At 34.7% G+C, this 288,358-nt stretch overlaps 1 protein-coding gene and 1 pseudogene across 1 annotated transcript; both read right to left on the reverse strand.

Moving 5' to 3' along the window:
- Nucleotides 1–9,483: 9,483 nt before the first annotated feature.
- On the reverse strand, nucleotides 9,484–231,602 carry FAT4 (FAT atypical cadherin 4). The gene is given in 18 exon segments (XM_074274562.1): nucleotides 9,484–12,220; nucleotides 19,943–20,204; nucleotides 27,803–28,020; nucleotides 29,882–30,006; nucleotides 32,883–33,062; nucleotides 35,015–35,100; nucleotides 40,996–41,303; nucleotides 43,011–43,115; nucleotides 68,160–72,509; nucleotides 73,063–73,313; nucleotides 85,996–86,176; nucleotides 107,091–107,263; nucleotides 108,820–109,475; nucleotides 109,477–109,745; nucleotides 121,865–122,215; nucleotides 126,257–126,518; nucleotides 137,009–137,140; nucleotides 225,078–231,602. Coding segments are annotated over 18 exon segments (14,946 nt in total). The 5' UTR covers nucleotides 230,247–231,602; the 3' UTR covers nucleotides 9,484–10,352.
- A 46,297-nt stretch (nucleotides 231,603–277,899) lies between these two features.
- On the reverse strand, nucleotides 277,900–278,198 carry LOC141548116 (18S ribosomal RNA; annotated as a pseudogene).
- Nucleotides 278,199–288,358: the final 10,160 nt, after the last annotated feature.

A 288,358-nucleotide genomic window follows, 5' to 3' on the forward strand; every position in this document is an offset into this window, starting at 1 on the left:
TGGAATATTGATATATACAAGGAACAGTATATAATCCAGCTTGACTGGGACTTCCTGTACATGAAAAGGCAATGTGAAGTAGGAGGAGAATGAAGAGAAAACAGCATCATGAAAATTCAAAGAGGAGAAAATACTCAGGAGAAAATTATTACAGTGACAAAGGCTGCAAGGAGATCAAGAATGTTAAAATTTGAAAAAAAATTAGATTTTTTCAGTTAATAGATCACAAGTAACTTTGAGTCTGGAAGTCAGATTTCCAAGGGTTTAGAAGAGAGTGAGAGGAGAACTGGATACACCACATGTAGACATCTTTTTCAAGGTACATAGCTAAGAAAAGGGAGGAATGAGATAGTTGGATGGGGTATTTGATTCTATTTTTTATAAAGATGGAAGAAATATAAATGGGAGCAAGGAAAAAAGTCACTAGGTAGGAAGAGATTGAATATGAGAGAGTGAGGATTATCATAGAAACAATCTGCAGTAGAAAAGATAGAAGAAGAGGAGAAAGATGAAGGGTTGTCTTTAGTGAAGAGAAGTAAATGCTAGAGAGTGCTGAGTAGAACAGGATTTTTTTTTTTAACAAAACAGTAAGCATTAATTAGTATTTTTTATAAATGAAAATGAAAAATAAATTCTTACCTGAAAGAATTTATAATTTTCTGGGGAGATAGCTAGGTGGGACCACATTTGTCAATATAGAATGTAGGAATACTAACTGGACCTGTTACATTGATATATTTACATTGATAAATGGAACTTTTCTTTTCTTTTTTTTTTAAATACCATGACTTTATTTTATTTTAAAAATGTTTTGATACCATAAGTTAAGAAGGTTAGATACCATTAATTTAGGAAGAATATTGATCAACTGGAAGGGTTCCAGATTGAAGTCAGGCAGGATGGTGTCATGTGAAGACCAGTTTAAGGAGCCCTATGCAGTTTTTTTTTTTTTATTTTTATTTTTTATTCATTTTTCCAAATTATCCCCTCCCTCCCTCCACTGCTTCCCCCCGATGACAGGTAATCCCATACATTTTACATGTATTACAATATAACCTAGATACAATATATGTGTGTAAATACCATTTTCTTGTTGCACATTAATTATTAGCTTCCGAAGGTATAAGTAACCTGGGTAGATAGACAGTAGTGCTAACAATTTACATTCACTTCCCTCTGGGTGTAGTTATTTCTGTCCATCATTGATCAACTGGAAGTGAGTTGGATCTTCTTTATGTTGAATATTTAAATGGAACTTTTCAATGGAAGAAATTTTCTCTAATAATGCAGTCAAGCATTGCCCTGTACCAAATAGCTTTAGAAATTTATCTAGAATATTGAGATGTTAAATGTATTGCCCTTAATCACATAGGCAAAATGTCTCAGAGATATAAATAGAATTTAGTTTTTCCTGGTTTCAGGGATGTTTCTCATGCAGAATATATACAGAGTAAATGTAACTGCCTTGCAATTGTAATTTGAGTACAGAAAATAATATTAATAACAGAGAATCAGGAAAGATTTCCTATGAAGGGGAATGAGCTTAAACTTTATTTTCACAATAATCAAATATGAAAGAATTGATTCTTCTCAGTGGTTCAATGATCCAAGGCAGTCTCAATAAACTTTGGATAGAAAATGCCATCTGTATCTAGAAAGAACTATGGAGACTGAATCTAAATCAACACATGTTGTGTTCACTTTTTTTTCCTTTTTTCTTATGTTTTCTTTTCCTCTCATGGTTTTCCCCTTTTGTTCTTTCTGATTTTTCTATCACAATATGATCCATAAAGAAATATGCATTTAAAATTATTATATATGTATAATCAGAAAAAGGAAAACAAAAAAAGGGAAAAATTCAAATTGAGGGAGGATGCTAATGCAAAAGTGTTTAAATATCCAGTCACTTTCATACAATCCAGTCTTGTTAAAAAAAAAAAAAAGTGATAATTAAAAATCTGTGTTAAATAAAAAAGAAAAATAAATAAATAAAAAAAGCTTTGTTTTCTAGTGAGCTCAGAATATCCCCAGGTAGAGGAGGAGATAAAATGTTGATATATACAAGGAATGGTATTTAATATAGTTTGACTGGGACTTCGTGTATATAAAAAGGTAATGTGAAGTAGCCTTCAATCAGTTTGGAAATATAATGTAAAAGTTTTTAAATATTAGACTTAATTTGTATTCTATACATTTAAACCACCATAACATGCCTGAAAAATTGACTTGAGGAATACTATATTTTAATTTTGATTATAAGTGGGATTGTTGATATTTCTGTTTGGATTTGCATCATAGGATTATAAAGCAGCTAGATGGTGCAATGGATAATATTTCAGTTCTAGAGTCAGAAAAAACTTGAATTCAAATCCAGTCTCAGACACATAGTGACTTTGGGAAAGTCATTTAACTCTGTTTGCCATGGTTTCCTTGTCTTTTAAATAAGCTAAAGAAGGGAATGGAAAACCATTCCAATATCTTTGCCAAGAAAACTCCAAATGGAGATCATGAAGAATAAGACATGATTGAAAATAACTCATCAACACCCAACAACAACTATAGGTGTGGGTTGGAATGAACCTTGGAAATAATTAAGTCTAACCCCATTATTTCATGTATAAAAATATTTGGTCTTTGAGACAAAAAAAAGTATAGGTATCATATTTAAAGAAAATTTTGAAAGAAAATTTCTTGGGTCTCTTAGAATCAGAGTTAAATGCAAATAGAAAAAAAAATCTACTAGCTACTTCCTGAAAGAAAATGTAAAATAAAAACTCCCAGGAACATTAGCCTAAAATTTAAAGCTTTCACATCCCAAAACAAGCAAATAAAAATAATTCAAGCAGTCAGAAAGAAAGAATTCAGGTACTGAGGAGAAAGGATCATATACTATTTATTAACTCTCCTTCTGAAGGAGTGGAGAGCTTCAACTACAATATTGAAAGGTAAAAGATATAGCTAAGAATAATTTACCTATTAAAACTCAATATAACTTTTAAAATATATTTTCTCCAATTTTGTGTTAAAACAATTTTAAAACTTTCTTTTAAAAGTCTGAGCTCTCTATCCCTTCTTCTCTTACCCCTTCCTGATACTCTAAGTAAATCAGATAAAGAAAAAAAAACTGAATATAATAATAAAGGGGTGAAAACAGAATGAAATGGAAGATTTCTAAGTATCTTTAATTTGTTATTTTTTTTCCATGATCACACACAGGTTACATATAGAAGAATTGGGTTTGAAGAGAGCTCTCCTGGCTAAGAATTCGTAGTCTGTTCCAATCATTACCCTACACTCCTTCAATTTTATATTATTCCTTGAGTTCCCTTTTAGTGACTTATTGTGAAGTAAAGATGACTATGGATTCTCAGAATTTTAATGACAAAGTAAAAGTTCTGAAATATATATAAAAATGTTTCATCTTCCTTCCATATGATAATCCTTCTTTCTCCCTATTTTCAAATAGCATTATTTAACCACCTCAAATAAACAGCTTATGTTTTCTCTGATCCTCCTCTTTTTTAGAAAATTGCTAAAAACAAAACAAAACTCTCCTTTTCCTATTATTATCATTTCTTTCAACAGTTTTACTTCATTCTGAGTTTTAGCACTCTCAAGGCTAACCTAATTTTCAGCCATCATCATCATCTTTTATTATATCTCTTGAAGCCAAACACAATTCTAATTGGTTTTAAAAGTTAGTGTTCTTCAAATATTTCAAAAGCCATCATGTCATTCTTTCACATTGTTCTCCCATGTCATGCTCCATCAACCCCAAGTATTTTTTTTTTATTCTCCTGATTAAACATCCCCAGTTCCTTCAAGTATTCTACATTGTGTGATTTTGTGATCCTTCACAGGCATTCCATTTACTCACCTCTGCCTATTACTTAACCACAGTGTGGCATCCGGAATTGGATTACATATTTCAGATGTAGTCTGATCAGCACATTAGAGCTATGATCTTCATGTTGAGGGTACAGAATAACATTTTTTGCTGTAATGATTTGATGGTATTTAAGTTCAGAAGTGACTGAGGGTTAGAGAGAGTTTATTGAATTAATTAGAATTTGAAATCAATAGCAAATCTGGACTAAAGACTATCTTCATTTTTCTTAGTCTCTTCCTGAAGGGATTAAAATATATTTGTTTTTATCTTCACTTGGCAGATTTTTATATTTTGACAAGTATGGCATATGACATTCACTATGTTACCAGAGGCAAAATCATCAAGAGCAAAACATTGTGTATGAGTATTTTAATAACTGAAGATTTTTCCCTTGCCACATATCACCTGTCTTTTCATAGAGTAGTTATAATAAACTTTAATTTATGATCATTTAAATTTATATATAAATAAATATGTTATATAATATATATGTATATATATAATTTTATGTTATTGTTAATTATATTTTATAATATTAATTACAATAATTATTTTAATAGGCATTTTATGATCAATAATGTATGGTTTTCCATATATTTTCCTATAATAGGTAGTCAGATTAATGAGATTACTCACTTAGAGATATATCAATTATAATGGGAAACAATTTTAAACAGGGAAAAACAATTATGTAGCTAGATTGCTTTAAGGTTACATGGCAATTACCTTATCTGTAAGATAATAAGTTTGGATTGGATGATATCCAAAATCCCTTCTAGTTTTGTGCCCCACATGTTTCATACAATATTATTTCATGTGACCAGATTTTTCTTTTGCATAGCCAACATAAGTAAAATAGCATGAAGTCAGATTATTTCAGCTCATCTATTACAGCAAATCTTATTGCAATTCTTGTTCTCTTCAGCCCCTCATATGAATTTTCACCTAGGGCTTGGTTGATCTAATTAAGTGTTTTCAGAATATCTCTAGTGAGGTATCCATTGAAATGAAGCAGTATTTTCTTAAATTAGTTTGAAGACTGTTTATCACAAAGCCTGTAATTTAGTAAGCGCTTAATAAGTGCTTACTTTATCTACTTCAGAAATGAATAGACAATACAAGGGGACTGACAGTCCATTACATAATAGTGTAGGGACACAGTTAGAAGTCTGAAGCAATATGTGAGAAAGAATGTCATTTCTATGGCACTTTTTTTTTTTTTTGAGGGGGAATGACAAAGCCTGTGAGAATTCATAGGAACATAGATTTAGAGCTAATAGAGGTTTTAGAAGTCATTAAGTCCAACCTACTTATCATACAAATGAAAAAAAAGCAAAACAAAACCTGAGGCACAGAGAAATTTAAGTGTTTTAATTTAACTTGATAGGGTCGGATTGCTAAGCAGTATCTCAGACAGGATTTGAAACCAGCTCTTCCAAATTTCAAATCTTGCCCTTTAGCCACTTCACCACATTGCAGGGCTATAATTACCTAGTATGGAAACTTTCCATCAAAGCAGATCCATGACTTACCTTCAACATAAGTCTTAGAGAGTATTGCTACAGAACACTGAGGATTGAGTGATTTGCTCATAAGAGTACATCACTGAGTACATGTCTTTGTGACCCCAAGGAAAATAATTTCTTTACTATTTGATGCTGATAAAAATATAACTTTATGTGGTCCTTTAAAATTTGCAAGGAACTATATATATATATAATATGGAGAGAGAGAGAGAGAGAGAGAGAGAGAGAGAGAGAGAGAGAGAGAGAGAGAGAGAGAGATTGGATTTTAAAAGTCTTAGTGCTGTTTAAAGCTTTTAAGGTAAATGACTGCACCAAGACTATTATAAAACCTTTTGCAATACAACTTGAGAATCAAAATTCTCAAAACAAACTTTTGATGGGGTATTATTATAAACTCATTTTACAGATAAGGAAACTAAGGCAGAGAATTTAAGTGACTTTTCCAGGGTCTGGAAGACAAGACTGGTAAGTATGGGAAATTGGATTTGAATACTCAGATCTTTTTGCCTCTACATTTATAGTTTTTAAGACCTTATTGGTATCTAAGTACATCTATCTATAGCTCTATTTTAAAATTTACAAAGTTTGTTGCTCTCAAGCACCATGGATGATAGATAAACATCGATTATTGTCTCCATTTTATCAGTGAGGAAATAAAGGGGCAGAGAATAAAGAATAAAACTCTTTTCATTTCTCTCATTTGGAAAATGAGAATGTTGGACTAGATGGTCTTGAAAGTCCCTTCCATCTCTAAATCTATAATGTTGTGGTTTCACTAGCATTCCACAGATAATCAATGCTTGAGACTGGATTTTATTTAGACAGCACGATGCTGTACATGTTTAATAATGAGCTTTTGGAGTGGGGGTAAGGGAATGTATGAGTGATACTTTTATCTCTTTTTTATTAATTAAATTTTAAGTTTAATCTGCTTGAACATTCTTTACATTACTTTCTTAAATGCAGAAATCAACAAAATAATAAATCAAGCTCTGATTTTTAGGTTTTCATGGTTTTTGAGGTATAAATACTTGAATTGAAAATTTAACAATTGGCTCTCCCAAGCCAATATAAGCTGGCTCCAGAACATTCCTGGATTCTTAGCCAGCTCCCATACAAATAATGTTTTCTATTATACCATGTGGCAACAGAGGGTGGTACAACCAATCATTTCTTCCCAGAGATTTTTAACAATCTGTGAAGACTGCTACTTTTATTGATATGGTTACATTCATTTAAAAAATGCCCTCAAACACATATGTTTTCTGAGCTAGGCTTGGTCGCCCTCATTGATAGATGGAACTTCATTCTCTTGTGCCCATCCAGGCCTTTATATCACGTGTTTTTTATTTGTTCTCCGTGCCTCTGACATGGCTGATGACAAATGGTTTTCTTAGTTGGAGGAGGGAATTGCCAAGATGGTCTGGGGGTGGACTAGAAAGAAAGTACTTGGTCTTATTCCTAAAATCTGCCTAATTAACCAAGGGAATTGTGCCTCTCAATCCCCAAGAAGGAGCCTCTGGGGCTATAAAGATCATATTTTGGCAGCAGGTACTTTCTCCTAAGTCTTGGACATGATCTGGTTTATCATTTTCCATTTAGGTCTGTTCTTAATCATGGATATGAAATCCTGTAGAATCCTGGGATGCTGTGGAGCTACTTGAGGAGAATGTTTTCCCCCATACTTTCTTTCTGATTTGAGTTATACTAACCATCAACTTTATTCCCATATTTGGAACATAAGTGCATGATGCTCAAATTCATAAGGAAATATTGAAACATGTTGGCTCATTATAGGCGATGAAAAAAAAAGAAAATTAAGTTAGTGCCTTACAAATGTTCAGACTCAAAACCACATGAAAGAAATACTGTTGACTTAGAATAAATCCAAACTATATATCATTTGGGAGAGGAGAAGGGGGAACAAAATAAACTGATAATCTCAGAATTTTTAATTGACAAAATACAAACTCCAATGTGTTTTGTGTTAATTTCAAAAGATTTTGTTCACTAAAGCTTTTGCATATTATGAAAAATTACTCTTGGCTATGGTAAAATCAGCATTTGAAGATAATATTCCACTCATGCTTGCAGGTCCTTGACAGATGTTTAATTACATCAGGTTCTGAAGATAATTTGTATACATCCTAGTATTACAAAGGCAATACCTTTGATATGGATGGGTAGTATTCTGGGTCATTAATCTCTACTAACTGACATTACTTTATGACAGCTTTGAAAAGGAAACTTCTCATAGGCAATAGAATATGTGAGTTTCTTTTGGATATCGGAGATGGGTCAGAGGAGAGTGACAGCTAACAACTAGAAGTTATATAGGATTTTAAGTTTTCAACATATTTTACAAATATTATCTCAGTTGATCCTTAGAACAACTCTGGGAGATGGATATCATTATTATACCTAATTTAAGAATGAGGAAACTGAGATAGAATGAGATTTAATAATTGTCCAGAAACTTTCAGCTAGTAAATGTCTAATTTTGAACTCAGATCTTCCTAACTCCGGATTCAGTATTATATCCATTGAATCAACTAGATAATTTCATTTTGGCCAATAACTTAAAAGGAAGGAGTATATAGGAAAATGTTCTATTGGGATCCTTCTATTCTATTTAGCACTACAAGGTATCATAGAGAACAAGCTGCCTCAGATCATGGATGAGGAATTTAGGGGTCAAAGAGTTAAAGAAATTGGATGAAGGTCACAGTGTCAGATAATAGATTCAGAGCTGGAAAGTAGTTCAGAGGCAATCTACTCTAACTTCTTCACTTTACAGATAAGGAAATTGAGGTATAAAAATGTGAACATCATGACTTGCCCATGGTCACATAGCTGGTAAATAGAAGCAGGATTTGAACCCAAATCTAACCTTCTTTCTACCACACCATTTTGTGAAGTCTAATTGAACAGGGGAAAAATAATGGGATTAAGACTTGAACCCTAACAATTTGGCTCCTAAACTAATGTTGGATTCTCTATGCATGTTTTTCTCTCCATCATCCCTCCCCCCAAAAAAAAACATTTCAGGATAATTCCCTGCAAAATACCCCCAAAAGGCTTTGTTTTTTATTTTAGTTTTTCATTGATGCTGAATAATCATCATTTAAACATTTCTAATATGTCCCAATTTTAGCATGCCACAAAAACACTCTAGAAGGAAAGTTGTTTTGCCATATATTATATCTCTCAGGTCTAGTCAATTCATACTTCCATTTTATGGAGAACTCCATGGTCATTGAACCTTGAAGTAGGTTTCTTGGCTTCCAATAGGAAAGCCATTTCTGTTCTCACAATAGTCTTGATTGGTATTTTCGAAAACTTTTTATTGTTGTTCATTTAGGTTCACAGGATTTAGAACTGAAAAGGAATGAGAGATCATATTGTGCAACCCCATAATTTTCTGGATAAGAAAAATGAGAGGGGGAAGAGGAAGAAGAAATTTCTCAAGCTCTTGTAAACTCAGAACCAGGTACTCCAACTCAAATCTCATTCTGTTGGACTAAATTACATTTCCAGGCTTTTACTCACCTGTTGTCATGAAGAGAGCTTCTGCTGAAGGGCAAGAAATTTATATTTTAATATCCCAATAGATCTACCATCTTGCCAGCATGGCCATTCCCTCCAACTATCAAAATTGCAATGCATGTATGTCTATGAATTCTGTGCATACAAATATATAATGTACTCAATATAATAATAAAATAAAAATATCTTTAAGAAAGTATTTTAAATAAATATTTAATTCTATTATTGGCATTTACAAGTAGAAAGCATACAGTATGTTACAATTATCAAATGTGAAAAATATGAATGTTACATAAGTAACAAATGTGAAAAAGTACTTTTCTTACTTTCCTGAAAGTAAGAAAACTATTCAGCATAGGAAAATATCAATATCAAAAACACAGCTTAAGTGTAAAAAAAAGTTTTTTTACACAGTACAAAGGATTTCCAAATGGACAGAGGGGAAAACAGCTTTTTTTTTGTCGGATTTCTATTTTAATAAATTCTAAAAACATGGGCTATTTGAAAATGTGAGTCCACTAGAAAGCTCCCTTTATATCAATTTTTTTTAAAAAGTCAAGAATGCAGCACTTTTTTTTTTTTACAATAAATAATCTTTGAAAAAAATGATCATCTGAAAATGCTGTACTGTTGAGAACAGTGCTCCCCAGTCATGGCGAAAGATGGCAGTACTCAGGGGTGACTTCTACCCAAGCTCTTCTGGGTAGAAGATATCTCAGGGAAAGGAGGGATGGAATAAGTACCCACAACAGTTAGCAACAGAACTTGGAAGTCTTGACACAAATTCTAAAGTGCTGACCAGAAAGAACAAATTGCTTCTAGCACCATTTCCATGGAGAAGATCCATGACCCTACTGCATGCAAACCATCCAATGTATTGCTCTTGGACTATGCAAACATGAGTTACAGAAACTGGACTTTTAGGGTGATTAACACTGCTCATTCCTTCATTCAGGCATTGGAGAACTCTTTTCTAAATTTCAAAGAGGAAATGAAATCCTCAATATTCTGGCGATTCTAAAAAATGAAATTATTGAAATGGAAACAACACAAACACTCCACTGTTGAAACACAAATTCATTACCAGAACAGGATTAATTTTAAAATCACCAACCAAATAGCAGTCAATAGGAATGAAACCCTCTTCAAATTCTGCATGCTGAATATCTAGTTCTAAAATGCAATGCATGCAAGAGAAACCAATTCATCATTCAGTTAAAAAATTTAAATCTGTTTCAGCAGCATAATGGTTATTTATTTGTTTTTAAGGTTTCCCTTAACCAGAAGTTGATTATGGCCTGTTGCAGAAACATGGGCCATCTTGTAACTGTAAGCGCAGAATGGTTTGATTGCATCTGGTGTTGCATTTTTGTCCTGCCAGTATATAAAGTCTATACATACTGCTCTGCTTCCCCATCTTTGGAGGCAGGCTTACTGGTCCGACCACTGCCTTCTTCATTGGCTGTTGTTTTTTCTGGGAGAGATGCCAAGTCTTTAAAAACATCTACATAATGCCCAAAACCAGGGCCCCAGTTTAAAAGGTTGTCCCAGTTGAAATTTCCCGCTTGCTGCCCAAGTTTCAGGGGCAATGTGTTTTCAGCAACGTTCATTGCTGCTGCTGTCTGTGTGCCCATGGACCCTCCCTCAGCCCGGCGGCCAGGGTACCTTCGAGTCTTCAATCTAGCCCCATAATTATCTTCATCATCTGCATCAGATTCATTGACTTGAGATAATTTGGGCATCCGGGAGGTATAGACCATGGGTTTTTCCCTGTCATATTCCATCTCAGAGCAAGTGAAGGACTCATGAGAGTCACTATCAGATGAGGATTCTGGAGCTGGAATGCCATCAGCTGGGTTCCTTGTTCTGGACAAAGGTCTCCTACAATCCTCCTCTGAAGAAGACCTGCCATGGTCTGCACTACAGATGCTTGGATTTCTAGGGCGAGGAGTGTTTAGTCTTTCAACCTCCTCAATTGAGAGTCCCACTGGAGGAGTGGATTCCAGAGGCATCTGTCCAATTGGCTGCTTTAGGCGGCTTCCTGGCCTGGAACCAGTTGCCATGGTCTGTGGACTCTTGCTTCTCCTCCCTAGCCTGGTAGCATAGTTGAAAATGCCAGGCTGGCATACATCACCATGCATCTCCAAAGGGCCCCCTTCCCTTATGGAAAGGTGCAGTTCCCTGGCAGGACTATTTCTGTAGAACGTTGAAGACTTAGAAAAAGGAGCTGGACTGTGACGAGAAAGGGGGTTGGGAGTGGGGCAGGCAGAGTGGCTCAAGGAACTGGTTCTTAGACCCTGGCTATAGGAAGGCTGGTAAGTCAAACTGCTTGCGCCCAAGGGCATGGGGGATTGCCTTGCGAAGCCCAATGGGCTGTGTCTCTGAATGGAGAACTTGGGGGTATGGCTGCGGAACTGCTTGTAATGCTGAATTATGTCAGCATCTGAAGGGGCGATGCTGCTGGCATTGTCAATATCATAATGTTCAATCTCCTGCTCAGGGGAAGCTAAAGGAGCACTGGGGATGGTTTCAGTATTGGGAGGAAGGTCTGTCTCATCATAAATCAGGTAGGGATTTTCCCTTTCAATGATGTCAGGCTTGGGGTTTCCCTCTGGTTGTTTCCTGACTGTCATATCATCACCATAAGGAGGAATGTTATCTGGGTCATCAAAAGCCACATTCTCACTTCCTTTTTTCTTCTTCTCCTTGATTTTCTTCTCTTCCTTGGGTGCTTTGGTCTTTTTGCTTCTGCACTGATTGCACAGAATCAGACTTAACACCAGCAGAACAAGAAGTGTGGCACAGCTGCCCACAATTGCAGGGACAGCCCACAGTGGCAGGGAGATCTCCTCTGGGACCTTGGTCAAGATACAAACATGGCCCCCAGCACTGCCAGCTTTGCATATGCTTCCCTGGGGACACTGGACACCAAGGCAGGCCACCACTGTCTCACAAGTCCTGCCAGTGTGTGACTCCGGGCAGCTACAGGTGAATCCAGAGTATGAGACTGGTTCACAACTGCCACCGTTTTGGCAAGGTTGGGAGGCACAATCTCCAGGAGGAACACACTTATAGGCAAACCACTGATTGATGCATAGTAGATCACCCCAGCAGGGATTGCTGGCACAGATGTTGGGGCCTCGGCAGCCCAGCTTCACTGAAGGATCTGTCTTGGATATTGTTGCCAAGCTGTGCTTCCCACCAAATGGAAGGCTCTCACTTCCATAAATCACAGAGGCTATGCAGCCATCAAAACCTGCTGAGAAGACAAAAGAAGTGTGTCAGCCAATGAAAGTCAGGCTAGAAGTACCAGAGGACTGAAAGTCCAGAGGCTAGAAACACCTTTTATTTTACTGCCATGATAGAAGAGTAAATGGGCAGCTTCTGCAGTCTCAGAAAATTCACAAATTCAGAGGGGACGTATGGAATCTAGGCTTCTTTGATTATGGCAATATGGGATGTGCTAAAAACCCACAAAAGTTGATTAGCACATTTGAGCATGGAGCATGATTCCCAGATATGCCAAATCAGCACAGCAGAAACCAAATGATAAGTGGGTACTTCACCTCTTTGGGGAAAAGGGAATGAAATAAATGAAAAATGTGGCATGTTAAGTGCTTTACACACCAAATAAAAGCAGGGCTAATACCACATTGATAAAGATTCTTGAACAAAGGATATAACATTGATGACAAGATGGTAAACTTGTGACATAAATAATAAACAGAAGACTATAGATGAAGACTGATGGTTCTTAGAAGAAAGGCAATTCCGGAAAGGGATGGAATTGCAAAGGGAGGAAGACATTGTAGAAAGACTCTTCAGAGGGTCAAAGTATACTGAACCACTTCTTAAGAATGGCCTATGCTGATAAGTACTTTTGTAGCAACTGAATAAGCCCTTCTCAAATAGTAACTTTTAAGTACATTATGAGATATTTCTCTTCTGGGTTATTTTTTCTCTTTTGCTCATTGATATTTTTCATGCCTGTTCCTGCACTGTTTCCTTTCTCATTCCTTTCCCAATTTCCTCCAATTTCTCAAGCAAATGACTAAGCAAAGAAATAAATTCATTTATGGGTCATATACAAGAGTGTTGGATGGGGAAGGAAGGACAAAACTATATGGTTCAACATTTAATTATTTTATCTTAAGCCTATTTGCGTGCTAGGAATAAATTTTTATAGCCCTTCCTTTCTATAATTCTATATACAACATCTTTGAATTAAAAATTTCAAAGTTCATAAAAGTTTTCCATTTTTCAGGTTGAGGAAATGATAAGATAGCTAAGTAACAAAGAGACGACAGAAAGGAACTTCTAGTTAGACAGTTCTACACATTGTAACACAAAACAAAATATTAAACAATTAAAGTACCTTGAACTGAAGCAAATAAATACAATTTCAACCATGTGGGTGAATTGTAATCTATCCAACATGTCTGTCTGAATTTAGTCAAGGGGAAAGTTTTTTTTTTCAAATTATGCAAAGGAATATTAGTTAATGGGGATAAAAACATCAGTGTCCTATCAATCTGTATTCTTAGAAGTTCTTTATATTAAGAAATAATAATAATAATAATAATAATAATAATAATAATAATAATAATAATAATAAAAAAAGAGTAAAGTACATTCCTTCCTCCTAACTCCCACCATATTAAACTTCAGAATTCACTATGGATCAGAACTTCTTGACTCGCAGTCTGCGAATTTAAAAAGACTTTGGTAACTGTATTTTAAGAAAATAGGTTTCCTTTAAATTTCTATATTCTTTTTAATGCCTTTAAAAATATAATTCTGGAAAAGGGTCCATGAGTTTCACTAGACTGATGCCAAATGAGTCCATGATGGGGGAAACGAAAAAGTTAAAACCTTAGATGCTCTATCTCCTCTTGACTTTTATATTAATAATAAAAACTTTAGGTGAGTATACTTTGTCACATATGATAAAATTACCTGAATTATTTGACAAAAGTACCATTATTATTTATAGTTAAGTTGATTGGATGTCTTAATCACAACTCATATCTCTTAAAAAGGTGTGACGGCCCACCAAAAACCTTTTCTGAGTGAACATCTGATTGATGTTCCACTTCTATCAAAAAGTCTCTTCTAATACTGGGAAAATTGAGGAAAGACAGTTTACCATCCACTACAATTTGGTTTTCCACAAACAGGATTCATTTCATGAATCAGTGACTGGTTTAAATTTTTTCTGGCAAAGTTTTAGGGATATGGGTATCCTGCCATTAGAGTTTTCTCTAGGAAAGAGGCCACAGCTGAGTGTAAGGGCCTCCAAAGATGTCTAAATATTTAAACTGGGTTGCCATTGATAAATGAAAAACATCTTTCTTTGTTATATGGTAAATATTAAAACATCACTTCAGGAAAATTTATATGTGTAATATTTTTAGAATGTTACAGAATGTTGGAGTTGGAAGGTCTTTTGAGATCATTTAGCCCAGTGGTTCCCAGACTTTCTGAGAATGGAGGCCCTTTTTTGATGTCAAAAAGTTTCTTGGAACCAATCATGTGATATTTCTTGTGCTGTGTCTGCTGACTGAGAAAATACATAATTAAAAAAAGCTCCTAAGCATTTAGTAAGATTTTCACTGACCTTTTCCTAATATAACTACTACTACTACAACAACCATTAGCCAGCATTTTATACAGCACCTTCTATATGCTATGCATTGTGCTACATGTTTTACACATATTATCCCAATTGATATCCCATTAATCTCCTTTGATCCTCACAACAACCTGTGGAGGTAAGTGCTGATTATAGTTGAAGAAACTGGGGCAAATAGAAAATAGCTTCTGTAGCTTAAGTAACACAATTGCTTAAGTATCTGAGGTTGGGTTTGAACTAATATTTTCCTGAATCCAGATTCAACCCTCTCTACTTCTTTATCTAGTTTCCTCACTAATCATAATAATATCTGCATATATTTGAAAAATAATAAGAAATATAATTAAAAACAATTATAAAGATTAATAAGAATAATAAATAAATAATAAATGTAGGGAATGGACCTCTGATTTAATTGCTATAGAGAAATTCTAAATGAAAAAATCCCCCTTTACTAATCCATTTCAATACCTTATATATAATTTATAATTCATAAGTCCATTGAGGAGGAAGGGTAATGAAGAAGAGCTACTTGGGAAGCCATAGGGAGTTTTTCAGAGGTCAATGGGTTTGGATGAGAAAAAAAAAAAAAAACTACTTTACTTTCTAACTTTTGCTTTCCTTTGTAATTCAATGTATTTTATTTTATGCATATAATAAATGTTCTGAGATTGGAAAGGTCCATAGACTTTGATTACCAAAGGAGTCTTTGATACACAAAAAAGTCAAATTCCTTTCTTAGAGAGATTTCTAAAGGACTAAAAGGTTAAGTGGCCTGCTCAGGATATTATAGTCCATCAGAGACAAGACTTGAACTCCAGTCTTTAAATCTTCCTAGCTTCATGAATAACTATGTATTCACCAGAGTTCTCTAGTTATACATATATGTGGTAGATACAATATTGTCTTCTCCTCTAAATGCACCCCTTATCCACACTTTCCTATTTCTGTTGAGGGTGCCACTATCCTCATATGAACCTAGTCCCACATAAACACAATTATCTTAATGCTTCATTCCCCCTGGCACCATAGTCATTCCTATTAACTTTACTCCCTATATATTTCTCATTTTATCATTATTTTCTTTTCACTCATGAAGTCACCAACCCACCTCTCTTGAGTATTTCAATAGCATCCTATAGAGGGAAGACACTAGATTTAATGTTACATCTGAAAGATTTGGCTTTTCTCAGCAATAAATTGATTCAAGTCTATTCTAATAGAGTTAAGATGGAAAATACTATCTGCATCCAGAGAGAGAGCTATAGAGAGTGAGTGTTGTTGAAGCATATTATTTTTGCTTTTTTATTGTGGTTTATTTTCTTTTTCTTTCTTGTGGTGTTTCCCTTTGTTCTGATTTTTTTTCTCCACAACATGACTAATATGGAAATATGTTTAAAATGACTGTACACATATAACCTACATCAGATTGCTAGCTGTCTTGGGGCAGGGGGAAATAAAGGAGGGAAGAAGAACAAATTGGAAACTCCAAATCATACAAAAATGGATGTTGAAAACTATCTTTGCATGTAATTGGAAAAACAAAATACAATTGAATTTTAAAAAAAAGATAAAGTTAGATCTGAATTAAAATACTGACTGCCTCTGCCTATGTGTGCGTGCATGCGTGTGAGTGTGCGTGCCTGCACGCATGTGCTCCTAATTTCTTTTGCCAGCCTTAATGGACACAACTTCCCAAGGCAAGCTGGGTTTGTCTCTACTCCCCATTTGTCTCCTATCTCCATTATTTCAGTACTGGCCAAACCATATGTCTACAATGCACTCACTCCTCATTCCTCCTTGATAGAGTTCTACTCTTTCTCTACATTATTCAACACCATCTTATATATGGAGCCTTCCCCTACCCTAAATACTTCTACTCTTTCTCTCAAGTTATAAGGCATATTTAACTAACTTTTGTTTATCAGTATTTATTCCATGAGGGAGGAAGGGAGACAGAGATGCAGATAGAAAAAAAAAAAGGCAGAAAGATATAGAGAGACAGAGAGAAATAGAGAAAGAGACAAAGAGAGATTGCCAATTAGAGTGGTAGGTCTGGAGTCAAGAACAATTGAGTTTAAATCTAGCCTCAGATATTTGCTAGCTAGAAAACTCTGGGCAAGTTATTTAATCTCTGTCTTCTTCAGTCTCCTCTAATATAAAATTAAAGAAAACTCTTCCTTCCAGGATTGGTATGAGGATCACATGAGATAATATTTGGAAAGTTCTTGGCAAACCTTAAAGCTATATAACTTTTAGCTCTTATTATTGAACTGGTTTATTTGTTTAGTCTTTAAAAATTTGTGATCTTATTTAACAATTTCCAAATAAATTACAATAATTATGCAGATTGTTCCTCTCATTAGCTTGTGAGCTTCTTGAGAACAGGATCTGTCTTTTGCCTCTCTTTCTGCTTAGTGTTCAGTATAGTGCCTGTCCCATATCACACTCTTGATGAATTCTTATTAACTGATTTCAGCCATAATTGTTGGGAATCATTGCTTTAGCCCAATTTCTTCATTTTATGGATAAGAAATTAAGACTGCAGAAATCTGGAGTAGAATCTAGCTCTCACTTCCAAATCAGACTCTTTTCATTTTGCCATTCTCCCCTAGGATTTGAAACAGGTTTTTTTTTTTTTTTTTTCTTGTGATTCCTCCAATCTGGACATTCAACATGTTGTATAATTAATTTCAGATACCCTTTGCTGTAAATGCTAGACTAAATAATGTAAGACAACTATCAAAATTTTGCAAGAATAATTAAGGATTATGGATTTTGATTGTGATTCATACTAATATTCCTTTTTTAAAATAGAAAATAGAGTGTAAATTTTATTGAAAGCAATTTTCTTTTTTTTTTTCTCTTTGCCTGTTCCTGTTTATCCTAAATACGTCTTTTAAAAAATACATGTTTCTTTCATACATAATTGAGTCAGTATGTAGTATAATTTTGAAACACATTTTTTGTATTTAAGTATTTCTTTTCTGAGTGTTTAAGTATTAAGATAAGTATTTTAATGCTTTAATATGACATTATGGTGAAGATAAAAAACATATTTTAATTGTGGGCATAAAACAGACATTGATCCTCTGCCCTAAGATTGTTGTTAAAGCTAGAGACTATGGGGTATAGTAGAAAACATGCTGGCTCTGAAACCAGAAGCTAAAGTTTGATTCTTGACATTTGTGCTTGTTACTTATGAACTTGGGAGTCACAATATTTCTGAGCCTATTTTCTCACTCATAAAATGAAGGGGTAGAGCTAGATGGTCTCCAAGATGCATTTCAGCCTGAAAGCAATCTTTTTGTGATCTTGGACCTCTTCCTAGGACAGAGTCATAAAGCAGCAGGTAATAAAAGATGACTCTCAAAGACTTTATGCTGCTCACAGAACTGACAAGGACTTGCTTCATAAGATTAGGTCATACAGCTTTCTAATGAGACACAAGTTAAAAAAATTTGAGTGATGAGGGTTTTGAATTGAGCCTAAAGGGAAATGAGGGCTTGAAGAGAAGTTACCATTACTATATATCATCAGATGACATGGATTCAGAGTCATCATGGGAACATAGATACTATGGCTGGAAGGAAGTTGAGAAAATATCTAGTCTGATTTCTTTATTTTACAGATGAGAAAATTAAGGCTGAGGGAAGTTGTTACATTCTAGTCATACAATGAGTAAGTATCTGGGGCAGAATTTGAACCCAGGACTTCTAAATTCTAGAACATTAGCTACTATATAGTGCTGTTTCTAAGTAGACATTTTGGTGACCAGGGAAGGCAGGAAATATAGGGATCGCAAATTAACCAGGGGTTGGATGATGTTAGAGTGAGTTGGGGAGACAATATGGGTCAGATGCAAGAAGTTTCCCTTTTTAGCTAATGTTTCTTGATTATTATGTGTTAACTTATTTGTCTCTATGGTCTTGAAGGCATATACCCACTCAACTCTGATCCTGCAGATTAAGCCTCAGTGCTTTTACCTAATTATACCTCAGACTACAAGGCGATCTTAATTTTGAAGGGAAAAAAGTCATTGCTGTGTCTACTTAGCTTAAAAACACATGTATACATCAATTTTAAGTGGATATTTCACTGAGAAGCCGAATCACTTTCGTTATTATTTTTTAACTTTCTTTTCACAAATGTTTCTTTCTAGCATTAAAAGAATCAGTTTAAGTACAAAAATACTGAGTACTCTGTTGTCGGATCTCTGGTTTTACCTAAATAATGTAAAACTTTCTAATATTGCTGTTCTATGCTACAAATTATTTACAGGCATCCTCAAAGAAACATGACACAGGATCATGGATTCTCAAAAGTCTTCACATGCTGATTTAATAGTAAATCCTCAAGGATATAATATTACAGTTTCATATGTTTTGGCTTTGTTCATTTAAATTTGGTTCATAATGAAATGTTGGAATATTGAAAAAATTGATTAATAGACTTCATCCATCATAGCTTCACAGAACAAGCTAAGAAGAGGAAATCATGCTACCTGTTAAATGGCAGCTTGCCCACTCATATCCTTTATAGATGAGAATACATGGCTTGCCCAAAGTCACATATGGAAATAACTTTCCGAGGCCAAAGTCTTTAAGGTCTTTGGCTCCCCGGGTTCGTAAATCGGGGCTTTATCACTGTATCTTGGTAGGTAGAGTGGTATGGTAGATGGAGCACTACTTTTGAACTCAAGCAAGACCTGAATTTAAATCCCTTCTCAGACACTTATTAGTCATGTGAGCTTGGGCAAGTCATTCAATTTCTTTTCTCAACTCCAATTTGATCCTCAATAAAAGTGAGCAACAACTTTCATTTCACTGTGTTCTTTTGAGTATTGAGTGAGTTAAATTCTGCATAGTAATTTACAAAACTGTTGGTGTTTATGTAATTATACTACATAAGTATATATACCTATGCAGGGTATTCCATGAGTGTTAGTGGATTTTTAAATTATCAAAGCTTTACTCTTTGACATCCTGCAGATGAATATATATGACATGAAGTAAATGTCATATAATTATACATAATTATAATACATTATTCTTGTATATAAATACAAGCTAAGAAGAGGAAGTTAATATTTGTATAATAATTTGCATAAAATAATACATTTCTATTATAGAATATGCATATGTATGTGGATGTATATAATTATATATTATGTTATATATATTTGGTTCCATCAAGACAACACTATTTTATAAATCATAAAATTGAAGGAGATGAAGGGACCTGTTAAGAGTCCCATTGTTAGTCAGGAACAGTATTTTCTTGATCTGAATCCAGAACATTTCTGTTGTATCACTTGTATCATCATTTTTGTTAAACAGATGCTTTTACCTGTATCTATATTCCGAGGGGCTTGATTGGGTGGGATTCCACCAAGAGAAATAGTAAGCACATCAATTCCACCGAAATCCTGAGTGGGGTGCAAGATATCTCGACTGTACATTCTGTCTATAGACAAAATGGTAGAAGAACCATTTTTTCCCATCAGGAGAGAATGCCAGTGACCATCAGCAACATAAACTTCAGGGATATGCCTCTCAACTTTCCCAGAAACTCCAGCATCAGATGTAAAATGGATTTTGCCACTCTTTATCTGTAAAATACATTGAGCACTGGATGAACTATCTGTAAAAACAGCAACTATCTTTAACAGAGAAAAAAAAAAAAGATCATATTAAACCATCAAAGTATTTAACAGTTTTGTCAAGTTAATAGCTCATGGAAGAGCTGGCAAACTTTGCCTTATTAGACCATGCATCCTCTCATATGTTCGTGAAAGACCATCTTCTTAGTGAATAGCCAAGTAATCAGTGCATCTCAGTAGGTCCTTGTTTGAAAGATGAGCCCTTGGCTCCCTGTGTCACTTTTGGGAAGTCACCTAACATCTTTAGACCATAGTTTCCTCATCTATAATGAGAGAATAGTCTCTGAGGACTCTTTTACAACTGTAGACATGTGAACCTATGACTAGCCCCAGAATGTAGGGACAAGGAATGGACCTGTGATTTCATTAGTTTATGGAACTCCTGGATGAGAGAACTCCCTGTACTAAGTTGCCCAGAGAAATGAAGGTTTAAGAGACACATTCAATGTGTCTGAATCCAGACTTTGTTGGCTTTGAGGTGAACTCTCTATTTACTATAGTTTCTCATTATCAGGAGTATATATCTATATCTACGTTGATATAGATTTGTTATTATTATTCAGTCATTTTTCAATCATGTCTGATTCTTTGTGACCCTATTTAGGATTTTCTTGGAAAAAATACTGTGGTGGTTGGCCACTTCTTTCTCCAGTTCATCATACAGATAAGGAAACTGAGGCAAATAGGGTTAGGTGACTTTCCTGGCATTACACAAGTAGTAAGTGTTAGATATATATGTGTATATATTTAAGTGTACATATTTTATGTACATATATAAATATATGATATATATTCATAAATGTTTCTATGAGCATGCACATACACACACATACATACATACAAACATATATGGTTAGAAAAATGACCTGGAATTCTTAGTGGACTGCAAGTTCAATACCAGTCAGCAATGTGAAATAGCAGTCAAAAAAGTGAATTAAGTTTTGGATTGCATTTTGCATTTAGAGTTGGTAATGGTCCCATGTCCTCGTGAATCATGCTTTTGGAATTAAATGCAAATATACACACAAATATACATATATATATATATATATATATATATATATATATATATATATATATATATATGGTGTGTGTTTGTGTGTATATATACATATATAATATGTATATATGCATATATGTTTATCTCCTTGATATCTGTCTATATCCTAACATACATATAGACAATCTATAAGTATGTATTACAAATATATTATGTATATATGTAGTGTATACAGACTAAATGTGAAGAAAGGGTACTAGCAATTTGGTGAATCTGAAAAGGCTTCAAACAGAAGAAAGTACTGCAATTGCCACCTTGAAGGAAAAAAAGGAACTCTATGATGCTGTGATATGAATTGCAATCCAGGTATAGGGGACAACCAGTGACAGTTGTGGAGACTGTGTGATAAAGTAACAGAGATTAATTAGATTGAAGAATGTGGAAAGAGGAGTAATATCCAATGAGGCTGATAAGTTGAGTTAGTATGAGGTTGTGAGAGGTTTTAAAAGCTAAACAGATTAAAGATTTATTGATTAGAGGTAATAGGGAGGCTCTGGAAGTTTTTGAGTCAAGGAGGGAATATGGTCACTCTACAATGAAAGAAAATTATTTTGCTAGCATCATGGAAGATGGCCTGAACATACACAAAACAGATCCCTGCAATAAAACATTCAAAATGTGGTTGTTCAGCCTCCATTTGAAAAAATGAGGCTCTAAGAGGCTATAATCCAATTTTATGCACAACCAGTAATGGGTGGCACTAAGACACAAACTCCAGTATTTTAACCCCAAATCCTAGGCTTCTTCCACTATATCATGCTGTTTCTCTTTTTTTGAGAATTATAGGCAGACTGAAGAATGCGGTTTATTTATATACTTTGCTGAAATGTGGAAAATTTGATATGTAAATGGTGAATTTTTAATAACAAGTCTGGAAAAGCATTAAGCTGGCCTGAGTGTTCCAAGTTTTTGAACCATTCTGTGGAACTGGTCACACTTTGCCTTTTGGAGGCCTGGGTTACAGGATGGTCCTGCTCCAGTTTCAAGGGCCAGATCAGGGCTCTGGGCAGGATACAGGAGGAAGGGCAGAGTTCCAAGAATGTAATTCCATCACAACTGCCAGACAGTGTTGATGTCTTGGCATGAAGGTAGAACTCAGGGAACAGCTACTCAAATGACAGAAATGGAAAGACATAGCCATATATTTTGCCACTCAGACCTGTCATTTTTTTTTAATGCAACTGAATCATGTGTTCGAATTAAAATACAATTAATATCTTTTCTTGGAAATACTGCCCAATAAATCTATGGAGTCATTAAAAAAAATAAAAAATAAAACAAATATTCTTCATTTCTATACTGCAGAGAACAACAGATTTACACAATCTTCTTATATGTCACTAGTATTCAATGTACATGGCTTTATATCTGAGACAATAGCTAAGTCTGTATGGTCTGTCCTACTCCCTTGCTAAATGAGAATTTAGTAGAATAGATATGGCACACCCCTGTACCATGCTGCTACATATTAGGAAATGGCATCTGTAGAAAGAAAACATAAGAATCATGAATGGAACCATAAAGTAGTAGATTGTCATAGTCTTTTCAATAGGAATGGTAATATTGATTTTATTATTTCTCTGAGCAAGAACTAGAAAAGAGAGGGAAGAAAAAGAAGAAAGGTAGACTTTTCATGTTTGTTAGTAGCAGGGCACAGGGCCAGATGCCCACCTGAAAACAGGATGAGCGGGGTTCAAATAGTATCTCATATGATTTCTAGCTATGTGACTTTGGACAAGTCATTTTATATCTCTGTACCTCCATTTTTTCATCTGTAACATAAAGGAAGGGAGCAGATTCAAAGGACTTTTAAGATGGTTTCCAGTTCAAAATTTATCAATAAGATCTAGAAAGAAACTTAGATCACAAAGCCTAATGCCCTGATTTTTACAAAGGAAACTGAGTTTCTGATAGGTTAAATATATGAAAGATGGAATTTGAACCCTAATTCTCTCACTTCTATCCTTCCACTGTAAAAAAATTGATTCCCCCCTCCCCGGAATAGACTTTAGGAAATTCAGCTAATCTACTCATCATTGGGACTGATCTAGTTAGATCTGCTCTGGATTTTGGAGGGTGAGTGAATCCTTTATTACCTCAGCCCTGTTTTAATTAGGTTCCAGATCATATTCATCTTATCCAGACATCCACAGGGATGTAGAGCCTGGTCAAAGTGGGCACCTGGCTTGGGTCCTGATATTAGTAAACATGAAAAGCCATCCTTTCCTTTTTCTCTTCCCTTCCCTTTTTTAGCATCTTATTCAGAGAAATAATAAAATTAATATCATCATTCCTACTGGAAAGATTGATGACAACCTACTATCTTATGCTTCCATTTGTAATTCATATTTTTTTCTTTCTCTAGATACCATCCCCTAAGATGTAGCAGCATGATATTCAATGGTGTAAATCTTGAATTTGGAAATAGAGACCCTGGTTTCAAATTCTGCCCCTGACAATTCTACTTGGGTGGTCTTGATCAAGGCACTTCTCATTCCTGAGCCTCAGAATCTTTATCTATAAAATGGAAGGTCTGAACAAGATGAAATCTAAGTTCCCTTTCTATACTCAATATTTGATTCACTAGTATAATGTATGCTCCTTGATAATGGAGCCTGCCTCATGTTTATATTGGTACTCTTAACTATTGGAACATAGTTTTTTTCTTGTTTGGTTGCTTTCATTTCTTTTCTCTACATACCTGCCCAGCTTTCCTTACCACTTACTTTATGCAGTGGATAGAGCATTTAGCTTGGAATCCAGAATTTCATTAGTTCAAATCTGGCCTCCACTACTTTACTAGATGTGTGACCGTGGTTAACTTTCATAATCCTGTTGTTTACCTCAATTTTCTTATTTATAAAAAAATGACCAGAAGAAGGCAAAAGTAAATCACTCTAGTATCTTTGACAAAGAAAATCCTAAAATAAAGTTACAAAGCATTAAACACAACTTAGTAACAACTCCTTACCACTTACCCTATCTAAACACTTCTCCATCTATCAGGTCTCCTCTTCCCTCAATGTTATAGTTTCAACTAGACAACTTTACTCTTAAATACTGTCATGGTTGGTTTCAAACCTAGACAACTGAATTGCTGGATTCCATTATTTGGGATTTATTTTTTTTATTAATATACTCATTGATTTTCTATGATTTCATATGTGAGGGGACCTTCTGATTCAGAAACTTACTCTAATAACTATGGATAACTGGAGCATCAAAGCAAGTGAAGACATTTGACTAGGGTTCCAGAATCAGCTTATATTAGAGGCCAGACTCAGGTCATCCTGTCTGCATTTGTATTAGAAGATTGATAATAAAATGTCATGGAATAAATATGAAGTGACATTTTTCTGTGAAAAAGATGGATCAAGGCATTGAAATTATGCCATGAGGAAGGGAGATGCCATCTTAGAGTTCTCTAATCACATTGATTTATACCTTAAAGTATCTGCTTTATACAAATTATAAGCTGAAATATTCAAAATTCATTAAACTGGTATGGGGATTTAAAGATAAATGAATAGAAACTGCATAAATTGGAAATAAAAAAAGACAAATTAAAAAAAAAAGCAAAAACATCTCAAACCATAAAGGCTTTATGGTCTTTCAACATTTTCTTTGAAATATTAATTCTCTTATTTTCTCATTCTTTATGTTGTACCTAATGTAATGCAATATGTTGTGTAATTTGCCCAATTATCTTTGTTTTTTGTTTTACTTTTTTCCCCTTTTCTATTATTTAATAAATCATAGGATTAGCATGATGAAATGGAGCAATTCTGAAGAAATTAGGTTCAAAATATTTTCTGATACTTTTTTCTGTGTGATGTGAACTTGTATCAATCTACTTATCTGAAAAATTAAGATTTTTTTATCTTAGTGACACTTCATTGAGTTGTTGTGAGGATAAAATAAGATATTGTACAAAAATAATAAATAGTTCTTCTAGAGATTTTTAAGTTCTTCAAGCATTTTACCTATGTTAATGTCACTATAAGGGATGACCTATCATTCCCATTTTATAGCTAACAAAACTGAGGATGAGAAAAGTTAAATACATAGCCCAGAATCACACAATTAGTAAGTATCTGAGGTAAGATTCAAACTCAGGTCTTCATGATTTCTTATTCAACAATAGAGACACAAACAAAAAAGATTTTTTTATCACAGTATATTAAGGTGATCCCTCCAATGATGCAAGTAAGCTGGCATTAACATCCACCAATCCTATAGGATTCATTTTCATGTTCTTTTATAAGGTTATGCATTGAACTTCTTCAGGGCCTTCTTTGTTTTTTTAATACATTGCAAGGATATCAGTAGTTCACTTCAGTGATCCACCTCCTAACCATCATGATAGGGATATCATGACACAAATATGACATTTTAACTGAATATTTAATGACATCCTTTATTCATGCTCTTTGAAGTTGTTTATTTGATCACCTATCTTTTGCCTCTTCTATGCTCTCTCTATTATATTGTGAACAATAAAAATTCTTCATCCACTTTATTTTTCCTCTTTAGATAGATTCTTTGGAATAGAAGGCATCCCCCCCCCAAAAAAAAAAGAGTGCAATATTCTGGGGCTTGATAAAAATAATCAGCATAATGTTAGGCCATGGTATCCCATGTACATCACTATGAAATATTGTTTTATTTTGTTTGGTTTGGACATGTGATGTCATCATTTTAGAGAACTCCCTCTATTGATGAATATTAAGAACCCTTCTGTAATTTACAGCCTTAGAGAATCTTCCAATATGATAAAAGACCAAATGACTTACCAAGGGTTCAAAGCTAATGTGTGTCATGGGCAGGACTTCAATTTTGACTTTCTAACCTGAAGACTAGCCTTCTGTGTAGTAAGAAACACTCTCTCCCTATTCAATTAGTTATTCATCATTTTATTCTAGAATCCTTAAGCCCTGGAGATAGAGCACATGGGATAGAAACCATGGAGAAAATAATTTTAAAGCTGACATTGAAATTGTCTTTCAAATTCTGTATTTTTTGAGATGAGAAAAATGAAATTGAGAGATAAATTAAAATGTGTCAGGCCTTCTTACCCATGATTTACCCCTTTCTTCCAAGATTGTTAGCTGCCATTTGTAGATATGCTTTTGCATAGAATCAGGTAATCAGCATCTTGGGGATTATCAATTTTAAAATTTATTTTGCTTTTAAATCACTTTATTTGGCTGTTGTTTATTCTGCGTCATAGATTTATAATCTTCCCCATTTTTATATAACCTTTCTAAATCATTATCTCTCATTTCACTTCTAGTGTTTCCTAGAAGTGATTCAGGAGGAAGAAATTTAGGGGATTGTGGAAGTTAAGCTTTTACAGAACTTGGATGGAATTTTTAGAATTTTATTTAGGTCTGTTCTTGTCATAAAGGCCAAATCACATCTGTAATATCACATCCCTTCCCTCCTCTCACCCCCACTTTGCTCATGAATCTATCAATGAGCTAGGAATCATTTTGCTCAAAGGAGAAATAGAACTCAAAAGATCTGGGCTCTTCTACTGAATTCACCAGGATTCATGACCTATAAAACACCACAAGAATATGTTTTCTGTCTAAAATTTCATATATGGAAACCAGACTGGAGTGAAAGAAGCTAATAGAGGCAAAGAAGCTAATAGTTTTACAGATGAAAAGTATTCATTGGATAACTTTTTTAAAAATTGTGGAAATTAAGGAAACTGACAGTAAGTCCCTCTCCAAAACAATGCTTTGTTTCAATTAGTTAGTACCTTCAGTGATAGGAGGAAGACAAAAGAAATCACTTCAACCAATGGATTCTTTTATGAAAGATAATTTCTATTTAGCATTCTTGTTAGGAATTTCTTGGCCAATTTTTCAGAAAATTTAATTTAATTACAAATTTAAAAAACTTGAATGACATCTCTCTCTCTCTTAATGCAATGAATTACATTTTGTTATATGGAACAAAAATGAGGTTAATTTTTTTTAATTTATTTTTTCCATCTGCTGAGTAATAACCACATAATTGGGTATGAAAAAAGAAGTAAGGAGATATGTCCCTCTATTTCATTTTTACACACACACATGCAATCACACACACCCACACACGTACTCTCATACAATTCCATAGGTGTTCATTCTGTGGAGGGAAAAAAAAAGAAAAGAATGTAACACAATGAAAGGAACATAAACTTATTTTACAAAATAGACAAGGAGAACAAAAGCAGTTATGCTAAGCTAATAGTAGCCATTTTTCTTAATTTTGAATAACATACTTAAAAACTCAGTCTTTGAGACCTTTTAACAAAGGTTGAAATGTATGCCTGGGGAATAGAAAAAGACAGATGAAATCGGACAAATGCCCAAGATTCAACTAAGCTTTAAAGGTTTGGAAAGACAAGGGGTAGAAGTTATGGGTAAAGTGATTTAAAGGATAACATTGTAGACAATCCCATCAAATCAAGTCAGTATTAGTTATTTACTTTTACCTTCACAGTAGTATAATTGCTGCTCTCCTGGATATGAATTAAAATCCCATTTTCACTTCTCGTTCTAAATTTCACTTCGAGAGTGTTGACACCAAAAGGCTCCATCACATCCCCTCGGATGTTCTGTCTTAACAAATATTCCCACTTTCGACTCTGGCTCATATGGTAGTCCAGTCGTCCTTTGCCCTCTAGTGACAATGCTGTGTCAGGAGTCATTGCTGAAGGCAGAAAAGAGAAAAATGAACTTAATTTTTTTTACAGATGAAAAATCATAAGAAAGGTCAATGAATCCAAACCCTTTATCTTACAGTTAAGGAATCTCCTGAAGTGACAGATTTTGAAAAAGGACAAAAGACTAACAGAACTTTGCCAATGGAACAAAAATCTCTTTAGAAGACCCAAACAATTTTTTTTTCCACCTTTGGATTTGTATTGATTTAAATTCTTGAATTTCTTCGCCTTGCAATGAAAAGCACTTTTAAAAGGGTCATCATTCATTGTTGAGATAGTCATTAAAATAATTCCAGAGATAAATCACTGACATTTGAAGAGGGAGCCACCTGTTGGGAATCAGTAGTGATTAAACTGGCCTGCCCTATGATTTATTAACATTTTTGAATGTCCCAGCTTGACATGTGGTTTCATACTTAATATAATTTGGGAACTCTTGATAGATTCCCATCTGTTTAAAGTATGCACAGAGAGGTATCTGAGCAAATACTTTCAGTTACCCACCACTTTATCAGCAGGAATTCTCCAGGTGTGAACATTATATAGTCTCAGAATATCTACTTAGTTATGAAACAAAGGATCCAAGAAAATAATAGGTCATTTTCCTAGCATCAGTCAGGACATAAACTGGAAGTTGAAAATCAGGCATTATAAGTATTGCATGATGACTGCACTTAAAAGGTTATTAGGAAATGGATGAATGAATGTTTTTCATTTTGTTGTTATTTTTTCTCACTAGCTCATCTCCCTTTCCAAGATAATTGTTTAGTTATTTTTCAATCATGTCTGATTCTTTTGGCCCCATTTAGAATTTTCAACTATCACCTGTATCACCTAGCCCTAAAATAGAAAAGACTATGTTCATAAGTCCCTCATTAACTTTTTTACAAAGTAAAAGCAATTACAAAGTAGGGAGCAATATATACTTTCTATTGAGATGTTCTAACCTAATTACATCTATCATAACTCAAGACTCTTGATGACATAGGACCTAATTTTATCAAGGAATTTCTCTTTGTTTTGAATGAGTTACCAATTCCTCCCCCTCCCAATTCCTCATGGAATAACTGTACTGATGTAATCACAAGAGATTAGCCACTAAATGGTAACATTAGTCATCAGCCCCACTCTCTCTCCTAATCCCAGTAAAGTGATGAATGAGGAATGGGGTTTGAGAAGGCAAAGACATTATTTTAAATTTAATTAAATGACTTTGAAAGAATAATCTTAATAATATCTTGAAACTGAAAAATAGGTACATTGCCAAATTACTGAAAAGGCCATTTAAAATCCATTATCACAGTATTTACAAATAAGTAATTCATACCCTTCTGGTGACAATATGAGTTAAAAGTTTAATGTTCTCATTTGTAGAATTTTCCACAAGACCTGATATGTAAACTAAGTATACAACTTCCATTTGGAACTCTGAGTTTGAGAAATCCTTTTTCCAAAATATAGGATAAACCACCTAGAACTTAGCAGATTCATTTTGAAGAGATGACTGAGGCTCTGGAAGGATACATGATTTTCTAAGGATTAAAGTTATGGAAGATGTCAGAGGCAGAATTTAAAATTATGTAGGTTTTGCTAGCTCCAATTCCAGTACTCAGTCTCCATTATACTGCTTCTCATCAGTTTATTCATTAGTCAAAAAAGCATTGTCATTTTGCTTGCAGATATTACATTTTAAGCTAATTATTATCTTATGAAGGAAAAAGCACTTTGTTAAACATGATTCCATAATTAAGTGCTTAACCAAAAGAACAATCTGGTTTAGTGCTAAGTCTGGTTTGATGCAATCAATCAAAAGTCTAGGAATATATACAAAGAAATTGCCATACATACATTTCTCACAGTATTTCCCAGTCAATCCTTCTTTGCATTGGCACTGTTGCCATGACCAGTGATCTGTACATGTGCCTCCATGTTGGCATGGACTGTTAGCACAAGCTCCTTCCAGTCTAGGACACCTAAAATAAAATGGAAACAAATTCTCAGGACTAAGAAATCAGCCTTGTTTCACTTATGTGATAAGATCTGCTTGCAAAAGTTTCTAGTTCTAATTAGCAGGGGCAACCTTTTTGCTCAATTGACTAAAGATCCTCTGCCTCTTTGTGCAAACATTTGAAGAATATGTAATAACCCATAAAGAAGAAGAAAGAACAAGAAGGAAGAAGGAGGAAGGAAAGAAAGAGGAGGAGGAGGAGGAGGAGAAGAAGAAGAAAAAGAAAGAGGAGAAGAAGGAAAAGGAGGAGGAGGAAGAAGAAGAGCAAGAGGAAAGGGAGGAGTAACAGTAGTAGCAGCAACAACTTGTTTAGCAGAGTAAATATTCAAGGAATTATTTAAGTCCTTATATTTTAGTAAGTGGAACATTCTGAAATAATGTATTAAAATCTTGACTTGCTAGAATAATGTTTTAGCACCTTATAGAATTTGGGGCATGAAAATATCTCCAGATAATAAAACTCAGGAACTAATGAATGGAAATTGTGCTTTCATGCTTACTAATCTTAGGAGTTATATAAAAGGGTGATACTAAACTGTGTAATTTCCAATAGGCACTTCATAGGTGGAGTCTTGGGCTCTGTCACTACAGCTGTACTGTATCAACCCAACTGAAAATACAGATGGGAACCAAAGATTTGATCCTCCTCACCCATGCAGAGCTATTCTGCTGCCATAACAGCATTTTCTATTGTATTGCATGAATGGCAAACTGGACCAAAAGTCAAGTAGAAATTGTTGTTAATTACATTTGGAGATCAGTTAAAGTTCTGATTTGAAGTAAAATAGCCCTTCACACATTGCACAAAATCTTTGGATCACATCACTTCTGTTAAACCTTACCCAAGAGATGAATGTAGAGACAGGATAAAGCTAAAGGTTATCTAGTCCATTCCTTTACCTATGTAGTAATGTCACTTGCTTAATGTTCATGCAAGTATCAAATGCAAGAATCTAGATTCAAATGCAGATTTTCTACTCTAAATATATCACTCTGGCACTCTAAAATTTTTTCATGTTGTTTCCATAGAACTGTTTAAAGATGCTGCACTATGTATATACACATATAGTATATATCAAAGGCAGGATAGATAGACAGATGTATAGAGAGACATACAAATACAGACACATATATTTATACATACATATATAGTTATATGTATATGTGCATACACATGTATATACAATCAAGCACACAATTTCCCATATTAAAATAAGCAGTTTCAAAATAGCTCCAAATGCATGAGAAGTGGGAATGCACTGAAAAGATAAAATATACATTTCTAGCATAAATATTAACTTAGTTTTAGATTTATTGTTTTTTCAGTTTTGGAATCTTTTAATATAATGAATTAACTAGCCCAAGACTTGCTAAAACAAATATAATTTCAAATTCATTTGAAATGTTTTCTCTAAGCAAAACCCTTAATGATAAGCAAAAATCTAAAATGAAATGAAAACATTTATGAGAGATGAATAAAACATTAATGACAGAGATAATGAGTTTAATCTTCCTGGTGAGAATTAAGTCAATAAATCACTTCCTTTTTGGAAGATACCGTTTCTTCCCTGTCCTCTAGGAAGCATTTAGTTAATTTTCTCCCCATGAAGTAAATGATATTCAGGAAGTGAGAGATATTGATGTTTTCAAGAGCATGCTACTTCCCTAGTTGATAAATGATTGAAGTATATGAACAGGCAGTGTCCAGATGAAGGAATTAAGACTATATATAGTCATAGAAATGCTCTAAATTACTATTGATTAAAGAAAGCAAATTAAGGTAATTCTGATGTTCTACTTCACATTTATCAGATTGGTTAATGTGACAGAAAGGAAAATGATAAATGTGGAGAAGATATGGAAAAAAATGGAACACTAAAGTATTATTGGTGGAATTGTGAATGTGAGGAGAGCAATTTGTCATTATGCCCAAAGGACTATAAAATTGTACATAACTTTTAATCCAGTTATACCACTACTAGATCTACATACCAACGAAAGGATTAAAAAAAATGGGTGAGGTGGGGAAGGACTAACATGTTTGAAAATATTTATAGCTCCTCTTTTTGTGGTAGAAAAGAACCAGAAATTTAGGTGATGCCCATTAATTGGGGAATGGGTGAACAAGCTGTGGTATATACATAATAGATGAATGTAATGTAATAATATTGTGCTATAAGAAATGATGAGCAGGCTTATTTCAGAAACAATCTGGAAAGACTTACATGAAGTGATGCTAGATGAAGTGAGGAAAACCAGCAGAACAGTGTATAACATAACAGCAACATTGTGTGACAATCAACTATGATAGAACAAGCCCTTCTTAGCAGTACAATGTTCTAAGACAATTCTAAAAAAACTTATGATGAAAAATGCATCCACATCCAGAGAAAGAATGATGGAATCTGAATGCAGATTGAAGTGTACTATTCTCACTCTTTTTTTTTTTTCTTTTTGATGGTTTTCCCCTTTTGTTCTGATTTTTTTTTTTAACAATATGACTAATGTGGAAATATGTTTAACATGCTCGTACATTGATAGCTTATATCAGATTGCTTGCTGTTCGGAAAAGGTGGCGTGGAGAACAATTTGGAACAAGAAATCTTGTATAAATGAATTTTGAAAACTATCTTTATGTATAATTTGAAAAAATACTATAGGGGGAAGATTATGCTGTTTACTTATAACAAGTCAGAGATATCATTTATAACTATAACTGAATACATATCCCCAAACATGCAAATATAGCATTTCTTTGTTGTTGTTGGGAATAATTGAGCACAATTATAATTTCTACAATTTATTTCTCTCTCATAAAAATTAGAAACACAGTCAGCATACCGATCAAGGATCCCATGAGCTGCCAGTGCTTGACTTGGTTCCAGGGGACGTCCATTAATGGCGAACTCCATTATGCAACCAACAAAATCATAGCTTTCCACTTGTCCTTTCCTTTGAAGCACTGGCTCCAGAGACCTGATGCCACCAACTGTAACTCTGTTTGGCTGCACGTCAAGAGTCCTAAACAACAAAAAGAAAAGGTAATGTATTCTAAATGTTTATTCAATTATTGTACGCAGAATAAGCAGCTTATGAAAGAGAATGTGCATATTTTTTCTGCATTGTTTGATTATATTTTATAGTCACTTTGGGTCTAAATATGCAATATCCCAACCAACAAAAAGGATTCATTAAAAAGTGCTAAAGTATGCCAATACTTTCTCATTGTGGTTGATGTTTAAATAATAACACAATTCTATGATGATAATAACTACATTTTGAATAGCACTTTAGGGTTTACAAAACTCTTAACATATACTAATTTCATTTGGCTAGTTGGTCAGTAAGTCAGTAAATATTTATTGAACACCTTCCAAGTGCTAGGCACATGGTGAGTGGTGGGTATACAAAAAGAGGCCAAAGATAGTGACCTCACAATCCCATGGAGGAGATAATAAGCAAATATATACATACAAAAGTCACTTAATTTCTCAATTTCCTCAAGGAACTCTCCTATGTTTACAAGAATTTGTCCAGGTAGAGGAATTCCACTATGGGAGATTCTTTCACAGATGAAATCCCAAATGCATCTATCTACACCCTATATCTGCAGTTAAAATCCAATATTAAATTAGATCTTTATTTAAGACATTTCAACTCCTTAAAAATATTTTTAAAAAAACACTAGTAAATGTAGCTTAAATGAAATAATAACTATAAAATACATAGCACAGTACCTGGTTTATATTAAGTGTTAGATATGTTAGTCATTATTATAATTATTAACAATAACAGTGCTTTGTAAAATTGATTCTGCTGCCTCATAAGGACCTGCATTTTCCCTTAACTTCACAGATGATCTAGAACAGCTTAATCTTATTACAAACTTCTATAGTGATCCAATTTTAGTTGATGATGATTTTTCTGCTTTTAATAGAAGAGATACTCTAGTAGCTTTGTAAATAGGGACAAGAGATGAGATTTCATAACTCAGATGAAAAAATTCCCTTTGTCACTATAGATTGGTAACTTCTCTATAACTTGCAGTCAGAATTGCCTAGAGCCTGAGAGATTTGATGATTTACCCTTACTTGGAGTCACAGAACATAAGTAGGACTTAAATCTAGATCTTTCAGCTCCTGATGCCAGCTGTCTAATCAATATACTGTAGCTGTCATCAGTAAATACAGGATCATAGATTTTGAGCTGAAATTGAGGTCATCTCTTACAACTCCTTCATTAGAAAAAACTTCTTTACAACTTTTTCATAAGAAAACTGAAGCCCAAGGACATTGGGTAGTGTCAGAAGCAATATTTAATCCCAATTCCCCTAACACTAAAGTTAGTCAAAAAGTATTTATTGTTTTATTATAACTATTATTTTATTAAGATATATTAAACTTTATTTATTATTTATTGACAATATATCAGATTCTGAGGATATAGGCAAAAGTAAAAAGACAATCTTGCAAAGAGCTCTCATTCTAATAGGAGAGACAATGTGCAAACAACTCTACAAAAATGAGATGTAGTTTTTGATTGTACTAAACTGTTTACTATTACAATTTAACTATTAAAAGCAAACTTGCTTTGTAAACAGATACTATGGAAATTTTAACCATTCTTTAAGATCACTCGAATTCCAAATCCTTCATAGACATTTCACAATCACTGTTCCATCAATATCACTCTTTTCTAACTTCTTTTACATTTTTTTAATCATTGTATCATGGTGTCTTTTTCACTGATTGCATTAAATATATCCATAAGGTTCTCACTCAAGGAGTCACACATTCCATCAATTCCATTTTTCATAACACCTACTTCATTCTAGCCATGGAGTAGGGCTATATAATATATTTTTATTTAGTAACTTTTGATTGTAATTGTAATAATTTATATGAAAATTGTACATTTCCTTTTAAAAACATAAAAGAAAAAAGGCAAATGCAATAAAAAAAAAATCACCTCACCAGTCATCGGAAACAGCCATAGTACTGACGGTGCAGTAGCCTGGTTCTTGATCTTCAGAGCAGGAATCTACAGTTAGAGATGCTGCCTATAAAGCAGGGGAAAGAAGTAATTAATTTTCTGATGACTTTTTGTTATTGGGATAGTCAGATAGTCCAGGGATTTATTCCATGTAGAGATAATTAATATTAGATATAATTGTCTCTATATGGTGTAGATACAACAAATTGTATATGTAACTACCTCTACATGATGTGTATATAAGTATGTAGATATAACTAGGGGTGGCCAAAGAAGAACATGCTTTAATTCTTAATGAAATGACTTCAAACCTAAAATTACACAACACTGCATCTCTTTGAATGAGCTGTATAAACATGAAAAGTCAAAGATGAAAGATTTTTCATCTGCCTTTTCATGATAGTGGAGTTTCCCTCTCTTCAAAACATTATTTGAAGAAGCAAAGCAAAATCATTGTAATGCTTTATAAAATTTGTGGGACCTTCACTGTATTTAGACAGAATAAGTAAAAGTCCTTTATTTGAATACTTTGCATCTTTAAGATAAAGAAAGCAATTTTATATATAAAGTTATGTTGGAAAATGACCTATATGTAGATACATCCTTAGTTTGTCCCATTATTTTGTAAGTCACACTGATATTGAATTGAATCCATTTTAATAAATGATTAGTAAGTGTTTTGCATATACAATAAACAGCTACTGAGAACAACAACAACAACAACAACAACAAAAACAATGTGAAAAACAGCCTTTGGTTTTTAAGTTTTCATTCCATTAGGAGTGTGGTGTATTTGTATCCTTTTCATTTAACATAGTGATTTTTATTTTTTTAATTTTTAATGAATACTTGTTGAATTTAAGTCACGAGATATTTGTTAAAGTGAACTAAACTGATGGAAAACTAAGGGTTTGGGAGATTTTCAGCTTCAGGTTCCAAATAGATGAGCTACCATGAAGCTAAAGAATACTATTTCACCATTCTGGTTAATTAGTGTTTCTGAGTATATCTGTAACCATCTTTTATTCTCTCAAATCTGCAAAATAGTTATGTTTCTTTTTAAACAATCTTCCTACTTAAAGTAGTAGGTGTGGTAGAACAAGTTGGTGATGAAACTAAAATATAGATCTTCTTCTGGCTTTTTCATCTCTTGTATTAAAAACAAAACAAAACAAAACAAAACAAACAAACAAAAAATGATATTGGAGGAAAAGTGTCTGTTTTCAAATCCCACCCCTTCTATTGAGTGATCTGGGGCAAATCATAATTCTTATTTCTTACAGATGAAAAATAAGGAAGGTAGATTCAATGATATCTAAAATCTCTTCTAACTCTAAAGCCTATAATCCATGTTTAATAAGCCCGTTGATAGTAATCCATCTTTTCTTTTTCCATTGTTCTAGGTGTTTTTCATCTAATTTCAGTTGTGAACTCCTTCAGGGCAGGGAATATGTTTTGCCATTTTCATATCCTTAGTGCTTAACATAGTGCCAGGCACATAGTAGGTGCTAAATCAATATATTATTAACTGTTTTTAGAAATGGGAGAATTATAAAAGTATTTTCTAATAGGAAATGTGCAATTTACCAGATTTCATAAATATCAAATCAATTTTTGTACACATTCCATTTTATTAACTGAAATAGATTTTTACATTTCTAGTTGATAATTATATTTCCATATAATGCATCAGATAGATTTTTTTAAAAAGTCTACTTTTCAGGAATATATTGTATATGGTAACATTTGGGATAAATATTCATACTTTTATTTCCATGATAAATCACTAGGATCTCATCTACAAGTCCTTTTTAATAGACTGCACCCTTGTGATTTTCTAAATGGTGCCTTAGTGTTCTGAAAGACTTAATGTGCTTCCCAAATATAAGTGGCATTTTGTCCTCAATGTCAGGATTAGGATGCAATGATTTATTTCCCAAAATTCTTAAACTGACGATATGTATTGATTGATGAAGCATTTCTTTTGAATCTGTTTTCAAAATGTAAGGCTTAAATCACATTTCTTCTTATGAAACAAAGGTAATACCTCTTCTGGGAAAGATCACTATGTTTTCTAAGAACATTATCCTCTGGAGTCTATGGAACATACTCATGTAGTTAGTTTATAATGATGCATTAAAACATATTTGTCAGGAGAAATAAATGGTAAAGAAACTCAAGGAAAATGATTTTTAAGGTAAGTAGAAAGAATGACAGAAAGAGAAAGAAAAAGAAATGAAAACATTTTAAAATTCACAGGATAGACATACATTTAAAAGGAAACAGAAAAATGGAATAAGTGGATGAATGTATCATATATGTAAAAAGCTATGCGTACTGGAGATGCAGAATTTCATATGTAATCTTTTCTGCTATCCTATGTATATTAAAGTGTTTATATTTAATAGTATTTGTTAAGTTCAGAATAACTAAAAAAAAAGGTGTTTTCACAAACATAGAAATACATACATATATAACATGGAAATTACCATTTTAATTTTAGGTCTTCAAGTAATTCTATTTTCCTCAAAATTTAATCTTTATTTTCTGCATTCTAAAAGCACAATGGTTGTATTTCCATCCAATGAAATAGATATTTGAGATCACAGTCTATTTGGAACAGAGTTCCTATAGTTTAATTTTTTAGTCAAATATTCCTTTTTCTTAGGTTAACCTTTCTCTACAATTACTTCTTTGAGTTGAGATATTTCTATTTTGTTGCTGCAATATTTCAAAAGTGAACAGTTAATGACTTTACCATTTTCCAACCAAATCCCTCTACACAGTAAGACATGTCAGATGCAAAATCCAGTAGGGTTTTTATATTCTATGCCTTTTGACAAAAAAGTTTTGGGGGGTGGGGAATCCATACTCCAGAAGTACGGAAGAATAGGATGAATCTTTACATATTTGTTATTGCCAAACTGCATTTGGCAGCAGATGATAAAGAAAAGGGTGGTAGGCCTTCCTGAAGAGGTATTTTAATTTTTCCTTCTTCTCCTCCTCCTCCACACACACACACACACACACACACACACACACACACACACACACACACACATTTTGTAGAGTCTTGGAAGCTGAGAGATAAAAGAAGTCATGGAGTTATCCAGTCAATTTTTTTTTCACCTAATGAATTGACTCTTTCTACAATATCTCTGACAGCCTCCTCTTGAACATTTCCATTGGTACAGAGCTCTAGACTCAGAGGCAATCTAATCCATTTTTTAACAGGTCTAGTTTTTAGACACAAAAGGGATCAAAGAATCACAGATTTAGAGCTTGAAAGTCCTTAAAAATCGTAGGATACAACCATCACATTGTGTCAAATCAATGATCAATAAAAGGCAAAAGAAATACCAATAATCTTCTTGATCTAGTTTGGAACCTGCCTAGTTCCAAAGGCAAGGTTGTACAAGAAGCATTTCTAAAACATTTACTGCATGAAGGTATCGAGCTCAAATGCCTGGACTTTAAGACCAGGAACAAAAGAATGAAAGCAGACCAGCTTTTGCTCCTTCATTAACCAAGCAATAAATATTTATTAAGTGCCTACTATGTGCCAGATACTATTAAATGGAGGCTCCAGAAGGTACTCACAAAATAGAGAGAGGGTTGTCTTTTCAGAGGAATAGTCCACAGTGAATGGACCTGGGAGGGTAGTAGAGTGATCCAGAGTGAAAAGGTCACAGGCACTAAAGGAGTTTCCAAGAGGAGCCAATAGCACAGGGAGCAAGGTTTTAAAGTACAAAAGAAATCTGGAGTAGAGCACACTATACAAGAAGACAACCAGATGTCTGTGGCCTCCCTAGTGAAGGGATCCCAGATGAACCTGAAGATAGCACTATTTGGCATAAGAGGCCCTAAATCTATCAAGATAATGAATCTGCTCTATTGAAGCTACAGCAGGGAATAAATAGCCTGCTCTTGGTCACTGAACAAGAGGATAGAGATGGGAAAGATGTTTATGGCAAACATGTGTCTCCCTGGGGCCATTTTGAATCCAATACAATCTCTGATATTCTGGCCAAGTAATAATAGGGAATAAAGCCAATTCCCAATAAAAGACTGCCTGGACAGGCAGAGACAGGGCACAAATAGCTTGGCAGCTAACCCAGTGGGGGGGGTATGCTCTTCAAAAAATGCCTGAAACCATTACTACTTTCAAAATACTGGGGCCACAAGAGAGGACTCATGGTTTCTACTAGGACCTGAAGCTAGTGTGATCTCTGCTCATGGCTAGTCAGAATTTGAACTCAGGTCTTCTTGATCCCAGGCCTAGTGTCTTAAGGATAGAAAAGACATAGCTTGATAACAATTCATGTGAAAATATTCTGACTCCTCCTTAATCCCTTTCTCTGAACATCCTGCCACTTTCTCTTCTCCTTTGAGTAACACCCAAGGTTGTATTTTCCCTATAAAAACATGTGACCATAATGAAGATCTTTGCTAAGTCCTTTACAGGTCTAAGCGCACTATGAGGTTTTTTCTCTCTCTCTCTCTGTCTCTCTCTCTCTGTCTCTCTCTGTCTCTCTCTGTCTCTCTCTCTCTCTGTCTCTCTCTCTCTCTCTCTCTCTCTCTCTCTCTCTGTCTCTCTCTGTCTCTCTCTCTCTCCCCCTCTCCTTTCCTGCCCCTCTCTGCCCATATCTCTTTTGCCTCTGTCTCTGTCTGTCTGTCTCTCTCCACCTTATAGTGTCTTCCCTTTAATGGCATCTTTCTCCTTACTATATAGCTAACTCCAGTTAAACCTTTGCTAAGTTTCTATAGACTGAACCTCCAAGTCAATGGCATATCCAGGTCTTATGGCATATTCCTTTAATTGATTCTTTCAAATTCCTTTTGTTTTTGATAATAAACTCTATTACTCTCCCAATTCTATTTTATATTTGTCACTCCTGATGCCTACTTTATCTCTTATTTTGTCTGTACCTCTTCTCCAAAATAAAGCTTCCTTTTGACAAAGAAACAAAAAAAGAAAGTTCATGTGAAAAAAAAATACAGAGGTATTAGGGGATGACAAGCTTAATATGAGTTAATAATGACCTCAGAATGTATTTTTTAAAAAAGCAAACATAATTTTAGAATCAATTAAGGAAAGCACAGTGTCAAGAAAATGGGGAAATGGCCATTCTGCAGTTTTTCCTCTAGTCAGACAACGTATTGTAATGTAGTTTAAGAAGAATGTTGAAAAATTGGGGTAAATCCAGAGGTATCTGGGCAAAATGTTGGCAAAGACCCTGGTTAGCATGTCATGCTAGAATTGCTATTTGAAATAAGGAAGACTTCTCTTTTTAGGACATACATCTTTCTTCAAGAATCTGAATGGTGAATCTTTGGAAATGGTATTTGACCTTTCCGTTTGAGCCCAGAGGATAGAACTCAAAACAGTGAGTGAAGGATTCAGAGGTTTAGATTTGTGGAAAATCTTTGAAGAAAAATATCCTAGGAAATTGTCTAAATGTAGAATGGACTGCTTTTGGAGATGTGAAAGATTAAATGATTATTTGTCAGGGATACTGTTAAAGAGATATCTGTTCAGGTAGGGCTTGATGTATATGCCCTTTGAGATTCCTTTTACATCTGAGATTCTGTTATTCTTGATACCTTTGGGGGAAATATTTCTTTCAAAGTCATATACTATAATTTCCACAAATTGGCACCATAGTGAATGTGTGAATCTTGCAGGCCACACAGATCTGGGAATGCTTTTACTGCTTCATACACCAATGCCTTTATCAGAAAAATAAAAACAAAACTGTTCTTGGGAAATGTTGAAAACAAAACAAAAAGAAGATGGCAGGGGAATGAGATGTATAGTGTCTTTCTATCATGAAAACAGCAAACATGAGTTTGCACAAACTTTGGGAGATAGTGGAATGCAGAAGGATCTGGCACATTATGATCCATGGGATCATGAAGTTGGATATAATTGAACAAACTGACTAATATACCAATTTCTTACCATTCCAGCTCTTCGAGCAATCACAGTGTGAAAATGTCCATCAGACACCTTTTTCATAGTGGTCAGTTTATATGTACCACTGCCAATGTTATAGGAGAACCTCAGTCGCTCTTCTGCTATTTCCAGGGCCAAGAACTCAGCTCGTTCTCCCGTCTGGTTATCATAGTTATACAGGAGCAAGGCATGGCTTTTTATGGTTGCAAACTTCACATATATATAATTGTTGTTGGGGTCCAAGCTCGGAAATTCCATGTATGACAATTCCTCGAATCCATAGCTATTCAATTCACAGTGTTTTCCAAAGACTCCTATAGTTGAGAAAACATATATAAACAATGAGATAGTTTGAACACACTAATCTGAGTTTGCATAAGTTTTTTTTTTGGTTGTTGTTGTTGTTGTTTTAATGAGGTTATATTCAAGGATACTTTTATGCATAACTATGATGGAGCCAACTCATAAGGTTGCATGACAGATGATTGTTAAATTTTTAGTGTGAACATTTACACCTCAAAAGTCAGCAAATTTTAAAAACCAGGACTTAATGTATGATCAAATAGATTTAAAGGAATGGAGAAAACATTAATAATAAAGATTAAATTTAAAGGTGTATCATGAATACCTTTATTTTTGAAACATTTCCCCCTAGGATCTTAGTTCTTAAAAATTTACCAGTATCTCCCTAAATTCACATGGCTAATGAAGACCTGTGATTGAAGAAATCAGTCAAACAGGTTTGCTAAAATCAGCTACTTTGGGTCAGGCAAATACTTTGAAAAGTATCTACTGGCAATGAGATTTTATTATAGTGAGAAAGATAATGTGGGCTCTAATAAATATTTAGGTAGCATGATAAAGTACTGAAGAATTTTTATTTGATGGTCAGGATCACAGAAAACATTCCCTGAACACTCATTTCTACATTTCCTCACTTAGGTCACTAGGTGGCACTGTACAGACTACTGGACATGGAATCAAAAAGAGCTTAATTTGGATCCAGTGATCCTGGGCAAGTCACTTAATTTTTGTAGGACTCAGTTTCCTCATTTGTAAAATAGGGATAATAATAATAGCACCTACCTTCTAGAACTACAAGGATAAAATGGATAAAATGATATATGTGTGTAAGGCACTTTGCAAAAAGCTTATATATATATATATATATATATACACACATACATACATACATATGTGTATATATATACACACACATATACATACATACATATGTATATATACATATGTATGTATGTATATACACATATATGTGCATATTTTATGTGTATATATGTAATGTTTAAATTATATATAATATTAATTAAATAAGCATGATGATATATAAGTAATATTACATATTATATAATTTACACATAATACAAATATAAAAATTACACATATAAGCCATACATTCTAACTATATAAAGTTAATATTACCCTTATAATATAAACATTATATAATGTTAATTGTTATCAATATTTATTGTTTTTGTTGTTATTTCGCCCTTTATGTTTTCTTTGGTGTGGTTTCCTTGTCCTAGCCCCTTGATTATAATCCCTCTATTCCTTTAGAGATTAGATGCATGAGCTGCTATATTTGAAGTCTTTGTTCCCATGAGGCCAGTGTGGCCTTTAGCATCTTTGAATTTAGGCAACCTTGGGTTTAGCAGATTAATACATATTCCAAGATGGGAAATTTTTGCATCTTGCTAGGAGTTGAACAAAAGGAGGGGCTCTTATAATATAATTTTCTGTAACCCAGAGGTTTCTCAAAGACATGATGAGGTATTATTCAATGATGAGGAATATTCAATGGTGATTCAATGAAAATTAGTGGATGCGCCAGATGGACTTCATAATCTTCAATTCACTAGTGATTTGATTTTATTCAAGCTGCTATCAATGTATGTCTTTTATATTTTCCCAGCATCTTGAAACACATCTCTAACATGAATATTATTTTGTGCAGCAGCCAGGACCAATCTTGAGAACAACAAAAAAAGACAAGCTTTACTTACCAAATGGACAATGACAGTAGTAGGACTCAACTCCACTCTGACAGGACCCTCCATTAAAGCAAGGATTACACTCACAGTAATTGACAGAAGACTCACACATTTTCCCTGAGAAGTGACAAAGAAATAAAGATTTTAAAAATATGGAAATTGTCCTTAAATTATTATGCTATCATCAATTAGAAAACTTTCCCCCCATTTAAGCTAAAAAAACCTTATCGTATACTGAATATCTTAAAATACTTAATGCAGTCTCAAGCTGTATTTTAAATTGTACTAAAACTTTGAGGATGCCAATTATTAATTTAAAAAAGAGGGGGGAATTATTTTGTGAGATATGTTTTATTTAATATTTTAAATGATATCTATTTATTAATTTCTCTATTTATTTATACATTTATTTGTTTATTTGAATAAGAATCTTCTAATGTATTCTTGGGAAAATTTTTGACTAAACCTCATTACATTTTAAGACCAACTGTAAAGGTGCAATATTTTTTATATCTGAGTTCAACCTTTCTTCTATCATGAGTATTTTAATTCTGGATAAATCCCTGAACCACTCTTAACTTTATGAGGTCTCTAAGACAGAGGCTCAAAACCGTTTCTTTATCATGGCCCCTTTTGGCATTGTGTAGATAGGATCTACAGATCTTATGTATTCTTTAATAAATTTAAAGGAAGGATAAATGATGCAGCTAGATTGTACAGTGGATAAAGCAATCAATCCTGGAGTTAGAAAGATATGAATAGGAAGGAAGGAAGGAAGAAAGAAAGAAGAAGAAAGAAGAAAGAAAGAAGAAAGAAAGAAAGAAAGAAAGAAAGAAAGGAAAGAAAGAAAAGAAAGAAAGAAAGAAAGAAAGAAAGAAAGAAAGAAAGAAAGAAGAAAGAAGAGAAAGAAAGAAGGAAGAAGAAGGAAGGAAGAAGGAAGGAAGGAAGGAAGGAAGGAAGGAAGGAAGGAAGGAAGGAAGGAAGGAAGGAAGGAAGGAAGGAAGGAAGGAAGGAAGGAAGGAAGGAAGGAAGGAAGGAAGGAAAGAAAGAAAGAAAGGCAAAATTTCAGTTAAAAGCCAGTGAAAATAGATGCAACTTTTTTTTTTCTCTTTCCATCCAAGTTCAAAGACCACAGATGAGAACTTTTGTTCTTAGATATCTACTAAGTTATAATTAGGAGGGTGTCCTTTCTAATCCGTAATGAAAATCATAGATCCTCAATATATATAACAAATAAAACTTGTGCAAATCATGGAAATTTGAATGTCAAGATGTATCAGAATTTTGCTGTGATCTCATCTCCTGCCACATTTTACCTCCAGTCTGGGGAATGTGCTGTGTTCTTTGTCCTGCATTTTTTTTTCCAGACACTGAGATTTTTACATTATCCATAACACATTCATAGACCAGATTCACTCTATCTGCCAAACATTTCCCTCCTTAGATTCCAACATTTCCAGAATCACATAAACTCAGTGCTAAACTCCAAGCAATTAGCATGCATCTTCTGCTATCAAATATTAAATATACTTGTTGTCACTTTTCCCCTCAATTTCAATTTGTCATTTCATCAAAAGGGAGGCTGATTCAACTTCAAATACCAAAAAAATGTCTTAACTTTTGTCAAATTTTTGTTGATTTGGTTTTTGACTCGTCCATAGAACAATCAATTAAAACATATATTGGACCACTCTAAAGACAAATAAATCATAGGGGAAAAAGTAATTAAGGGATTCTTTTAAAGTGACTTTTCTTGTGTTTTCTTGGAACTGAGTCTACAGTGGAACTATTGGGCTGGTTTTATCAGTTGTATTTTTTTTTTCTCTCACATTACACATGATTAACACATCATTTGTTTCACCTATTTAGGATGGTCACTGTGTCTTGACATAAACTGTTTTCTAGTTTTCTAATTTTAACAGTGGATCCATGACATTTTAGAAAGGTAGATTCATAGCATTTCAGGAGACTCCTTTAAGCCAGGCTAGTCCTTGAAGGTCACAACTGTGCCTTATTTGTACTTTTACGGAAAGTAAGAACCATTGTGCAATATACTAATTTTAAAAATTCTTGTTAGGTTAATTAAGCAATTTATTAATGAGTCATTACAAAGTTTGATTAATAATGTCTTCTTTATCTCAAAGACTTAGCAATATGTATGTCAATATAAAATTATATCTATTGAATCATATCAATGTGTTTTTAAGAAAAACTAAAAGAATACACTCTCTACTCCACAAATGACTTTTTCTTTCTTTCTTTTTTTTTTTTTTAAATCTTTCTGTGTAAAGATATAAGTCAAGCTCTGTGGATCTATCACTCTGTTTTTATTGTTGAATCTTGCTGTCATGAGAGATATAATTTTAAATGAGGATAAGTCACAAATCAAAAAACTTCACTAAACATAAATCAATTTTGCCCTCTTCTCTTCCTCTTCCTCTCCCTCTTGTTCTGTTTTCCTTCCTTCCTTCCTTCCTTCCTTCCTTCCTTCCTTCCTTCCTTCCTTCCTTCCTTCCTTCCTTCCTTCCTTCCTTCCTTCCTTCCTTCCTTCCTTCCTTCCTTCTTTCCTTCCTTCCTTCTTTCCTTCTTTTCTTCCTTCTCTTCATATCAATTTCCCAAGTTGAAATTTTGAGCTGATCCTATCAGATATCCTATAGAACAGGGTATGGGAGTAGGTGGGAGAGTGGTTTCCAGTAACAATGCTTACCTGTTTTTTTTTTTTTTAATTTAATCAAAATAACATTGTATTTGTATTTAAATAAAACACATATAAGAATTTGTATACAATAATATTTATCAAGAGAGATTGAATGATGTTGAATGGGGTTAGCAAACTAGGCCTTTTCTTATAGACTATAAGTTTAAAATGTTCTCCATATTTTTTTGTTTTACATTTTAAAATCCTCCAAAAACCCCAAAAGAAGTATAATTCTTCATGACACATGAAAAAAGACATAAAATTCAAATTTCAGTTTCCATAAGTCAAGTTTTATGGGAATATAACCCTCTCATTTTTTATATATTTTCCATGGTTTCTTTCAATCTGCAATGGCATAGTGAGTAGTTGTACTAGAGAGTGAATGTGGAGCTCTCATCCCTTTCCATTTAATGCCCAACAACTACAAATTTCAACGATGCACTCAACAATATTTAAAGTGCCAGATATATTGCCATACTCTACCTCAACTTAAAAAAAATTATCAGTGCATTCCCATCTTGTCAATATAAAAAAAAAAAAAGAAGCGACAAAGCAAAGGTTTTATGATGACTTTTTTGATCTCAGATCCAAAAATGACATTTTTGTGAAGAAAAGGAACCACTCTCAATAGTTATTATTGAGTGCTGACTGAATGGATTTGGAAATTAGCTTTTAATGTTATTTGTTCATGTAACCTAAAATTACAAGGCAAAACAACACTTATATCTGAAACTTATACTGCTATAGTTAATTCAAATGCGATTTAACATTATTTGAACCATAAGCAATATCAAACTGCTTTATATACGTTCCATGTTGTCATGTTGTTAGACGTTAAAACAAGAAGCAAGATCACTATTCCAGAACAAATGTTTAGAGGATATATTTTCCAACCTCACACCACAATGCAAGCACCATTTTTTTTTGGGGGGGGGAACACAATGCATGTGCAAAAAAAAAAAAAAAAAAAAAAAAAAAATATATATATATATATATATATATATATATATATATATATTTCAGTATCATTTTAACAGTAATTTAGTAGCTTCCACTTAACTTCAATTGGAAGTGATTAATCTTCAGTGTAATAACATGCTAAAAGGTAAATATTTTTTAAAAGAAATGAATCAGAGTTCTACGAATGTCTTGTAAGCAACAAATTTGGTCAATTAAAATTATATGCTCATAAATTATAGCAATATATCACAAATGCAATATATGAAGACGAGGTAGGAGTCATACCAGGAATGAAGGATTGGTTCAGTATTAGGAAAACTAAAACATAATTGGCTATGGCAAGAACAACACAAGTAAAATCATATAATTACATCAAGAAATGCAGAAAAAATTGGTTTTACAAAATGCAATACTCACTGCTTTTAAAACATTAGAAAGCACATGGATAAATAAAGCCTTTCTTAAAATGAAGTATAATTTATCTAAAACCAAAAGCAAGTATTATTCATAATGAGGATAAACTAGAAGTCTCCCCAGTACAATAAAGGATAAAGTAAATATGTGCATTACCACTACTGTTATTCAATATTCTTTTAGAAGAGCTTTTTATAGCAATGAGACAAGGAAAAGAAATTGAAGGAATTAGAAACACAAATGAGGAAACACAATGATCACACTTTGCATATGATAGGATAGTATATTAGGAGTATATATAATAGGAAAATGAACTAAAAACAAGTTGAAACAATCACTTTAGCAATATTGCAGAACATAAAATAAATCTAAACAAATTATCACCACTATATATGTTTCCAAGAAAAATCAACAGGAAAAGATATAAAGAAAAAAAAAAGTTTTAAAATAACTGCAGATAATATAAAATACTTAAGAGTCTGCCTGCCAAGAAAAACTCAGGGACTATATGACCAAAATAACAAAACACATTTCATGCAAATAAAAATAGATCTAAATAATTGAAAAGTATTAATTCTTCATAAGCAACCTAAGCCAATAGATTAAAAATAACGATTCTATCTAAGTTAATGTACTTGTTTAGTGTGATGATAATTAAGTGATCAAAATATTACTTTATAGAGATAGAAAAAATAAATTTATCTGGAAGAACAAACAAGAGAATCATTGAAAAAAAATAATTTAGGAAGGAGGCCAAGCAATACAGATTTCAGACTATATTAAAAGCAGTAATCATTAAAACAACATGGTACTGGCTAAGAAACAGAACGATGGATCAGTGGGATACATTAGGTATATAACTATAAAGTAGTAAATGACCATAGTAATCTAGTGTTTAATAAACACAAAAATCCAAGATTTGGGAGAAAGAATTCATAATTTGACAAAAGTTGTTGGGAAAGCAGAGTTTGACAGAAATTAGGTACAAACCAATATTTCATACCATAGATCAAGATAAGGTCATTTATCCAAAATGGATAAAAAGATTTAGACATGACAGGTGATAAATAAGAAAATGGAAAATTTTCCCTGTCATATTTATGAATAAGGGAAGAGTTTGTGACTAAAGAAATAGAAAGGATCATAGGAAATAAAAAGTATAGTTCTAATTACAGAAAACTAAAAAGATTTTGCACAAACAAAAAATGCAACCAAAATTAAAAGAAAGTAGGAAATTGAGGGTGGGGTGGGAAATTTACAATAAGTTTATTAAATAAAGGTCTTATTTCTCAAATATTTAGATAATTGAGCAAAATTTATTTTTAAAAAATAAATCATTCCCTAGTTGACAAATAACTACAGCATATGAGCAAGCAGTTTCCAGAAAGAGAAATCAAAGCTATCAATAGTTACATTAAAAAAATTCTCTAAATCATCATTAATTAGAAAAATGCAAATTAAAACAACTCTGAGGTACCATCTCACACCTATTACTAACATTACAGAAAAAGAAAATAGCAAATTCTGAAAGTAGTGTAGAAAACTAGGGATGGCAATGCAATGTTGATCTAATTGTAAGCTGGTCAACCATTTTAGTTTTAAATTTGGTATTATGCTCAAAGAACTATAAAAGCATATATACTCTTTGACCCAGAAATATGGCTAATAGGTCTCTACCCTAAAAGGTTCAAAAAGAAAAAAGAAAAAGGTCCTATTTTTGCAAAAGCATTTATTTTAACTCTTTTTTTGGTAGTGGTAATGATTTGGAAATTGAGAAAATGGCCATCAACTGGGCATTTATTCTTTATTCTTTTTCCTTCTTTCATCCCTCCACCTCACAGTGGAGCACAGATACATTTATATAGATAGATATAAATTCACACATTCACACTCATCCACAGACACATACACACATACATATATCTATATAAACATATGCATAAATCTACAATTCCCCATCAACTGGGGAATGACTGAATAAGTTATGTTATGTGATTATAATAATATGCTATTATGCTATAAGAAAAAATGAAAAGAAAGGTTTCAGAAATACCTGGGAAGACTTACATGAACTGATGCACATTGAAGTGAGTAGAATTAGGAGAACATTGTACACAGTAACTGTTAGGTTCTTACTAAGTACTAATGAGATAATGAGATATTAGGTTTTTACTAAGTGCTAAGTCGGTACTTGACAATTCTCTAGTTCCGGCCTTTCCTGGAGACCTAATATAATAACATAATATAATAATAACAGCACGTTACAAGTAACAACAATATTATATTGATGATCAACTGGAACAGATGAACTCTGAGATGAACTCTGGAAAACTTTTTGTTCCTCTTTTGTTTTAGAAGTACTAAATATGACCTAAATTTTATCTGTGCCCACAAAGCATAAGATTTTGGGTTGTCCATTGCAGGAAACATTCTTTAGTCTAGAACATAGAAGTTTTATGGCAAGTCTCGGGGTAAAGAAGACTTGGGTTGAAGTTTTGACTCTGACATGACTGTGACCATCAAAAACTCACTTATCCCTTCAGCAATACTAGGTAACTTGCCAAGACTTTCTGTTGCAGACGAGTTGCTATTTTGTATTACTGAAAGAAGTTTTCATATGAGGAATTCTCTATTCAATGAAATCTTGGATAAGCTAATCAATAAACATTCATTACAAATTTGCTACATGTTAGGCAAAGTTTCAAGCAACGAAAATAGAACAAGAGGCAAAAGATATTCCCTTCCCTCAAATAGCTCAATGGGAGAGATACAAATATAGAAATGAAACAAAAAAAATTATACATTAAGAATCTAAGATTAATGTGAATCTTCTTATTGCATCAACATAATGTTTTTACCTGGTAGTGAACTAGCCCCTTACTCATACTGTCATTTGATCTCAGTCACTATCTTTTTAACTTCTCTTAAAGACTGTATCACTTTTAATTTCATATACTTTTAGGAATTCAGTATACAATGTACAATAGATCAAAGAGCGAAACTTATTTTTAAATGAATACTATGGTATTTTTTCCTTTTTTTTCAATTTATTGAACTAAATACAAAATGAGAAAAAACAAAGTAGAAAAAAGAATATAAAGAAAAATAAAAACAACATAAAATAAAATATTGTCATGTACCCAGTAGAACATCAGGGAGAATTCATAATATACAAAAATAAATTACTATTTCAAGAAAGCATATGTGTATATATATATATATATATATATATATATATATATATATATATATATATATGTATGTATTAATGCTTACATTTGAGTGTTTATCTTTTCTTTGCTTCCTTGTCGATTATTCTTTTGTTCTCTCCTGATCATTTTTTACTTTATTCTTTTTTCCCCCTTTCATCCTTCCACCTCACAGTTAAGAACAGATACATATATATATACTCACACATTCACAACCATCCACAGACCCACACACATATACACATTTCTACAAAAACACATACATAAATCTACATGCATACATACTTAAAAATTTTCAGATACATATATACCCATATGCATTTATTTACTCTTATGTAAACAGGAGTTTGAAACAATAATATAGTTGTGACATAAAATCTCTCTTGATTGAATCTTTAAGTTTGACTTTTCTAATATTAATGATTACCAGTCCTACTTTTTTTTTTTTTTGCTCATGTTAAGTTTCTTGAAATTAATCTCTGGCATTTATTCTTATATGCTAAATTTTCTATTAAATTTGGGTTTAGTTGACAGAAAGTCCTAAAAATCTGCAAGTTCATTCAATGTCCATTTTTTTCATTCAATAATATGGAAATTTTTCTGGATATGATATTTTTAGCCATAGGTCTAATTCTCTTAATTGCCAGTATAAATGATTCTAGGACCACATGCCTTTTATAAATACTCAACTATCCAATTATCAAAAATGAAATAGTGGAAGAAATATTTCTCTATATGTGATGTGTTTTCCTATCAGAATTTAAGTTCCTTGAGGGCACAGACTGAATTTTTTTTTTCATTCCCCAATATTCACTACAGAGCCTTATACATAGTAAACATTTGATAATTTATTTTTCTCAGTGATTCCATTCAGGAAGGGACCTACAACCACTAGTTATTTTAGAGGATGTCCAAAATACCCTCTAACCAAAATAAATTCCCAAGAGTATGTGTCTCTTTTAGGATGTTCTTTAACTGGATTAAGACATACCACCTGGGAGGGATAACTTGGCAGAAATTTGTAGAGATGATTAATCCATGACAACTACCCATGTTAACTAGCAAAGACCAAAATACTAGGGTAGTAATGAGAAACAGACCTGAGAAATGATCACTGAGAAAAGAGAAAGTCTATAAGTCTTTGCAGGAGGTCAGGAGACTCATTTGGGTAAGGGGAATGCCAAAAAGGCATGGGAAAGTACTAATGACAACATTTATCTACTTGATATTGTTAGTCCCACAGGCCAAGGCTATTTAGGGCTCTACAATCTAGAATCCCTGACTTTCCTCTAAAGAGGAACCCCCCCACCCCCATAACATCTCCAATTTTCCAATAAACAGGTAAAAGATAAAATTATTTTATTCAATGCTGTATCTTTTCTCCCATATTAAAGTATAAAATAATAAACATCAGAATTCTATCCATGTATATTTTACATAGAACTTTCCGATTTTCAAAGGCTTTTCTAAATCTCATTTGAACTTCATTGAAAGCCTGAAAGAATGTAAAATACAAAAATCCATCTTTTGCCATCTTAACTTTTACAAAACAGTCTTTGCTTTGTTTTGCTTTTTGTTTGCATTTTGCATTTTCTCGAATCCAGCTGTTTTTGAGGTACCAGGTGGTATAGTGGATAGAGAATTGAATATATAGCTAAGAAAATCTGACCTCTAAAAATGAATATCTATATGATATTGGACAAGTCACTCAACCTTCTCAGAAGTTTAGTCAACTCTCTAAGACAGGGGCACAGGTTTCAGGGGAATTTATGAAGATAAATGGGAAAAACATGTTTATATTCACTAACTTCTGAGATTTGGCATTCCTTTCAATTATTTAAAAACATTATTCCATAGGCATTGCTAGAATAACTTCACAAAAAAAAATAATAATCCCTTATGTAAAGCTATAAGTTGGACAAAAAAATACCAGCCTATATTGTAGAGTTTGTGAAATTACAGGTTGAGACCTATCCTTATGCCTAACATTTACACCTGTGTGTGAGAGATGGGCCAAATCCAGCTAATGACTACTGTACTAGAAAGTGGCTGAGGGCTTATAATCAAGGTGATACTGTGTTCAGCTCAGAGAGGGATGGCCTCCAGGAGTAAAAAGTTGATTCTCTTTTTGTCTTTGCTCTGTTCAGAATACATTGGTAGTAATATGTTCAGTACACAGTGTCATCACATTTTAAGAAAGGCAATGATAAACTAGAAGGCACGTAAGGGAGTGCATTCAACATGGTAAAAGGGCTAAAAATCATATCATATTAGAATATGTTGAAAAATTAGGATGTTCAGATTAAGGAAAGGGAACAAAAATCTTGGGGTCAGGATAACTGTAGGGCCTAATTCCTTGTCTTGAGATATCATTTTTGAATCTGGGAAGGACTACTGGATAGCTAGTATATGTGTTATTCATGAAAAACTCTCAAATAATCCTGATTTTTGGTGACTTTAAAAGGAAGTTCCACATGAAATCTGGGAGAATCAGGATCATTTGAGACTTTTCCATGCATAAAACAAATACTAACTATCCAGTGGTACTTCCCAAGTTCAAAAATGATATCTCTAGGCAAGGAGTTATGCCCTATAGACAGTTATCCTGACCCCAAGATTTTTGTTCTCCTTCCTTAATCTTAACATCCTATTTTTTCAACAGATTCTAATACTCCTGGAGGCTCTGTGGGCTAACTCCAGGTGGCTTAGGATTACCTTTGCTTGACAAGATGAGCAAGTGGGAAGCATAGTAATGGTCCATGCATGGCCTCTGTTCAATCTGATGATTATGAGCAAAGGATAACAGAGACAAGAGGATTCTAAAAATCACAGCTGAAAATCTGAAAGAGACTTTAGAGGACATCAGGTCCAACCACTACCTCCTTTTACAGAAGAAAGCAAAACTGAATTTTAGCAAGGAGAATGTGATTTGCCCAGGGTCACCCATTAATAAATGTTTCAGGCAGGACTGGAGATGAAGTTCTGATCCAATACCAGCACGATGTGGGTGGAACATGGGCCCATCAGAAAACTAGACAGTAGACTAGGCCAAAATACACACAAATGGTTGCCAGGAATCCTGTCCATAGCCACTTTATTTTCCATTGCTTTTTTTCTTGGAGCACTACTTAAGGGACACCATGCTCCCCTTTATTTGTCTGATCATTTTACTTCTCATGATTCAGAGGGTGAATAAGAAGTGAGAGGGCAAGTCAAGCTGCCCACCCTCCTGACCTTGCTGGGATCTACACTGTTTGCAACTAAAATTTGTGTTCCTTTTTAGGGATTATTTGTGTGCATATGCTATTTAAAGTATTTGAACCTTTACAATGAATCCCTATCAGCTTGTGATTCGATAAGGAAGGAGAAGAATAAACCCAAAGGGAAATGAGATTTTTACCCAATATAGACTAGGTTGGAGCAGAGCCAATAAGAGAAATTTACCACATTTTGAATAAATTTAAACATATCCATATCTTAAATTGAGTGTTCCCTATGAACTTGGAAGTGACTATAAGCACATAGGAGAGGGTACTGAAAGAATGTATCCTGACATATTTTGGACACATTACTCTGTATTTAGCACAGAACCTGGAATGTAGTAAGAGTCTAATGAATGTCTATATGTCAATCACCTCTCCTATCCATCTATGTACATCTATTTGTCTAAGGATTGGCCAAACTGTTTTTCTGTCTGACTGTCTGCTTTGGGTCCTAGATATGCTTGATGTAGGAAGATTTCTACAATCATATATCTTATACATACTTACACTCCACCCCCACCCCCAAGAGGAACTCCCTTCATCCTTGTTTTGTTTTTTTTTTTTTTTTTTTTTTTTTTTTTTTTTTTTGATTTAGAGGACTGACCTGAGAACTATGTTATAAACAAGCAAATTAAAGAGAGAAAAAACAAAAGGAGTAAGTGTCAAGAAATTATTTTTATCATTTAGTTGTGTCTAAAAATGGAGCTAGTAGATCAAGCAAAGGTTGCATAATGGTGTTAAATGTGATGTGAATGGATTTCTGTTGGGAGGTAGTTGGGCTAGATGGTGTCCAAAGTGTGCCTTTGAATATTCAGATCTTTTGATCTTATTAACCAAAGTGTAAATACCTTAAAGTTCCACATTATTGGAAGATGAATTTTTACTAGAATAAGGTGTTTGCAAGAAACTTTAAAGTCTGACACAGGTCAATTGGGATGGTTCATTTTTTTTAAACAATGCAAATTTATTGGTATTTGTCTATTATACTTGGCATAAAAAGTAGCCCTAAATGCTGATTTTGGAGGTCCAGTGATTATTATCTGGCTTGAGGAAAGCTATGTCCATTTGCTCTATGCCCATAGACAAAAATCATTAAAAACTCAGTTTAACTTCTTTCTTAGAAATGTCTCTATTTAATTGCATTGGTAAGTTTGGAGAAGTTTGAAAAAACAACACTCCTCAGGCAGTCTTTTTTTTCCCCTTTCCCTCTACACGATCTCACAGCTTGTAGATTAAGAACACATGTATCCTGCTGCAGAGTTAGATGAGCAAGGATGCTGATTGGCCCGAGGAATCCATGTTTGTTTACATTTGGACCTGAAATTAAACATGGTGCCAAGTGACTCATTTTATAAACTTTCTCCCCCTTCAGAGTAATTCACCTTGTTTGAATTACCTCTCCTAGCCAGGGGGTGGATTATTTTTCATTTGAATACACAATATAAAGAGAAGTTAATGTCAACTTTACATGCTTGGGAGCCCCAAGATACCAAACATAATGTACACCTAATGTAGTTGTTCTTTTTTCCCCCCTAATGTAGAAATGTAGTTTTGTTTTATTTTGGTTTTTTAAAGGGGAAGTAGAAGACTTAGAAAACCAGAATTCAAGTTATTGTCAGTTTTATCTTAATAACTGTCACTTATTCTCACAAAGTCTTATATTTTTAAAAAAAATCTATAAAAGGAGAATCAAAGTTTTTAAAAAGTGTATTATCTACACTATAAATACTTAAGCTACAATAAGATGTAGAGACTACAAAGCATTTCTTTAAATCAAAATGGCTCAACTAGATCATATCTAAAATGTTGGACTTGAAAAGATCACTTTTTTAGAATTTATAGTCTTATTATTACTTTAGTTAATTTAGTTATGTTCGTAGAGAGGGAGTTACTCCTTATAGTATGTTAAACCTCACAGAGAATGTCGCGTAATGGATAGAGTCCCAGACTATAGTCAAGAAGATCTATGATCAAATTCTGCCTTTGATGCTTATTAACTGTATGACCATGAATATGTTACTGAACTTTGGGCCTCAGTTTCCTCATCTGTAAAATGAATTAGAAGGCTTCTAATGTGCTTTCCAGGTCAAGTCTACATTCTTATGTTCTACTGCCCAAAATGATGAATATTATCACTTTGTTTATGAAACTTTGACTCTACATGCTGCTTACCACTAGACAAATACAAATTTGAAAAGGATTTCATTCTCAATGAATGTGGAGTATTCATGAGTAAAAAGATAATGACTACAATTTGTGACAATAGAAATCTCTGAAGTAAAAAATGGAAGTGAGCAATCAAATAGGTGATATACTTTGAAGTTTTTGATTCTTTTGAGAAAAAAAGTTGGGGCATTCTGAATTTCAAATACTTCAGTACTTTTGACATACAAAGAAATGGCAACTAGGATGGAAGAGTTTAGAGGAGGGCAGAAAAAAATACTGTAAGCCATCAAGGATTCCTCGTATAAAGTTTTTTGATATTAATTTTAAAAATAACCAACATTTATATATACCTTCAATAAATATGAATATATGATATATATACATTTATGTATATATACATATACATATGCATATGCATGTGAGGGTATATATGTTATATGTGTGTATATGTAATATTGAAGTATGCACATATTGAACACTTACTATGTGACAAGTAATGCCCCAAGAACTTTACAAATAATGTCATTTTATCTTCACAAAAAGCCTAATAGGTATGATTATAATTTCCAATAGAGGCTATTGAGGCAGAAAGCATTTAAGCAAGTTCCTCACTTGTACAGTTACATAGCCAATAAGTATTAGATGCTAGATTTGAACTCAGGAATTCTTGACACACAAGTCTGTGACATTAATAAAACCATTGTCATCACTGAAATTTTTTTTTTTTTTTACAATTTACAAGAATGAATATGCATAAGATGTCATTTAATATCATCCAACATTTGCTATAGAAAGATCTGTTGAAGAAAAGAACTTCCTGTAAACAAGAACCATTGTTTCCCATTTAGTCTTCCAACATGATGGTAAAAAGGACAGAAGACAAATATTAACAAGTTTAAATGGCAAACAATCATAAACATCAGTGAAGGTGACTAACATTCCCAAAGGAATAGAAATGATAAAGAGATGAAGATATTAAAACACATTAAGCCCATCTTAAGGGCCTTTTCTAAAAGCCTTGTGAATAGTGACTTCCTTAAAATGTTTCCAAAAGTTATCATTGATGGGAGAAACTCTTGTTGGAAAGGTTTTTGTCACCACCACTATCAACTGACCATGCATTGTCATTAGAAGCCAGTGTGGTCAAAAATACAGGAAGAGCAATGTCCCCCAGACCACCTCTCTGCAGCAAACTATGAAGAAGCCCTCATACTCATGAATCATGGGAGCAACCTGTATAAAGAAAAGTCCCACTCTCCCAACCTACTGCAAAACTACTGAGAAGATGAACTAACTTGGCTGAAGCAACAAACAAATTCAATAGTCATCCATCTTCTTTCTCTAACCTAGAAAGAGACAGTCCAGGGTCTTACACTGATCCCTGAGAACAGCAGCACCATCCAGATCATTAGTATTTTTTCATTCCAGTACTTGTAGCCATCATCCAGGGAATGAAACCTTATAAAGATACGACCTAGTACCTTTTCGCCACAGGTGCTGCTATCCCCACTGCCTCAGCAGCCATAGTGACTGAAGATCCAGAAAAGATAGTTCTGTCCACCAAAGTCCTTGTCAGTGTTCAATGGTTCAACATCAGAAATGTCAATGTTTATGTTTTAATCAATGGAAGTGCTAATAAAAAAGATGCATAACTATGTGGTTTGCTATTGCATCCTAAGCATCTTCTGACTCCTCTTATATGTGCTGTTTTTTTCGTAGGGCATGTGAGCTCCTTGAGAGAAGGAATTATCGTGTTTGTCTAGTTGTGTCCCCAGTGTTTCCTTTCCATAGTGCTTTGCTTTACATATATGCTTTGCATATAGTAAGTACTTAATAAATGTTCATTCACTCATTCGTTTATGAGAATAGCCTTTATATCCTCAGTAAAATAGAGGAGACTGTACCATTGAACTGACTAATTACTGGGTGGAAATTGGAAGGGAAGAAAATGAAATAAAGCAGGGACAATGACCTAGGAGATTACTGAGGGGTGGAGAGATTGGAGGTCAAGGTGAAAACAAAGAATAGACTTCAGAAGAGAGCAGCATAGAGAGAGATGAAATGACAGGAGGTCATTTAAAGGAGCCCTAAATCCCATGACCTGTTGTCTCTAGTACCAAGGAGACTCCAAGAGCTACAATCATTCAGTGGATTAGTGATCTCATCAATGTAGGTCTTTTTTTCACGGGTGTCAATCAAAGCCTGTCTGCGCCTTTTCATTCTGAGCTTCTCTGTGTGGAAGCCTTCCCCTAAGTCTCTTAACATTCCGTGGCTATAAATGCAAGATTGCAGCTGTATTTCTGCTCTTTCTTGCTCCGGCTACACAAACCCATCACCTCATTTTCCCATCATGCATCTCCTGCATGACTTTGTTATCACTGCTAATATTTCATCTCATCTGCTAATACTCTAATTAGAATATACACCAACTGAGACAAACACAAAAAAGTGAAAAAAATGTTTTTAATTTGAAAGTAAGCAAACAAAAATCGGATCACAATCACCCCCTGGGGGGGGTGAGGAGGAGGGGAACTAAGGCTCAATTTTCCTGAAGAATCAATCTCTGCATAAAATTGTTTTGGGGTTATTCATAGGAGTTGAATCATGACGTCCTTACTTTAAGTAGCATTTAACATCAGATACTGATAGAAGAAAATAATTTTTTACTTATTGTTAATTGCTTGGCTAAATCAGCTCACTCTTCTGGGACTAGTTTTATCAATCTGAATGATATGGTCTTTTCCAACCCCAGATTTCTGAGTCAATGAGTGATAATCAATCAATGAGATATAATTTGTACATCTTTTTAATTCACTCTTTGATTAAAAATACACTTGTGTTATTTACTGTTTCAGTGTTACAGCCAGGTGGAATAGTAGATAGAGTGCTGGAATTAGAATCAGGAAGACTCTTCTTCCCAAGTTCAAATCTGCTTATTACTGTGTTACCCTGGGAAGGTCACTTAACCCTATTTACTTCAGTCTCCTCATCTGTAAAATAAGCTGGAGAAGAAAATGGCAAACTAGCATTTTTGCTATGAAAATCCTAAATAGGGTAATGAAGAGTCAGACAAAACTGAAAAAAAATTATGGATAGAGGGCATGGAATCAGGAAGACCTGAATTTGAATCCTGACTCAACTATTCACAAATCTGTATAACCTTGGGCACATCACCTAACTACTCAGCCTCAATTTTCTCATTTGCACAACAGAGGTAATAATAGCATGCGCCTCCCAGGGTTGTCATGAAATGAGAAAATATATGTAAAGTGCATCATAAATCTTAAAGGATAATAAATAATAGGGATGATGATAATTGCAAGGCACGCGGGGCAGAATGCTGAACTTGAAGTAAAAAAAAAAAAAAAAACAACAACGAAAAACAGTATTAGAATCTAAATTCACATATTTTCTAATTGTGTGACTCTGGATATGTAACTTGACCTGAGTCTCAATTTCTACATGTGAAAATGGATCACAATGTGTTTTGGGTGATCAATGAATTAAGTTACGCAAGTGCTTTATAAATCATAAAGTAATATATAAACAGGTAGTATTATAGTTAACATTATTGCTGTTATTTCATTTTTATTTATTATCTAATTATTTAATCATTAATAATCATTTTAGTTTCCAATTGTAATTTAATTTAAAATAGTCACTATCAATTATTAGGTAAGTGACTAATTAAAAATTTAGTTCTTACTTTTACTCACATTATTTTGAAAAAATAATTTTGATTTAGGCAATTGTCTTAATTCTAAAAATACTTTGTAGAGCAATACCAGAGTAGTGCTTACAGTGATAGTGCTGTATTTTGCAAAAGCAATTGGTTTCTTCTAATGGTGACAACTATCTAATCTGATTCTTGGAACAACCCTGAGAGATTGGTACTACTATTATCTCTATTTTATAAATGAGAAAACTGAGGCAGAGAGAATTTAGATGACTTGTCTAGGGTCATACAGAATATAAGTCTTAGGCAGATTTTAAACTGAGGACTTTCTGATTCCAATTCCAGCACTGTACCCACTTTGCCATCTAGCCTTCATAGAATCTATTTTAATTTTTTTGATAATTGGTAATTTGGTAATTAAATGGGTATTCAAAGAAAACTTAAGCTGAAAATAATTCTTTGGGAAAATTTAATAAGAGAGGTTTTTTTTTAATTAATTTTTCAAATTGAAAATATTTTCCCTATTTAAAAAAATCCACTAGGTGATTTGGCTTAAAAAAATTGGTTCGTGTATCCTTTTATTAGGTTGCTCAGACTTAATAAAAAGAGTTATACACTCTTTTTTTACATTGCCATAATATTCAGTAACCAAACTATTATATGCTGTAAGATTGCTTTGAATGACTCCACAGGAAGGCAGACTATATTTAACATTATTTGGCTTTGTGGGCTAATGACTTAAAGAGTTTCAGAGGCTGTAGAAGCTGGAATTAGCCTGACATACTCTTGGCCACAAAATCTAATGTGTTGCTGCCTTGTGAAATAAAATCCTCAGATCATTCACTTAATTAGATCTGCCAGTCAATTAACAATAACTGTCAGTGACCTGAGGCTTTAAATTATGTGGATAGTATTGGCTCTGCCTTTTGAACTCAAGAAGCTCTTTGCAGGGAACATATGTTAACTTAGGGAGCTATTTGGAAGTAGAGCAAAACAACAAGGGGATCTCATTGCTTTCACATCCATCAATTTGTCTCATTGACATATGTTCCATCTGTGACAGGGAGCAGGGGAGCTAAGGGAATTTGAGATCTTAGCACAGTGGGTATGCTAAAGAAATCTGAACAACTCAAGATTCAATTGCATGAGAAATATCAAATTGGCTTGGGGGAGATCAGCAAAGTTGTGATTTGAGGATTAAGAAGTGCTCTAATTACATTTATGGAAGTTACTTCCCATTTTCACCTCTCCATCTTGAAGCAGTTGCAAACACTTTCTGATGACTTCTTATAAGCTATAAAGTATTCTTATAGCTCCTAAACTGGACCTCTGAAAATATTAATGGAGTGATGCTATCTAGCTGACCTGTTGCTTCTTCTTGCTAGTAGACAGGATATTAAACATGTAGTCAAACATGCATTCAACTCTGATCTCAAACATTTAACTGTTTGTTCTTGCATAAATCTATTACCCTTCTTTGCCTCTCAGTTTCTTTGTGTGTAAAATAAGAAGGGATTGGGATTAGTGATTTCTAATTATATGATACTATGATCTACCAGTTCCAGTTCATCTATTTTCAATAACTATGAATGCGAAGTGAATTCACTATGGGAAAATTTTGTGATAACAAGATGGATAAGAGTTACACTGGTTGAAAAGATACACTAGTCACAATCTGGCATTATAGGAAAGAGTATACAAGACTATTAAAGAACCTAACAATTAAATTGTATTACAGGTACATGAAAATTTCAAGAATTCCATGGGTACACTTGAAAATTTCTTTTTAATATCTTCAAATTACCATTTATACCAGTTAAGGTCCTTTACTAAGTGTCAACTATTTTCTTAGTATCTTTTGTTCCTACAGTAAAAAATTCAATTCTGGCTTCACACATTTACTACCTATGGGACGTTGGGCATTTTTTCTCCCTCAGTTTTCCTTTCCTGTAAAATGGGGATAATAATAGCACCTACCTCCTAGGGTTGCTGTGTGAGAATTAAGTGAGGTTCATGAAGTTCTTTAAAAATCTTAAACCAATTCATTATTCAAATTATTATTATTATTGTTTTTATTTTGCTGAGGCAATTGAGGGTTAAGTGACTTGTCCAGGTTAAGTGACTTGTCCAGGGTCACACATTATAGGGAGAGTTAAATGTCTGAAGCCAGATTTGAATTCAGATTCTCTTGACTTCAAAGCTGGTGCTCTATCCACTGCACCACCTATCTGTCCCACAAATTAGCATTTTAAATATTATTGTTATTATTACATGGGAGCTGAATAAAAAAGTGGGCCTTGAAGAAAAGCAAAACATCACTTTGGCACTTTTTTGATTCTGCTTCCATGTGTTTCTATTTTTTGTAGTCCATAGCTTCTATCATGGTTTAAATCATAGACTTGTAGGAAGTATTCCTGATGCCTAATGCAAAAAAGTGTTTGCTCTGTCTTCTTATTTGTACTGTATTTATTTATATGTTAAAACACTATATCTCCCTTTCAGGATGTAAGTTTTATGAATACAGAAATTGATTGTATTACTGGCCCATTTTGACTTTGTACAATGACTACCAATGGTGAAGCATAATGTTTTTTAAATTAAATTATACATTTATTTTATCCTCCCACCTAGATCATAAATTCTTTGAGGGAGGAACTATATCTTTCCAAGACTTTGTAAATCTTATGTAATTTCTAGTATAGTGACCTATGCATAGAACACAATGGGGAAATGCTTATAGGAAAAATATTAACATTCAGCAAAATCTCCCCACCTTTACTTCCATCCCCTCCAAGCATTCCCAACAAAGTAAAATGAATTACTTAGTCAGATTACTATGTAAAGAATGTAGATATCTTTTTATGTCTGAAAAAAAAAAGAAATCCACATTCACTGTCAAATAATGCAAAAGTGATGAACGGCCAAACAGCCTCCTTCTCTGAAATTTCAGGGCTTACTTTAGTACAGAGGAAAAATTCTTTATATGGTAATAATCCTCTGGCCTTACTCCTGATACCACACCTAAAACATATCCAGATGTGCAAAAGTGAATGGGAGAGGTTAAACAAGACTGTGGAAAAACTCTGTTAGGGGAAATCCAGTATAGAAATGGAACTTTTATACACTGTGCCTTTTATAAGACAAATCATGTCTTTGGAAAACTTAACCCTCTGGATGAGATGATATATGTAAGTTAAGATATATGGTTCCATGAAGCATAGGGCTACAAAGAATATCCTTATCATTATTATTATTACCTACTCTATTACTATTAATAATTGACACATACAATATATGAAAAAATGATATATCTTTCTTCATTTGGATTTCACAACAATCCTGTGAGGTAAGTACCATTAGTATCTCTATTTTACAGATAAGGAAACTGAGACTTGGAGAGATTAAGAGAATTATTGAAGGTTATAAAGCCAGTGAAAGAGAGAAATAGGATTTGAACCTTTTGCTTACCCAAGACTGTCCTGTACTACATTGCCTATCTCATTAAATGTTATGTCATGTTTTCATATTCTAGATTCCATTCAAAACCTGGAGAGGTCTATTTTGGCTGATATTTTGTTATTCCCCATATATTTGTGTCACGGGTTACATAAGGGTCATATTTTCTTTCAGTTAATGGGTCCTTCTTCAGGACCTGAATTTTTGTGAAATTCTGAAAAGTTGGAAATTATTATTTTTTACGTCTCAAGTTGCCTAAGTAAAATCAGGTTTCCCTTTCAAAATTGTCTGCATCACAGCAGATCAAAACTCAAATTTGAAATGTCTAAGTTACCCATCAACCATATGAAAACAATCTTTCAGACGAAATACAAATCAACCCTATTTAGAATATTTGGCTTTGGATATTTTCCATCCATGTATTATAGTTTCTTATTCTGACATTGTCCTTAGAAGATGAGATCTGGGATAGTAAACATTAGTCTCACAGGAGTTACTTCCTCCCAATCATTCATTCATTCAACAAATGTTTATTGAGAGCCTATCATATGCAAAGTCCAATGTAAAATGAACAGCATGGTGGGGAAAAACATATTTAGGATTAAACACTAGAAGTATTCTGATAGTCAAATCAAGTTTACCCTCTTTATAACTATAGGTTTTTAGTTTCTTTTGGTTATTGTTTTTGTTTTTGTTGGTAATTTTTCAGTTATGTCCAACTCTTTATGACACCATTGAAGTTTACTTGGTAAAGATATTAGAAGTGATTTGCCATTTCCTTCTCCAGCTCATTTTACAGATGAGGAAATTGAGGCAAATAAGATTAGGTGACTTGATCAGGATCAAATAGCTAGTAAGTGTCTTAGACTAGTTTTTAACACAGAAAGGTGAATCTTTCTCTCTCCAAGCCTAGAACTCTATCCACTGTATCACTTAGCTGGCTGTTGTGATTATAGCATTCAACTTTATGTTTCTAAATAGGTAAAATATGTTTCTAGCTAAAATTCTTCTGCTTGAATATCAGTAGAGTACTTCCTAACAAGATTCACAAACCATTAGTTACTAATTAGTTATCAATGAGGAAGATTCATCTTCTCTAGAACTGCAATAGGTGTTAGAGACATAGGCTTCTTATTTTAACAATAGAAAAAAGGAGACCAGACAGAAAGTGGACATAGAGTAGAAGTGGGTTCAGAGCTTAGCTTCTGTAAGTCCCAATTCAGACCATTTTGGTTTTTTGTGTGTGTGTGTGTCAACTGATATTTATCTCAAAGCTTCTCACTGTCTTCTAACTCTAGGGATCCTTTAGTCCTTCTAGTACTTCTATTGTAGATATTAAAATTTGAGAGTAGCACATAGAATTACTTCAAACAAAGGAAATATTTGTCTCACATAGGTCGAGATTACAAAATGGAGAGTGAGTGAAGTCATGGAAAAAATAGACAATTTGTAGTTTTCGATACCAATTTACTTTGGGCAATTTAACTTAAGCTGTAGTCACCTTAACTCCCTCCCTGCAACATAAAGATGGTGTGCCTATTAGCTCTAATTCTATTATTTGAAATTCATAGATAAAATGCCGCAGATTTCTACATTGGGAGTTCTCTCCACCAAGAAATTCACAGATCTAGACAAGAACAAACAAACAAAAATAGCTCTTTGACAATATTAAAGGAACACTGTGGGTGACCCCAAGACATTAATATATTACAGTTAAAATTTGTGCTTTATGCAAGGTAAACAGAAATAATTTATCTACATTCAGGCTGTTCAGGGTCCAAGATTCACTAGAATCCGATAATCCAGCCCATTCTCCCTGAAATCAAACCTATGTAACATTAGTGGTTTTTCAACTCGATGGTATGAGCCATACACACATGTGTAAGTATGAATTATCTGTGGGGTTCAGGAAATTATTTCAAGATGTTGCATCTTATTCACTCAGCCTTCCTGAATCAGGCTTCTCCAGCTGAGAATGACTTGAAAGAATAACTTAAATGTCCCTTCAGGAATTCCACTAAAAACAGCACAATAGACATATAAAGAAATTCATAACAACACATTCTTTAGTCTATGAATTAACAACTCTGCACCATGTACGTTCCATGTCTCTGAATATTGATAGGATCATATCTCTAGAACTGGAAGGAATCTAAGAAGCAAAGTAGTCTATTCCTCTCATTTTATAGATAAGAAAACTGGGGTCCAGGAAGATTAAACAATTTTCCAATGTAGTAATTATTAGCTGTGGGATTGAAAATCAAGTCCTTGGACTCTAGAGTGGATGTTTTTTCCACATATACCTCCCTTCTTCATGATTCTTTTAGGCTCATGATTCTTAAAGTCAATGCTGACTAAGATACATTTGATTTAATTAGAAAATGTCTATTTTTAAAAATGGCTATAATGATTACATTCAAATAATATCCATTCCAATATCATTACATTCAATATTATTCAATTCAAAAGACATTAATTTTTGTGTGTTCTTGGTACTGAGCATGTAAACATGATGTTATTATTTAGTCAAGCCCTCTCTTTGCAACCCTATTTGGGGTTTTCTTTTCTTTGTCTCTTTTTCTCTGTTTTTTGGAAGGCAATTGACTTTAAAGGATTTCCCCAAGATCACACAAAAGTCTGAAGTTGGAATTTCAACTTAGGCCCTCCTGATTCCAGTTCTATTGGTTGCTCTATTCACTGTGTCACCTAGTTTCTCCCTCCCATTTGGTATTTTCTTGGCAATGTTCCTGGAGTGCGTTGCCATTTTCTGCTCCCTCTCATTTTATAGATGAAGAAATAGAGCTAAACAGGATTAGATGACTTGCCTAGCATCATAGAACTAATAAGCAACTAATGCCAGATCTTCTTGATTCCAGACTGGTACTGTCCACTATATGACCTACCTTATCCATATGATATAGACATATAGATGTATATATATAGATATATATAGATATATATGTATATATATATGAATATACATATAGGAACAATTTATATATATATTATATATATTGTGTGTATATGTATATGTCTTTATATAAGTATGTATACACACATTTTCTTTATATTTGAATAAAAACCTATTCAAATTAGATATAAAGAGTGTGAACAAAGCTAGTTGAAAAAGAATTATGAAATTAGAGATGTTTTTGTTTGCAAACTTTTTGTAAAGTCATATCCTGACACTCCTTTTGCTTAGAATGTACTTCTCCATATCCTCTATCCCTGCCTTTTGAAATTCTGATTATCCTAAAGCCCCATTTGTAATGTCACTACCTCCAGGAAAATGCCCCATATTTCCCTTGATTACAAGAAAATTGTTCCCTCTGGTTCTTTCCTAGATGTTTTTTGATAGCTCTCCTATTGTTTTTCCTATAGAATGTTTTCTATTTTAGTATTTGCATATATCCCCTCCTCTCCTACTAAGAAATAGGCTTTTCATAATCAGCATACAAGATTATTCATCTGTATCTTCTCTCCTCCCCACACCACCTCCTTACACACAACTGGAAAGTTTTTCCTTCTCATCTCTACCTCTTAGAATATCTGATTTCTTTCTAAGTTCATTTCAAGCACTACCTTCTACGTGATGCTTTTCTCAATTTCCCAGTTATTGATGCTCCTTCTTGTGACATTACCTTACATTTCCTTTGTATGTTTTTTTTTTTTTGTATAGACAAATATGCACACATTACATATCAACTCCTTAAAGGAAGGAACTGTCTGCTTTTTGTCTGTTTCCCCAGAATCTAACAATAGCAGATAATTACTTTTTTTTTTTAAACAAATGACATAATATGTATAAAAAGCTTCACAAATTTTAAAGTACAATAAAAATGTTAGCCATTATCAGCATTTTGATTGATGGCCTAATAGTACATACTATATACTTAATAAATTACTATTTAATCTAATTGAAGCTAACACCCTCAATCTCTTTTTTCTTTTCTTTTGGTTCTCTGATTCAGAAGGGGCTTCTATCTTAAAAATAAGTTCATGGCACTGACATCTTTGGAGCTGCCAAAGGGATCAACAACAGAAAATAATATGGTTTTATTAGAAGCAATTACATTAAGGAAGATTCATTAGCATCTGCTTTCCATTATATCTCTAGGACACATGGGCTCTGAGCCTTTCTATGGGACTTGAAGTTGACATTGTTTATTAGAATGGGAGTCCCTTGAGAGCAGGGACTATCTTGCTTTTCTATTTTCAATCCTACTGCTTTGCATCTAGTAAGCATTTATGAAATGTTTTTTCTTTCATCATTTATTCATTCCTGTCTTACCTCCATGGTGGTACATTGCTACTTCCTCTCACTACTAAATGATATCTCTGCTTTCTATCTCTTTTGTACTCCCTCCCCCTCTCAATATCTGCTCTTAGGAAACACTATTAAAAAAAAATTCAATTTTCACCTGGTAGTAAATCGATAAAGCTTTATATGTGTTTTCCTAGGGGCACTAACATTTTACTAAGATCAATAACAGACCTTTAATTGTAAAATTTTTAGAACTAGTGAACCAATATAGAAACCATGGGGAAAGGGAGAACTGGGAAAAGACATTTTAGCACTCCTGAAATATCTTAATACCCCTTACATGGTTATTTTCCTTCAGCTACTTATAAAGCTCATTTGGGGCTTTCATCAGACTTCAATATTGATCTTGTGCTTTTTTAAGGACTATGCGGAAAGCTTTAGTTGCACCTTTCAATTCACTTTTCAGGCAGGTCAAATTCTTACAAACTTTTTTACAAAATAACAAAACAGCTGAAAATTATATCGCACTTGAGATTTTCAATAGAATTTCAGTGTGTCATCTTATTGGAGCAAGGATCTTACCTTCATTTTCAGATTGCCTATCAGATACATTTTTTTTGAAATGTGGCAATATCTCAAATGATGAAGGATAAGCAAACTATGGCCCAAGGGCCAAATCTGGCTGCTCCCAGTTTTTATATCCAGAGACCTAAGAATGTATTTTTTTAACATTTTAAAATATAACAAAACTATTTTAAAATGTGAAAAAGGAATGTCTTAACTTTTTGACTGTACAAAAAGATATGGAAGGCTGGAGTGGGCCAGAGTTCGTCAGCCCCCAGTTTATATGTGATGTCCTAGGGTCAGAACATGAAGAACAAGCATTGTCGTTCCTGTGGGAAATTCATACTTAGTTCTATATGATCCCCATGTGAGAATCCCAACCTCCAGTGAAAATGGAAATCCAACTATGATTTAGAAGCTAAATTAATAATTAGCAAACACCAAAGGCTGTTGAATTCTCAAGTCAGTTCAGAAAAAAATGATGACCCTACCTGTAAATCCAGCTTTGCAGACACAATTGAAGCTCCCAGGGAAATTCTGACAGATAGCCCCATTCTTGCATGGCTTGGGCAGGCATTCATTAATGTCTCGCTCACAGGCCCGTCCGGTGAATCCCTCTGGGCAGCTACAAGAGAAGCCTCCCACAAGATTGTGGCAGGTGCCACCGTTGTGACAGGGAGATGGCAGACATTCATCGATGTCTGTCTCGCACCAGCTCCCAGCATACCCTGGCAGACACTTGCAAAAGAAAGGCTGGAGAGGCTCGTTGGTCACAATGATGACTGGGAGACTTTCGTGGCTCTTCATTGTGGGACTCACTGCTAGCCTCCTGAGACAGCTCCCTCCATTCTGACAAGGGCCATGGACACATGGATCATGATCGACAGACTCTACCCTCACTCCGCTTTGCCGGAAAAGGATTTCCTTAATGCTCTCAAAAAAGGTGGCCACACCACTTGGATTCACATACTGGTTGGTATTTCTTTTCACAGCGGCCAACAGGAAGGTCCTATTGTTCTCCTCATAGGCTCCATACAGTTGCACAGCAGTACCGAGACCTGTCAATTGGGAGCTAGCAATGCGTAGAAAATGGAGGTAGTGGTTGGTCAGAAAATCCCTCACAGTTGGCACACTGAGGCGGAGGAGGATACTGTTATCCACAGTAGCATTAGTAAAACCAGCAAAGAAGACCCGGATGTTACTGCTGACTGCAGCGTGCAAGCCATCATTACTAAGGACCGTCAGGTCAAAGGTGCCATCTGTGGACCTGGCTTGGGAATTCAGGTCACAAGTGCCACTAGGAATGCTAAAGAGACTTGTTACTCCAGAAGTTAGGGAACAGTGAAAACTGTCTAGCACATCTGGATCCTGAGGCTTCACACTGCCTAAAATCCCACCGGGAAACAAGTTACTGAAATAATGCACAAAGATTTCGACAGTTCTTGGTTCGGATGGATTGTCATTCTGGTCTATGACTCGGATATGGACAGTCCCTGTGGAAGACATCTGAGGAATGCCAGAGTCTCTGGTAATCACGGATAGATAGAAATCACCAATTTGTTCTCTGTCAATCTCTCTGGTCGTAGTCAGAACTCCCGCAGTGCTGAGACTAAAATAACTGGTGGCTGGTCCTGTACTAAGCAAATAATATGTAAAGGGACCTTGATTTGGAGGGAGATCAGGGTCTGTGGACTGGAGGGTCATTACCAGAGTTCCTGCACGCTTGTTTTCCATCACCTCACCTTCTCTATTAGATAATGTAGGTCCATTGTCATTGATATCTTCCAGGGTTACCAATAAGGAAGCACTTCCTGTAGCTGAGGGGGTCCCCAGATCCACAGCTAAAACAGTCAGATTATAGACAGGAAGGGTTTCTCTATCAAGCTCAGCAGTTACCGTAATCTGTCCTGTCTGAGGATTAATGGAAAAGACACCATTTTCATTCCCTGAACCAATAAAATAGGAAAACCTGCTCCAGCTGGGTACAGAGTCTGAGTCAAAGGCACTTACAAAGGTCACATGTGTTCCTATGGGCACACCTTCACTGATTTGTACGTTATAGATCTCCAGGCTGAAAACAGGTGGGTCATTGGCATCCAGGATGGTAATATTCACAGTTACTTCATCTACGTCTGCACCACGGATACTCCCAGAATTTTTGGCCAGGACCTTCAAAGAAATCCTCTCTTCTTTTTCTCGGTCAAGAAATCCAGATACGTAAATCTGCCCTGTCCTTGAATTAATCTGAAAACCTTTCTTTCTGCTAGTACCAAAAATCAAGTAGTGGACCTCCCCATCAACTCCCATGTCACGATCACTAGCAAACACTTCTCCAACGACAGTCCCTTTGGATGCCGCCTCAGAGACTTCAAAATAATAGAGTTTTGAAACAAAACGTGGCACATACTCATTGGTTCCTTTCAACTGGATGTTCACAGTCGCAAAACTGCATCTCTCTTCATCGGGGACATTGAAGGCTTTGACTGTAAGATGGTAACTCTGCTTCGTTTCATAATCTAAGAATCCTTGAGTAGTGATGATTCCAGAGTTGGGGTCAATGACAAAAAGGTCACTATCTGAAGACTGCAAAGAGTAAGCAATCACAGCATTACTACCTGAATCAGCATCTGTTGCGTTGAGACGAATGACTGTTGTTCCACTAGGAGCATTTTCCAATACTGTGGGAGAGTACTCCTCTGGAATGAATATTGGAGAGTTGTCATTCACATCAAGGACATTAATAATGATGCTGCAGTAGCTGGTCCGTGCCCTCCATCCTCCATCTGTAGCACTAACTGTCATTTCATGTTTCTGGTGTAGCTCGTAGTCTAGGGGTTTCGCCAGGGTTAATGTACCTGTTGAAGCATTAATTGCAAAAAGACCATTTTCATTTCCTGAAGAAATATGGTAAGTGATTAGGCCATTCATTGCTGCATCTCGATCACGAGCAGACACAGTTCTGACAATGGAACCGACACTCTGGCTCTCAGGGACTGTTGCACTAATGTGGCTTTGAGAGAATTCTGGGCTGTGATAGTTTTCCTCAGTAACAACGATTTGAACTGTGGCTTGGGATGAAAGTGGAGGGTTTCCTTTGTCCCTGGCAGTGACCGTCATCAAAAAGTTTTGGTTTAGATCAGACGTGAGAGAAGAAGCAACAGAAACCCACCCTGTTGTGCTATCCAACTTGAATTTCTCCACAGGGGTTTCATTTGAAATGAAGTATTCAATTTCAGAATTTAACCCAAAATCTTTATCATCTATGGCAGTGACTTTGATGAGCTTTGTCCCAACTCTTACATTTTTGGTAACAGGAGTAAAATATTTACTGTGAAGAAATTGAGGGGCATTATCATTACTGTCCACGATATTGATGGTAACAGTTGTCTCACTTAGCAAAGAAGGACTTCCTCTGTCTGAAGAAGTCACAATAAAACTATGTCTATTTATATTTATATTACTGGAACCAGTGACATTTCGATATCTTAAGGCCTGCTTATTAAAAATTTCTCCTGTGGTGGCATTAATCCTGAAAAATTCAGATTGAGATTTAATGAAATAGAAAACTTGGCCATTGGACCCTTCATCTGGATCTGTTGCAGAGACCTGAGCCACTTTGGCACCAATTTCAGTGAGCTCAGGACAGTCCAAATAGTAGGATGGCTTCTTGAATCGTGGGGCATTATCATTGACATCTGTCACAAAGATAGCAACATCTGTGCTGACCGTCCATCCAGAGTCATGGGCAGACACTCTGATCCTGTAACGATCGGTATCTTCCCGGTTGAGAGGCCGACTGATGATGATGTCTCCTGTGCTGGGGTTGATGGTAAAAGGAAGACTTGTATCCATTATAGAGTACTTGCTAACAGCATTCACACCAATATCTTCATCTGAAGTCGTGACTCGAGTCACCGTATAACCAAGGGGGGCATTTTCAGGCACAGGGGCAGTAAAGATTTGAGAGAATCTTGGGGCATTATCATTTTCATCTAAGACATTGATGATAACTGTCACTGTGGTACTCTGGGAAGGAGTGCCTTTGTCTGAACATCTCACTGTGAGTACATACTGGGATACTTTTTCCCTATCCAAAGACCTGATACTTCTAATTTCTCCAGTGCTGTGATGTATACTAAAGCTATTTTCAGTATTACCATTGACTATGTTATACTCTAACTGCCCGTTGGGTCCACTGTCCTTATCTATCGCAGAGACAGTAAGTATTGTGCGAGGGGAAAGATTTTCTAATATTTCTGCCACAAATGGGTCATCCTTAAAGACTGGTGAATTGTCATTGACATCTAGCACTGCTATAGCCAGTTTCTCATATGATGAGAAAGGAGGGAAGCCAGCATCCCTGGCTTCTATCCAGACCACATATTTCTGTACTGTTTCAAAGTCCAGCTGTTGACTGATGGAGACTTGTCCAGTCAGTTGGTCAATGTGGAATGCACCTCCAAGATTGCCACTTGCAATAAAATAGGATAAAGGTTCCCCTCTAGAAGAAGACCCAGTAATGGTGGTAATGAGAGTGCCAATGGGTTGGCTTTCAGGGAACAGAAATGTGTGTTGTTTAGCTCGGATTTTGGGGAAATCGCCTTTATTCCCAAATCGAACAGTCACTGTTGTTGAATCCATCTTTGGAGATAAGCCCCCATCTTTCACGTGTACAAAAAATGTCATTTCTGAGGCTGTGTTTAGGAGTTCAGCTGCCATAATTGCACCGCGCAAGGGGTCAATGTGGAATTTTTCAGAATTTCTGCCAGTAAGGGAATAATGAAGTTCAGAATTGGGTCCGGTGTCAGGATCAGTTACAGTAACAGAAAAGACAAATGAACCTATAAAAGAGAGACTAAAATTACTGTCAATGTTATGCAAATTGAGCATTTTAGGGATAAAATATCATTGGGAGAGTAAAATATTGAATTTAATTTTCCCAAGGATAGATGATCTTTTCTATGCCTGGTTATTCTGGACTCCAAAGACTACAATACATCCTAATGTAGGGGAAATGTATTTGCTGGCCCATGTTCTCTGCCTTAGATTTTATGAAAGTTAAAACTTTATTTTTTGAAAAGTCATTTTGCTTTTACTATATATAAAGCTTGAGCCTACATAGGCCATTTGGTGACTAGATTTGATAGCCTCTTTGAAAGATGCAGAGGAGAGCAAGAGGAGATCCTTGGCAATCAAAACTTCTGAAAGACTATCTTGGAATACTTAGCTGTCCAAAAATAGAATCTAAATGAAAAACTGTTCTGCCCAGGGATTCAAATAATTCTGAAAGTCTCTATGTTTACACATGCACAATCTTGTTGAATGAAAACAAACTACAACAATGATGCAGTATCATTCATTTTCTCATTTGACTGAGTCACATCATTAGATTACCTGAAGGAGTAGGTGATGGGATATGAGTGACATAAGGATGATGCTGGAATCTCGGTGGATTATCATTGACATCCGTTACAGTGACAGAGACACTGGTGGAACTAGAAAGGGGTTCTGGGAATCCACCATCACTGGAGACTACTATCAATGTATAGTTCTCTTTTGTTTCTCTGTCCAATAAGGCACTGGTGATGATCTGTCCTGTAGATGGATTGATTGTGAATTGGGAATTTCCACCAATGAGTCTATAGCTAAAAAACAAGAGGAAAAAAAAGCACATTTGTGACATTTTTTTCAACAATAAAAGTCCTATGAAATCCTGTCTCCAGCCTCCAACAAATATTAACCATTTGATCTTTGCTAAGTCACTTTCTGCTCAATGTCACAGTGAACTCTGACAACAATTCAATATCTGATCTGATCCATGGAAGGGATTTCCATAATGAATTTCCCTACCTCCCATCTTTTGCTGAAGAAATCATAGATAAAGATTTAAAAAAAAACTTAGAATTTTAGCATGGTTCTTACATGGGTATAAGAAGTGCAAACTAATAGATTATAAATGGTTCAAAACATAAGAAATTGCATACAAGTAAAGACTGTGAGTATAAGAAAAATAATTCTTAAAAAGACATGAGACATTGAAAATCTTTATTCAGAAAAGTCTAATGTCCTGAGATAGGATTTAATTTATTTATTTAATTTACTTTTTTATTATTTATTTAATTTAATTATTAATTCAATATATATTTATTTAATTTAATTATTAATTCAATATATAGTTTTCAATTATGATTTCAAATGTTTATTTCTTAAATGAAAATAAATTGTTATTGAATGCAATGAAAAAAAGAGCTGACCTCCTACAAGGAGATCTGGGTTCAACTGCTATTTCTGAGATCTGGGAACATACATATTGATTGTGTGATCCTGGGCACATCACTTAACTTTCTTATTGTGGTAAGCAATTCTCTAAGACTATAATTTATTTTTTATTTTAATAGCATTTTAGTTTTCCAAATACATGCAAAGATAGTTTTCAACAATTGCTCTGGCAAAACTTTATGTTCCAAATTTTTCTCCCTCTGCTCTCCCTTTGCGCTCAAGACAACAAGCAATCCAATATAGGTTAAACATGTGCAGTTCTTCTAAACACAATTCCATATTTAAGAATGTAATTTATAGAAAAGATTCTAGCTTGTATTGGTGAAGTGAATTTCTTCATGGAGATCCCCATATCAGTGAAATCTTGTCTTTCCTATCTCTATCCAATGACAGATGGTTATACAGTCCCAGAGAAGATGCATTAGAGTTTTATCCTTAAATAACAAAGCACTCTAGAAGTGTAATATTGACAGCTTAAGAAATGTAAAGTTCTATTCATTCACACAAAGGTATTGATGGTTACTATCTTCTTCATTTATCATCATTCTATTGACTTCTTATTATCAAGAAAAATCAAACATCTTGTTACATATTTTCATATTAAACAGATTGCTAAATTAAGTTCTAAAGTGGAAGACTTTCTATTAAGAGTGATTTTTCTTGTTTATTGTTTAAGAAAAAAAAAATTACTGTTCTAAACAGATAGGTAGTTCATAGAGCATGGCAAAAAAAATACCTTGAGAAAAAGTAAAGGAAAAAAATCACCAGTCTGTAAAATTTAGGAAATGGCTATAATGATATATTAAAATAGACAGGTGGCAAGGTATAATTTTCTTGATTTTTTTCTTTCTACTTATACAAGTAAATATTTCTTCCTATTTCACAAGCTATAAATTGTCATGGTTGCTATTCAAATATGTTTTAGTCTGAATTCATAGAGAGATGGTAAGACTAACCAATCATCGGGATTTATAAAAAAAATCTACTATGTACCAGCTATTGTGCTACCTGCTGGGCACATATATAAAAAGGACTATGCATTTTCTATTTACAACTTCAAAGAGCTATGCAAATTCCACTCCTTATCACATTGTTGTTTTTGTTGTTAGAAATTTGTTTATAGGATGGGTAGGTAATATATTACTTTTGCTACAATCACAAACCAAGAAGATTATAATCTGTTCCATTCACTCTGCACTGAAAAGGAGAATGCCCACGCTGATGAGATAACAAATTCAGAAGAGTATTAACTGCTTATTAAAACTTGGGGTTTTGCCAGTAATATGTTAGTCCCTTGATCTCTCTCTCTCTCCACTCTTGGTGATCAAGGTTCTAGGAAAGCAGTTATGGCCCCAGTGGTATTTCACTTCTATGAACACTATTGTAATATAGTATGATATACATTTGGAAACTGTCCAATAACTTCAAGGAGAGAGAAAAATATTGATTTCTTGCATTATAACTTTCATCACAACCTTTAATGACAAGATCAAGGTCTAATCAGAACTCACATCCTGTAAATAGTATAGCAACTTTTTTTGTTTATAAATGAATCTGAGGGAAAGAAAAATGAAGCCAAGTGAATGCTAGCCAGGGTCATTTTGAGCTATTTTAAAATTAAAATAGTGATAAGCATGACACAGCCCAGAGCTGTTTTAGAGGTTTAATGACTCCCTGGATAAATGAAGATACAGTCCTTCAAGGTCCATTAATCTCCCATAAAAACCCTATTATCAAAAAACATTATCAGCTAATTATTTTCTAGTGCATTAGCCATTGCATTCTCATTTTTACATAAAACTGTTGTGGTATATTAGAGGGCATTCTGAAGGAAAGGTCTCAGCCTTAACCCTATGTCTACTAACTGCATGATTTTAGGCACTTGCTTTCCTCATTTGTAAAGCAAACTCTTCTGTTTAGTGTTTAAAGCTCTTCATCACTCACAGTATTTGAAGTTTACAAAATACTTTTCAGACATGATCTTATTCAGGCTTTCAAACACCCTGACTTAAATAAAAAACTTCTGTCTCTAGAGTTACCAATGGTCTCTCAATTGATAAATCTGATAGTCTCTCCAAATTTCAAACTTACTTACTCTCAACTACATTTGACACTGTTGACTCACCCTTTGCTCTTGAATACATTCTCCTTTCTGGATTTTCATCACTCTCTTCTGTCTTGGTTTTCCTCCTATTTCCCTTCTCAGTCTCCTGTGTTGGCTCATGGTCCAAAGGATACTCCCTAACTATAGTGACTCCTTAAAGTTTTTTTCTAAGACTTCTTCCCATCTTCCTCTGTACTTCAGGAACTGGTAAACAACAGCTCCCATGGGTTTAGCTATCATATTACAACTCTTAATTCCATATAACCAGCCCATCTCTCAATCTCATATCATCATTTCTCCAATCAACACTTCAACTTGGCTGTCTCAAGGATATCTCAAACTTAACATGTCCAAAAACTGAATTAATTTTTTTCTTTCCAAAATCTTCACCTCTTAAAACTTTCCTATTTTTGGCAAAGGTCCCAGATAGATTTTGTAGCAGTCTTTTTTAAAAATTAAATTTCTTTCCTTTATTTATTTGTAGGCAATTTGAGTTGTGTCTTGTCCTCCGTTACAGTTAGTAAAATGAATTCAGGTCTCCCTATCTCCAAGTCTGGTGCCATTGTACCATCTCCCTATCCCTTTTCTTAGATTTCTAAGGTATTACCAAAATATATTTTCACATATGCTTGAAGGCATATTTTCAAAATAATCACTTCATGTCTATCTACTCTTCAAGGATCTTGTAAAATAAATATTTAAAAATGTATGAGCTGGTTTGAATGGATAAATAATCAAAACATTATAAATCATATAGACTTTAAATCTTAATTTCTTCTGAATTTGAAACTTTTTCTTTAATCATGCCCATTGCTAAATGATCCCTGCTGAGGTCATCTTCATTCCCATCTTCAGATACTTTTGTTCTCTTTGCTTATCATGGTGTCCCATTCTTCCTATCTGCCTCCAAAAGCTGCATTTGAATTTCAAATTCTAATTCAGGGCACTTTTCCTTCAGAAAGCCTTTTTAGTTTGTGCCATACTTGAAATGCTATCTGAGAGATGGACTGGCTTTTCCTTACAAAAGGCACAAACTTATATATCATTCTATATTATTCTTTACAAAATTCTTGGTCCATAATAAGATTATAAGTTCTTTGAGGATAGAACCCTGATTTGTATGTCATTTATGAGTTTTATTCATTTGTTAATTATATTATACATGTTCTATAATATATAAATTCAACATATTTATATATTGCATGAATATAAAATATAAATACATTACATAAATATAAAAATAATATATAAACATAGAAGAGGGAATGAGTCATGAGAAAGGATCCAGAGACAGCAACAGCAATATAACATAGTTTGGAGAGTAATATGCAGATAGAACAAAATAGATCTGTTAAAGTAATTTGGGGAAAATTGTAACTTTGAAAAGAAGATAAAGAATTATATACTCTATGTGTTTTCTGACATCTCAGTCTTTGCTGATTCCTGTTATTTCTAGAATGTTATCCTCCTGTTTTTATCTAAAGTCTATTACAAATATCACTTCCTTATGTAGCCTTTCCTGGACAAACCATTGAGAAACTTCCTTTCCAGAATACTTATGACATCTAATGGTACTAAAGAAGACCTTGTAATTTTCTTTGCACTTTAATTTTAATTCTTTTCCTTCCTTCCTTCCTTCCTTCCTTCCTTCCTTCCTTCCTTCCTTCCTTCCTTCCTTCCTTCCTTCCTTCCTTCCTTCCTTCCTTTGTTCCTTCCTTCCTTCCTTCCTTCCTTCCTTCCTTCCTTCCTTCCTTCCTTCCTTCCTTCCTTCCTTCCTTCCTTCCTTCCTTCCTTCCTTCCTTCCTTTCTTTCTTCTTTCCTTTCCTTCCTTCCTTCTTCCTTCCTATTTCCTTCCTTCCTTCCTTCCTTCCTTCCTTCCTTCCTTCCTTTTTTCCTTATTTCCTTCCTTCCTTCCTTCCTTATTTCCTTCCTTCCTTCCTTCCTTCCTTCCTTCCTTCCTTTTTTCCTTATTTCCTTCTTTCCTTCTTCCTTCCTTCCTTCCTTCCTTCCTTCCTTCCTTCCTTCCTTCCTTCCTTCCTTCCTTCCTTCCTTCCTTCTTCCTTCCTTCCTTTTTCCTTCTTTCCTTCCTTCCTTTTTTCCTTCTTTCCTTCCTTCCTTTTTTCCTTCTTTCCTTCCTTCCTTCTTCTTTCCTTCTTCCTTCCTTCCTTCCTTCCTTCCTTCCTTCCTTCCTTCCTTCCTTCCTTCCTTCCTTCCTTCCTTCCTTCCTTCCTTCCTTCCTAGGGGAGGGGAGAGTTCTGTAATTTCCCTTCTTTATTAACTATTAAGTTTCTGAAGGGAAAGTATGTTTTATATATATATATATATATATATATATAAGTACTCATCTTCTTCCATCATTGCAAGCACTCAGTAGTGTTATTTATTTTCAGCATGAGACTTTAAACTTAAATGAACCTTCCAAAGGTAGATTCTTAGAGTAAGTTGATGAGATTTGAGAAACTTTATTATTATTATCCATTTAAATAAATGTGAGCTATAGATGTTTCCAAGGCATTGAATTTTCCATAGCCTTAGGCATTTTATTTTACCTTTAACATAATTAGAAGTAAGAGTGCAGTGCCAGGTGTGGTAGCATATGCCTGTAATCCCTGCCACTGGAAAGGCTAAAGCTGAAGGATCTCTTGGGGGTGGGAGTTCTGAAGTATAGTGGGCTAAGCCAATAGGTGTTCACATTAAATTCTATCTTATATAGGGATTTCCTCTGAATAATGGGGTCACCAGGTTGCCTAAAAGGAACTAATTGGCCCTGGTTGGAAACAGAATAAGTCAAAGTTTCCATACCAAAGTGGAACCAGGTGTATGAGTGACTTTTGTACTTCCAGCCCGGGGGAAATAGAGAGACCCAGAAGAAAGGAGAGGAAAAGAGAATGGGAGAAAGAAGAGGAGAAAAGCGAAGGATTGAGTTGGTGGTGGATAGTAGCAAGCTATTTCACATTAAAAATAAGGATTCTGCAGGAGAAGCTGAGTAAATTATATCATTAATGGAACTTTATGTGCAGAAAGGTTAGGCTACTTGAGATTTAAAGGATAAACTGATAGATTGTTTATGGGCTCCATTGATACAAATGCAATAGCAAGATAAAGAGAGAAAGAACCTCATCATGTTGGGTGCACCCCCCTGTGTCATAATTTTGGAGGGACATGGACAGGAGGCATATTGGGATAGACAGATATGGATGAGCTACAAAAATATCTTAGTTAATGAGATTTTAGATCCACTTAAGTTTTAGAATACTATTCTATCATGATCTTTGATATTTTTCTCCAATATTTGTGAATTCTAAAAGTTCATATCCTTTAGAAGAAAGAAAGTGGAAAAAATGAGAACGACATTTTTGACTACACCATGCTGGGCTGTTTTCTGCAGGACTGAATTAAGCAGCATTAATAACTAATGTAAAGTCATTTTGAATTCCCCAAGGAATTCATCAGCTCACTGTGGGTAACGCTGAAGCTGCCACTACCATTTACTGTCTTCATTACGTCTATCCAGAGAAAGGTTTGCTTCAACAATAAAAACTTATCTAATAAAACAAAACTAAACTAAGTACAGAAAAGAATCATATTTTGGTAAATAAAATTAAACTGATGTTTTTTGATTGACTTCAGAGGAAACCTATAGTCTTATTTTGACTTTTTTCAGTTTTGTATCACAACTCCTTACTCTGGATATTACCATGGATTATACATGGAAACTTGATGGAGCAGGACAGCTTTTGACATTATTCTGAGTTTCTCAGATTGTCAGGGCTTTTGACCTAGGGGGAACTTCCTCCTGCTGAGAAGCTATGTGGCAGACATGCAAAGAAGTCAGACTTAGAAGCAGAGAAGAGAAGGAAGGCTATAAATCCACTGGGCCTTCAAGCTTTTCTTTCTGGCTCAGTAGAATATGAGAAGGGATAGAAGCTGACTTTGCAAAAGAAAAAACAAGAAAATCAAGTGGAACCAAGTATTTATGGCTTGGTAATACATGAAGGGAGGTAGAGACTGGAGGGCCAGAAAGAGTGGACTAAAGAGGTGAGCAGAACATTTGAAGAAAAAGGAGGTATTAATGAGATTATTAGAATCTAGCTTCCAGTACCTGTCTTTCCCTTACACTCTTGGAAATCTTGGAGTGTAGTATGGACTGTGGAGTACACACACTACACTTTACTTGTCTCTTTACTTTCTGCCCTGCTCTGCTTTTCACAGGTGGAAAGAACAAGGAAGGGTGAGGGGAAGGGAAAAAATTAAACCCTTCTTGCTTTCATATAAAATTCAATCCTGTCTTGTTTTCAAGGATTATTCATGTTTTTATTATGTTAAAATTGCCAGATGAGTACATTAGATGTGACCATTAGAGCTATTTTAGTCCAAGCCTAAAAGGTCCTCCTGACTTCAGGTTCAATGCTCTATCCACTGCATCACCTAACTGCACTGATCATATGTCTTTAAATTATTTAATATACATGCATTAAATATGGCAGACATTGGTATTAGAGGATAGTAGCCTAAATAAGTTGTGGTTGTGTCTTAAATCTGGGGTTAGAAAGACCAAGGTTCAAATTCTACCTCTACCCTCCAACACTGTGTTTTTCTTAGAGAGAATGTAAGGTTCTGAGGACAAGGTCTATTCTATTTTTGTCTTTATATCTATTATACCAAATATAATATCTGATGCATAATATATGTTTCATAAATGATTGACTCTGTGTGCATGGGCATGTGTAGATAAGTCACACTCTGAATCTCAATTTTAAAATCTTTAAAATAAAGATTATATCTGTAATACCATCTCATATGATTGCTGTGAAATTAAAATGAGGTAAAATATATAAATTCATTTGGAGTCTTTAAGATGCTATTTAAATATTGAATAGTTATAAGGGAAAAGCAATTTAATCAAATTATATTAGTCAATATGCATAAAAATTATGTCAAACAAATGAGATAATGGGTATAAAACTTTTGCAAACATTAAGATATTATAATCCCAATAGAGTTGGGATGTAAAGTTCCATCCATATCCAGAGATAGAATTATACAGACTGAATAAGGAGCAATTCATAGAATTTTCATGTTTTGGTTGTTGTTTGATTGATTTTTGTTTTTCTTTTCTTTCTCATAGTTTTTCCTTCTTTTGATCTGACTTTTCTTGCTCAGCATACATGAACATGAAAATACATTTAGAAGATGTGCTCACATTTAACCTATGTTGAATTGCTTGCTGTCTTGGGGAAGTGGAATTTGGGACAAAGGGAGAGAAAAAAACTTGGATAACAACATTTTGCAAAGGTTAATGTTGAAAATTATTTTGCATATATTTTGAAAAATAAAAACAAACATTAAGGCATTATGTAAATATCAGCTATTATTATTATTATTGTTGTCTCTATTGAAGTCATCTCGTTCTTCTAATTTGCTTTGATGGAGAACAAATAGAAATTATCCAGGATTGTTATTATTGCTTTGTGCTGAATGTTCTCTGAATATTTGTGCAGCAGGATAAAGAGACTATGTTTTTGTATTTGAATAAAATATTGATATGTGTATCTTCTATCATTTCACTGAAAGCATTTTTAGGACTCTTCTAGGATTGGACAGGATGACAGGATGATGTGCTATATCTTTCTCTGACATGGTTTTAACTTCTCTTAGGTCTTTCTATTTTGCAAGATTGGCATTCCAAATTGAGTATTTGGCATTGTGATAGCTATTAAAATATTCTTCTAGGTGTTTTTTGTATTATTCTAATGTCTAGGCCAATGTGGGTATGAATTCTATTAGTAGTAATGGTCTAGTTCAACTATAGCTTATTTTTAGGCACATATTTTAAGCCTTTGTGTGTAGTGTAAGGATTTCTTAGCAGCTTATGAGACAGTAATGTATGATTCTAGAGACTATTTTGTGTTTTGTTCAGTAAGTGCTAAAAGTTTATAGCCTATAAAGATGTGTTGCATAGTTTCCATCATTTCCTTGAATGAGCTGAACTGCTTATTCTATCTGGACTCCCTAAGGATGACCTTTTTGTTATGATGATGTTAATTATTATTTGTAGCTGAAGATACAGAAATATCCCTTGGTCCAGATGTTCTTGTATTATGAGGCCAATCTGCTTCAGAGGAACTGTAACCCTATTAAATGTGTTAATTATTGTCACACACCTTAATTGACATTTAAAACTTTTATTAAAGAGCTTTGAAAGGTTATTCTCCATATTACTTCTTCTGTCTCTGAGCCTTTATGCAGGGTAAATTGAATGTTCTCCTTCCTCATCTTTATGCCTTTTACTCACTTGCTTATTTCAAGACTCAATTCAGACACAACCTCTGGAAGTCTTTCCTGATACCTACTTATTAATCCTTAAATTTACTTATCTGCATAGAAGGTAACTTAGGTGATGCAATGGACAGAATGCTGGGCCTAGTGTCAGAATATTCAGAATTCAAATCTGGCCTTAGAAATGTACTAAATGGGTAATCCTAGAAAAGTCACATTATTCTCTTTATTTCAGTTTCTCATCTATAAAATGAGCTGGAAAAGGAAATGTCAAAGCATCCATTATCTTTGCTAAGAAAACTCCAAATGGGATCATGAAAAGTCAGACACAACTGAGACTGAAATGACAATGTCCTATCTACTTCTTAATGATGATTTTTTTCTCTCTATTGTTTATTTCTGATTTGTTTAGTTTAACTTGTTTGGACATAGGGATTTACATGTTGTCTCTCTCATTAGACTGTGAACTTCTTGAAGGTAGCCTTTTACTGTATCCCTAGTACTTAACATAGGGTCTGATATATATATATATAGAACTTTTAAAAATGGTTATTAACCAAAAAGCACGCATAAGGTTACAAATTCCTTGAGGATAAAGACTTCTCCATTATGCCTTTGAATCCCCTTTGCCTAGCATTGGGTCTTCCCATACATTGGGATGATAAATTAATGTTTGCTTAATTGAATTGAATTTATTAAATATTTCTCTACCTAAACTTGTGTTTTATAATGACTTTAGTATTACACTGAACAGGAATCTAGTTTTTCAAATATTAATCTAAATGTAAGCACTATTGAATGTAAATTGTTAGCACTACTGTCTATCTACCCAGGTTACTTATACCTTCGGAAGCTAATAATTAATGTGCAACAAGAAAATGGTATTTACACACATATATTGTATCTGGGTTATATTGTAACACATGTAAAATGTATGGGATTGCCTGTCATGAAGGGGAGGGAGTAGAAGGAGGGAGGGGATAATTTGGAAAAATGAATACAAGGGATAATGTTATAAAAAAAATTACTCATGCATATATACTGTCAAAAAAAACTTAAAAATAAAATTAAAAAAATAAATGTAAGCACTATCTAAGTAGTAGATAGAAGGTGTGGTCTTTGTGTTTGTCCTAGTAGCAATCAAGAGGAGAAACTGGCATTTGGTTTTTCTCTGGGAAAGAATGCGTTTGCTTACCTTGAGCTAATACAAGGCCATTTAATTTCTATTTATGGAAAGAATAAAAATAAAACTTTATCAAGCAAAAAACATTCAGAGAAGGGAGATCCAAGGGGCCTTAAAATCATACCACAGAAGGATTAATTGAATGAATAATGAAGAGTTCACATGGAGAAAAAAAGATTTGATATGTACTAGGTAGTGGGTTAGGGTAGATGAAAGCATGTTAGAAATCTTCAAATATTGTCAAGAAGCTGTAAGTGAAAGGATTTTCTTTCCTTATCCCCAAAATCCAGAATAAATGAAATGGCTGAAACTTGTTTCTAGCTAGATGAGAATCAGATTGAGACAAGGTCAATCATTCAAAAAACATTTACTGAGAGGCAGAGATAAGACAGTGGAATAAAAAGGCAGGAATTTAACTTCCTAGACCCCTCCAAAAACGTTTCAATAATGATTCTAAACAAATTCTAGAGCAACAGAACCCTCAAAAAGATGAAGTGAAAAATTTTCCAGCTCAAGACAACTTAGAAAGTCAACAACAAAGGTTCATTGCACTTAGTTGAGAATGAAACACAGTACAGGACAAGTCCTCCAGTACATCCTGGATCCCAGCAACAGGACCAGGCTTTGGGAGCCACTAAAATAGCATCAGCAGAGATTGCTTCTGGTGCTCCAATCCACATATGATAAGAGAGTCAAACAACAGAGATAACAGGGGTCTCTTTGCACTGAGTCAGGCTTCTGTTGTTTTGCCCATCCTTGCATCCAGATCGCAGTTCTAGATGGCAGTGCCAGGGTAAGGAGGAACACTGGCACACCATAGTGAAAAAGGGACCCTCCTCATAGTTCCAGGGAAAAAAAAGAGTGTTTGTCATCACTCACAGAGCACAGAACAGACCAGAAGAGTAGATCATACCAATTTAGAAGAACTGAAAACTTACAGTTCCTATCTCTGAAAACAACTGCCCCAAACTCCTGAATTATTTTAATTTGCATTTCTTCAATCAATATCAAGTTAGAACAATTCTCACTCGTACCTATCAGATTGGCTAATAAGATAGAAAAGGAAATTGATAAATGTGGAAAAAGTGAGACATTAGTGTGTTGTTGGTGGAATTCTGAACTTATTCAACCATTTTGTAGAATAAATGGAAATTATACCCAAAGGTTATAAAACCATGCAAATTCTTTGACCTAGCAATACCATTACTACTTTGGTATTCCACGAGATTAAAAAAAAAAAAGGTGTGAGGGAGAACCTTTGTACAAAATACCTATAGCATCTCTTCTCTGGGGCCAAGAATTGGAGATTGAGGAGATATCCATCAATTGGGGAATGGCTGAACAAATTTTAGTATGTGATTTTGATGTAATACTATTGTACTCTAAAAAATAAGGAGCAGTATGCTCTCAGAAAAACCTGGGATACACGAGCTGATGCTAACTGAGATATACTGTGTGCAAAATAGCAGTAATATTATATGATGATTGATCAGCTGTGGATGATTTAGTTATTCTAAGCAATACAATAATCCAAGATAACTCTGAAGTCTTATAATGAAAAATACTTTTTATCCCCAGAAAAGAACCGACGGTATCTCACTACAGACTGAAGCAACTTTTTCTTTCTTTATTTTTCTTGAGTTTTTTTTCGGTCTAAATTTTCTTTCACAACATGACTGTTATGGAAATATTTTGGATGACTACACATATGTAATCTATATCAGATTGCTTTCTTTCCTTCTCAATGGTGGGGTAGAAGGATGGGAAGGTAAGAAGATAGAGAATTTGAAACTCAGTTTTTAAAATGAATGTTAAAAATATTTTTTCCATATAACTGGGGTAAAATAAAATACTAATTTTTTTTAAAATAAGTTTTGATTAAGTGCTTACTATGGAACTGATATTGCATTGAATGTTGGGTATACAAAGAAATGCAACTGTCAGTTTGTTATGGAAAAGTGAAATGAACCACTTTAGGAGGTAGTGTTTTTAACCTCACTGGAGAACTTTAAGCAAAGGCTGGATGATTATTAAAAATTCTTTTGAGAAGATTCTTATCCAGGTATGAGCTAAAGATTCTGTGATTCACCAAGATATAGTGATCAATGTCTATGAAGTTATGTTTAAAAGGTTATGTATTATCTGTTTTTTTTTTATCTAATGAGGATCAGACAATAATTTTCTACAAAAAATAAATAATAATAGGTGATAAAAAAGGAGCCAGCTCAAACCTGAGAGCCAACTATTAAATTTACATCTCAGAAATCAGCAAACTACAAATCAGGCTCAACTAATTGTTGATTTTCTAGATTTAAGAAAGTGATGGAAAAATGTTAATAAAACAGATTCAACTTGAAGGATGTTTTGTGCACATTTCTCCTCTCTCCCTTCCCAGAAAGCTGGTTATTATACACATACCAGAATATCTCTGGTAATGAGGGATTAGAGGGAACATCAAATGACCAATGGAAAGGTGTCCTACCTGATGACTGCATTAGATGAGGCATCTGCATCTGAGGCACTAACAAGCAGCACATCTGACCCAGTTGGAGCATCTTCTGAAATGGTGGCAGAGTATGTCTTATGGGCAAAGGTAGGAACGTTGTCATTGACATCACTGACTATGACATTCACAGTGCCAGTGCCAGTGAGGGCAGGAGATCCTGAAGGAAAAACCCAACAAAGGCAAGTATTAAGGCTAAGATAATATGTTGATAATGCTAAAAAGCCGTCTTAAATGAGATGACAGGTACAGTCACATGAGCTATTGGCTCTTTCCTACAGAGGACATTTTCTCTCCCATTTCTGACATACATTATTCACCATGTCTGGAATTCACTTTTTTTTTTCTTCATTTTTGGAACCCCTATCACTCTACAAGGCCCAGGTAAAATGCCATTTCCCAAATAATGACTTTCCTCATTCCTCCAGTTGTAAGGATTTCATTCCCAACCCCAACAAAAAAATACTTCAATTTATTTTCCATATTGTTTATATTTTTCTGACTTTACATATTATTTCTCCCCAAAAAAACTAAATTTCTTGAGGGCTAAGGTGCTTTCATTTATTTTTTCTTCCTATCATTAGCTTCTAATAAAATGTTCGATACATGGCAGACACATATTATTGAATTGAATTCTCTGAATATTTAATCTGAACATTGAAATACAAGTGAACCAATCTATTTATAAGAGGCTATATAAAAATAGAATGAAAAGCTAGAACTTAGGAGAATTAAATCAAATCAAGTCAACAAGCACTTATTAATGATCTATAACAATAAGAATAGAATCACCATTCAAATATTTTTAAGTCAGTATTCCCTTTAACCAAAAAGTGGTCTCCTCATATATGTGTGTGTGTGTGTGTGTGTGTGTGTGTGTGTATTGATATATATATATATATATATATGTGTGTGTGTGTGTGTGTGTGTGTGTGTGTATACTGATATATAAATTCATAAGCGCATATATAAGTATTAGAATTAGTATGACAGGATGCATGCTATAATAGAGACAGAGCTGGCTTCATCATCAGGAATGTAGGGATTGAAATCCCACAACTTCTGTGAATATGTTTGTATATGGTATATGTGCATATGTATGTATTTGTTGTTGTTACTCAATTATTTAAGTTGTGTCTGACTCTTTATGACTCCATTTGGGGTTTTCTTGGCAGATATAGCTCATTTTAGTAATGATGAACTGAGGCAAATAAGGTTAAGAGACCAAGGTCACATAGCTGGCAAGTGCCTGATTTGAATTTGCATTGATGAGTCTTCCTGACTCCAGACCCAGAATTCTATCTGAGTTACCAGGATGCACATATGTATGTGTGTATGTATGTATAATTATGTAATACATGCGTATATGTTGATAGCATGTGTATGGGTGTGCAAACAATTACATATTTCCTCATGGAGAATTTCCTATACTAATAAAGTCACAATTTGGCTAGCCCCTGAGAGTGGGTCAAAAAATGGGAATAAATAAATATGAAACAAAAATTTCCAATGTGCTTTGAGCCAAGGATTGAAAGAAATGATACCATATGTAAGTTTATATTCTCTCTCTCTCTCTCTCTCTCTCTCTCTCTCTCTCTCTCTCTCTCTCTCTCTCTCTCTCTCTCTCTTTTTCTCTCTCCCCCATCCTCCCTCTTTCCCTCCCTCCTTCCTACTTTATGTCTTTCAGTTTATCTTTCTCTTTTTCTGCCTCTATCTTTCTATTCTCTGAGTCTATCTCTCTCCCTGTCTCTGTCTCTGATTTCTCTATTCATCTTTCTTTGTCTATGTCTGCCTCTTTTTGTGTCTCTGTATTTCTTTGTTCCTTTATTTCTGTCTCTTTCTTCCCCTCCCCCACCTTTCTCTCTTCTTCCTCCTCATCCTCATCCTCCTCTTTCTCCTCTTCTCTTCTTTCTCCTTCTCCTCTTCTTCCTCTTCCTCCTTCTCCTTCCCCTTCTCCTTCTTCTTTTTTCTCTCTCTTTTACTGTTTCTATCTTTCTGTTCTCTGAGTCTATCTGTCTCTGTCTATCTCATTGCTCTCATATCCTTCTTTGTCTTTGTTTCTATTTCTCTCTCTCATTCTTAGGGATTAAATACAATTAGAAGACTGCGATACTTAAAGAATCAAGCCCCTAAATTAACAGCAAAAATTATAATTTTATTCAAAATAAAATATTTCATCCTACTATATTTGCTTTGGGAATTTTGTTTGCAAGCAGGATTGTGCCAACTGATGCAGCCTGGTCCTTAGAAACATTTTAAAATTCTAATCCTTCTTAAGCAGCAGCACTGTTAGGCATTCGTTTTTGTGGAATGCTAAAGCACACTATAGGTTATGTTCTTTGAAATGGTTCCCATACTGAAGTACTAATCTCTTTAGGGCTGAAAATTTCATCCAGAAATAAGGCAATGGAGGAAGAGCAAGCCTAAAACATAGGTTAGTGATTCGGACAACAGAGGTCAAAGGTGTAGAGACAGTTGGTCATTATAAACATGAGGCTCTAATTAATCCCAAGTCACTTCTGGTGAATCCCAACATAATTGAGGGCAATGTTCAGCTTGGGTGAATCTGATCATGATGGATGACATGGGTGGATGCCTGTTAGGGAAGGATTATGTAGTTTCATCTGGGATTGATTTACAAGAACCAGATGCAATCAGAAAGAAGGGACAAAAGGCAGTGGTGTAGCTGCGGTGTAGATGGAAAGTGAACTCACAAGGAGTATAGGATGTCAAAAGAGCAGCAAAACTTGCCTGACAGCTGTTGAAATGTGAGTGACTTGGTTAATGCAAGAGAAAAGGAGGACAGGAGAGAAAGGGGATTCAAAATTTAACTACAGCATGCGGGTGGATTGTGAATTTTGTTGATATACCAGGACTAAGCATGTAAGAAAACCATTGTGACAATTTGCTACAATTGATAGCAAAAAATTTACAGTGTATATAACTTGTTAGTAGAAAAGGGATTAGGAGTAAATTTGTATACTTATATGATAACAGTAGATCACATCAAAATGGGCCTGTGATGTTTTCAAAGATCTTCACCTATGTAACTTCACTTCATCATAGTTAAGAACAATAGCTAATAAAAATTAAAGTACTTTACATACACAGGGTGTCCCAAAAGTCTTTCATAATAACCATTTCATAATACAATAGAAAATTCATTAAGACTTTTGGGACACACTACATTATGTCAGAAGATCTTTACAACAACTTTTTGAGGTATCTGCTATTATTATACTTGTTCTGCAGATAACAACTAATAGCAAGTATTCACATAGAACTTTTGCAAAACACTTCCTAATATTATTTCATTTGGATTTCATGAAAACCCATGGAGGCAGAGGCTATTATTACCTTTCTTCTCCAGCCAGGAAACTACCCAAAATCACATAGCTAGTATCTGAGGCAATATTCAGACTGAGGTCTTCCTGTCTACAAATTTAATCTTCTGTCTACTGTGCACCTAGCTTCCTACAAGTGTGACCATAGTGAGTCCGAGAGATTAAAGGTCTTACCTACCCACGATCACATAGCTGGTGGATGTCTGATAAAAAATTCAAACCTAGGTTCTCCTGACTTCCAATCCAGGATTCTATCTCCTACTTATATATTTTCCCCATAGTATTCATGCTATAACCCTTGAGTTATTTCCATTGTAAATCTTGTATAGATAATAGTATACAATTATAGGAACATCCAAGTCATTGCTCCCAATAAAGGCTAAATTTCAGCATCACTCAAACATGCTTTTACATGCTTAATATATAAATGCAATTCAATTTAAAATATGTTTTGAGGTACCAAACAAGCAGTTAATAAAATCCAAGGAAAAATAATTAAATTAACATTGACTCAGGCCTGTGATTGGTATGAGGTAAAGTCTCTTTTGCAACACAAATTCAAATCATAAACAGGAACTGAAAAAGAAAAAAAAGACCAATGTGAAGAATTAAATGTCCATCCAAGATAAATATTACAGTGAGAATAACCCAGGAATGCACATCTGTCAGCTGCCTGGATTGAACTGCTAGAGGCAGAGGGATTGGCATTGCTTTCTGGGACTTGGGCATAACTTTGGAGTGATTTGTCTTCTGTAGTCACTAGACTTTATGCAAGGCTACGAAATACTTTATTTTTCAAATGATGGATCATTGAATTTAATGCAAGCATCCTTCAAGCCTATGGGAATAATATTTTAAAAAGTGAATCTTCCAAAAGCAAAGATAGGATCAGTTTAGATAATAAAGGCTCCTTAAAGTCCACTGAGTTTAATCACCTCATTTTGCAAATGAACAAACAGGCTAGAAAAAATAGGTTACCCTTGGCACTACTCTCCTTCTCCATGCTGTGAATAATTCTCTTCTAGCAATACTCATGTCCAACATAAGGACTCTATGATATGTTGTCCTTCCTTAGGTTTTAGTCCTCCAAGGCTCCATGCCACACAAGACAATGTAAAGCAGCAATTACAAAAATGTGCCTTCACATCAGTATTCAATAAATCAAGGCATGATGACTAGCTGGAAAAGCTTTTAGTGAGGACCTTTGCAGAAGTATCAGCACCTCCCTCTCCCATTAAACTGCAATTTCCTTAGCTGCTCAAGGCCAAGGTTGACCCTGGTCCTGCTGGCAGATGTTCAAAGTCTCTCATTATAAATGCTAATGAGTGAAACTTCTCCCTCATCTACTGATCATGCTGTCATAGAAATGACCTTTAATATATCAAGTTGACCCCAAATTTCCAACAGAATAGTTCAGCAACTCTTCTGCCAAGCATTAAATACACAAAAGAATCAAAGAAGACTGAGTAAATGAACAAACACAAATTACATATATATATATATATATATATATATATATATATATATATATATATATATATATATATATATATATATATATATATACATATATATATGTGTGTGTGTGTGTATGTGTGTGTGTTTGTATATGTGTATATACATATCTATGTTTATATATTTATCCTTATGTATGCATATTTGTATGTTTATATATGTATATGTGCATATATATCTATATATGTATATATACAAACACATATATGTCTACATATATATGAGGATACACACACATACATACAATTTTATATGTCTTTACAATAGAAGATCATTGAACTTGAATGAAAAGACCTAGCTGTAAGAAAATTCCAGCATTGTCACTCATTCAAGTATATTACTTTTAAAGATTCAGCTAGAAAGTGCATTCAATGTAGAAAGAAGTTTGATTCAAGTTTAATTGCACAGTGTACCTCATTTTCCATGGTCAGCAAACTATGGCCCAAGAGTCAAATATGGTCCACCACATGTTTTTGTATGGCCCATTAGAGAAGATTTTTTTACACTTTAAAATAGAGCTTTATTGTATTTTAAAATTTAAAATACTTATAAAAATGTCAGCTGATTTGGACTTCAGTTAATAAGTAGCTTGCCAAATTCTACTTTAAATCTCTGATCCAAAGACGCAGGGCAAGCCCCAGTATGAAACTCAATTTCCTCTACCAAATAATGATTGAAATACTTTTTACTGAATTGATCCTAGGATCTTGTGGGGAAAAAGAAGCACTTTGTTTACAATAAAGTTCTAAATGTGAATTTCTATTATTATCATTATTGTTATTGCTGTCATTAATTTTATTCTTATCTTTTTCCATGGAACATAGATTAAAGGATATTGGAGGAAATTGCTTTTTCTGCTGTGTGTGTGTGTGTGTGTGTGTGTGTGTGTGTGTGTGTGTAATATATTTAAAATTCTACAGACATTTGCACAGGTAGATAAAATAGCTATTTTTTGCAAATGAATAAAAGTATTAGAATAAAAACACATTTTGTATGGGTTCACAGAAAGCATCCTTGATATAAATCTCATAGTAGACAAAGCAGCAGGATAAATTAGATTTCATCTTAGTTTCACATGATTTTGGTTTATTTTTCTAGGTATCTACATTTTGAAATCTTTTCATTCTGTAATCTGGAAATTATAAGTAGTTGGCATGGCAACATCTGTTAAATATTGTTCTTAGTTGTGGGTAAGTGTTATGTGAGGGCAATTGTGGGCAAAAATTATGACTATGTTATTGGTCCACTTTTCATAAAATTTATTGGTGAAATTCTATGTTTATAATCCAGAAAATTGTCATCTATCAGCACGCAAAAAGATAGAAGCTTCTGACAAATAAATCTAGCCTCCAGGTCATGTCTTTTTATATCCCCAGTAGGGATTTTTTTATAGCCTGTATTCATGGCACATCATCTCCATCTTTCCTTGTATGATACACATTGATCACTAAGTTTCAGGTCCTTAAGAATAAGTGCTGTTTCTGCTGGTAAATTTTTTTTTTCCTAAGTTACCAACTTGGAGGGTGATTTCCTCCTTGAAGGGCAGGTTTCCTCCATTTTCATGAAAAAAAAATGATCCCTGGAACTTAGCTTTTTGCTAGATGCTTCAATGTCAACAAGCTAAACACCTGGGAAGATAATTGGGAGCAGACAGAATATCATCAAATGATGATTATAGTTCTTATAGATTTATTTGACCTATTTAATATATACTCTTAAAAATATTGATCAATGCCCTTTTTCCTCTTTTCCTGTGGAAATATTAACTATTCTAATGGGGCATAGGTTTCCTGAATGCCTGATTTTTTTGGGAAAGGGGGGAGATACTATCCAAATCAATTATCATCTATTTTAAAGATAAATAGGGTACAATGAACTATTACACCCACTAATTCAATACAGTCAATGGATGCACACTCAGAGCCTTCAATTTCTACTTTTCTTTGGTGTACTTTATGTATTTTATAATCATTGAATCCAAATGATATTTTGATAGCAATGGAGAAATAGTCTGTTCAGTATGTTTTGATTGAATGACATGATGACAATATCTACTCATATATCAAATTATTTATGATGTGTTGTTTCAACTCCTTTCATTTGGAAGTCATATTTAGTTTTATTGAAAAGATGACAAACTCTAGGCAGAAGCACAATGGGCTTAAATGATTTCATTGAAAAATATCGTGTACTTACATGATTGTACATGTATAGCCTACATCAGGTTGTTTGTCATTTTGGGGAGAAGGAGGAGTAGGAAGGAGAAAATTTTGGAACTCAAAAATGAATACTGAAAATTATCTTTATATGTAATTGAAAAAAATGTAAACACTTTAAAAAGAAGAAAAAATTTAAAAAGAGAAAAAAAATGTGTTTCATATCTCCTGTTTTTGATAGTGTTGTATGGTGACATAGTTTAAACAGAGAACATTTTTCCCAACTGGGAAATTAAATATTATAAGTTTTTCACTATATTTAAGTCTATTTTATATATTTATATAACACGAATGAACCATGGGTGTGGAACAGAGCCAAACATTTTACAGCAATTAATAAAGTCAATAGTCAAATGCCACAGAGCTTTTGAGTAGCTTGTTAATACTTGCCAAATTGATAGTCAGTTGTTCTTTACACCCCTGAGATTTTCTGGCACACCTCTTTTGATCTTTGAGAAATATATCGTTTTTCTTATAAATGTTTAATAGATTTTTAAAAATAATGTAATCTGTGAATGCTTTGTACAAATAAAGTACATAAAATGTAATTAGTCTATTTTTTGGAGATAGCACTGGTGTTATTGTTTTTATTATTATTATTTTTCTAAAATGGGTGTCTCATCATGGTATAAAGGAGACTCTGTGATCTTAACAGTTATACCAGGGGTTCTTAAATGTTCTGCCAAGTTGAAAAGACTTCATTTGTGGAGGATTAGGAATAGATTCTATGACTGTTGTCCAAAGGGTAATCAAATTGAATGCAGATTGATTCATTCCAAGAAATTAGTTTACTCTAATAACAGTTTTTTTTTTTCAGTTACAAAAACTTACATTAACTACTAATTTAGACAATCATTTGTATTGTTGGAGGGAGTACCCATGAATGAAATCATATATTCCTTTTTTCTCCCTTAGGCAATTGTGCTTAAGTGATTTGCTCAGGGTCACAAAGCTAGGAAGTGTTAACTGAGGGCAGATTTGAACTCAGGTCTTCCTGACTTCAGGGCTGGTGTTCTATCCACTGTACCACCTAGCTGCCCCCAAAATCATATATTCTTTAAGCATGACATTAAAGAAGAAAATAGTAGCTGTAGCATTTTTCATGAATTTCATTTAGTGTTAGTGCACTGATAATTAGAGTAATGTTAACTGCTTAAGTTATTGGAAAACATATATTGGGAAACATACTGGCAGAAGCTTATGATTGACAGTGTTTTAAAAGAAGCAAAATTCCTCACCACTATTCCAAGAATACTGAAGAGAGATGTAGCCAGCTTCTCACCATGGACCTGCTTTGCTAATATAAATAAGAGTTGGGAGAGGGAGTCCAGAGTGTCTATGCAAAATATACACATAAACCCACACTTATAAAATATAATAATTTTGTAGGGCACAGCACCAGTGGGGGATTTAAAGGATTTTTAAAGGTCTCTGAAAGGCAGAGGTTTGGGGGATAGCTATTGCCAATGAACAAAGATAGAATATAAAATGTAAAGAATATTAAGACCCTTCAAGGTGGTTCACAAAATATGGTTAAGGATAGTACAATAAGATTGGAAACATACATTTGGACTGCTTTGTGAAGATTTTTAAAAACCTAAAAGGAGGAATTTATTTTTGATTCCAAGTGTCATAGGGAACCGTTAGAGTTTCTCAAGTAGAGGAGTAATATAATCAGAGTGAAGATGAGAGAGAATAGAGCTAATAATAAGGGAAATCTGCTAAACAAGATAGGATAGGAGCAAGTTTGCATGAAGTTGGCAAGGAAACAGGTCATGATAGAAAGAGGTGAAGAAAATTGTGGAAAACCGTGTTGGGCAATGCAAAATGAGGAAAAGGTTAAAAAGAAGGATAAACAAAGCTATTTCCATGGCAAGATCTATCGTGGACATTTTCATATTATTAATATAGTAAGGATCTTATTGAAGGATACACAATCTCCCAAGCTCTCATGCCTAAAAGCATTAATCTAATACAACTCTTATATTCCTAATTACTTAACATTTAGAGTATCTAAAGTTTCATTTATTTTGAATGTACTTTAAAAGAAATATGACTATAAAATTGAAACTCTTCTAATTTTAGTCTCATTCCTAAAAAATCCATGCTAAAACATTTTAGTTATTGGATAAAATGGAAAAAATATAATGTTTGTTCTTTTCTTTTTCATAGGAGTCATGGGAGGATGAGATTAATTTCATTAATATAGTCATCTTCCAACATAAAACTATCTTCACTGTAGTGAAGTTGCTGTAGATCAGCAATTTATCGATAACATGGTCTATTAGAAAAAGTTGTCTGGGACCCAGTAAGAGGTTAAATGTCTTGCACATGCTCATATGGCAAGGATGTGTCAAAAAATGTGGTGTTTCAATATTCCAAGGCCAGTCTTCTAAGGCACTACGCCATACTGCCTCTCATTTGCCCACTGGCGTATGTAAAATGTGGGAATGACTTTTTAAAAGTTTTGTTCTGTTAAAATTCATGCCATGTAGAGAAAGGAGGCACCCTACATCCTGGGGAAATGGCATCCATGAAAGACATGATGGAAACAACCCTGGGATGGAAATTCAAAGACTTGGATTTTCATCTTGGCTCTGCCATTCAACTAGCTCTAGGAGCTTTGGCCAAGTCACTAATACCTGAAAGGTATTGCCTGGATGGCTTCAAAAAATCTCTTCCAGCTACTAGATTATATGATTCCAGACCATCTGCCTCTTTCTGAGTTTGGGTTAGGCTGAAATTCTCATTAAAATATTTTTTATTGAATTATTTTTTAAATCTATTCACCTTTCCAATTACTAACACACACACACACACACACACACACACACACACACACACACACACACACAAGTACAACCCCCTTACACACCACTACCAATAACTAGTGCTTGCCATATGGCCTTGTTTTATGGGTCTTATTCTTGTAGTTAAACTTCCTAAATTTGTAGAGGTTGAACTGCAAAATTAACTTGCAAACAATGACTTTATAAGGTGTTATATGCTGTTTAAGTAAGAGTTTACCTCATGACTGGAAATTTTTATTATTACTTAGGAAAAAAAAACAACTAGGAAAATATACCTATTTAACATTCTGTCTCATTTCATAGGTTCATAGTTTTAGAGCTGAAAGGGACCTTGGGGGCCACTGAGTCCAACTTGCTCGTTTTGTTCAGTCATTTCAGTCATGTCCAACTCTTTGTGACCCATATGGGGTTTTCTTGGCAGAGGCACTGGAGTGGTTTGCCATTTCTTTCTCCAACCCATTTTACAGATGAGGAAACTGAGGCAAAGGAGTTAAATGATTTGGCAACAGCTAGTAAATGTTTGAGACTGGATTTGAACTCAGGCTTTCTTGACTCCAACACTGGTGTTTTATCTACTGTGCCACCTAGCTGCTCATTCTATAGATGAGAAAATTTAAATCAATGAAATGATTCCCTAGCAGTCCCCGCATCTGCTGTGAGTTAGAGTTTTCTGACTCCAAGTTCAAAGTCCCCATTCACATTCAAAGCTGCCACATGCTAGAAAGTGGAATAAAAGTTAAAAACAAACAATGATATCTAATGGAGTTTTCCTGAATAAAGCTATTATATTTTGAATATATTAAATCAGATCCTTTTTCCATTTCCTAAAATTTGGTACTCAAAACTGAATGCAAGCCTATTACACTATTTCATTTCAGATTAAATTTCACCATATAAAAATACTAACAATCTAAAATTTTGAGAATGGTGATGATGGACAATGATCATTTGATGTAGAACCCCTAGATATAAAGAATTCTTTCCCTAAGTCAGTTGAAAGATATTTTCTTTGGGATGACTGGTCAAAAAGTTAGCATTCCTCAGGAGCATGAACTCTCTTTTTGTTTCCCTGCTGAATGTGGCAATTATGAATTCAATTAGAATGAAGTGGGCAATAAAACAAGATAAAAATGAGATCAAGAGGCCACATTTAAAAATATCATCAGTAGAAAGAAAGCAGAGAAAATCCAAGGGAAGACAAAGGAATGTTGCTAAAACCTTTTATTTTTTCCCCTTAATCACTCAAAATTAAATCAAGTTTATAAAATACTTCAAAGGGTCACTGCTTCTTAACGTATCCTGGTGAACATATCCCATCTCCCAGTAGACACTTTAGATTTTAGACAACTGCCAAAGGGGGTCATACAAACACACACACACACACACACACACACACACACACACACACACACATGCAGAAAAAAAATCCTGGACTAGAAAGAACTCTTAGCTCTCAAGCTAAGGGCCTAGGAGCTACGTTCATTAGAAGCTGGCCAAACATTGGTTCCTCAAAGGTGATATGCAAGATGGAGTGGGGAGCTTGATGGAATTTTTCTGCAAATGCTGTAAATAATAACAAATAGTGGAAAGAGTTTCAGGCTTGGAGTCTCTAGACCTTTCCATTGAAAGCTAACTTCATAAATCATCTAATAAACATTCAGAAATACACATTTTCCTCTGAGAATGCTTTAGATGCATTGTATGCATTTTATCATAAATTTAAATATTATCATTATCTTTAATGTGATTATTATTTCTATGATTTGCTCCTTGACGTGATCCTAATTTAGTTTCCAATTTGGTTTGCATCTTTTACTCATATTTCCTTTTCCCTTTACTCTTTTAGTTATATGCTATATTTACATGACTAAAAATAGAAAATTATATATTATTAGTGATTAATAATTAATATACATATATATATTTTATATTATATAATTAGCATATATTAATATATATATAATATCAGTTATTAGTAGAGGCAATATTTACCATCAATCATGTGGGTTCTTAAATTAATAAAATTAATTAATAAAATACCTATTTCACCTCTATTTATATTCACTGGGAAGGGGAGCCAAATACCCAAGTTAATAGAACCACATGACCTGCATAACCTCTGGCAAGATCTTTAGTTTCTGAAATGTAATATACAATCTATAGAAGAAAAAAATAACCTTTCACAGTCTCTTCTTTGCATTCACAGATTATTCTTATTTTTGTAAAGCTGTGCCTTTTTAAATCAAGTACATCAAAAAGACATGTTTTTTAAAAAAATTCTCATTTCCTAGAATGCTAGGGATGGAAGTGCTAGGGAATATGACAGAAGGGCAGAATTTTTTGGTTTCTTTTTCCTTTGTTATCCTGAAACCTTTCAATGCTTTGAACATTTTTCTGGAGAAAATGTTAGCTTTCAACTCTCCTAACAATTTTATTTCCAAGTTGCATGTGTCTATAGGAAGATTTCATTTTTGTCTTCTTCATACTTCCATAAGCCATGGCTAACTACTCTATCTCAAGTAAGTGAAACCAAGTGCTCCAGGGCTCACAAACTGAGCTTCTGTTTCTCTCCATGGATGTCAACTATATAAAAGAATGCTAATTAGTAAGATGTTATAATAATAAATTGAATATGGTTGATTTCATGTGTGATCTTGCTATAACTGACATTTTTTTCTGTCTCCTACATTCAGGCTTTTATCACCAAAGAAAAAAGTCTTGACTTCTTTACCATAATCACAAAAGACCAAATAATTGAACATAACACATTGTCCTAATTAGTAGGTTATTGGAATTTCTGCTGCTTCGCATATTTAGTTTCATAGCCACCATGAGGAGAAAAAAATTCTGGCTCTTTGTCTTGAGAGCATTGCAGTCAAAACTTATTAAATCTTTAAAGAAAAGTTATACTTAGTAGAAGACAAAGATTTCTTTCTTTTTAAAAAAGTAATAAAAACTAGTATACATGAATATTTGCAGACTGCTCTCTCTATATTATACCATTTGATTCTCACAACAACCCTGGGATGTATGTGCTGTTATCATCCCCATTTTATAGATGAGGAAACCGAGGAAGAGAGAAATTAAAAATATTTATATTTCATTCAAAACCACTGGGGCTTTTTGAGTGGGGGAATAGCATGATTACATAGACCTTTATTCTAAGAAGTTTATTGTGACAGATGTCAGAGAGAACATAGATTGAGGACAGACTTGAGGCAGGAAGACCATGCAGCAGTGTGGTTATGATATCAGAGGAGAGAAGAGGTGTATAGAGAGATTTCATAAGATAATATCAATTGGCAACAGATTGCATATGAGATAAAGAGAGTAAGGTATTGAGGAGGTAACTAGTAGGATGATATTGACCTCCATGCTAATAGGAAGCTGGGTAAGAAATTATGAATTTTGTTTTGGACATGATGATTTGAACATGTCTATAGACAACTCACAATATGACCAATTACTTTCATGCCTGATTTCACTATTATTTCACCTCATTTCCTTGTCATACTAGACTCTTTCCTTTTCCTCATTTCCCAGCTCCCAACAGCTTCCAAGGCTTATTCATTCTGTTCTCAAACTACCTTTTGTGTCTGTCCCTATTCTCCAGTCCTACCCACTCATAATATTTAACCTGTGGCATCTGCAGTTAAGCTTATATAAGAATTTATCCACCTTGGACAATCCTAGTTTCCAATCAATCAATCAATCAGCATTTATTTAGTACTTATTTGTTAGGAGCCAAATGCTGGGGATGCAAAGGAAAGTAAAAATAATCATTTCTCTCAAACAGCTTACATTTTAATGGAGAAGACAACACACAGATAGATATATAGATTAAAAGGGGAAACCTCTAATATTCAAGATCTCCTGTAGACAATGAGCTTTAAACTTGTTGAGGTTGGGAAGGTACCCCAAAAGACTGGGGGCTACACCATATCAACTGAATATGGAAGCCCATAGCCATTTTTGCAAAAGTATAAAGATGGGAAATTGAACCAGAGACTAGATCAGTAGGAATAGATCAAAGAATATATGGAAGAAAGAAAAATGTATAAAAAATGGAAAGACAGGAAGGAGACAGATTATGATAAATTTTCAACATCAACCAAAATATTTTGTTCCTGCAGGTAATAAAGAGCAATCGAAGTTTATTGAGTAGGGGAACTGACATGGTCAAATCTAGTTTGGAAAGTCAGTTTGGTAGCCAAGTGAAGCAAATATTTGCAAAAGGTAGAGAGGAAGCAGGTTGACCAATCAGGAAATTATGACTATCTTCCAACTAAAGGGGAATGAGGGGCTGCTCTAGGGTAGAGACAAGGGGATCACTATAAGGTGTGAAGGTGGGTTCCAAATTTCTGAAACTCGGACTCTCTAAGTACTCCCCAGATTTTTCAACATAATTCCCAGGACAGGGAAGTGCTTTGTAAAGTAAGTGTTGTTAAATCAGGGAAAGACTAGTTTAGTTAGAATAGTTACTTTATTAGAAACATTACTTCATTAGAGGATAAAGAATATCCCATACAACAGGCAAGAAAGTTAAGTGTCTCATCAACAGTGTCCTAATTACTGCCTTTCCCACAGGAGCTATTTAAATAATAAGAATAAGATAGTGTGCAAGTTGCTGGACTTGACTTCAGAACAATCTAAATTCAAATTTTACCCTTTTCCTTTTCCATGTAAATTGCTAGCAAATCATTTTATGAGCTCACTTTGCTCATCTCTGAAATGGGGACAATATTATTGGTACTCATTCATCTGTAACTCCTAGGGTATTGTGAAGCTCAGATAGGTACAATGCTTTAGATAATTTAAAGTGTTATAGAAATATCTGTTCTTAGTAAATGTTTGATTGATTGTAATGAGTTGAATTAAATTACTAACAATTAGTAAACCATAGCTTTGGAACTACTCTGCCATATCCTATTTCTTTCAGTGACTGACTCACTGTCTTTTACATGCATGCATACTAGATCTTTCTTTTTTTTTTTTTCCTTTTCCTCACATATGCTAATTTGTGAATTTGTTTTATTAAATTAAGTATATTTTGTTTTCAGGATTTTTTTTCCTTCCCCTCTTCCCACTTTTTTCTTTTTAAAGAAACACTAGGGATAGAATCACATTCAGAAAAAGAAAAAAAATCAAAAGAAGAGTCATTTTTTAATGCAGAGAACAAAAAGTTTTTTTTCTGTAAAGTCACAGACAAGGATAGCAATATAATCCTATATAGTTGACTACATTATTTAGTTTCATGTACTTTTTTACTGTTTTGTTATGTGTATGGGGAGTTTCTGGTCATTTATGGATCGTATTGGAAATGCTCATTTGAATTTATTTTCAGTAAGTAAAGAAGAAAAGAAATGAAGAGAGGGAGAAAAGAGGGAAGAAAGGAAGGGAGGGAGGAAGGAAAGAAGGCAGAGAGAAAGGGATGAAAGAAAGGAGGAAGGAAAGGAGGGAGGGATGGAGGGAGGGAGAAAGGGAAAGAGAGGAGGAAGGAAAGAAGGGAGGGAGGGAGGAAGGAAGGAAGGATGTTTTATGTAGTCTGAGAACCTGGGATTAGACCTTGCCTTTGATGTTTACTGGCCATGGGTTGTGTGACCTGAGGCACTGGATTTTCAGCTCATCTAGAACATGAAGGGACTGGACAAGATGATCTTTAAGATCTCTCCCAGGTCTAACTTTTGATCTATGGTGATGATGATTATATCATAGCACCTTGGTCTGGAAGGGTCAAGCTTCCTAATCTTCTCCTGTAGGGGAATGTATGAGGAGCATGGAAACAAAATGGAGCCTGAGTGACATTCATAGAGAAGTCCATGCACTAATTTTCTTAGACTTGACACAGGCTCTTTCTTGAGAAAAGAGCAGTCTTGGCTTCTTGCTAATGGAACTTTCATTGTCAATTCTTGTGGTCTCTGAAAGAACTTAAAAAAATGGAAATGCTGAATCACACCAAGGGCTGTTAAAGAAAATCCACATTTCCCCAAGTATGACTGCCTTCAGGGAAAACAACACACTAGGCCTATGAAAAGACAGCCCAGTTTTTTTTTAGTTAGGCCCAAACTTCTTATGCCAAGGAATGTTTACAGGGCCAAGAATCAACTGAAACATCTCCTCAAGACTTGTAAAAATTTATAAGCTTCTGGAATATCATTTTTAGGTTTCCTAATATTAACATTTCAAATTTAACCAAATTGAAAGGGAAATTAGTTTGTGTTCCTATATGGAAAGAAAAAAAAGAAAAATTTTAATACAGCAGACTTCCATTAAACGAGGAAGTTTCAGAATGATTCACCTGAAAAAAGCTACAGGAGAACTATCCATGTAATGAAAAGAGCTGATATTTCTCTAACCTTGGGATTCTTAACTCGTGTATGTGTGTGTTTGTGTGTGTGTTTGATGGATGTCTGTAGCAGTCTGGTGAAGCTTATGTACTGTTCTGAGTTTATAAGTTAGCATTTAATGTTTACTAAGCATTTTGCATATCTCATTTGATATTTGATCACAATCCTTCAAAGATAGACAATGTTAGTATTCCCATTTTACAGGTGAGAAAAGTGATGGACAAACAATCTAAGCTGTTAAACACAGAAAGAAATGGAGGCCATTAAACCACACAAAAGTATCCATTCAAACTTCAGTTTCCTCATTTATAAAACAGGGGCCTTGAATTGTTGACTTAAAATTTCCTTCCAACATCAGATCTACTATCTGAGGGATCTAACCAGTCCAATCCATCTTTTCACCCATAACAAAGACATGTCTCCCCTTCTGATTTTAAACAGCACTGTTGAACCTCTAGATTCATGTGTGCATTGTCCAACTCCAGCTGCCTTAGTTGCTACTTCTTTCACTCCTTTTAATCAGTTAGGTCCATAATCAGATAAAATTATTCACCATTAGGGAAGGGCTCAAGGGCTTTTCACTCAATGACCCTTTCTCTAATATTAGGAACACAGGTTAAGACAGAGGAGGGTGAGAGAGTTGTATGACTGGCAATCTTAAAGATAATTGTATAGTTAACCCTCTTACAAGTCAGGGCTTGGGTCACACATTTCCTCCTACCCTCATTAGGATATTCATAGGAATTCAATTGGTCTCATTAATGCATATTTTAAAATACAAAGTGTTCCCAAGAATTAAAATACATATACAACTTAATGTTAAACATGTTCATCAAGCAATCTCCTCCAATCTAGCAGAATACTGTTGAACCAAAGGATAATAGAGCGAGAAGGAATACTGATGGCCACCTTATGAGAGAATCACATAGCTGAAAGAGACCTTAGAATCCACTAGTCCAACTTCTTTCTCCAGTTAGCATGGAAAGAGCCATGTTCAGTGCCAGCAATGAGAAAACTTGTGTTAAAAGCCAGGTCGACACCTTTCTCTGGACTTCTTCTATAGGCAACTTCTCAAAGGGCAGAACTCTCTGAGGATTAGGTACATCCTCTGAAAAGCACTTGGACTACTGACTTCATGATGTCTAAAATGAAAGCACTTTGTCACTGTAATGCCCTATACAAATGTAAGGAAGAGTTTTTAACGTTGCATATCTTTTTTTTAAACTTAATAGTATTTTATTTTTCCCAGTTAAATGAAAAAAATTAGTTTTCAACATTCATTTTTTGTAAGATTTTGATTTTTTTCTCCTTCCACACTTCCCAAGACAGAAAGCCATCTGATATAGGTTATACATATATGATCATTTTAAATATATTTCCATATTAGTCTAGTTGTGAAAGAAAAATAAGAACAAAAGGGAAAAATCATGAGAAAAAATAAAAAGTGAAAATCATATTCTTTGACTTGCATTCAGTCTCTGTAGTTCTTTCTCTGGATGTGAATGGCATTTTCCATTCCAAATCTATTGGAATTATCTTGGATTACTGTATTGCTGAGAAGAGCCAAGTCCATCACAGATGATCATCACAGAATCTTGTTCTAACTGTTTACAATATTCTCTTGGTCGTACTCATTTCACTCAGCATCAGGTTATATAAGCTTTTCTGAAATTTGCCTGATCATCATTTCTTATAGAAAAATAGTATTCTGTTACATTTATATACCACAAATTTTTCATCCATTCCCTTACTGACGGGCATCCTTTCAAGTTCTAATTCTAAGGTTATATCAAATAGGAAAAATATCATTAAATGGTACTTAATATTTTTAATTTACACATTTTAATTTACATTAGGTCAGTGTGGTGAACAATGGATTTAACATTAAAAAAAGTTTTGAAATCTACTTCTTACTTCCTAAAAGTCATATTTACCTCGGTGACACTCAGTTTCCTCCCCTCCCAAAAGAGAAAGGGTGGAATCATTCCAGTTCTGATAATCTGTGATTTGTTTGTCTGTGTGAATTCAGGCTTACAACTTGCCAAAAAAGGACACTGATTATTATCTTAAAGATAAATTTTTCTCAAATAACAGATTAAGCAATTTATGCAATCACCTTCAAATTTAGGCCTGGAATGAAAATTCTTCATAATAACTTGAGATCCTTGAAAATGTATACATTCTGAAGGGACCAGAGAAAGGAAGGGGTATTTAAGAGTTGGACCAGGTGAATTACTTAGATAGTTCCCAATAATGCAAAGACAATATTATTCTGAAAAGTTTTATGTTAAAAAATGTTGTCTACCTCCAGAGAAAGAAATGATAGAATCTAAATGCAGATCAAAGTATGCTATTTTTTAACTTTCTTAATTTTTTTCTAATATAGAAATATGTTTAACAATCAGTTCTTAGAAGAAAAATAAATACACATTATAATGTAATTAGGGAGGTACTCTGGGTTAAGTTACTTGCCCCGGGTCACACAGCTAGTAAGTAGAGGTAGATTTGAACTCAGATCTTCCTGATTCTAGGACCAGTACTTTATCCACTAACTAGATGCCTTGTCAGGACATAATCTTAAATTTAATCTATATTATTTACATTTTACAGTAGCTAGGTAAAATAATAGATATAATACTGTCTTATAATCAGGAGGATCTTCCTGAATAAAAATTCAGCCTTAGACACTTATCTGTATGACCATGAACAAGTCACTTAAGCCTGTTTGCTTCAGTTTCCCCATCTGTATAATTACCTGGAGAAGGAAATAGCAAACTACTCCAAGATCTTCGCCAAGAAAACCCCAAATCAGATTATGAAGTTTGGAATGACTCAACAACAACAAAAATTACATTTTCTTCATCTCATTCTTGAGGTTACACAATAATTAAAATAATAGATTCATTTTGCTTATTTGTAGCTTTGACGATTTTTGAAGTGCAAAAAAACACACACATACATATAACACACACAATCATGTGCTTTCTGTTTTATTAAGAATGTGTCATGCAAATCACATGATACATCAAAGCAAAACAAAACATTTTAATTGACTTTGCTATAGATCAAATAAAATTAGTGTTTTAAAACAACATTAAAAACAATGGCCCGGTTGAGGCCTAACTGATCCCTTTGGATAGTTATCAGAAACTATCTACATGCAAAATAGCAACACTTCAGTTAAACTTTCCATTTAAGTTTGGCCTAGAACTGAAATGCTTTTGGGGTTCCACAGTAATTGCTTTGGCTTTCCAGTTGCTTTTAAATCCATAATAATATAATCCTTTATTGGTACTTAAAGAATTATACTCTAATTATAGCAGCTCTTCTTGTGGTGGCCAAGAATTGGAAATTAAGAGGATGCCCATCAACTGGTGAATGACTGAACAAGTTGTGGTTTATGAATGCAATGGAATACTATGATGACCTGGAAGATTTCAGAAAAACCTGGAAAGACTTACATGAACTGATACTGAATGAAGTGAGCAAAACCAGAAAAACATTGTACACAGTAACTGCAATAATGTACAATGATTAATTGTGAATTACTTAGATAGCTCCCAGCAATACAAAGACAATATAATTCTGAAAAGTTTTATGTTAAAAAATGTTGGTCTACCTCTAGAGAAAGAAGTGATAGAATCTAAATGCAGATCAAAGCATGCTATTTTTTAACTTTCTTAATTTTTTTTTTTAAAGAATCATACTCTGAGCTGTGAAATGATTTCCATAGGTAAATTATTCTTAACCTTTTTTTGTGGCATAGACCCTTTTTCAGATTGTGTTTTAAATGTATAAAATAAAACATGAGATATTACAAAGTAAACCAAGTACATTGAAATACAGTATTTAAAATATGAAAAAAGTTCATCCTTTCCACTATTCTCCTTTTTAAATTAAAGAATAAGAAAATCATTTTAGAGAATTTGAAACAGGATTATTTTAGGGATTAGGAAAATTTTAGCATGTATAATACTGGCTATAAAAAAGTCACAATATTCTTTAGTTATTCTTTTTTGTGGGGGAGGAAAAGGCACTTGGGGATAAATGAGTCACTCAGCATTATATAGCTAATAACTGACTGAGGTTGGATTTGAACTCAGGTCTTCCTGACTCTACTGCACTATCTAATTGCTCTTAGACAGCTACTCTTTTACTCCATTTTGGAAACAGAGGAACTCATCTGAAATATCCAAATATGATAAAGATGAATCATATTATGAACTTTGATTATTATCATCACTTAAGAATAAACACAGATCAAAGAATGGTTATAGCCTACTGCTAGGAGCAAGACCTCAACAGATCTCTTCCCCAAATTCTTATCCTCTGTTGAAGTAATGTCATCATGGCAAATAATCCTATAAAGCTGAAATCAGGGCCTACCATATTATATCATTGCCTTTCTCACTCTTCCCCCAAACCTAAGAATATCTACATTAATGCCATAAGGGTATCAATTATCTGATTATACTAATATGAATTTCTGTCACATTAAGGTGTATAAAACAAAGAAAGGTTCCATAAAACTTATATACTGTTCAGTATTATTATACCACTTTGAGAGAGAGAGAGAGAGTAAAAGAGATGGAAAGGAGGGACAGAGAGAAATAGAGAGAGAGAAAATATGTACGTATGTACATTATTTTCTGAAAATGGATTTTTTATCAAATGAGGAAAAATGATATTATATTTATTATAATTAAAATTAATTCATTTTATTATTAGGAATTTAGTGAAAATTATAAAAGGAATAGATCCTCAATATCTCTATTACATATGAATGAGTTTGTGGAATAAGGCAGATAAATCTGGAAATGCATTATAGTGTCATCCACTTACCTGAATCAGTTGCAGTAATCAATAAGATGCATTTCTCCTTTGTTTCTCTGTCAAGTTTCTGTCTCACTTTAAGTTCTCCGCTAGCTGAGAGAATGAAAGCATTATCTTCATTTCCACCAATGAGCGTGTATGTCAGTTTGCTGTTGGGGCCTTGGTCATCATCTCTTGCTACAAACCTACCAGAAGGAACCACATATAAGACAGCTAATTCTGAGAGGAAGAGGGAGTGGGGGGAAGGAAGTAGAGAAGGAAAGAATGTTATAATAGATAATACAGGAGTCTATCCTGAATGAAAAAAGAAAACAATCATTGTAACCAGAGGAGTTGTGAGGCTCAAATGTGAGAATGAAGGTAAATAAAGCACTTGGAAAATTTTAAATTGCTATCTAAATATCAGATGATAATGATTATTATTGTATTATTAATTCTAATTCTAAATTAATATTATTAGTTAATAATACTCCACTTTTAATCTGCTGATGGTTTTAACTCCACAGATCAAGCTATCCCTTTGAGAACATTTCATCTCTGTAACTCACCAATGTGCTGCTAACTCAGGTGTTGATTAACATCACCTCCTTCAGCCTCCAAATGGCTGGAAAACAGAGTATCAAACTCCATCCAGTACCCTTCTTAATTGAGGGCAGAAACTGGACTCCAGCATTGGTACTTTTTTTTTTTTTTTGTCTTTGCTCCATAAAAGAAAGTGCACTGCCTAACTCACTTTTAGGTAACCCCTGTGGAATTCTCTGGGGACAAAGTACATACATACTCTTTTAAATTTAATCTAAATAAATTGATTTTTTTAAATCTATACAATCAACAATACAATAAATCAAGTCTTGATTTGTACCAGTTACTAATTTCTGAACTGAAAATGCTCACACTAAAAGTTTAATAATCAATCAGTGGTTAGAGATAATTCTTTTATTTAAACCTTATTTAAGCACATTCCTTATTTAAACCTACAAACAAAAGTGCTAAGTATTTTCTAACAGAATATGCATTCCTTGAAGGCAGGAATCATTTCATTTTTAGCTCTGTATACAAAATACCTAGCACAGTTTATTCTGAAGAGGAAGTGCTTATTATATTTTTATATCTGTTAAATTGGATTTGTTTTGTTTTCAATTAAACCTGTTGTTTGATTTGCAATTCTAATATGCCATTTTCAACAACATGCAGTTAGATAAATATGTGGGTATGGATTCATGTGTGTATATATGTAAGTATGTGTGTATACACACACACACACACACACACACACACACACACACACATATATATATATATATATATATATATATATACATATATAAAATAAAGAGTGAGAAGAAGAAAGAATGAAGGATTTATAAATAGACTTTATAAAAAAAAAAAATTCCTCCTGTCTCACATAGGATGGAAGTGCAGCTTCAGCTTCCCTATTAATTGACATGGAAGCTTGATCCATTTCATAACCAAGCAAGTTCACCCAACCTTAGGCAACCTGATACCCCTCCACTCTTAGGGGTTCACAATATTAATGCCAAACTTAATCCAAACACCTGATTGGCTTAATTCTCTTTAATTCAAAATACCCCTAACTCAAGAGGCAGCAGCCTCCCTAATGATTGGGTTTTAACACCTTTGCTAATCATGCAAGACACACATAGATTGGGGGGAGGGCAGTGAGAAAAAAATTACCTCAAGATAAAAATAACAATAATTGCCTTATTTCAGAATACTGACCTGAAGAATTGTCTTTGGCAGAGATTCTAGATTTTCAGGGATATTAATGGAATATGGTGACAGCTCAAATACAGGAACAAAATCATTGATATCTAAAAGTATAATGTCCACTTTGGTGGTGTCCATCCTGGGGCTGCTGCCTCGATCTGCTGACTGAACAGTTAATGAGTACATTGCCTTCTTCTCTCGATCCAAGGGCTTAGCTACGGAGAGGATCCCTGTCACGGAGTCAATTCTAAACTCCTGGTTTTCATTTCCACTGAGGAGGGAATAGCGAACCTGTCCATTGGTGCCTTCATCTCCATCAGCAGCATAGACTTGTACTATGTCTGTCCCAGTTAGTGTGTTTTCATTAATTTCCACTTTATAAAGGGCCTTTGCAAATACAGGGTTATTGTCATTGATATCAAGGACGATGACGGCCACTTCCGTAGACGAAGAGAGAGGTGGTTGACCTTTATCAGTTGCTACCACAGTGAGAGTATAGTTGGACACCTCTTCCCTGTCTAGCTCACCAGTAAGTCTCACTTCTCCATCAATGGTCCCAATACTGAATTTGTTTCCCAAAGGGTTCAGCAGAGTGTATTCAATATAGCTGTTGGGGCCACTGTCTCGGTCTGTTGCTTGAGCTTTGAATACAACAGTATCAGTGGGAGGTGTTTTCTGGAACATAGGTCAATTTGGGGGAGATGAAAGTTGGAGCATTATCATTGACATCCAGTAGAATGATAGACACTTGAGCAGTACTGGTATAGCTAGAAGTTGAAGGGACTGGCATATCGTGGACCTGGATAACCAGGTTGTAAAAAGATTGACTTTCCCTATCCAGAGTCTGCTTGATTTTTAGAATACCATTTTTGTCAACAGTAAACTGACCGAGACTGTCCCCTGAAGTGATGCTGTATGACAACTGGGAGTTAAGCCCTGAAAGAAAAAAAATAGAGAAAAATAAAATTTCTTTCCTTCAAAGATATTAATTAAGGTCCTAATAAATATGTTCACAGCTACTTTTGCATTCTTGTTAAATTCTGAGCTAAGAACAATAACAGAGTTGATTTTGAGTATTTCTACTAAATATATTCATAAATAAAAATAGTTACGTTATATAGTGCTCTTAAAAGTTACGCAGGTTTGTTTCATTATTCATTTTTTTCCTTTTTTGATGTTATCTTTCTTGTGCAGCAAGATAATTGTACAAATATGTTTACATATATTGAAACTAATATATTTTAACATGTATAACATATATTGAATTATCTGTCATCTAGAAGATGGGATTGGGGAAAGGAAGGGAAAATTTGGAACATAAGGCTATGAAAGGTTCAATGTTGAAATATTATCTATGCATATGTTTTGAAAATAAAAAGCTTTAATAAAAATAAAAAATAAAAATATATGTATGACAGCTTTATATATCATTCTCCATACTGTAGTATTAAAACGCTATTAATAATTTCCAATAATAAAAGAGAGGGGAACAAAAGTGTCCTGGAGTAAAAATATACTAACTCCAATCTTCTTTAGCTCAATGACCATAGAAAAGCAACTTAGCTTTAGTTTCCTCATCTATAAAATGAGAATAAAATACCTGTAATACTAATTCCATAGGATTATCATGATATTCAAAAGGATATAATATATGTAAAATATTTTATGTAGTTATCAGCTATCCTACAATTTCTTGTGATTCTAGTTGTTAAGCAAATGATATAAATATAGCGATTAGTAACTTCAGTAATTTCAGTCTAACACATTTTCAGAGATGGATAACACAATATTCTGATGTGAGGCATTAATTCTGAATGCTTTTAAGTTTTTTAAAAACACTTGGCTAAGAAAAGGTTTTTAAGAAGCATTTTTTTCAAGCTAAATTTTATAGAATCAAAGCATTTTAAAGGTCTTCTTTGAATGAAATGATAGTAAAATTATACTTTAAAGTACTTTTACTTTAAGAGGCTTCTGTTTGATATGATTGCTTGTTAACTTGTTCCTATTTAGATCACAATACAGTGTCTTTATTTGAAAGCATTTCAGAATAAATTATTTTATCTCAAATAATTTTACAAATGAAAGTTTATAAGAACCTGACCCATGCTTCCATTTCCGTAGTTTGACCAGATGGGAAAAATTCATCTCTTACTGAAGCGTGATATCTTTTCTACAACTGAGTCCTAGAGAGTTGCCTACAGCATTGAATTTAAGTGACTTATCCAGGGTCACAGAGCTAATATGTATTACATTCAAGACTTGAACTCAGGTCTTCCTGATGCGGAAGGGAGCTGTCTATCGACTATGCCTTAGTGGCTTCTCTTTTATAAATGAGTCCTAGTTAATATTCATAGAAACACCAATGAGAGCATAATTCATCTTAATTCTTTTGCTAAAAATGGAAGTATTTGGTCAAGTGAGGGGATAGTTGAGGAAGGAAATACTATGCAGAAGGAAATGTACAAGACTTGAGAATAGATAATCTGAGTTCAACTCCTCAGTATGCCTTTTATAACCTATGTCATCTTTGGTAAATCACCTAGTTTTTCTGTGCCTCATTATCCCTCTCTATAAAAGGGATTTGGTTAGGAAACTTCTAAGCTCTTAAATGCTTAAACACAGTAACCAATGGAAACACTGAAAGGATGAGCAGTTAATTTTTCTTTTCTTTTCTTTTTTTTTAAATAGTATTTTATTTTTCCAAAGACATGTAAAGATAGCTTTCAACATTCACCTTTGCAAAAAGCATTCTGAAATGCTTTCAAATAAAGATACATTGTGATGTGATCTAAATAGGATCAAGTTAATGTGTTCCAAAATTTTCTCTTTTCTCCTTCTCCCACATCTCTGCCCAAGACAGCAAGCAATACAATATAGGTTAAACAAGGGCAATTCTTCTAAACCTATTTTCATATCCATCAGGCTGTACAAGAATATCAGATCAAAGGGGAAAAAACATAAGAAAGGAAAAAAAAGACAAGCAAAAAAACAAGAAGAAAAGGTAAAAATACTATGCTTTGATCCATACTCATTCTCTATGATTCTCTCTCTGGATGCAAATGGCACTTTCCATCCCAAGTCTATTGGAATTACCTTGAATCATCTCATTGTTGAAAAGAGCCAAGTCCATCATAGCTGATTATCACAAAATCTTGTTACTGTACAAAATATTCTCTTGGTTTGAATGGTAAATTTTTCAATGTACATTACTAGTATGTACTGAAAGCAAAAAAAAAAAAAAAAAAAAAAAAAAAGAAGAAGAAGCCTGGCCATTTCACACCCAGGGCAGATTTTTTCTTCTGAGTTTCTGAAGCCAGAGCTGCTTGATCCTAAGAATAAAATAGAGTTTGGCATTGGGCCTTGAACTATGGTGATCATACCAAGAATAATAGCTCTAAATCCTAGGGAATAAAATCCAATCATTCATACCTTCCATGTTATTAGTGTTCTAACACTCAATTATCTTTTTAATATCACCTTAATCCAACAATCCACTCCAAGTAGCACTTATTAAGTGTCTACTATATGCAACATACAATGGAATCTGAGCAGAGATGTGACAGATTAAATTGCCCCTGCCCTTACTACTACTTACATTCTAATGAGAAAGTGATATAGACATGGAAAATGAGTGATGTACAACATATAAACAAAAACACACAAAAAAATTAAGGATAAAGAAAGTTAACAACTTGAAGGATTCGAAATTTTAAAACATCATTCTCTTTTCTGGCTCTATTTTTGTCCATCCTTATGGTTTCTTACACCCCCTCTTCCACACTTCACTTTTTAGCAGGTCATGCCATTACACTTCATTTTCTTCTAGTTTGGAGTTGTTTTTAATTTTTCCCAACTTCCAAGACTACCTCTCAGGCTGACCATCACGGCAAACATAAATGTAGGAAAATTCAGCTTAGCATTAACCATTACTGCATTCTTACTGGAAATCCATTTCCTTTTATTAGATCCTCTTCTAATCACTAGATGATTTTTAGGCATTTCATTTTATTAAAATTTTGTACTTGAAGTAACAGAGCCCTGGTCTTGACATCAAGATCAAATGGACTTCAAATCCTACCTGAGGTACATTTCACCTATGTGACCCTGAACAAACAACAACCTTTCCAGGCTTCAGTTTTTCCATAATATTGGGAAGTTGGATTAGACAGCTCTATGGGCTCTTATTGCTCTAAATATATAGTTCTATGAGTCTCTAATAAGTCAGGATCTACATCCTATAACTGATTATTGTATAAAATGGTCTGAACATCCAATTTCATGTCAAAATCTTGGCAATATATATTCATTGTGGATGGTTTGACCACATTCTTTCCCACTGTTGTATATCTGTGGAGAAGGACTTGAGGGAATTTTACCATTGAAAGACAATTCATCTTTTGTTTGAATTATGAATGGTACAAAATTATGGGAGGACAGAGTTTTGAATTAAGGACCTTAACAATGAACTAAATTTTATCATAATTTTTTTTTTTAATCTATGAGACCCAGAGAGATGTTGTTTGCCCAGAATATCATGTGTAGTAAGCTTTGGGAGTCACAATTCAAAGCCAGGTCCAGTTAACTACATATCTAGTCTTCTTTACCCTACACCATAGTCCTTTAACATTAATCTTTGCTCCTCACAGTATGTATTTTAAATGTTCAAAAGGGAAATGCTTCCTTTTTTTTTTTTTTTAACAGTATATAGCTAATAAGAGAAGAATCTTGGAGTGGATTACTTAGGAAAATTTTTCAACATCCCTAATGATCCCAAACAATTCTAGATCACAAATGAACACATCGGTGTTCTTTATTCAATCTTTATTCTTCTGCCCATGTTATATGATTGCTACTTGTTGAATGACATTATTTAGGAAGAATCAAAACTATGACTCATTCAAGGACAAATAGAGGCTCATGGTAAGTGAAAATTATGTGGAGGTAAGAGGAAGAGATTTCTAGCAAGGGAACACGCATAAGATTAGTTGTTGTTTTGATCATGTTGATGAGGGTTGGGGCCCCTTTAAGATTCCTTTCTAATTGCCCAACCCATGACTGACCTTGATTCACAAATCCTGGTCAAAGGCACCCTTTGAATATCCAGGCCCAGCCTCCATCAGCTCAGCTTCCCCCAGCCCTCACCTGATCTGAGCTAACTGAAAAGCCCACCAAGAACTGGGATCTGCCCACAATCTTTTGGGTATAAAAGAGGTGAGCCAGAACTCCCTCATTGCAGGAGCCCTTCCAGCCAACACATGGTATCCTTCCGGCCATGTAGGGGTCCTTGCCCGCCCAGCGGCCACCTTTGGCCCTGGCGTCTTTCTAACTGAACTTTACTTCCAAATTACTACAATAAACCTTTTATTTATCAATCTAGGTTTTCATGCCTGTAAATTCATTTACAGGGGACACTGCGCCTCATGGGATTATCTATGTGCCAAGAAATGGGGTTCCCCCTTTCCTTTCCCTCATTAATGTGGGCATATGAGTAATTTAAAATATATACTATGAGAATCAAAGATTAATGGTTAAGGACTATAGTATAGGGTAAAGAATGTTAGATATGTAGTTAAGTTTGTAGTTTAAATTTCTCTGTTGTACCCATGAACTCTATGACTAAAGCCAAAACTCTAAGATCTTTTCCTTATTTATGCATGTTGTACTGATTGTAAAGGGCTGCTAAAAGTCAAATGAGAAAAATAAAGCATGTAAGGCATTTTGCAAAACTTAAAAAGCTATAAAAATGTCAGCCATTTATATTATTGAGGCAGGAGAAACCTTGGAAAGGAATCCCCAAGAGAAATAGCAACACAAAAAGAAGCCCATTTAAAAGAAATATAATTATATTTCTAAGTTGTCTGTGTATAGATGAGTGGTTGCAACTTGTCCTCAGAATTGAAATATGACCCTTGACTATGAAAGAATGGCCCACCCTGACACACACATAAATGAATTCATTTGGAACCTTCTGATAGACTGATAATACTATTTCTATTTCATCATTTTGCTTCAACTGTATACTAAGCTTCTGTTTGTGAAAACAAATAATGAATGAGGGAGAAAAAAAGAAATTGCTAATGGTATTTAAACCAACTGGGGTTGGAACCTGGAAGACAATGATCAGATGTGTATTTAAATTCCACCTCTTCTATTTAAGCTTAAGAGATCTTGGGCAAGTGTCCTCACTTCCTGAATCTCAGTTTCTCTTTCTGTAAGATGAGGGAATTGGATTAAATGGTTTGAGGGTCCTTTCCAAATCTAAATACTACTATGTCTCTGTATCAAACAATGCTTTAGTTATTTGTTGATATTTAAAGCGTCTGTGAAAAAATTAGAAGGCATAGTTCATTCTCCTAAGTCAGCTAGCATTTATCAAGTGCCTGGTATGCACCAGGCACAGTGCTAAATACTAGGATTCAAAGAAATTACAATAATGATGACAACAAAAACCTAACAGCAACAAAACAACCCCTTTCTTCAACAACTTCTTCAGTCAAATGGGGGAGACAATATGCAAACAACAATGGAAAACCAAACTATATTCCACAGTATAAATTGGAGATAATTGACAGAGGGAAGTTGCTATGATTTTTTTTTAATTTTATTTTTTAGAGGCAGTTAGGTGCCCAGGTTCACATAAATCAGTAAGTAGATGTGGATGCATTTAAACTCAGGTCCCTGACTCCAGGGCTAACTCTTGATCCACTGTACCATCTACCTATACCTGGATTTAAAACTATTAAAAAAAAAATTCGAATGAATCTAGCCCAACTTCACAATCATACCGAGAATCAAATTAGCATCCAATAAGATTGGGACCTGCTCATGGTCACACCAAAACAGGTAATAATGACAGATTTAGAACCAAATCTTCTGAGTCCAAATGGGGCTCTTTTCAGCTAACTAGACTATGCAGAAAATGACTTGACTGTATTTCTAGGCTTAGCAGCAGACCTGCTTATAGTAGAATATCATTAATTTGATCTTTGAACCTCTCTCCATCTCAACTGTTATGATCTTTTTGACCCAAGTTACTTAATCTCTATGTGCCTCATCTGTAAAATGAAAGGATTAGAGTCAGTCTTTATGATTCTCTCTGGTTCTAATTTTATGATCCCATGAATCCAAGATGGTAGCCATTTTTAAGTAGTGACAAACTGTCAATGTATTTGAATTTTTAGGAGTTAGGAACATGTCATCACTTAGCAACTTTAATTATGGAATCAACATATGACCTACGTGGTACTGGGCAAATCACCTTTCCATTATAGGCTTTAAGTTTCTTAATTGTAAAATGGGATTATGGGGTTTATCTCTTTGCATATCATATGTCAGGAATATAATCTCTACTTAATAGATTCCCTAGCTTCTTTCAAAACTCAGGTGTTACCTGCTCTAATATATGTTCCCTGACTTCTACTTATCTCTTATCTGGAAAATATTTCAGATACAATTTTTTTAAATGGTATATAAGTTTTATTCTGTCAATAGAATATAAGCTCCCTGGGGGGTTCAAACTGTTTTGTTTTTTTACTGGTTTGCAATCTTGTCTATATGGGGCACTTGCTATTTTTAATTAATGCTTACATTTTGCTAAATTGGATGAATATGATAGCATTCAGCAGATCAAAAGATAGAGACATTTTAGAACAAGGCAAAGCAGTCATGCATGGAGTTAGAAATTGCTCTTTTGCTTAACTTGGGGTTACATTAGGTTAAGAATACAAACACCAAAATAAATGGCAAGGGGAAAGGAATTCCCTATGTTTGAATCACATTTGTTCAAGCAAACAGCTTTAGAAGCTGTACTAATTAAAGAAAGAGAGTCTGAGAGAAAGTTAACCAGTGGAGAAAGCTTCATAAAATTCTATATTTCCATATAAGGAAGATTCAACAAAGGCATCGAATGAACAGTACTTATTCCATGACTGTAATTGAACCTTTGCAATTATAGGGCATAAAGCCATCTCTTTGTTGTTCTTTTCTTTCTTCTTTCTTCCTTTCTTTTCCTACTTTCTCCTTTCCTTCTCTCGGTCTCTCTCTCTCTCTCTCTCTCTCTCTCTCTCTCTCTCTCTCTCTCTCTCTCTCTCTCTCTCTGTCTCTTTTTCTCACTGTCTCTCTCTCTCTGTCTCTCTGTCTCTTTCTCCTCTCTCTGACTCTTTCTCTCCCCTTGCTCCCTCCCTCTTTCTTTCCTTCTCTCTTTTGCCGTTCTTTCTTAAAGAAAAAAAATAATTTTCTTTTCTAACAAGGTCAGTTTGGGACTCTATACATATGCTGTACATCTAGAAAATATATGTTGACATTTTAAAAAGCATAATTACTTGTGAATATTTGTGTTATCTTTCAAGAAATGATGCTTAGAACCAATTTTCTTTGTACAGAATGTTCGAACCACAGAGTAAATGTATTATTTTGAAATTCTATACTTTGTCCATCTATGTTGGAATATACATCTAATAGAGTTTTATATTCCACAGTGTTCCACTGGAAACAATCCAGTTTTCTATACTTGCTGGTCAGTGTGCTGAAAGTGTTCTCACTGAATGATCATTCCAATACCTTTAGTATTATCCATTGATTGAATTTGTCATATTTTGGGAAGGGTTGTGTATAAAATTATAAGTAGGCAGCTCTGGCACATTTTATTATAATTCACACATAGTGAATAGCTATAATTCACACATAGTTTTTAAGAATTAAGACTTATAAAGGGGTTGCTTTGATGTAAATGGAATTAAGTATCTTTATCATCTCCACTTATACAGGTAAAGGAAAGTGAAGAGAATTGAATAAACACTTATTAAGTACCTATTGTGTACCAGTCAACATGCTAAGCACATTAATTCTTAACAACTTCGAAGAAAGAGGTCATTATTTCTAGTTACACAGATCCAGAAACTGAAGCAGACAAAAGGTAAGTGATTTAACTATTACCAAATAACTAATAAATGCCTGAGGTAATATTTGAACTTGTTCTTTCTGACTTCAGATCCAGTGCTCTGAGAGTCAAGAACTTCAGAGGCAAGCCAGCCAAAGAAGTAGTTGAACAAGAATTCTCTGCAAGTGGCCTTCTAACTACTCCATTGTTTACAACTGTGTCATACAATCCATTGAATTCTGGATTAGGGTTAGCAATCAAGAATTCACATTTCATCTCCAGCACACCAACAGATATGACATTAGGAAAAGTTATTCAATCTCTCTGAGCTCCATTATATTTTAAGGTTTACAATGAACTTCTCATATCCAGTCAATTATATGATTTGTAACTGCCAATATGGGGAAAAATAAAAGATTTTATCTATACTATCTGTTATTGCCATCATTTTAAAAATCCTGCAAAATGTACAGGATTCATACACTTAGCAATGCTAATAAAGGCCATATATGCAAAATATTCTACCTCAACAACTTATCTCTTCCATATCCTGAAATGTATATGTGTTGCCCTCTAAAGTCCTAATATATAAAGTCTAGAAAGTCACTGCAATGTTTAAAGACCCTCTTGACTCAAACCAGCCCACATCCCTGAATTCCAATTCCACCAATGACACTTCCTATGTGATCTTGGGCAAATCAGTGTGTCTTGCTGGATCTCAGTTTCCTTGTTGATAAAATAAGAATGTGGACTAATATAGTACAAGTTCTCAAAGAGAAACCATGCTGGCAAATATAACTGAGTGGTCAGTTTTTAGTAAACAAGTTTATCAAAATACTTTTTTTAATCATTGTTTTTTGATAGTATAAAGAACAGGAACTCTGTCTTATAATTCAGGTCATTTGACAGGAAACTATTCTGATAAAGTATTCAGTACTGAAACAATAACCCATTTATCCAAAAAATAAATGTATTCCTCCAGGAACTATTCTGAGAATTTTTTTTTCCTCTACCTTTTTTCATTTGATGATCTCACCTTCTCCCAAGGTTACAATTATCTCTACATAGGTGATTCCCAAATTCCTATTCACATACTCCATATTTATATCTATGTATCCTAAATTCTTGTTGCATCTCCAAATGCCTGTTAAACATCTTTGCATAGATGTCCTGCTAGTTCCTCAATCTTCCATGTCCCAATAAGCTTATTATTGCCACCCCATGCTCACAAACATTTTTCTCTCTTGATTGAATTTTTCTGTACCTGGACATCTAGGTTTATAATTTTAGATGACTTCATTCACATCCATGACCTTCTCTATACTCATATATCATTTGTCACCTCTCAGAGTAGTTAGTTAATAGACTTGACCAATGTCACAAAACTTGTGTCATAGGTAGACTGTGAACCAAAGTTTTCCCGACTCCAAATCATTCTTATTCACTATGTTACATAATGTGGTGATTTTTATAACCATCAGTAAGATAAAAGAAATCTGATCTTATCTTATAAGAAAACAATTAATGTTACAGAAATTACCATCACCAGCATCAGTGATTTTAAATATGGAAAAAAAAATGGATCTGAGAGATAGGTAATAGAAATAAGAAAAAAGAATAAAAAGAATATTTGGATTCCCTCAAATCATTTCTTTCTCCCTCTCCCTTTAATCTACACTTCAATGAAATGCTAAAGCTAGGTCTGACCTATCACTTTTCTACTCAAAACTTTTTTGTGGTTCCCTATTGTCTTCTCAAAAAAATTGAAATTTCTCAATCTCATATTTAGATCCTCCAAAGCTGGATACAAATTACCACTTGAGTAATATTCTTACACATTCTGTATTTCAGAAAAATGGGAATATTTGCTCTTTCCAGAATTTGGCATTCCATTGTTTACTATCTCACACGTGTAAAACACTTCATTTCTGACTTTCAGAATAAGTCTTCTCTTAAGGATGCTGATAAGCTAAGTTTTCAGTAATATCTCCTAATCTAAATTTCTTTAAATGATCTCTCCTATGTTCTCATAATTCTCTATCCTTTATTACACTTATTAGGGTACAAGCAATAAAATATATCTTTTTAGGAACATATATATTCCTCAAATATAGGCCATTTTACTTTTGCCTTTATATTGTGGGGCCTACCAGAGTGTCTGCATTTAAGAGCTCTGCACTTATATTGAATTAAACATTTTCAATACACAACAGAGTATATTGATGGAGGGAGATCTGAGATGAAATCCAATTTCAGGTATTTATCAGGTACATGACCCTGAACAGTCATATAACCTATCTCAGATCACTTTCTTTATCTATAAAATGGGGGGATATACTTGATAAGTCTCTAATCTTCAGAGTTATGAGAGAAGGATTAGATTCCATTTAATCTAAACTCTCATTTTGCAAATGAGAAAACTAAGATCTAAGGAACATACATTTTTTGCCTAAATTGTCATGCCAAAAATGGAAACTGAGTTAATTAAAGAATAATTTTACTTTGCCTCTCTACATTCCTCTTGGGAATATTAAAACATTTTAAACAGTGTGCAGATTCTTTGATTTCATATTGTTCTAAACCTCTGTCCTTCCTTGTCTTCATTAATTATACTGTTTTCTAAATAATACTTATAACTGACCCTGAGAGGAAATAGCAAAGCACAAAATAACAAAGATAGAGTACAATAGTGAGATTGCCTAAAGGTCATTCCAATCCACATGAGGCAAAGCAGTTTAAGTTATACCTGATCCTGCAATATTTAGACTATCCTGGGGCTCCATGAAACCTATTAAGTTCTTTCTGGAGACTGAGCCTCCATTCATTTTTACTGGTGCAGGATTAGCTCCTATAATATGTATGAGAGAGAAAATAAGCACCTCTCTTCTCCTTGACTTAGAGAAAGTCAAAATATTTGCATGAGATATCTAAACTACCTTACTCTTTAGCATTGTGTTTACTTTACTGGAGAATGGCCAGTGAAGTTAGGTGTCAAAATTAAGTTTGGAAAGTTCATTTTCAAAGACCTCAAAAAAGATGAGATTGTTACCTATCATAAATTTTAGGGCTGGGAAGGATCTATCAAAATCATCTCTTCCAATCCTTTCCATGGCACAAATGAAGAAACAAAGCACAGATAATTTTTATGGTATAATAGAAAGGGGACAGATAACCATAGTTTAAATTCTACTTTCAAAGTTTAAAAAGCTGTTTGGACCTCAGCTTCCTCATTTGTCAAAATGAAAAGGTTGAACTGGATAAACTTTGAGAGATCCTTTATAGCATGAGATCTGTGATCCTATGTGAGTTACATAAAATATAAGCAGTTAAAAGCAGAAATAAGATTTAAACCCAGATCTTACCTAAAGAATGAGAGAATTAGACTTAGTGGTCTCTCTTCCATCATTATGCTAGTGTGCTGAATAATTCAAAGGTACACAAAATCCCAGAATATAAGCTCCTTGGGGGCAGAGTCAATTGGGTTTTGTCCTATATCCCCAAGTATTTTATATAGTGCCTGACACAATGCAGCTCTTAAATAAAGGCTTGCTAGATTGGCTTAAATTGGACTGTTAATATCTGGACTCTAATGGGACAAAGAACATTCTCAGAACCAAAGGACTCATGTTTGAGAAGTGATCATGAAGATGAACTGTGTTCAAAAGTTCTGTTATGTTCCTAAGGATTTTTAACTGCCAGTGGTAAAATTAGGTATGGATTTGCAAACATTTATTTTAAAGCTTTCTCTTTAACCTCTATTTTTTTTTAAAACTTTATTTATTCTTGATATTTTATTTATTTATTTAGCTGAGACAATTAGGGTTAAGTGACTTGCCCAGGGTCACACAGCCAGGAAGTGTTAAGTGTCTAAGGCCAGATTTGAACTCAGGTCCTCCTGACTTCAGGGCTGGTGCTCTATCCACTACACCAACTAGCTGTCCCCTTGGTATTTTATTAACCAACTCCAATTTGTAGCATTTATAGCTATCAGTAAGCTAAACAAAAGTTCATAATTATAGCTCCTACCTTGATAAATGGAATTCCTGTAAGTATGTGTTACAGTAAGTCCACAAAAGAAAAGAGAAATGCATTTTAATGAGCATGAACAAGAAGAAACTATTTTATAACAGATAATAACATACCACAAGCAAAGCATAATGATATACCAATTACTCACCATCATCAGCATCAGTGACATTGAATATAAGAATTGTGGATCCAAGAGGTAGATTCTCCATTAAGGATGTGCTATATGAAGTCGAGCTGAAGACTGGTGGATTGTCATTCACATCAAGAATATTAAAATAAATGCGGATTGTCATGAATTGTCCTCCACCATCTTCTGCACGGGCAGTGAGGATATAGTATTGCCGTGTTTCATAGTCTAAGCTTCGAGTCAAATTAAAGACTCCAGTAACTGGATTCAGGAAAAATATCCCATCTTCATCATCTTCGCTCACAGTGTATGTAATTTCTCCATTCACACCAGAATCATCATCTGTGGCTAAAATAGCAGCCACTAGAGAACCTAGAAGAGAATTTTAAAATCCCCCCAAATTAATTCTCTAAGGATTATTATTTTTGCAGAGGTGAAATATAAATCCATAATTTCATCAGTGTGAAGAACTCCATAAGTGTGGAAATTCCATCAACTCAGATAAGTCATCTGCCAAAACTTATTATTGTAGAAAATTTCATGGGGTACTATTAAGTTAAATGATTTACCTGCAACACTGGCTTCTTGATGTCATACAAAGAAGACATCTTATTTTTCAGCTTAGAGATTTTTCCTGTCTTTTCTCTGGTTACTGCCTTCCCTGACTTCCTTCAGGTAGCAAATTCCATCTTCTCCAAGAAGCCTGAACCAACCCCACTTAATTCTAGTACTCTCCCTTTATTAATTATGCTTTATTTATCCTGACTTCAGCTTGTTCATGTATATTAATTTGTTGTCTCCCCCAGGAAATTGCCTCTTTTTGTATCCCCATCACTTAGCACTGTGCCTGGTTCATAGTCCTTGCTTAATAAATGTTTATTGATTGATTGATCGATTGACTGATTGACTTGAAGATACTTAGCTGGCATTCAATTCAACAAATGCTATTTAAAAAAAAATCATTAGGCACCTACTATATTTCAGATGATGTGCTAAGTACTGAGTAAAAAAGACACAAATGGAAAAGCATCTGTTCTCTAGGAGCTTATATTGTATTAATATGTGTAAAAGCTATATTTGAAACTGGGGTTTCTGGAGTACAAAACCAGCTGGTTTCTTACTACTTTACTACACTGACTGTTGGCAAAACAAAATTATCCAAACAATGAAAGTTTTTAAATGACACTTTAACTAATAATAAAGTTCTCACTCCATCCTAGGAAGGAATATGCATCTATATCTAGTGTAAATATGTTAGTTGACCAACAGACATTTTGTAGGTACCTAGAAGTAGTAGAAGTATTAGGTAATACAGGAGATAGAATTCCTGAACTGGAGTCAAATTTGACCCCTGACACTTATGACTCTGAACAAGTCATTAAAATCTATCTGTCTCAGTTTCCTCAGCTGTAAAACAGGGTGTACCTACTTTTCAAGATATTTGTGAGGATAAAATTAAGTTATAATAATTATATAGCACCTACTATATGTCAGGAACTATGTATGTATATAGCATTTTACAAATATTTTATTAATTAGCAAAGCATTTAACACAATTCTTGGTGCACAGTAGCTATTTAATAAATACTTGTTTCTTTCACATTAATAGTGTCTCAATATTCCCAAATTGTTCACAAAATATAATATATCCATATCTAAACATGGATACATATTCAAAGAGCAAATCTAATTGTTTTAAATTATGGAAAACATTCTCTTTGGCAAATAAATAACATGAGTCATGTATGGGGTTATTTTTCATATCATATTATCACAATATAAAATGGAAAGAAAACTTGACTAGGAGTCAGAATCCTTGGGTTCCAAGCCAAACGCTACCATTTCCTAACCCTATGACTTCAAATGAAGTACTCAACTGATCTCAGCTTCAGTTTCCACATTTGAAAAATAGAGATGAAATTAATAGAACCTTCCTGACTCACCTTAATTATTAGGAAAATCTTCACAATTTGGCTTCAACCACCCTTTTGCCTATACTTATCTCAAAATGCACATTTTCCTGTATTCCATATAACAATTAAGCTGTAATCTGTCAGCTCCTCTTCTGTTTTAATCGCTTCCCTAGTCTTGTCCCCCTTCTCTGACTGGATAGACTGGATAGATTTGTTAAGGTCCTTCCCTCCTTTTAAGGACAAGTCTTCCCACATGAAGCCTTCTCTAAATGCTTCCACTCCCCTCCAACCCCTTGTCTAGAAGAAAATGACTTCTCTTCATGAATATCTCTTAGAACTTTTCCTTTATTTATGCTTGAACATCATGACATGATCCTTTGGATTGATGATTTGTGTACATCACATCCCCATTTCATGGAGAAAAAGGATAAATTCTATGTACTGCTGAAGTGGTATCAAGAATGCTGTCAGTAAATATACAGGGGATGAGTTAACAGCATAATTTTTGTTGTCAAAGCTTTTTAAGTTGTGGGTGGCAATCCCATATGGGATCATGTAATTGAAAGTGGGGGTCATGAAATTATTATTTATGATAATTAAATGTGTGATTTATATACTTATTTTATATATCAACATATCTGTAAAAATGTTTTGGTCATGAGTTGAAAAGTTTCAGAAGCCCTGGTTTAAATCCTGTATGACTCTTTATTACCCCTTGGCAAAGATACTGCAGGTATTGGGCATTTCCTTCTCCAGCTCATTTTACAAATGAGGAAACTGAGGTAAATTGAGTAAAATGACTTGTCAAAGGTCACATAGATAGTAAATGTCCAAGACCAGATTTAAACTCGGATGAGTTTTTCTGACTCCAAGCACAGCATTCTATTCACTGCATCACCAAGGTGAACCATAATACTTTTAGTCAACAACAAAGAGCATTGTTTTATATATCTATACAACTGCTCATAGATCATTAGACTGCAATGACAACAGGAAAGCAACTTATTCTAGGATAATTTTTTGCCTGGATCCTATTAAGAAAGATGAAAGAAAAATAACAACAAATGACCCAGACTTAATAGGTTAAAGTTTGCAAAAGATCTCATGTAAATTAATTCATTTAATTCTCTAACACTAGAGAATGAATGTTCCCTACAAAACACATATCCAGTCATAAATATTGCTATATAAAGAATTAAAACACTTTAAGAGTTGTTATGAAGAACCTTGTAGTTTGTAAATCTAGAAACCTCAACTTCCTGTGTTCTCAGAACCTACAATTATGTCAAGAATTTTCTTTTATGATTTAGTCCAGTCTCATTACTTTGACTTCATATTGTTGTGATAATCTCATCCAATGTTGTTAAAGTAAAAGTGAAATTTCAGGATTTCTAATAGGTAAGACACAAATTTTTTATTTAGGCAAATAACTCAATTTCCAAAATAAAAATAACATTAGCCACTATCTTCAAGTAGAGTCTGATAAATTAGTGTGTGTGTGAGAATAATCCAAAACATCAAATCCATTTCAACCTCTCTTCTAAAAGATTAGATAAATTTGACTTAATCAATATTACATCTATTTTAGATGGAGTAAAATATCAAGTGATTTTCATACTAACAACAAACATTTGCATTTCTCTTTGTGCTTTTTAAACATTATTTTCTGGAAAAAAATTAAAAAATATTATATACTTAATAATTTGTAATCAATTTTCTACTGGTAGTACTACATTGGAATTATGATTCAACACAGTCACCATTCCAAACTAAGGCTATACACTAACATTCTTGTGCATAGTATCACCATCGTAGAGGGCTAACCCAAGAGTCCTATAAGCTTTGTCAGCAGAATACAAGCTTTGGAAACTTCTACCATGATAAAAATAGTAGCATGACTGAATGATTAGTTTTGTTATCTATTTCTCAACTGTCTAAGTGCTAACCTTGATTAAAATGGAGATGTTCACCACAAGTTGCCTATGGAAGGATAAGTACTCTTAGTTAGTCTTAAGATACAAGCAAAATTTGTTTTGTCTGTTAGAAAATGTAACAGATATTTTATATATTAAGTAACTGAATGGTATTCCAGCTTTCACATAAACTCCTCTAGGATAGGTATAATAATTCATATTGTTCTTTTTATAGCTATTGTCTAGGATAGGCCTTATATATCAGAGAAACATAACACATTATTGCTAAAATGACCTTTAAAATTTTAAAGACATTCTGAATTAATCCTAAAGACAAGAATTGAATATCCAAAAAAGTGATCATTATCATCATAATTTATGCAATAATATACTGAAAAGTTAAACAGAATTTTGGAATAGGTTATAATATTTATGAGAGATTATTAAGTGTCTCAATGGCCAGCAATAATTTTATGGCAAGTAATTTGTAGCAAATCTAAATTAAAATATATTAGCAATAGCAACTGAAGAAGTAATGACAAGAGTCAAAAAAGGTAGCTACAGAAAATGGAGTGTCTATCACTTACCAGGTGTGGTATCTTCTGGTATGTCAAAAGAATACACAGGTCTGGAGAACTTGGGTATATGGTCATTCACATCACTAATGGTGATGTTTATCCTCATATCTGAAGACTGTAAGCCATCGTCTGCTCGGACCAGCAGGGAGTACTTAGAACGGCGTTCTCTGTCCAAGCGCTTGGTGGCAATCAATTCTCCTGACTCAGGGTCAATATGGAAGCTGTCATCTGCACCACTAATGATTGCATAGGTGACAAGAGCATTGGCACCCTAGAAGAGAAAGGAGAAGCATCTAAATTACCCATGAGAGAAAAATAAAAAAGTAAAACTTCTTGTGATCAAATCATCAAAATATTTATTCTATCAAACTTTGATATCTTGACTTGTGCTTGACTTGGATTTAAGTGAAGTAGAGCTGCACAAAGTCCCCAGTCCCAATCCCTCTTCCAGGATTATCAAAGTCCTGTAGCAAGACAAAAATCAAGGAAATGGCCTGCATGCAGTCGGAGACCTAGACACTCCAATGCCTGACCAAGCTCTAACCTCTCCATAATACTTATTTAAGCTGCTTTCATGGCTGTTGGAATGATTTGTTCTCATCTATCCATCCTGCTGAGGAAAGTCTTCACATGCTTAGGGTAGATATCCCTCTAATTCAAATGGGACTGATGCTTATTTGTTACCCTCAACCTAGGTTAGCCTGTCTGCTGAGACAATTTTACCAAGACGTGGTTGCTGTGCGTGTTATAACTACTTGGAGCCAGAGTTGAGTTGAATGAAGGAGAACACCAAAGGTGAATAAACAGCCCTGAAATGGGCTCAGCAGCTCTCACACCAAAAGTACTAGTCCTCTTGGACACCCTGTACACCCCTTAAAATGTCACACTATGTAAACAATGGATGATTACTGTTTCATTCAATTAATAAAAAATAAGCTTCTAAATCCTGTGTTAACACTTTTAGACATTCAACAAAGATATTTAGTTAGCTATCTAAGTCACACAATGTGTCTTAAAGACTACTGTATTAAACCTGGAGTCAGAAGTACTAAGTAAGCATCTACTATGTGTCAGGAAATGTAATAGACCTTGAAGACATTGATGTAAAACTGAATCATCTCCTAACAAGCAGGACTTTACATTTGATGAGACACCATATTCACAGATAGGTAATTATGGGATATATAAAAAAATAAAAGGTTTTATTTTGTTAGGATGGGAGAAAAGTTGAGTTCATCAATAGAAAGTAAAAAGAAGAGAGGACCCATGACAAAACCTGGGAATACAATCAGTAAACCCAAATTTAGGTATGAAGTTTATAGAGAAAGTATAGAGTATAGAGAAAACTGAAAAGGAAGGAAGAAAATCCCATCAAGGCAGTGCCATGAAAATTCAGGATATACAGCAGAATGTAGACCACCGAGAGATCAAGAGAAATGAGCAAAGACAATAATTAGCAATAATGACATCATCAATGGCCTTGGAGGAAGCAGTTGAATGGAATAAAGTGGACATGAGTTGGATCACAAGGATTGAGAAGGAAATAGGAGGTGAGAAGGTAAAAAGAATGACAGAGAGCTTCTTTTCCCCAGTAGTTTGTTTTTGAAGGGGAGAAAAAGTTTAAGACGATTGCATAAAGCATGATAGACTCCAATGAGGTGGTTTTTTTTAAAATGATAGAAAAGTCTTGAACATGCCCAGAAAAAAGCACAAGAAAACCTGTGGATCAGGAGAGTATGACAAATAGGAAGAAAATAATGAAAAATAAAGGAGCAAGCTCCAAGGAGGTTGTACAAAGAGACAGGATGAAGTATGCAAGTAGAGAGGCCAAAATTGTCAACAACAGGGACCACTTTATCCTCTGAGAATGGAGCAAAAGTGAAAGTCAAGGGATACCTGGGATAGGAAGAACTTGAAGAGTGCACTTGGAAAGGACCAAGTGATTGAACAGGTGGCAACAATGGTTTGATTATACATCAATTTAAATCTAGCCCCAGAATTGGGTTCAAATGTGTAACTACTTATATATCTGAGTGTATATATGTGTGTCCATGTATATTTATATACTATATTCTTCAATGACTGGGGTATGGAACACAGATAAGGTTATTGTGTGTATGAATGTGTGTATATGCATATTTGTATTGTATACATATGTGCACATGCATGCATAAATATTATACACATATGTATGTATCCCTAAATTCCTTGGGCCTGACATATAGATAGTTATGTGTTTATTGTACATTATACATACATGTAAATATTTATACCTATATAACAATATACAAAGACCTATACCTACATATGTATGCAGGTAAGTAATTTCAAGAAGTTTACATATATGAAAAAATAATTAAAATATTAATGAAAGTCTAAGTTTCAAATGAGTAGTATAAACAAGATGACATGTATAATGGGGGGAATTCATGGAAAGGATATTATCTGGGTAGAATTTTATAGGTTGGGTAGTAGAATTTAAAGGAGCAGAAACATGGCATGCTGTATTTGGGAGGAAGAAGCAGAGGACCTTGCAAGGAAAGAAAGCAGCATGAACAAAGCCAAGAAGAAAAGCCAATTAGACTTTTCATCTGGAAACAAGTCTTAATTTAGGGTAATGGTAGGATACGGGAAAAGTAGATAAGCATTTTATTTATTTATTTTTTTTTTTTTTGAGAGCAATGAATGCCAATTTAATGTTTCATCTGGGGCAAGTACAGGGTCTTTAACATAGGTATTTCATCAATGTCAGTCGAATGCATGAAATCATTATTTCTCTGGGCTCCTATTTCCTCATCTGTAAAATGAGAGAGCTGAATTAGATGATCTCAAAGGTTGCTTCCAAGTCCAACATGCAAAAGTCTGGGCAACTATAGTTACTAATAGATTCTGAGACTAGGACTGCCAAATGGACATAGGTACTTTAAGATGGAGGAAAGCTAGCTTAGAGTGAAAGGATGTGGAAAATAAAAGAGGAAGGAGGGAGTTCAAAGGCTTCTTTCCTTGTTCTAGTACCAGATGATACAGAGGATTATACCCTACCAAGTACTGGTTACTGATCAGAAGGCCATTAGTGTCTTTTGAAAGTACAGTTTTGATAGAATGGAAGCCAGGTAACATGGCTTTTAAAGCTGTTACATCAGCTTCTATTGTTACTGATTTTTAAATCAAAATCAAGTCCACAACAATTCCATTTTTAGTTTGTTGATTATCTTTATCATCCTTAAGTAATCACACCAGAGTGTTCTTAATATTAAAGGCTTTAAAACTGACTGGTGTGTTTTGCTGACCTCCACAAGTTAAAAAATGAAATCAGAAGATTAAAATAGGTTTGTAAGACATTTGTCTCAAGATTCCTCTGTAACTAGCTGTTAATGATCTGGATTTGTTAATTTATCTGGAATTAGTGATGCTTCCGAAATCTTGATATTGTCACAGCCCGTAGCAACAAAAGCTTGAGAGGAGAAAATTCTTGCCACCATAGTTCTTGTTTCTGTCAAACTGTTCAACATCAGAAACTGTTATTTTATCAGTGGGAATTACATGACAGAAGGGCTAGGACCATCTGCTTTGCTGCTTACCCCTAAGCACCATGGGACCTTTCTATTTGACCTGTAGCTGAAACTGTCCATATATGTTATCTCCCCTATCAGATTTGATCTCCTGGAGATTAAGGGCTGCCTGCCTTACTTTTCTATTTGTTTTCCTAGTACTTTACAACATCATAAATACTTAACCAATGTTTCATTGATTAATTCATTTACCCTGATGTCCAAAATGCTTTTAACTAGAAACATGTAGGAAAACAAAGCTTAGGAATTCTCAAAAGTTTATTAAACAAAACATGGACATTTATGGAACTCTAAATATAAATTAGAGGCTAAACTCATAATAAATAATTTAATATCTCATAGACATCTTATCCATCTACCATGTTAAATATTCACAAAGACCAGATATTTTGAAAACTTAAAAAACAATTATTCAGTATTTTAAATGGTATTGCTTGGAACATTTCATTTCATTCTCTCTTAGGTATTCACTCTACATTCTATCTCTTGTCATTGTGGTTCTGTATAAGCTAGAGCTCATGCCTGGAATGCTCTCTCTTCTCACCTCCACTTCTTGGAGCCTCTTGGTTCCTTTAGGATTCTACACATTAATCCTACCTCCTAACCATATCCATTTTGATATTTGTACCTGAGAAATCATTTCATATACACTTTAGATTAAAACTGCATTAAGACTTTTTAGATTTTGTCTCTTTTTTTGTCTGTGTCTCTGTCCCCACCTATACGCATGCACATATATATAATATACTTATATATTTATACATATATATATACATACATTCATATATATATAACATATATTATATATTATGTTATATAATATATTATACATAATTATTATTATATATATTTGTGTGTATACACACACACAGAGAAAGTATTAATAATATAGAAAAAGCTTCCTGGGGGAGAAAATCAAATCCAGCAAATTTTGCTTTAGAGATGACTTGATTGGGTATTGAAGGGTGATTACTTTGAATAGTCCTCAAGTCTGCACCTTGATCATTATGCAAGACCAGGGATTTCCCATGTATTCTCCTGCTGGCTCTTGCTTAGAAAGTGATAATCACATCAACATAACCTTTACTTCTGTGACAATCTACTGTTCTAAGATTCTTGAAATTTTGAGTTGTGAGTTGCTTAGGTCAAAGTTCCTAGACTCCTAGATCCCTCATAATCTTCTATGTTAGTCCCATTTTCCTCATGTCCCTTCTTTTCCTGGGGCAGGAGGTTAAACAGCTGGTAAAGGACAGAGTAGGAGAATCTTCTGTTTTTCTCTCTCCTTCCTATTTTCAAATGTGCTTTGAAGTTCTCATCCTATTGGATTTTTCTTCTGTCCTCTGAAACCTGATTTTTGTTATTAATAAATTGATCTTAATATTAGACCCATGATTTCCCCTTAGTACTTATACCTTATGTTCTCTGTATTAGGAATTAATCTGGCATGGTATATAGAGAGCCATCATCAAATCCTCAGATCAGAATCTAGAAATGGAATTCAAATCTCACTTCTTAACACTTACTGTGTAATCCTGAGTAAGCAACTTAAACTCTTTCTTCTAGACTACTCCCTTATCTAAAATTCCTAAAAGAAACACTCACCTTCATTGGTAGAGAGAATTTTCTTATCCAGAATTCACAGATCCAATCTCTAATCCCTATATTTTATATTTAGATGTTCTTGTTTATATTGTTAGCCCTAATAGCAAACATTATGAGTAGAAACTTTCATTTTTATCTTTGCATTCCTAACACCTAGTTACATGTTCATTAAATAGTAAATGCTTAATATATGCTCACAGAATTGGATTGAATTTAATTGTAACATACATATATACATATATATGTATATACATATATGTATGTATTTTAATTTTGTGACAATCCCTTTTCAATATTCCCTAGGATGACCTATCCAGCAAGATGAGCATCTCAAAGCACATCTGAAAATAGGAAGGAGAGCTAAAAGCAGAAAATTATCTTACTCTGTCCTTCACCAGCTGTGTTTAACCTCCTACCCCATGCAGTGCTTGTGTACTCAGGTGTATCTGGGGTACGCAAAACACTTTTCTCTAATCTTATGGCTAAGCTAAAACATTCAATGAGAATTTTAGATTTCTGAGCTGATTGCATTTTTAAAAAATAATTTATTCCATTTAACAAGATATTTCGCTTTTACTTTAATGAATCCTAGCTATCAAAGCACCAGCATTCAGGATTGATTGATAAAACTGGTGAGCCTGTGAAAATTAGATAAAAAGCAAAGAAAAGACAAAAAACAAAAAAATGGTACTACTGAATGCATTTTTTTTTTAAGTCTTGGAAAAGCCTTGCCTGCAACCTGACTCAAGGAATAAGAAAACTTCAAGGTGTCCGATAATTAATGCATATGGGAGAAGGATGTTGGGGAATATGAAGGTGAACACTTCTTTCTTTCTTCCTTTTTCTCTCTTTTCTTTCTTCTCTTCCTTCCTTTCTTCTTTCCTTCCTTTCTCCCCCCTCTCTTTTCTTTTTCATTTCTTTCTTTCTTTTTTCCTTCCTCCTTTCTGTCTCTGTCTGTCTCTGTGCCTGACTTGTCTGATTCTGTCTTGTCTATCTCTCTGTCTTTTTATTTTTCTGTCTGTATCTGTCTCTCTGTGTCTCTGTCTTTCTCTCTTTTCTGTCTCTTTCTTTTTTCCTCTTTTTATTCATTTTTCCATACCAAAGGGCAACTAATGTGGCAAACTAAAAAATGTTTGGTGGATGGTTGACAAACTTCTGGCAGGAGCAATGATTTAATTAGCTCTTATGAAAGGTCTCCTTATTTATTTAATATCCCCCAATACACAACATCAGCAATACCGCAAGAAACAAATATCACGTTTCTCTGGCTAAGCCATGGAAATAATGTTGCTTGAAAACATTCTGCTCTCCAGAGGAAACCCAGAGACAAAGGCATAGGGGAAGGAATTCTCAAAGTAAATAGCTATAAATTGCAAATGCATTTTACAGCTTTAAGTAACATTTTAAATAACAAGTCCAGCCCTAGGAAACAAGGAGCAATCAGCCCAGTCCAATCCATTAGGGCCTGAATCATTCTGTTTATACAGAGATACCCAAAAAGTCACATGCTTCCTTAAAGGGGGTGGAGTGGGAGGCCGAGTAAGATGGGGAGGGAATCAGTATCCTACACATGTTTCAAATGATATTTAAATAAAGCTCCACATTTACAAATTTGCAAATTTAAAGCCATAATTCTTTTCCTCTGGGATCCTCCTAGAGTGACTTAGATATATTAGCTTCAAAGACTTCGAAAATCTATATCTATAGTGAAATGAAAAAAACAAACAAAAGCAAAAACTTGTCAGCACTGATCTCTGGAACTGTGGTAAATGAGCATTGCATTATGTAACAGGAATTGTGCAGTCATGACTGACTTTTGAGATCCTTTTTGAAATTTTCTTGTCAAAGTCTTGCTGTAGTTCATTTTACAGATGAGGAAACTGAGCCATATGGGGTTAAGTGACTTGATCAGGATCAAACAATTAGTAAATGTCTTAAGCTAGATTTGAACTCAGGAAGATAAGTAATCCTGACTCCCGATATAGTGCTCTATCTACTGAGTCACATAGTTCAAAAATGATTTGTAGATGGAAGAGCTATTATGCTATTACAATCTCCATATTGCAGGTGAAGAAACTGAGGTTGAGGTGGGTTAAGTGTCTTGTTTAGAGTTAGCAAGTGTCTAAAACAGGACACGAAATAACTTTTTTTTTGATTCTAAGTTGAGCATTCTGATGAAAGCACATTATAGAGTTTCCTTATTTAAATATAAGCTCCTTTAGGGCAAATTTTGTTTCATTTTTGTCTATTCATAGCTAATGTAGCTTAGCACAGTGTCTGATGAATTAAATTGATTAATAAATGCCAAAATCTCAGTCCTCCAACAAATATTGACTCGATTATAAGATACCTTCCAGCTTCCACTCTATGGTCCAAATGTTTCAGTGTGCATAAGCACTCCAAAAAGAACACACATGAATATTTGTACAGAATAAAATAGAAAATGGTGCATCATTTCTAGGTAGCTCTGAGCATTGCAAAGAGTTTACAATTATCTTTTTAAATCTTCACAGCAAGCCTGGGAAAGAGGTGTCATTTTGAACTCCATTTTTAAAAGCATGAATATTTGAACATTCTTTCCATGGGTCCACACATCTAGTAAGTGTCCAAGACAGAATTCAAACTCAGATCTTCTTGAAAAAATAATATTTTCCTTTGAGTTTCTACATGAAAGGCTTTTTCTTTCTTCCAATATGTCTTCAAAGACAGTTTTGATGCTGAGCTGTGATTGCAACTCTATCTTGAGCCCCCGAAGGAGCCATCTAAAATGAGCAGCCTCCATTTTGCTTTCTTGGAGCTGTCCCATATAGAAGACTACTTCCAGTTCATCTCTTTCTTAGGTCTTCAAAGGGATGGATTAAAAAAGAAATTGAAGAAAGGGTCAGATTTTTTTTCTCTTTTGAGGCTATTAATTTGAATAGGTAGGATAGGGAAATAGAGCTAGAGGTCCATCTACTCCCATCCAATCACTCTTTAATGCAAGGGGTCAGAAATACTTTTCACTTTTTTATGCCCCACCTCAAATGAATTTGTAATGAGGACTCCCTAGCTAAGAAGCTAAGCTTCCGAGCTACAGCTTAGCAATGTTTTTGGTAGGCACATTGCCATAGTGAGCATCATGCCCCCAGAATAGACTATAATAAATTATGATTTATACTTCTAATTGTAGAGTACTATTTATGTTTGACATCACTCAACTGAATCTCAAAGTGGCCAAACATGGCTTGTATTTGGGCAGGCTGAGTTCCTTCATAGGTTTCCCTTTCTTCCAGTATGTTTTCAAAGACAGCTTTCATGCTGAGCTGTGACTATGGCTTCAACCTAGTCCCCAAAGCATCTATCTAAAATGAGCAGTTCCTTTGGCGCTATCTCATGTAGAAGGCTTCTTCTCAGTTCAGCTCTTCTGTCTTGCTAGTGAACCAACCCTTAGCATCTTTCCTTGTTCTATCAGTTATAACCTTATATTGATTTCTCATGTCAGTAAGTTATTCGGACAATTTGGTGCCCCTTTGTGACAATCTGGTTATCCATTTGACTGTTCAGTGCACTCATTTCCTCCTCATGGTTGTTTCTGAGGAAGGTTTAGTTGCTCCTTCAAAACTTTAACCTACCAGACTAGGTCCAGCTCATCCAGTACCCCAAACTGCTGATGTCAGTCTCCACTCTTAGATGCCAAGTCTTCTTAGACTCAAACTGATTCAGAATAATCATAGAACAAATTTGGAGTGCTCAATGACAGCAGCAAGCAAGCATCTGATCCTAGAAGTCCTCAATAGCTAGAGCAGTGGCTATGGTCTTGGACAGGCCCATTATCTTCAGTTCCAAGTTCCTCTCAGCCTCCTTCAGAGCACACCTTATCCAGAAAGGAAGCCAGGCAATCACTAAACATTTCTTTGTAAAGGTCAGGAACACCTCCAGGAAACTAACCAGAACATTACATCTCTTTAGTCATCTTCTCTTTGCTGGTGAGAAGCCAGCTGGAATCCTCCTAGCCCACACTGAAGCTGCTGCTGCCGTTGCCCCAAGTAGCCCTCACTCACTTTTAAAGAGAGAAACCAGATTGAACAAACATCCCAGTCCCAGAAGGCCTAGGTATTCTGTGTGCATTGTATTCAGTCAGGCCTATAATACCAACATTGAGATGGAAGGAGAATTTTATTTTATTTTATTTTATTTTTTTTGGTTTTTTAAATTTGTTTTTATTAATCTCTAACTGAACTTTAGTATTCCTTTCAATTAAATCAAAATACTACTCTAAGAAAGGATACATAGCCTTCATCAAACTTCCAAAATACAAAAAGGAAAATAATTTATCTAAGAGGACATGGTTGTCAACAATATCTAATAATGTGTATAACAACATATAATAGTATAAATGTTTTTAAAGGTTTGGATATGATTTTAGGGTAAGTTTGGCAAATAAGCCTAAGAACTAGTTTTCTGAATTCAATATCCAGTGTCCGTTCCATTTTAGTCAAGTGAAATAACAAAATGTTTAACCACCTGTTCTATGGAAGGAGAATTTTAGAGAGTACCTAGTGCTGAAATGGGGAACTAGATGACACAGAGGATACCTGGAGTCAGGACAACTTGAGTTCAAGTCCAGTCTCAAAATGTACCAGCTGTGCAAAGGCACTTGACCCCTTTCTGCTTCACATTCTGTGCTTTCAAATGTGCATCATAATCGCACTCTTCTCACAGACTCAAATGAGATCATACTTGTAAAGTGTTTGGCAAACCTTAAAATGCTATATAAATGCTAGATATTATTATTAGCTATTAATTCAACCCTCACAATTTGGAAATAAAAAATTAAAATTCAGTGAGAGGAAGTGGCTTTCCAGGGCCACCTATGTTGGGATGGGAAGAGAACAAACATTAATTAAGCAACTACTATGTGCCAGGAGTTGTGCTAAAAGCTTACACATGGAGTAAATAGCAGAACTGGGACTCCAACCTATGTCTTCTGACTCCAGATTACTATCTGGAATTTTTACTAGATTATTTTGCCATCCATTAGCATTTGTCAAATTATGCCTTAGTTATTAACTTTTATTAATGAAATGGAACCTAGTACAACATGAGATTATGAGTTCTTTCAGAGCAGACATTTTTTTTTTCTTTCTTTGTATCCCCAGTGTTTAGCAAAGTGTCTGGCACAGAATAGTTCCTTAATAAATGCTTGTTGATTTGACTTGCATAGGAAAAATAAACATTTTATAAAGCTATAAACCCCTAAGGTACAGAGAAACATAATGAAGGTTCTAATTCATGGCTCTTGTGTGCACGCAAGCAAAGCAGAATCCCATAACATAAAGTTAGCAGGCACAATTGTCCTTGTTTTTTGAAAATAATAGTAATATGAAAAGAAGTGGATCCAGGCTCACAGTGAACTTTGTCATGGCCAGTGATCAAAGAGACAAGAAATGGCTTTATCTATGTTTCCAATCATAGGCTTCTTCCATCTGGATTCAGGAATTAATGGTCTTTGGGAACATACACCCAGTCCTTAACCTTAATGAACATGCCCATAAGTGGTTCAGACCATTAATTACATGGGAACCTTAGGAATCAAACTTAATGCTACCTCATCAGCATCCATAGCAGTCAGTTGCATTATCCTGGAGCCATCGCCAATATTCTCTTCTACTGTCAGATCAAGTGTATCTGTTGGAAATACTGGTGGATTGTCATTGATATCCTGGAGCGTTATTTCTACCTATAAGAGAATAAATAATGTAATAATTAATACTTATTTTATGAAATAATTATAATATATTTAAAACATTAATACCACATTAAATACCAGATTAAACATGCATACTCAATGAATGATTCTAATTTGACAAGAAGCACTCACTCATAATTTAACCATCCAAAGGAATAAAAACCTTCTACATCACAGTCAGCAGAAACATCTCTGCGGATAGTATTAAAATCTCCAAAGGAAAATCCCAAAGAGCCTAAATTTTATACTATATAAATTCCTTGAAAGACCTGGAATATTTGGTCTGGAGAAAGGAAAATTTGAGAGTTAATAATGACTATTTTTAGGTAATTGAGGTTCTGTGATGTGGAGGAAGCATTGGACTTGTTCCACTTGTCCTCAGAGACTAGAACTAAGAATGACATATGAAAATCACAGAAGTAAATGTATTTTTGAAGTAAATAATACTTCCTAATGATGAAAGCTATCTGAAAATGGAATGGACTTTCTCAGGAGGAAATGGATTTAATAGCATTAAAGGACTTGAAGAAAGGACAGATGAGTACATTTCAAGAATGTTTACAGGTATGGATCAATAGATAGAGAAAGCATTTATTACATATTTACACGTCAGGAGATGTAGTACAAATGTAATACAAATGTAAGTAAAAGAAAGTATCAGACTTCCAAAGAGTTCTAAAGATTTGTCTTTTTGTTTTTAATTGTATACCACTCCTTTGTTATAGGTTTTTGGTTAAGATAACTATGTAAAAGGGATGAAATGTGGAAGAAGATTAGGTTAAATGGCTTCTGAGAGCTTCTGATCTGACACTCTGTGATATATTAATAAATGTACTCTGACATGTTGCTTGGAACTGATTTAAATTATCTTCCCAAAGAAGTTCCACTTAGAAGCTATGATTGTCATCCCCTTGTTTTGACCTCAAGGAAGAACCACTGAGACTGAAGATCATACATTCTTTAAAGGCACATAATGTAAAATCTTCTCCAAGATGGCCACCCATTGGCAACAAAGTTCTGGGCAAAGAAAAAAAAATCACATTTTTAATGGTTGAAAAAAAAAATCTACATTCTTTCCCCCTTAAACAGCATACCTCAACTTTGGAAAACAAAACAAAACAAAACATTTTCCTTTCCTCTCTCCTTTTTCACTTCCATCCCAGTACTGATTTTCAACTCAAGCTAAACAAACATTCCTTTAACATGTAGTGTTTATAGATTTTTACAAATATTAGCAGCTTTGTTTGAGTGATCCAAGCCAGGGTTATTTGCTTGGTGCCCTACCTAAGCAAAATTGTTTAATTCAAAAGACTGCAGAAGTCTGAGTAAATACTGGGAGCCATGTGCTTCCTCTTGGAACTGGTCCCTAAAAATTCAAACCATAACTGGGGGGGACACCAAGCTGAATTACTGATAAAAAAGCAAAAGTTGCTAAAGAAAAATAAAACAATATGATGGCTCAAGGAGTTGCTTTGCTGAGTTCCGACCAGACACTTTGTCTCATGAACTGAACTGAGAATCATCATATGAAACACAAGAACAAATGGATTCAAACTTTGGAGATACAAACTCCAGCTGTGCTATTAAATACATTTGTAATCTTGACCAAGTTAGCCCTCCTCCATGGGGCCTCAGTTTCCCTGGGTGGTCCTCACTCTGGGTCCTCTCATCATGTTTCTACACTCTTTTGGTGATGTCTTCAACTGCTATGGTATTATTATGGGTATATCTAAATCTATATTTCTAGCCTTTATCTCTCTCATGAACATCTCTAAATGCTTGAAATCTGCACTTGAATTTCCCTTAGGCATCACAAATACAACATGTTCAAAATAGAAATCCTCATCTTTCTCCCTAATCTCATTATTCCTCCTAATGTTTTATTCAACTATAGTTGCCTAGTTTTCTTATCCATGTGTTCTCTAGATGAATGAAATCATAGATCTAGTCCTTTGTCTAAATCTTATTTGAACTTCATTCACGTGTGTATATGTATATGTAGGTGGTGCAGTGAATAGAGCATCTGAAGCCCTGAAGTCTGGAAGATCTGAGTTCAAATGTGACCTCAGACACTTAACATTTTCTAACTGTGTGACCCTAAGCAAGTCACTTAACCCCAATTGCCTCAGCAAAAGTAAATAAATAAAAGGAGACACCAATTCTATCAGATGAAAACAAATTCCCAGTATCCAAAATGTTTGTGGCACAGGACACACTTCTCCAAAAATGGTTAATATTCGATAGGTATAGCAATGGAAGCATGATTAAAGAAAGCATTAACTTAGGATCTTTTCTTCTCTACTTGGAATGAGGTTTTCTGCCTTGTGGTTTCCCTCCATGACCAAATTCCACCTTCTGAAAATTTTATTTTGTCCTCCCACCCCCAACTCCACCCACTTTTGCTAAAGCCTCTCCTCTAAGATTACCTCTCTACACTCTGTATATATCATTTTTGTATGTACATAATTATTTCAATGTTGTCTCCTCCCATTAGGATGTAAGCTTCTTCATGACAGGATCATATTTTTTGCCTTTTTCCTAGTACTCAGCACATAACAAGTTCAAATAAATTCCTCTTGGCTTACTGACTAGTAACCCTAGAGCCCAAGTTCTTCTGTGCCTTATATGTAAGAACCAGAGCACAGCTGGAGGTACTCTGTGTCCATTAGATACTATCTCTTTCTTCACCCATCATTTCTTAGTTTCCCAAGTCCACAAGATCTAGAAGGTCAAAGGGCGGTCTCTGACCTAGTATCAGATTCATGCCTCTGTTCCTATTGTATTTTGAGTTATTTGAACTTACTGGATTCTGGTGCTGACCTGTTGAAGATCTGGTTACTTCTGCCAAAGTGACTAGGATCTTAAATCTTTGACAAATTGCTTATGATATTTAATTACTCGCTCTATATTCACCAATTCACAGATCATCAGCACTTTTGTTGTGCTCTCCAAGCCCTTTGCAATAATTTTGCAACCTACCTAATTTTTCTTGTTTCCTGATTGCATCTTTGTCACAACTACAGCCAGACTCGGGTATTTTGTATTTTGATCTCTCGTACCATTTGCCACACATGTACACAAATATACATGAATGAAATTTAAATAAGATTTAGACAAAGGAATTATAATGCAAAAAAGACTAGATCTATGATTTCATTCATCTAGTGGATACATGGATAAGAATACTACCTCTACCAGCACAGATCAGGCCTTCTCTCCAATGTTTAGTCTAGGAGAATTGCCGAGATCACAGAGATGAGTGACTTGCCTGCAATCACATAACAATATGTGTCAGAGGGAAACCTCAAACTCAAGTGTTCATGGCAAAAAGGCTACAGTGCTATGACTGCCTCTTAATGAAACAGCACCATCTTAGAGGACTTCTTTAGCTCAAAACTTGTTTTCTTTAAGAATATATACAAAATGAATCATTGAGATTTACTTTTAATCTCTGGAATGATGAAGCAATGCTTAAAGCCTTATAAGAAAATTTAAACTTCAGACCATGTGTCACATGCATGACATTTTGCAAAGGCAAAAGGGATGAAAAAGTAGACCACTCTTCATGACTATTAATCCTCTGTATATGTTTGCATGTGGGGACCAAGCACGCAGGTTTTCTGGAAGGAATTTGGGCACTAATAGCATGATTGACCAACTGGCAAGGGAACAGATTGTAAAATTCAAAGGTTTCTTTTCACTCTTTTACAAGGATGGAGATGATCCTAAAAGAACAATGGAATTGGAGACTTTAATGAGGTCACTTAAATAGAACTCTATATTGACTGAATTAAAGGCTTTGATAAATGAAGAAGGTGCTCATAATAAAGGGAAAATTGGCTTTCAAGAATTTTTGACAATGATGGTAAATGACACAACCAGAAGGCAAAAAAAAAAATTGAAGAAGCAACCTTGTACTTGATAAGAATGACAAAATTCATGCAGAACTTTGCCAAGTGATGACAAACTTTAAAGAGAAGTTAATTGATAAAAAGGTTGATAACAGAAGAGAAATGACCACCATAGTGTATTTGAGCAAAAGATGATAGCAAAGTAATCTTACTGAATGTGTTAAATTTCTTGTACAAAATTATCTTTTCTATGTAACTTATCTACTCTTCTCTCCCATAGATGGATTTAAATCTTCATTTCTCCATGATTTTCTTCACTTTTTCTTAACATCATTATCTGCAAATTCTATTTTGGAAAAGTGAATAATTGTATTCTATCATGTCTCTCTCTCCCCTCTTTCTGTGTGTGTATATATATATATATATATATATATATATTTGTATATACACATATACATATATTTCTGTATATACATATATATATGTACACACACATGTATATATATATATATATATATATATATATATATATATTTACAGTTGGTTAAATGAAGGAATATCAAGGTATGCTTTTTTTTTTCTTTCTTTCTTCCTTTTTTCTCCCTCTTTTCTCTCTGTCTCTGTCTCTCTCTTTTTCTTTCTGAGTAGCAATACTATTTTGAATCAAAGACACTCAAAAAGATATAGTTTAGGTTGCACTATTTGCAAAATGGGTCTATGCTCATATACTATTTTTGTATTACTATTTCTGTACCAGGAAACATTTTCTTCTATTGTCATTTATTTTTAAAACTTTTTTTATCTACCCCCCAATTTTTAAATGGCATATGTCTAGAATTAATTTGAAGTTGTATGTTTTGATTTAAAAATACAATTTTTAAAAATCTTTTATTAAGCTAATTAAGTATAACTTGCATTAATGGTGGTTAAATAAACTTCTATAGTTGCATATGTACATATATAATATATAAACATGTATATATACTATTTATATGTATATATGTGCTATTGTATGCATATACATATTTACATATTTGTCCTAAATAAATTTAATCTTGGAAAATATGTTTCTCATCATATGACACTATTTGGGACCCAGGCAAATTAGAAAACAGAATGTGTCAATAATCCACTAACAGGTATCTCCCAAGGAGTCATCAGTACTTAAGTCCAGATAAAAAATTATAATTGAAAGGCTGTGACATTCAGGTGGTTAGCCTGAAGCATTCTCTGTAAGCCCGTGATGGGAGTCAAAAGCAGACATACAAAGTTGGATTGCTGTAGAATGACAGATGAAGAAAGTGGCTAACCTGGTCAGCCGCAGAGAGCTGTGAAGTCAACACTGCAGATGGTGGTCAGTGAGATCACCTAGTTCCTGCTTGCAATCCCTTTTCCACCTTCTCTATCTCAAAGCAGGAAACTGCTTTTGTTACCTGCCTCTTCCATCTTCCCTTCTAATAGTGAGGTAATGAAGGAGATATAAAGAAACAAACAAAAAAATACTTTTGTCTTTTCACAGTAAGTAGCAAAACAGCTGGCATTTGGAAGCTCCATTTCTAACACTTCTTCATTTTCATTTCTCTTCTATTTAATTTGATTTAATGAATCTAGATAGCAACCAAACTTGATTCTCTTTGTCTGTGTATGTATGTGATGGGATTAAGAAAAGAAAGGCTAGAATCCAATGGAAGGTGATTTGGATTCTTCTTTTCTCAGTAAATCAGAGATTAAGTGATCTAATTAGTTAGGGATAGAGTATGAAATTTATGGCCATATCGTAAAGACAATTCAGACACTAGACATTTCACTTTAAGTAGTTATGAGAAAACAAACAAATACAAATGAATTTTTGGAATCAATTAGGGTAGGACTAGAAGGAGCAGAGTGAAGAAGAAAGCTACTTCTACTTAGGGGATGTGAGTTAACTGGAGCCTGTTGCCACTTTTAAGCTAAGAATACTTTGGCACTAGTTGCTATTTCTTACTGTTCACTTTGAAAAGGCAGAGGAGTGGAGTTATTTGCAGCTATCATGGTTGGCTCATTAGCTGACCTTGTATGGAGCTAAGGAGTCAACTCAAGCATTCTTTAAACTAAAAAACACATTCTGGCTATCTAAAAATGTTGTCATCTTATTGTATGATCATAACAACAGGTCACATTTCTCTGTCCCAGAAACATTTATAAATTTCTTTCCCTTCAACCAGCCTATCTATCATCCTGGAACTAGCTCTTTTCTCAAGCAATAAACAAAGACTAATATCCTATTATATTAGCTCATTTTTAGTAAGAATCAGTAGCATGCATTTAGATTCAGTAAGATGCAGATCACATTTATATATGTCAAATATAGACCACTGAAATCCAAATCTCAAAGGGAATTTCATCATTTTATCATTTAAGACTTAAATCATCCCAGTTTCTTACCCCAAATTACTTCATTTACTATAAAAAGTGTCATAATTTGTATCTTTCCTTATTTTGTACTCCTGTCTCCCTCTTTTTCCTTTTAAAAACCACTGGACATTATTTTTTCATGGGCTTCAATTCACTGTTTCAGCATATCCAATACAATCTTCATGTAGCATAGCCAGAATCTATTATGGTTTTCAAGTGACTCATACTTCTGCTACGAGAAAGCCAGAATAAAGAACATTTACATTTTTTAAAAATGCCTCAATGGTCAGTACAGGTAATCTGATCTTGAATTCCAATAGGTATGTAAAGGATTTTGAATCCAGCATACTCCTACACATTATTATCTTCCCATTGATCTAAAAAAGGGGCTACCACAAGCTGGAAAAAAAAAAAACATTTGGGGGAGGGGAGATTGTTTGCATGGAGCCTCTGTACAAAAGTTTGGGTAGCTTGGGCAAGAACTGTAATTCTCTACCAAGAAAAATAAATAATGCAACTTCTCTCTGAGGGAAGAAATTCTTTGGAACATGCATGTATGTATGTTAAATAGAGAACTAAGATTTCAATATGTGATAGGAAATGCATTCTATCCAATTCAATAAGCATATATTAAATGCCTATTATATGTCAGGCACTACATTAGGAAGTGTAGAAACAAATTCACAGACAAAACAATAACTATCCTCGAGGAGTTTATGTTCTATTTATATATTATCTAATATAAAATCTTATTTTCTCTACAAAACTCCAGATAGTTTTATTTAAATGCCAGGCACTGCCTTAAATTCTAGGAATGCACAGAGAATCAATGGATACTACCTACTTTCAAGGAGCTCACAGTTTAAATCATTTATAAACATGTCATTGCTTAATGACTGCCACCAGCAGTTTTTATATTTTCTAAGACAGTAATCCAAACTTTAAATCATGTTTTATTAAGGACAACATCCTCATTTTTAGGATCTTGATACATGATTTTGTAAATATTGGTAACCTGAAATGCCTTCTTTATCAATCAACAGAGAAGCTTTAGACAATTTCCTGACCGTTGAGAGGGTAAGTGTCTTCACCAGGGTTATATATAAAGTAAAACAGATTTGGAATTTTTAAACATTTGGTATAGGAAAGCAAAAACTGGTATGGACTGGACTTAAAATCAGAGGATCTGGAGCAGATAGGTGACATAGTGGATAGAATACTGGTTCTGAAATCATGAAGACGTGAGTTCAAATCTCTCAGACACTTGACATATACTAGCTGTGTGACCCTGGGCAAGTCATTTAACTCTAATTTCTTTGCAACCAAAAAAGGAAATAAATAAATTCAGAGGATCTGGTTCTAATTCTGCTTCTTTATTATATAGCTTTAAGCTAGTTAATTAACTAGGCTTCAAGAGGTTGGAATAAATAGACTCCAAGATCCTTCTACCTCTAAATCTGAGATTCTAAAACTCCAAGTCAGGTTGCCTCAAATAAGACAACTTTTTATACATCCATTTTATACATGAGTAAACTGATGCTTAGAGATGTCAAGTGACTTGCTCAGAGTTTTACAACTTAGAAGTATCAAAAATAAAATTTGAACTCTTAACTCCAAAGCCAGGATTTTATCCAATATTCCACATAGTTATCTCCACAAACATTAATTAAGAAACTATACTGATTAGCTGTACTGGGATAGAAATTAAAATAAATCAGTCCTTCCTCAAGTTGTTTATGTTAAAACAAATGACAAAAGATATATTTTAGAATAGACCATTTATCTAACTTTCATATATGTAATAGCTATGACAAACTAAACAGCATTCTCAAGTAAAGTCAAAATGTTTCAGCTTTCTGGCAGCCAGCAACATAAGCTCATGGGATTCCAGTTTATTTATATCAGGAAAGAACATATGAGCAAAAGCAAACCTGGAGAGAAGCCAATCATCATAATAATGATCAGAACTCAGAGCAGCACACAACTCCACTTCTGATAACCAAATGTTTGTGATGGCTATTTGAGTGTGTGATGACATAAGAGATTGTGTGCTTACTGTGTTGTTCAAAAGTTAGAACCAAATAAGGATTTTTATTTTTAAAAGTAGAGACAATCATGTGCAGCCACATCAACTTTTTTCATGAATCAGCACTGTTTACGTGTTGTGTAATTGACTCTGCTGAAAAAAAAAGGCAAAGTTTTCAATTGTAAGCTAAGAATAACAATTAAGTTAAATATGCATAGTGTGGGGAAATTCATGGAAGTTATGACACTGTACTTAAAAAACACACACCCTAGATTTGTGTATAAAAGCCAGAATTCATTTAAATGTAGTGGACTTGTTTTCATATGCAGAACATCTTATAAGAATTAAAATGTCAAAAAAAATGTCACAAAAGTGTTTTTGTGTTTTTTGGGTTTTTTTTTTTGGGGGGGGGGAGAAGTGATTCTCTCTCCCTCCTCTCCTATCTTTCATTCCCATCTCCCACCCACCTATCTTCTTCCATTTTCTGTCTCTGTCTCTTCCCCCTCCCTTTTTTCCCTTCCTGTCTCTGTGTTTTTGTGTCTCCCAGTATTTTTTTCTCTCTCCCTTTCTCTTTCCCTCTCTTTCACTCCCTTTCTCCATCTCTCTTTTCCTTCCTTCCTTCCTTCCTTCCTTCCTTCCTTCCTTCCTTCCTTCCTTCCTTCCTTCCTTCCTTGCTTCCTTCCTTTCTTCCTTTCTCTTCTTCTGTAATTCCCCTTCTTCTACCATCCTGTTCCAATCTTCTTAATCTCAAAAGAACTTTACTTTGACAGTATATACTCAAGCTCCCATCCTCCAAGCAAAGCCTCTATTTTTCCTCAAAACTAAACTGGTGTCATATAACAAAGACAGCTGAATTTGAGGATAGAATACAGAAGCTTAAATATCAGCTCTGCTACTTATTAGCTTTGTGGGTCATCTCATCATTCTGATTCTCAGTTTCTTCATCTACAATCTCAATTAGATGCCTTCTAAGGTCACTTCCTACCCTAAAAAAGGATAACTCTGGAAATGGTAGTCTACAAACACTGTGACCCTGAGGGAATCACTTAACCCTTTTGGCCTCAGTTTCCTTACCTATAAAATGAGGTAGAGAAGGAAATGGCAAATTACTTCAGAATCACTGACAAGAAAATCCCAAATAGGGTTTTGAAGAGATGAACACAATGAAGAACAACTGAACAATATGATAATGAAGTATTTAAATAACGAAGAAAGAAAATTCCTACTTTACTATAGACAAAATTTAATTTTTGTCTGTTTTACTGATCTATATTAAATTAATAAGAAGTACAAGTCTTAAGATATTTTATTTAAAAATCATATTATTTTGCAATATAAGCAAGATGGATTAATATGAATAATTAACTCTTGAAGAGATCCTTAGAGTTTATACTATTTGAAATTATAATTTTGTAAAATATCATAATAGGATCCAATCAGTGAAAATACACAGTGCCAATCCAAATTATGTGACCATATAAGAAAGATTTCTTAATCACTCTAATCAGGACCTACCTAGACCAATTAGTTGGTAAGTACAAATGTCAGCAGGTACAGAGTGGGATTGTAAGTAAACAAACATGACAATTATTTTTTTCAAAACAAATGCATTGGTCCCCAACTAGTGATTTTTTTTTTTTCAGTAGTTTAGGATTAGGTTTTTTCATCTTGAGGTCAGGGAACTGCTATACCCCCAAGTGTGTCCAGAACTAGATTAAAATATATTTTGAAATGTTTAATAAAATAAATTAAAATGTAATACAATATGGATAATGTTAATTTGTGGTTTCTCAAGTAAATATATAGCCCACAGAGATGTATTTCTATTTGAGTTGTACACCATTGATTTAGGGAATCCTTAATAAGGAAATTCCCTAATGAGGAAATTCCCTCTGTCAATTCGGAATGCCAACCATTCTACAACTTATAATTTTAAAATGTTACCCAAGGTACTAAGAAATTAAATGACATACCCAGGTCATGTAAGCTAATATGAATAAAAAATACACTTGAACCAATATATCCTTGACTTCAAGACCTGCAAACAAATATAGAGATAAGAAAGGTGCTACTTCTTAAAATTATTTAATAATCGATGTCTGTTTTCTGGAAGAAATGATTCTTTCCAATGGTGGTATAAAGACAGCATAAAGATAAACACATGAATTAAATAATAATAATAACAAATTTATAAAACAAATATAGCCAAAAATATTTTTTAAAACTTCATGGATGGTTTTCCAAATAATCTCACTTTGCTAATTACCATTTTTTAGGCTTATATAATTTATTAATTATTGAGATTTCTAACTTTCTCTATGTATAAAATTATATATATATATATATATATATATATATATATATATATATATATATATATATAATCATTTAAGGAAATCAAAGAATTAGAAACCACAAATCCCTCAGGTCTGTGAAAGCTAATGAAAAGAGGAAAAAATAAACATAATAGCTCCTTTTCCCTTGACTGCCTTTAATAAAATCAGTAATCTGACTCCTTTTTATCTAGATGTTTTATTGGAATATTTCCAAATAAGTTTCTTTAATTACACAGAAAGCAATTTCTTAATCCATTAAAGTTATGACAGTTAAGAGCTGTTGCTTGCTGATTTTTTTAGCTGGAAATAAAATGATAAACTCACCAATCCATTGATATCCATCTCTGATAAAATATGCACAAGAGTAACAATTATGTTCAGCCCCCTCATTGCCCCGGGTACCCAAACTTGTACATATTACTCTGAAGTGAAAACTCAAACTGGGTTTTCCATATTCCATTTCAGTGCCTTTCAAATATCTCAGCTCCTCGTTGGGTTAGATTATAATACTCCAGTCTTCCTCCCAATCTCCAGAAAAATATGTAATGGAATTTGACAAGGAAATGAAGAAAAAATTCAACCCCTTCTAGGAGTACTTCATTTCTAAAAATCTCTAGCTTTATAACTAATTTCAGGAAGCCCTATCTCCTCATAATCCTTGATTTTTAAATGATTATACTATTATTTTCATAGAATTCTAACTTAAAAAAAATTTTTTTTGAATTCCAAATGTCCTTCTTTCCTTCCCCTTCCTCTTTGAAAAAGCAAGAGATTTGACATAGGTTATATATGAATACACCTTATAGTCTTAAGGGATTCTTAAAGAAATTAAGGAATCCTAAATCCAGATCTTTCTGGTTCCAAGACCAGCTACCACTTCAAAAAATAATTAGATCTCTATGGGGAAAAAAGATGAAAAGGAAACCTTGTAGCGAAAGTAGAAGATCCAATTCCCAAAATGTTATTACACATGCAGGCATCCTCTTGTTTAGTGACATAATTGGAGTAAAGGAAGAGGGAAAAATTATCAATAATTCACTTATTGCTTAAATTGTGGAATGCATTCAGCATATACTTTATAAATACAAATTATATTATTCCATTCTGTGGTATGCTAGAACAATGAAATAGATGTGATAAAATGTGACATAATACGTGGAGATCATCTATATCTCAACTGCAATATCTTGCCAGGATAATTTTGGGTTTTCAGTACTTTGGAATTCAAGTGGAAGATAGCAGAATTAAGCCAATAATATAGGATAATATCTCTTGAAAGAGAATGAACCTCAATAGCCTCTTTAGTGTTTTAACTTCTCAAATGAGGAAATTGAGGCAAGAGAAGTTAGACAATGGATTTGAGGTCACACAGATTTTGGCAGAAGCAGAAATTGAACCTTGGTTTTCCTTGTTTTTAACCCCCTATGGACTAGAGAGCCGCTTAGCCCACCATGGTAGCAGTTCTCAAACTTTTGTTCTTGGGACTCCTTTTCATTCTTATAAATTATTGAAGATCCCCATAAGTGCCAATGAACACTTTACAAACATTATTTCATCCTTATCCTCACAACAACTGAGGGAGGTCACTATTATTGACAGTGGGAAAAAGAGTTTAAATGACTTGTCTAGAAATCCACAGCTATCTGCAGTGTCTGCAGTTGGATTTTAATTCATATCTTCCAGATTCAAACAAGACCTAGTGTTATAGCCATGTGCCATCTAGTTATCACTAGGAAGATCTGAGTTCAAATCTTGCCTGAGACACCTACTATGTGGACAAAGTTCTTAATTTCTCAGTGACCTTAATAATTCACTAAAAATGTAAATTAGAGCAACATTATTCATCTGTCTCAGTGGCAGAGCTTGAATCTAGGTTGCTCTTTAAACTCTAAGGCAAAAGGCTAAATAAAGCAATAAATGGAGGAATTGATCTCTAGGAATATGAGAAGATTCTCACTGAGATTTCTTTTCACAAGAGTTTGGAGCTTCAATGTGTGATTGTATTGTGGATGAGGTCATTCAAGAGATAAATCACTAATGATTGCCATTCTACTCCCAATGGATAGAAGAAATGCCATAAATACAAGAGTGCCCCCTGCTGGATAAATATACACAGTATTACCTTTAAACATAGAAGACAGCTCTTTGATTTCATACAAGTAAAAAAAAAAAAAAAAAAAAAAAAAAAAACAATAAAATGCTTTAACCAAAGTATAATCATAGTTTCTCCACTGACGTGTATTTTTATATTCTGCTTGGGTTTTTAATAAAATAAAATTGAGGAAAAAAGATGGGATATTTTAAAATCCCAAAGTATTTATTTTAAGTTTGCAACTTTTTGATGCTATATCTTAGTGACAAGAGTCTGGTAGGATGGAGGGATGACAAGGAAGGCCTCCAGGTCATTAGTTGAATCTTTTGTAGTGAATATATGGAAGGCTATAAACAACCATTAAACAGGATGGACAGACATGGATGAATTGTGTGATCTAAATCACTGGAGGTAACGGTCTAACCCTCAAGATCTGCACATTCAGCCTCATTCCCCCCCCCCCAAACTTCCGTCCTATATCACCAATTGCCACCTGCACATTTGAAACAAAATGTCCCAGAGACATCTCAAATTCAATTTGTTCAAAACTGAAATCTTAATCATTCTTTCTAAACCTTCTCTCATAAGAGCTTCCCTCTTTCTGTCAAAGGTGATATAATCTTTCCCAAATTCATAACTTTATATTCATATGGAGCCAGTTTTCAAATACTGCCTTTTTTCTCTTTACAGAATTTCTCATATCGAACTACTTGCCTCCATTCACACAACTATTGCCTCGATTTCAGGCCCATATTTTCTTTCACCTAAATTATTGAAATAGCTTCCTAATTGGTACCCTTTCTGCAAGTCTCTATGAACTTCTGCTGAAGTAATTTTCTTTAAGCATTAATGTAATCACACTGTTCTTCTACTTAATCAACCTCAGTGATTCCACATTGCCTTTAGGACTAAGTCCACTTTTCTGTTTCAGCTGTTAAAGCTCTATTCAACTTTGCCCCAACTTACATTTCCAGACTCACTGAACTTCTCCCACACTCTCCAAACCTGCCAAACTTCCGGATCTTCTCTTCTTCACACAGGACATTCCATTGCCTATCTCTCTGCCTCTGCATTGGCCATAACCCACGTCTTAAATGAACCATTTTCGTTGAGACATTAAGTGACTTATCTGGTATCATATAGCTAACAAGGGTCTGTGGCAGGATTCAAACTCAGATATCCATGTCTTCAAGTCCAGGATTCTAATCACTGAGTCACCTAAACTCAGAAGTTCCTGGTTCAAATCTCAGCTCTTCTCCTTACCTCTTTGGGAGACCTCTAAAATTCTCTGGGATTGCTGTCCCTATCTATAAATTGAGGAAGATAAACCTTGATGGTTACTTTCAGTTTGCAGTGGAGAAAATAAGAATCATTTGAAATGAGGGGCTATAATTTGTAACTGGAGTTCATGTTAGTATTAAGTAATCTTAGGTGAAGTAAACAAATTGATTTCTTTCTTTTTTCTTTTCTTGCTTCTTTAAAGGAAGTGAAGAGGAAGTTGAAGATGACTATAAGCCCCAGTATAGTGATGAACAAGTTGTTTTGTTTTTCAAAATTAAAAAAAAATAAACATATGTATATTCTCAGATAAATTCTCATTGATAATAAAAAGAAACTACAATTAAAAATAGACCATGTAAACCATCCATCAAAAATAAGGTGTAATCTTTTAACACCCTTACCTAGAGCCATAAAAACTCACAGGAGGCTTCAGTGCTACTGGGTGGTCAGCAGAGTTGACATTTGCCTTCCCTGCAGTTGCTGAAGGATATTAGAACATTTTATATTGACTAGATAGAAGTGCTGATTGACAGAGACTTTCCAGATCACTGCCCCAGAGGAGAGACATACAGTTTCCAGCTGGGCAGTGAGAACTTAAGAACTATTCTAAAACATAAACTTGCTGGGAACACAAGGACAAATATTAGGGATTTATTTCTAAAGAAATTGGTGTTTGTATTATTTGTGCTGAATAAACAGTGATTGTATACATTGATAGAAGCATGAGTCTGGCCAGTATAGTTTGGATCCTGATCAGCATATGGAATGAATAGTACATTGCTTTTGGCATGCACTGTGGATTTAACAGCTTTAGGTCCTTATCCTATTTATGTGCATTCAAAAATTTTATAAAGCATAAAAAGGAATTTGCTTTCAAATAAGAAAAAAAATAGAATATCCTATTGTGTTGTTGTTATTATTTTGTGAAGGTAAAGATTAAATAGTTGATTAAATAACACAAAATGCCACCTTCAAAATTTTCCTCCAAAAAAGGTATATCTTGTGTTTTCAAGCTCATGCAGTACTCCCTGAAAAATTAGACCACAGAGTCAACTTTCCCCATTGAAATACTGATTATCAATATCCACTGAGGCATAAAGCAGAGGGAAAGAAGAAGTGAGTCATTGTCACAAAGGATATCCAACTCCAGGTTTATATGGATAAGTGATTGCCCTGTAGAGAGTGAAAGCCACCAGATGCCCCTATTTTGGGATACTATGGAAAGAGTATATCAAGGTTTAGACAATTTTTGAACCTTTTAAATGAGATGCATCAATCATTTTCAGGCATTCAGTCTAATTGTCCACTTGGGAAAAGAGCAAATGGATAGAGAATGTTTATTGTCCAGACTCTGACACAGAATTGGATAGAAAGTCCAAAGAACTGATCAATTAACATATATATATATATATTTTTTTTTTCTTTTTTGTACAGACAACACAGATGCACAATACATTGGGCCAAGTTAGTAAGTGGGAGAATTAAAACTCCAATCCAAAGTTTTGTTTCTTGTTCTAATGTTCTTTTCACTAAATCATAAACTGAAGATATATATGTATGTATATATATATATATATATATATATATATATATATATATATATATATATATATATATATATATATATATATATTCTTTAACCAAAAATGTTGTCTCCTTTACCCAGTCACATTCTCAATTATGTCAGGACCCTTAAAAGTCACTTTTCATTATTGCTACTACTACTACTGCTGCTGCTATTACTACTACTACAACCACTAGTAAAGATGAAGATGATGATTCAACATTAATAATTATTGTTTATATAAAATCTTAACCTTTACACATATATTTATAGATATTTCATTGAATTATAAAATGACAATTTTGTTTTAAAACTCTCCTACCGGGGCAGCTAGGTGGCGCAGTGGATAAAGCATCAGCCCTGAATTCAGGAGGACCCGAGTTCAAATGTGATCTCAGACACTTAACACTTCCTAGATGTGTGACCCTGGGCAAGTCACTTAACCCCAGCCTCAGAAAAAAATAAATAAAAATTAAAAAAATGAAAAAATGAAAAAAAACCTCTCCTACCTTGTTACCACCAATATTCTCAAAACAATCAGTTCTCAGTTAGAAGTCCTATTGCAAAAAAGCAGTTGGATAGACAGAGAGCTAAAGGAACTGAAAATCAGAAGGAATTATCTGAAGACCATGTACAAATAAATGGGTAGATTTAATCAGATAATCGGATTTCTCCTTTTTAGTGGGTTTGGTTGCTCCTGTCTATGAGATAGGCATTGGGCTAAGTTCTAGAGATCAATAGGATCAATCAATACACATTAATTAAACACCTACTATGCTCCAGACAATATAAAAAGCAATGGGAATTTTTTAAAAGGCAAAAGATATTACAAGATGGTATTAATGACAAATGAGGGATAATTAGATTACCTGCCCCATATCCCCAGCAACTAAGACTTCAACAGATTTTGTAGTAGGATTTAACTAAGAAATGTATCATAGAAAAAAAAAAAGAAATTAAAGACCTTTTCAGTAAGTATTTTTTTTTCAGGCCTGTTTTGGGCTTTTCTTGGCAGATAATGGAGTAGTTTGTCATTTCCTTCTCCGGTTCATTTTTACAGATAAAGAAAATCTGCAAATAGGATTCCAGGGTGATATAGCTTATTAGTGTCTGATTTGATGATGAAATCTTCCTGCTTCCAGATCTAGTCATCTTCTGGCTTTCAAATAAATGTGAGAAGCAAGAATTTTGCATTGAATTACAGAGCTTGGCTGAGGTGATCTAGTAGGTAGCATGTTAAGCTGGAAGTCAAGAACAAGTCAGTTCAAATCAAGTCCCAAATATTTTCTATCTATAATTCTTTTGATGACTCATTTTCACCATTCTCAGCTTCAGTTTCTTCATCTGAACAATAGAGATAACAGTAGCATCTATTGCATTAATTGTGCAAGGTAAACCAACTGATTCTTCTGTTTTTATCTTAGATCTGTCATCTACAAGTAGATTCAGTCTACTTTATTGGAATATCACAGAAGGTTGCTATAAGGATCATTTTATAAAGCATTTTGAAAATCTTAGAAAGCTGTGAAAGTAAGGTAGTTATCATTGTTCATGCGGTTATTGTTGACGATGGTGGCTTTGGTGGGGATGTTGGTGGCAAGCAGCATATGTGTCTGCACACAAAAAAGACTAATCTCTAAATGAGAGCATAAGGTAAGATGGCCAACAATCTAAATCTCTATCCTCTAAGAGTAAATTACTGAGCATCAGAGTAAATTAAGATTTCTTAAAACAATGGATGGAGTGATTCAAGGAAGAGCAGAGGAGAAACAATGTAAAAAATAAAACTCATCTTTTTTAATAGATTGGAGAGAATATGAATATAACATAAAAGCAGAAAAAATAGGAAAAAATAAATATTCAGAAAGAACTCATCTCTGCCTGTAGAAGAGAAAGCTAGACTATCTCATACTAGAATCAGCTCCTGAAGTTCCAAGGTATGCTCCTGTGGCTCTACAGATGCCATTAGGTCAGAGGTCATTCATTAATGGCCAGAAGAAAAAGAGATGAGGAGTGATGATTGCCCACTCCCCACAGAGGGGCACTGATGCAGCTGACATAAACAATAAATGGGTCTTCTGCCTTCCAGGGGCATGCATCTGCTGCATAACCAAGGGCCTGCTGAGACTTGTCAAACTTGATGAACACTATCCATTCCCAGTAATTCATCGGTGAAAAATGGAGCCCTCAGTAAAATCCTTGGATGGGCTTCTGGGGCCAGTGGTGGAAGCTGATTGAAGGGAAGGAAAGGAAGAGAACAGCAGGCTAAGAAGATGCCATCTGAAAAGAGAATTTGAATTTCTGGACCATAGCTGGCTGTTGTCCAAGGATGAAATTCACATGATAAAATCAGTATTTTTCTTCCTAGAGCCTTAAAAATCAGAGGGAGGACTTTAAAAGACAAAAAGGAGAAAGGAAGCCATCCACCAAGGATCTGCCAGGCCATATACTAGAGTGAAGAGCTGATTTGTATATCCTATTTAAAAGATTAGCAAAAGAGAGAATCAACAAATCATGACACACAATACTTTCTTGAATTACTTGTCATTTAGTAAAATAAGTAGACTTTCACATTTTGTTTGAGCGAGTGTGACTCATTCACTGCCCCGGAAGAATCTAAAATGCATTATTAAGAGGGTAATGTGTACTCTCAGAAAAGGAAATTGTGATTGCTATGATCCAATATGGGTTCAGGACAAACCATAGCAAGTCCAGAGAAGGGTAATTGAGATGGGGAGGGACTCAAAACCACAATATGTGAGGGTTATTTGAAAGAAGTGAGGAGAGGTTTAGAGTGCCAAAAGTAAGATTTATCATGGAATAGGTGGGGAGGTTTCACTTTAATTCAACAAACATATTAAATGCTTATTCTGTGCTAGCCCATGACACAGCTATCTTCAAATAGGTAAAGAATTGTGATGTAGAAGACGGATTGGACATATTTTGCTTGGCCCCAAAGGGCAGAATTAGAACAATGGGTGGAAGTTACAGGGAGGCAGATTTTAGCTAATAGTAAGAAAACACTTCCTAGCAATCAGAGCTGTTTCAAAGTGAAAGGCTGTGCTTTGGCAAGCAGTGAATTCCCAGTCACTAGAAGTAACTAGAAGATTGGACAACAAGATTTTTTAGGGAGGCTGTGATCTCTTAGAGTTTAGATGAAATATTTTCCAAGGTTCCTTCTAAAGCTGATATTCTATGATCTTCACATGAGATTAAAGAACAGGGAAAGTGATGATCCACTTAGTAGTCACCATGGCTGTTTATTAATTGAAAACATTAAATTATTTTTATTTAGAATTAAGTTCTACCACAGGCCTTATCTAACATCTCTCAGTTTATTTTGTGCTTATTTTAAATGTGCAGGTGACACAGTAGGTAAAATGCCAGAGCTGGAGTCAGGAAGACTCATTTTCCTGAGTTTAAATTGGACCTCAGACATTTACTGTGTTACCCTGGGCAAATCACTTAACCCTATTTACCACAGTTTCCTAATCTATAAAATGAGTTGGAGAAGGAAATGACATACCACTCCAGTAGTTTTGCCAAGAAAACCCCAAATGGAATCACAAAGAGTGGGAAATGACTGAAAATAACTGAACAACAACAAAGTATATGTATACATTAAGATAATATATACATGGCATGGCATGGCAAAATAGAATAATAATAATGTAATGCAATATAATGTGATACATAAATACAGTATATTATAAATTATTTACGTATATATCCCATAATATGACAAAATATGATATAGTATAATTACGATAATATCGTATAAGATTCCCCACACTCCAGTGGTATCCTACAGAGTCTTTTCCTCTCACTCTTTGTATGCCCAATAACTAGCACCATTCTATCATATAGGAAATATTTTAAAATGTTAATTGAATATAATTTAAGTTAATTAAACTAAAGTAAAAGAATAAGAAATGACATCATCATCATAGCTAATGTTTATATCATACTTTAACATTTATAAAGTGCTTTGCAGAGATTATCCCATTTGATCCTTGAAATAACTCTGGGAAGTATGTACTATTTTATTGACATTTTACAAATGAGAAAACTGAGGTTAAAAAGGAGGTTAAGTGACTTTGCCAGAACGTTTCTGGAGCTGAATTTGGACTCAATTCTCCCTGAGTCTAGGGTTAGAGTTCTATCCAATGCATCACCTACATGTTATTTCTACTTAGAATATCTTTAAAATATCAGAGGAGAGAAAGAGATCATAAAAAAAGGGAAAGGGACTCAGATGTATAAAAATGTATGTAGTTGTAATAACAAGGAACTAGAAAATTAGTAGATGCCCATCAGTTGGGGAATGGTTGAATAAGGTATAACATATGAATGCTGTGGAATATTATGGTTCTATAAGAAACAATTAGCAGAATGATTTCAGAAAGGCCTGGAGAAACTTGTATGAATGGATGACAAGTGAAGTGAGCAGAACCAAGAAATCATTGGAAACCACATAAAGATCATATGTTGATTAACTTTGATAGAATTGACTCTTTTCAACAATGAGATGCTTCAAGTAAATTCCAATAGACTTGTGGTGAAAAGAACCATCTGCCCCCAGAGAGAAAACTGTTGGGACTGAATGTGGATCACAATATAGTATTTGGGCCTTTTTATTGTTGTTGTTGTTTTTTCCCTTTTATTACTCTTTTTTCACCTTTCTGATATGATGTTTCTTGTGTAGCATGATAAATGTGGAAATATGTTTAGAAAAATTGCCCAAGTTTGACATATATTGATTGGATAGCTTGCTGTCTAGAGGAGAATGTGAATGAAAAGAAGGAAGAAAAATTTAGGACATGGATTTTGCAAGGGTGAATGTTTAAAACTATCTTTGCATGTGTTTTAAAAATTAAATGCTATTACTAAAAATTTTTAAAAATCTCAGAGGGGGGGTGATTCAAAGGAAGGAGATACTTTACACAAGAATGCAATCTGAAGTACAATAACCTGCTCAAGAATCCCTCATCTAAACAAACTCTGGAGTTAGTTTTTAAGATGGTTGTTGTTGTTGTTGTGAACTTGATGAGGTAGAGAAATTCATGACTCTCTTTCCAGAATTGTGTCACAAAAAATGATTCAACCATTCTGGAGAGCAATCTAAAACTATGACCAAAGGGCTATCACAGTGTGCATAATGGCACTCTGCAGTGCCATTCCTGGGTCTGTATCCCAAGGAAATCATAAAGAAGGGAAAAGGAGCCACATGTGCAAAAATGTTTGTAGTAGCTCTTTTTTGTAGAGGCAAAGTATTGATGAGTAGATACCCATCAATTGAGGAATGGCTAAATAAGTTGTGGTACAGGAAGGTAATAGAATATTATTGATCTATAAAAATGATCAGGCTGATTTTAGAAAGGCCTGGAAAGATTTACATGAACGGATGCTGAGTGAAACAAGCAGAATTAAGAATACAATGTACACAATAAGAGAGAGAAATAATGTGTGATGATCCACTAGGAAAGACTCAGGTCTTCTCAGTGGTTCAGTGATTTAAAGCAATCCCAATATCTTTTGTTAGAAAATGCCATATGCATCCAGAAAAAAAAAAAAAAAAAAAAAAAACTATGGAGATTGAATGTAAATGAACACATACTATCTATATTCACATCTTTTTTTCATCTTTTTTCTCTCCCATGGTTTTTCCCTTTTGTTCTGATTTTTTTCTCCCAACATAATTCATAAAGCAATGTGTATTAGAAATAAATATTTTTTAAAATTAAGAAAAAGAATTTATTGACAAAATGCACAAAATAAAATATATAAGGTTTGTAGAGGAAATCATATTGAAATAATGTCAGGTTTTTAAAAAACTACACAGACACCGCATAAAAGCCCCTATGCTCATGATTCCTTTGATTTACAAGTGTTCCTTTCAGACTTAAACTATCCCTGTAATGTTTGGGCAAGGGGCAAGGGTTGGGGGGAAGAACTACATGAAAAACTAATCAAATTTCATTTGGGATCACATTCAGGCATTTTAAAAGAACCAGATATAAAGAAGTCTTTTCAAAAGTTAAAATGATTGATGATTTGACTCAGGGCTTTGGCACAGAAGCATATCAGACTTTTCTCTGGTGCTACTGGCCAGTCTCTCCATTATATTACACACACTCTAGTGCCTTTGGGGCTAGGACTGAATCATACAGGCAGGGCACTAGCCAGTTGGGAATTATGCAGAAAAACATGAGCAGGTTACAGATGATTGAGGGCCATGCCAAACCTGAATTCATTGAAGGAAAACAGGATGATAGAATCAAGGCTAGAAAGGGACTCTGCAAGCCATTAAGGTCAATATGCATATTGTGTATATGTATGTGAATGTGTATATCCACATCTTTCCTCAGATAGGTTACACATTTGTGTATTTATATGTATGTATATGTATACACATACACTCCTTGCCTCAGGTATATATTGTGTTAGTGTATATGTGTGTGTGTGTGTATATGTATATACATATATATATATATATATATATATACACACACATATATATGTATATATGTGTGTGTATATATGTATATATACATGTATATGCATATATATACAATATAGATTAATATATAGATATAAAATGATATAGCTATATCAGACCTATAACTTCATTGTATTAGCAAGTGGTGACTCCTGATATGAAAACTCCCTCATTCATCTTCTTTTAAGAGTATATCTTAGAGAGTTACTGAAGTACATTAAGAGTCTGAGTGACTTGTCTACAATCCCAATGTCAATCATTGACAGGACTTGAATCCAGGTTTCCTCACATGCTCATTAGCGGTGCAACCAATAACCAATTACTTCAAATGCTTAAGCTTCTGCTTTCTTATCAGTCAGGGAGCTGCTTGCATATTCTGTAATCCCTAACATGATCTTCAAATATTAATTTATACTTATTGTCATCCTTATTCCCCAAACTAAGGTTCATTTCTACTACATCACACTGTCTTATGGCAGGCCAACTCTGCATCTGTTGAGACCCTGGATATCTTGGAATCAGCCTGAGTCAGGATAAGCAAAAGTATTCTTGTTCTTTTGGGGTTGCCCTCAGGGGATTAGATATAGGAATCACTACCCCTCCTTCCTCTCTCTCCAAGCCAAAAAAATGAATCTCTCCTCCTACTCCACCCATTGATCTCACTTCCCCTTCTTTGTCCACACCCACCAATTGAGCCAGCACAGAATAGTTGGGGAGGGTCATCCTCCTAACTTGTTACTAGAGAATTCTCCAATTGGTAATTAGCCTCAGGTGCTAGGTTACCTTGCATCTGCTCAGTTGTAGCCCTTTACATGCATCTTTCCAAATTTGTTTCTCAAGAAAAAAAGACTTCTTTGTGAAGTGAACAGAACCAAAAGAATATTGTATATGGTAACAGCAATATAGTATGATGATCTTTTGTGAATGTCTTGGCTATTGTTAGCAACACAATGATTTGACACAATTTCAAAGGACTCATGATGAAAAATGCTTCCTACCTCCAAAGAAAGAACTGCTGGAGTCTAAATGAAGATTGAAGATTGAATACTATTTTTCACATTTTTTCTCCTAGAGGTTTTTTTGGTCTCTTTTCTTTAACAAGATTAATATGGATTTGTGTTTTGCATGATTGCATGTGTATAACCTATATCAAATTGCTTATCATCTCTGGGAGAGGTGAGGAAGGAAGGGAGGTAGAGAATTTAAAACTCAAAATTGTGAAAAATTAACGCTAAAATTGTTTTTACATATAATTAGGAGAAAATAACATATTATCCAGCTCTGGATTAAAAAAGAAAAGACTCTGTTAAAAACAAATGCATACCATAATCATTATCACCAGGTCTTTCATTTCATTATGTTAATTTACATAAGGTGGAAAAGTGATTCCCTTTTTTTTCTGCAAGAATCCCCACAGCCAATATTGTCTTGCAGAACCATAGGATCTAGTGGGAAAGGTTCTGCTTTTGAATCTCAGCAGTTGTCCATGCTACATGAGTAACCAAATAGCTTCCATTCACTTCTCTAGACCTCAGTTTATTCATCTGTCAAATAAGTGAATTGAACTGACTAGAACAATTCCAAGGTCTCTTTAAGCTTGAATTTTAACTAATCCTAAGAAAGTTTTATTGGATATACTTAAAACATTGAAAATGCAAATAATCAGTCAGCTTTATTTACCGGAAGGGGCATGGAGTGGGCCCTGTTTTCTGGGAGAACTGTTCCATGTTCTAACTCTGGATACCACAGTTGGCCTGAAATGTGTATGTCTCTCAGAGACATGATCAGTTATGGGACCCAGAGAATAGCCTTTAGTAGAAGTCTGTTTGGATGCCTGAGCCTGGAAAGTACATTAAAATTCAAAGATTCCCAGCAGGATTAAGGAAGGCAGTGATATATGAGGAAAGCAGCTTGCCTGCCTCTTTGTGCTCAATGGCAGGAATTTTGGCTTCTTCACCAAAAGCTCACCTGCATGTGGATGTGGCCCCAGATTCAACACTGATTCTGTTACCTCACTTAAAATGAATTCAAGTAATGTGCTTCAAGGAAGTGTCCTGGGGTTATATTGGAAAACATTTTCTTAAAACATACACACTTCAGAAGGGAAGGAGCTAGGGAAGAAGGAGATTGATGAGGGAGATTTTCAGGGTCTGGGTTGAGGGGGGGATGTTGGTGTTTGTGTGTGTATGTGTGTGTGTATGTGTTGTTAAATGTCCCTTACCCATAGAAGTTACATACAAATTCAATTCAATAAGCATTTATTAAGCACCTATTATATGCACAGAGGATAAAAAAAGAATCACTATCAAGATTGAAAAAAAAAAAAAAAAGAGGCCCTATCTTCAAAGAACATTTTTGTTATTTCATATTGATTTGTTCATATACCAGGTGTTTCCCTTTATCCTTACACACACACACACACACACACACACACACACACACACACACACACACACACACAGCCTTCCTTGATAACAAATAAAAATATTTAATCAAAATTTTTTTGCCATTTTATACCACCATCCATGTATATAACATCCCTAATTCTCTACTAAGAAAGGGATGATTTAGCATGAATCAAGAAGTTTACATTCTATTGGGAGATACAAAATGCAGAATTATGCATATGTGTGTATATCATCTCAAAGGGGGTAAATGTTCAGCTTGTGATCTCATGGCAAGGAATTATCAGTGGTAGGACATGTGTATATGTGTCTGTGTATAGTATATGCTGTATTATTAAAATTAAGAGAAAATTTATTAAAGTAATAGCACTGAATATCATGATGCAGCTGTGTAATGAAAAGCCTAATAGAAAACTTGTAGAAAAACTTCAATTAAGATCTGTATGTTCAGACGAAGCTCTCTTAAATACACTGGAAAATAATTTGTACCTAATTTTCTTGTTTATAATAAAATATATTTCTGAAGAATTTAATATATTATATATATATATATATATATATATATATATATATATATATATATATATATATATATATAATTGTTCTAGTCAGTTCAATTCACTTATTTGACAGATGAATAAACTGAGGTCTAGAGAAGTGAATGGAAGCTATCTGGTTACTCATGTAGCATGGACAACTGCTGAGATTCAAAAGCAGAACCTTTCCCACTAGATCCTATGGTTCTGCAAGACAATATTGGCTGTGGGGATTCTTGCAGAAAAAAAAGGGAATCTATCACTTTTCCACCTTATGTAAATTAACATAATGAAATGAAATACCTGGTATATTATCATATATATATGAAATGCAATGTATATATATATATATTTATATATATATATATATTTATATATATATATATAGACAAACAGAGAGAGAAAAAAAAAAAACAAAACTAAAAACCATGGAAAACAGAAAGTCTTCCCCAAGTAATTGGTGCATGTGATGTGTCAAGGAGAATATGAAGGAAGCTTGGAAAGAATATATAGAGCTAGATTGTGAGGGTTTTTAAATGCTATGTCGAGGAGTCATAGTGGCAATAAGGGATCAGTGATAGAAATGCCATGTGGTAGATAGAGAATAGTATGAGGTTAGTAGAGTTATGATTATTACTGATTCTGTCCCTGAAATCTGGCTGTCCATAGGTAGCCACATCACCTCCAAAGCCCTAATAGTAGAGTGCTTAGATGAGAGAATTCATCTAAAGTTATAAAAATGTTAAGGCCCCTTTCATATCATGAGATTATGATTCCAAGGTTCCTAAATAAGGTCATGATATTGGCAGTTTGATCTATTATCTAGATGGCCAAACTTGAAGTAAGGAAGAGAGTTCAAATGCTGCCTCAGGCACTTACTAGTTATAAGTGCAACTAGGACTGGGCAAGTAATTTTTAATCTCATTCAGACTCAGATTTCTCATCTTTAAAATGAAGTGCATACTTCATAAGGTTATTCTAAAAATCAGACTGAGGTAGCTTATGTCAAGATCTTTGTAGACTTTAACATGCTATATAAATGTTAACTCTTATTGTGCTTCAAGAAAATCATTTTGCTGATTTAGGGAGGTTGTAATTTATTCTAGAATCAATAGAAAATCCCCAAAGTTTTTGAGATGGGAGCGATATTATCAGATTGCACCTTAGGCAAAAATAAATAACTTAATGCAGCATGGAAAACAGATTGAAGAGAAGGAGATAGGAAGTGTTAAAAACAAATTAGGCACCATTACAATATATCCCAAAGAAAAGGAATGAGGGACTGAACTGGAGTAATGTCCATGTAAGGGAAGATGGGAGGTCAAATGAGAGAGTTTGCAGAAGCAGAATTAACAAGACCTGGAGATTATCAAATGTAGATCAGAGTTTGTAAAGCAGAAGTGTAAAAGATGACGCCAACATTAAACCAGACAGTCTGGAAGGCTGGAGATGTCCTTAACAAACATAGGGAAATTAAGTAGACAAGGATAAATAGATAAATAAATAATAGATAAATAGATAAATGATATATAAAGATTTAAAAACACACACACGTACACTTGTATATTTATATATGTGTGTGGATAGATAAGTTAATAGATAGACACACTTTTGGCTATTATCAACTATGTACAACTCTCTCTCTCTCTCTCTACATATATATACACATACACATATAAATATACATGTGAAATCACCACATACACAAAAATAACAATTGAAAATTTCTAAGGAGAGAACGAAAATTTTCTAAGGCTGCATCCATGTCATTCTGTATTGAGTGAACTAGAATATGAGGACAAAAAATGCAGTTCCATCTCTGATTCCAAGTGCAATTCAAATTGCATCATCTTCTCAATAACATGATTTTCCATTCTTGAAAGGGCAGACATTGCAATAGAAACTATGACTTCAACTGTACAGATAATTTACAAGGATCTTAGCCTCTTAAAGCTATAGCCTTTCCCAGGTCTCAATTTGTCTGAGGAAATACTTGACTAGACAAGGTTAATTAGACTTGTAGGCCTGTAGTGACTGTTTTCAAGAATTGTATAGGGTTACATACCATGGATATGGGTCTCATTAACACTCACTAGTTGCACAAATACTATCAACCAAATTATGAGGAGTATGTTTTCTTCTTGTCCATTTCACATTTTATCCTTAGCTTTACCATTCCCTAATGAATTTAGGCATAATGGTCATTTAACTAGTTAAGTTAATGTAAAAGCTAATTGAATTTCTACTTATACTAAATTGAACCCCTGCAGATATGACCTGTATCAAGAAAGCCTCCTGCAGAACATGAATATTTAAGTGCCCTCTTCTTTCTAAAAGTTCATTTAAACTTTTTAACAAAGAAAGAGAATGTTTATGTGGAATCACCCACAGATAGGGCCCTGTTGTACCACACACTGACAGATAGGATTCTGTGAACACAACAGGACATTCTCTTTGCCGTCTTACTTCATGAAGAATTTTTGAGATTGCACGATGCCAAGCATAATATTTTCCTTTGTCATCATGCCAAAATCAAACATCCCCATTGAAGTCTAGGAGGAAAGCACTCATCAATAAAGCATAAATGGATGAGTGCTCCTGAGAGGAATGCTAGGGGCAGTCAGTGATTGGAGCAAGCATGGAGAACAGGATTACCTCAGAGGGTGCCGCTTCCAGAAACTCTCATAAGAAAGCCTCAGCAGGAACATGGCGAGAGTCCAATGTTCCCTCAGGGATGGGGGGAAGAGAGGGGTTGGGGGTTAGAGAAGGGCTGGAAGTGTTCTTATCTTGACATTTTAGAGGGAACTAATATACAACCAAGCATACTTTTTTTTTTTTTTTTTTTTTTTAATTTTATTTTGCTCTTGGCTGTTGACTTTTGGATCAAGTTATGTTTTTTACCAGAAAGAGTTAACTTTTTTTTTTTCTTACAATAGGAAAAAAATTGCAGAACTAACCAGAGAAATATCACAGACTTCTTGGATTCTCTCCCAAAACTTTACCAACCAGGCTCATTGGCTTAACTCCCAATCTGACTTTCACATTTTTCCCCCTCCTTTCTCTCTCCTACCACCTCTACCCTAAAAGGCACTAAAGGTTTCTGATTGGCCCTTAAAGTGATTCAGGTAAGATTCAACTCTGCTGTAATAACACATTCATAAATGCAAAGAGGGATTTCTTCACCCTCCTACCCACTCTATACTACCAATAACAGACTTTTCACTAGCATCAATTCAAGCTTTTTGCTTCTTTAAAATGCTATTTCAAGCTCCCAGATAAAGTGCCAAATTCTGTCTATAAATACTTAACACTTCATCTTGGCTCTAAATAGAAGAAGGAGGAAAATATTCAAAAGTAGGCAGAAAGACTGAATTGACCATTTAGAGACTCCTGTAAAAAGCTGGACCAAAATGACAGAATCATGCTGGCATATTTAGAGAGTTCAACACCTTCACACAGGAAATTTCCTTTTCCTCATTTGTCCATGATGCCTACCTACCTGAGGCAAGATGGAACTTTTTTTTTTTTTTTTTCCCAAAGGACAGGACATGGAAGAAAGAACTGGTTAAAAATACAAATATATAACTTGATGCATTACAAACATTTGTTCAAGTCCAGTAATGAAACTCCTTAATATTGATTTCATGATGATGTAAAAGTCTCTTTTCATAAAGAACTTGCAAATAGTAGCTTGCAGCCTACATTAATGTGTTAATTAACATCTATTAAGGAATCATTTCTTATCTAAACTGCTAATTCATTTCTTAATTTGACCAGATAATTTGGCCATTTCTGTGCTCAATTTTGCTCTCTATCATATATCTACCACATATCTATGGATGCACATAGATGCTCTTTCTCCAGCAAGAATTTAAGATCCTTTGGGGTAAAGCCTTTATCCTACACTTAACAGCTTTACTGATTCATTAACAAGTCTAATATTCTTAGAAAAATTAATTTGAAATAGAAAGACCTTGTGGGTCTCTCTTTTGATACATTTAAACTTAATTCAACTCTATTCAGCAAACATTTATTAAAAGTTTATTCTATGCCAGGCACTGTGCCAGGTAGGGGAAAATAAGAACAAAAAATGTCTTTTAGGAGAATTTTACCATAATATTCTTTCAGGAGATAAAAAGTGGAATCATAGGTAAAATTCCATCCTTGAAGGTAGAAAGGGTAGGCTTCAGACTCCATCTTAGACACTTTCCAGCTAGCTAAGTGACCCTGGTAAAGTCAGCATCCTTATCTAGAAAATGAGGATTTAGACTCAAGGACCTCACAGACCCTTTACAGCTGTAAATTTATAGTCTAAGTTTATATTATTTTTTTAACTAAAAACACTCCTTCTATGGATAACTATGGAATTTTTCTACCATTATAAAAGTCCACCAGACTATATTTTGCTACTTCATGCTTTGGCTGACAAGGGTTAAAGAATTGTTGAATTAATAATAACTTTGTTACTTCATTAAAAAAAATAAAATAGAATGTGTTTATTGCCCCACTGTCTGTGAAATGGTCAATATTTCTCAGTGGTTTTTACATATATGTACATATGCATACATATATATGTCCATATATGCAAACGCACAAACAAAAAACAGAAAAGTAAGGGAGAGGTTGCAAGGGATAGACCTATGAATTCTCTGATGTGGAGAGCTTCTGGTAAGAAAAGTTTCTCTATCAAATTGAGGTCAACAACTCAATTCTAATTCAGACCTGTAAAAAGTAACCCAGGGAGTTGAAAGGTTTAGTTTCTTGCTTATGGTAACACAGCTTTCATGGGTAAAAGGCAGGACTTGACTTCATCATTTCAACTTTAAAGATCACTCTTTATTATATCAGTCTTCTTTCATCTACAAATAATCCCATGTTTGTAAAGTTTTAAAACAATATTCTATTTTTGAAGAAAGGATAATTTACTTGCAAATATTATGGGAAAAAAAAACTGTTTAATTTGATGTAGTGAGTATAATTCTATAATTGGACTCAGAAAGACCTATATTCAAATCTTACCTCAAACACTAGCAAAGCCACTTAACAATTTGAACCTTAATTTATTCATCTGGAGATAGGAAATGAAAATAAATGCATTAAATGGTATTAGTATGACTACTTCCTAGGACTGTTGTGAGGATCAAATAATGGAATATACATACATACATACATACATACATACATACATTTATTTGCATATAAGGTTGGTTGCTCTATCCACTGACCCCTACCTGCCCCTATGGTGTAATAATTTTAATGTAATTTGTAAATTTAAGTGTGCCATATTAATCTGAGCTGGTGGTAGTAGTAGTATATGATTCAATAGTCCTTCCTATGAGTTAAATAAGTAACAATAATTAAAATGTTCACCAAATTATTGAATCATTCATAATTTTGGGAATCTTCCATGCCAGCTAAAATACAAAACAATGAAATAAAATTAAAGATCTGCCATGTCAAAAGTTGAAAAATCATTAAATTATATCAAAGTCTTTATTCTATAACTTCAAAATAAGTTTACTCTTGTTACTCATCCTTCGTGTATCCAATCCCCCTCCCCCACATACACACATACACACAAAGAAGAAAAAGCTAGAAGTTCCAATGGAGCATAAACTAGTATGTGGGCACATAATGTGGAAACCCCTGCTGATGTATCAGCTTTCTCAGATTAAGAAGGTCAAACAATGCAGGCAAAAGCTTTTTATTTCATTCACATAGTTGAATAATCCTTTATTATATTCTTTTCCTTCAATTGAAGTGAATTGAGCAAGAAACTCAAATTTGATAAACCAACCAGTAAGTATTCATGCATATATGTATGCATGTGCACATTATAGATACATATAAATATATAGATACATGTGTATTATGTACATGTGTTAGTCCAGACTCACAAATTTAAATTTTTAAGAAACTCCTAGAGTGAAAATTTCCTCTACTGATACATAGTGACAATTCATTTATAATAACTCACCAAGTGCAATGCTTTGTTTTGTTTTGTTTTTCCTCAATCTTTATTCTCCTTGACTGTTCTGTAACACTGGACAATACTGTTACCACTTCTGCTCTTTGATATTCTTTTCTCTCAAGAAGACCTTTCTGTCCTAGTTCTTCTCCTCCTACCTCTCTGACTGCTCCTTGTCTGTCTCTTTTGCTGGATCCTCCTCCAGATCACACCTAGGTGTCCCTTAGGGTTCTGTCCTGTGTCCTCTTCTCCTCTCTCACTCCTACTTTACTTGTGATCTCATCAGTTCTTATGGATTTAATTATCATATTTATCTTGATACTTCTCAGATCTGCCTTTCCTGCCCAAACCTCTATGATGATTTCTACACTTGCATCTCCAATTGCCTTTCAGTCATATCAAAGTGAATGCACAATAGATATATTAAATTCACTATGTCCAAAACAGGTATCATTATCTTTTCCCCTAAATTCTCCTTCCCCTTCTACTTTGCTTGTTAGTGTAGAGGTCCACACATCCTTCCAGGTCCCCAAACTCATAGCCTAAGAAATCATCCTAGACTCCTCACTATTCACATACCTCCATTATCCAAACTATAGCCAAGACCTATTTGATTTCAACTTTGCAATTACACATGAATATGGTCCCCTTTTCTCCTTTGATATTGTCACTCCTCCCTAGTGCAGGCCCTCATCATACCATGCCTGAACTGTTTCAATAGTTGCCTGATAATCTGCCTACCTTAATTTTACTCCTACTCCAATCCATCTTATATTCAACCACCAAAGTGATTTTCCTAAAACACAAATCTGACTGAGATTCCCCTATTCAATAAACTCCTATGACTCCATCACCTTCAGCATCAAATATAAAGTGATTTATTTGGCATTCAAAGCCTTTCATAATCTAGTCCCTTCCCATCTCTCCAGACTCCTTACTCCTTACTCACTAATATGATCCAATGACATTGGTCCCCTGGTTGTTCCATGAACAAGAACCTCTGTTTTCTGGCTCCTGACATTCTCTCTGGCTGCCCCGCAACTACCACCACCTCCACCATGTCTGGCTAAGTCACCTTGGGCAAATCTCTTAATTCCTTCTGCCTCAGTTTCCTCATCTGTAAAATGAACTGAAGAAGGAAATGACAAATCATCCCAGTATCTTTGCTAAGAAAATCTCAAATGGGATTATGGAGAGTTGGACACAACTGAGAATGAATGAACAAAAATAATAACAAAAACAAACAAACAAACAGAAAAACAATTTATAGAGGTAGGAATGAGGCTTCTCCCTTAGCTGTCTCCCCATAAGACAAGCTTCATACCTTCCCTGATTTATTTTGAAGTAGGCTGAGTGCAGTTTTCTGGAAGGTAAATGACATGGGCCTGATATTCTGGACACTTCTCTGAGGAAATCATTTTCTGAATAGCTATCAGATATTGAAGGAAACCTTCTATGATTCTTCACAAGGAGTCTCTCATCCCGTATAGAACTGTTACTGGACCCTCAGACCTTGGTAGCTTCCCAGAGACTTCCTCTCTGATTCAATATCTTGGGAAGTGGGTGGCTGTCAATCAGAGAGGATTCTCTTGGGAGATCTCACCTGGGAAGATCAACTGAGTCCATTCAAGTAAGAATATGTCAAGGAATCTTCAGACTCCAATTCTGCACCTTTATCATGAATGGGGGGAGGGGAAATAATTCTAATTGATTTATTGGTATATTTGTTTTGATTTTTTTGTTTTGTTTATTTTTAAATTACTTTTATTATATGTTTATAAATTTTTATTATAGATTATAAATTATATTATTATAGATTTGGAACTGAAAGGTACCTTCCAGGACTGAGTACAAGCCACTCCTTTTAGAGAGGAAAAAGCTGTCAAGATGAGGTTATCTGACTTGCCCAGGTTCACACAACTGGTGAGTATATGAGATGGGATTTGAACCTAGGCTTTCGTGGCTCCTAACCCATTGCTTTATACACTGTGATAAGCTGTCTCACTCTAACAATTGGCTCAGGTAAAAAAAAAAAAAAAAAAAATCTGGAATGAGTCACTTCCAGATGCTTCCTGTTGGTGCTCTCTTTTCAAGATAATTCAATGCCCAGATCCCTTGAATTCTAAAGGACTTGGTCCTTCAATTGTTTTGTTTTGTTTGTTTTTATCTTGGTCTCTGGTCTACCCAATTTTGGCCTCTGGTCAGAGGTTCTCATATAAAAAGTTTTCTTAACCTCCATTTCATGTTCCCAAGGCTACAATCTCTTTTCTCTCTGAACAATAGCATCTGCTAATATTTATGTAGCATTTTAAACTTCTGCAAAGCATCTCATTTGAGCATTGTAATAACTCTATGAGCTGGGTATAATGGACCTTATTATCCCTTTTTTATAGTTAAGGATCAGAGTTGAAATGACTTGGCCAGAGTCACACATTGGTAAATACCAGAAGTGGGGATTTGATTTCAGGTCTTCCTTATCCAAACTCAGCACTTTTTCCTTAAGCAATGGCCCTGGTTTTCTCCCTTCCTTTCAATTATCCCTTTGTCTCCTGATTTTACTTTTAAATATTAGGTCATGCTGCATTCTTTTTCCTTTTGAAACCTCAAAGGATTTCCCAAAATTTTCTTTTTTTTTTTTTTTTTAAATTCTCAACTTTTCCTCTTTTTCCCATTCCACTATTTCACTAGAATTTTTGTCTCCTTATTAGAAACCATCACATTTCTCTTTCAGAGAGTCAAAGAAAACCTTCCATCAGACATTTTAAAAAAGTTATATGAGCAATATTTGCATAAACCAGTAGCTCATCTGCATTTAATTATAATTCAGCTGCCCTAATTCCAGCTGTGCTGGTAACCTCCAAATCTATTATGATGTGGATGGATGAGTGATGCATTTAAAGCCCTTCATGGTCTGCTTCCAGTCTCCTCTTCCAGGGTTATCTCTGTAATCACTCCCCTCCACTTACTCTTCATCCTGAACAGACTCATTTATTTATTATTTATCATTTAAAACATCCCATATTCGGTGCCCTTGCCTCCGCACAGGCTGCTTAACATGGTGGGAATATATTCACCTCTTACATCTGCTCTTAGAGTTGCCTCTACTGCCCTTTGATCAAACTCAAATGGTGCCTCTTTCAAAAGGCCTTTCCCTATCTCTCAAATCATTTAGTGCAAAATATCTGTCTGCCCAGGTTACATGTACCTTCGGATTCTAATGTTTATTGTGCAACAAGAAAATGATATTCACACACATGTATTGTACCTAGACTATATTGTAACACATGTAAAATGTATGGGATTGCCTGTCATCGGGGGGAGGGAATAGAGGGATGGGGGGATAATTTGGAAAAATGAATACAAGGGATAATATTATAAAAAATATATATATAATAAAAAAAATCATTTAGTGCAAGCCTCCCATATGTGTCAAATTACCTTGCCATTATTTGTAGATATACTTAGATGCATAACACATATTTACACATTTTCTTCCCACCATCAAAATATAAGACCTTTGAAGGCAAGCACAGGCTTTGTCTTTGTATCCCTAGTACCTAGCACACCGCCTGGTATGTGGAACTTGATTATAAACCATGCAGTTATTGGAAATGGAAATCCCTAGATGAATAAACTCTATCTACTGATTTAGAGCAAGACCCTCCAGTTCCAGAGAGTTGTCCAGAGCACCAAACCCCTGAATGGGTCACACAGCAAGTCTGAGTAAGGACAAAGCCTGAGTCCCTGACTTCCAGATCAGCTCTCTATACACCAAAGTATGACCTCTCTTTGGCACATTTTAGGTCCCTAAAAATATACTTGTTGAACTGAATCCAATCCTGAACTGGAAAAAAAGAAATGAAGAGAAGGGAACTGATGTGCAAAATAATAGGAAAAATAGAATTCACAGAATTTAACAATTGACATAATGTGGGGGATGGAAAGAGTGGGAAGCCACAAAGAGATCCCTAAAGTTTTGGGATCAAGTAATGGAGCAGATTTCCAGAATAAGAGAGTTTGCAGGGGCAACAGACTCCTGCTCCTTATCCTTTGTCCTCCTACTCTGAAAAAAATATCCACAATCCTCCTGGTTAATTACTCATAGCTTTTGGACAGAAATGTCCTTAAATGAAGGAACCAGCATCCCATGTCTGGCAATAGGATCAGCTAGACTACTATTCTCTCTAGGGAGAAGCTATGGGGGAAATACCACATGGAGAAAATATTCTGCCTAAAGAGAAGACTAACCAAAGCCAGCACTGTTTTTATGAATCTGCCTGTGAATCATGGAGTGGTATTTAAAGTTACCACTTGTTAGTATACCATTGGATAGAGCTGAGGTGACACTGTCAGAACCTTGGAAAATATGAATTAGAATGTTTCCTCAGACATTTAGTAGTAGTGTGACACTAAACCAATTACTTAGTATCTCTCAACCTCAATTTCCTCACCTGTAAAATGGGGATAATATGGCACCTACCTCTCAGGGCTATTGTGAGGACCAAAGGAACAATATATGTAAAGCGATTGACCAACCTTAAAGTAGCATACAAATTCTAGCTGTTATTATGATTGTGAATGAATGAAAATAGTATATATTAAGTTCTTACCATGTGCTAAGTATGTAAAAAATGCATCATTTGGGAAGTGTTTTTTCCCCCCATAATCATGACAGCATTTGTATGTAAGTAGAATTTATTATTCTCTATTGCCTCATCCAACTACTATTTATTAAACCATGTCATTTTTGGTGATGATAAATGCCTGTATCTTCACAAAAATTAGAAATTTTCCAGAGAAAGAATAGTGCTGATGGGTGATCATCATGAGATAAGCATAGTCATTTGGGGACAATCCAAAGACACAGTAGCAGCATCCTTGGAAATCTCCCTGCAAATTCTCTTTCTGACAACCATGACAACAACATAAGATTTTAAAACATGCAACATGACATTTCAAATGTAAAAACATTAACTTCACTTTTACAATTTTGTGAGGATTGTCTGGAGTCATTTTTCAGGCCTATCCAATTCTTTGTGACCTCCTTTGGGATTTTCTTGGCAAACATACTGGAGTAGTTTTCTTTCCTTTTTTAGCTCATTTTATGTGTGTGTGTGTGTGTGTGTGTGTGTGTGTGTGTGTGTGTATGTATATATATATGTATATGTATATGTATATGTATATGTATGTATATATATATATATATATATATATATATATATATATATATATATATATATATCGTGAAAACTAAAGCAAACAGGGTTAGATTACTTGCCTAGGATCACACAGCTAGTAAGTGTCCGGGAACAAATGTGAATTCAGGAAGATGAGTCTCCCTGAGTCCAAGTCTGGTGCTCTATGCACTATGGTACCATTTAGCTATCCATATAAATTAATAGGAGAGGGATTAAGAATGTAGGAAGCAAACTTTGAGTTGGGCTTTGAAGGAAGGCAAGGATAATGAATATAAGCATGGATTCCAAACAAAAATACTGGGTTGGACTCAGGAAAAACTTGGATTTGCTTCCTGGCTCCTATGTTTAGTTACTATGCAGTGTCAATGAATCACCTCATGACTTCAAACCTTGGTTTCCTTATCTGGAAATAGTGATTAAAACCTGGGAACCATCTATAGGTTTGTTATGAACAAACTTTGTAAAGAATCAAGTATTACAGAAATGGGTGATCCTATTTGCCATGGAAGCAAGACTATTGCAACTTGGCCAATGGATTTTGAGGATTCAGATCCTGATTAAGAGCTGAAATCAAAGCCAGAAAGGCTTAACTCCCATTAAAACCTCATTTCCTGTTTGTTTGTCCTAAATAGACCCTCATAATAGTAGCCTTGCCTATTGATCTATTTTGGGGAGAAAAAAAGATAACTTCTTTGGTATTTAATATATTTAAAGAATAAATGACTTCAAAAGAAATCAATGTGGGGTAAAAGAGAATCATCTCTTAGCTAGAACCACGTAAGCCAGGTCACTGATGATTTCATGAATATTGGAAAACCTTAAGCTTGGCTAATTCGTTCACCAAGTTTATTTAATAAGCACTGTCTAGGGACTTTCTAAGAGTTTTTGCGGTGATGGAAAACAGTGTCCACAATGAGTGGCAGCTCCCCTTGGAGGCAGTAGGTGCCTTTTGCCAAAGTGAGTTGCAAACAGATCAATGTGATAAAAACCAGTGTTCAACAGGTCAGACTTTCTTTGTCTGACTCAAATCCTAACTGCAAAGCAGAGGAGAGAAAAGGACTTGGACACTCATTAGGGAAAACATTCAAACCTGTGAAGGGTAGAATTCTCTTAGAGTATCCTCCCTGTCTGTGTTGGAAATCCTAAATGTGTTGAAGATTCACATAGAAACTGATAACACAGGAATTTAAGGATCTAAGTCCAGCCTTCCTTCCATTATATCTTATTGAGGAAGTTCCCTTACTGACAAAATCATAGACATATATCTCTCTAATGCTCAGCAAGTAGCTTATCCTCAACCTCTCTGGGCTTGAGAGACCTTGGAGGTCTCTTTTCATTCCCTATGATCCTGGGTGTTGTAATCAGAGTAATTTTTAACTTCATTCTTTCTTTCAGATAATGCTAACACAAAATCATAGGGCACATGGCCTCCTCATGCTAGCAGCTCAATTTGCCAAATCTTTGGCATTGGTCAGCTAACAGGGAGTTCCTTATCTTATCATCAAGTTCCCAAACTGCCTGGATAATGCAAAATCTAAATTCATGGAACTAAGAATAATCTGGATCACAGAAAATAATTCTCTGACTCTGACTTCTCATTTCACTATTATCTATTTTTGGTCCCAAACCAAATACTAGAAACATATAAAACACACACACACACACACACACACACACACACACACACATAAACACACACATATACACCCTAAAATCTAGAGGAGAAGGGATGCCAGAGATTACCAAATTCAACTGTCCTTCATTTAACAGGTGGAGAAACTGGGGGTTATAAAGGATGAGTTTTCTGTGATCACTCAAGAATAGTAACAGAATCTGGGTTGGATCCCAAGTTTTCTGACACAAAATCCAAACTGAGTCATGAAATAATGTATGATATATCCACATGGTTCCAAGACATAATTCTGTTATACTTGCCTTAAATGGGTTTTTTGCTGTAGACCAGTTCTGTGCCAAAGAGGTTTGCTTCGGATTTCAGTTGAATCACTTGTCATAGGCAAAATATAAGAGCCCAAATTTCTTGAAAACACAACATTGTATTATATTACAAGATCAAGTTTCATTTCCAGAGACAACTTATGTATTGATGGTATTGTGAACTCTCATGTGAAAAGAAAATCTTTCTTCAAGTTCTATTCAGGTGGGCAGCTAAGTGGCCCCATAATGCATAGAGATCCACACCTAGAGTCAAGAAGACTCATCTTCCTGAGTTCAAATCCAACATTAGATATTTACTAACTGTATGAACCTGGCTAACTCACTTAAGTCCTGTTTACCTTAGTCTTCTTATCTGCAAAATAGCTGGAGAAGGAAATAGCAAACCATTTCAGTATCTTTGCCAAAAAAAATTTCAAAAAGAGATCATGAGTAGTTGGATAGGATTTTTAAAAGTCCAAAAACAATAAAAAATGGCAGCATCTTCTCTGAAATGTATATTCGTAGAGAATTGCCTTCAGCACTGAAAAGTTAGTGATTTTTCCACAGTCATACATTAATCTGTGCCAAAAGGAATACTTGAACCTAGAACTTTCTGATTGGAGCTCAGCTGTATATTTACTTTATTTCTGCCTTTCTTTCTTATATAGATTAGGAACCTGAGACACAGACGAGTTAAGTGGCTTTTCCAGAACCATCCAACTAGTATTTGAGGCAAGATTTTAACCCATGTCTTCCTAGCTACAAATCCATTAACCTATGGACTACAGCTTGTTTCTTCTTTCCTCTATCCTAGTCATAATTAGTCATAATTTGCCAAGCTGGGTAAAACCCTCATTTAGCCAGGCCACCATTCTCATGTGAAAGATTCTTCCTTTCTCAAAATCCAGAAGTAAAGAAGTCTAACTGGAAATAACAAAAACTACTAGGAGCTTGCTACTATTATTCATTTCCACAAAGGTAGGACCACCATAGGAACATCTGTGAATCTGGATCTTGCTGCTTTTCCGCCCTTTGAAATCATGCAAATCAAAAACTCAGCAAGGGGCCACTGCAGGGTCTGACTTAACCCACTAAAGAGAATGCTTGTGGTTCACTTCAGACAGAAGACCAAATGCACTCCTGGCAAAAGGCCGACTACTCCCGAGACATCCCAAGGATGTCAATCAAGGGATTCAGCTGGGAGAGTAAAGACCTTGAATTCAATTGTGTCTTTGGTGAGAGACACAAGGTAAAAGTTGTGAACCAGGAGGCCATCCCTAACCCAGTCTATTTTCAGCACACAGTAGTAATATACTAAAAGAAAACAAAATTTCTGGCTCACTGTACCACTACTGCTGTTACTGCAACTAATAACAATAATAAGAATTATTATATAAGTGATAAGCATTATTAATAATCATTCTTTAGTATTCTTCACAAAGTTTGTGAAGAAATTGCATAGCATATTGAATAGTGTCAGACACAGAGCCAGGATGCAAATCCCATCTCTGATTCTTAAGAGTTCTATAATTTTACACAAGTCCCTGTATTTCTTTTTGCCTTAGTTTCCTCCTCTGTAAAATGGGACTAATAACTGTACTATTATCTCTTAAGAGACCTAACATGAGACTCATTTGAAATAATGTGTTAAGAGCCTTGTAAATCTCAATACCCTACATAAATATCAGTTCTTACTCTTTGCATATGTTATTTGGTAGAATTAAAATATAAAAGTTCTGGGACAAGTTTTTATTTTACTGCTATTCATGTAGAAGACTATGGAATATAGATTAAGAAAAAAAAACATTGGAGAGGGAAGGGAAGCAGGAATGATCATAGGTTGTGTTTTTTTGTTTTGTTTTGCAATTGAATAAAATTGTTGGTATATAAAGCAATCTTCTCTAATTCTCTAAAAGCATCTTTGAGACAACTTTAGTAGCAGACAGGATGATAGGGGTCATTTATGCTTCATCTAGTTCACACCTATTGTGTCAGAAATCAGCTCTGATTTCTTCCATTAGATCTCCGTATTATATAATCTTTTTGTCTCATGTAGTTTGGAGGTTAAGAGTATGTATGATTATATATACCAAAAGAAATTTTAAGATTTTCTAGCTCAATGTTGTTTACAATATTTTGTTGGCCATATTTCAGATTTAGTGTCATCTACTTGTCAAATTTAGAGGATATACTGGGATTTGAATTTGAAAGACAAGGATTTGTCATTTATTCATTTATAAAACATAGAGAGTTTCTAGTGATAATTTTGGCCACTAACTCTTGTCTTATCAAGTATGTGGATAAGTGGTAGATTTTGGCAACTCAGAATGAAATGGTGCAGCATCTACTGCTTGCCTGCAAAATCTACATTAACCAATAATTTGGACTTCTTGAGAGTGACTTTTCTGTAATTTCTGATGGAAAAGACCTATTTTAATAACTGTTGTAAGTCCCTCTATTTCTATAAATAAATATCTGATTAAACCATTTTTTATTTGGGGGATGAGTACTTCTTTGACACTTCATTATTATCATTATCATTTTTATTATTATCATTGTTGTTACTATTATCATGTTTTCATTTCTTTCTGATGGCCCTGAGCTTTGTTCTGTATTTCCCAAGTGGTGGTGTTTTTTTTTTTTTTGTTTTGTTTTGTTTTGTTTTGTTTTTAATAGCCAACAGGGATCTTTTCTATAGTCTTTTCCATTTTTTTCCTCATAGTCTACACTGATCATCAAATGGAAGCTCCTTAAAGAGAAACTTTACAAAATTCTGAGCAGCAATAATACACTTCTCAAATGCCACCATAATATCAATCATTTCCAACAACAAATTCAAAGCCTCAGCCATTTGTTTGATTCTCATTTGTTGACATATACTTGGCTGATCTCATGCAGATGTCACCCATGGAGGGCCTTTTCATTCCATTTTTGGAATTTGGCCACGTTATTGGATAACCGTTTTCAATTGTATTCAACAAATTTAATATCATGTAGCTCCTTTCAGCCCTTATTCATTCCCACTGAAGAGACTTCTGATTATTGCAAAATATATTTCTAAAAGTTTATTTATTAATAGTGGGCTCTAAGAATGTCTATCAATCTCCTACCATTTTGGTGAGGAAGTGTTGATGACAAGATCAAGGTGGCAGATACCAGTGATCCTTACTACCTGTTGGAGGTGAGAATGGAGGATCTCTTGAGCTTAGGAGTTCTGAGTTGTAGAAAGCTAAATTGGCTGGGTGCTTGCACAAAATTAGATAATAATTTGGAGAGCCTAGGGATATATATAGTCAATAGGTTCTTGAGGAGTGAACCAACTGGGTTAAAAACATAGGACAAAATTCTAACATTAATCAGATTAGAACTGGCTCTTAAAAAGAATTGGGCAAGTTGAGACCTAATTTTAAGAAAAATACTAATATTTGGTAGCTGACAAATAATTATAGAACCTGTATGAAATTTTTATTATCACCATCATCATTATTTTGATTACTTCTAGTGGTATTAATATATTTGAACCTGTAATCATCAATCACACCAAATAAAAATTTCTGATTTATTTTGTTGAAGCAAGTCAGATTTTTAAACGAATATCAAGTTTTTAAAGAGAGAAAACTTCCAAATTTTGGCATCATGAGCATGAAGGCTCCCTGTGCTGCTATACACTTAACCATCCCAGCCTTCCATCTATCTTGTAAATGCTTTTCCATAAATCTTTCATGGAGGATTTGCTTAATCTGCTGATATCCCTCTGCTTTGGGAGAAGACCTACACAACAACCGAACTACTCATCTATTATGTCTTACTCTTAGTAGGTGTCTGTCACATCCTTGCTAGTTACACACACACATATACAGACACACACAATGGGTATGGCTTCTATAATAGATGATTATTCTTGCACAATGATTATGGTGACACCACATTACAGGTAAATGATAATGCCAAGTTTCTTTTGTGGTGATATATATGGTATGTGGTCCACTTTCCTTTTGAATTTTCTAATGCAGTTTCCCCACTAAAATAAAAAATCTAACTACTTTTCAGCTCACTCCAAACCTGTATCGTCTTCCATTTTCTGAAAAAAACTAGCATGCACTGGGATCAGCCTCAAGAACGTATTCAATGATGTGATGAACAGTGAATGGGAAATCCTCTGAGGTCATGTGCTCCATCTTATATTGTTGCCAAATAATCTCTCAATTTTACAACACCATATCCTAATCCATCTTAATAAATAAATGAACTAATCATAAAATAATTTAATAGTTCATACATAAATACATAAAAATCATACAGTACTTTAAAAGTATTTCTTTGAGAAGTTTTGTTTTTATCATTATTTGCTTTAACAAATACTTATTAAGCATTATGTGTCAAGTAGGAGTAGCTAGGGGGGTCAGTGGATAGAGCACTGGGCTAGAGTCAAGAAGACCTAAGTTCAAATCCAATCTCAGATATTTACTATCTGTGTGATCTTGAGGAAGTCATTTAAACCCTGTTTGCCTCAGTTTTATCATCTCTAAAATGATCTGGAGAAGGAAATGGCAAACCACTTCAATATCTTTTACAAGAAAGCTCCAAATGGGGTCAAGGAGCCTAGAAAAAAAACTTCCCTCTTTTCTTTGAAAACATGAAGGTCTATAGGTATGTATCTATATGTAATGTCAGAATGAGTTAACATTTTGCTTATTTTACTGGATTGCTCTCTCTCTTTCTCTCTTCTTTCTGTCTCTTTTTCTCTGTGTTTCTGTCTATCTCTGTCTCTCTGTGTTTATGTGAGTTTTTTTGCTTATTCTTTGTTATAAAAGACATACCTCTGTGGATAAAAAAGGATATATTTAGAAATGAAAATGTTATATTACACATACACACACATTTCCATATATATATGGAAATGTGTGTATATATATGTAAATACTTATATAAAATATGTATGTAAAAATTGAAATTGCTTACAATCTCATCAAAATTTCAGAAGATTACTTCTGTTTTAGTAGAGATGATTTTCCCCCTGGGAAGAATTCTACCTGCTTGTACAATAAAACTATTATAACCCAGTGAAATTTTAGTAAATATACACCTGTGTGTAGACTAAAAGCCACTAATTATGTAAAGGATGCAAGCAATTGATCCAAGTTTAGGAGATGAGAGAGAAGAGGGTGATGGGAACAATTGAAGCAAAACCAACTATTCAAACACTAATTTCCACGAGTTCAGCATCTGTGATTTCTTTGGTATACCCCTTCCCCCCTCCACTGCCACAGCTCATGACCCCTGAACAACCCAGCAGATGGTCTACAAGATGTGTTGTAGCTGGAAATCTCACCATCCTACCACCAATCTTGAACAACCCTAGTGACAAATAATCTGTAAATGTCACATCCTTAAACTAACTTTCTTCTACAGGCAGATGAAGCAAAACAGTGAGAAGAGACAAAATAATATATTCTGATTTTTATCTGCAAAATTATTGTTAGGTTGACATGACATTACTTTTACTTTAACTCCAACTTCATGAAAGACTCAGAGACTTATATCTATACATATAAGAGGAAACATTACAATTATCCAGTGAATTTGGGCTGGGTCAAGGCTCCCACCATAATATTTAGATTAAAAAGCTCTAGGTATTCCAAATTCCATGTGGCTAACCCATACTGAGGATCATCTCTTTGTAAAAGATTGAACACCAAATAGACTTAGTTCTTTATTACTGAGTCTCCCCTAAACTTATGGCTCAATATTTCATGGAATGTGGAGATTACCCTGTTCTCTTAAAAACCATGTCAATGAAGAACAAGCCCAGTCATACATAACTTACAAGATGAATGGATTTCAGCTAATGACTCAAACAAACTCAAGAACCAACCTTGCTGTGTTCAAGGACGATCACAGTCAAGAAGTTAATGGCAAAATAAAGAATGTTTCTGGGCTTAGCAACTCATGAAGACTGTTTACTAAAGTCTAGAGGGATAGTGCTCTGGGTTGGCAGTAGGAGTTTGAACATAGATAAAATCAATGAACTTTGAAATATTGCTCCATGACTACATCCATCCATCTATCTATCTATCTATCTATCTATCTATCTATCTATCTATCTATCTATCATCTATCTATCTATATACCCTATATGGAAATTAAAACTAGAGAAAGAGAAAAATGCTTGATTTTTTCACTTATCTGGGCAACACACTGTTTATATCAGTTTTCTCAAGTGCAGCACCTCCTTCAAGCTGGACTATCTGCTGGATTTAGGCATTTAGGCAGCTAGGTGATATTGCAGATACAGCATTGGACCTAAAGTAAGTAATAAGATCTGAGTTCAAATTCTACTTCCAATACTTGCTAACTGAATGGCCCTGAATCTGCTTTTCTTTTTTCATTTATAAAATGGAGATAAAAATAGCACCTTCCTCCCACAATTGTATATGAGGATCAAATGACATAATATTTCTAAAGAACTTTACAAACTTCAAGACTTAAGGCTAGCTATTACTATTTCTCCATAGTCCTACCAAGCTGGGATGAACTGGGTCTTGGCAAATAAAAAATAAGATCCCTTGCCCAGAAAAGGTCATGGGTTTTATGCTGAGGAAAGGGAAGAGAGTCATATATTCATGCTGCTCTCAGACAAACTAAGATGACTCATGAGATCAGACATGTAAGAAACTTGACCAAAATTCCAGACCAGTGCTGGGGCCAAACCTCCATAGGACTAGAGATTCCATCAGGAAGTTATGTTACCAATATGAATAATCATATGTAAAACCTCTGAAATGATGAAATGAAATAGGGGGTTTTGCTAATAATAGGGCTTTCTTTTTTAATCTGAGGTAATTAGGGTTAAGTGACTTGCCCAAGGTCACACCACTAGGAAGCATTAAGTGTATGAGATTAGATTTGAATTCAGGTCCTCCTGACTTCAGGGCTGGTACTCTATCCACTATACCCCCTAGCTACCCCAATAATAGGGCTTTTAAAGGAACTGTATTATATCCCAAGTATACCAACAACAAAATCAATTAGGACATTCAACAAAGACCAGCTTTTAACATATCCTAATATTTTACCTATCTTAACATAAACCTAACTCAGCTAGATATTTACTTTGGGATATGCATGAGAAACAGACCTCATAAACTCCCCTTTTCATTTAACTCAAAATGTAGTTTAACTTCTATGGAAAAAAAAAAAAAAAACATCCCTATATATTCTTGAATAATATCACAGACCCAAAGTGCTTTGGATAATGTCAGTGTTTTGAGTCAGAACATATTTGATTGCTAATGTTGCTGTTTGCTTTTTTTCTTTTAATTTGGCCTGGATCTCTGACTCCATCAGTCTGGGAAACTGTAAGGGTAGGAGCCCATTCCATTGAAGAAGATCAGCAACTGAATTGTAATTTATAGTCCTAAGACACCTGGGGCACTGAAATGGTCTGTTCACAGTCACATAGAATATATCAAAGATAAGATCTGAATACAAATCTTCCTGATTTCAGCTACCCTTCTAGTCACTGCTCTTCTGAATTTCTATAAGTAAATAATAAAAAAAGATTATCTTTCAACTGGATTCCTGAAAAGCAAAATAATAAAAAACAGCTTACTGACAAGCAAAAGTCTGAATTTTCTCTGTGAAAAACATTCACAAGTACTTAGGATAGAGAATAAAGTGATGAATTCTGGAGTTGGAAAGATCATAGATTAAAATGAAAAGAAAACCATAGTTATCAGACTAGATTTAGACTAGATTTAGCCCTCAATTCAGAAATGAGAATGTGAGAGGTTAAATGATTTTCTCAATCACATAGCTAGTAAGTATATAAAGCAAGATTTGGACCCAAGACTTTTTGATTCCAGGATCATTGTTCTTTCACTACACATGCAATCTTACATTTCATAGATGAGGAAATTGAGCCCAAGAGAAGAAAAATTAAAGATGAATTTAGAAATGAATGGGAGGAGAAAGAATCCAATTCAGATAGACATTGACAAAGAGAAACTTTCAAATTTCAATATTTAGCACAGTACTTGGCACATAGTAGGCATTTAATAAAATCTTAATTTACTGAATGATTAAGTATTTTTGAGTACAAATAGAAAAATAGCCAATGTCTATATCTTTGTTACTTCAAACATTCCAAATTAATATTCTCTCTCCTAATTAGTGTACAAATCAGTATTTAAATATAATTTAGTCTTAAAGTTGTTCCCAAGGTCACTCAAAAAAATGTTATTTTAAAGTCAGTATAACCCTGGATCCCAAGTAAAGTATAATTAAATACAATCACAGTATAATCTACAAGCTGAAAACCCAAGGATGATTTAGGCCCAGAAAAGATGTAATTCTGCAATCTTATTCCAGTATACTGGGAACAAGCTGAGATGGCCTGCCAAATGGTGTCAGCTCTAACAACAAGAATCCTCCTCCCAAAACCTCACTCCCATCCCAGGCCCTCACATCCAATAATGGTCAGGATTCCAGCAGCCCATCATTCCAATGGTCAGAGTGGGATGTATGATGAACCACCATGGATCAAGGGTCAGACATTCCTCTTCCAAAATCATGGTCTACATAACCAAGATAGAAGAATAGACACCATAGTCATCTTTGTTCTTGGTCTCTGTCCCCAGTAAGATTAAATGGCCCACTGGGGAGTTTGAGGACAGAGAACTTTCAAGGAAATCAGCAGGAGTTCTGTAAGCTCACTGGGTTTCCCAATGGATGACAGCCAGTACCCATTTCTGCAAACTTGTAAGTATCCAAGCCTTCCTGGAGGCCAGCACTGTGGACAAAGGTGCTTCTCTAAAGCCTGTTATAGATAGGAACATTCGAGCTGAATGAGAAACACAGTAAACAAAGGCAAAAATTACCCGCTAGAAACATTGCCTATACAACACACACTTCCTTCCTTGCTTTTCATGCTGCACAAAGACCAAACTGGATTCATTCTGTTCATAGAAGAAACTCATTGAGCTAGAGGGGGGAAAAGAAATATATATTCAACATAAGTAACAGGATTTTTGAAAGGTCATCTAAGTAAATGAGGCCACTGCTCTGCACTTGGAAAAGTGAGGTTCAAACAGAAAAGATCACAATCAGTTCCTCTCCTGTTTTCTTGCCATCTTTCATTGATGTTTCATTGAACAGTTTGGGAGATGAGGTGGAGATGGTTAGGGAGAAACTCAAAACCTTGGGAACCAAAATGAAGAAAAGGAGCCAAAGAGTCATAACCATTTATAGAAGGAAAAGATCTGTTTCCAAAATACCTTATTTTTTTCAAAATGTAAATTTCAGGAATTAAGATACGTTACTCTCCTTTGCCTTACTATGAGGAAAGGGTAGAGTGGAAAGGGGGGAAAAGTAAAAAAACAGAAAACAAAAAGAGTTGAGAATTATTCTTCATTTTATGAAATTCTCATTATTTCAGAAATATCATATGCTATCTGTCAATTGAAAAGTTGGTGAGGAAAGAAATGGTTTGGATCAACATATTTTCAGGTGAAATACTGGCTGGTATTTATAATTCATAATTACAAATTCATCATTATGGAAGACCAATTTCATTTGTCAGGATCTTAAGCATCTTAAATTTTCATGTTATAGGGGTTTTTTATAGTAATAGCTTCACTTTTTCCCCAAAGTCCTTATTGACTACAATTTTCTTAATCAGAAATATTAGAGTATTTTTATTATGTTTAATATAATCCTTTTCAATATTTTTGATTAACTTTTCTATAATAGATATATAGTAATTTATAGTGTTTCTTATAAGTTTTACATTAATGCATAGAAAAGATTAATTGATAGCTTTCTATGTGAATTCTCATGTATATTTAATACAATTAAATTCCTGATATTCTATAAAAAAGAGTAGTTGCTATTTGTGGAATATGATATATGCCATATGTTCAATATTACTTTTATTCATCTTCTAAAAATTGCCACCAGGACTACCATCTGTAATGTCTGCATTAGGAGGGATAATCTGGAAACATTTATCTCCACTATCCATGTGACACCATATTTTGTCTCTATCCTTGGCTTCTAAGGTATTTTGGATGTGCATTAAAATTTAATTCATAAACCTATTTAAGAATTTTGTGATTTTATTTTTATTTTACACTATGGCACTTCTAGTTAAAATGGGCTGAACATTAATTATACAAAATAGAGCACAAAGACTACAATAGGAAGAATGTGGGTTTGTAAAATGTTTTATTTATACTTTCTCAAGATATAGACAGGGATATTGGCATATAGTAGGAATTTAATAAAAATGCTCATTGACTGAATGACTAACTCATACCTAGTAAGTATGTGAAATCTTTCTAATTCCAAATTCATCTTTCTATATACTACATGACATTGCCAAGCCAATATCAACATCCTATAATAGCATGTCTTCTTTCTGCTAATGTGTCTCCTTTACAACAGGAGAATAAGAAGTATGATGATCAAGCCTATAATGTTATGAGGTCAATTCAAAGGCTGAACATAAATATTAATCAAACATACTCTTAAATTTTATCTTTCTGTTCTAACAAGATTCTCTTTATTCTCTCAATGCCACCTCCTCATAATCTTCTTTCTTCTGTTATCTTGTTGTTGTGTCCTGCTTTCTAGATCCCACACCGGGGTGATTAAAATATTCCTTCCTAGTGGAAAAGTGATCAGGCAGGAATCCTGAGGATGGTGGAAAAAATGGAGGCCCACCTGATCACTTCTCCATTAGGAAGAAATATTTTAATCACCCCGGTGGGGGATCTAGAAAGCAAAGTTACGTTTTGTCACCCCAGCTTAAAGGCTCTAGAAAGCAGGACTCAATATTTTAATCACCCCAACGTGGGGGCTCTAGAAAGCAGGACACAACATCTTGTGACATGGGTGAATTCAGCCTTCTAGTACTTTTTATGGCATTCCAATTTTCTCTCTCTCTCTCTCTCTCTCTCTCTCTCTCTCTCTCTCTCTCTCTCTCATTCAGGTCTATTGATATAAGCTACCTGACCATTCTGGCATTCTGACTGAGCTGGCCAAACACTGATCATATCACACACTGACAAATGAATTCAAAATGGAAAAGCTCTTTGTGTACTTATCTGTCAGAGGTCATAGAATGAGGGTAAAAAATAAATAAATAAATGTTATATAGGGGGCAAAATGCTGAACCTGGAAAAATTAGTTTCAAACACGTCCTTTAAAATATATTAGCACTGTGACTATTTTTGTTGTTCAGCCATTTTTCAGCCATGTCCAGCTCTTCATGATTACATTTAGGGTTTTTTCATCATTTCCTTCTCTAGCTTATTTCACACATGAAAAAAAGACAATCAGGGTTAAATGACTTGCTTTGGGTCACAAAGCCAGTAAGTATCTGAAAACAAATTTGAAATCAAGAAAAGGAGTCTTCCTCACTCCAGATCTGGAATTTTATTTTCTGTGTCATCTAACATGACTATTAGTTAGTCATTTAACTTTATTGTGTCTCAGTTTTCACATCTCTAATAAGAAATGATCGTTCTGCTGCCTAGATTATTGGAAGACCCCAAAATGCTTATGCACATCATGCATTTTGCAAATTTTAGCACACTAATACACTTATAGAGGATAATAAAATCATAAATTTAGAGCTATAAGGAACCTTAGAACTCAACAATAACAACTCCCTCATTTCATAGATAAGGATACAGAGGGCCAGAGGGTTTAAGTGACTTAGTCACATAGCTGATAAATACCTGAGCTATATTCAAACCTGTTTTTTTTTGTTTGTTTGTTTGTTTGTTTGTTTTCTGTCTACAAAGCTTAAGCCCTTTTGGCCGGCCTATGTTTTTCAATGACAAATCCAATCTTCAAAATATACATATTCATATAGAATGTACTTCACCAATAATAAGAGAAACTTACATAATGCTTTTTTAGTCTACAAATTATATGAAATTACTGTCTCATTTGTACAGCATGATTACCTACTAAGGTCAGTCCTACACATTTTGTACTCCCCATTTTGTGAATGAGGATTTGAGATTTAGACAGGCTGTTATTTTCTGTTGGTTATGCAGCTAGTAAATATTTGATGTGGGATTTAAATCCCATTGTATAGCATTGCTTTTCTAAACAATCAACAGAATGTCAGTCTTGTCCTACCTGAGGGACACAGGCACAGGCTTAGAGAGCTCTGTGCCAGAGGATCCATAGCATGTCAAATCAACCATGTGGGACAAGGGACAAAATAGGGAAATTAAACACTTACCAACTAATTCTGCCTCAAATAGAAACAACCACAAAAGGAAGGTTGGAAAAAATTATTCTTTTGTGTTTTCAATGGAAGCCATCTTACTTCTCCCAACTGGAGGAAAACACTTTCACCAAAATAGACGCATTTGTGGAGAAATTCCAGGCTACCAGATTATAACTCACTGGATGTGAAAATATGCTTTGTTTTAATAGAATTCAGAATTCAAGGGAAAAATCAGCGTGGATATTTGTCAGGCATTTTTTTTTTTTAATTATTCAATCTGCTTGTATGAGCTTCTTCTACCTGAAATCCTGAAGCAAATCCAGATGAAGAGCTTTCTCATTATCCAGAGTTTTGGTACTTTTTCAGTTATTTCAATGGGAAGAATGACCATGAATCCGTCATTCCAATGTTTCTCTTTTCACAACTATACTATTTTTGAAACATTTAGCTCTCATATATTTACCAGAATTAAATCAGAGACAGAAGAGCTACAGATAGAAAGAGACAAAGCAACGGAGATGCATACATACTCAGCTATATAGAACACATATAATTATATGTGGAAAGATTGATAAACAGGCAGGTAGATATATACATACATACATTTATGCAAAGATAGACACATAGCTAGGTACATAAATACATGGGGATACATAAGTAGAGATAGATTAAAAGGCTGAATATAAAAAATATACATTTTTTCATTTATTGAACAAATATACATTAACAACCTACTGCATGCAGAGCACTGTGCTAGGTAGGAGGAGATATAAGGATGAAATAAGAGACTCCCCTTCTAGAGCTCAGAGTCCAGTAGGCTACCAAAAGAGATAATTTTAACACCACCTTTTATCACATGGTGAAAGCATTGGAGATTTTCTAAACAAAATGCTTTTAAGTTCACAGCACCTAAACTTGAAATATTTATTAGCTTTTTTCCCCATGTGATACAAAATAACTAAGGACATGAATATATCCACCAATTGTTGAAACTATGACTTCGGAAACAGAACCCACAAGAATCCCACACTTAAAGAATAAAACCATTTCATTTGTGAAAACCAAACATGAATTTCAAGTGTTTCGGTAAGGCCCTTGGAGACCAATGGAGCAGCCTCTCTCCTGCCTCTGCCTCTCTTGTGCCATTGGTAAAGTGTTTTTGTCCTCACTTTATTTTCTTTCAATGAGGGTAAATGCTTTCACACACGAGTCACTTAATTATAACTTAAATATTTCTCCTACCACAGTCTTCACCCTCATTCAGTGCAAAGGGGAACACTTTCATGAAGCCCCAAAGAGGACTAGCCAGTCGGCTCTGGGACACAAGGCTCACTGTTTCCATTCCATTCAGAGCTTTGTTTTAAATTTCCCCTTGTTTTTTCTCAACAAACCATGGCACGAAGCTGCTGCCGGCTCCCCTCCCCAAACCACAGCTGTCAATACTGGGGTGTTCAGTCACTGAATATGCGAGCAGGCCAAAGTCAGTCTTCCCATGAAATCAAGTCAATGGCCAGCCTCTGCAGCGCCTTGTGAACTAAAGAAGGGCTGTAATTTTTCATCCCCTCCATTCTCACATGTTGTCAATGTTCACTCAGGGCAGAATCCAATACAAAACACGTTAATTCCTCCAATGTGAGTTTACCATGAATGATTTAATTATCACCGATTAGACATACTTTCCCACTAAGACCTTGGAAAAATAAATAATTCAGAGAATCCCAAAAAGTTTGTCATTCAAAACTATGTGATCTGTCTTAGTAGTTAATCAGGTGGAAGGGGAGAGAGCCTGTTTGTTCTCTTCCCTGACGCCTCTAGAAGGCTATCCGAAAGTTAAAGGCTTTCTCCATCTTTGTTGATATGCCCAGGCCTTCGGGTAGCCTTTCCTCTTCTCAGCTCCCCCTGCTGCCTGCCCAGAGCCCTTGAAAGAAGAAAATCTGGCAGTAGCTTCTTTAGTTTTCTCCAAAATCTCAAAGGAGTCAAGTCCCCAGAATCATACACTGACTCTTTCAAGATTTGCATTTAAAAGATTGCTTCTAGGCCTCAATGCCCTGGCTTCCTGGTGACCATAGAAACATCCCAAACTGTTAGAAACCTTAGAAAATTCAGTCTACCGGACTGCAAATGACTTGATTAAAGTGTCACTAATCAGTGCCCAAAGACATAGGGTCTCAGTGCTCAGAGCACCAGTGAATAACCTTCCAATATCCAATGGTCTCAAAGGAGCATGAGTATAAAAAGGAAAAAAAAAAAAAGAAGAAGAAGAAAATACAAAACAAAACAAAACTCTTGTCCAAAGCAAGTGAAATAAGAGAACCTCCACTGCCCTCTCTGAAAGATTAATCTTATACAGATAACAAGGGCCCAGCTGAACTATGACTTGAAATACAATACAGTGTGGTTGATTCACTGGAGAACAGCCATCCCTGCTTCACTGATCAATCCAGCATATGCCCAGCCACTAAGAACTTATGTCTATATAGCAGTTTCAGGTTGGGAAAATGTCTTACTTGCACTGTCTTATTTCCAATTTGCAAAACTCTTGACAGGTAAATACCATGAATATTATCTATTATCCCTATTTTTTAGGTGGGACAACTAAGGCTCATTTTTTTTTGCTCAAACCCAAATGCTCAGTAAATGACTCTAAGACCTTTGTACACCATACCATATTGTCTCTGAGATAAATAAAAAAGAGCTTTAAAATGGTCATTTGTTATGGGAAATGCCTATTTAAAGTGCAATATGAATTTCTAGGAAAAACAAACAATAGGTTTATAATTCAGGGATCTGAGTTCAAACTCTAAGTCAAAGATTAATTATCTGAGTAACTTGAGTAGGGAGGAACCACTTCATATTCCAACCCTAAATTCATGATTTTAGATAAACACCATTTCACAGAAGTCCCTGAAGATGCCATCAGCTGTGGGATTAAGCTATATATTTCTGGAATAAGAACCAAGACATGCCCACCTGTAGCAACAGAAGGGGAAAAGTGGCCAATGACTCCCTACTATATTCCCATCTGCCACTTGCCTGAATCAGAAACAAGAAATACCATCCAAACAGACTGGACACTGTAGAAATTACTTGTCTCTCCAAGTGTCTCTGCAACTACGAAATAGTAATCAATGAAATATATGTAAAACTTTAAAGACTTCAAAGTATTTATCCGTAAGTGTCTCATGTGAATCATACAATAACTTTGCTTTAAAAAGTAGGTACTACGGGTCCTGGAACCAGGAAGAGTTGCAATCAAGTTCTTACTCTAATCCATGTTGGCTGATATTTACTTTCTCTTTTTTATGTAATAGCTTTTTATTTTCTTTCTTTTTTAATTATTAATAATAGCTTTGTATTTCCAAAATACATGTAAAGATAGTTTTCAATATTTACCCCTGCAAAACCTCTAAATTTTTCCCTCCCTTCCCCCATCTCCTCCCCCAAATAGCAAGTAACCCAATATATATTAAACCTATACAATTCTACTATACATGTTTCCACATATATAATACAATGCATCACTTACTTTCTGCATATTCACTGAAGTTCTCAGTATTCCAGGCAATGTTATAGGACTAAAAATTTCAGAGAAGGTACTGGTGGTAGAAGTACCTCACTAGACAGTTCCCTCTTAATGTCAGTTAATCATAGCTCCATTCCCTATCTTTATCTATACTTTCTGCATGGTCCTCCTCATTTTACAGATGAGAAAACTGAAACTCAGAAATTAAGTGAATTGCCTAGGGTCAAACAGCTAGTAAGAATTGGAAGGAGAATTCAAACCCAGGTTTTCCTGACATTCAGGAAATTTAATTAATAAGTATTCATTTATTAAGTACCTATTATGTGCCAGGCATTGTGCTTAACACTGAAGATACAAAAAGAGACAAAGATTCTTCAAGTAGCTTACAATGTACAAATAAACAAATACAAATATAAACATAGACAAATAAACAAGATAGGCAGGAAAATAAAAAGATAGATGAGAGAGAGAGAAGGGGACAGAGAGATTGGGGGGGATAGAAAGAGAGAGAGAGGGAGGAAGGGAGAGACAGAGGGAGAGAGGGAAGGAGAAGGAGGGAGGAAAAGGTAGAGAAAGAGATAAAAGAGAAGAGGAGAGAAAGATGTATAGAAAATAATTAACAAAGGGAAGCCATTACAATTAAAAATGGTTAGAAAAGGCTTCCTTTAGAAGGTAGAGGGAAGCCAAGGAGATCATTTGTCAGAGCAAAGGAGGGAGAGCATTCCAGGCATGGCAGAATGGCCAGAGAGAATCCTGGAAGTAAAGAAACTGAGGGACTTGTCCATGAAACTGTTGGGAGTCTAGTGAACCAGAATACATATTGGAAAGTAAGACTGGCAAGGTAGAAGTGGACTAGGTAAAGGAAACCTTGAGGGCAACACTATCAGTGTGTGTTACCTCAAAATGAGGAGACTCTCCAAAATGACTCTTAGCAAATTCTGTGATTATGGCACTCCTTCAGCTGTCCTTATTTCTATTGCCTTTTTATTTTTTTTCCCCCAGGAAGGTCAAAGGGGAGAGATAGAAATGGTGTGCAAATGCATATGACAGAAAAGGAAAGGAGTGCTTTTTTAATTCCTTGTTTGACCAATAGCCAAAAGCATTCGTTTCCTTTCCCACTTGTTTAGGCCTATTTTGATCTTGGCATTTATTTGTCCATTGCACTCTTATGTTTTGTCCTATTTTGTGCTTCTTCCAAAATTTGGAGAATGGTTGTGAGCACACTACACAAAGCAGACACAAAGCCATCCACAAGTAGCAAAATAGGCAAAAAAGAAAAAAAGAAAGAAATCCTTCTTTTCTGCCGCTCACAAATCCCAAGCGTGCCCCACACTGCTTGCCTACAAGAAATATCACAATGCTTGTAACAAAGAGAACCAATGAAATCTTTCTTGGAGAAAAGCCCTTTAGTTCTTAAGAGATTCTACCTCTCCAGCGGGAAATTCACAAAGGATGGAAAGCCCCTTTTTGCATCAGCCACTAGCAACTCTGGCAATCCTGAGCTCATGTTGGCAGAAGAAAAAAAAAATCTGCTTAACAATAAGTTCTTCCTGAATCCCTGAAAAATTACTATGTATAACTGGGCAAATGCACTTTAATGATCTGGGGGGGAGGACAGTGGGGAACGGTTGATGCTAAGCTTGTTAAAGTACACTCTTCAAAACTAGTGATCGAGATGAAAATATGCTGGCAATAGGGCCGAAGGCTGGAGAGAAACAATGGATACACTCAGGCAGCTGGGTAATAGAGATTAAACCTCAGACTTCTGCTAATCTGCATTAGGTAGCTGCTAGGGTAGGTAGATAAATCCAAATTCCCCTTACTAAAATTTAAAAATCCATAATTAATTTGAAGCTTCTTTTGCCAGCTAAGACCATCACCCATCACCAACCCCAGGATTTAATCCAAAATTCTATTCCCAAATACCCAAATACATTCTACTTAATTCTGCCTTTATTTGCTATTCATACTAGCCTATTCCTTCCTGTCAACCAACATAAACAGAAATGTTGACTTTAGATTCAGAAGATACTGATTCAAATCTTGCCTCTGAAATTTACTTGATTCACTTGGGGGAAATAGCTTAATCTCTCTTCATCTGTAAAATGAGAGATGGTGGGATTGAACTAGATGCCTTCTGGATTCCCTCTCAACTCTAAATTTATGATCCTATGATCCGAAGTCATTTAACCTCCCACTGTCTCCGTTTCTACAAATAAAGTATGAGAAAATTTCCTGGTCCCTTAAAACTCTAGACCTATGATGCTATAATCCAATGGGATGGTGTTTGAATGTACTAAAACTAAGAGTTTAAGTAGTTTAATCAACATACAGGTTTAATAGTCTTCTACTCACAAAAAAGAAAAAAGAAAGAAAGTCTAAATGGGAGAAAGAAGGAAGGAAGGAAGGAACGAAGGAAGGTTCGTAGGTTTTTGCATGTGAATCCTTCACTAACAAAGTTAGTTAGCAATTTTAGGTTTGAACAAAATTTTAAATATCCTTAAAAGCTGAGAAGGCCTTCAATTCAAATATTATATCAGGACTTCTTAAATGTTCTCAGAATCTTTGTATTATTAAAAATATTGAAGATCTGTCTAAAGATCTTTTTAATTTATGTGAGTTTATCTATTATAGTAGATTATACATATTAGAAATTAAAACCGATTTTGAATGTTTAGACCAGGGGTCCTCAAACTAGGCCAGATGTGGCCTACTGAGGACGTTTATGTGGCCGGCCTATGGCAAAATCAGACCTGAAGTGATGTTGGACCTAAACTCGAGTTAGCAACGCACACTTCCAGCACTGGGCTGAGGCGGCAGAGACAGAGTGTGAGGCGCTCCAACAGTCTGAGGGACAGTGAACTGGCCCCCTATTTAAAAAATTTGAGGACCACTGATTTAGACCCTCTGAAAGGGATTCAGAATGCACCAAGATTCCCTGGACCACACTTTGAGAATCCCTGGACTGTATCATGTTGCCATTCTACTTTCACGAAAGATATGCCAAAATGAGTTTTTCTGTTGAGTTATTCTCTATTTTTTTACCCTGGGAAGCAATGGAAGATTTTTTTTTTTGAAAAAAAGTCAAATGTAATATTAGAAAAGAAAAATGCTGGCCTCTGATTTGACTATTTCTGTCTGAAGGGTATGATACAAGAATATCAAAGAACAAGGCCGAAATATGAACAAAACCAGATGAGATTTTAAATGAAAACTTTTCATTTTTAATCCAACAGAAATTATCTGTGGCCTTGCAAGCTAACTGGGCCTTAGGCCTTGGGTATGAGACAGAAAAAAAAAAAAAAAAAGACAGTTTAGTTCAAGCAGAAGGGTGAACTGCCATCAGATGCCTCTCTTAGGGGTTAGGGGATATGTGAAAAAAATATTCACAACTGGAAATCACAGAAGATGAATGAACAAAGAGTAGAAACAAGTGGCCTCAGCATTGCTTTCCTTCTGGGATTCCTGATCTGAACACTTTTTAAACATTTCTCTTCATGTGTTCCTTAGAAGGCTAAAAATTGAAGCCAGTTATTGCATGCCAAAGTAACATTATAAATTATGCTATATTGGTGTATATATTCCACTGAGGTGGAAGCTGCCATTATCAGGCATATGGGCTCTACTCTATATCCAGGATAGGCATCCCTGGGTGAGATCTCATACCACTCAGCGCCAGCCTTGATCTAGATTTTTGTAGAGTAATTCCTTTTATTCATTCAACAAAATTTTAAGAAATACTCTCATTTCAAAATAGTTTAAAGATGTCTACATTATTATTACACAAGAGTGGGGAATAATGAATTAAGCTAAGTTACTTTAAAAATGTTTTACGATTACTGTACGTAAAGGGGAATGTCGGCTTTTCCTAAAAATATGAGTAGATTCTTACATAAGAAGGAAAGGCTGGGACTAGAATCAAGAGGACCTGAGTCCAAATTTGGCCTTGGATACTTATTAGCTCTGTGACCCTATGTAAATGATTTTACCTCATTTGATTCAATTTCTTCATGAATAAAATGTGCTGAAGATATGACAAAGCATCCTACTATTTTTATAAGAAAACTCCAGAAGTTGCATCTGACTGAAACGACTGATCAATAGCAATAACACATGGTGTGCAAATGTCAGAGGAGGAACTTCTGAGAGTGAGAAATTAAGAATGACCCAAAGATTATAAGTCTGACTAATAGAAGAATGGTGGCTCCTTCAACAGAAATAAGGAAACTGGGAAGAAGGGAGGGCTTGAGAAGGTGGAAGTGATGATGAACTCTGAGTTATCTTTATCTTGAGAGCCTATAAGGCATTTATTTGGGGATATCTAAGAGGTAGTTTAATTTGTGATATTTGGGGCATTTGGCAGAGACAATAGTACTGAATATAAAGAGCTGGGAAGTACAAAAACAGGGGAGGAGGAATTAACAGGACCTTTAGTCAAAGAACTTATACTCTATAGCAGTGTTACCCCATGCAATCAGAGAAATAAAGACAGGGTGATTAGGGAAAGGAAAGGGTGTGACTAGAACCAAAAGGAAAAATGTTCAATAGGAAGCACCATATGAATTAAGCTTAAAAGGAACCTAGAGTTTGTAAAAAGAAGAGATAAAGAGAAACAGGGAATTATAGAAATGGGAGTGAGACTATGTGGAAAGCTGAGTCTGTATTATATTTTGAAAAGCTACATCCTTAATTATACAGAATTATAATCCCAAAATGGCAGTAGCCTGTGGTTTTTAGAGCTCAGTAAAGCTTCAGTGTTATTTTCTATACATATTAAGGGAAAGAGTTAATACATAGAAGAAATGAGAAAAAAATAACCCAACTCATTGCTGACCAGATTTTGATCACAAATGATAATATGTGTAAAATACTTTCAAACAACCTTACAATGAATGCTATATGACTGTGAGCTTTTTTGAGGGGAAGGAGTTATTCATTTGTTTCTAGTTTTTCAAGTGTTTATATTGAAAGCATGTATGTATATGAGTGTGCATACATATGTATGTATATACACATGAAGATGCATATTGGATATGTGTCTATACATATTATATGTATATAAGTGTGTGTCACAAATTTTAGTGTAGTTTTAAACTTTAATAGCTAGGACTTTGGTGACACCCAATGTATGTTTTATGTTATTATCTCGATTCAGTGTAAGGAAACTCTCAGCTGAAGAAACTCTCAGTACAAATGATGAGGAAATTAAAGGGGAATGGATAGAACATTAGAGTCAGAAAAACCTGAGTTCAGATCATCTTTCAGACATGTATCAGATGTGCCCTATCAAATGTCATGAGCAAGTGACTCTTACTCAGTTTCCTAAACTATAAAATGGGGACCATAATAGCACCTCCCTCCCAGGGCTGTTGTGAAGATCAAATGAGATCATATTTGAAAAGTGCCTGGCATTTAGTATTGATCAGCACCTTTTCTGAAGCTTATAATTGATGAAAGGAATCTTGGCCAGTGAAATGATAGATGACCTGCCAATGATCACATAGCTGGTGGATGTCACAAGCTGTCCTACTCCCAGCACACTATTCTTCCCCATTGCCTTATCATCATCAACATTACCCCATCAGCATCAGCATCATTATCACTGCATTTAAAATATGTGAAAAATAACTGATTTCCTTAATAAAGAGTTCTCTCAACAAAATAAGTCACAATTTGTCTATGGTATCTGACTTATTAGCTATGTCCTAGAAAGTTGCCCCAGGTACAAACATGTAGCATAATTTTTCAGTTCATATAACTAGTGTCATAAACGGATATTCCTGATTTCAATGCTCAAAAGTCTATCCCTTCCCTGAAACCTTTCTGTAAATAATAGTCAAATGAGTGATTATTCAGAGTACTTCAAAAGTTTTATTGCAGTTTTAAACTATTTAAATTATTAAAACTTTGCCAAGACTTTTCAAGCACTCCAAATAATGAATCAAAATCATTTCTGGTCAGGAAGTCCAGAAACCTTGCTTTTCCTAAATAATATGATAGATCCCTATGATTTCCTTGATATAAGAACCTCTCAGAAAAGAAAGAACTCTTTCCCAATACAGTTTAGCACCTTTTCTTTACAACATATAAATTTATAGTGATGCCTAGTATCAAGTAACTGGTATTTGTTGAAAACAGGACTGGAACCTAGGGTATGTTGGAAGCACCTCTCACAGGTTCTTGAAAGTGCATCATTCCAAAACAATCCCAATAAACTTTGTATAGAAAACACCATCTACATCTAGAAAAGAGAGCTATGAAAATTGAATGTAAATCAACACTTGCTATGTTCACTTCTTTTTTCTGCCTTCCCCCCCACCCCTGCCATGTTTTTTTTTTTTTTTTTTTTTTTTTTCCTTTTGTTCAAACTTAAGAAAGTGAGTGGAGAAATGTTAATTAAATTTAAATTTTTTTCTGGTATACATATCTATTCTCTCCCCCCTCCCCCCCAAAAATATTTACCAGTATTTGATAGGATTTACTCCTGATTGGAATCTATCTCTTCCTGGCTTCAAGGGTATATCTCTATCTATTCAAGATATACAACACTGCCTTCCAAAAAGAAGAAATGAAAAACAACAATACTTTTTTTGGAAAAACAAAACAAAACCAAAAAAACACACATTTTCCACCATATTTCCTTTAGCTACACAATCAATTATATTTCCCACCAAGTATTATTTTTCTTTTTCAATTAAGATGACTGCTTTGATGCTGCTCTAGACCCATTAATAGTGATTTCCTCAGGTGAGAAAGTTTTGGTTTACAAATGAATGCTCTTGATGAAAAAAAAAAAAAGAGAGAGCTTTAAATTCTGCTCTTTCACTGACAGCTTAAATAAATGGGGGCTTCTGGGATGAGAGTAAGTTTTTGGGGGGAGAAGGAAAGAGGGGAGGAAATATTCACGAAGCATATGAAGAAAAGATTTATAATGCTGATTAAAATTTATTGCCTGAAGCAAGAAATTAAATCATGGAGAAAAGAGACAATTTGACCATCACTCAGTAATTCTGAGGACATTCTAAAAATCAAATGGAGCCAGACAAAACCTAGCAGCCTGTAACACAAATAGGACTCAGAAAACAAAAAGGCAGAGTCCAGAATCCTTCATTGGCCTTTGAAAGTCTCAAGGAATTCACAATATCAGATAAAAGAGGGGAAGGAAAAATAGGATTCCTTCTTCTACATACAAGCTCCAAAGTGTCCATGCTTTAAAAATAATCTCTAAAAGGTTTTCCCTGTACTTTTCTTTATCTTGATTTTTGCACATTCTGAATCACTGCAAAAAAGTTAAAAACACAGAAAAAAAAAAGCATAAAAATAGTATCTGTAGCACATTTTTCCCAACTGCCTGAGAAACTGTGTCAATGAGAAATCTAACTGCATTTAGAGTAACTAGTAATCTTTGGCTAGAAAGATTTCTGTAACTGCTCTGTCTACATACAAAGTGTTTTGTATTGTGAATGTCTGAGTGGATTTATCTAGGGTGGGGAGAGGTGATGGTAAGTAGTGCAGGACAATTAAATTCAGCTGAGTAGCTAGTTATTTGAAAGAATAAGAAAAACATTTTAATTGAACCAAGAATGATTGACTTCACTGAATTTGACCATTTACAGATGGGAGAAGGGAGCTTGTGTGTTGTTACTGTTGCTTTAAATAACTGCTCTTAAAAAAAATAATAACCTCCTTTCCCTCTTCCTTTTCCTCCTTCAGTGTATAAGCAAAACTACTGAATTACCTTATAATCAAATCCTCAAAATCTCAGTTCCAATGGATCTCCACTCAAATTTATTGAAACACAAGTTTCATTTATAAAATCTCATTTATAAACTCACAGGCCTAGCACTAGAATGGACCTCAAAGACCAACTAGTCTTATCCCCTCCTGTTATGAATATGGCAGATGAGTCACAGAGAGGTTAAGAGATTTGCCTACAGTCAAGTGTATCACAGAAGGGGTTTAAACCTATTTTTTTTTTACTCTAAAACTAATCCTTTTTACTTATAAAAAAAAAAAAACAACAACATAAACTAATTTGACTAATTTATTTGACCAATAATAAATGTGCTTATGTAATTCTTTGTGGGGGCACAATGGTTAGCCTCTAGTCAGAAAGATCTAAATTCAAACCCAGCTTCAGATATTAATTGTGTGATCCTGGACAAGTCATTTAACCTCTTATTATCTCAGTTCTGTCACCTTATAAAATGGGGATCATAATAGCAACTACTTCCCAGGGTTATTGTGAGGATCAATTGAGGTAAGTTTTATAAAGTCCTTCATATTGTGCCTGGTATATATTAGGTTCTATATAATGTTAGCTATTATTATTATTAGCTCTTTAGATCAATTATTATTCTCTCTTAAGGTTTACAGACCAAGTGTTATCTGCCTTGGTGGAAAAGATTTTTATACCAATTAAATAAATCATGGATCCTTGAAATAATGACCGAAGTGATAACTCACCAACAACTTTTCTAAAGTATTGCTGAAAAAAAAAATTGCTATTCAAAAAGTTCATTATTTATTGCAAATGAATACATGCCTGTTTCTATTATTTTTATAATAATGAATCAACAAAAATAGACTGGTATGTATAATTATGATGATGTTGATGTGTTTTTGTGTGTGTCCAACTCTTCTCACCCTAATTTGGGGTCGACATTATCTGCTGCACCAATTAGTTTCCTAAGTTCTCAAAAAAAAAATAATAACAGTTTTTCATTTTCAAAATATATGCAAAGATATTTTTCAACATTCATTGTTGCAAAACTTTGTATTCCAAATTTTTCTCCCTCCTTTCCTCCCTCCTTTAGATAGCAAGTAATACAATATATGTTACAGATGCACAATTCTTCTATACATATTTCCACATTTATCCTGCTGCACAAGAAAAGTCAGATCAAAAAGAAAAAAATGAGAAATAAAACAAAAAGCTAGCAAAACAACAAAAAAGGTAAAAATACTATGTTGTGATCCACATTCAGTCAGGACTATCCTCTCTCTGGATCACAAGTCTATTGGAATTGACCTGAATCACCTCATAGTTGAAAAGCCATGCCCATTAAAATAGATCATCGCATAATCTTGTTGTTACATTGTAATATCCTTTAGGTTTTAAAGAGTTGTCTTAGATTCATAAAAGCTACAGGGATTAGAATAAGGATATTTGGCTACCTTGGACATTGGTGATACTAGTTAATATCAAAGGCACAATTTAACTTCAGGTCTCCTTGGTTGTGAATATTAAGTAGAATAATACTTAAGCCTCTCAATAACTTATGAACATAGCAACACCTAGAAATTTGAGATGAACTACCTTATCTTTATAATCATAATAATATCAAGCTTATAATTTTACTTAAGTTTTGACCACTTCAAGAAATTATTCCTAAACTTCTGTTATCTGTTGTTGCTTTTGTTTTTCTTTTCCTTAATTTTGTTTTTGAAATTTCATCTATCTTGCCCAGACTGGAAGCCTGCCAGCTCTTCACAGGCCCTATAAAATGTTTGACTTGCATAATTTCAGTCCTGGGCCATTTTTTTTTTTCCTTCTCAGGTAGTCTGGTGATGACTTTCTCTCAATGGTTTGCCTTAGTGGAACTAGACATAATGTAGACCTTTTAACTCAACCTTTCCATAGCTAGTAGGCCCAAGTAATCCACTAGCCTCAGGCTCCCCAGGAGCAGGTGCTAAAAGCCTATCACTATATTAGGCCAAAAGTAAAAAGGTTTTAAAAGATCAAAGACAGAAGCAAATGATTATTATTTTAATTTTCATCATCTTAAAGTTACATCCACATAATTTTAAATGGTTGATTTAAAGAATTTATGATTTTAGAATAAATTTCATTTATCTCCCTATCCTCCCCCAAAAAAATCTACATTAAATTAAATCATCATCAAGACTAGATTTGACTGCAAGGACAATAGTATTGTTATTATTCAATCGTGTCTGATTCTTCATGACCTGTTTGAGTCTTTTCTTGGCAAAGGTAATAGAGGGATTTACCATTTCCTTATCCAGTTCTTTCAACAGGTAAGGAAACTGAGGCCTACAGGATTAAGTGACTTGACCAGAATCACACTGCTAGAAAGTTTCTGATACCACATTTAAAGTCAAGTCTTTTTAAACACTGGCACTCTATACCACTTAGTTGCCCTGATTAATTTACAATCAGTTACATTATCATCAAGACTAGATTTGACTTCAAAGACAGTAAGATTTAGGAACATGCAAAGACATCTATCTAATGTATCAACTTCATTTTATAGATGGGGAAATTGGGGCAAAGAGCAAGGAAATGGGATTTCCCAGCCTCATAAACTTGCATAAACTAGAGGACAGAAGCAAATTCTGGTATTTTTTCTAGAGCCTTTTATTTTCCCATGTCAATTTCTAGATTTACTGAAGGCTTAGACAACTTTTTTGGGGAGAAGGAATAATTATATATTAAATGCCTACTGTATGTGAGGCACTGTGTTAAGCATATTATAAATATCTCATTTGAGCCTCACAATTTGTAAGGTAGGTGTTAATATTATACCATTTTACATTTGAAGAAACTGAGGCAGAGTGTTAAGTGATTTTCTCAGGATCATACAGCTATGGAGTGTCTGAGGTTTCATATGAACTCAAATCTTCCTGATTTCTGGCCCAGAAGACTATCTTTCCATTGTATTACTTAGCTGCCATTTGGGGAAACTTTTTTTTTTTTTTTTCTGCACACTACTTACTCTTCATTACCAACCTCCAAAACTGGACTTTTTAAGATTAAAAAAAAATAGTAATTTAAATTTGAAATAAAAGTCCAACATTTCCTTAAATGGAAAATGAATAAATTTCAAGGAGACATCTGATATCCAGATGACAAAGTGGATCAATATCTCTGGGCATGTAAGCAATTATTGAAGCAAAATGTATTCTGAGATATTTGTCTGCCTCCTTTGTATGTTCAACTCCAAAGATGTCCCTGCACCTTTGTATGTGCAAAGGGAAGGAGCACATGGAAATCTGGTCCATCCTTAACCTTTCTTATATGATGAGAAAGATGTAGAGTCCCTCCATAAATCAATGTCTTTGCAAGATACAAAAGAAATCTAATTCAGTATGTCTTTAATTCAAAATCCTTTATTTAAAATGTCAGACACCTTAATATTATGCAGAAGTGCTCCAGATGGCTAGGCATTTGGGACAATTATGGTAAATCTCATATCCCCAGTTTCTGCTTTGCTCTTGTCCAGGAACATCAAGAGAACAACAGACAGGGGAAAAATGATGCTTACTGATATTGATTCCCTCTGAGTTAAGGCAACACAAATTTTATGTACATATACATGTGCACATACATATATATTGTTAAAGCATCCCATCATAATAACTTCTATGCAGATTTTTCTATTGAATCAACAAATATCTATGTAGATATTCATATATATGCATGTATAATTAAGCTATATTTATAAATAAATATATTGTGCAAATATATATATGTGTGTATGTGTGTATGTATATGTACATATTCACACACATACACACTTTGGATTACAACTACATAGTTATAGGAGTAAATTTCATCTCAAAATGGATTTTGAACCAATGAAAATATTTTTAAATTATGAAATGTTAATTGAAAACACACTAAACTTGTCTCACTGTTTCTCCTGCCATCAATCAGTCTAATTTCCTCTGATATAACCTAACTCTCCACTACTAATTCCTATCCTGTCCTAGAGTCTTGCTTTCTGAATAGAAGAAAGTTCACCTTATCTAATTGCTCTCTTTCTGTGGAGAGAAAAGAAAAACAAAACTCATTACAAATACATATAGTCAAGCAAAGCAAATTCTCACATGAGTCATGTCCCATGGTTTATTCTAGAGGCATACTCTTCATAAAACTTAAAATCTTTATGTGAACAGCCATCTGTACCAAATCTAAATTGAATTTAAGCATGATCTTTTTAGATCCCAATCTAGAGTACAGCTTCTTGTTTTCACATAGTAATTCCTTTTAATTTCAGGTAGCTGAAAACTGGTCATCTTAGGTAAAATTAGTCAACAATCTCTAAAGCATTATCAAAATATTGATAATTTGCTTGTCTTTTTTTTCTGTTTCACTGCTAGGGGAACAATAGCATCAGTCATTGCTCATTTTCACCTTTTTAATTAACCACTGACTTCACTACAGATTTTTTGGTTTTTGTTTATTTGGTTGTTTGTTTTGGCCTTCCTAAAGCCTTTATCATGGCATACATTTGGAATACTCTAGGCATTCATCTCAATAATTTTCTCCCTTCTTGCTGTTTTTTCTTCTTTTTTTGTCAATAGCATTAGTTAGTCATAGGACAAACATATTAACACCTATATGCCTCAGTGAAAATTTTCTCCTAAAAATAAGATCTGTGGTGGGTTGTTCTCTTGAAATTTATCTCTGAGGCAACTGAGCTGAGTGCTTCTGGAAATACTATGCAATGTGCTAGTAAAAGTTTCAGTTGTTATAGAAGCCAGTAAGTACTTATGAAAAGTCTATGTTTCTTCCTGTGAGGGAGAAAGTTGGGTAATGGTTAAAAATATGTTAAATATTCACCATCATCATAATCCTCTTGCATTAGATTGGAAGTTCCTTGAGGAAAGAACATATGTTTTGCCTTTCATTTCATCCCTATAAATTTGCACAGTGCCTAGAATATTGTAGATGCTTTAAAAAGTGTTTATTATCTTTAAAATAATATGCTTAATAGATAATCTTTAAGGAAAAAAGTACAAATCATGAATGTTTACTACATATTTTAGTCATTCATTGATTCCTTGGCAACTATAGTAACTGCACCCAAATGGCAGTGGGTGTTACATGCTCAAGTGAACATAAGTGTGAACTTTAGTTCTCTGACTGCCTTTTCTGTTCCCAAGTCACAAAACAGTATTTCAAGAAATACTTGAGATTTATTTCAAGAGGTCATGAACTGGTTGCACAGAAACTGAGTTCCACAGCAATTTCCCAAAGGTATCATCTCCAAGAGACGCAGCAAAAAAGAACAAAAGAATGATGCCCTATTGGTCAGAAATCTGTATTGTACATTGCTCTGATGGTATAGAATCAAGATAGATTTTAAATTATCTATTGAGTATTCCTACCAATGTGTGTTTACCTTCCATGAGGTGATAACAGGAAGTGACAGGTTACTTCTTCATTTTTATTTGTTGTGTTTTAAGCAATTCTTTTCTACCAGAGGAAATAAATAGCAGTCCTATACCTGATATCTGCTTTCTATATTGAATAGCCTTTTCTAGAAGATAGCTAATTAATCCCTTGGAGTGATTTACCTTCATTCCCTTCATTATCTAAACATAAACTATAACTTTGTTTTTTAGAGTTTGCCTTCACCTCTACAGTAGGGCCAAGCCAGAGTTGGAGAATATTTCAATTATTCTTACATAGGGAACAATAAAGTTTTCCCTGGACTGAGACTAATCTGTGAGACTATTCTACTTCCTAGAAGGAGGGTCCACTACTGAGCGTAGGCAACATGTATATTTTGTACATATTGATCTATGTATATATTGGAGTCAACAATAAAATGTTGTTCAGTAGTGTCTGACACTTTGTGATTCCATTTGGAGTTTTCTTGGCAAAGACACCAGAATGGTTTGCCATTTTCTTCTCCAGCTCGTTTTACAAATAAACTGAGGCAGACAGGAAGAAGTGACACAGCTTCTAAGTATCTGAGGTCACATTTGAACTCAGGTCTTTTTAACTCGAGACCTGGTGCTCTATGCACTGCACAGAGCTGCCCCAACAGCAATACAGAACTCCTTAAAGTCACAGATTTTAATTTCCTTTGTATTACTGGTGGCCAGTACAATACCTGATACATAATAGGTGCTTAATATATGCTTACTGAATGTAATTAAGTGAGGGCAGCAGGGAGTATTAAGGATTAGGAAAAGAAAGAAGAGAGAGTAAATCATAATGCCATATCAGTAACATAGAGGCTATCACAAGTACACTATGCTATGGTGGACAATAGCTCTTAATAGAAAGCTGTATACAATCTGCACACCACAGCATAAATGGGTAAATTATCTCTGTGGATGTCCTTTTGATTTCTACTGGATTTTAAATTTCTATCTATCTACACAACTTCCTATATACCTACAGTAGGTATTTACCTATTTAGGGTTTGCAAAACACTTTACAAATTTAATTTCATTTGATCCTCCCAACAACTTTGTGAGGTAAATACTACTATTATTCCCATTTTGCAAGTTGGAAAACTGAGGCAGATAGTGCTTAAGTGATTTGCCAACAGACACAGCTGGTAAGTATCTAAGGTTAAACTTTAATTCTTCCTGACCACAGAACTAACATTCTATTAGTAGCTGCCTTTTCAGATTTAGAACCATGCATCGACAAATATCTAAAAAATATAACAGTAAATGGTCATTCCTATTATATTCTCCTGGGAGGTCAGTATTCTTTGATAGGATTGCTCAATAGATGGCTCACATTCATTTTGAGTCTGTACCATCTGAGCAACTCACAAGTCTTTACTAACAGTTTATTGAGTGTTAAATGAATCTCCCTATGGGAATAGGAGGCAGAGGAGTGGGAAAGATCCCAGATCTCATGCTTGCAGTAACTCCCTCTCCAGCTCCAAGTCCCTTTGTCTCCTTCTGACCCCTGTAATTCCCTTCATGTGTTATGGATGCAGGAACAGAGGCTTTTGTTCCACATTTAGGGGCAAGAGGCTTAACATGCAAATGCTGGCTTAATAGAAACACACTGAAACTTAATTCATGCAAAAGTATAATCACTTAACTAATTAACAAGGGGAAAAATTAGAAGCTAGATTGTTAGCTAGTGGGAAAAATTATTGAATTTTAGTGCATTGCTGAACCCCTTTCACTTTTAAAATGAGAAAGCCCAGAGGACAAATGACTTGATTAAGGTCGCTCAGTTAAGGACTAGAACTTTAGTTTGTTCAAGAGAAGGGATGTAAGAGAACAAAGGCTATGTTGATTAAAAGCTTACTAATTTTATCTTCTTTTACTCAATTATTTACAACTTTAGCCCCAGGACAATAAAATTTTTCTCTGTCCTGCTGACATCTCTTTTTCTTTAATGTGCAGATTTGTTTCACTCATATTTGACATAGAAGAGCGAGATAGTACAGCTAACCCTTTCCAAGGAGTAATGCATTAATTAGATTTTCCAGTGGTTTGGAGAATACGTGCATGTTCATCATTCCCCAAACAAATAATTAAAATCTAGTCATCCTGCAATTTGACATCTTAGCAAAAGCTGTCCTTTTTGGGTAATGTATTTCTGTCTTCCCTTTCATCTCTTCATTTCTTTCATAAGCATGAGCAGATAGAAAACTTCTAACGGCTGAACTGATCTAACTTCAGATGTTTAACACATTGGAGAGATTATCTGACAAGAGAAAACTGCCAGTCTACCCTACTCCACCATCCCCCTACCCTTTGTAAGAAAATAAGGTCTTATTTAATTTTCTTTATAAAACTACCTAGGGGCACCGACATAGAGGATAGTGTATTGTCAGAAGAGTCCAAGTTCATATCTGCCTCAGATGCTCAATAGCTAGGAAATCTTGAGCAATTAACTGAAATGATTAAATAGTCGAGGGCTACACACAAGGATCTGCTTTTATTAAACCAGAGATATTTGGTGTAAAAGGCATAAAACTGCTCAGATGATGTGATCTTTCCCAACTCTAGCTCCTGCCTCCCCATAAATTAGCTATATGGGGTACCCCCAAAGTTTTCCTAATATATGCTAATAATGTACTCCTAATATACATCTACATATATACAAATATCCATTTATATGCATAGCTATAGATGTTGATATATCACATATAAAATGATATATACTTTGAAGGAAAAAAAACAAAATCAAATGGATTTTTTTTAATGAAAACATTTAACAGATACACATGATATTTCTAGATTTTAATGGCCTTCCTGAAAACTATTAAATGTAAAATGAAGTCCCTTTCATAGTAAAATTCCTAATAACTCTGTCATCAATTGCCTATTAAAACTGCAGTTCACATAAGCTATTTAACTGCAGGCAACGGAATGTCTTCAAAATTTGATACTCAGCAATTTGGAGTCTTCAAGTTGGATAATGTTTATCTAGCATTGAGCTGTATTTAAAAAAAACAATAGTCCTGTCAGTTGCTTTAATTAAATTAAATTCCAGTATTTTACAAACCACATCAATTTCTCTGTCTTCCTGAACAGTTTTTTTTTTTTTCCCCTTTTCTGGCTAATTTTGTCCTTCATCAACTGATTGAACATGTCTAAATGCAGAGCCTACATGACAATAAGAAGGGAAGGCCTGGATTACATATAGGGGGTAGGGGGCAATGGTTTCTATCCATCCTCAATAATGCCCTTCCGCCCTAGAAAACAACTTTTCAAAGCTCAGTAGTGTTCCGAATCGATGGAAAAACTCCTGCAACCATTCCAAAAACAGTAGCTGTTGATGTGCCCAGGGGCTGTTGTTTATTTTTCTATGATCATAGCCTTCTGGACCACCCAAGAAGTGGGCAACCCAAAGAAGCTGACTCATTCTTCAGCAAGGAGGTCTGGTGGACAGCATTGCTTAAAATCCAAACATTTTAATAGATGTTTGATGCTGCTGCTGCTGATTAATAGGGTGAATAGGGATGGAATGCATTTGTGTTAAAGAATGTTCTCCTTTCTGGGATCCTTGACTCATTACCCAAGTTTCTAAGGTTTTTAGAAATAAAATAAATACCCAATTTGCTCAAAAGAAGAAACAATGAGGATAAGATATTTCTCTGAATAAATTACTATTATACATCTAGCATTTTTTTTTTCTAGGAGAAATCTCTTAACAGCATCTTCATATTGCCATTCTTCTTTTAAAACAAAAGAAATAGTTAAAAATCTGTTCACCAAATGTATTGAATTCATATGATGCTTTCTAAGATTTTTTAAAAATCCAATTATTAAAAACACATCAACAGGTTAAGAATAAAATATAATTGTTAAGAAATTGATTTAAAATTATGTACATTGGAGGAGGGCTTGTAGTTTTGAAAACCTATTCACATTGGGAATGAGTTCATAGGTAACGCTATATATATACCATGAAGAATATAGCACTCTCCAAAATCTATAAAGAGATAAGGGAGAAAGGGTGGTGGATGGGGAAAGCAAAGGGTGAGGAAGAAGACAAAGGAGAGATCCTTGGATGAGGGCAGATTAGGTAATAAGAAGGCAAGTTATAGAGCAGAATTTAATTAAAGAGGCAGAAAGGATAGGAAAGACATGTGTGTGTATGTGGGGTGGGTATGGGTGTGAGTGTGTGTATATATCTATATATGTATACATAAATATATCTTTTCTTAAATGTAGCTTGCTTGTGAGTGGGGCGGGGATGAAAGGGGGAAATAAAGAATAAAACAATAAGGTAAGCAGAAGAGAACCAAAGAATAATTTGTAAAGAAGTAAAGAAAAAATGGTCATTCATGAATATAATTTCTTTTACATATATATATATATATATATATATATATATATACATATATATATATATATATATATATGTATATATATATATATATATATATACTTTTTTGATCGGGTGATATGTTTTTATGTTTTTATATGTTTTGAATCCTCCTGATGTTTCACTGGGCACATGACAACGTTCTCTTTTGTTTTGCTTTATTTTGTTGTGTATGTTTTTTCTATTTTCCTTTTTTCTCACTCTGTTTCTTTGAATAAAAAAATAAAATTATGTACATTTTTAAAGTTAATTATAATTGCGAAGTCAGAAAATTAGATCTGGGGATAAATTTACAGCATGATCAACAAGGTTTGACAGGCGGCTTATGTGGGTGAGGGAGTTAATGTACTTGGCCTCCTCAGGCTGGATTTTGAATCTCACTAGCCACAGGAAATGGGCAAGCTCCTTAACCTCTGAGCCTCAATCTTTATTTCCACTCAATGGGGATAATAATATTTCTATAATCTATCTTTGGGCAAAGCATTTAATCTTTGTCTGCCTTAGATTCTTCAGGTAATGATTGCAAACACCTCTCAGGGTTATTGTAAAGATCAAATAAAATATTTGCATGGCCCTTTGCAAACCTCAAAGTGCTATGTTATATTATGTTATGTTATGTTATATAATATTATATCTTTTCATATTATATCATATTATATTAATAATTATAATTATTATTATTCCAAATTATAATAGCTAGTATAAAAGCACAGAAATAGAAAATGGTATATTATATGTAAGGAAAGCATGAATACCAAGTTGGCTGGAACCCAGAGCAGGATTATGACTTGTGTCTCTAGAAGGGACAATGAAAGCTGTCAGACACCTCCCATCTGCGGTCTGCTGGTATCTGCATGTGATCAGAGCCAAGGTTTTGTCCCCAGAGGAAGCCTACTTTTAAGAAGCCCCAAGAACACCTGCATTCCTTTAGTAGTGGAGCTTAGCATCTGCTTAGAAGGCATAATTAGCTAAAATCAAGTAATCAGAGAGAGGACTTCCTCCTTGTGACTTCTCAGTATCACAGTGTCTGGTGATGAGGTGCCATGACACTGTGTATCTTGTTGTTGTTATTGTTGTTTGTTTGTTGCTCTCAAAAATGTACATAACATAAGGAAGGTAATGTCATGAGATGCAAGTGAACTGGATTTAAGTGAAAGAGGGATTGTGAAGATGGCCAAGGACTCTCAGGTGCTAGACTCTGGCTTTTTCTGTGCTCAGGAGTCTTCTAATCACTTTATGGAAAACTAGAATCAAATTCCACTCTTTAATGACCTGTAGAACGGTTTTGAGTTGGTTCCAGATGCTAAAAATGTCTTAGTATAGCTCTGGCTCCAGGTTCCTCATTTGTGAAATGGGTTCATTGGACTAAATAACATTAAAGGTCTCTTCACATTATAAATCTATGATACAATATGAACTGAGTGTTTACTCTGTTCTTGCATTCTTTAAAAATAAGTTAAATATATTTTATTTAAATAAAAAAAAATGATAACCTTCTCAGAGAGCCAGCTCTCCTCTTTTCTGGGCAGCAGATATTCTTCATACAAATATAAACACAATGACTGAATAAAAGTGCTGAGAATAATAAACAATAATAGACACCTTTATCAGGCCCAGCCATCTGGGTTGACTTTGACCCAAGTTTTTTTGGCAAGCTAACCATGTCCTCTCCTCCCCAATACAAGCTTAACCAGCAAAGAAAATTTGCACTCCCACTTCCTTAGTTTTCCAGCAATTCAGAGGTCAAGGGGTATTCTAAATCTGTCACTGCTTAGACCTGAAATAATAAGGAATCATCGCTTATGTTTAATTAATTATGACCTTAGTGGGATAAATTCATCTTTTTTTCTCTCATGCTGTATTTCCAGGCAATAAAATGTGATGGGATAGTAAAATCAAAAACTGTTTCTTCTCATTTGGACATCTGAATGAATGGACATTTTAGTCTTTTTAAAAGACAAATTAATGGAGTGTCTTTAAAATATAATCTTTGGGTAACTGATTTGTGGCAATTAAAACACTACCAAATAGCTACCAGGGGGAAAGTCAGGGGAGAAATGGATAGCTGAACCCAGGGTAAGCGTCTACAAAATGGCCTTTTAAAGTGATAAATGAATTTCCTAGTAACTTGTCATTTCATGCATCTGCCCTTAGTCAGAGAGAGCTGCACTCCCTTTTATTTTCCCCAAGGGAATCTGATTTAAAATGCAAAGTTAAAAAGTTAACAATTAATAATAAATTAAATCACAAATAAATATATGTGTTTATAAAATACACATCTCACTTATGAAATAACATACATCTCAGTTATGTGTAGATACAAAGAGATATAGACATAATATATACATTTAAACGTAACATTTAAGGCTTTGAATAATTGAGTTTTCAAAGCTCATCTCTGACCTGCACTAGCTATGTGACCCTAGAGAAGTAGATTATATCATAGATTCAACCTCTATCTAAATAACATTCAGAAAACTATTCATAGGGATTTTTCAGCCTATATAATTACATGAATTATAAGTTAATATGATTGCAAGTAAAATGATTAAATCTGAAGGCTTTGGATCTCTAAGAGAGAAAAATGATTCAAAAACTTAACTTTATCTAGTATCTACTCTCACCCTAATGTGTATTGTGCCTTCTTCCCTCCTTCCTTATATTTTTCATGGTTCTAAGGCTGTCTTCCTTACTTCTCCTTCACCTATTAAACATTCCTTCCCATCCATTAAACATAAGCTTTTAAAACCTAAGGCTGAAGCATAAGAACCATGTTCTCCACAAACTGTTCCTGAACCACTTGGTCGCTAACAATCTTCCTTCTCTAATTTCACATGCACATTATTTTATAACTAACATGCTTAGTATATAAAATACTACAACTAATTGTGCTTGTGTTTTTGCTTTCTATTTCACTGGAATGAGACCACCCTTAATGAGAATACAGACCATGCTAAGGCTAAACTTTGTACCTCCCCCAGTGCCTAGTGTGGTATTTTGAGAATGGGATCTGCTTAATAAGTGTTGAATATGGGATCTAATTCTGTTTGAAATTGTGGGTAACCCAGATGACTATATTTTCACTGTGATCTTAAAGTACTCTATTTCATTAATCGCTGAACATTGATTCATCTTCCAGTGATAAGTTAGCTGAAGAATCAGATAATTATGGGTTTGTCATTTTCAGTCATGTCCAACTCTTTGGGACCCTTCTGGGGTTTTCCTGCTAGAGATGCTGGAGTGGTTTACCACTTTCTTCTCTAGCTCATTATAGATGGGAAAACTGAGGCAAACAGGATTAAATGAATTGCCCAGTCACAGTACATGTCGAAGATTGGATTTGAATTCAGGTTTTCCCAACCTGAAGAGTAAGCTAATAACTGTTCTTATATGGATGTAAAGAAAATGTCTAACAGTAAATGTTTACCAAAAATGGGATAGGCTGACTTAAATGGTGGTGAATTCTTATCAATCATTGAAAGTGTTCAAACAAAAGCTAACTACTCAATCAGCAAGGATTAATTTAGCAATGTTTAGGTAGTTTCTAAGAGTTATGGAGAACCTTTCACCAATCGAGAAATGGCTAAAGTATATGATATGAATGTAATGGGATATTATTGTATCGTAAGAACTTATGAAAGATATGGATTCAGAGAAACTTGGAAAGACATATATAGGGGCAGCTAGATGGTGCCCCTCTATTTCACTCTGAAATCATGAGAATGTGAATTCAGATCTGTTCTCAGACATGTAACACTTACTAGATATGTGACCCTAAGCATGTCACTGAACTCCAATTGCCTCACCCCCCCCAAAAAAAATAAAAGCATATGTGAACTGATAAAGAGTGAAATGAGAAGTATCAAGAAAATAATTCATACTATGACTTTATCACTATCAAAAAAAGAAAAAGAAAAAAAAAGCAATGACTAATCTAAATTCTAAAAAAATGAATGATTGAATATTAAATCATTGTCTAATGGGGCAGGGGAATAGATGATACCTATTCTTGCAGCCATGACCAGTATATTTGTTTTGTTTGTCTTATTTGTAACTTTATTACTGATTTGTAACATTTTTTTAAGAAGAGTGGAAAGATTTTAGAAGAGAAGTAGTACTTGATGCTTTAAAAAAAGAAAAAAAAAACAAATTATCATTGAGGAGGAAAAAACACTAGAAGAGAAAAGAATGAGGTTCATCAAGAAATATAAACTAGTACAGTTTTGAAAACAAAAGACTGTGTAAATTTAAAAATTTAAAAATAAAAGCTGTGTGAAATATAGACTTGTTTCAGTTTGCTTTTGTTGTTGTTTTTTAAGTCTCTGAGGTACCCTCCTAGTCTGAGGTTCTATGATATTTTTTTTTAAAATTTGTCAGTCTGTTATTTTAATGGACTAAGGAACTTCCAGTATGGAAACTTCTAACTTCCTGCATTAATAAGGATCAGCAACTCATCCAAAAATTATACTCCTAATAAAGTACCTTAACATCCTAGTGAAGCAATGAGCCCAGGATATTTAATTGGTATCTTTTAGAGGCAGGACAAAAATTCACTGACTTCTGACAAGTTCTCTCTCCACTACACTATAATGGCTCTCTGATTCTGCAGTTTATCTTTTTTAAATGTTTAAATTTTAAATCATAGGATCATATGCATCCTAAGGACCAAATGCCTATCTTGAAAATCATCTCCTGAAGAACAAATGAAGACAAGACATTTCTTATTTTCTAATGATAATAAAAAGGGCATCTAGATGCCACAGTGGATAGAGAGTCAGTCTTAGAGTCAGAAAGATTCATCTTCTTGAGTTCAAATCTGGCCTTAGATACTTCCTAACTCTGTGATACTGGACAAATCACTTAACAGTATTTGACCCAGTTTCCTTATTTGCAAAATGGCCAGGAGCAGGAAATGGCAAACCACTCCAGTATATATGCTAAGAAAACTCAAAATGGGGATAAAAGTCACATATGATTGAAAAATGAATGAACAACAATGACAAAAACAGATCTAAAATCTTTTAATTTCATTTTTCTTCTTTTCAAATCTCACTGCACCACAGGACTATTGTTTCAACTTTCCCTACAAAATACTGATCCCTAAAAAATCTTTTAAAAATAAGAGAATTAACATACAACATACTTTCCCCACATCTGGGAACTTTTTCTTTATGTGTGTAAGATAAAATACTCACAAAAGCCCCCACGGTCATATTTATCCTGTGTGGTTCTGTCATTCTGTTGATAATACATTAATATATTCATAATGAAAACCCCTGTAGTAATGTTTGTCCTGCATAATATTACAGTCCTTTTGATAATATATTCATACTAAAAATAATAGCCACACACAAAAAAGCTCTTTACCACTGAGTGAAGAATGTCTTTTATAAAATAAGATACTTTTACATAATAGCAAAATGTAGTGTGATGTTAACTCTATAAATTAGGATGCAAATTAAATAATACCCACACAGCCCTAAACAAACTCAACAATGAGAAAGAGGATGATACCTTTTGTGTCACATAGTTTCTGAAGCTTTCTAGGCTCCCTTTGTAGGAGATTTGCTCATTTTCCAATTAAGAAATCTTTCTGAAATGCTTGTGGGGAGATATAGAAAGGGGGAGGAGTTCAGAATTAAAATGCCAAGAATTGCCTTGAAAGTGATCTAGAGAGCATATTGAACACAGGCTACTTGGTATGAGGAGCCTTCCTCTACACAATCGAGGGGAAGGAGTTATAGATTAGAATTTGGTACTTGATTTGCCATCAGATGCAGTTGATATGTTGGCTTGCTTAAATTCTGTTGTTTTATTACAAAGGTTCAGTGGTAGGGTTGAGCAGTGGAGAAAAGGTAATAGAATACAATGCAATAACACTATTTTTAATAAAACTTTTAAAAGTGACATTAACTTTATCTATAATGATTTTCATGTGTAGGAGCTTTTAGATATTAGATTCCCGGGAAATAACGCATGAATTATACCAAACTCCACTTTTGCCAGATAATAATAAGGCAACCTCTGGCAGTGTATATGTGCATTTGCTTGGGGGGTGAGGGAAGACAGAGATAGCACAGCAAAAACAACAATTTAATAATATGCTTTGAAATCAATGAATAACAGTTAAAATACTATTAAGTTAGTATCTTAGGCAACCAGAAAAGCAAAGTTTATATCCAAGTTTTGTGTCTAACAACCTATATGAACTTGGGCAAGTTTTTGTATCTCTCTGATGGTCAATTTTCTCTTCTGTTAAAAAAAAGGGGGGAGACCTCTGAGGACCTTTCCAGATATAGATTTCTGCTACTTCAGACCAACCTTTAATTTCCTCTATTTTCAAAAGAAAGGGGAGACGTCTATGATCCTCTTCAGGCATAAACCTCCACTACTTCAGATCAATCATTCTAATGAGAGATATTCTAGAATTGATAAATCATTTTTCTTAACAAAATTGATATAATATCATTTTGAACCACAAAAACCACAAAAGAATGCACACATATATAAAATAAAAGATTTCTCTAGCACTTTAGAAGACGCCAAACATTTCACACCAATTAACTTATTTGAGTCTTACAACAACCTTATGAGGTATTTATTATAGGTAGTATTATTCTCATTTTTATCAATGAAGTTCAGAAATATTAAGTGACTTGTTCAAATTTATACTGCTAAGTAACAGGTATGGGATTTGAACATCGACTTACTTCCTATCTCAAATCTAAAAAAATTATAACTGAACTATGTTTCTTCTATGTGCTATATATATGTAGAAGACAGGCAATAATGTAAATAAAGTTGAGATTTTTTATTAATCAATGTTCATATTTTGGATTATAAATTATGTAAATACATGATATACATAGAGATATGTAGATATAGAAACATGTGCACTATTGACAAGGGAAAAGCCTGTGATTAGATTAAATAAATTAAAATTATATATCTTAATAATAGCTGAAATTTGACTGGCTCACAAAGTGCTTTATATACATAGTCATATCTGATACCGACAACAATGCTATAAGGTCAATATTATAGCTCTTAACTTGATTTTAGATGAAGAAATTGAAGCTCAGAGAGATTGTGATTTGTCCATGGTCCTCTAGCTTATGAGTATTATAAACAAGACTCAGACCTATCAGATGCTAAGCAAAGCTAGGGTTGCTATTTTCTCTGTCACTTTTTGTCTCATCACAGAAGTCCCTTCCAGTTCCTTGAGAAGCCTATGAGCTCTTAGGTAAATCAAACTAAATTCACAAATTGGGTTTTTTGCATACATTGGGGTTTATAATCTTTATTACATAAAAGTGAGCTGAAAGGCTTTCTGATGCCTTCTCATTGCCTTAGAATCCTTCACACTTGAAAACTGAGACATGAACATAACGTTCTCAAATGATAATCTGGTTGCTTGATGTTCTTAGAAAACCAAATATCTCTAGAAAGGAAGGAAAGAAGGGAGAAAGGAAAGGAAGGGAGAAACGAAAGGAAGGAAGGAAGGAAGGAAGGAAGGAAGGAAGGAAGGAAGGAAGGAAGGAAGGAAGGAAGGAAGGAAGGAAGGAAGGAAGGAAGGAAGGAAGGAAGGAAGGAAGGCAACGTTCAGTAATATATCACATAATATTCTTGCAATTCAGAGGCTTTGGGTTCAAATACTCTCAGATACTCATTCTGGCTGCATGACTTAGAGGAAATTACTTAATTCTTTTAAGACATAGGTTTCTCAACTGTTTCTCATAGGACTTGCCTCACAGAGTTATGAGAATCTAATGAGATAAATAATGTGCTATATAAATGCTTATTATAATTTATTATTAATATTATTATTTTTAACACAACAGACAAATTCTCTGACCTTTGGCAAGTTCATTTCCCCTTCTAAGTCTCAGTTTCCTCAAGGAAGTATTAGGAATCAAAGGTCTCTGAAATTTCTTTAGTTATGTCTATGACTGGCTCTCAATTCTTCTGAGTCTGCCGGCATCTGGCTTGTAGCACAGGTTTCAGAGTCAGCATTTTCATGAGCTCATTATTAGAGCCACATTCCAGGTGCCCTATATGAGTGCTCCACTAATGAAAGCCCATAACTTCTGTTATATTTCCTTAACTACTTCCTCTTCTGGAGACCACTGACATCCACAAGTTATTGCTAACTAGTGGTTTTTCTTAGAGAGTTCACATCACATCACATCATGGGGTTATTGTTCAGATATGATTTAAGAAATAAAGTAATTAGCTGATCACTTTCAACATTTTGTTCATAGTATTGTCAATTCAAGCATGCAAGAATCTATATTAAGTGAACTTCAACTTATTAGAATGTTAAAAGCCTCTCAAATAAAGATTGTGCCATTCATTACATTTATACCTCAACCCACATAATAGGCACTTAATAAATGCATCTTTTTTTTTTTTTTTTTGCTTCTGAGGACACACAATTGCATGGCATATAAAATGTAAAAAATGCCAATGGGCACTGAAAAGTTAGATGACTCATCCAAGGTCACATAATAAGTGTCAAAGGCAAGACTTTATTTGAGTGCTTCCTAGCTTGAGGGCCAACTCTTTATTCACATACCACATTTACTCTTTCTGGTTTCTCCATTGGGAGTAAATGCATATTAAACAAGAACACTGTTTTTGACTAGAAAGAAAATCCAGCATTTTTAAAAACATAATAACATTTAAAACAACCATAAAGAGTGGTGGTTATGTTCTGATCCTTATTGGAAAATAGATCCTAATCCATTGGATAACTCCCCTCAGAATTACTCTCCTGACCCTCTTTTTTTTCTCTCCCTCATCTCAAAAAAAAGCTAGGGAAAATGAGAAGAAATAAAGCAAGAATTTTCAACAACTTATCACACACTGTGCTCCCTGAGATCACATGCCAGAGTGAGATAACCATCCCATAAGTTTCAGTTTTGCATAAATATATATAAAATAAACATTGAGAAGCATATAATGATCCTGGAGGGAAATCATCCCGGTCTATCACTAGCTATAAGGTTACAACAGATTCTGTTACAAGGGAAGGCTCCTGGCCAATCAAAACAGGCAGCTACTGTCATATTATTCCAGAAAAGTTCTCCCTTGACTAATTAGTTCATTTCACTAAATTCGGAGGAAATCAAGTGTGTTTGTCATGGGACCCAGAAGGAAGAAAACTGCTCAGCTTTGGCATATGGAGCTGATCCAGGCTCTCAGTACCAAAATATGAAGGATCCTTGGGATTTGAGTACTTTACTAAAGTGGTGAAATTACTGAATCAAAGAACTAGTACACCAAGCCTAATGCAAACACAACTGATTGGGTCTAAAGTTAAAGACCCCACTGGCCAAAACACTGGATATATTGAACAAATGTTGGGTTTTATATAAGAGGAAAAAGTCTTTGCTAGGATAGTTCTTATCTATGTATTCTTTAGTAAATTTAGTAAAAAAAAAATGTATTCTTTAGTAAAAGTTAAAAAAAATTCTTTAGTAAATTTAGTAAAATAAAAAATTATTTAGTAAAAAACTTCTTTTCTCTGTATATTAATTTTGTTGATTGTTTACATGTGGGGGTTGAAGTGGATATCCTCTAAGATCACTTCCAAATCTCAATTTATGATCCAACTAATGACCTAAATTTATATAGCACCCTAAAAGGGTGGCTCATTACATTGGAATAATGCTTTTTTTTTTTTTTTTTCTTTTACATTTTTTGCTCAGTTGTTTGTCATGTCTCACTTTTTATGACCCTATTTATGGTATTCTTGCTAAAATACTATTTCCTTCTCCAGCTTATTTTACATTTGAGGAAAACTAAGACAAACAGGATTAAATGACTTGGCCAGGGTCACATAGCTAGGAAGCATCTGAGGCCAAATGTGAATTCATGCAGATAATTTTCTTTACTCTAACCATGGCATTCTAACCACTGTACTACCTAGCTGCCTCTGTACTTTTAAATTAGCAATTAAATTGGTAATCATGCTTTGTAGATCAATCACTAAATAAAACATTTGTTAAGTGCCTACTATGTGTCAGGCGTTGTGCAAAGTATCAGATAGTCCCTGCCCTCAAAGCACTTGCAATGAAATGGAATCTCAATCTAATGTAAAACATGGCATCTTAATGATGCAGTGCTCTAATGGAATGTCATGCCGATCCCAGTGCTGCTGTCTACTTCCAAAGTCATTTCTCCAAATGAGTTCCTTTGGGATATTCATCTTCAAACACTAATCTCTGCCCGGAACATTGCTAACTTCTACTCATTTTCTGTTCCTTAATGTGGACTCTCAAGCTAAAAATTGAGAGAAACATTTTAGCTTGCATTTAATGTTTGATATGTGCCTTATATCCATTATCTCATTTATTCTGAATATTTTGTGATTTTGTTGGAGTAGGTATTCTAGGTGTGAGCAATCCTTCCAGGGAGGTAATGCAAATAATAGAAACAAATTTATGGGACTAGGGGACTGGAGTTATTATTTCATTTATACAGGGAACTATGTGTAAACTCTACTACTTCAGAAGCATTCATTCTCTGAAATTTATACACATAGAGACTTTTCTAGAACACCAGGAAGTTAAGTAACTGACCCAGGATAACACAGATTCTCTCTGGGTTCAAAGCTGTCTAATATGCACGTATTCTCTTTTTTGATCAAATAATATTTTTTCCCATTTTATACACAAGAAGATTGATACTGAGAAGTTTGGGTCTTTCCCAAAGCTACTTGGTGAGTTAGCAGCAGAGCCAGGACTCAAACTGAGGTCTTGAAACACCTGACTCTAGTATGAAGAAATTATAGCAAATGACTTATCGAAAGCATTGGGGCAGAGGGGAAGAATTAGACACAACAAAATTCACCCATTCTTCTATGCATTTGAAAATTATTCTATTATATCAAAGCATTTCTGCTGCTTCAACTTGATTATGCACTAAGAAATTCTATTTTCTAAACATCATCTTCAGTTTCTTCTCTTGCTCAATTGTCCATTTAGTCTCAAGATTAGAATGCAATCAAAAATAGTTCAAGGTTGGGCACAGATGGGGTGTATCCAAGAGCATTAGAAAATAAATCTAGCTATATGTCTTCATGCATGGGGCCATGTGCATCTCTTGAGACACATTTGAAAGAAGATTATAAAAGATAAGTATGGTTTATTGAAAAGAACCCTTGAATCAGGACGTTAAAAAGCCTGAATTCAGATCTCTCTTTGGACTTGAATGTGGAGGATTCCTTAACCTCCTCAACCTAGGCATATTCACCTGCAACATAGGAGGTTAAGTTATATGGTCTCTGTGGTTTCTTCTTGCTAGAACATTAGGATTTAGTATGGGATTTTTTTTTTAATATATCCCCTGCCTTTTTACATTTTGATCAACAAAACAGCTAAGAAATGACTGCCCCAATTAAGAACAAAAGTTAGATTATCTCTTTATGTTTAGTATTCTAGTAAACATAAAGAGATAATCTAACCTTTGTTAAGAAAGCCATTCACTCCACAAATCATTCTAATTTTTTTGGGGGGAGTCTCCATGTCTATTTTTTTCCCTGAGGCAATTAGGGTCAAGTGACTTGCCCAGGGTCACACTGCTAAGGAAGTGTTAAGTATCTGAGATCAAATTTGAACTCAGGTCCTCCTGAATTCAAGGCTGGTGCTCTATCCTCTGGGCCACCTAACTGTCCCTCCATATCCACTTTTAAAATGAAGAATCAAATTATGATCCAATGATATGGATACTTGGATATATTAGTGGATCTGTTCTGAAGAGGAAGGAGATTATCATTACAGAGTTCTCAGCCACACAGACAATCAGTTCTCTTGATTCCAGTGATATTGGCCAACTGTTTTATCACCTGACATTGGGCAAGTTATTTACCCTCTATGGAGCTCAGTTTCTTCATCTGTACAATGGCCTTATATAGGACCATGTTTAAATCTATGATCTTAGATTCTCACATCTCTCTTTGATCCTAGATGATCACAATTCTCAGATTCAGTGAAGAATGAACTCCCTGCACATGCTTAATTAAAGCCTAAAATGATAGATTGACATGCATGGCATGGTTAAAAATAGCCTTTCTTTATCTCAACTGTCTGGAAGTCCCTAGACCCAGTTTGAGCAACAGTTTTTTTTCAGTGCATGGAGCCGCAGGCCTGAAGTCATGAAGATTTTAATTCAAATCTAAATTCAGACACTTAGTAGCTATGTGACCATGAGCAAGCCAATTAACCTGTTTACCTCAGTTTCCTCATTTGTAAAATGGGCATAATACTAACACCTACCTTGTAGGATTGTTGTGAGAATAAATTGAGATAATAATTTAAAGTAGTTGGCATAGTGCCATGTACATAGTGATTACTATGTCAATGGTAGCTCTTCTTATTTCTGTTATGCAGAAACACTACTGAAATACTATAGTCAGATGTTTTAAGATGCTTATTCCTTATTAGATTCTATCTCCTTGTCTTCTCTCTAGTCATTCATTACAGCCCTAGGTTGAATGTTTGTCTGCAATTGTTCTGACCTTGGCAGACTTATTTCCTAACCCTTGACCCTCTTTGTAAATAATAATAATAATAATAACTCCTTGCTTTACTCCTAGAAAATCTGGCATTGGGCTTCAGACACTTTCCTTTAATGCTTTGGGAGATCTTTATAGGTTTGGTTCTACTACATTCTATCCTTACCTCAACCCATTTTTAAGAGTCTAATTCAATTAGATTAAAGCATATATCCTAACTACTTCAGCAGGTCCTTCAGTGAGGTTTGACTTCTTTACCTGTGCTATAAGAACTGGTTCTCTGATGATTATGTGACCTGGATCTGAAATGCCTATGGTTCTGGGGACCCATATCCAATCCATAAACTTTTGCCAAGCCAAAAGCAGTCTCTGTGTCTACCTCTGATTGTAAAGCTTAATGTGAAGTTAGGCTGTTTTGGGCAAATTGGGTCAGATTCTAGAGGGCTGTGTTCTGCAGAGCAGCACTGTAGCTGCTTTCTCTGCTAAACCAAGTTTGTGCTAATAAAGAAAAGGAAGTAAATTTATTGGTTGGATTGGGATGATGAAGTGTCTACCAAACTCTGAACCCAAAAGACAGGCAGGAGTATATGTGAACAGGAGCAAAGTTGATCACACTAAGGACTCTTTAATCCTAATAAAATTGTCCTCTGCTCCTGACTTGAAAGTAAAAAGAGAATAGCTGGAAAATAAATGAAGGTGTGAATATTTCCTCTTTGGAGAAGTAGCCTAAAGTCACTCCCCTTGGACTTAAAAGAATTAGGCATGAAACACTGTAACTCTGAATCTTTAAAGAAGAAACATTTTTGGAAAGATAACCAAGGAGAGAAGGAAGGTAGAAAAGGAAATATAGAGGGAATGAGGGGCGGGAGAGAGAGAGTGAAAAGAAAGAAAGAACAGAGGTGAGAAGGGGAGGAGACAATAGGAAGGGAAAAGGAGAGGAGGTAACAAGGGAGGAAGAAAAATGGAGAAGAGGAGGAAAATTAGAAGAAATGAAGAGAACAATGGAGGAAACTAAGATGAATGAGGAGAGAAGAGAAAAGAAGAACAAGAAAGGGGAGGGAGCAGAGAAAAGGGAAGGAGAAGAGGAAAGAAGATAATAAAGAAGAAAAGGGGACAATGGGGTGAAGGAAGAAGAGCAAGATGGGAGGGAAGATGAACAGGAGAGAGAAGGGGAAAAAGAAAAGGAACACAAAGAGGAGAAAAGGGGAAGGGAGAGGGAGAAGAAAGGAGGAAGGTAAGGTAAAAGGATGGAGGGCAAAAGGCTAGAATGGATGGGCCCATGATTTTACAGTCTTCTGCTTCCAGTGACAAAGTAAAATAAAGAATGCAGCTGAAATGACCTCGCTGGCTTGCCATGGAATGCAATATGCCTAAGTTCTTGCTTAGCACTCTGAAGTAGCAGCCAAAGCCTCTTGCAGTGTGCATTATCAAAAGCATAGGAGCAAAGATTGCAAAAGGGAAAGAATTTTTTTTAAAGCCAGTTCTTGACAACTGGTGATAATTTATAACTTATTCCTTAAGAATCACAGTAAATTAATTATGTTTGTGCTGACAAAAAAGAGGGGATTTTACTGTATATACTCAGAAGATGCGACCAATAATAATATGAAATTCTAGCTCCCAGCAACTGCTTTCAATATTCTGGGGGCAGAAACACATTTGCTTTTGATTTTAGGAGTGGTTTCTGCTCAGTAACTTAAACTTGGTTTACAATTTCAGCACTTTAGTTCACAGAAGTTATTTTAACCCTTACAATATTGAGAGAACTAAATAAGATCACTTTATTTATTCCAATCAATTTTCAATATGCAAGTGAACAGTAGTAACAATTCCAGCTAAACTATAAATGGTACTTTTAACCTACAGCTGAAAAAAGGTTCTAACTTCAACCCTTAAGAATACTTACCTGTCATTGTCTTTTAAAATATTTACCCATAGTGTTCCAGGAAGGTAGTAATTAGACATTTTTCAAAATGAATATATAATGTACATGATAAAGCTCATCTTTTAATGATAGCAGTTCTATTCTAGTGGCCCTTCAATGTTCTCATGCTCTTTAATGCTTGGCTTAGCCAGTGGCAAAAAACACCTTTAAGTGTTTTTACACATTTTAGCAAATCCATTCTCAGCTTGGGATGGTTTAATTTCTTGCACAGAGTAAACAATTCTGTTTACAAACTAGTCAAGAGTTTTCCATCCTTAGAAACCATTCAAGTGGGACAAAAAGGGCCAAAGTAAAAAAAAAATCATCATTCCAGCCAATAGCACATAAACAGAATTCTATATCTTAGCCTTCTATCCTTAAGAAACAAAAGGCAAGAACTGGTGACTTAGAAACCAAACAAGAGAAGACATAATCTGAGAAGGAAACTTGGCTTGGAGACTAACTTCCAGACTTAAACCAGGAGGCTGGGGCGGGGAGGGGGGGGGGATGAACTTGCTCTCACAATTCCTGAGTATGCAGCATTGTCCATAGAGTACCACAGATATATCTGGCTCACTTAACCAAAGTACAGACAGGGCTAAGTCTTTGAGAGGAAGAAAGTTTAAAAAATGAAGACTTAAAAATGAAAAGGCTACCCACAAAACAATGCAAGCATAGGCCCCAGTATCATTAGCTCAGGGGTCTCTGGTCTTCTGCCAAGAATCACAAACCACACTGATAGTAGAAGTTTTTGGCTGGTTGACAGAGCCTTCCACTAAAGGACTGGAGGAAAGGAATACTTCCAAAATAGCAAATGCAAAAAAAAAAAAAAAAAAAAAAAAAAAAAAAGGTTCAGCTTGAGTAGTCTATTTCATATTTCTCTCCATTTTGTTATTTAAGATAATTGTACATGTACCATTGTTTTTACAAAATACAATAACAAGTGACCTCTTGGTCAAAATATCCACTCCTCAACCATCACAACACACATAGATACCCTCAATTTTAAGAGTATTTTCTAGATGGCCTTTGCCATCAATTCAAAGAATACAAATTCTAATTATAAAAATACCAATAGGGAGAGATCCTTTGGGAGATAGTAGACTAAACTGATGTCAGATAGTCTCATGACAATATAAAGTTTATGGAGGTATCCAAGGGAACTTATCACAGCCAACTATAATTATGTTGGTAATAAAAGTGTTGAGACCACAGTCTTGCCTGTTCAAATTGTCATGTTGCACAATGACATTTTCCAAAACCATTTTAAGTCTGATGCTAGTCTGTAGAAATCTTGTCTGTTTCAAAAGGGAAGTCTTCTGACATAGTGGACCCACCTGATAAAAATGTGGAAATTATTCATGTGGGTCAAGGAGTTTCACCAGACCACTTTGGGGGAAAGAATCATCATCTGATATTCCAAATGATGACCTGATAGCAATAATATTAATTCCTCTGGAACTTTTTCAGTTTCTTTCGGTATAACATTGTCATATTCAAAAGAGCCCTATGTTACATCTTACCATATTTAGGACACAGAAAATATAGATGTTATATATTTTTCATTGACCCATCACTTCTATCTCTTAATTCTTCTGAGATTGCCAAGGAACTGAATTTGGCATTTGACCAATAAATTAAATATATTATAATCTTTAAGATATCAAAAGAAGTGAAATAAACAAAGTCTTCTTTGATTGGAATTTTTATCATCACAGAACCTCTAAATCACAGTTAAAATCCTTTTAGCTTCAAGGCTGCCTTACTTGAATAGTTATGTCCTGCCCTTTCTGATTCTCTAGCAAGTAGTCATCCATTCCTACCTTTTTTTGAACAAGATTAAAATTTTTTTCTCAAGCAAGTACTTAGAAAATAGTAAGAACCAACCAAAAGAAACCATAATTGTAACAAGCATTCCTGCTTTGTTACATGTCTGCTGTGCTCTCTAGAAATTCCAAGGAAGTCGAATAAAGGCATATAGTTATAGAAGAAGAAAAAAGACATAAAGCAAGTGATGTGTGTAGAAAACCAACACGAGAACAATGAACAAATAACATGAACAAAAATATTACCTCAGCTCTCTGGGTTCTAGGGAAGACAGTTGACTTTTCAATGGCATAAACATCCACCAAGTAGAGGTGTGCTCCCTGTTCTCGGTCAAGAATGGCAGCAGTCTGGATGATGCCTGTGTGACGTCCAATTGTAAAGAGGCGTCCTGCAGCTTTTTCCTGACACCGCACTGCAACTATATAATACTCCACTGGGGCTTCAGATCCTCTAGGGCTGGCTGCTTCAATGGAGATGACATTGGTACCGATGGGCTCTCCTTCCTTTAAAATAGTTATGTATTTGGGTTGAGTAAAAACAGGCCCATCAAGGCCCTGAAGAATGATTGTCATTTCAGTGGTTGACTTCCTTCTTTCAGGACCAAGGTCCGTGGCTGAAATGATGAGGCTGTAGATCAGTTGAGAGGGTACTAGGGCTGAGGACACCCTTAGGTCTCCACTATACCGATCTACCATAAAGGTCTCTGTGTCACCATTGATTATTTCATACTCCACTTCTCCATTAGCCCCTTCGTCTGGGTCAGCAGCAACAATTGTTGTAAGGATGGAGCCAATCATCACTGAAGGATCTGCAGCCAGGGCATTTTGGGATATAAACATGGGGACATTGTCATTGAGATCCGTGACCAAAATAGTCACATTTTTCAAAGCAAATCGCCGAGTTTCTATGGGCACAGCCTGATCACTGGCTTTTACAGTTAATTCAAAGAGGTTTGCAAATTCCCGGTCAATTTCAGCATTGGTATATATGGTCCCTTTGACTTCATCTATACCAAAATGGTTACCTCTTGGCATCTGCTGAATGATGGCATAGGTTAGTTGCCCATTAATATCAGCATCAGGGTCACGAGCAGTCACAGAAATAACAGAGCTGCCAATAGGAAGGTTCTCAGTAATTGATTTAAAAATATCTCCAGGAGGGAAGGTAGGAGGATTGTCATTGAAATCCCGTACGTGGATAACCACTGACATTGTGGATGATCGAGGGGGTCTCCCTTGATCTTTTGCTGTGATGTTCAACTTGTACAAAGGCTGCGTTTCGAAGTCCAATTTTTTGGCAAGAAAAATACCCCCTGTATTTGGACTGATGCTGAAGGTGCCATGGTTGTTAGTCCCAGTGATGCTATAATGGATGTCTGCATTGTCCCCTGAATCTGAATCTGTGGCTGTGACAGAGGTTACAAGCTCACCAATCCTCATATTTTCTAAAACATCCACAAACAGGGTAGACTTGGGAAAAGAAGGTGTGTTGTCATTTTCATCCAAAATATCAATGCTTAAGGTACAAGTTGAATTGAGGGAGACTGTCCCAGAATCCACTGCTCGAATTAGAAGGGAATAAGAAGCTGTGGCTTCATGGTCCAATTGACCAGCTAGTATCACCTGACCTGTGGCACTATCTATTGCAAACATCTTCTCTTCATTTCCTTTGACCACAGAATAGTGAATCAGTCCATTACTGCCTTCATCTACATCAGAGGCAGATACACGCAAAACCTGGGTCGAGTTGGCAGCTAGTTCTGATATGGTGGCTTGGTAAAAGTCTTTTAAAAATTTTGGAGCATTATCATTGATATCTTTCATGTACACCTGAACTGTCGCCTGGTCCTTTAGAGGTTTGGGGAGGCCCTGATCAGATGCTGTCACTGTGAAGCTAAATACAGCAGCTCCTCTCTGCCTCATGAGGGACTCCCTGTCAAATTGGTGAGTGCTAGTGATTTCCCCACTGATGGCATTCAATTCAAAATCAGGCTGCATGGTCTCAAATGAATACCTTACCTCACCATTTGGCCCAAAGTCTTTATCAATAGCATTTATCATCCCCACAAATGACCCACCCCTCTGCTCTTCTTCAAAGTAAAATACATAATTAGTGCTGTTAAACAGTGGCCTGTTATCATTTACATCTTCCAAAATTACAGTCACATTCACTGTAGCACTTAGAGGTTCCACTGCTCGGTCAGAAGCAACCACCAGTAAGACATATCGATCTTGAAGCTCTCGGTCCAGTTCACTTTTTACATACAACTGACCATCAGGGAAAATGCCAAAAGCATTCCCCGTGTTTCCTTCTGCTATGCTGTAGGCAATTTCACCATTGGCTCCTGAGTCTTGGTCAGAAGCTTGTACCTTGAAGAACAGGGAGTTCACAGGCTGTGCCTCAGAAAGGGTAACCTCATAGGAGAGTTGGTCAAACACTGGAGGGTTGTCATTGACATCATGGACAGAGACAGTTAAAATGAAACTGGAAGATAGCTGTGGGACCCCCCTATCTGATGCCAAGATCTCAACCTGGTAGGAGCCAGCATGCACATCCAAAGGTCGGAGCAAGCTGATGTTACCATTTCTTTCATCGATGGTGAACAGGTTCTTTGGATTTTGTTTCAGGCTGTAGAGCACCATGCCATTGACCCCTTCATCAGGGTCCAAGGCTTTGGCCTGAAATATACTATGTCCTGCCTGCCAGTTCTCAACCACATTCACCCATTCAACTGCTTGAAGAAAATGGGGGGCATTGTCATTCAGGTCCTTGACTGTGATGTTCACTATGGTTTCTCCTGTCACCATGCCCCCACTGGCTACCACTTTCAGCTGATAAAAGGATTGCTCTTCCCGGTCAATGATGCTGGCTGTAGTCAGATGCCCTGTGACCTGATTGATAGCAAAAACCCCTTTCTGGTCTCCAGTGGTAATCACATAAGTGATGTTTGTGTTAAGGTCCATAGTAGATGCAGAAACACTTCCCACATGATATCCCAAAGCCACATTCTCAAAGACCACAAAGCTATAAACTGCCTGACTGAAGACAGGAGGATTGTCTTGAGTGTCCAACACAGTGATGGTCACAATGGCCTGGTTGGGGGACTGCAGGTGCCCCCCATCTGTAGCCACAACTTGTAGCTGATAAGCTGTCTTTTCCTCTCTGTCCAAGACCATCTTTGTGGAAATCACCCCAGTGTGGCTATGGATTTGGAAACGAGATGTATCTCCAGCTGATATGCTGTACTTAACAGTCCCATTGGGGCCTGAGTCTGGGTCACTGGCAGACACAGTGGTGATGTAGCTGCCAGCTGGCTCATTCTCCTGGATATGAGCAAAGTACTGAACTGGATAAAACACAGGACTGTTATCATTCACATCCAAGAGACTCACATTGACCCGGGTCAGAGAAGTCTGGGGAGGAGAGCCCAGATCTACCGCCAGGACCAAAAGGGAATAGAAAGCCTGCTCTTCTCTGTCCAATGAGGAGATGGTGCTCAGTCTTCCAGACACGGGATCCAGGCGGAAGGACCTCTGTTCAGCGTCAGCCTCCTGGAAGGAGAATCGAACCGTTCCATTGTCGCCTAGGTCCCCATCTGAAGCCTCTATGACCAACAAATCTGTCCCTGCAGGGGCATTCTCAGGCACAGACACTTCATAGCCCGCTTCCTGGCTGAACACTGGCTTTTCGTCATTCACGTCCAAGACGGTAACTACCAGCTGTGCATAGGATACTTTGGGGTGGACCCCCTGATCCCTGGCACTAATGTTCAAGACCACCTGGGAGGCTCGTTCTCTGTCCAGGCCCCCAGCAGCCGCGGTTGTCACCAGACCACTGTGGTCACTGATGTGAAACCAGTCCAGCTCGTTGCCAGAGATGATGCTGTAGCGGAGGTTAGCATTGAGCCCCGAGTCTCCATCGGTGGCAGAAACCCCGCTCACATAGCTGCCAGGGGGAGCTTCTTCACTCAGGTTCACCCGATAGACCGACTGGGAGAAGACGGGAGGATGGTCATTGATATCATTAACAAAGATCACGAGGCTGGCGACCGAGGAACGGGCCACCGCCCCGGGGGGCGCCCCGTGATTGTCTGACACGGACACGGTCAGGTTGTAGGAAGGGATGCGCTCCCGGTCCAAGGCACTGGCCACCTTGATGAGGCTCAGATTGGGCACCTTGCTTCGCTGCACCTCAAAGTGGCGTTGCTCGTTGCCGCCCAGGATCTGCACGGAAATGTTGCCGTTGGCCGCGGGGGAATCGGCGTCCGTGACCGTGAGCAGGGCCACGACGGTGCCCACCTGCGCGTTCTCGTCCACCGAGGCAAAGCGGGACGTGGCGGGGAAATAGCGGAACTTGACCACGGGATCGTTGTCGTTCACGTCCAGCAGCTGGATGAGCGCCTCCGCTCGGCCCGTCAGCGAGGGCACGCCCCGGTCGTGCGCCTGCAGAGTGAGCGAGTACTGGCGCCTGGCCTCGTAATCCAGGGGCTCCCGCACCGTGATGAGCCCGGTCTCGGGATCCATGTGGAAGGGGCCCCCGTCCTCCTGCAGCTGGTAGCGGATATCTGCGTTGGTGCCTTCGTCCGCATCGGCCGCGGAGACTTGCAGGACGCTGGAGCCCACGGCCGCATCCTCAGCTACTCCAGCCTGGTAGTGGGAGCTGCCGAACACGGGGGGGTTGTCGTTGATGTCTTGGACCGTCACGTTCACTTGAAGATAGCCCCTCCGCTTGGGTTCGCCCTTGTCCTCCACCTCCACCAGCAGCTGGTAGTAGGCGGTGGCCTCGCGGTCCAGGCCGCCCCTGGACACTAGGTGCAGGAAGGCCCCCTCGCCGCTCGGGTTGAGGGTGATATCGAGGCGGAAGCGTCCGGCTTCGTTGCCGCCCACGATTCGATAGGAACGGTGGTCTACACCATTGGAGCCGATGTCCGCATCGGTGGCAGTGTCCAAGATGACCTGGCGTCCGCTGCTGCTGTCCTCCTTAAAGGAGACCACGATGGAAGGCTCGGGGAAGACGGGCGCATTGTCATTAAGGTCCCGCACCAACACTCGCACCTCGGTGGGGTAGGTGGGAGCGCTGGACAGAACCACTAGGTTTATCACGTCGCTGGGTAGGCTTTCGCGGTCAATGGTGGCCGTGGTATGCAGAGCCCCGGTGCTGGAGTTGATGGTGAACAAGGCGTGGCTTTCACTCAGCCGGTAGGTAAAACCTGGCCGCGTCTGAATGGTGCCCACCAGAGTGCCAGGAGGTTGCTCCTCCAGCACCTGGAAAACCTGGCGCTGCTCCGTGCCTGCGCTCCCCGCAGCCCGGCCTGGCAGCGCCCACAACAGCCCTAGAACGAGGGGGGCAAGCGGAGGTAAGGTAGGGAGCAAGGACCCCCAGCGGCCCCGAGTCCCGGGGGCGCACAGGGGCATGTTGATGACCACGATGGTGCCAAAGAAACAGACCCACGGGAGTGGAAATCACTCCCTCCTCCCCTAAAAACAATGACAATAAACAAGGATAAATAAATCCAACCACTAGTTCTGAGGATCAGGCAATGGCTCTTAAGGCGCAGTAAATCCGGGCAAAGCAAACCCCATCTGCAAAAAGCTCAAAGGATCGGGAGAGACAGTCCCGTACATATTGTAGTTGAAGAGAAGGAGACGTGAGGGAAACTGGGGCATACCTCGGGGCACGACTGGGTCCTGGGAAGCCCAAGAAAGTTCCTTCAGCCCTCTAGTTGGCTGTCTTGTTTTTCCCCTTTCCCTTTTGTTTTTAATCCAAAGAGTCTGCGGTCCCTGGATGAGCGGGGAATCGGGGGAAGATGTCTGTACTCACAGTATTGGAGGAGACTCTGACTGTAGTCCGCCCTCTCTAAAGCTTCAAGTTTCACGCTTCCAAAAGGAGAAGGAGGTGGAGGAAAAACGAATGAGCAGAAGACAGACGTTACTCGCCTCTCCTCTAGTCCAACTTCCCCAAAGCGGGTCCCGGGATGCTGCCCCGGAAAGCTGGGAGGAGGAGGCGGGAGCCGAGCTTTCTGGCAGCAACAGCTCCAACGCGGCGTTCTAGGCTTCCTTGGCCCGGATCCTAGCTCCGGGCTCCCGGCTCGGCTCAGTCACCCACGGCGCCGCCGACTCTCTTGGGGCTCTGTGGCCCGGAGCCAGCGGCATTTTTTTGTTTCAATGTTTCACCTGGGCTGGGGCGTCTGTGCGCCCATCACTTGTTCCTCCAGGGAGAGCGCACGTCCCTCTTTCCTCACAATCTGGGCGGAGTAGGGCCGAAACTGGGGCTGGCTCCCCTGGAGCCCTTCCTTCACCATGCCCAGGGAGGGCCGGGGTAGCTCCGCTGCCGCCTTGGCCTCGGGCTCCCTGGCTGGGAGAGGTGGACTGATCCTCCAGGGGTCAGTTAGTTGCGTTTTGTAATCCGGTGGCTCTAGGGTCTGCTTTGCCTGCCTCTGCCCAGATTCCGCTCCGGCAACTCTGGCTAGGCGCACAGGGCGGCTGTCAGCTCGGCGGCGGTCGCTCCCACCTTTTTCTGCAGGGCTCTCTTTGGTACCCCGGGGTTGCCCCCCTCTCTCCCTCTGCTACACTTACACACTTACACACGTACACAGGCACACTCACGGTGCATGCACACCGACGCCGAGAAGGGAAAAAGAGTGACACACACGGGCACGGGCACCAAGAAAGAGAGGAGAGAGAGAGCGACACAAACTTTGCTCGCTCGCCCCTCATTGATCAGCGCTCTTCACTTCTCTCTGCTGCTCTTGCTTCGGGCCAGCTCCCCTGCCCGCCCTGATACAGTCCCATTGGACCGATCCTAACTTTAGTCCCGCCTCACATTCCTGCCTGGGGCTGCCGATTGGAGAGCCTGCACGTTCATCAAGGAATCTGTCGGGAGGGAGGGAGTCACTGGAGGCGGAGAGAAGACAGGGGGTGATTTCTTTTCTTTCTGCCTGATTTTTTTTTTTTTTTTTTTTTTTTTTTGTCAACTCTTGGCAGGCGTCGGAGCAACAAAAAGGGCTTGCCGGCGAGAAGAGGGGGTGGGTCAGTTTTGCTGAGAAATAAGTTTAGTGCTTGGGACAAGAGGGGGGGGGCATTAAGATGCTCGAATGATCATAATTCAGGGGGAGAAAGAAAGAAATAAAAAAGGCAAGGGGGTTATGGTGGGAGTGGGAGGGGGAATTAAGCAAAGATCATCTGGGAATACTCCCTGCAAATATGCGTTAACTATTTCCTATCCATTCCCTGATCTGGACAGGGAAGTTGCTGTCCAACATCCCTGGTACAGTGAAACTCCAGGTATCTGTCACCTGCCAGGTCACCTGGGGCCGCCCAGCGCTGTCCAGAGTGCTGCTTACCTGCGCCTTCAAAAGCAGCCTTACTCTGCAGGAAGGGCACGAAGTCCCAACTGTATCTCCAGTTTTCTAGCTGTCAGATGTGTATAAATGAACTCCCACAGTCTTTACTCGGAAAGATCGTGTTCTTTGCCCAATGGGAGGAACCCCAGGGGTGGGGAGGCAAAGCTTGGTATTTCAAACAAGCATAACAATGAAAATCCTTTGGAGGGAGATTTTCCTGTTACTGACCAGCTTGGTGTAATGATTTGGCTTCCGTCCTGACCTCTCACAATGGAAACAATCTCAGTGTACTAGATTGGTTTGTTGGTGGCGGAGAGGGGGATGGGGAGGAGTGGGGGGGGGGGAGAGAGAGAGAGAGAGAGAGAGAGAGAGAGAGAGAGAGAGAGAGAGAGAGAGAGAGGCTACTGAGGCAGAGAAAAGGAGAGACTAAAGAGGGAAAGAGAAAAGCATACAAAGACTGGAGACAGAGAAACAGAAAGAGAATTAGATAATATTAAAACGATAAATATATCTTGTTGCTCAATGAAGATTAAATGGACATTATTCAAGCCTTGGAGATAACGGACTACTCTATTGTCCCATTAAGAATAACTAAGAAATGTGTCACAATCACGTGGTTTTGAATCGGATTAGTTTTTCTTTTTCTTTAAGAAAAAAAATTAAAATACGGATTAGGCCAACATTTCTGCCACATTAAACTCCTCTGGACATCTTCGACCCAGTCATGGATAAATACTGCCCTCTGGTGTCCTTTCTTAGCCTTGCATCTGCAGTCAAATCATCTAGTCCGCCTTAAAATATTGAAGCTGGAACACTCTAGTTGCAGAGATCATCCCTTTTTACTTCCTTGGCACAGGGGAAAAAAGAGATCACAAGGAGTTCACCTCCAGGGACTTATCTTTGATTAGAGCCTCTTTTTTAATCATAGAAAGGTCTAAGTACTACTTCAATGCAACCTAATTAGACAATAATTTATTAAGCACCTACTCTTATTTTCAAGGCACAGGGTTAGAATTTACAGATACAAAGACAAAAACCACACACACAGCCATTTTCATTTCCCTGCAGGAAAAAAACATGTAAACAGATAAGAATAAACAAGATAATATGAAGTAAGGGAGATAAATACAAATCAAAGGGTAGGGAAAAGCCTCATTCATTCTCTGAATTAATTTTTAATGAAATTCATTCAATGTTCAGTACACTGTACCACCTAGCTATCAATTTTCTATCTTTGTGATCTGTTACAATCTGGAGCCTCACTTTTATTTATAGAACATGAGTGTTTTAGAATAAATAATCTCCTTCCACATCTAAATCTCTATTCTTTTGATCTTAGCAGCAGAAATAGGATGAGTAAATGTAATTAGAGAAAGAAGACACTGGATTGAAAATCAGAGAGGTCCTGAGTTAAAGGGATATTTCAGGATCAGGAGAGGGGGCAGGCAGTTGGGCTTAAGTGATTTGCTCATGATCACATATTAGTAAGTGACTGGGGTCAGATTTGAACTCAGGTCCTCCTGACTCCAGGGCTGGGGCTCTTTCTGTTGGGTCATCTAATTTGATTTTTAATAGCTATACGGTCCTAAGCATATTTTTTAATTCCTTTGTAGCTTAGTTTCCTCATCCATAAAATGGAAGTTAAAAAAGAGCTTTTCTCAGAAGGCCATTATGATAAAACTATGTTTTATAGTTGCTTTATTATTATTGTAAATAATTTAGCTCCAAATTATTTCTCGTAATTTGAACTTGAGTCCAGTCTCAGTTTGGGTCCACAACAGTGTGTGCTCAAAGGGGTACACCACTGATACCTCTTCCTAAAACTGTAGCTCAAATGTTATCAAAGGTGTAGTTCCCACTAATGGTCTACCAACAGATACAATTTATTCTTTAACAAAGGCACTTAACAAGATGACATAGTAAGAGAAGCAGCCAGGAAACATTTCTCTGTAAATCAAGACAGCAAAGACCTTCCCACAAATACAGTTTAGTGAAGAAAGGATGCACATAGAATACACAGGTGGTGAGGGACACATGGCGAAGCCAGATCACAACTTGAATCTTTCAAGTCTTCAATTGCCTTCTGTTTTTAGTATAGTTCTCACCAAGTTTTTCCTGGGAAGTTCACTTAACTGACTCAAGTATCGCATCTCTGATTGACACTTGAAGATCTTTCTTGAGTCTATAAGCACCCTTACTACCAGAGGTTCCACTCTTGAAACTTATTCCTCCCTCCTGTGACTGTTTGTGTATCTATGCTTGTGTTGTTAGTGTGCTTCTTTTTCCTCAACCATGCCTCAAACTCATAATTTGCTCTCCAACTGCTGGATGGGCTATGATTAATAGCGGGAGAAAGAAGAGAGAACCCACTACCCTCTTTCAGGTAGCTTTAATTTAAAAACAGGAACTGAAAATAACCCCAAGCTGGAGTGAAAAAAGGACTTTCCTTTTCCTGGAGACAGCAAGTTTTTTTTTGTTTGTTTGTTTGTTTTTTTGTTTTTTTTTTCTTCTTAAAGAAAAAAAAAAGACATATCTTATGCCTTATAAGGGAGGGGGGAAAGTTATTTTGAAAGGTAAAACCAACACAACTAAAATTGAGTTAAGCTGCTCAGGAACTCCTATTCAAAGGAAAAAAAAAGTGGGGAACTCATTTCCATTCAGGTCCTCTGGCTCAGGAAATGATTGATATCTTAGTTTACCTTGTTTTCCAATGCCATAGGTTTTCTAGATGATTTCCAAATGTCTATATTTAGCCCTAATCTGCTCCCTGAACTCCAGTTGCATATTTCTAATTACCTCTTGAATATTACGATATTCCAATATGTCCCATAGACTCATAAAACTTAAATATTCCAAAACCAAGCTTATCTTCTTCAAATTTTCCATCTTTATTATGCCATACACCAGTGATGTGGAAGGCAAATAGAAATAAGTCCATTAATTCATATGTAATTATTCCTGGAGGCAACTTATTGGTTTAGTTTAAAATATATTTTTATCTTAATGTCATTGTATTTTTATTTATTTTCTTAAATATTTCCCAATTACACTATTTTTTAAAAATGTGAATCAAATTATCAACAACAAAAAAACAAAGAAAAAAAACCACCATTTGTTCAATACCTAATGCCATTTTAATCTAGTTCAAACTGCATTTGGGAATATTGTGTTTTATATGTGACTCATGGACAATGTGTTTGACACACCTTTGTATATAGTAATTACTCTTCTGGGGTTCTGTGATCCATTGACATTAACTTTCCATGCCATTCCATCTCCTATCTTTATGTTTTTGTTTTGATTGTTTCTGAGCTGTACCCCTTATAAACTTTTACTTTTTTCAATAGTATGCCTAAGCAATATCATCTACTTGGTGATTTCTCCAGTTTCTAGTATCTCCTTCCCTTCCAAAAGTTATATTATATATATATATATATATATATATATATATATATATATATATATATATATATATATATATATATATATATATATATATATATATATATATATATATATTTACATACCTTCAGGGCAGGTATTTTTCCTTTGATCAACATATTTGATCAAATTGTTATGTTGATCAACATTCGATCAGCAGCATCTAATAAAAAATCCCTGGTATATTAGTCATTCAATAAATGCTTATTAATTTGACTAATTGGACATCAGAAGTTGGGCCTATTCAAATTAATTCCAAAATGATAAGTTTGTTGGACCATTGGAGCAGGACTCAGAGGAAATTATTTCATTTACGTAGCTCAAAGAACTGGGATAAAGACTGCACCTGTGATTTCATTCAAATGGGGAACTCCCAAGAGATTGAACACCCTCTAACAATTCAGGTCAGCAACTTCTCTGCAACTTATTTTCTTGGAGAGTTGCTTAGAGGAAACTTTTTGGTCTCAGGACTCCTTTACATGCCTAAAATGTAAAAAAGAGCTCCAAAAAACACTTTTCTTTGTGAGGGTTGTATCCAAGTGTGTGCTGAAGCTAGTTCATGAGATCTAACTGTTAAATTGTCAGTATGAGCATTTATAGATCAGAAACTGGCAAGCATGAAAAACCAGGGATTGATTTGTTGTTTTGTTAATTATCTAGACTTAAGAAAGTGATTATGAAGTGAAATGTTAATAATTATAATTGACTTAAAAGTATATCATGTATACATTTTTTCCCCAAGGGAGCCTGATGTCAAATATCTACTGGTACACTTCTGGTTATATCTAGTGACGTTTACTGTATTACCAATTAATTTTTAAAATAATAAGAAAATTATTTTGACTTTACAGATTCCCTTAAAGGGCATCAGGGACCATGTGAGGATCCTAAAGGTCTCCAGTTAATGCTTTGAGAACTATTGGCTTAGAACACTGAGAAGTTAAATGATTAGCCTAGGATTACAAAGGCAATATATGTCAGAGGCAAGAAAATTTGCTATCTACCTTCACACCAACCATATGTCAGTATCTTCTCTGGAGAAATATTAGCACCAGGGCAGCTAGGCACACAGTGGGTAGAACACCAGCCCTGTGATCAGGAAGGACCTGAATTGAAATTCAGCCTCAGTCTAGCTGTGAGAGCTCTAGCAAGTAACTTAACCCAGATTACTTAGCAAAAAAATCCAAACAAGCATTCACAAAATCATTTAGACCTTAGTATGAATAACAAAAGATCATATCATCACATTCAGGAGCATTTACAGAATAATAAACTTTGATTTACAGTATTTGTAGCATGATAAACATTGATAAACTGAAGAGCTGAAGCCTCTGTTTGAAATTTCAGACAATGAACAGATGGGACAGATATTAAAGGGGGGGGGGAATATAGCTTTCTCAGCAACCCTGAAGCCTACTAAAATCATTTATGACCATATTTATTAATCTACACAGTGATAGATGAAGAGCAATTTCTTGCCAAAGAGGCAAGAAATACTGGAGAATAAGAAAAGCATTGACAAGGGAAGTGAAAGCATGCCAATAATAAAACTCCCACTTTTCCAGTTTTTCAGTGAGCTAGCCCAGCTTCCATATCTTACTATTTTGAACCACCTTTATGGGACTTCACCTTATTTACCTTTATGTACCATCTAATGCCTTTCTCTAAACAGGATGGGCCTTGCAAAGTTGCTCTGCAATTTATAATTAATCTGGATTACCTCTCACCAACCATGTTTTCTTTTTACCAGACTAGTAAACTCCACCAGAAGAAGTATTGAAATAAAGAGCTTGTCCTTAAGTATCTATCATTACTTTATCTGTGCTTTTGCTGCCGCCTTTCACTCACTTTGTTCTATTGCCAGTGATTGTTTCTCTCAGTCCCAATATGACATAATGAATAAAGAGTTGAATATAGAACCAAGAAGATCTATATTAAAATGTTGGTCTATCACATGCAATCTAGGTGACCCTAGGCAAGTCATTTAACCTATTTGTGTATTTTTGTCAGCTCTCAGATTTAAACATGTAAACATTGCATTCATAAAGAAAATTTCTTTATCTGGAAATTACAGGTTCAGACCATATTCCCTATCTCATCCCCTATATTAGCTATTTAATAAAGGAAAGAAAAATAATAACATCAACAACAATAATAAAAGCTATCATTTATATAGCATTTTAATGTTTGCCAATAGTTTTACATATCTATCTATCTATCTATTTATCTATCTATAGACAGAGATAGATCTATTGATAGATTGATCGATGGATAGATATTATCTAAATTGATCCCCATAACAATGCTGGGAGATGGATTCTATTATTAACATCAGTTTACAGTTGAGAAAACTGAGGCATAAGGGGATTGAGTGACCTGTTCATGATCACCCAGCCAGTGTCTGAGACAAGCTTTGGAGAGGAAATCAGAGAAATGTATTCTAATGTAATCATACTGTGGCTTCAGTTACATTCTCTTGTCCTTTTCAGCATTTGTGTAAACTAACACAATGCATCTAATGAACTGTCAGTTGAACTAGAAGTATCTCATGGGCAAAACAAGGCCCCCAAGGATTTTATGGGAGTATTCAATGCTCTGCTTTGGTTACTTTAGGATACTGAAAGATGAGTATATTCACATAATTTTCTTGTATTCATGACTGTGTTAGGTTATGTTCATCATCCATTTTTCTCCTGCAAGCATTCAGTTTCCAAAGATTTAAGAAAACCACCAGTGTGTGTAAATAAACGTTGAACTACATGATGGAAACCAGCATCTTCTTTTTTAACATTGCACTTAACGCTAGGAATAAAATGAGTAGTTTACTCGAAAATGCTTCATTATCCAGTCCTTGGGGGAATGGGAGCAAACCCACTGGAATGGAAATTGCTATTGCCAAATGGAAGACTAGGCTCTGGCATAATGGGGCATGTGCCACAAATGAGCAGGAGTAAAGTGTGATTTAGAGGAACTGGCAGAGACAGTCAGTGTTCGTGACAGCCGGCCATTTTGTTGACATATGTGGTCTTCCTCAAAACTCACTTGTATAATCATGGCATGCCAAACTAGAATCTGTCATTATTTTTGAAGTGTATTAATCATTCGACATTTAGAGGTACCTAATTACCTACAATTGAAAGAACTCAAAGGCAAGTAGATTGGTGTAAGAACAATATCTCTGTGTCTTCAGTCAAAATATTAAAATGTACACAATGTGTTTCTACAACTTGATAAAATTAGATTCAATAGACTGACCAGTTAAAGTGGGGGGGGGAGGGGAGAGGGGGAAACTATCACATATCATCTGAAGATTATGGAATAAATTAGCCAGTCATGTTAGTTGATTACTTGAGTTTGAAAGTTCTGAGGTACAGTGGGCTAAAACCTTTCAAGCATCCACACCAAATCCAACATCAATGTAGTGAGCCCCTGGGAGCTGACAGTCACCAGGATGCCTAAGAAGAGGCAAACTACCCCAGGTCAGAAAAACAGAGTCAGTTAAACCTTCCATATCAAATAACATTGAGCTCAAGCCCATGACTGGCCACTGTATTTCCAAATTAGCTCAGTCAGAATGTCCTAATCTCAAACAAATAAAGGAAGGATGGAAAGAATGAGCAAAGACACAAACAAATGAATGAATTAATGAATTGTTGCTTGCCCTTGATTTTCCAAGAGGATTAATGAATGACATCATCAGGTTATGTCTTGACTTGCAAATGAATTGGATTTAAATAAGGCAGAGTTGCACAAAGTCATTTGCCTCTCTCTCTCTCTCTCTCTCTCTCTCTCTTCCAGAGTAATCAAAGTCCAGTGACAAAACAAAAGCTATGAATAAATGAATAACAAATATAAAAATGGAATTCTATGGACTGTAGTACACTTCCTTAGAAGATACCAAGTTCATTATTAAGAGTTTTCAAGTGAAGATTAATTAGCACTTGTCGGGTATGTTGAAGAAAGAATGTCTTTCCCAGTATAGTTTAGACTGGATGGTCTTTAGGATCCCTTCATAAACTAATGTTTTTAATTATTGATTTCATGAAGTAGGAAAAAACATAAAAGAGAAGACTTGAGGAGGGCATAATTATTGTCCACAAACATTTGAAGGATTAGCATACTGAGCAAAGGTTACATTTATTCTGTTTTTTTTTTTAAATGTCAAAATTTAATAATTTACTTTAAAAAGTCTGTGTTCTGATATCCATTAAAATTAAACAAAATTAAAGCATCAATAATACAAATAACTAGCTCTTAGAATTTAGTTATTCTTTTTTATTATAGTTTTTTTTAGTTGACAAAACATATACATAGGTAATTTTTTAACATTGACCCTTGCAAAAACTTCTGTCCCAACTTTTCCCCTCCTTCCCTCCACCCTGTCCCCTAGATGGCAGGTGGTCTCATACATGTTAAAAATGTTAACATATATGTTAAATACAATATATATATATATATACACAAGATAACTGTATAAATATGTATGTATATATATATATATATATATACATACATATTTATACAGTTATCTTGCTGCACAAGAAAAAATCGGATGTGGAAAGAAAGTAAAAATAACTTGAGAAGAAAAACAAAAATGTAAGCAAACAATAACAGAAAGAGTAGAAATGCTATTTGTGGTCCACACTCATTTCCCAGTGTTCTTTTTTGCTGGGGTAGGTGTTCATTATGATGAATTGGAACTGATTTGGATCCTCTTATTATTGAAGATAGCCACTTCCATCAGAATTGGTCCTCATATAGTATTGTTGTTGAAGTGTATACATTTATTCTGTTTACCAAAAGTGAAAGTTCATTTTTATGTTTTTTTACAATTTTTGGAGGTGCCAATTTTGTTAAGATTTTCTTTATGAATGTTTTATGCCATTTTATACATATATATTTAGTATTCATATTGACTAATCATCTATGATTTTTAAGCACACTATCTTTTCTCTTGATATTGTGGATATTTATTTTTGCTTTGTCTAATAGTAATATGCTAACTCCCAAATGATAAAACCACCTGAGCCATAATAAATTTTGTTTCATTGTCTCACTGTATATGTTTGCTTTTGTAATGTGTGTTTTTAAAATATAGTAGAATGTTTTTGTTTTATACCACTCATCTAATCTCTTTTGTTTTATTCTATTGTTAAATCCATTTATGATTAGGATTAGGATTGCTTTATTATATGTATTTCTATTTTTGTGATCTTTACTTTCCTTTTATTTCAATAAATTATTTCTATTATATTTTCTTATTTTAGTTTGATGTGTTTATTTATTCCAAAGTTTTTCTCCTTAATTCTCCTTGACTTGACCCACTGCAAATTCTTTAAATTTACTTAGATTTTTCCTTCTTTTTCACATTTACCTACCTAGCTATGTTCTTTTTCCTTTCCCTTCTTCTCCCTCTTCTTTCTTCTCCCTCTCCACTCTTTCTATCCATTCTCCCTCTCTCTCTCTCCCCTTCTCTCTTTCAGTCTTCCTCCCTTTCCCTCCTCTTTTCTCTATTCTTCTCTTTCTCCCCCCTTTCCCTCTCCCTCTTTTCTCCCCTTCCTCTCTCTTTCCCTTTCCCTTTTGCTCTTTCCCTCTTTTCTCCTCCCTCTCTTTCTCATTCTCACTCTCGATTTCCCTCCCTTTCCCTCTCTTTTCCTTCTCCTTCTTCCTTCCTTCCTCTCTCTCTCTCTCTCTCTCTCTCTCTCTCTCTCTCTCTCTCTCTCTCTCTCTCTCTCTCTCTCTCCCCCTCTCTATCTCCTTTTCCCCTCTTTTTCTCCCTCTCCTTCACTTTCTCTTTCCTGGCCCAATAAATCAAATAATTTAAAACCTTTCCAACCTCTCTCCTTTTGTTTCTTTTTAAAAGTTTCTTTCTTTGTGCCCTTTTATAAATAGTTTCCCTTTGAGTTTCCCTCTTTATTTTTTTCTGACTTGACCAATATCTTTTATTATTGGTGGACACATAAGGAAAATTAGATCACAGACAGACAAATGGCTGTCACAGCCAAATTAAAGCATGTGTGGAATATCAATTTTATACTCCTACAACTGGATTAAAAGGACAAGGATAGATTGAGAGTGGTATAAAGTTGAAAGAGAAATGGGGTTTGGTTGGGGGGGAAAGTGTTGAAGTACAATAGTGGAATGGGGAAAATGTAGTTAGGAAATTGATGAAGATATGTTTATTGGGTTACAATGACAAAGTTGTAATGGAAATATTCTAGGAACAAGTATTGAAAATTCAGTAACTTTTCCATTACCTTGCCAAAAGTTGGCATTCTCTACCATAGCAACACGTTTCCCAATAGTTTCTTCATGATAACAATAACTAGTCTACTCCTAGGTATTTGCTGTTATGTCACTCCTCCAGATGTTCAATTTAAAAAGGCCTTAGGTCATGCTTCCACAGCTTTTCCCCCTTCATTATTAGTCTCCCTTTCTAGTCTATTCTGATTTTTATTTTTTTATTCATAGACTTGTTTATTTTCTCTTTATCCCTTATGAATTATTAAGTTTCTGAGTCAGATTTGAGCTCTCTTCTTCTCCCTTTTCTATGTTGTTGTCTTTGTTGATTTCATCCCAACCTCCATGATATCTAATCATATTTATTCTTAGAAATATCATTTCAGGAAGGTAGCAATGCCAGATGGAAATATTGTTGTATAAGAGGGATTGCTCTGTGTTCCAAATCATAGGGCCTAGTCAGGTCCTCCATCCATTACCATGATAATTTTTCATTCTGTTGTCTATTTATGTGGGACAATGGAATCCAAGCCTGGATTCTGAATCCTCCTAAATTCAAATCTTACTTCAGATACCTACTAACTGTGTAACCATGGATGAGTCACTTAACTCGGTTTACTTCAGTTACCTCCTCTGTAAAAAAAGCAGGAAAAGGAAATTGTAAACTACTTTTGTATCTTTGTCAAAGAAACTTTAAATGGGATCATGAAGAGTTGGACACATCTGAAAAACGAATGACCAACAATAACAAAAAAGTCTATATTATTTCTATCACTTTGTATACTTGCTGATCTTTGAAACTAATAAATCTCTTCTCAAATGTCCCATTGCCCAGGGAGGTATAACATTTTTTCAAAGAAATTGATTCTCTGATATGAAAATCTCACCCACTCTCCAATATGATCACCATTTTTAGATCTCTGTCTCAATGCAGATATGCACTAGGGAAGCAGATTTCAAATCAATAAAACAGAAACCCATAAATAAAGCCATCCAAAAATGTAGTGTATTTCTTAAGTAGGTAGTAAATTTCTCATCACTTGAGATTTCTTTATGTCCATTGAAATCCCTTTATAATCCAAGATTTCATTATTGAATTATACACATTTATTTATAATGTATTTTAAAGATGATATGTAACTTGGAAACATTTTTGTTGAACAAGTGAGACTTTGTACCAGGCAGTAGCTTTTGATCATAATATCATAGTCTGACCATAGGATGCTTTTATTTCTTCATTTTTTCCTAGACTAAATATGATGTTGAAAAAACTTTATAAAAGACTCTTGTCCAAAGCCCTTATTTCAACAGTTTTCCCAAGCAAAGCTGAGAATGCTGATATTCTGTTATATAAGATTTTTTAAATTATGAGTGATACAAAGGACAGTAGAGAGGTATGAGATAAGCATAACTAAAGCTATAACATATTTCCAATGCCTGAAGAAGTGACATAAAATTTATTATAATGTATATCAAGAAAAGAAGTAGTCAAGTTATGTGGTAATGAATGAAGTATAATGGTGGAGCACAGTCAGAGTGCTCCCTTTGAAATGTATTAGGACCACAAAGAAGACTTCCTAGAATATTGAGTCAATTCTTGGCAGAAAAACTATACAAAGACATTGATAAAAGTGGCATAATATGAGAAAACATAGATTGTAATTTGAACCAATGAAAGAAAAATTTTAGTCAATTAATGCACAGATCCATTGATGAAATGATTCATATGTATATGATAGATATCATGCTTGGGGAATAATATGCAGAATTATATGACATTTAGAGAAAGATGAATTGCTTTCAGTAGTGAAGAATAACATCATGATGGATCATCTGCTGAAAGATCAGCAAAACCAGTTCTTAAAATATGTTTGTTGGATGATTTTTGATATTAAGCTATATTATTCAAAGGATTTGAGAATTTTTATATTTCCCTGATGTGATACATTTTCCAATATAAATACATTGAAGCCTTTCCTCTTTTCAAAGAATAATATAACACAAGAAATTTACTATATGATATTGATGAAAGTCAGGAATAGTGTTGGCCAAATAGCATATATTATGTGACAGATAAACAGAAATTCATAGATTTCTAAGATATACCTATAAAATATTTTTTTATCTTTTTAAAAATGTCAAAATCAAAAAAGAAGGAAAATCAAATATTTTAGGTAAAATTGATTTATATACATGTATACACACATACTTTCATAAATGTTTGTATATATGTGCATATGTATGCATACTCATAAATATTTAAATTCTATTTTTTAATTTTAAATTTAACTTAAAATTTTAAAGAACCTTGTGATCTCAAGAGCACAACTATTTTCTCTCTGCTTTATACCTTGTTTTACATTTGTATTCAGATTATCATTGAATAAAGTGATCGTCAATATTGTGTCTTAGAGAAGAGTCCTTAAAACAATGTTTTCCTTTACTGAATCAATTATTTTGGTCATAAGGTCAACAGGCACAATACATCTTATATTTCCTATATCTTTTGATTAGAAAAATTTGGTTTTATATAGAATAACATTTCTGAAAGCCTGCTTCCCTTCTCATACTCTTATAAAAGATTATTTTTATGCATATAGAGCTATCTCTAGAATTTTTATAGAGAAGTCAAAGGAGGCAAAATAATCTAATTATCAATATATTTTCTTCACTATCTGCATATATATATGTACAAACAATAAGTGTGATTTTCCCCAAGATTTGATTTTTTTCACCTTTTTGAATTGTAAATAAATTTCTCAATGACCTTATAACTGTGTCACTTCCAAAACTAAACATCACTAAGTGTACTTGATTGTCTTATTGTTGTTTTAATATTTTATTATTTTATTATAGCTTTGTATTTACAAGATATATGCATGGGTAATTTTTCAGCATTGACAATTGCAAAACCTTTTGTTCCAGCTTTACCCCTCCTTCCCCCCACCCCTTCCCCCAGAGGTCAGGTTGACAAATATATGTTAAATATGTTAAAATATAAGTTAAATACAATATATGTATACATGTCCATATAGTTATTTTGCTGTTCAAAAAGAATCAGACTTTGAAATAGTGTACAATTAGCCTGTGAAGGAAATAAAAAATGCAGGTGGGCAAAATAGAGGGATTGGGAATTCTATGTAGTGTTAACAAGTATTTATTAAGGTTAGTTACTATATGCCAGGCACTAAGGAAACAAGGACAAGAATGAAAGAAGCAAAATCAAAGGTCTGTATTTTTTTAAAAAGGTGAAAATAAAAGCTTTCTGTTTTAGTAGTGATTTATTTCCACAGTGATTCATTTTTATCTGGATAGTTGATACCTATGAGCCTTCTTGATAAATTATCATGTCCAGTGAATTGGTGAAAACATAAGATTAGAGAAGAGGAATGAAGAAAATCTGATCCACCCATTTTGTTTAATCATAGAAATGTTTTATAAGAGAATTATTAACTCATAGCCCAAAACCAATACATTGATACCTTAGTCAATTAAGTATGCTTCTTGGAGTTAAAGGATCAATCAGTCAAATACATAAAATATTTGAAAACAGTTTTCTAAATGTTGAATCAAAGGAATTAACAGTATAGTTAATCAAGATGGAAAAATGTAGTTCTGCAAGCATTTGGATAAAATTAAATTACAAAATGTACTAAAATTAGTCGACAGAATTGAACAGGCATTTCAGTCTATATATATGATTCTACAGAAGTATTCCAGCAAATGCTTAGGGATTCACATTTCAGGAGCAGTTTTGAGGAGGTAGATTCCTTGAGCCTGTAACCGAGGGCAGTAAGATGGTGGGGATTTGGGAGGAGTGAGCTCAAAGGAAATGTTATACTCCTCTCTTCACGCTGAATATCATTGGAGAGGGCAAACAGTAACAATACACTTAAATGGGAGTTGATAGAGGACAAATTAGACATGTGAAGAAAAATGAAGCTTTAAGCCCTACAAAGCCCTTGATTCTTAGTGCCTATTAGGGAAGTATAGACACATCAAGGGAGCTTTGTAAGGATTACCTAAAGGGTAATCAGGAAGTGTGAATTTCCACCTTTTTTTGCATGGAGTCTCTCTGTGTTAACATTCCATTGGAATTTTTATGTACTTGTCAGAGAGTATGCCTTAGGTTTGGAAGATGTTTAGTGAGATTTCTTATAACTTCCCTTTAGTAAATATCTATTTCTAAAAGATAATTTACTCTGGCTTGTTGGGTAATTAAAGTTAATCAGCAAATCAGTGTGAAACACAATTGTGGGAGCTCATAAGTAATAATATTAGAAACTATCTGAACACCTTAGGATTACTGTTAGACTTTGACAGAAGTATTTAGCTAGTCTCCAGGAAACTGACTTGCTAGTGTGAGCTGGGAAGGAATCCGGGAAACAATGTCACATGAATATATCACACTATATCAACTCTATTTTAGTCATTTCCAGGGCAGATCTCTTTTCACTCCTTTCATTATCATCACATTTTTGACTAAGACAGCAACTGGATGTTTTAGAAAGAGATTAAGCTTTTATCTGTCTAAGGACAATTATTTTTACATGATAGATGAAATTAGCACACCTCATTTACTCCTGCCAATAAAAACAACCCCCAAAAGCTTATTTCAAGTTAGCTATTCCACCGCATTAAAGGGAGTTATTTTTTTGACCAAAACAAACTAAAAAACACAACATTTGATTATTATTTCAAGAAGGTCACAATTTGAATATATATCATCTATATCTGTATTTATAGCTATATATGTGTATGTATATGTGAATGTACACACATATGTCAATCTATCTACATATATATGCATATCTACATCTATATTTCTATGTGTATATATCTATATATATATGAGTGTGTGTGGATTTTTATATATACATATATGTGTATATATATATATACATATATGTACATATATATTTATATCTTTTTTATTTAGAATCAGAAGTCCTGGGTTTGAATCTTGTGCTCTCTCTGACAGAATTTGAATAGTTTTTAGTGTTATGTCCCAATTTGACTGAAAAGAATGGAGGAACAGATGGCCTGAGACCCTAGGGGTCACCATATGCTCTGTGCCAGCTGCTGGCAGTACCATAGAGTCATGGATAGCAGTTTTAGGGTGACTCGCAATGGCACTATACCATATGGCTTACAACTTTACCTAATCTCGTATTTACCATATTAGACAAATAAGAGTGTTTTAGTTTTGAGAGACTGTTGTAGAGGAGGCTTGTGGACAGTTAAGGACTAGGAGGAGGAAATTTGAGCAAAAAATTACACTAAGTTGGAAATGCTAAATATACTGTAGTCATTGGTAGCATATTAGCAAGCCTGTGATCTCACACACTTTCCCATTAAAAACAAATGAGTATCCTGAAGTTCTTTAAAAGGTTGGAAACCACTTGACCAGGGAAGCCCTTTGGAATATTGTGGTAATAATTTAAAGTCAACTTCCACAATGCAGACTGAGCCTGGGTTTGAATACAGGTCCTTAAAATTTCAAGTGTTGGTATCAAGTTGACCAACAACACAAAGCTGTGAGGCTTTAAGTATTCCTGGCTTGGTTCCCAGAAAATCAATTAATCAGACTGGCAGTTCACTTCTAACAATGGAGGGAGAGCTGCCAGTTTAAGGCAGACAAGAAGAAAAAAAAAGCAACTGTCATTGGAAATATAAGCCAGTCAATTTTAGAGATAAAAATGTATTGATTTTGTTGAAAAAGTTTCCATTGTTTTTGCATATTATGAAGCAGTGTGTTTAATTTAATTCAGCTCAATAAACATATAAAATATTTACTATGTGTCTGACACATAAATAAAATTTTTATTTTGGACGAATCAAAATTTTATATTTTCAATGTTCTGATCAATCAGATGTATTGCTTTTGCATTAGGCTTAGTCAAGAGAATAATGATGGATGTACTTGATCAGTGGTGTCAAGCCATAAGAAGCTCTACTTGTGCTATATTGGCTAAGAAAACTACATATTAACATTATTTATCTTCTATTATATTTTTATTTGTTTTTATAAATATTTCCCAATTTTGTGCAATCTGGTTGTGGCTCAAGGGGAACTTTATGTTTGACCTTTTCAATATATATAATGTTCTTTATAATTTCTGTATTGTTTGAAAGTACAGGAAACTTTAAATAATTGTTATTTGGGGATAATGAATTATACATGACATTTATTTATGTGACATATCAATACAGTGAAAATATATATCTTGCAAATCCTCCTATCTTTCCTTTTAATGAACTTAACAAAAGAGAAAAAAATTACTAAAATTTTCTATAATATAGCAAATTAATCCATAAATTGGAGATGGGGCACATTTCTAAACTAAATTTAATTATTATTCACTTATTTTATGATATAGTTACATGGATAATATTAAGAGCCATTTTTCAATGGATAATTTGGCAAAAAACCATGAAAAACCTTTTTTTAAAGGAAAAAAGACCAAAAGCCCATGTAATATACACACATATACATACACATACACATGCACATATCCATATATAATTATATAATGTATATTTAATGGAATGCAAAATTCAAATGAAAATATTTCTGAGATTTCACCTCACCTTTAAAAATGGCAAAAGTGATAAAAGACAAAAATGATTAATGTTGGTGGAGATAATGTTTTTCTGGAAAACAAAAGAGGTTTTGTGAGAAAAAGAAATGCTAACTTGTTCATAACATTAGACCCAATAATCCTAAAACTAGACAAATGCCCTGAGGAGATCAATGTCAAAAAGTTTAGGACCCTCGAATATCAAATTATAAAAAGAACTTTTTTTTTTTTTTTTTTTCCCCCAGGGAAGTAACCAAAACCTGGAAAGAAAATGGAGGCTCATCAATGGGATTCCATATGTCTCATTTTACAAGTTAGGAAATTGAGGCCCATAAAGGTAAGTGACTTGCTCAGAGTCATACTGCTATTAAATGGCAGAACTGGAATATGGACTCAAGTCCTGTGATTCCAAATCAAATCTAAGCCTCATCACAATTATAATAGGTTTTATTTTATGCAGCATGTCCCAAAAGTCTCAGTGAAATTTTAAGCTTTAGCAACTTATATTTTTGTTAGAGAATTATTGAACAAGTTCTGAGAAATTAATACAGTGAAAATTGAATAAGACATAATGAACGATAAAAAAACAGAAAAACATGATGAAATTATAAAATTGATTCATAATAAAAAAAATTAAAAAGCAGAAATAAAAACATGTGATACATAGTACCACATAAAATAATGTATTAAAAATAACACCAATATTTGGATGAATTGCTTTGATCTATTCAGAGGATCAATAATGAGTTTTTTCCACATCCCTTTTTTTTTTTTTTAGGGGGAGCATGGAAGTCTAGGTTAAATGTCTTACTGAGTCATTTACACTAATGGCGACACAGTTAAACCCTATTGGTGCTCACCTCCTCCTTACTGCAGAGCCAGTGTTCTATATACTTTGCCACCTAGCTGCTTTCATTTCACTTTTTTCACTAAAGAGGTGCTGGAGCATATATGTTAAATGTTGAATACATTGTTTTTATTGGGGATTTTTTGCTTAACTATTTTTCTTTTTAAAAGGGAGATGGAAGTAATTGGTGGCTGAAGGCACTTAAAATGCAAAAAGCATCTATAAATTATTAAAGCAAAAAAATGTTTACACAGACAGGAAATGTTGGTGGTCTCCTGTTTTCTTTTAGGAGGAGAGAAGTGGAAGGAACAGCAAGGAAAAAAAATTAGAAGAAAGGACTCTAAGAGTCTCATTATAATGTCACAGGATGTGGTACTGGATGATGTTATAGGTAAGATTGCTAAAGTGAGTTTCTTCTGGTACTTTTAGTAACCAAACTCTCTTGGACAGTATCCAGTATGGACCCATTAAAACAAAATTCTGTATTCTGGTTCCTTGTGTCATTGCACAGACCCAGTGTATTTCTTCATTAAATTTTGGCTCTACTTCAAGATCAATACCAGAAGCATCATTTATGCAAAGAAAAATCTCCACTACACTTGTATGTTCTGTTATTCTTGCTAATTTGAAATGTACTCCAATTACTTCATTTCAGTAGTGATTTATGACCATCAAGGCAAGTCTCTGTTATCAAATTTCAATAAATAGAAAAGCAGGTTTCATCATTAAAAATAGCTTAAGAAAAACTGTTAGACTCTAAGAATTCTATTTTTAGTGTAACCACTCCGGAATAGAAGATAGACTGGGAAGTAGCAATACAAACTTAGATGCCTTCTTTAAAAATTATAAATAATCTTCTATCATTTGGACCCAGGCCCTGTGACTTCAAAGAAACTGTAAATCTCTTCATAATTATAATATGCTACATTTCAATCAAAGGTGTCCCAAAAGTCCTAATGAAATTTTAAGCTTTATTAGTTTTCACTATTTATTTTAAACCTTAAGATAGTAATATTTCAACTTGCACCAAGACTTTCAAGACACTCTTTATAGTCATTTAAATTTACAAATTCCTTTTTATTTATAATAATCCTTCTGAAAAGGTAGTTCAGGTATTATCCCCATTTCACTGATAAGGAAATTGTTATGCATTTGTATTACTGTCTTTACTGCTTACATAGGGTATAAGTCAAATCAGTTTTTTAAACTTCATCAATAAAATAAAATGTCAATATTACTAATATGAAACAATCAGTGAGATCAATAAAAACATTATTTTGATTAGGGTATTCTCTTCCAGCTTTACATTCTATCGTGTTAGTGCTTTCCCATCGTAACCAGAGCTACTGGAAGATAGGGTAAAATTTGTACATCATTAAAAAAGGGGATTCTTGGTCAAGCAATATAGAACTAAACAACCTTGGAATCTTTTTCTAACTCAGAGGTTCTTTTTGCTGTTATTCTTGTTTCAATTATGCCCAACTATTATGAATATATTTTGGGTTTTCTTGGAAAAGATACTGGAGTGCTTTGCCATTTCCTTCTCCAGTTCCTTTTACAAATAAGAAAACTGAGATAAACAGTGTAAGTTAATTGCCCAGGATCACACAGCTAATAAATGTCTAACACCAGATTTGAATTTAGGAAGATAAACCTGACTCTAGGCCTGGCACACTGACATTGTGCTAAGTATCTTCCCCAAGATGACAAATGCAAATATATTGGGAGTTTATGATTTAAAAAAAATGTTTTACTGATCAGAATAAACATTCAAAAATCTTAGGAGGTCACTTACCTATACCAATATAATCCCAGATTTGCATTCTAATAGAATAATTAAATTAAATCTACAATGTAAGAGGATAAAACTCTATGTAAAGATAAAAACCTCAATAATTAATGCCAGAAAACTTTAGTAAACTGAGTTCCTACCAAGCATCTTCACACCCTATAGGAATAAGCTGAAAAACAAAATGATAAGTTTCTTTCTGATTTAGGATCCAGGGGTCAGGAATCCTGTAATTCAAAGACTCAGACTAAATTCCATTTCTTTTTCAAGAGATGGTAAATCCTGATTCTATCTAGTCATACGAAGAAATTAGAAAGATGGTGGAGGATGAAATCTCTGTACTTGTGGCTGGAGGCAATGGAGGGAGGATCTAGTAGGGTGAAGACACTTCAAAACCCAATATTGAAGAGATGTACTTAAGTGGGAAAGAGGTTGACCAAAAAATGAAAAAAGAAGACAGAAGTAGGCAATAGGGCATTTAAAAGAGAAGGATCAAAACTTTAGGATAGAAAGTTTGAAAAAATGTAGCTCCAGAGTTGGGCTCGGGGAGAGAGAGTGAGAGAGATGGAAGGGGGGAGAAAGAAAGAAAGAAAGAAAGAAAGAAAGAAAGAAAGAAAGAAAGAAAGAAAGAAAGAAAGAAAGAAAGAAAGAAAGAAAGGAAGGAAGGAAGAAAGAAAGAAAGAAAGAAAGAAAGAAAGAAAGAAAGAAAGAAAGAAAGAAAGAAAGAAAGAAAGAAAGAAAGAAAGAAAGAAAGAAAGAAAGAAAGAAAGGAAGGAAGAAAGAAAGAAAGAAAGAAAGAAAGAAAGAAAGAAAGAAAGAAAGAAAGAAAGAAAGAAAGAAAGAAAGAAAGAAAGAAAGAAAGAAAGAAAGAAAGAAAGAAAGAAAGAAAAGAAAGAAAGAAAAGAAAGAAAGAAAGAAAGGAAGGAAGGAAGGAAGAAAGAAAGAAAGAAAGAAAGAAAGAAAGAAAGAAAGAAAGAAAGAAAGAAAGAAAGAAAGAAAGAAAGAAAGAAAGAAGAAAGAAAGAAAGAAAGAAAGAAAAATAGAGATGGAAGGGTAGAGTGGGGGAAAAGAGAGAGGAAGGGAGAAAGTAAGAAAGAAGAATGAGTAAAATCTCAAAGTGAAGTTAGAGTTCATTAATCAGGTATTACATTATACAGTATTCAAGATATCAGAATGAAAGGAGCAGAAAAGTCTAGCTTTCTTCAGCTACTCTAATAAATATGATTCATTTATGCATTAATTCGTTTACTTATTTATTAAGAAGCACTGAAGTGAAAAATAAGCAGTAAATTCTAGATGAAATGAAAATAAATGTTTTTTGTAAGCCCAGGGTCATGCAAAGGATCAAAGAAGAAACTTCTGAAACAAAAGTCTAGGCAGAAAACAAAACCCTGGGAGGATGATGTCACAAACATACATCCTGCCTACAGACTAGGGCTAGACAAGGAAGTTTATAGCCTGGGATTATAGAAAGGGAAAACAGAAGCCTGAATTAATTCAAGAATGCCTGGAGTCTGAAGTTGTGTTGTCCTGACCCCTAGTGGTGAGATAGAGCCTACAGGGCTCTGTCTAAGCAAAATGATTAGGCTGCTTGAACTGGATTGTGTGTATCACAGGGAGAGAGTCAAGAATGTAGACTAGCCCTCATAGACTGTCTTGCCCAGACTACCTTATGTACAGAAGAGAACAGAATGAAGTTTTGTAATGTTCTTGTTGGTTTTCTGCAGGTCTCTGGACCAGCCTTCATTTCAGTAGGGTAATCACCACAAGAATAGCCAGGTGTTAAAGTTCAAATCTTTTATTATCTCCTTCAAAGTCTTGCCTCCTTGCCTGGGGCTTCAACTAGCTTTCTGGAGGTTCTTCAGGAGTCTTGATTTCAGTAGAGAAGCGAAGGAGGAAAGGCTTGCCACCATGGTGGTGTGAGATGGGATGAATAAATCTCTCTCTGAGTCCCAGTTTATATGCTCTATTATAATTAGATTATCATGGGTGTGAATCTTGTAGAACTATATTAAGTACTAAGCACATGTACTGAATTAGAGAACTACTAATCACCATGGTAAACTAGATAACCATTGTATTATCAATTCCACTGACTTAACACCTTGTAAGAATCCTTGTTTCAAGTACAGAGTTCTGGCCTATAACATCTGCTTTCTTTTGTTTAGAACATAGGTGGTCACACCCTTATTTCTCAAGGAGATGAGAACCCCAAAAGGAAGTGATCAAGCCATTCCTGACATCTCAGAAAAGGGGGTGAGAATACTAAAAAAGGAGATGATCATGCCCTCCTTGATCTCTCAGGAAGGGAGATGAAAACACCAAAGGAAATTGGGAATAAAACTAGATTAGTGGGTTTCTGGAGGGTCTCACTTGAAAAAGGTATACATAAATCCAACAACATGGGAGATATTACAAACAAACAACATGAATCAACATGAGGAATTATACATGTCCATAAGTCCTAGAAATAGTCCAAAACCAATCTATTGTCCATTACTTCATGTGTCAGAGAATACAATAATTACTGCAAATTTTAAAATCCTGCAATAGTCTCATCATGTCTCAAGGAATCCAATAATTACTGCAGATTTTGAAACTCTGCAACAGTTTTATCAACAATTTTTCATCTCAGGGAATCCAATGATTCCTGCAGACTTTGAAGTCCTGTATCAGTCTCATTATCAGACATGCTCTTTCAGTGTCAGATGTTTCTTAGATCTTCTCCTTTGTTTGGGGTTGTTCTCTTTTTCTGTCTTTCTCAAAGTGCTCATTGGCACCAATCTGATTCCTTCTCCATCTGTAGAGATACAAGCAAACCATTTCCCCCAAGCAGTTAACTTATCTGGTCCCTTCCATTTGCCACTTTCTGGATCTTTCCACATCACTTAGAGATTATGTTGGAGCTGTTCACACTGGACTCTACCCTTCTGTCGGGTTAAAAAGCCTGTATTTTCCCCAATTGTAATCCCTTTCTCCCATCTGATTGCTTCTCTGCTGATTCATCATATCAGAGTATTGAACTTTTAAAGACTCTCTGGGTGTAACCTTGGCTGCCATCATGCCCCATCTGTTTTGTTTGTTTGTTTCTTTGTTTGTTTGTTTTGTTTTTTGAGGTTTTGGAGCTGGGGTCCGCCTCTCATTTCCCAGGGTCAATCTACATTCTGAGGCCCAGTGGAAGCCCTTGTTGCATTTTGGACATGGGGTTTTGGGTCTTGTTCTCCCATCCGGTTTTCTCACTCTATCTCTATGCCTACACTGAGCTTTCAGATGCCCTACTTTACCACATTGAAAGCATTGATGAGTCTCTCTAAAAGAACCTTTCCAAGAGGAACCCTGTCTTCCCAAGTTATGCATCATAGCCTGGGTATAAAAGGCATTTGTGCCCACTGTGACACAGCATCTTATGATCTCCTATAAAAGAGCATCTTTGTGTAGTACTAGAATAATTCTTCTACAAACCTCATTAGTATTTTCTTTAGTGAGTTGTCTTAACATTAATTCCTGGAGCTGCATTTTCTCCAATAGTTCTTGTGGCAGCTGTTTGCAGACATCCCACAAAATCAGCAAAGAGTTCATTTGGACCTTGCTCTATTTTCTGGAAAGCTTCCCCTCTATCTTGTCCTGGGAGGGTGCCCCATGCTTTGATAGCAGCAGCAGCAATTTGCTCATATGCTATCAAAGGATAATTAATCTGCACTGAAGTGTCTGCATACTGACTTTTACCTGCTAGTTGGTCAAAGGTGATTTGTATATTAACTCCAGTTTGCCTATTTCATTGGGTTGTATTCTACGTAGTTCACTGTACTCTGAAAGCTACAACAAGTTTTGTCCAGGCTCATACTTGTCCTTGCTATAGATTTGCCATCACCAGGGGTTAAAATTTCATAAGCCAAATTCCTTAATACCATCTTAACATAAGACGATGTAGCTCCATAAAGAGTGCAATCCTTTTTAAAATCTTTGATAATTTCCAGATCAAAAGGAGTGTATCTTCTCCTTTGTTGACCTGAAGAGTCAAACTCTTCAATAACAGGGTATGCATCTATTAAATCAGATACATCCTGTCCTTCATTTTCAGTTTTAACTAGTGCCTTTTGTAATCTTGTCATAAGTTGCTTCATAGGTGGTGCTGATTGTGTTACTGCCCCTCCTCTTTCTCCTTCTCCCTCCATCCATGGGATTGAGGGGGAGAGTCATGCGATGGGGAATGCCCTAATGGCTCCTGTTGTGAAGCACCATGATCCTTAATTTCATCAGAATTGTACTTAACTCCTTTCTTGTCTAATTTCATCCTTTTCACCTAGTTTGTTAGTATCCTCCCCCTCCTGTTCTTTCTTGTTTTTTCTTATTCTAATACTTATATAATTGCTTAAAGCCAATTGTATTAAGTTATATGTATAGTATGTTTCTTTAGGAATTGAATCAGGACCAATAGTGTTGTAATATTCACATAGTTGCTCTCCTACTAATTTCCACTTATCTGGATCTAATTCTTTTTTCCTTAGAGAACCAAGGAGATGTGTATTTTAATATTTCACAAAGTACAATGATCTGCTTCCAGGTTGTAATCAAACCTTGGCTTTTTATGAGTTTAACTCTGCTTTTGACACATTTTCCTTGAGGTGGAAAAGAAAGCTGTTTTCTAAACATTTGTCCCATTTCAGCTGAAACACTATTTTAACCCTTAACAAAGTTTCCTTCCTGTTTGTTTTTGAACTCACTCTAATTTCTGGGTCACAGATGTACACCTTCAGATGCCAAAATGTAATGTTCTTGTTGGTTTTCTGGAGGTCTTTGGAGCAGTCTTCATTTCAGTAAGAATTGCCAGGTATTAAAGTCCAAATCTTTTATTATCTCCTTCAAAGTGAGGAGAAGAATGCCTTAAAAAGCAGAATTGGCTAAATAAAAGACTGGTACAAAAATTCACTGAAGAAAAAAAATCCTTAAAAAATAGAATTGGCCAAATGGAAAAAGAGGCATAAAGTTCAATGAAAATAATTGTTATTTAAAAATTAGAGTTGAGCAAATGTAAGCCAATAACTTTGTGAAAAATCAAGAAATAATCAAACTAAAGAGTGAAAAAAAATGACAAATTCTAGGGGGATGAAAAAGGTTGTGAACTGATTCAAATACTCTGCAGAGCAATTTGGAGAACTATATATATACACACACACATATATACATACATACATATATATATATATATATATATATATATATATATATCCTTTAATCAAGCATTGCCATGACTAGATCTGTATCCCAAAAGATAGAAAAAGGGAAAAGATACATATATACATACATACATACATACACACACACACACACACACACACATATATATATATATTGTATATATGTATATATACATATATATGTATATAAATACAAAAATATTTACAGCAGCTTTTTCCTGGGGGTGAAGAATTGGAATTTCAGGGGATGTATGTCAAGTAGGGAATGACTGAAATAATTGTGGTATGTAATTATGATGGAATACTATTGTGTTATAAGAAATGATATATGAGGCACTTGGTACAACACAGAATGAGGACCCAAAAAGATCTAATAAGGGAAATATTGATTTAGAAAACCAAAAGATAAAACTGCTAAAAGAGCAAATAATTACTAAAATAACTGACCTTAAAGGCAGGATGTTTTAAGAATCATAAGTCTACTTGAGGAATGTGAGAATAAAATTGAGGGAAAAAATTAAATGTCCCTCTAAAGCCTTTATATATCTTAAGGGTTTATTTTGGTCTTGAGACCTAGTTCTAAGATCATCCAGGCAAGAATCATATGTTCTTGTGGGAATGGGCAAGATCAGTCCAATTAATAAACATGTTTAATAAATATGCCAAGCTCTGAGCTAAGAAAATAGATAAATAGATTAGATAGATAGATAGATAAGTAGATAGATAAATAATAGACAGATAGATATCCAGTCTCTATACTTAAGAGCTCACAGTATGATGGAGATAACAAATAAGCTGATATGTATAAACAAGTTATAAACAGGATAGATAGGAAATAAGAAAGTGAATCCCTAGATTTAGGTTTCATAAAGGATTCAATCTAGTGATACTGATTTTTTTCTGTTCCAGGAACAAGACTCTATCTCTTGGTTCCTGACATTTTCTCTGGCTGTTCCTTCAAGTCTGGAATGGGCTCCCTTCTCATCTCTACTTCCTGCCTTCCTTGATTTCCTTAGGCTCCAGGTAAAGTCTCACCTTCTATAGGAATCCTTTATGAAACCTAAATTTGGGGCCTTCATTTCTTATTTACTATTTATCATGTTTATAACCATAGTACATGATGAGGAGTTAGACATAAGAAGACTGGACAGGGAGGAGAGGACTAAGTTGTTAAATTCTTTGAAGAACAGAGACTTTTGTATTTGAACCTGGAGATGATAGGCAGCTACTCTAGTTTAATTAATAGAGTGCTGAAATAGTCATATTTGTGCTTTAGGAAAATTAATTTGATGGCCAATTGAAGGATGATTTGGAGTGGGGAGAAATTTGAGGTAAACAGACCCACAAACCATTATGGCAATATTCCAAAGGTGAGATAATGAAGGATGGAATAGGGATGGTCTGAGTCCCCAGCTACATGTTTCAAAGAGAGGGAGATAGGAAAGGGGACAAAAACTTATTAAGCCTTATTATTATTCTAAGTCAGGCACTATGATAAACTTTTCATAATTTTTTCTCATTTGATCCTCAAAACAACCTTGTGAAGTAAGTATTATTATTATCCCCGTTTCATGGCTGAGGAAACTGAGGCAGACAGCTATTTGTGGCTTGCCTAGGGTCACTAAGCTACTAACAGTTTGAGGTCAGCTTTAAACTCAGGCTTTCTGACTCTGGGGCTCAAACTCTATCTACCACCTCAGAGAAAGAAATCAAAATCATTGTTTTTAAAGCAAATCAAGGGACTTGCTCTTCCTGGTTCAGGGTTATATCCTCAACAACAAAACCAATAACAGCACCAATAGTTAGAATTTACACAGTGCATTAAGTTGTGGTTCATGTTATCTCATTTGATCCTCACAACAAATCTAAGAAATAGGTCTTTTCTTAATTTTACTCTTGAGAACACTGAAATTAAGAAAGGATAAGAAACATACTCAGAATCACATAACTGGTAGGTATCAAAAAGGGAAGATTTAAACTCAGGCCTCCCTGAAAGAAATTCATAGCTTTAACCACTATGGCACGGAGCTGTGCTTTGTCATAACTTCCATTTATTTGCAAGAGCATCTAGCAACCAACCAAAAGATTTTGGTTATGGAGAGATTTTAGCAAAGAAAGATATCCTTCTTTTAGAAAAGAAGTTCATTTCTGATCTCCCATCAATCAAATCCTCAAATAATTATACCATTGGAAAGGAAAGTATGTATAGAGATCATGCATTAAGGATCCATATGGAGAGTACATAAACCCAGATGTCTTCTGAAGTTGGGATTTCATTACTCCTCTTTTTAGATGGAGTATCTCTACTGGTCATTTTGCTCCTTTTGACTCAGCCTGTCTCTTCTGTGAGTTCCCCCCCCTCCCGTTACTATCTTCTGGTCTCATCTCTTTGGCACCAGCCAAACCTTCTTAAATAGCTCTTTAGTTATAGTCTCATCCAGCTAGCAAAACCTGGGCAGACTGCCTCAGGCTAATGTTCAGCTTTTTCATTTTTGACTTCTATGTTTAATCCAAATAACCAAAGTTTTCTTTTACAGATAACTATCTCATTTAGGGGTTGTGACAATCTCACACATTCCTAAACTCCTCTCTAGCTTAGCTGTAAAAAAATATTGAGCCAGGAAAAAAATGTAGACCACGGAATCAAGTTCAATGTTTTTCAACCCACCTAGCCCCCATTCCCATCTTTATCATGCCCATCTGTTAGCAACAATGCATGTGAACTTTGGTGTTGTATTTCAGCCAATAAAAAAACTAAGTCTTGTTAAATAGTAAAGACAGAAAAATCTTTGCCCCTTGGACCAATAGAATAAGCTCCCCTCATTTATTCCCTCAGAGATTCTTAGGTACTGACACATTTCCTGTTGCTAGCACAATGGTTCCCAATCTTTTTTGTGTTCAGATCACTTGCCTTTCTTCTCTTACAAATTATTCAAAATGAAAGAAATTCTAGAGTTTACCATACATCTACTCATTAAATTAAAATAGAGGTTAATTAGTTTTTACCAAAAATGCTTTATTTAGAACATGATAACATTTATTATTATAAAGCTGTCTAAACCTGTTTCCTATGAACCAAGAATTTTATTGTCAGTATAGGTTTTAAAAGAGATAACCTCATAGGATGTTTAACCTCCAGTTTATTTCATGTTTTGTATTTGATTGAGAACAGGCCTGCTTCACACAGATAAGTTGTTGTATGTGAAATTAAATCCTTGTGAGCATATCTAATAAGAAAGGGATATGCTTTTCCAAGGAGAACCAAAAATTTGGTACCTTTATTCACTGAAAATAAGTTCATGATTTCTAGTTTTGATAGAGATCAATCAGCTTGTCTTTTGTATAGTCATACATACAAATCATGCCACTGATTTTTTTTTCTAGCTTAATAGGAAAAGTCATTCAATCAATAGACATTTATTAAGTACCTACTATGTACCAAGGACTATGTTAAGTGCTTGAGATGCAAAGAAAGCCAAAAGACAATCCTTTCCCTAAAGAAGCTTATAAACTCATAGGGAATTCATATAAAAACTAATATGTACAAACAAGCTATGTACTAGATAACTGGGAAATAATTTATAGAGGAAAGTTACTAACATTTATAAGTTTTGTGAAAGGCTTCCTGTAAAAGAGATTTTAGCTGTGAGTTGAAAGAAATCACAGATGCCTGTAATTGTAAGCAGAAAAGGTGAACATTCCAGGCAGGGAGCACGGTCAGAGAAAATGCTGAGAGTTGAAAAATGAAATGTCTCATTTATTGAGAAGCAAGATCAGTGCTACTGAATTGAAGTATAAGGTGTAAGAAGACTGAAAGCAAAGAGAACTTTAAATTTAACGAGTTGTGAATGTAAAAGAGAACCTTTTATATTTGATCCTGAAAGTGAAATAAATAGTCTGAGAAGCTGATGAGAAGAGGCACCTATTATAGACAGTTTCCCCAAGGAATTTAGCCACAAAGGGCAGAAGAGATATAAGACTAGTTAGTGAAGATGGAAGGATCAAGTGAGATTTTCTTTTTGTTTGTAGATTTTATTTTTTGGAATGTGTGTGTATCTGTTTTATTATACTTTGTTTTTTTAGGTCAAAAGAGAAATGGGAATGTTTAGATGCAATAAGGAAAAAAAGGAAAGTAATGCATATTTATTAAATGTCTACTATGTGGTAGGCATTGTGCTAAGACCTTTCAAAGTATTTCATTTTATCCTGGAAGGATTCATTAGATAGACAGAGATGGATGATAAATGAAATAATGGGGTTGATAGATGAAGTAATCTATTGGAGGAAACAAGATAGAATGAGATCTTTTGTGTGAGTAGAAGAGGTTCCCTTCATAAGGAAAAGAACTACCTTTTCTAGTGAGACAAAGTTAAAGGAGAAGATAGTGGTAGAAGATATCTGGGGGATGTGAGATGAAGAGGAAAGAAGAATATGGAATTCTCAATGAATGGCCTTATTTTTTTTTTTTCATTCTGTAAAATGTAAGGTAAGGTTAGCACTTAGCACTCTATCACTTGGACCACCTAACTCCACTGAATCATATATTCATTTGAAGCTTTTTGTATTATACAGTGTGAGATCTTTGTCAAGATGTTATTTTTTTCCATATTGTTTTCCAGTCTTCTTAGAAGTTTTGTCAAATATCAAGTACTTATTCTAGGACTTAGTAATTTTAGCTTTATCAAAAATTATGCTTCTTTTGTTCATTTCTATATATTGAAACCTTAATTTGTGCCACCTATCTTACTTATAGTCATTATCAAATAGGTTTGATGAGTAGTACTACTTTTTAATGTAATTTAAGATACTGCAATTCTAAATCCCTTTGCTTTCCACTTTTAAAAATATTATTTTTCTTGAGATTCTTAAAATTTTGTGCTTTAGAATAATTTTACTTTTTTTTTTTAATCTCCAACCCAGGACACAACATTGATATTACCAACCATATTGCAAATACTAGTGCAATTTTTTTAAAATAAAAATAGTGATCAGATTATTTTTAGATGAAAGTTTCTTCATATGTGCTCACATATTAGGAGATCTAAGAGATTGGTAGAATTTTTTTAATTTTTGAAATCACTTTATGCAATATTGAAATTATAATTTGAATACTTAATGGAATGTACTTTCTTTTTATCTATTTTAAAATATTTATTTATTTATTAATATTTTTTTCATTTTGAATTTTAAATTCTTTCCACCCTCTGAGTCTTTCTTCCACATATTGAGAAGACAAAGATGATTTTCATTATATATGTCAAGTCATGCAAAGAAAGCATATTTTTCCATTATGTCATTTTTTGTAAAAAAAATAAACAAGAAAAAGTAAAGAAAGTAAATATCTATATATACACAATTCAATCTGAATTTATAATTTGCCAGTTTTTTGTCATGAATTGGATAATATTTTCATCATGAGATCTTTGGGGATTGTCTTCAATACAAAGACTGTACTGTTGTACTAATCAGATTACCTTAGTCTTTCACAGTTGAGCATCATTACAGTATTGTTTTTTACTGTGTACATTGTTTTCTTGTTTCTACTCAGTGGACTTTGCATCAGCTGATATAAACCTTCCCTGATTTTTTTTCTGAAACAACAGTGCCCATTAATTCTTATATTATAATAGTATTTCATCATAATCTTAATTTAAACTTGTATGGTCATTCCCCAATTGGTGGGCATTCCTTCAATTTCCAATTCATTTCTGCTACAAAGATAAAACAAAAACAACAAAACAAAACAAAACAAAAAAGTATCAACATAATTTTTTGTCCATATAGGTGAGATGTTGGTCTATGCAGAGTTTCTGTCATATTACTTTCCAATTTTCCAAGCAATTTTTATCAAATCACAGTCTACAAAAAAAAAAAAAAAGAAATCCAATATCTCTAAGATGCTTTAAATCTCATCATTTACAATATTATCAGTTTTGTTCATTCATTGATTATTCTTGTTCATTCAATTTCATTTTCTTGTCATATCTAGAACAAATACACCTAATGATGTTCAGTTGTTTCATAAGTCCAATTCTTTGTGATTCCTATTGGGGATTCCTTGGCAAAAATACTGGAATGGTTTACCAATTTCTTCTCTAGCTCATTTTACAAATGAGGAAACTGCAAACAGGGTGAGTTTTCCTATCTCCAGCCTTGAGACTCTATCCACTATTATGTCTAGACTCTAGCCCAGTGCTGAAAATGAATGATGATAAAGGAATTCCTTACTTTACTCCTCACTTTATTTCCATTAGACATAATGCATGCTCTTGGTTTTAAATAGATACTATTTATTATTTTAAGAAAAACTATGCTTATTCTGATGTTTTCCAATGATTTTTAATAGGAATAGATATTGTATGTTGCCAAAACCTTTTTCTGAATTTATTAACAAAATCCTATGATTTTTGTTGTTTCTATTATCAATAGAGTAAGTTGGGCTTATAATGTTCCTAATATTGAACCAGACTTGAATTCCTGATATAAATTTGACCTCATCATTTGAATGATCTTTCTGATATACTATTATTGTCTTCTTGCAAGTATTTTCTTTCAAATTTTTGCATCAAAAATAATAAAAATCTATAATATTCCTAATATAATTGGGGTGAAGTGAGGATGTCCATTATCACCAATATTATTCAATATTGTACTAGAGATCCTACCTATAGCAATAAGACAAGGGAAATAAATTGAAGGAACTAAATAGGCAATTAGGAAACAAAACTATCACTCTTCCCATTTGATAGGATGATATACTCAGAAAATCCTTAGAGAATTAGCTAAAAAACTAGTCAAAAGAATTAACAATTTTAGCAACATTGAAGAATATTTAAAAAAAAAAACAACATTTCAATCAGCATTTCTATAAATTGCCGATAAAGACCAACAAGAAGGAATAGCAAGAGAAATTTCATTTTAAATACATGTGGTATGCAAAACTGTTTGTGGCAGCCCTTTTTGTAGTGACAAGAAATTGGAAACTGAGTGTATGCCCTTCAGTTGGAGAATGTCTGAATAAGTTATGGTATATGAATCTTATGGAATATTTTTGTTGTATAAGAAAAAATTAGCAAGATGATTTCAGAAAGGCTTGAAGAGACTTACATGAACTGATGCTAAGTGGAGTGAGCAGAACTAGGACATCACTGTACATGGCAACATCAAGATTATACCCAGACATGATTCTTTTCAACAATCAAGTGATTAAGGCCAGTTCCAAATGGTCTTGTGATGAAGGACATGTGCAGCCAGAGAGAGGACAGTAGGAACTGAATGTGGACCACAACACTATTTTCACTTTTTTGTTGTTGTTTGCTTGTATTTTATATTCTTTCTCATTTTTTTCCTTTCTAATCTGATTTTTCTTGCACAGCATGATATTTGTTGAAATATGTATAGAGGAAATTCACATGTTTAAGCTATATTGGATTATTTGCTGTCTAGGGGAGGGAATATGAAAAGGGAGGGAAAAATTTGGAACACATTGTTTTGCAAAGGTGAATGTTGAAAATTATTTTTGCATATGTTTTAAAAATAAAAAGTTTTAATAAATAAAATAAAATACATGTAGATAATATAAAAATACTTGAAAGTCTACTTGACAAGACAAAGCCAGGAAGTATATGAACACAATTGCAATACATTTCACACAAATAAAGACAAATCTAAACAATTGGGAAATACTCATTGTGCATGGGTAAACCAAGCTAATATAATAAAAATGACAAATTTATCTAAATTAATTTACTTATGTGATGTCATACCAATCAATGTACCAAAACTTTTTAGAAAAAAACTTTTTATAGAGCTAGAAAAAAATTAGCAAAATTAAACTACAGGAACAAAATGACAAAAAACTAAAAAACATACCAAGCGAATCAACAGGAAAAAAAAAAACTGAAAGAAGGCAGTCTAGCAGTAACAGATTTCAAAGAACAATATTCAAGTATTTCTAACAAAAGAGCAGAATTTAATGGAAAATCTTGACTCATTAGGTCCAGGAGAAATATGAAATAAATATTAAAGCAAATTATTTACTTCTTTGTATGTGGAAATGTTGTCAGTACTTTTATGCCTGTTATCATTATTTGGATAATTTGCAAGAAAGGCTTGGGCTATACTGTATATGATGCAGTACTTCTAAGAAAAAAACTGTATAGAAAGAGGTAAAAATGAGTATTTTCCTCATAGAAATGACACATAACAGAAAGGATTAATATAGAAGAAGCTAGTAAGGGAAATGGCTTTTCATCAGGAATGGATTAAAAAGAAAACAGCATAAATCTGTGTATATATATATATATTTTTTTTTTCTAAATGTATATATTAGTTATGAGTCTTCTACATTCAGAAAAAAAATAAATGGATAAGGGGAGGGGAAAAGGATAATAAAGAAGTATGTTAAGGGATAGCAGTTCAAAGTACTAGGTAGCACAGTGTTAATAGAGTGAGAAGGATAAGAAAAAAATAGGAAGGAGGAAAATATATAATAAATAATCATAGTTCAGAATGTGAATGTGATGAATTTACCCATAAAAAAGAAAAGGGAAATTTAAAAAGTTGAATTCAATAAAATCTTGCTTTGAGGAAACATAATAAAAATGAGAGATACACACAAAAATAAAATAAAGGAAAGTAGTAGAGTATTATGTTTAAAAAAAAAAAGTAGATAGTAATCATGATCTCAGACAAAATTAAAGGTAAAATAGACTTAATCAAAAGAGAAAATTAGGGAAACTTCATTGTCAGCAATACTATTTAATATTCTTTCAAACCATTTAAAATGATTAGGAAGTAAATTTGAGAGTATACCTGCCAAAATAGATAGGAACTATATTAACATAAATATAACACTTTTTAATACATAAGATCATATCTAGATAACTGGAGTAATATTTATCATTTATGGGTAGCTAAAGCAATTATAATTTTTAAATGGCATTTTTACCTAACTGATCTATTTATTAAATGTCATCCCAATTAAGTTCCTTTAAAAAAATCTTACTGAGTTAGAAAAAGAATAGAAAAGATCATTTGGAACAAAAGGTCAGGAGTTTCAAAGAAACTGGGTGGGGGGGCGGCAGATGTAAAGGAAGGAGATTCAGAAGTATAAGACCTTAAACTTCATTAAAAGATGAGAGCATTGTTGAAGTATAAAAAGGATAATTTCAATTATTTTTAATTAAAATTTGCTTTTATAAATAAAATCAATGTAGTCAAAAATGGGAAAAATGCAAAAAAAATGAAGGAAAACATTTATAGACAATCGTTCAGGAAGAATATAATTGTGCTGGAATGTTGCTATGGCATAGAAAATGATGAGTTGGTTGATTCTGAAAAATGTAAAAAGACAAAATATGGAAGAAGATGCTATGCATATATATGTATGTATGTATGTATATGTGTATATATATATATATATATATATGTATATACACATATGTGTGTGTTTGGAGATATTTATGCATATGTATATACATATGTGTGTGTATGTATATGTATTGTGTGCATTTGTTTATGTATACTTGTTTAATTGTAGGGTACAGTAGGGAAGAGATAAACTAAGGACATAGCAGAGAACAAAAGAAAACTCAAAAGGAAGCCAAGAAAATCTGGGTACCTAGGAAAACAAAGTATGGTATTGATTATATAAGTTTTCTTGAAATGAAAATTTATTGTTTTATATTAAATCCTCTTTATGTTCTGCTATGTACATGGCAATGTTTTTTCTCATTTTCTGTTTAAGTTTAAAATTAATTTAAAAATTACAAAAATAAAAATAAAGCAATGACTGTGTAGCACTGTTTTCTACTTTATTATGGTATGTATACTCCTTTTTTATGTGTCCATTGCTTTTTGTGATCACATCAAGTAGTTGCATAAAACTGAACTAAGTCCTCCCTCCACTATCCTGCATTTAAATATATGAATCATCTTCATAAAATGATTAAATAATACCATAATAACTGATGAGATTGCCATTAGAGAGGCTTTTGAGAGAGAAAAGAGCCCGACAGAATGTAGAGAAAAGAAATTCAATAGAAGACTTGGTATGAATGGAAAGTATGGAAAGGAGAATGAGAAGGAATGATCAGTCACTCAGGTAAGATGAAATACAGAAGAGAATAATGTCATAAAAATCCACACAGGAGGAAGAAAGAGTTATCAGTTTTAAATGAAGCATTTAAATTGAAATTCATTTCAATGTTAAAATTTCACCCCATAAAATATTAGAAATATTTTTGTCTCTTACTTTAACTGTTCATCAACATTTTCTGCCCATTATCAATTGTTTTCCAATTTATGTGGCTAGGGTTGGTGGGGTTTTTTTGTTCTGGTTTCTTTATTTTCTTTCTTTTTTCATTTTTGCATCTTAAATGTCTTTGCAGCTGTCTTCATGTTTATCATACTTTTTGGTTTTAATTGCATTTCAGTATTTCATTGTACAGATATAGTACAATTCCATTAAAACATAGCAGAAAAATCTAAACTCTTCTGAAAATCAAAGAGATATCCATCAACTAGGGATTCACAAAAGAAGTTTTGGTTAATGAAAACTATGGAATGTTATTCTACCATAAAAATCGATGAACATGTAAGTGAAGTAAGTAGACCCAGGAAAACTATATACACAATGATTTAATTCGTTGTTGTCCTTTATTCTCTACAAAGACCAAAATGATATCACTATGTTTGAGTCAAGTTTCAGTACACTCAGCTGTAGCTGATCAGACCAGTAGGAATTCAGAATGTTATGCCACAGATCAGACACATAAACCCATGTGAATATTTGGGATGGGTTCACTGAATATATGCATCTCATTTTAAAAAAATATTTTTATTATTATTTTTATAATTATAACATTTTTGACAGTACATATGCATAGGTAATGTTTTTTACAACATTATCCCTTGTACTCCCTTATGTTCCGAATTTTTCCTCTCCTTTCCTCCATCCTCTCCCCTAGATGGCAGGTATTCCCATACATATTAAATATTTTATATATATATCCTAGGTACAATATATATGTGCAGAACCGAATTTTGTTGTTGTTGCAAAGGAAGAATTATATTCGGAAGGTAAAAATAATCTGGGAAGAAAAACAAACCAAAAAAAATGCTCACAGTTTACACTCATTTCCCAGTATTCCTTTTCTGTCTGTAGCTGATTCTGTCCATCATTGATCAATTGGAATTGGATTAACTCAACATCAGAATACATCCTCATACAATATCATTGTTGAAGTGTATAATGATCTCCTAGTTCTGCTTGTTTCACTCAGCATCAGTTGATGTCTCTCCAAGCCTCTCTGTATTCCTCCTGTTGGTCATTTCTTACAGAACAATAATATTCCATAACATTCATATGCCATAATTTACCCAATCATTCTCCAATTGATGGACATCCGTTCATTTTCCAGTTTCTAGCCACTACAAAAAGGGCTGCCACAAACATTTTGGCACATACAGGTCCCTTTCCCTTCTTTAGGATTTCTTTGGGATATAAGCCCAGTAGTAGCACTGCTGATTCAAAGGGTATGCACATTTTGATAACTTTTTGGGCATAATTCCAGATTGCTCTCCAGAATGGTTGGATTGTTTCACAACTCCACCAACAATGCATCAGTGTCCCAGTTTTCCCATATCCCCTCCAACATTCATCATTATTTGTTCCTGTCATCTTAGCCAATCTGACAGGTGTGTAGTGGTATCTCAGAGTTGTCTTAATTTGCATTTCTCTGATCAATAGTGATTTGGAACACTCTTTCATATGAGCGGAAATAGTTTTAATTTCATCATCTGAAAATTGTCTGTTCATATCCTTTGACCATTTATCAATTGGAGAATGGCTTGATTTCTTAAAAATTAAAGTCAATTCTCTGTGTATTTTGGAGATGAGGCCTTTATCAGAACCTTTAACTGTAAAAATGTTTTCCCAATTTGTTACTTCCCTTCTAATCTTGTTTGCATTAGTTTTGTTCGTGCAGAAACTTTTTAGTTTGATGTAATCAAAATTTTCTATTTTGTGATCGATAATGATCTGTAGTTCTCCTTTGGACACAAATTCCTTCCTCCTTCACAAGTCTGAGAAGTAAACTATCCTATGTTCCTCTAATTTATTTATGATCTCGTTCTTTATGCCTAAATCTTGGACCCATTTTGATCTTATCTTAGTATGTCGTGTTAAATGTGGGTCTATGCCTAGTTTCTGCCATCATCTCTTTTTTTTTTTTTTTTTTTTTTTTTTTTTTTTTTTTTTGAGCTACTTCAGTTCTGCTTTGAATGCTTCACCTTGTTTGATTGTCATACTGGGCAGTCCTGGGCCAGCATCTCCCAAGTTATTCAATCAATTCCAAAGATTAACACAATGTGAATGGAAATAAAAAGAGCAACAGAATAACTGAAATGGAATGTTGCAAGATTATAGTGAACAATTCTGACCTCAAATGAAAAATCACTTCCTTCTCTTTTTGGTAGAGATGAAGGTCTATATGAGTAGAACACTGTAGATAATGCCAGACTTTTGCAAAATAGTGACAAAAATGGAAATGCTTGGGATATGCCATTTTTCCTATTTATTTTTGTTATAACACATGACTCCCTAGGAGGATATATTGAGGAATGTAATTGAGATTAAAATAATAATTATTAATAAAATTTATTAAAAATATAAATAGGGGTAAGGATTTTGGGAAGATGGCAGAATAGATTGGTAAATTTCAAGCTCTCCAGATTCCCCCCACAAATAGAACAAATTTTCACCTCAGGGCAAACATATACTGCTGAAAAATCAAGAAGTTTGGGGGCAGAACAGAGATCCTTCTGGTGTAACCCAACAAGATCTGAAAAAAGACTCCAGTCCAGGATTAACCCAAGTAAGGTAAAAACACCTCCCTGCTAGCTATAGCAGAAAGACAAAGTAGGAAGCCCTGGGATGAGCTGGGTATGACTGGAGACTCAGCAAGAACCACAGAGACTTTCACTTCCCACATTGTAGGTGGAGTCCAGGGGGTCTGAATCTGGGAAGACTGAAGGAACCTCTACTGTTTGCTGCAGAGCCATGGCCCTGGGAGGGAAGGAATCAACACCCAGTGAGTGCAGAGACTGGGGGGTGGACAGGGAAGCTGCTGGCTGCTGGCACTTTCAGGAGGGTGGAGCTCTTGGTTTGGGATTCCTTGTCAGAGTGTAGCCAGAGGCCACTATCCCCCCATACCCCAGGATTAGAGGTGCTTATATTAATGTGTTTTATTTTTAAAAACTTCAAAGAAGAACCCCATCATAGGAATTTAAAGCAGGTACAAGGGAAACTGGGGTTCATCTTCAGAAGAGGATACTGAAGTAAAAAAATTTCTCTACCCTAAAGAGTAACATGAAATGGCTCCCTCTCCAGAGAAAATTTGTAGAAGGCAAAAAAAAATAATTTTAAAATTAAATGAGAGACATTGAGGAAAAAAAAAATAAAAAACAAAATAAAATCCAACCAACAAAAACAAGATTATTTTTAAAAAAGTTAACCAACTAGAAAAGGAGATACAGATGTAAAGGGCTAGAACTGAGAAAATGCACTTGGATAATGGAGCACATGAGACTAATTGCCAATTGGAGAATTCTCTATTAACATGTTTGAAGGATGACTCTCCCCAACTATTCTGTGCTGGCTGAGTCAGGGTGTGAACAAAGAAAGGGAAGTGACATGAGTGGGTGGAGTAGGAGGAATAAATTTATTCATTCTCCTGGAGATGGAGAGAGAGGAAGGAGTTGTGGAGATTGCTAGATCTAATCCCTGACCAAGACTGCAAAAGACCAAGAATAAAGACTTTTAATTATCTTGCACTCCCGCTGATTCTAAAAGATCCAGAGTCCCAACATACAGTCTCAAAAATGAAAATAATTATTTGAAAATTAGAACTGAGCAAGGGGAAATCATTGAAGGATGAGAGACAAAATAACAATACAAATTCTAAAAATGAGAAAATAGAACAGAATGTGAAACATAAGAAAAATGACAGAACTGGAGAATAGATCAAGAATAGAAAATATAAGAATAATTGGACTGTCAGAAAGTTGTGACCAAAAAGAGAATCTTGACACAATAATGCAGGAAATAATCTAAGAAAATTGCCCTGGAGCGATAGAACATGAAAAGTAGAAATAGGGAAAAATCCATCTATCACCACCTCAATGAAATACTCTGTGGAAAATACACAGGAATCTTACTGCCAAATTTTGAAACCCCGTATCAAAGAGAAAATTTTGCAACAAGAAAAAAAAATAATTCAAACATGCTGGAGCTATAATTAAATTCTACAGGACTTAGCAGCAGCCACAATAAAAAACCACAGGTCCTGAAATCATATATACTGACAATCAAAAGAACTAGGCCTGCAACCAAAAATATGTTAAAAAAAAATATCCATCATATTGAATGAGAAAAAAAGGACATTTAATGAACTTACAGATTTTCTATAGTTTCTATCAATCAAAGCTGAACTTAGAAAATTTAACACACAAGAGCCAATATCAGAGTTCAATTTCAAGGAACTCAACATGGGCACATGATTTATGTTTCTTTTAATGGGAAACATATACTATACGCTTATGATTCATATCAACAATAAGGTAGGTCAAAAGAAAGATTGGCAGAGATAAGGTAAAAATAGTAATTATATTATATGAAAGAGGTGCAGAGGGAGAGTAGACAAAGAGGCATTAGAGGGGAAAGAAGTACTTGAAATTCTCAAAACCTATTCACATCAGGAATGGATTTGATAGGCAACACTACATATATATCATTAAAGTAAAGCACCCTCCAAAATCTATAAAACAAGTGGGGAAAGATGGGTGGATGGGGAAGCAAAGGGTGTGGAAAGAAGACAAAGGAGGTATCCATGGGTGGGAAGAGTTAAGTAATAGCAAGGCAAAATTAAGGGGAGCAATTAAAGTAAAGTCAGCAGGAAAAGGAAAAATATGTGTGTTGGGGAGGGGTTTGTCTGTGTGTTTGTGTATTTACATATGTATACCTAAATATATATTTTCTTAACTATAGCCAGCTTGGGAGTGGTGGGGTGATTAAAGGGAGAAAAAAGGAATAAAGTAAATAAGGTACACAGCAGAGAACAAACAAAACAAAACAAAACAATTTACAAAGAAGTAAAGAAAAAATGAATATTGATGAATATAATTTGTTCTACTAATATATATGTGTATATATATATATATTCTGTCTTGATCTGATAATTCATTCTTATATATTTTGTATCCTCCCTGATATTCTGCTGGACACATGATACTGTTCTCTTTTTTGTTTTGTTTTATATTCCTTTTCTGTTTTTATTTTTTCTTGTTTTTTTTCAAATATAAAATATATTAAAATTAAATATAAATATAAATAAAATATATTAAAATTAAAAATATAAACTTCTTGAGAAAATGTGTCACTTTTGTATTCATATTCCTGATGTCTAACATTATTCCTAAAACTTAAATAATTGTAGATGATTTAATTAATAATAATAAAATTAAATAATTGTCCAATTCTTTTGCCTCTCTTATATCACTACTGTTGTCTTGACTTGGATCACTCCCACCATCTGCTGCCTTTATTCCTATACTTGTGATGAAGAGTAAAAAGGGAGAAAAATCACAAAACTGTGCTAAGTCCACTACAAATTTATGTTGCACAACCTTAACTGAGCTCTAAATACTAATAGGCAATCCATTTTCAGATAGTAGCAAAATGAATAGAACTCTGATTTTATAGTCAAGAAGACTTGAGTTCAAATATGGCCTCAGAAATAGTTGTAGGATCCTAAATAAGTCACTTAACCCTGTGTGCCTCAATTTTCTCATCTGTAAAATGAGTTGAAAAGTTGAGTGACTTGTCCAGGGTCACAAAACTAGCAATTGTCTGAGTCTAGATTTGAGCTCAAAAGTTCCTGATTCCAGACTAAGAGCTCTATCCACTACGCCACCTAGATGAATTTTAGCTAGTTGTCTTTAATGTATGGAGTATTCTCCCTATTCTTTTTCACTTACTGACTTGCATGGCTTCCTTAGTGCCTTCCCTCTATTTACTTAAAAAAAAAGTTATCCTGTATTTTATATATAATTATATATCATTATCTGAATGTTGTCATATAGATCATGACCTTGCCTTTTTTTGAATTTCCAGAATTCAGCACAATGATAAGCACATGGCAGGTGCTTAATAAATATATATTATTTGATTCACTATCTGAATATATTTTATTATTCACTTATTGCTATAAAATTGAGTAGTTCCCACTTTATTGCATTATGCATAATACCCTTTTGCTATTTTAACAGACAACTATTTTGTTGTTTTTGAAAGCTCTTTCGAATATATTTTGGCAATAATTTAGAAAAAAACGTGAATCAGTAATATGATTTTACATATTTTGTACAATCTGTGTTTAATAGTCTTATTGCAATTTCAAACTTTTAAGAGCTGAACTTTTAAAAGTTTAAAACTGCACCAAGAATTTAGCATACCCTCTATTTTTCAGTGTTTTTTTTCTTCTTTCCCACAGAGCAATACTTGAAAACTAAGATTAAAAAAAGGGAGGAGTGAAAGCAATTCTGCAAAGCTAACTCATCAATTTGGAGTGGGAATAAAAAGGAAAACCTAAAAATAAAAACAGTATTCCATACTAATGCATTTTCAGCACGGCTTAATAGATAAACTTGATCTTGAAGTCATGAAGATTTATGTCCAAGTCACAACTCTCACAAATATTGATTATATTACTCTGGGTGATAGCACTTTACCACTTAGGGCTCTAGGCAAATTTCTAAGACTATAAATTTCAGAGAATTTTCTGTCCTGTATTGGTGGAGGGAGTTTTTTCTTCAGAAATTTTTTTCTTAAACCAATGAAACTACATGTCTCTAGCCCTATTCTTTTGTATACTCATACTTTTCTTTATAGAGTAGAAGTGACATCTTACATCTCTTCTATGAAACCAAATAGATTCTCATTACAATTAAATAGCATTGTTTCAATTGTTTTATTGTTGTGAATGCTCTTTTCACATTTTTGAATTCACCATAAATTTTCTTTTACTTTTCATGCTCATTTCAGTCAACATCAGTTCAACTAATTCCTGCTGTACTTCTTTACGTTCACATTTGTCATTTATTAAAGAATGTAAATATCTTAATATGTTCAAATCCTCCTGATTGTTTAACCATTATCCTATTGATAATAGATAAACATTTACTTCATTTTTAGTTTCTTACTATTACAAAAGGTGATGCTAAAAATATTTTTGTTTTATATGGGGTCTTGATGTCATTTATATGGGGTCTTAGAAGGTATATGCCTCTTAGTGATATCTCTGGTACAAAGAATATACATTTAGTAACTTTCTATGCATAATTCCAAAATGTATTTCCAGAATGGAAATGCTTCACAACAATGAATTTCTGTGCTGATCCTTCTAGAGGACCTCTAATACTGAAGCTTTTTTTTTCTTTTGTCCTCTTTGTCAATTTGCTGGATGTGTTGTGAAGTGAAATGTAGAAATTGCTTTAAATTGCTTTTCTTATTTTTAATGATTTGGAATTCTCATTTATGTGATAGGTTATATCATATAATTCTTTTGTAGATCTGTTTATATACTTTGGCTATTTGCCTATTGGGGCAATGTAATTTTTGGTGTTAGATATATCTTTCTATTAGTTAGCTGTATTTCTTGGGTTGAAGACTTGTCAGAAAAAGATGATATACTGAATTTTTTTCCCCAGTTGACTACTTAGCTTCTTGGAGGCATTCTTTTTGTTCATGAAAAAAAAAAAAGCTTTTCAATTCAATGTAAGCAACATTATTTCTTCAGATCAAATATTCATTTTGAGTTTAATGTGGTCTAGGGTATGTTCTGGGCTTGAACTGTTTCAGGAAAATACTACACCTGATATGGGAATGAAGTGATACATTTGTTAAGTCATTCAACAGTTACCAAAAGAGATTTACTTAAGCCACAGCAGGGCAAATATATTCAGCAAGGATACTTATTGAATACCTCTTAAACTAATTTATGTGAATGAAGCTCCCGGCCTCTCACTGGCCCATAGTAATCTGACAGCCAGGCCTCAGAGCATTGCTACAGCTCCTCCTGGGCATTTTGTATTCAGTTGAACAGGAGGTAACATTAAAAGTTTAAGCTTTTAATTCCATAAGTCAATTAAATCTCAAGGAAGGAACAATTTGACATTTAAAAAAATTTTTTTTAAGTCTAATTTGAATATTTGAATGTTGTATGTGTGAGAGAGAGAGGGAAAGGGACACAGAGACAGAGACAGAGACAGAGACAGGAACGGAGACAGAGGTAGAAAGACAGACAGAGACAAAGACAGAATGCGAGATAGTGACAAAAGAGGAAGGGTGAAGAGATTATATTGCTCACATCACAGGATATAAAATCTGGTCTAAAATTAATTTCTGCCAAACTACTTTCCAGTTTTCTCAGAAATATCTGCAGGTAAGAAAATTCCTTATTATCAATTTGTCTTTAGGTTTATTGAATATTAGGTTATTGAGCTCAATTTTTTCCTTCCTATATATTCTATTTCAGTGAGCTACATTTCCATTTTTTAATTAGTTCTAATTAATTTTGTTGATAACTTTTATTATATGATTTGAGATACAGAAAGACCATTTCCCTTCATTCCAACTGTAAAATATACTTTCTCTTGATATTCTAGATCTTCTATTCTTCCTAATAAACTTTGCAATTATTACATAAGTGGCATAGCACTAAATATGTAAATAAATTTCAGAAGTATTGTCATTTTTATTATATAGACATGGTTTCAGTTTAGACACTGAATAGCTTATTATTTGTTATTAGCTTCTTTCAGAGAATTTTATGATTCTGTAAGTGTTGCTTTGTTATATTAACATACATACCTTATACATTTTTCTTTATTTTGTATGGCTCTTCTCTTTTGTTGTTGCCTCCAGGATTTTGTTATTGCTATATAGAACTAGTATTGATTTATATGTTTTCATTTTGTAACCTATCACTTTCACAAAGCCAATATTGTTTTCTTTGAGTTTTAAAACATAATGGCTTTACTAAATGTTAAGAGCTTTATTTCCTTTTTGCCTAACTCTTATCTATTGCCAGCATTTCTAGAACTATGCCAAATAGTGCTGTGTAAAAGAATACACTTGTTTTACTCCTTTGTTTGTTGGGAAAACTACTATATTGCATATAATGCTTGGTTTTGGATTTAGAGATACATTTTATCATATTTTTAAAAAGATGTTTCTGTGATTATATCTTTTAGATTGTTAAGCATAATCATATATTATATTTTCTAAAAAGTTATTTCTTTTATTCATTGATATAGTCACAAAGTTTTATACACTTTAATTTTAATATGAATAATGTTGAACCAATTTTACATGCTTAATATAATGAACTTTTAGCAAATTACTGTTGTATTTTCATAGGGGAGGCAGGATTTTATTTCAATTTTAAAAATAATGGTCATTAATGATATCTATCTATAACTAAATTTGTTATCCTATTATGGTTTAGATAATAGAGTTTTATATATATATATATATATATATATATATATATATATATATATATATATATATATATATATATATGTATATATATATCATAGCAGATTTTGGTCAAATTTTTTTCATTCTCACTTCTGAAAATAATTTGTAAATAAATTTGTAAAATTGTTCTTATAGAAATTTGATAACTTTTTTTCTATCTATATCAAAGTTCTCACCTCACTTTCAGTTCCCATTGTAAAATCCCTTAGCAGTTTGTTCAATTCCTTTTCTATATTTAGATTCAAATTTTTATTTTTTTTACTGGTGAAAATTTGTGATTGATGTATATATTCATATATGTTCATTATATATATATATATATAATTTACTATATATATGTGTATATATATATATATATACATATGTATATAGTAAATAATCTCTTTTTCATCTCTAAGTTCTTTTGGTTGTTATTTGCACATAGGTATGAATAATAGCTCCTCATAATTAATTTTAGATTTTATCTGTTTGTCAAGTATTATTAACCTTGACACCTCATCCACAGTGCCATGACTCAATCCATCCTTTTTCACTATCCATCCAAGGAGTTGATAGGAATTCAGCACTAATTTTCATCTCCCTCTCTCCTTCCTCTCCACATTTATTCATCCTCCCACTCTGAAATTCTGTTCTACAAAATATATTGATTAACTTGTATGTGTACAGCTTTTTGTGTGTTGTGCTAGCAGTGATGGTGATTCATTGTATTCTATTTAGTCTCCCTATCTTTAGTCTCATACTTCTTTTTAAATTAATTTTATAATTATAATTTTTTGACAGTACATATGCATGGGTAATTTTATTTACAACATTATCCCTTGTACTCACTTCTGTTCCAAATCTTCCCCTCCTTCCCTCTATCCCCTCCCCTAGATGATAGGCAGTCCCATACATGTTAAATGTGTTATAGTATTTCCTAGATACAATATATGTGTGCAGAACCGAATTTCTTGTTGCACAATTGGATTCAGAAGATAAAAATAACCTGGGAGGAAAAACAAAACTGCAAACAGTTTACATTCATATCCCAATGTTCCTTCTCTGGGTGTAGCTTATTCTGTCCATCATTGATCAACTGGAACTGAATTAGATCTTCTCCATGTTGAAGATATCCACTTCCATCAGAATACATCCTCATACAGTATCGTTGTTGAAGTGTACAGAGATCTTCTGGTTCTGCTCATTTCACTCAGCATCAGTTGTTGTAAGCCTCTCCAAGCCTCTCTGTATTCATCCTGTTGGTCATTTCTTACAGAACAATAATATTCCATAACATTCATATACCATAATTTACCCAACCATTCTCCAATTGATGGACATCCATTCATTTTCCAGTTTCTAGCCACTACAAAAAGGGCTGCCACAAACATTTTGGCACATACATGTCCCTTTCCCTTCTTTACTGTTTTTTTGGCCCAGTAGTAGTATGGCTGGGTCAAAGGATATGCACAGTTTGATAACTTTTTGGGCATAATTCCAGATTGCTCTCCAGAATGGTTGGATTCTTTCACAACTCCACCAACAATGTAGCAGTGTCCCAGTTTTCCCACATCCCCTCCAACATTCATTGTTATTTTTTCCTGTCATCTTAGCCAATCTGACAGGTGTATAATGGTATCTCAGACTTGTCTTAATTTGCATTTCTCTGATCAATAGTGATTAGTCTCATACTTCTTTAATTTAAACTTATATCTGTACACTTTTGTGAGACATTTTGCCATTTGAGAATTTATTTTGTAATATTTTTGTATTTTTGTATTTTTCTTTATATTTTTATATTTTATTTATCTTTTTGTTATCTTTTTGATTATTTTTACTTTTGCACTTTGGAGGTCAGTCTTCCATACTCTCTTTCTATGTTCCTCATCATTTGAAACTTGAACCCTGCCCCTAGGATGCTAGGTTCTGATAGTTAAAATAGGTTTTATATTTCCTGAAAGCAGAATCCTATGTCACTAATATGCCATAGTATTGCAGATGTCCCCTCCCCTTTCTCTGATTATGAATTTCTTTTAATTGTTGTCTTTGTCATTAGAACATAAAATCCTTGATCACAGAGACTGTTTTGCTAGTTGGCATCCTTTGTGGTCGGAACTAAGACTGTATCTGATCGTCTTTGAACCTCCGACTTTCGTTCTTGATTAATGAAAACATTCTTGGCAAATGCTTTTGCTCTGGACCATCTTGCGCCAGTCCAAGAATTTCACCTCTAGAGGCACAATACAAGTGCCCCTGGCCATCCCTCTTAATCGTGGCCCCAGTTCCAAAAACCAACAAAATAGAATGGGGGTCCTATGCTGACTTATCTTTGAATTCTAAATGCTTAACCCACTTCTTGACACATTGTAAGTTTTCAATAAATTCCTTATATCTCTATGTCTCTCCTCTCTCCCTCCTTCCTCTGCCTTTGTCTCTCTTTCTGTTTCTCTATCTCTGTCATCTTTCTCTGTATATGTCTCACTTTCTCTCACTCTTTCTTTGTCTCTTTCACTCTCTTTCTCTCTCTTTCACACACACATATACACATATACAACACACACACACACACACACACACACACACACACACACACACACACACACACATGCACATGCAGATATAACTATCCACAACATAGGAATGTCTACATTCATGCCTCATCTTCTAACGGCTGTCTTGCAAATGTTTATCCCTAATTATGTGAGCTAAATGCCAAGAGTTTTTCATGTTCTACTCTCAAATTAAAAGCTAACTTGTCTAGTATTGCAATAGTTCAAGACTTATCTCTTCATGTTTTCCATAATGGCAATGCCCTACATAAATATGCTAATATTTTCCTGGGATCATATCAGGAGTGGAAAATTAAAGTATCATAAGAACATTGAAAGAGGTTACAAGGGACTTGCAAATTTAATTATAGGATTGCAAGTTGAATTATAACAAGGTTTTTCTATTGATCAAGTGTTCACATGGCTTGAATAATATGGAGTCACTCATTATTCATTTCAGTGAGATGGTGTACCACCAGGCCTTTCTATTTACCCTGACATTTCATCCTGTTTTTTTTTTAATCATCTAATCTGCTTCTATACTTGACAGAAACCTGGCATTGTTACTTAATCCACCATTATAAATTAAGGATTCCTGTCCCTTGCTAGTCTCCTGGCTGTAGCACAAGCCTCATCAGACTTTCCATCTGTCCTTCAGCTAAACTTTCTATTTTGTGTTGTCTAGATTTTTAAGTTCTTTATCTTAGATTGAAATTAAGTTAAAGGTTTTTTTGTTTGTACTTTCATATCAGACATTTTCTCCTTTTTTTGTTATTTGACTATATAGCCATTTGCACAGTGCTTAAAACATGATAAGGAATAAACAATTTTTCACTCATTTGTTCATTAATCCATGATATAGACATACATGAATATCTGCTTTCATACGTTCATGCATATATACATAGTCCAGACAAGAAGTAATTCAGTATTCAGATAAACTTAGAAGGGGAAGAATTTTTGGGGAAAGATGAGTCTTGCTTTAGACATGTTGAGTTTAAAATGATTAAAATGATATAATATGTATAAAAAGTAGTTGGTGATATGGGATGGGAAGTCAGAAAGGAACCAAGTATTAGTAAGTATCAGTAAGATTGAAGCATTAAGGAAGGAAAAGATTTCAGTTGAAAGGAGTATGTTAATTATGGACCTCATATTCCTAAGAGTATAGTGGAAGGGATAGGGAGTTTTAGAATTGGAATTTTTTTTTAAATTTTGTTTTTTATTAATTTTTATAATTATAACATTTTCTTTGACAGTACATATGCATAGGTAATTTTTTTTACAACATTAATCCTTGTACTCCCTTCTGTTCCAAAATTTTCCCCTCCTTCCCTCCACCCCCTCCCCTAGATGACGGGCATTCCCATACGTATTAAATATCTTATAGTATATCCTAGGTACAATATATATGTGCAGAACCGAATTTTGTTATTGTTGTTGTTTCAAAGAAAGGATTGTATTTGCAAGGTAAAAATAATCTGGGAAGAGAAACAAAACAAAACAAAACAAAAAAATACAATGCTCACAGATTACACTCATTTCCCAGTGTTCCTTTTCTGGATGTAGCTAATTCTGTCCATCATTGATCAGTTGGAATTGGATTAGCTCTTCTCTATGTTGAAGATATCCACTTCCATCAGAATACATCCTCATACAGTATCATTGTTGAAGTGTATAATGATCCCCTAGTTCTACTCGTTTCACTCAGCATCAGTTGATGTAAGTCTCTCCAAGCCTCTCTCTATTCCTCCTGTTGGTCATTAGAATTGGGATTTTTGAAGAGAAGGATTTAAAGTGGATGGAATTAAGAAAATCAGAAATTGTGGACAATGAGTTCAGGGTGAGCTACAGGTGGTTGGAAGAAGATGATTGGATTACTTGCTCAAGTTCTGACTTCATGACAAGAGGAGGCGTGATACCTCCTCTTGATGGTAGGTATGATACCTTGACATGAAAATTTTAAATTATTTTGTTATCACTATACCCAACCTGCAAGATATATAGTGGTGGAGATGCTGGTTAAGAACTCTAAGTACTAATGTTCTCCAATAATGAGTTTTTCATTTGTGCAGGAAACTTTTTTCAAAGAAAGATTGAAGCAAAAGGAAAAAAAAAAAGATGACAGAGGATGATAGTGTCATGGAAGCAAAGAATATGAACTTGGACAAACTTTGAGAGACAGCATTGTGATAGAAGGACATGGCATGCTATGGTCCACTTGAACACAAATGAACAACAACATTTTGTTTAAGAGATTATTATCTTGTATATTTTGCAATGATTATCCAATGTGGGGTGCATGTTTTGTTTTAATTATTAGCTGCATGCTTTGTAGGAGGCAACTACTCCACTTACTTGCCAGTCACATAAGAGACAATCAATTATTATTAATGTGTCCTTTTCTCTCTGCCCTCATCTTGTTGATGTAGACTCAGAAAAATATAGTAACATAGATATTTTATTGCAATAGAATGAAAGCTTTTTGAAGATAGATATTCTTTCATGTTTGTTTTTATATTCAGTGTCTAGCATAGGTGATTTATGAGCTCATTGAATAAAGTTGAACTCATTACGTAGCATTTGCCATAGAACACAGTTAGAGGAGATATCATGTTCCTGTGCTCAGTACTTCTTCATATTATATCTTTAGGTAGTGATAAATACACAGATATGTATGAAATATATATTGTATCTACATTTATCTTTCTGCTCACTTGCTAGAAAATCAATGTACTTCTCTGCTTGTGTTCACACAACTTTTGAAGAGTTATCTCCATAGGAGAGGCAGTGTAACAGAGGGTAGACAGTTATCCTTACAACCAAAAAGACCTGAGTTCAGCCTTGCTTCTAACACATAGAGACTATCGCTCTGAGCAAGTCACTTAACCTTCTAGTGTTCTACAAATAAATATGTCTAAGAGGTTCCTAACAGTGTCCACTAAAAGATTTCATTGGGTCCATAAACCTGGATGAGAAAAAAAAAGATTGTTTTTGTTTCCTATGTAAATGATGCATTTTATTTTAATTACTATAAAGGCATTTGCCAGACTACCAAAGGAGTTCAAGACAGATGCAAAAGTTAAGAACTCCTGCTTTAAATTAGTAAGTACAAGTTAATAACCTGTAATAGAATTTCCTTACCCTAAGAGAGCCTCATATCAATGAACTCACATAACCAATCTCTATTCCTATTTAGTATCTATATGATTTTTTAAATGCAATTTTAAGAGGATTAGAAGCATTTTTTTCTGCTTTAGAAATTACTTTTCACTTAGAATTTCTAACTCATTTTATGTAGTTTTAACAAAAGCCACATGGTGGCAGAATTCAGCTAAATATTATAAAGTCACATTGCTTAGTTTTTTGCTTTTGTCTTGGTTCTTCTACAAATTCCTTAGGAAAGCAGTTCCTAAGTTAGAAGAAGCATGGTACCCTTGATGCGTTAAAGCATTCTAAGATAGTAAGAGAAATGCAGAATATGCTGAGTCTTTTCTTTTTAAATGACAGGTTTCATTCTGAAAGATTCCAAGAGCCTTTCTTCATGAGCCAATGTAATATAATGACAAAAAATTAAACACACACACACTATATTTGATTAATGCTATGAAGATTGTTTGGGAAGGAAAAATATCACTTCAAGAGAAATTGATTTAAGAAGTAGAAAAAACCTTAAATTTAATTTAAGAATTTAAGTATTGTTATATATGCAAAGAAAGAATCCTGAAAAACTTCATTTTTCTCAATGAGTTAAAATTCTATAGAAGGATATAATATTTAAAAAAGATAAGTAAATAAAAGACAGGAGAGGGGGAGAGAAAGAGAGACAGAGACAGAGACAGAGAGAGACTGAGAGACAAAGATCGAGAGAGAGACAGAGACAGAGACAAAGACAGACAGAGACAGAGACAGATAGACAGAGAGAGACAGAGAGAGACAAAGATAGAGAGTTACACAGCAAGACAGAGAAAACAAAACAAAACAAAAAAGAAACAGAGACAGAGATTGAGAGACAGAGACAGAGAAAAAAAGAGAAACAAAGGGAAAGGGTCTTTCACAACTAAAGTAAATGGGAAAGTTTTCCTAGATGATGAAATATCTGAGTTTAGCTTTAAAAGAAACAGATTTATAAGAAGCAAAGATTAAGAAGAAATACATTTCAGCCATAGAGAATTCAAAAACATGGAGGGGGAAAAATGGAATGATAAAGCTAGAGAATAAGTGAGTTGGCTGACATATAGAGTTTGTATAGAGTAGTAAGATCCTCAGAGTGTATAAAGGGAAAAATCTTATGGAAAGGAAGTGTTAAGAATTAGTATTTTGTCATTTTAGGCAATAGGAACAACCAAAATTTTTTAACCAGGCAAATAATATTGTTAGGCTTTCAGGAACATTATTTTAGCAACTGGTAAGGAATGGATTACTAGGGAAAGGAAAAATATCTTTATTGATATTTTATGAGCAGGATTTGGGTAACTGTGAGAAAAAATGAGGATCCAAAGTTTGCAAAGATATTGAAGGGTCAATATAAAATTAATCTGAAGAAGAGAAAATGCCAGAATTGTGGTATGCATTCTTGGTCATATTGATATTGGGAAAAGAAGTCTATTAAGATAGTCTCTCTATTAAATGATCCATGTTTTAATTTTCTCATGATACAAAATCATCATGACAATTATATATATATATATATATATGTATATATATATATATATATATATATCTCAAAAAGGGCATTCTGAATGTTGACATTAGTGGAGAATAAGAAAGCTTTTGCAAGTGATATTCAACAATAGGTTCTGAGTTTACCATTTCACGATTAACTAAAGGATAGAAAGAATATACTATAAAATACTGTTGTGCTTGTTTATTTAAAAAAATTACTTTCAAGAAAGAATTATGACCCAAAAACCTTATATAGCAAGAAGGATCTCACCTATACATGAAGAAGGAAGGGAATAAGCATTTATTATTATTGATATTAATATTATTAATAAGTACCTACTATGTGCCTGATACTGTGCTAATCTCTTTTTTTCAAATATCATCTCATCTGATCCTCACAACAACCCTTTACTGGTACATATGTTTATTTTGCATTTGAGGAAACTGAAGCAGAAGTTAAGTGATTTGCTAAGGATCATACAGTTAGTAAATGTCTGAATGCACATTTGAATTTAGGTTTTTCTGATTTTGGGCCAAGCATTCTATTCACTACATGACATTTATTTGGGATCTTTGAAAGATGTAACAATTATGGCAGAAACTAGGCATGGACCCACACTTAATACCACATACTAAGATAAGATCAAAATGGGTCCATGATTTAGGCATAAAGAATGAGATCATGTTGAATGGATGTCCATCATTTGGAGAATGGTTGGGTAAATTATGGTATATGAAGGTTATGGAATATTATTGCTCTGTAAGAAATGACCAGCAGGAGGAATACAGAGAGGCTTGGAGAGACTTAAATCAACTGTTGCTGAGTGAAATGAGTAGAACCAGAAGATCACTGTACACTCCAATGCTGTATGAAGATGTATTCTGATGGAAGTGGATATCTTCAACATAAAGAAGATTCAACTCACTTCCAGTTGATCAATGATGGACAGAAATAACTATACCCAGAGAAGGAACACTGGGAAGTGAATGTAAATTGTTAGCACTACTGTCTATCTACCCAGGTTACTTATACCTTCGGAAGCTAATACTTAATGTGCAACAAGAAAATGGTATTTACACACATATATTGTATCTAGGTTATATTGTAACACATGTAAAATGTATGGGATTGCCTGTCATCTAGGGGAGGGAGTAGAGGGAGGGAGGGGATAATTTGGAAAAATGAATAAAAATAAATAAATTAGAGGAACATAGGATAGTTTACCTCTCAGACTTGTGAAGGAGGAAAGAATTTGTGACCAAAGAAGAACTAGAAATCATTATTGATCACAAAATAGAAAATTTTGATTACATCAAATTAAAAAGCTTTTGTACAAACAAAACTAATGCAAACAAGATTAGAAGGGAAGTAACAAATTGGGAAAACATTTTTACTGTTAAAGGTTCTGATAAAGGCCTCATCTCCAAAATATACAGAGAATTGACTAATTTATAAGAAATCAAGCCATTCTCCAATTGATAAATGGTCAAAGGATATGAACAGACAATTCTCAGATGATGAAATTAAAACTATTTCCATTCATATGAAAGAGTGTTCCAAGTTACTATTGATCAGAGAAATGCAAATTATGACAACTCTGAGATACCACTACACACCTGTCAGATTGGCTAAGATGACAGGAACAAATAATGATGAATGTTGGAGGGGATATGGGAAAACTGGGACACTGATACATTGTTGGTGGAGCTGTGAAAGAATCCAACCATTCTGGAGAGCAATATGGAATTATGCCCAAAAAGTTATCAAACTGTGCATACCCTTTGACCCAGCAGTGCTACTACTGGGCTTATATCCCAAGGAAATACTAAAGAAGGGAAAGGGTCCTGTATGTGCCAAAATGTTTGTGGCAGCCCTTTTTGTAGTGGCTAGAAACTGGAAAATGAATGGATGTCCATCAATTGGAGAATGGTTGGGTAAATTAAGGTATATGAATATTATGGAATATTATTGTTCTGTCAGAAATGATCAGCAGGATGAATACAGAGAAGCTTGGAGAAACTTACATGAACTGATACTGCAACATTCGGTTCTGCACATATATAATGTATCTAGGATATACTATAACATATTTAATATGTTTGGGAAGGCCTGCCATCTAGGGGAGGGGGTAGAGGGAAGGAGGGGAAAATTCGAAACAGAAGGGAGTACAAGGGATAATGTTGTAAAAAATTACGTATGCATATGTACTGTCAAAATGTTATGATTATAAAATTAATAAAAAAGAAGAAAAAAAAGAAAGATGTAACAATAAGAATAACCCTGTTCAAAAATCTGATAATAAATATCAGGCAAGTCATAAGTTAGTGAGATGTACATTTGTGTAACAGTAGTACAAGGTCATTGAATAACTTCATCATCACTCTATCCCACTTAACTTAAAAGATATACCAGTCTCAATTTTAAGATTTAGATTAGGTTCATAAGATCCTTAGAACTGGAGTGACTTAAATAGGGATTATGTTAAGGTAAGGATAGTATGAAGAAAATTGGGTCATGCCCTGGAGGGAATTTATAAAATTTGAAACTAGTTGAAAACTGGAGATATTCCAGGTTGAATTGAGTTTATATTCCATTAAAAAGCCCTATGGAAGTATTGCTTGAGAGAGAAGGAGAGGGTTCAACTTTGGACTTGGCCTTCCTCATTATGGCCAGAGAAAGATCATGCAAGTTTCAAAACAAAAGGATATTTTAAAGGACTTTCTATCTTCCCTTCAATGTCCTACAGGTGTTCCTTGATCAGCTGATAGCCAACAGACCAGATAGTGATTCACAAAAAGAAAGATTAGACCTATAAAGAAAGCTTGCCCCAAATTTCAGGATCGATTATCCCTCTGTCAAATGGGCCCACTTTCTCCTGGACTACTCTGTATGTAGTGGTGGCAGAGTTTGCCACAGACTTTTGCAGGACTATTTTATACCAACTATAAAACCTTACTCAATATACCTTTCTAAAAACTACATAAGACTAGCTAATTAAATTGATTCTTGTGACTGTTGTTATTATTCAGTTATTTTAAGCTATATCTGACTCTTCATGACCCTATTTGCTATTTTCTTGGTAAAGATACTAAAATGTTTTGCCGTTTCCAACTCTTTGACAAATGAAGAAATTGAGAAAAATAGGGTTGTGACTTATCTTGGATCATACAATTACTAAGTATCTGAAGCCAGATTTGAACTCAGTCTTCCTGACACCAGGACTGGTGCTATGTAACCTTTTGCAGCTGCCTTTTTGTGAACACCTTAAGCTCTAAGGACTATTCTTGGTGACCAAAGAGGGTACAGTAGTCAAACAATTGGGACCTAGCTCCTCAAAATGGGAGTTGAGGTAACTTCTTAGAGTATATCATGAGAATCTTGGTCCCATAATGGTGCTTATAAATATTGAGTCCTTCATATTTTTAGAGATAAAGGGAAGAGGTTCTCTTCCAGAGACTTTGATTATTGTCTTTGATAAAGACCCTCTCTGGTATATTGCTGAAATCACAGTTCACTGAAGGATTCTACTAGATGCTTCTTGTTCTTGTTGCATTGTTTGGAAACCATTAATGAGTACACTTTGGATCTAACTCGTTCTGAATATATTTATGCTATCATGTGGAACATATATCTTTATATTCACACAAACACACACATACACACAAAAAAAATATATAGTATGGGAAACTATCAGAAGATTTCATGAAATCTAGCAAACTATATAGTATTCTTTTATCCTATTCTTTTACATTAAAATTTTTGTGTCAGGATATGTACTTAATAAAATCACAGTGACTCTTTGAAATAACTGTTTCCTGTTCTAGATATTGACCAACCATCTTTTTAATGATCTGAACTGAAGCTGTCCCCTCCACAGAGCATAGAGATACACATCTCTAGTGTCTTCTTCCTCCATGTTTCTTTAAGAGAAACTTTAATTCCTGCTAGGAAAGGAATTAGGAGTTTGAGGTTGGAAGACTGTAATTCTCCTCTCCTCAGAAAAAGAGGACTACCAGGCTAGAAATATATCTATCTGCTCACTCAAATATTCTAGTCTAGGGAATGTTTTTTTTTTTTTTTCCAAGTTCAAGCTAAATTTCTGATCAATGTTCTGATCAGTGAAAAGGAAGAAGACTTCAAGCTTTATAGCTAAGACTTTACTTCCTTTCTATCAAATACCAGTTCCTCAGTGAACACATATAGCAAATAGAAAGAAACTCATTTATTTTTGTTAATAGCAAAGAATGCATCAGAGGAAGTGAAAATAACATAATGTATACCAGACAATAAACAGAGAAGGAGCTCTCCCACTGGGAGCCCAACAAAAATATTCTCAGATCTCACCCAAGGGGAAATTCCTTAAATCGTCTAGTATGACAAGCTAGGAATAAGGACATGAGGGAAACTGCCAGCTCTTCTCATATTGATTTCCTACCAAAGTCTTACTGTTTGCTTAACAACCTGAAGTGGGACTAGTATCATCCATCTTTTCTCTTTGAAACTGGAAGTCAAAAGCTCCTGAATCAACTGCAGAGTCCAAAGAGACTGGAAAAATTCTTTTTAATTCTCACCAGCTCTGCCTCACACCTGGAATTGATCTTCACCAATGAGGGGAGAACCCCATAGGGCTTTACAACTCAGATTACAAATCTACTCTGGAATTTCCCCAGGAATCAAATTTTTTCTTGCTAGGCAGCCGTTTGCCATTTCTGTTAATTTTCCTTTGGGGGCAAATTATGAAAATATTTTCCCCTCTCTAATTCTGTGGCATCACTTCCATTTCCCAGCATCATTAATGGATTTATGAAAGTAGTTCAGCAATCATAACTGCTAATACTTTCAGGGTCTAAGGAGATAATTCACCTGGAATCAGCAACCTGGATTCATCAATAGCTACTAGATATTTTCCTATTATCTCCTTATTGTAAGTTAACATTATTTTTTCTGGGATTTTTAGCGCAAAATGGAGGACAATGAATTTAGCTTCTCTTGGCAATTTATGCTGTCTGATTTTTAGCATGGCTAACCTAATTATTACAAAGTGTGCCATATTCATTCATCCTATCTTCTGAGTTTTCTTTCACTTTCTGCACATTTCTTTTAAAACTTCTAGTTGAGGGACTGTTAGGTGGTGCAGTGGACAGAGCACCAACCCTGAAGTCAGGAGGACCTGAGTTTAAATCTGGCATCAGACACTTAATACTTCCTAATTGTGTGACCCTGGGGAAGTCACTTGATCCCAAAAGCCTCAGCAAAAAAGAAAAAAATCCTAGTTGTTTAGAAAATTCCCT

The sequence above is a fragment of the Sminthopsis crassicaudata genome, chromosome 6, assembly GCF_048593235.1.
Source record: "Sminthopsis crassicaudata isolate SCR6 chromosome 6, ASM4859323v1, whole genome shotgun sequence".
Lineage (NCBI taxonomy): Eukaryota > Metazoa > Chordata > Mammalia > Dasyuromorphia > Dasyuridae > Sminthopsis > Sminthopsis crassicaudata.